General features: G+C 42.7%; 5 protein-coding genes and 1 long non-coding RNA gene across 6 annotated transcripts; 2 read left to right on the top strand and 4 right to left on the bottom strand.

The window, feature by feature from the left end:
- Positions 1-25,688: 25,688 nt before the first annotated feature.
- fat3b (FAT atypical cadherin 3b) lies at positions 25,689-181,330 on the bottom strand (the record flags this gene model as incomplete). The annotated part of the gene is made up of 52 exons (XM_080749287.1): positions 25,689-26,440; positions 46,599-46,658; positions 47,302-47,397; positions 51,090-51,315; positions 51,806-52,222; positions 53,121-53,277; positions 68,799-68,955; positions 69,563-70,079; positions 70,835-70,992; positions 71,596-71,727; positions 72,081-72,643; positions 73,125-73,402; positions 74,859-75,056; positions 75,206-75,349; positions 79,406-79,543; positions 82,646-82,860; positions 85,553-85,766; positions 87,605-87,783; positions 89,405-89,638; positions 90,073-90,226; positions 102,553-102,749; positions 104,093-104,486; positions 105,210-105,344; positions 106,729-107,181; positions 110,610-110,830; positions 112,124-112,307; positions 114,501-114,608; positions 115,494-115,647; positions 117,067-117,431; positions 119,623-119,856; positions 120,311-120,413; positions 121,336-121,529; positions 122,570-122,743; positions 123,293-123,643; positions 126,902-127,186; positions 129,999-130,113; positions 130,508-130,690; positions 131,053-131,174; positions 132,159-132,317; positions 134,174-134,388; positions 135,162-135,372; positions 138,355-138,630; positions 141,254-141,390; positions 142,493-142,564; positions 143,075-143,300; positions 145,385-145,702; positions 148,978-149,039; positions 165,647-165,845; positions 168,785-168,903; positions 177,205-177,406; positions 177,581-177,715; positions 178,391-181,330. The coding sequence occupies 52 exons, from the start codon at positions 181,328-181,330 to the stop codon at positions 25,689-25,691; spliced, it is 14,232 nt and encodes a 4,743-aa protein (XP_080605413.1).
- Positions 181,331-184,327: 2,997 nt separating this feature from the next.
- LOC308305019 (cysteine and histidine-rich domain-containing protein 1-like) lies at positions 184,328-204,055 on the top strand. The gene is made up of 11 exons (XM_080749658.1): positions 184,328-184,472; positions 186,518-186,567; positions 186,662-186,718; positions 189,372-189,532; positions 189,915-190,015; positions 195,230-195,288; positions 195,886-195,956; positions 196,432-196,537; positions 198,810-198,929; positions 200,072-200,134; positions 202,944-204,055. The coding sequence occupies exons 1-11, from the start codon at positions 184,409-184,411 to the stop codon at positions 203,118-203,120; spliced, it is 1,029 nt and encodes a 342-aa protein (XP_080605784.1). The 5' UTR covers positions 184,328-184,408; the 3' UTR covers positions 203,121-204,055.
- Positions 204,056-204,816: 761 nt separating this feature from the next.
- On the bottom strand, positions 204,817-210,914 carry LOC308304662 (tyrosinase-like; the record flags this gene model as incomplete). The annotated part of the gene is made up of 5 exons (XM_080749286.1): positions 204,817-205,085; positions 205,862-206,043; positions 206,172-206,319; positions 207,548-207,764; positions 210,096-210,914. The coding sequence occupies 5 exons, from the start codon at positions 210,912-210,914 to the stop codon at positions 204,817-204,819; spliced, it is 1,635 nt and encodes a 544-aa protein (XP_080605412.1).
- A 5,608-nt stretch (positions 210,915-216,522) lies between these two features.
- LOC308304661 (metabotropic glutamate receptor 5-like) lies at positions 216,523-266,091 on the top strand (the record flags this gene model as incomplete). The annotated part of the gene is made up of 17 exons (XM_080749285.1): positions 216,523-216,732; positions 219,341-219,474; positions 220,130-220,394; positions 221,097-221,211; positions 227,279-227,528; positions 250,021-250,256; positions 251,189-251,310; positions 251,698-251,822; positions 253,407-253,575; positions 253,968-254,094; positions 255,565-255,682; positions 256,267-256,453; positions 256,980-257,138; positions 258,990-259,115; positions 262,338-262,520; positions 262,896-263,074; positions 265,143-266,091. 17 exons carry the CDS (start codon positions 216,523-216,525, stop codon positions 266,089-266,091), a joined length of 3,654 nt encoding a protein of 1,217 aa, XP_080605411.1.
- On the bottom strand, positions 237,839-241,114 carry LOC308304058 (uncharacterized protein; the record flags this gene model as incomplete). Its single annotated transcript, XM_080748617.1, has 4 exons — positions 241,023-241,114; positions 240,778-240,861; positions 239,828-240,673; positions 237,839-239,677 (listed from the first exon to the last, which is right to left on the bottom strand). Exons 1-4 carry the CDS (start codon positions 241,089-241,091, stop codon positions 237,839-237,841), a joined length of 2,838 nt encoding a protein of 945 aa, XP_080604743.1. The 5' UTR covers positions 241,092-241,114.
- Positions 241,617-242,825, bottom strand: LOC308304363. Its single transcript, XR_013963055.1, has 3 exons — positions 242,720-242,825; positions 242,172-242,575; positions 241,617-242,049 (listed from the first exon to the last, which is right to left on the bottom strand). It is a non-coding gene; the product is annotated as an uncharacterized lncRNA (long non-coding RNA).
- Positions 266,092-266,730: the final 639 nt, after the last annotated feature.

Here is a 266,730-nt window from a genome sequence, read left to right as displayed (position 1 = left end):
ATTTGTACACACTCAGTGTTATGGGGGTCCTTCTTGCAAATCAAACTTTTGAGAACTAGTAGGCTACCAGTGGACTCAACGGACAAAACCAAGTCTTGCCACAGACACATTTTGTCCATGTTGATGACCCCTGGGGACCCCCAGTTTAACATGCATTATGGCTACGGACCCCCAATGGCATTTCTATCTCTGGGCCCCCAATTTATATTGTAAAATCAATGTTAATTTAATTTGGAACCAAATGAATCCGTTAGGGGTTGTATTTGTACATTTGGTTCCTAATTATCATTTAACTGGGAACCCCCTGGAACTCCCTCAAGGTCCCCTGGGGGTCCCCAGACCCCACTTTGAGAACCAATGGCCTACTAAACAGGCATTAATAGCCTAGCTAGCCTTCAAAAGTGGACATAATTAGTGCTGCTGAGTGCTGACACACCAATAGCCATTATTTCACACTTACGCAAAATGATTGTGCAGTGGAAAGGTCTCAACCAGCACTGTGTAGGCCTAGTATAGAATGACTCAACCATGTTGTTGATTGCTTGATTGTTCGTAGTAAGTGGAGTAGAAAAGCAGAGGGAATTAAAGGAGTAGTTCACCTTTCAAAATTACTTTTTTTCTATTGATTACTCATGCCATGGAGACTTGAGTTCAATACGTTTTTTGTATTTGCCGCATTCTTAAGACAAAAAATGCATTATAGTAAATGTACCCCCATTGATTCTGGATGGGGACCCAAATCAATTTGGGTCCCCATCCAGAATCAATGGGGGTACATTTATTGTAATCACATTATTGTCTTGGAATGCAACAAAAAACAAAAAATATTATTGAACTCAAGTCTCCATGGCATGAGTAATGATAATCAATAGGGGAAAAAAATCATTTTGGGGGTGAACTACTCCTTTAAGGCCCTGTTGTGGTAATTAGGCTAAATTGATTTCACCTGGTATGGCAGGTCCACCACTAGACAGCGAAAATGACCACCTGAAAGAAAATGTATTTCCCGTTATGGTAACCGACTTGATGATGAGGGTTAAAGACTGACTCGCTTATTGTACAGTGCGAGTGTGCGATACATTTAAGTGTTATTATGCAGTAGATTCGTTGAACTAACTAACATAACGTTTTCATAAGGATGTCATTTATTGTTTGATAAAATGGATTATTAGGTTCAAAGAAAGACAGTGTTCACTCACAGCAGTGCAGCCAAGCTCTTAGTAGGCCCACCGTAGAAATTCAGTAGATTTCATTATGTCCTCAATACGGAAGTGACATATTCAGGTCAGCACCATTGATTTACTCAGCTGTTTTACCACTGTTTTATGATAAGGCTGTAGTAAAGCCAGCAGCGTATTTCCAATTCTTTCCTCCTTTCGTTTAAAATGAGGCATTTTACTGGGGCAGGTCAGAAAACAGTGAGGGCTGAGCGGGCAGATTACATATAGAACATGTCCTCGGGCAAGAAACGAACACAGGATGTTACAGAGTATAGCCTGGTTGTTCCAGACCGCAACATTACCCGAAGCAGAATAATGTGTGCTATGAGTGCTGTGGGCAGATGGATGTGGGCAACTTCTGACTGCAAGGTCGTACAGCTAGCTGCACGCATGTTAGTGACACAGACAGGCATGACCAAATAGACATTGACACAAAGTACAGCTACAGTACTCGATACACCCACAGTAGTCTATACTGTCTGTATGCTCAATCATGCACATACTGTAAGTCCTGCACGCACACAGACACGCACACACGCACACACGCACACGCACACGCACACACACACACACACACACACACACACACACACACACACACACACAGATTATTATAGTGGTACCATATTTTTTACTAGTGCTGTTAGTACTACGTATAATGTTTAAGTTGTTCTCTATTTTTACCAGTTTTTTTGTTTCATCCTTACTGCAGGCAACTGAATTTCCCTTGGGAATGGGATCACTAAAGGTCTGTCTGTCTGTCTGTCTGTCTACACACAAAGTTTTGTAGGCCTAGTAGTATTATGTTCACCGTGTGCAATACATTCCATTGCCCATAACCTCATTCTTTGCGCGAGGAGCTCATTCGGCTGATGTTTTGGACAGGGGGCGTCAACCTCGTGGCTTGGGATTTAGTTGTATGACGGTACACTTCAAAGGATACGTCAAAAAGCTTTTGTGCTTGTTTTGTTCGTGTTTTGTTTCAATTGGGGTCCTTTTTTAACTCATTTAACATAGAATGACAGACAAATACATTTTGAGTGTAGCAACATTTTCATAAAATACCAAAGAAGTGTTTATTTTTTGTATTTAGGTTAAGTCACCCACTTCCACTGTGCTTTCTGCAGAGACGCGCATTTAACATTGAATGACAGACCTCACATTCTTTGCCACTGCATGCCTCTAAACCACCAAAACTAGATAGTCCTCACTTTTTCTCACTTTTCTAGTGAGTGAATAGTAGTGCAGTGTCCACTGATGTACACACAGTTTATTTTCTCCGCCAGGCCAGACGGCCAAAGGCCAGAGAGCTGAGATTATGTTTTCGCCCCTGTCCCTCCGCGTGTCTGTCTGTGAACAGCTAATCTCCGACACCATAGGACCGATCGACGTGAAACTTTGCACACACAGTCCCAGTAGGCCAAGTCACTTTGCCCCAGACTTTTCATATTGACCTCATGGTGGCACTATGACAGAGCCCTTCACGTTTTGACCTTGACTCTTGAACCGTAGATTGTACAATTAAACATTTGTTTCCTATAATCTTTGGATCAAGACGCAAGCCCCCATATAGGCCTTCCACCTGACATGATTTTCCTCCATTTTTCTTCAAAACACATTGTGTCCATAACTCAAACAAATCAGAACACATTATGTCTGTGGCGGCTTTTTCAGATTCCATTCAAATCAGTTGCAATTGCTGTTTGCATTTTGCACACTAAATAAACCAGCTATAGTGACCAGCAGATGGATTGCCTACAGTAGGTTAAACTGTAGGCAAAACTGAATAGAATCTCACACACTCCTGATGAGCATGGTCCATTGTCAGTGTGTGTGTGTGTGTGTGTGTGTGTGTGTGTGTGTGTGTGTGTGTGTGTGCGTGCGCGTGTGCGTGTGCGTGTGTGTGTGTGTGTGTGTGTGTGTGTGTGTGTGTGTGTGTGTGTGTGCGTGCGCGCGCGTGCGTGCGTGCGTGAGAGAGAGAGAGAGAATGGGAGAATGTAAAGCCTTTTGGATAAAGGCGGCACAGCTGGCGCCAGAAATGGAGACCATTCAGGAATACAGGCAACCTGGTGATGAAGCGCACCTGGCTTGCATTAACCAATTGACCAGTATAAATGCTCGCTCAGCGTATCGTAGAATGGGAAGAGTGATAAGATACAGTCTGCAATGGTCTCCTCCTGTCCCTCCTCTGTGTCCAGTGGTGACAAGTAGAAAGTACATTTAGTGGAAAAGGTGAAAATATATATTTACTCAAGCATTGTGAGCTTGTAGATCTGCACTTATGCACACACACGCACGCACACACGCACGCACGCACACACACACACACACAGGTATGCAATGTGCAGGCATACAATCAGCTCCTGATTACATCTGGCCTGGGGGCACAGAAAATTGAGCCCTGTTATTGCCTGGCTCTTCTTAGCAACATATAGGGCCATTGAAGTGGATAGCATTATGCATGGACCATTATGGTGTTTTATGCATAAATAATGCATTTGATCACATAGCTTGTGGCATCAACTACAGTCGGTCAATTATATACCATGGCATATAGCCATTTGAGTACACGTGTGTGTGTGTGTGTGTGTGTGTGTGTGTGTGTGTGTGTGTGTGTGTGTGTGTGTGTGTGTGTGTGTGTGTGTGTGTGTGTGTGTGTTGTGCACTGCTGTTTTCTGAGGCAGATGCACACTGTCAGGCACATAGGCTCAGGTCAGGCTTGAGAATTCACAGCGAAATCCTGAGTGTTAATACAACTCTGGTGAACAAAATGTACATTTGTACACTCTCAGAGTTCCATTAACACTCCGGATTTACCAGTGTGTAATCCTGGGCATGGAGAGAGAGTAATCAAGCCACAACACCACCTCCCAATGAGCAGGAACTGCAGAATTGTATAATCTGTCCTCTCATCCCCCCCCCCCCCCCCCCCCCCAACCCATTCCATCTCACACAACAATCCAATCTTTCTCCTAACTTCCATGAGCTATCCATCACTCTCCTTCTCATTTTATGTAACCCCCCCCCCCCCTCTCCCTGCTGTGTCTGGGAAGAGTCTGGGGGAAACTAGTAGCCTATATGGCAGGGGTTTGTAAGTGGCTTATAGATGCCTCCATGGTGTAAACACCAGCTGGTTCTCTCCAAAACCGGAAGAGCCAAAGGGTCTGTCGGCCCCTCCGCGGTTCTTCCTTCCGATACGTATGGTATATGAACTCTCTGAGAGTGTAGAAATGCACCAGGCCATGTTCACGCTCTAAGAGTTAAATTAACACATGGTTTAGCTGTGCTGGGATTGCTTTCCTCTGTCTCTCTCTCCCGTCTCTACCTCGGCCCCATGTCTCTGTCTGTCTGTCTGACTGTCTGTCTGTCTGTCTGTCTGTCTGTCTGTCTGTCTGTCTGTCTGTCTGCCTGCCTCTCTATCATTCTCGCTCTATTAGGGATGTGTTGTGAGCTATGCGGCTATTTTTGGGCAAAAATAATTGGTAGAGAGTGAAAAAAAGACTGTCAAGTACATTATTTCCATGTCCGTTTTACCAATATAGTGGGTTTAAATGGTACCGGATATGCAGCTCGTTAAGTAAAAGGTGAATTGATCCCAGTGCATGGCGGAGGATAATTTCACGATAAATGTAAATCTCCACTATACAATTATTTTGAGTGTTTTTTACCACGATTTCACCGATAGAGATAGATGGGGGAGACAGAACAGACAACGAGACAAAGAGACGGAAGGAAAGAGAGGATAAGTCCGGATGTGCATTTATTGGAACATGTTGTGTAATGCCTCAGAGAAACTGTCTAAACCATGAATGAAAAAGAATGTGGTAGAGAAAAAGCCTCTTCTTAATGAGTGTCCACAGCCTCTCTTCCATCTGTTCAGATTGTGTTAATTCTATGTGAAGATTATCGTCTTTTACCACTCTTCTGCTTAAGGAAGCATGCTGAACTCTGACAGGGAAGAGAATGCACAGAGTGAATGTCATGTATTTAATGTACTTGACCAGAGGTTCACCTTAACATGAATGTATTTAATGTACTTGACCAGAAGTTCACCTTAACATGAATGATCTCTCTTTAAAGGCGTGACCGGCCATGATGAAAAAGAAAAGAGTGAAACGTTTCAGACAAACAATGTCGGAACGATATATACAATAATATCAACTGGAACAAAGGAATTGTTTCTCAACATCACCACACTATTTCACATATTATGTGAAATAGTGTGGTGATGTTGAGAAACAATTCTAAGGTCTCGGCATATTATGCCGAGACCTTAGAATTACATCTTGGATATAATAGTTCCTTCTGATACATTTCAATCAGCATAGAGATTGGAATACGCATTTGAAACAAACCCGAAATAAATGATTCACAGGGTGTTTCAGGGGGTCCCCAACTAAATGACTGATAGTTAAGAAGCAAATAGACAGTTATATTATATTACGGGTCTGTAACACTGAGAATGTGAAAATGTGCACTTTTTGTCCTGCTTTTCACCCCCAAAATGATTTTTTTCCTATTGATTACTCATGCCATGGAGAGTAGAGTTCAATAATATTTTTTGTTTTTTGTCACATTCCTAAGACAAAAATTTGATTCATCCGGAACGAATGGGGGTACATTTATTGTTATCATATTTTTGTCTTAGGAATGCGACAAAAAAAAAATATATATTATTGAACTCTAGTCTCCATGGCGTGACTAATCAATAGGAAAAAAAAGTCATTTTGGGGGTGAACTACTCCTTTAAGCTTGTTTATACAACCAAGAATGATGGATTCCACTGAATAAATAGTTTTGCCCTGCTATTCTGTATAATATAATATTATATAACATAATTCTGCATTAACGTAACTACCATCTGTCAAAATAGGCCACAGTAGTGATACAAGGATGTCATTACACAGCTTGGGAGCCAGGAGGGAGAATCAGGCGCGGACTAACCATTGGACTAACCTGTGCTTAAGCGCCAGGGCCCACAGCCTGGAAGGCCCTGTGTAAATCTGAGGGTGGCGGGTGGCTTTGATTTGGAGAAGCACCAGGGCCCGAGGATTCTTAAATCGCCACTGGGGAGAATAGTCTGGATCCTTGGTGGAGTGTTGTTCAGACTGTAGGGAGGGAGAGACTGTGTGTTAACTGATCTGAAATGTGCAGGAAAGGGTGGTAAGGGTGAATCATTAAAGATTCAATTGTGAATAGACAACATTCAGATAATGTAGGCTATCCATTGGCCAATCACACAGTTAACACATGGGAAGCCAAGGTTTCTAACATTTCTAGCTGTCGCTGCTGCCGTCATTCACTTACACTTTAATTTTGAAGAGCCTCGGAAGCTTCGTGTGTGTGCACGTGAGTGTCCACTGACGATTGAGGAGGATAATCCATTTGTTTACAAACGCTCGCGAAACTAAAATCCAAACCGGGGCCGACCATCGCGGTAAAGTCTCGCCGTGAAAACAATCAGATCTCTGCTTCCCTGGCGTTCTTTGCACCTTATTCATAGATAAAGCCCTTTTTATGTTTCAGCATAGAATAGAAATCAATGCAGCCTAGATTCGCCATTTTGTCTCTCTGCGAGCTACGTTATGACGTATGGACCAGGGTCTTTCACTGACAACACAGGATGCATGCAGCGTAACCAAGTTAACCCTTTGTCTCGTTCCTGAACGAGACAACTCCTTTTGGCACAGCGACCTCCAGTGGCCGTATCTCGTTACTGAACGAGTTTGGCCCCTTGGGTGTTAATTCACTGCAGCTCAACAGTCAGTGTGAGGGGTGGTCAGGAGATGTCTGTGAACTCTGGTTTGAAGATCATTGTCTGTGATGGAATGCAACTACATGCTCTGGTAGGCTGTTCCACACCCAGACAGCAGTCTGGAGAAAGGTTCTGTCCAACGTGTGTGTTTTAGAGCCTGAGAGGCTGAGAGCATGTTCCGGTGTGCATGGCCGTGCTTATAGTTAGGTGATTCACCGTCTGACGTATGGTGGAGCGAGTACATCCTGGAAGTCCATGGGGCAGTGTGGGGTGTGCATATCTTGTACAGCAGTGGTTCTCAACCTTTTCAGGCTGTGACCCCCAAAGTAATCATATTTTAACTGGGAACCCCCCCCCCCCCCCCCCCACTGTGACGGAGTTGAGGCATTACATTTTGTATAACACTAGAAGGTCGGCCGGCTACGCCGGCCTCCCCTCTAGGTCGTCGCGTTGCGTCTATAGGAGTAAATATTCGAAAACAAATCCCTGAGGTACAGGGTGGCCACGATTTGATGGTATTTTTGTGAAAAAAAAAAATTTAGAGAAAAAAAATTTTTTGAGAAAAAAAAGTTTTTTGAGAAAAAAATTTCTTTTGAGAAAAAAAGTTTTTTGAGAAAAAAATGTTTGAGAAAAAAAATTTGGAAAAAAAAATGTTTGAGAAAAAAAATTTGGGAAAAAATAAATAATAATAATAATAAATAAAACGTATTGGTGATGCGATGACGTGGTGTATACGGATGTTACTGCGATTGAGGTGAAAGAGAAAAGTGGAAAGTTGTGAGCTAACTATTAGCTATTTTTGTGTGTGTGTGTGTGTGTGTGTGTGTGTGTGTGTGTGTGTGTGTGTGTGTGTGTGTGTGTGTGTTCTGGGTACGCCCCCCCCCCCCCCACTGTGACGGAGTTGAGGCATTACATTTTGTATAACATGGTTGTGAAAATAGCAGATCTACATGCGTTGTGAGCATGTAGATCGGCTATTTTCACAATTTGGCCAATGTCCTTAAATTGTCATTTTAGAATTGTGTAGATACGCTCAATACACTTAAACTTTATGTTGGCTTGTTTACTTTTGACTGAGAAAACAATGTTGCACAGCATAATATGTTAATCACCTGGGGACCCCCCAAAATAATTTGGGGACCCCCTGGGGGTCCCGACCCACAGGTTGAGAACCACTGTTGTACAAGACTGTATAGCTGCAGCAACTTGTCTTCTGTGGCTATGGCTAGGGATGGAGAGTTTTGTACTGGTGAACTGCAATTATCTTTGGGGGGTGTTCCTCTGAATATTGTCAAGTAGACCAACTTAAGATATGTATGGGTGTAGCACTCATCAGTTGAAGGCATTTGAGAGAGCATGCCGGCAGACCGTTGCAATAGTCAGACTCTTTTGTTAACAGCTCTTAACAAACCTACACCTTAAACCTTTTAACAGCCATGAATCTACAGCCGTTAACAAACCTACGCCTACTGCTTTGGAAATCTTCAAATCCAATATGAAGGGTCACAATAAAGACTTTGGATTGGTTCTGCAAAGCATGTTTTTCCTCTCTAAATGTTTCCACAGTTTAACAATGAAAGCTGGGAGATTGTCTTGAGAGACTATTTAGAGTCTGACTTGTGAGGAAGGGTGTGATCCTCTCAATGTTGAAAGGTGCACACCTACAGGACTGAATGATTGCTGCAATGTGTGCCTTGAAGGACAGCTGACTGACAGTTAACAGGGAGTTGTTGATGGAAATGGAAAGATCCCATGCAGGCTGAAGTGCCATTTCATTTCAATCAAAATGTTATAATGGACATGACTTGCAATGAGATAGATAAAAAAAAAAAAAAGATCCTGCATAGGAGGAAATACTTTCAGGGAGAAGAGAAGCTCAGTTTTGTCTACGTATTTGTTAAACTTGAGGTAACTGGTGGGGTGGGCGTGGGCTATCTCAGATTGACAGTCCATACCAGGCAAATACAAGCTTATCTCTAACCCTGCTACAGTATGTGCCATCTGTTTGGCAGCTGGCTAACACATAAGGCTAGTATTACGTTTGTTGGATTCCGTTGAATTAGGTTCAATAACGTAACAAAATGATTGAGGCCATGTACATGTGTTATGTAAAAATCAGTGTGTGTAGTGGGCACTGGTCATGAAGAATGTTGGAGAATAAATAGATAGCTGCTGCGCATATCTCTGCCAGGCTGGGTTGCCTAGCCAGGGCTGTGTGTGTGTGTGTGTGTGTGTGTGTGTGTGTGTGTGTGTGTGTGTGTGTGTGTGTGTGTGTGTGTGTGTGTGTGTGTGTGTGTGTGTATGTGTGTGTGTGTGTGTGTGTGTGTGTGTGTGTGTGTGTGTGTGTGTGTGTGTGTGTGTGTGTGTGCGCACGCGCGTGCGTGCGTGCGTGCGTGTGTGTGTGTGTGTGTGTGTGTGTGTCTTTGGCAGCCTTGGACACATACATAGGTTGGTTGTAAGATGCTTCCAACAACTTGGGATGCCAAAAAAAGCAGCTAAACAGCTTGCAAAATTCTGTGCAATCTCTTCTACTATCGGTAGTCGCCAAATATGGCGAAGGTGTTGTTACTTACCCTTGAATGGTTTGTGGGTATTGGATATTTGTGTGTGTGTGCGTGCGTGCGTGCGTGCGTGCGTGCGTGCGTGTGTGTGTGTGTGCATGTGTATAAAATTAATGCTCATGGCACCAATAGCGGAGTCCACTGATGCCTGACAACGAGTCCTGGGTTTTATTCCCAGGCCCGGCAGGCCTTTGAGGCAATGTCACTCCCCTATTCTCTCCCTTCCTGTCGTACTACACTGTGGACTATCAATAAAGTAAAATAAATACAATATCTATCTATAAATGCGACAAATCTCTGTCTGTCTGTATGTAATCAGCGTATCTCGAGAACCGTTCGTCCCACCGGCTTCAGATTCGGCACGCGCGTTCCCCGCCGCGGCGCGGGGTGCAGTGCCGGGCCTCGACCGACCCGACGCGCGTTTTTTCCGAACCGGCGCGAAACGTTCGGAATCTCCTTATGCGGAGCTGATTGTTGACATCAGGCTGTTCCGGAGGAAATCGGCGCAAGCGCTGACTCATTGTGACATCACTTCATAAAAAGCTCTGACATCACGTACGCCACATGAGTCAACAAAAAATGCCATGGTTAAGTATTGAATGTACATAGATATCCATATATGGGCATAAAATGGACGCTGACAAACTAAATAAAATAAATAAATGGGGTTTGTGTTAAAGGGTGGTAGGCCGGTCCCCGACTAGACGATTGGCCGCCCGAAGGGAAGAGATCTCCATATAATGGGCATAAAAGGGACACGTCACACAGACAGACAGACACAGAGATCTCCAAATATGGGCATAAAATGGACGCAGACATACAGATATCTCCATATATGGGCATGATATATCCATATATGGGCATAAATGGACCCAGGCAAACTGATGGTAAAAACGGGTCCTATGACAACAGTTATAATGGGGTTTGCATTAAAGGGTGGGACACAGACAGACAGATACAGAGATCTCCAAATATGGGCATGAAATGGACACAGACATACAGATATCTCCATATATGGGCATGATATATCCATATATGGGCATAAATTGACCCAGGCAAACAGATGGTCAAAACGGGTCCTATGACAACAGTTATAATGGGGTTTGCATTAAAGGGTGGGGCATTCATTCCCTATGTACATCGCTCCCGAGTAGGCCGGCACCCGACGCTTGGCCGCCCAAAGGGCAGAGATTCCATATACCGTATGGGCATAAAAGGGACACAGACAGACAGATACAGAGATCTCCATATATGGGCATAACATGGACGCAAACAGACAGATATCTCCATATATAGGCATAAATGGACACAGGCAAACAGATGGTCAAAACAGGTCGTATGACAACAGGTATAATGGGGTTTGCATTAAAGGGTGGGGCATTCACTCCCAATTTACATCGTTCCCGAGTTGGCCAGGGTGCCGACTAGACGCTCGCTTCTAGTAATAATAATAATAATTAAAAAGTGAAGTAGTTCTTGATATTGAGGAAGGTTCTGTGTGACTGAAACATTGATCTTTTAATAAAGTGCAGGGGCTATCCAGTGTGAGCGGGACATTTTGAAAGTATTTCTACAGGATCTGTATATTATTTTTGAACAGTCAGTCTAATAATGGCGTGGCCTCTGTGTCTAATCTTTAGATATCAATAGTAAGTTACTGTTGATATCTTTGTGAGTGAAGCCGCACAAATCACAATGCAGTGTTCAGCAGTGGTGTACTGTACTTAAGTAATTTTTAGGTATTTTTTACTTTTTCAGTATTTACAATATTCAATACTTTCACTTCTACCCCATTGCAGGTGATTCTGTTTCGTCATGTCATAGACATTAGAGGCATTAGCTGTGATTGCATTTGATGTATTACCTCATGTTTTCCTTGCGTACTGTACATCGCTCTGGATTATGCGTATGCTAAATGCCTAAATAGAAATTTGTCAGCTAAATGACTAAATTGATTGACCTACTTTTTAGGGAACATCCATTGATAAAACCCAGACAAACACTGTTCTACATGGCTTGGCCTGTTGCCCCTCTGTAAAAGGGCAGCTCAATTAAACATTCCTAGGAGGCCAGAGCAGGCATGAGGCAGTGTTGGGCTTGGTTACCCAAAGCAGGGATATCTCCCACTGTTATAGTTAGGGGCCCTTCATTTGAAGAGAGAGGACGGCTCTTTCACTTTTTCTTGCCCTGCAAATAACTCACTTTCAGATCTCAAAGACAAGAAGTTCTGTGTGTGTGTGTGTGTGTGTGTGTGTGTGTGTGTGTGTGTGTGTGTGTGTGTGTGTGTGTGCGTGCGTGCGTGCGTGCGTGCGTGCGTGCGTGCGTGCGTGCGTGCGTGCGTGCGTGCGTGCGTGCGTGCGTGCGTGCGTGTCTTGTTATCAGTGATTAATGATGATGTTGTTAAAGAGGCACTTGATGATTTTCAATCTGGATCCTATCTATTGTGAGGAGGATGTGAAAGTCTGAAGTGTTCTCAATGTGATGTGGATTTGGACCACAGATGGGCACTAGATGCGTTTTATGTAGACTACTTAAGTACAAATTGAGAAACTGATTAATATTATTCACACACATTTTCATTAGCAGCCAAGGGCAGTCAGGTCACAGCATCTGAACCTTTTCAACTTGAAAATTGGAAATGGGAATTGTCGTGTGTACCATGAGCATGCATGACCATAACATGCTTTTCTACTACAATTACTATAGCCTACTGCTCAGACTGTAAGAGGGCTCCCAGGAGCAATACATCAGAAGAGAGAATGTCAGTCAAAAACTATGTCCACATTTGGTTATTTAAAGGGTGCATGTATGCACTTACACCCTTGGTCTTATGCACTTGGCTATACGAGGATTTATGTTGGACCTTAACTAGCTAGAGGTGAAAAATCACACTTGTGTGAACTGAGCGGTGGAGGCTGCGTGTGTGTGTGTGTGTGTGTGTGTGTGTGTGTGTGTGTGTGTGTGTGCGTGCGTGCGTGCGTGCGTGCGTGCGTGCGTGCGTGCGTGCGTGCGTGCGTGCGTGCGTGCGTGCGTGTGTGTGTGTCTGAACAACAGCGCCCCTCCCTTAACATGTGTGGTCAGAAAATGTACTGCAGGCTACATACAGACACGGACGGACGGACGGACAGACGGACGGACGGACGGACGGACGGACGCATACATACATACATACATACCCACACACACGGCCACGTATAGGAGACGGTGTAACCACCGCTCAAAAACAGCTCTGTGGAGGATAACTTGACCAAAAAAAGAAAACCGTCTCTTCCTTGGCCCTACCCCTGTGTCTGATGTTTGAAGACAACACGGCATTGCCCAAACAGTATGGCCTGCATTCCGTGGCTACTTGTGATGTCTGACTGTTACTAGGAACCACAGCCTTGGGAAGCTCAGCTTTTTGCTTATGACAAACGTGACACTGACTCTGATGTATTTGTTTTTATTTGTATACTCTACATGTAGTGCTGAAACGGAGTGCGAGACAGTCTAGTGTGATTTATGTTGCTTTGTTCTCACTGGAGGGCAAACCAATGTTTTCCCAACATGTGACAAATTGTTAACAGTACAGAGGATCTCTCCTGCAGTGATGAGTGTCGCTGATGTCTGTTTGCGTTTCACACACAGTGATGCGTGCACTTGCACTGTAGAGGCATGCGTACAAATAAATAGAGGTTCTCCCGTCTCCATAAAGTTCTGTCTCGTCTCGTGTCAGTTTGAGGCTGCTGTTAGGAGAGAGAATAGAACTGGAACACAAAAGACAACATTTCATTATGACTATGGTAGAGGCTGGCAGTGACTATACCAAACACTTTCATTACAAAACAACAAATACAAAATGTAATGCATATTTACAATTGCTGTCAAGAAAATGCAATTTGCCAATTTGCTATGTTTTGTGTTTTTACTGAACTTTAGTTAACAAATTCAGGACAGCCTGGCAAGAGACAATCCTCTTGAAAGGTTGAAGCGGGGGAAGCACAGAAGAAGAGGATGTGGGAGATGAGGGACTGAGTAAACAACAACAACAACCTTCACCTCAGCCAAAATAACTGTGCTTGTGGTCAAAATAAATAACAGTGAAGGTGCCAACTGGTGATTTGAGTTCATTCCACATAGTCCAAATTTTGCACATTTGACTTAAAGGAGAATTTCAGTCCAAAACGGCTATCTTACCTCTAGAAGTATTTATTTGGTGCCCAAAAACATGGTCCAGGTGTCCCTTTTTGAAAAGATGCAATATACGGTATTCCTTTTTTGGTCGAGCTGTCCTACCCGAACAGGACTTCAGACAGGAGCGAGGGGATATATTGTTAATCCGCTTTTTTTAGTCGCTTGAAAGTCAGTTTTATCACTACACGTCAGCATAAAATACTCTTAGTAACCCATCTTGGTCATAACATCACCAGAGCACCTCCATTGGTGTTTATAAAAATCTCAACTTTGAACTCCTGTTGGAAATCCCGTGCTACTTCCGTTGTTGAATGCAAGTGAATGGAGAGTGAAAGTACTCTGCAGAGACAGCACAATACTTTGACCAGCCTTTCTGCCTCGTTTTTGGGCATCCCAAGTTGTTCGAAACCCTGATAGATAGAAGATGATGAGGTAGAAATTCCTTGCAGCATTTATTCAGGAGGCATCACAGAACAAGTCCAAAAGATAGCATACAATCAAGTCAGGATACAGGAGGAGAGGGTCCTCCAGCACTGACCTCACCGAAGTGACAGCCAGGCTAATACTGACAACATCAAGAATAAAGTAAGTTTAAATACAATGTCCAATAAACATGTCAGGGGCTGCAGACATACAGCTGTTCAAACAGGAAGATGAAGTGAAATAAATGACACCCCGTGATCAAGGAACATAGGTGAGATGGTTCATCAAAGCACAGTGACAGTAAGCAAAAGTACCATTGGTCTACAATCAACATCTCTCAGACAGACATTGACACCTCAAATGGGAAACAGTGACAGCTGCCAGCTGTGTAAATCTGCTCCCTCGGGAAACGAGATAATATATGGAGACAACATTTGAGTTTATAAGATTACCTTGATATTAAACAAAATACTACATGTTTAAACAAAGACATCCTATTTATCAGTCTGTCTGCTCTAGCTGATGATATTTTAACACACAAGATGGCTTCCTCTTAACCACATATGTCAAACTCAAGGCCCGGTGGCCAAATCAGGCCAGTGAATGAATTATCTTTGGCCCGCGGGATGATATTTATTGTAATTAAGTGTGCCTGCCATGCAATGGCAAAACACTTATTGTAATCCGCCATACTTAATTAGGGTAGTTAATGATCCCACAAATTTGGTGCGCTAATAACTGCCGCACAATTTACGCCACCGCCGCAATATATACATCAAAACGTGCGGCTCGGCCGGGAATGGTGTGCTATTACTTTTCTAAGAGAAAAGTTGTATCGTTTAATTGATATTAATTTATTAGTGAATTAATTTTACCCATTGACTTATAATGGGAATCGCAAAAACTCACATTCAATATTTTTGTGCTATTACTTTTCTAAGAGAAAAGTTGTATCGTTTAATTGATATTAATTTATTAGTGAATTAATTTTACCCATTGACTTATAATGGGAATCGCAAAAACTAACATTCAATATTTTTTTCCTCGCAAACCATAGGGGCTACAGTTTCAAAACTTGTTGAGGAGATTTATAATGATATCAAGGATTAAATAAAAAATATTTTCGTCAGTTGGCCTCATGGTGGCGCTATAACAGTCCACTTTACCTTTCGGCCTGTAACTCTTGAACCGTGGGTCGGAAAATTAAAATTCCTTTTTCCCTGGATTCCTTGGGTCATGACGCATCTCCTCATTTGCATCTCCTCATTTGCGTCAGGATAGATTTTCCGCCATTTTGAATTTTCTTCAAAACACACCTTTTGCTCCTTTTCCTACATATTTTCTCCAAATGTCACAAAAATCGATACACACGATCTATGGACTCATGCGATAAACATATTTAAACGATATTTTGATAGTCCATACCGTTCTTCCGTAACAGGGTTCCAAAGTTAGCGGGAGGAGCCCGTTTTGTAAGAAGTAGCCATAAATCACAAACGAAACATCCAGTCAACACCAAATTTTAACCACAAGTGGGGGGTGCTATACTGAACATATACCCAAAAGCACTATGGGTCCACTTCGACCCATAGGGGGCACCACAAACGCGCAAAACGTAACCGCTAATGCTAATGCTAACAAATGCTAATGCTAACAAATGCTAATGCTAACAAATATGCTAATGTTAACACATACAAGGTTGCACACACTTAGCGAGCTGCAGGCACACTTAAAATTTCTTAGACATTTTCTTTTCTAGTTACTATTAGAACTGGCCTTCTGGTATATATATTACACACACCACCATAATACTAAAAGTCCCACAATGCACTGCTCGTGCATTGGCACGTATCGAGGGCCCGCGTATGTGCAATCATTTCAATATGTTTTAAATAAACATTGAACCAGTCCGGCCCTCGACTTGTATCCTTTTTTAAATGTTGGCCCCCCGTGTATTTGAGTTTGACATCCCTGCTCTAAGCTGTAGTCAAAGGTACAGCCGACCTCAAGAACCCTATGGGTTTCATTAACAACATTGACATCAGGGGTGTTGAAATGTTATATAGAACACAGACTCATCATTACACACATTACACTCTCTCTCTCTCTCTCTCTCTCTCTCTCTCTCTCTCTCTCTCTCTCTCTCTCTCTCTCTCTCTCTCTCTCTCTCTCTCTACAGGAGAGTCACATGTTAGTGTGACATTTTTGGGGGAGTTTGCTGTGTTAAAAATACTTCCTCACTTTGATTAATGTATCCCACTGCGGTCATTACAGGTTATGTCACAACAGAAACAAGGAGACATTCTTCTAATGAAAACTGTAACACTTGTGCATATAAAGAAAGTGAAAAACTGTTTTATAATTCGATTACTGTAAGAGTGTTGTGATTTGGGACCTCAGTGCTCTCACTTTGGACTTTGTGGACTATGGGAATATGATGAGTAGTGTCTAGGCCCGGATTTACCATATTATATTCAATCTTGGCACATAATGTCCAGCTGCTACATACAAATGTCTCCCCACAGAAACCAGAGATGTCTTTACGACAATTGTTACAGACTAGATTTTCTAAAATGAATATGGATGCGAATAACAGCTATCCTCTGGGGTCGTCCTTATATGGCGATAACTAATTCACCACAATAGGGCTGAGCTAGTGACAGATGAGGGAGGTCCAGAGTACTATCAGCGACAAATATTATTATTATTATTGAAGATAGAGAGAAAGAACGCCTTCAGAGAAGATCCACATCTCACAGACTCACTCAATGCTGTCAGCTAGTTGCTAGAACTCCACAAGACATTGATTCAACTTCTTGTAACCTCACTGAGGAGGTATAACGCCCTGACCAGTGGACCTTGGATAACCTGTTACCAGCACTCCAAAATACTTGGAACTTAATTCACTTCACCCCAACTTCACCCCAACATCTATAATGGAAAGAAATGATAGAATTCACTCATCAAAACAAATTACGTCCTTTATCAATTGTGTGAAGAGGCATCTGCATGCACAATTAAACTTTCAGTCTCACATAGATATCTCCATAATGTCTCATTTGCTTCCACTCACTTCTTAATTTACGTACCTGACAAAGAAACTGTATTCTTTTGTTTCAAAACTAAGATAATTTTTGTTTTTATTTGGACTTGACTGTTCATTCACTGTCTCAATATGCCATTGGGTGAGACAGAACTTTATGGAGACGGCAGAACCTCTATTTATTTGTACTTATGCCTGTACAGTGCAAGTGCACGCATCACTGTGTGTGTGAAACGCAAACAGACATCAGCGACACTCATCACTGCAGGAGAGATGATATGATGGGACACCGGTACATACATTTTACATACATACATACATACCGGTACATACATACAGTACATACATAAATACATACATACCGGTACATACATACAGTACATACAGTACATACATACATACATACATACTGCTCTTTTCCTGCAAATGTCCTGCAAATGCATTTTTTCCACAGGTTTCTTTCCCTGTTAAGTGTGGCATTTTCTGTGTGGCCTTTCTAATTTTTATGGAGAATGGAACGTATTTTTACAAAAAGCTGCAAATGGCAAGAAACCACTCCATTCCCATTGAAAATCCTTCATAGGTCAATTTTCACTTCAAAGTCAGAGGTCATACAAATAGCAAAAATAGCTGATCTACAAGCTCAGTGTTCTGCCAATCCACTGAAAATCTACTGTCTTGCCAATGGCAGGACGTGTGAAGTTTTGAAAAGGTGCATCTGAACATTCATACATACATAATTTAGAACAAACATATCACTGACAAATCCTTCTTGCCAATAATCTAAGCGGTTCCTCACTTTTATTATCGCCTGTTTGCTTGCGTTAGTAGATATCCATAGAACAAACATATCACTTACAAATCCTTCTTTCCAATGATCTAATATTGGTTCCTCACTTTTATTATTGGCTGTTTGCTTGCATTAGTAGATATCCATATTAAGCCAAACCTTAGGGCCATTTCTGATTTATATACTGTGCAATGCATACTGGTGGGGACAGAATGTGTAGGAAATGTACAGTACAGTATATCCTATACCTTTCTCTGCAGCAGCAAGAAACAATCCCATCTGAAAATATTTCAATAGTTGAGTTATAATCCTACGTGTGGCCCACGTTGTACCATCTGTCACTCTCTTATATTGTTTTTCAGCTGTGACTGTGGTCACATTTTGTGTTGCCATTAAGAATTTGTTATTATGCTGCACTTATAATCTTCACTTTGCTGCCACTACGATGACAGCCATTTATGTGTTTATACGTAGCTAGTCTATGTATATTTTGTACATTACAGACTGTACAGGAGTAGTTTTACAAATGATGATCTCTTTAAGTGCCAACACACCTGCAAATCTATTTTGCCATTGTCTTTACTTTTATATAAACTATTATTCATGCTCTTACTATTTTACCTTTTTTATTGTTATCCACTCTACCTACAATTTTGCTACCAACTGTAATGTGCAACATGTGTATTTGTATTTGACAATAAACATTTGTGAACATGCACATCCCCGAGACTTGTGTACGGTGCTGGATCCAGGAAACAGTGAATGAATAAGGGATAATGTCCTTACACGTTATAATGCTCTCTCGTCTTTTCTTTTCAACCAACGGTTGGTTGGTTGAAAATAAAAAGAAAAGACGGGAGAGCATTATTAGCTGGGGCAAATCTGGTCAAAAATCATCAATTTCGTGCACTTGGTGCAAAGTTTTTGATTTTTGGTATGGTGTTAGATATGGGTATAAGGTTTTCAAAAACCATCGCAAACAAGTTGGGCTCGCCCCCTAGTGGTCTGCAATGAATCAAATATTCGATACATCAGTATATGGTTGAAACCCCAAATAATTGATAAAAGAGATTTTTCAATGGATTCTGTTACTATTGGGTATGATAAACAACATACTAAAAAAATTGGAAAAAATAACTACCGGAAAGGCACCATTTTCAAGATGGCGTCCACGATGGCTGCCGGGAGCTGAAAATGCCTATAAACTGGGTTTTAATGTGTAAAAATTCATAATAAATCAGCACTTGGTGAAGAGTTTTTGATTTTTGGTATGGTGTTAGGTATGGGTATAAGGTTTTCAAAAACCATCGCAAACAAGTTGGGCTCGCCCCCTAGTGGTCTGTTTGCAATGAATTCAATAGTAGATCTGTCAGTATATGGTTGAAACCCAAAATAATTGATAAAAGAGATTTTTCAATGGATTCTGTTACTATTGGGTATGATAAACAACATAGTATAAGTTTAGGAAAAAATAACTACCGGAAAGCCATCATTTTCAAGATGGCGTCCACGATGGCTGCCGGGAGCTAAAAATGCCTATTTAATGTGTAAAAAATCATATAAAATATGCACTTGGTAACTAGCTTTTAAATTTTGACATGGTGTTAGGTATGGGTATAAGGTTTTCAAAAACTATCGCAAACAAGTTGGGCTCACCCCCTAGTGGTCTACAATATACTGACCTATCTAATATTTGATTCATTGCAAACAGACCACTAGGGGGCGAGCCCAACTTGTTTGCGATGGTTTTTGAAAACCTTATACCCATACCTAACACCATGCCGAAATTCAAAAACTCTTCACCAAGTGCATATTTTATATGAATTTTTACACATTTAATAGGCATTTTTAGCTCCCGGCAGCCATCGTGGACGCCATCTTGAAAATGATGGCTTTCCGGTAGTTATTTTTTCCTAAACTTTTAGTATGTTGTTTATCATATCCAATAGTAACAGAATCCATTGAAAAATCTCTTTTATCAATTATTTGGGGTTTCAACCATATACTGACAGATCTACTATTGTATTCATTGCAAACAGATCACTAGGGGGCGAGCCCAACTTGTTTGCGATGGTTTTTGAAAACCTTATACCCATACCTAACACCATACCAAAAACCAAAAACTCTTCACCAAGTGCAGATTTATTATGAATTTTTACACATTAAAACACAGTTTATAGGCATTTTCAGCTCCCGGCAGCCATCATGGACGCCATCTTGAAAATGGTGCCTTTCCGGTAGATATTTTTCCCTGAATTTTTAGTATGTTGTTTATCATACCCAATAGTAACAGAATCCATTGAAAAATCTCTTCCATCAATTATTTGGGGTTTGAACCATATACTGATGTATCGAATATTTGATTCATTGCAAACAGACCACTAGGGGGCGAGCCCAATTTGTTTGCGATGGTTTTTGAAAACCTTATACCCATACCTAACACCATGCCGAAATTCAAAAACTCTTCACCAAGTGCATATTTTATATGAATTTTTACACATTTAATAGGCATTTTTAGCTCCCGGCAGCCATCGTGGACGCCATCTTGAAAATGATGGCTTTCCGGTAGTTATTTTTTCCTAAACTTTTAGTATGTTGTTTATCATATCCAATAGTAACAGAATCCATTGAAAAATCTCTTTTATCAATTATTTGGGGTTTCAACCATATACTGACAGATCTACTATTGTATTCATTGCAAACAGATCACTAGGGGGCGAGCCCAACTTGTTTGCGATTGTTTTTGAAAACCTTATACCCATACCTAACACCATACCAAAAACCAAAAACTCTTCACCAAGTGCAGATTTATTATGAATTTTTACACATTAAAACACAGTTTATAGGCATTTTCAGCTCCCGGCAGCCATCATGGACGCCATCTTGAAAATGGTGCCTTTCCGGTAGATATTTTTCCCTGAATTTTTAGTATGTTGTTTATCATACCCAATAGTAACAGAATCCATTGAAAAATCTCTTCCATCAATTATTTGGGGTTTGAACCATATACTGATGTATCGAATATTTGATTCATTGCAAACAGACCACTAGGGGGCGAGCCCAATTTGTTTGCGATGGTTTTTGAAAACCTTATACCCATACCTAACACCATACCAAAAATCAAAAACTTTGCACCAAGTGCACGAACTTCGCCAGATTTTCCCCAGCTATATATTGTGTGCGGACATTTATCCCTTATTCATGAACCTTTACATGTGTCATACTCATTATGCCTATCAATAGTAGTTCAGTGTATACTACACTTTGACTATTTGTAAACACATCCTTATTGTACTGTATGTGCATTGTGCAGCTCCTTTCCAGTAAGTAAGCAAGTCAGATCACCTCTTGTAAGAAAAGTGCCATAATTGATCATTATGAAAACATGCTTGCACGTTAAACATCGTCTGAAGATAGGCAGGGGGAGGGGATATTAAGCCAAACCTTAGGGCCATTTCTGATTTATATACTGTGCAATGCATACTGGTGGGGACAGAATGTGTAGGAAATGTACAGTACAGTATATCCTATACCTTTCTCTGCAGCAGCAAGAAACAATCCCATCTGAAAATATTTCAATAGTTGAGTTATAATCCTACGTGTGGCCCACGTTGTACCATCTGTCACTCTCTTATATTGTTTTTCAGCTGTGACTGTGGTCACATTTTGTGTTGCCATTAAGAATTTGTTATTATGCTGCACTTATAATCTTCACTTTGCTGCCACTACGATGACAGCCATTTATGTGTTTATACGTAGCTAGTCTATGTATATTTTGTACATTACAGACTGTACAGGAGTAGTTTTACAAATGATGATCTCTTTAAGTGCCAACACACCTGCAAATCTATTTTGCCATTGTCTTTACTTTTATATAAACTATTATTCATGCTCTTACTATTTTACCTTTTTTATTGTTATCCACTCTACCTACAATTTTGCTACCAACTGTAATGTGCAACATGTGTATTTGTATTTGACAATAAACATTTGTGAACATGCACATCCCCGAGACTTGTGTACGGTGCTGGATCCAGGAAACAGTGAATGAATAAGGGATAATGTCCGCACACGTTATAATGCTCTCTCGTCTTTTCTTTTCAACCAACGGTTGGTTGGTTGAAAATAAAAAGAAAAGACGGGAGAGCATTATTAGCTGGGGCAAATCTGGTCAAAAATCATCAATTTCGTGCACTTGGTGCAAAGTTTTTGATTTTTGGTATGGTGTTAGATATGGGTATAAGGTTTTCACAAACCATCGCAAACAAGTTGGGCTCGCCCCCTAGTGGTCTGCAATGAATCAAATATTCGATACATCAGTATATGGTTGAAACCCCAAATAATTGATAAAAGACATTTTTCAATGGATTCTGTTACTATTGGGTATGATAAACAACATACTAAAAAATTGGGAAAAATAACTACCGGAAAGGCACCATTTTCAAGATGGCGTCCACGATGGCTGCCGGGAGCTGAAAATGCCTATAAACTGGGTTTTAATGTGTAAAAATTCATAATAAATCAGCACTTGGTGAAGAGTTTTTGATTTTTGGTATGGTGTTAGGTATGGGTATAAGGTTTTCAAAAACCATCGCAAACAAGTTGGGCTCGCCCCCTAGTGGTCTGTTTGCAATGAATTCAATAGTAGATCTGTCAGTATATGGTTGAAACCCAAAATAATTGATAAAAGAGATTTTCCAATGGATTCTGTTACTATTGGGTATGATAAACAACATAGTATAAGTTTAGGAAAAAATAACTACCGGAAAGCCATCATTTTCAAGATGGCGTCCACGATGGCTGCCGGGAGCTAAAAATGCCTATTTAATGTGTAAAAAATCATATAAAATATGCACTTGGTAACTAGCTTTTAAATTTTGACATGGTGTTAGGTATGGGTATAAGGTTTTCAAAAACTATCGCAAACAAGTTGGGCTCACCCCCTAGTGGTCTACAATATACTGACCTATCTAATATTTGATTCATTGGAAACAGACCACTAGGGGGCGAGCCCAACTTGTTTGCGATGGTTTTTGAAAACCTTATACCCATACCTAACACCATGCCGAAATTCAAAAACTCTTCACCAAGTGCATATTTTATATGAATTTTTACACATTAAATAGGCATTTTTAGCTCCCGGCAGCCATCGTGGACGCCATCTTGAAAATGATGGCTTTCCGGTAGTTATTTTTTCCTAAACTTTTAGTATGTTGTTTATCATATCCAATAGTAACAGAATCCATTGAAAAATCTCTTTTATCAATTATTTGGGGTTTCAACCATATACTGACAGATCTACTATTGTATTCATTGCAAACAGATCACTAGGGGGCGAGCCCAACTTGTTTGCGATGGTTTTTGAAAACCTTATACCCATACCTAACACCATACCAAAAACCAAAAACTCTTCACCAAGTGCAGATTTATTATGAATTTTTACACATTAAAACACAGTTTATAGGCATTTTCAGCTCCCGGCAGCCATCATGGACGCCATCTTGAAAATGGTGCCTTTCCGGTAGATATTTTTCCCTGAATTTTTAGTATGTTGTTTATCATACCCAATAGTAACAGAATCCATTGAAAAATCTCTTCCATCAATTATTTGGAATCAGGCCGCGGGGGTAACAGTTTGATCAGAGATTTCCAGTCTTCCCTTTCCAGACTAGAGCAACATTAATAACTTCCTCCTGGGGTATCCCGAGGTGTTTCCAGGCCAGTGTGTGGAGATATAATCCCCCTATCTGGTCCTTGGTCTGCCACGGGGTGTCTTTCCAGTTGGACTTGCAGCATCCTCCCTAGGGAAACTCAGGAGGCATCCGTACAACAGAAGATTTCCGAACCACCGAAGCTGTCTCCAATCCGAGTCTCTCACGGATGACTGAACATCTTACCTCTCACCTCTCAGGCCGGCCAACGTTTGAGAAAACTAATTTTGTCTGAATGTATCCTAGCTCCTTTCGGAACCACTCGCTCCGCGGCTATGCCGCTCCGAGATGTGGTTCCTGCTCATAGCATGCCCAAATGAGGTTTTACCGGGGTAGTTCGCCAGGTTATCAACCGCTCTTACCGTCACCATGGATTGTATCCAAAAAGCAATGGTCCTATACCTGTCTCTTGCATCTCTACTTTTTTAGCGGCGGGGATAATCCAAGAGGCAAAATCCAGATTTTGCCCTAAAATCACGCAAATCTGTACACAGTAGGTCTACACTCATGTCATCAACATGTATCTGTCCCATTTAGCGCCACCATCAGACCCATTTTTACATGCGACCTGACAGTCGCTTATCCCCCGATTAGGGAGTCTTACTGGTTCTTTCAGTCGTGACCCACACTTCATGACCATATTGAATATGTAACTGAGGGGAGTTAGTCTTCATAGTATAGAGACCAGACTCATTTTTGCAATAAACTAATGTAATGTTTAACTATAATACAACACTCCATAGTACTTGATCAGCAACGACTGCTAATTTAGAGCACTGGCAAATGTTTAGTTTTGAATACATGAAATAGCCGGGCCCCCCAAAATGGGACAAGTCAGCACACCACAAATAAGTACACACCACAAATAATGAAATACAAATCACCTGATTTCTTTGTTTTTATTTACAGCCAAAGTTCTTATTTATAACTTAAATAAAAATAAATAAATAGGTGATTTGTTTTTTCTTTTTTGTTTCTCTTAATTTTGAGGGAAGATGTCTATAAGTGCATTTTCTTTTTTGGTGAAGCACGACAGTTTTTCTTTCATATTTAACACATACTGTCACAAAACCTGAATTAGTTTGAAACTAAAATCTAACACTGACTTTTCCAGCCGCTTTCAAAAACAAAAATAAGTGACACTTCATCAACATTTTATTATATTAAGAGAGTTGTATTAAAAATGAATGTGATTTAAACCCCATTGTGACTGTGGTTATAAACAGGCATCTGGACAACTGTCTAAGTAAACAGGTTACTTTAATAAATTTATAATGTTGTGATAAATATGTAAATAAAACGTATAAAAATAATCTTGCATTGTAATGTATAATGGCACTACTTGAAGTTTAAACATGGATATGGATAAACAACCGGTGGCATATTAGTCTGACTATTACTAAAAAAAAGAAATACAAAAAAAAAGAAACATGAGACCGCTAACTGAATGTGTGTGTGTGTGTGTGTGTGTGTGTGTGTGTGTGTGTGTGTGTGTGTGTGTGTGTGTGTGTGTGAGTGAGTGAGTGAGTGAGTGAGTGAGTGAGAGAGAGAGAGACAGAGAGAGAGAGAGAGAGAGAGAGAGAGAGAGAGAGAGAGAGAGAGAGAGAGAGACAAAGGTGATCAAATGGATAATTCATACAATACCATATCAGACAACAAAGAGCCTTCCTTATTTAAATGCTAATGGGTAATAGATGGTGCACACTGCACACAGAATGTCCTAACTAAAACGGCATTATAATAATAATCATCTAAAGCCACTACTCCATCAGCAAGTGACTTGAATTTGACTGTATGGGTTTCTGCTTCCATTGGGGTGTGTGCAATTCTAATAACGCTTATGAATGTTCTTCTTTGACAGACTTGTCTTGTGTTGGACCATAGTTCCCAGTGTTGTAGTACAAATGTCACAAATCAATCAATATTCCCACTATCAACGTCATGTATTCTGGAGCTCACTCCCTAAAGGGGGACATGGGATCTACTGGAGAAAGGGGGTGGGATATTGGTCATCAAAATCCATCCCAGCTGGCTGTGGGTTCTGATCCAGTGGATGCCCTGTTTACACGCATGGCCCTCCTGGCCCTAAGGGACACCAGGCTCAGTAGTCTCTCCAGCTCGTCCCCCCCCAGACCTCCATGTTCTGCCTCCTCTGGCCCTTTCCATTCCCCCGCATGCTGCTGTGCCTTCCAAGCTCGGAGTGGGGGCAACAGCTGGTCCGGGTGCAGGTTGAGGTCCGGGGGACTGGACGGGTGTCCCTCATGCGCCCGGCGCGTAGGGGGAAGAGTGTCATAAACGCTCCCTGGGTCTTGGTTTTTCTCTGCGTCGTGACTGGTCTCCACGTACTCCTCGTAGATGGGCGAGGAGCCGTTTGTCTGCTGAGGGTCTTTGCCTTGTCTTGTCTTGTCTTCGTTTGTCCCCGTTCCTCCCTCATCTCTGCCTAGGCTGCCCGAGTGCCCCCGCTCCCCGCCGCGCCTCCTCCTTTCGGCGCCGCTCGCGTCAGGTGCGGGTCTTTTCTCCCACTCGCCGGACGGGTTCTTCTCCCAATGGCAGGTCTTTTTCCCAGCCTCGTACCTCCGATCTCTGCAATCTGTATCCCTGCCGGCATTGGCTGTCACCCGGTAGTCCAGCTGGAGGGAATGCCTGCTGCCCCGTCTGATGGAGTGGTGGATGTCGCTGTGGTCATACGAGCCCACCTCCAGGGGGCGCAGGCGCGACGGGGAGAGCCAACACGTTGTCTGCCTGCTGGAATCCCAGCAGTACGCTGATGAGGAAAGAAAGCGTAAGGAGGTGTTATGAGGACAAAATCCCTTAAATGTGCGGCGTGCTTAGAGCGAGACATACTTAATTATCACTGGGATATGAATTCAGAAACAGGAAATTGAGATTTCTGTTTTGATAGCCAAGGAGGATCAATGTGGATCAAGGTGTCCACCACAACAACCAGTGCAACAAATCTCCAACCGGTAAAATATATTTCTCATTGACGTATGAGGTGTTGTGGGAAGCCAAAGCATGAATTCTATTGTATAACTTATGACTTACAGTAAGATACAAACATACAAAGTTACACAGCATTTGTATCTTTGTAGCGGGAGTTGAAACCAGCTCAATCTTTTTGTAGCTTTAGCTGCTGTACAGATGTGCCATTTGAGAACGTCACACGCCATGCCATCAGCAAGACAGTGGATTGTCAATAAATTGTCAGAACAGAGAAAGGGGGGGGGGGGCAGTGAGAAAGGAGGGCATTTGCAAAGGTGTTGTGTAAATGCTATTCAGATATTTCTTTCCCAATGAAAAGAAGTGTCAAAGTGTCACTTGTTATCAGTAAGAAAAGACAAGAATTAGCAAGGCTAAACAGTAAAAAGAACCTTGGGAAAACAAGTATTACGAGAAAAATAAAATGCAAGAACAGTACAGGAAAGCCAGAAATGGCACATCTGTAGCGTTTACAGCAGCTACACATGTCAGATATCTTTGTATCTTCATGTCGCCGGCTTCCATTGAAAAATAATGTTAGCCTGTGCCCTGTATCTTAATCTTAATAATATCAATCACACGTCATAAGTAACATTAAACACCAGGACCTTATCTCGTGCATGTACTGTAAGAGAATTGACAATATTTGAACTGCTCTGCAGTTGTAACCACAGAGGCAGCTCTGAGAACGCACAATGCGTCCCTGTTCTACGACTGAATTGAAGTCAGTACTGCGAAACACTGAAGGCACTGCCATACAGTACAGCAGCCACTAATTATGTTAAGAAATGCATTGAGGTGTCTTACTATAACAAGGTTAATTGAGTTCAAGTGCTCAGATGCTGTACTGTAAAGTGTGTGGGAGGCAGAATGCACTTCAACTTCACCTACAGAACAAGATTTATGAACAGCTGTGTTTTGTTGTTGTGTTGCAGAGACAAGCAATGTGATATTCTCACAATTGTACACGCACGCACACGCACGCACGCACGCACACGCACACACACACACACACACACACACACACACACACACACACACACACACACGCACAGTGAGTGACACATTGTATGAGGAGGATCACGGTATAGCCAAAAGAATTGTCCTTTGTAGCCTAAAGACATGGAGAAGAAATAACAACTAGAAGCAGTGCTCCTCCGAGCACAGGTCTCCACCAGGTCAGGTATTACTGTAATTATTGTGGCCTCCTGGTGGCTCTAAATGTGAAAAAGTTGCCATGTCTTCTTTGACCTTTAACGACAATGTGATGCTGCATGCATGATTTGGGGCATTTTGTTGCAAAAGTTTGTTTGGCAAATGTCGACCTGCTGGTGGCGCTATAACAGGCCAATGTGAAAGGAGTGGCATTTGACGCACGGACGGGCGGAGGGGAAACATACTCTCCACCATGCAATTCGGCTGGTGGAGACAATAAAAAAGAGATTAACTCACTCTAGCCTTGAGTGCAACCCATCACTTTTGTAATAATGATGAAGACCACAATGGAAATGAGTTCTGGTCTCTATGGTATCTCATCCTTGGTTAATAATAATGTATTGCTATTGCGTAAGAAATAAACGTAACAGAACGAGCACACACATGCAAGCACGCACGCACGCACGCACGCACGCACGCACGCACGCACGCACGCACGCACGCACACACACACACTCTCTTCATCTGTTTGTATCTCACTTCAGCCATTCCATCTTTTTGTTATATAAGGTGCTATAGTAGAAGCTTATACAACCACCAGGGATAGCACACTTCACTTTCCATTACTAGGGGTAACAGGTATTGGCTTTATTTAAAAAAAAATGCATCATCTTGTTATAAATCAAGTACTGAAGCTCAGACCATGCACAACACGTCTTTCTCCTGGCCTAGATACCCAGGGGTGTCGCACCAAATTCTGGGCCCTGGGTACAAGGATTCACTGTGGGCCCCCCGTGAATGTTCTTCATAGGGGGAGGGGGTTTAACCCATTTAGACTGGGAACGCATTATTAGGCATTATTTTGTGCTTTAACTATTGAAAAATAGCAGATATACAAGTTCACAGCGCGCTGCGAGCTTGTAGATCTGCTATTGAAAAATCGTGAACATTTGTGCAAGTCTTTGAATATTTTTGACCCAATTCTATAAATATCTTCTAAATCCTTCTAAGGTTTTTTGAAAAACGCATGATTCTATGTCAGTGGTGCTCAAACCTTTTCATGTGAAGGACCCCCAAAATGTTATGTATTTGGCCATGGAACCCCATCTCAAAATATTTAGTTTCAGGAACCCCCCAGAAGCAAAATTTGAGTTACAAATGTTTTCTTAAAAAATACATAATTATATTCAAAGATTTGACTTTTCAAAAATAGCAGATCTACAAGCTCGCAGTGAGCTTGTAGATCTGCTATTTTTCAATAGCTAAAGTAAGAAATAATTAAGGCCACTCCATCTTGGGCCCTATAGTAACTCAGTCCCACTTTTCCCCCCCTTGTGACGCCCCTGTAGATACCATTCTCAAGTTGTATCAGTTGTATCTGCTCAAGGATGTATTCACACGGAGGCCAATATCATGCACCCTTAAGTTCCTAAAAGTCGATATTAAATGATTTATATACAGACAATGTTATTTATTTTTCTTGGGGTATAATGGAATCCATACTTGAACGTCATTCTCAAAAGAATATTGTCTGAATGACAGACAGTATAGTGAAAAGGTTTTACTGTACCGTACCATACTGTATATTTTACTGGAATAAATAAATAATTAGCTCATAGATTGACAGCTTTATTTATTCAGTGATCCCTTTGTTCTTTGTTCTTTTTAACTTGTGTCTTTGAAATATCTTTCACTTTATTGATTAAATAATAGATTAAGATAGTTTGGACTTTGATACAGCTCTTTTGTTTTTGATAGAGCACAGTTTTCCCTGTGATGTCAGGGGAACCACTCTAACAGAATGGGTTTGCCGCTCTGGCTTCACTGTGATGTCACACTAACAGAATCCCTTTTATGCCCATAAATGGAGTTCCCTGATGTCATCAATATTAAGCCCATATCTAACAGGACTTTATATGGGAATGCCCATACATGGAGGCCACATTTGCCACATACCACACTAACAGAATCCATATATGGCCAAGACAGATTGCCAAGACAGCCCATATCTGTGTGGCTGGTTCTACAGACAGGGAAAACTAGGGTATGATGTCAGATGTCATAGACATCATAGGACTTTCACATAACGAATAACTTGAGTAAGCATGTTTGGGCTCTCACAGCATATCTCCATATACAGTACATGGAACTCCATATTATGGGTAACTGGTCCGATATACACCATTGGCCAGATGGCCAAGATATGGTGTGACCTCGCCGCTTGTCGCCCTGAGGCGTAGTGGGGATATTTTCTTGTTAAGGGTCATTTTAACATCTATCAGGCAGCACCTCATCAATGCTGCTGTGTGTTCTCTCCCATGTGTTAGATTCATTTAAAATTCCTTTAAAACACGTGTCAAGTACGTGAGACCTGCTGACTGATATTGTCTTTTTTATACGTGAGGGTCTGTGTTCTTCATTTATTTCTTTTTAATCTAAGTTTTTAGCATTTTAGTCTAGCGGAAAGATGCTGATTTCAATGCATGATAGTTCAGTTGGTGATAGAAGCATGAAATGTGGCACAAATGACCTTCATATGACCCTAATTGATAATCAACCTCTGGCCACGCAAAATTCCAAATTTTTCAAGATGGCCAGTCAGTTTGAAAAATGGCTGCAACTGGACCTACGTTTTGGACAATATCACTTTGCTTGGGCTGTAAATCTTTGATTTTCCTCTCATTTTGATATAAGAGAATATGTTCTGGAGGTATTACAACCAGGCAAGTTCAGAAATAATATTAGGTTCCAATATGGCGGCATATTTTCCAATATGGCTGCCTATAAATTGCATAAATGTACATCTGCTCATGGTTAATCCATGGTTGGTGATACAACCATTAAATCTGGCACAGATCACGTTTATACTAGCCTAATTGATAATCAACCTCTGGCCACGCAAAATGTTAACATTTGCCAAGATGGCCAGACAGTTTTCTGCAACTGGACGTAGGTTTTGGACAATATCACTTTGCTTGTGCTGTAAATATTTGATTTCCCTCTCATTTTGATATAAGAGAATATGTTCTGGAGGTATTACAACCAGGCAAGTTCAGAAATAATATTAGGTTCCAATATGGCGGCATATTTTCCAATATGGCTGCCGATAAATTGCATAAATGTACATCTGCTCATAGTTAATCCACAGTTGGTGATACAACCATGAAATTTGGCACAGCTCGACCTTTATACTACCCTAATTGATAATCAACCTCTGGCCACGCAAAATTCCATAATTTTCAAGATGGCCACCAGTTTTCAAAATCGCTGCCCAGCCTAATTGATTTTTATATTGTGTAGTGTCACTGCACTACCAGGGCACACTGGTTGATACTATAGCACACTAGTCGCATGGGGTCCGATGTTAGCTATTAGTGAATATACTTTCTAGGTTGCACTCACAAGGAAGCTGACACAAGGATGTTCCTTTATGCAGCCTATGCTGCGAATCATGGAGTGTCAGCTGCCATCATCTGAAGCTCAGATATTGACGTTCATTGTCATAGCAGTTTCAGCCATAGCTGAATGGTTAGTGAGCCCGCCTGGGGAACCAGAGCCCCTGGTTGTCCCAGGTTCGATTCCAGGCCAGGCCAGCAATGTCGATCTGTGTCCCTGAGCAAGACTCTTAATAACCCCTAATTGCTCACGCGCTCCTTGTGGGCAGCGAATCAGCTGGGTTGGGCAGAAAATACTGAATTTCCCTCGCGGGAGGGGTAGGGAACCATTATAATAATTATTTCACTTGTTCACTTGGCTTGAAAAATCTGTGGATTGACTTTGGAAGGGAGAAGAACCACAAATAGATCCCAATTCATGAAATTGCTATGGGATCAAAGTCATGAGGTTCTTTCATGCATTCAGCCAGGGACGGTTTATGGCTTGTGCACTGTGTGCGCGTGCACAGGGCCCACAGCCAATAGGGGCCCACCGATTTATAGGCTTTTTATTTATTTTATGATCATATAAACACGCAATGTGATTAAGAAGAAGAAAATCAGAAACTCGCCTATTTTGACCCTTTGAAGCACCCATAGCATGGCTTCTAAACCAATCACAGCGAATGGGGGGCGGGAGGTATAGGCCTACTGGTTTCTCAACCAATCACAGTGACTGCCTGAACCTCTCTCTTTGACAGCGCGCTGATGTCAAACATGGCAGATGATGGCACCAGATTTATCTAAATAACAGAATTAAACAGTTGTTTCATAGTGGAATATATACAGACATCGATAGGACATGTGGATATTTTACATTTACCATTGCGTGAACTAACGTTTTCGACGCTGTTCAAAGAAGCTCGATGACATGACACGTTGTGTTGTGTGCATCCAAGGAATAGCACTTTCATCTGGGACATCTGGGCACCTCAATATAAAATTGGATATTTTCTTGTCATTTTCTTAAGGTAAGACATGGCTTTATTTAACTAACTTACACTGTGGAGTTAGACAGCCTTTTCTCTCCTCCTCCATGTGTGTGTGTGTGTGTGCTGTGTGCTCGTGTGAGAGTTAGATCGCTTGCTTGTAAATATTGGTAGCTGCTGGTTGCAGATCTTTGGTCTGGTATGGTTGTGGACTTGTGGTCAGTGTGGTTGTGTTGTGCGCACATTGTGTGTTGGCTTGTTGGGGTGTGTCCGATTAGTGCTCGACTCGGCCTCGGGACTCCGCTAGCCGCTGCCGAGCGCCGCGGTGCGGTGTGGTCGCGGGACGGTACAGGACGCGAGCGGCCCGGTGCGGGACGCGCGCGGGTGGGCGGCGCAGAGGTGCGGGGGGGGGGGGGGCCTTTGCGATGTGGTTGCACAGGGGGGGGGGGGGCCTTTGCGATGTGGTTGCACAGGGCCCATCTTCCAATTGGTCCGTCCCTGCATTCAGCGAATGCGATACAGTTTTGTCCTTCCATGGACGGTCAGCATGGCAGACATGGAACGTGTTAAAGAAGATATCCCTGGTCTTCACCAAATTAGGTTCAACACCTGTTGCAGTAACTGATGAAGACATGCAAATCATTGAGGAGTTTGTAGTACTCAAGTACGATAGAAGTAGTTCCTACAAGGAAGTGAATGAGGCACGACTGGACTTGTTTGCAAGAAAGCAGCGATCATATGAATGTATTCTACCAACATGCTGCTCTGAAAGAACACTGCAAGAGATCTGCATTCCAAGCAGGACATATATGGGGCCCTCTGTGGTTGCAGTTGCTAGCACACAGGCCTTTCACTTTCCCAACCACCATTATAAATGAGAATGTGTTTATAATGATTTGCCTGATAAAAAAAAAGCAAAAAATAAAAAACAATAATAATAATAATAATGAATACAATAAAAAAAAAAACTAAATAAATGCTACATTTTATAAGATCTAAGTTTGTGTATGGTGACCATATTTAAAAACATGTCAACCTATTTGAACCTATAGGTCATTATAAAGCTACATTTAAAATGTGCCATAAAGGGATTCTGTGAATGGTAATTTATACAAATATGTGTCACAAGCTCATGTGGATTAACCATAAGCAGTAAATGTACATTCTGCAATTTATTGGCAACCATATTGGAAAATGTGCCGCCATATTGGAACCTAATGGTATTTTTTATAGAAGTATTTTTTTGGTAGAAATACCCCCAGAACATATTGTCTTATATTAAAATGAGGGGGAAATCAAAGATGTACAGCACCAACAAAGTGATCTAGTCCAAACCGTAGGCCCAGTTGCAATGCAGCCATTATAAAAACTGGTGGCCATCTCGAAAATGGAGGAATTACGTGTGGCCAGAGGTTGATTATCAATTAGGGTAGTCTAAAGGTGATCTGTGCCAAATTTCATGCATGACAATTTGCACCAACTGTGGATTAACTATGAGCAGATGTACATTTCTGTAATGTATCTGCTGCCATATTGGAAAATATGCCACCATATTGGAACCTAATTTTTTATCTTGTTTGATTGAAATACCTCTAGAACATTATAACTAGATCAAAATGAGCTGAGAATCAAAGATTTACATATATAGTCCAAAACTTAGGTCCAGTTGCAGCCATTCTGAAGACTGGCGGCCATCTTGAAAAATGTTGGAATTTTGCGTGGCCAGAGGTTGATTATCAATTAGGATCATATGAAGGTCATCTGTGCCAAATTTCATGCTTCTATCACCAACTGAACTATCATGTCAACTTTCCGCTAGACTATTTTCCAAAACAATTAGAAAAAATAAACAAAAGAAGTCATTGAAAAAACTCTCACACATTAAGGACAATATCAGTCACCAGAACCAAGGACGTGTGTTTTTAATTGAGTCTAGCTCGGTTTAAATGGAGTTTGAAGTTACAATGGGTTTGTATCAAATATCTAAATACTGAAACGAGCAACTTTAAAACAGTTTGTGGTGCCCACAAAAGCCAGACTAGACATTAAAATGACTCCAAACATGAGAAATGAAATATCCCTTTAATAACAAATAGCCTCCCCCCGGAGGAATGGAATTATCTCCAGAATATGTTTGTGCAAAGATGGGTGGAAAGTCCTAAAAATGTATTTGTAAATGTCATACACATTTAATCAATTTAATCTACACACCACAGGGGACTCTTAACCCCCGTGTTAAGCATTTAAACTCGTCTAGAGTTCAGACGTCTCAACAGCTATGAATTTCAGTTGTTCAGTACAGTACTAACCTCCATAAAACGGTGTTTATTAATTTGGTTGTCCTTTCTGCCTGTGCAATGTCATCAGAATGAACAATATGCCTTAGAATTCACCATTATGCACAAAATAAGAAGAGAATAGAACAAGCGTTGGCTTAAAGGTTTTAACATAACATAAACCGTTCCTCAAGAAGTTTGTTCCAATTATGTCTAAATGCTGCCTCACCATGTTTTGTTTTAACGAAATGTGCTTTTAGCCCCAGCCAGATTGAGGGATTGATATGAAATGATATTAAAATCAATCCAATGGCTCACTGGAAAGAAGCCAGTGCAGAGATCCATCTGAGAACTAATACAGTATGTTCTGCTTTTTGTATTTCTTGTTAGACCTCTTTCAGCTGCTTTCTGAATGAGCCATTATAGAAGTCTCACCTGCTGGAGCTAAAGGCAAACTCATTCAGTGCCAATGACGTCTTTGACGTCTTTTGAGTTTTTTGTATAAAAAAAAAATTTTTTTTTTTCTTTTTTTTTAAAAGATGTCAAAATGACCTGGGATCAGAGAGATGCTTTTCTCTGTTTGTGTGTTGGCTCCCTCGTTTAGCTGATTGAGAAAATGTGTGTTCATTCTAGTGGATGGACACTTTTTTTCATTCAAACAGCTCTATCTCTGGAACCATTTGTCTGATTGACAAAATTCTTTTTGCCACTGAATCACAACAACTGTGTTATAAAAAAAAACGTTTTTTTGATTACGCAATAAAGAAAAACATACAAAACCGTGGCACAGCTACCTTGGAGCCATTTTGGCATTTGGCACAGAATGAGCTATTAGCCTATAGAGACAAGGTGAGCCCTAACTTCCAGCCTTTCCTCCTCAGCTAATGATCTCAGTTTTGTCTTTGCTTAGTTGAACGAAATAATGGCACATCCAGTCACTGATTTGTTCAATGCACTGACACAGCACATGTATGGGGCCATAATCACCCGGGGACCAATGTTCCCCCTAACGTCCACTCAGGAATGTGCCGTGCAGAACAAATCAATGTAGCGCACATTAACACAGATAGATTTGTGTAATTTGTGTAAGTCGTTGTTGATTCTTTTGTGGTACTAAACTAGCTCTCCATAGCGTTAGTGGAGTTCTCCCTAACGCTATGTTCCTCTACCTCCGTATTCCTTGGCAAAACCGGAAAACCCCACCGTCTGGTCCGAAAATAACAAAAACTGTTTCGCCCCTCACCAAACCAAAGGTATCAGTGGACAGTTGAAAGCTTACTCTACTTAGTGGACGCAGTCTGGACCCCCATCACACGCTTAAAATACATTTCTAGGGCGAAATGAAAAACAATCCACCGGATGGGGACTCCATTTTTTCTAGTTTTTTACTATTTGTCGTCACCATCACAGCACCAACTCACTACTGCCACACAGGTCAGAGGACCGAAATGCACCGCATTAACAGAACGGTATGGCTCCGCCATACCTCCAAAACCTGATCAACCCCTACAACCCCACCCGTTCACTCAGATCAGCCAACACAGGGATGCTGACAGAACCCTTGCTAAAAACCCCAGGACAGAAATCCACTCGTCCCAGACAATTTCCCTCCTTGCCCCCAAACTGTGGAATAAACTCCCTGTCGCACTTACTGTAGAACTACAGACTTACTAGTATTCCTATGCATTTGTTGTATTGCTGTTGATGTACTGACATATTATCTTGCTTATTATATTGGTGTATTACCTGCTTATTGTAAGTCGCTTTGGATTAAAAGTGTCTGTTAAATGCTTAAATTGTAAATTGTATCACTCCCAGCAAGTCATCATTTTGAAAATGTGTTTCTACAGTAGGTGCAACACGCAACAGCGTGGCTGTACAAAAACAACAACAATGTACTTTTGTGAAAAGCTTCTAAAAAGGGTGCGTGCGTGCGTGCGTGCGTGCGTGCGTGCGTGCATGCGTCCGTCCGTCCGTCCGTCCGTCCGTGTGTGTGTGTGCTTGCGTGTGTGCGTGCGTGCGTGCGTGCGTGCGTGTGTCCGTCCGTCTGTTACCAGCTAATCTCCATCGCTGCCAAACTGTGCACACACAGAATGCAAATTCAGAACATCTGCCCCACATTTTCACCTGTGACCTGTGCTCGGAACATTGCCAAAATCACACCGATATATACATGGAATGATACTTTCACAACAGGAAAAATAAAATAAAAAAAGCAATGAAGATGAAAGAAACTACTTAATAAGTTAATAAGACCGTACAAGTAAACTCTCTCATCAGCATTGGAAAAGACAACACCTGAGCCCTCTTATCTAGTCAGCTACCTACTACAACCACCCAGCACCCACCCCGTACCTACAGATGGCCTAATCTGGCCTTACAATAAGAAGAATTACTATTAAAATACGTGTTATAAACCAAGTAGATCAGGCCATGCCTGCCATTTACTTGGCCAAGATACGACTCTCAAGTGTGACATGATTATTTACAATTTGCAATTTAGGCATTCAGCAGAAGAGCGAATTACAGTAAGCAAGGACAAACGCAAGTTAATACATCAAAAGCATAGAAATAGTCATCTAGGATCCTAAGTAAACCAAGAACCCATCATCAGTCTAACAGTAGAATATACAAAATCAATAATCTGTACATTGTTTCTATACACACTATGGGATGTGACCTGGCAGCTCTAAATTACATTTTAGCCTTTGCATAATAAGCCTGCAAGGTCGTCGAGGCTACGGCAAGTGCCATGGGCTAAAGGTGGTGTCTGAAGAGGTGAGCCTTCAGATTTCAGCGGAAGATTGGGAGTGAGTCTACAGTTCTAACTGTTATAAAGTATCTAATAATGCAGTATCTAATTTCATAACAGCTCACAGATGTATTCACACGGAGGCCAATATCATATGCCCTATCGAGTTACTATCAAGTCGATATTGAATGATTTTATATCCAGGGAATGTAATAATGATTCAAAATTGTTCTCCAGTCATGAATGATTTGTCCATTGTTAAAGTTGTCTGGTGTCTGGTTTTCCTAGGGTGTGTCACATGTGAGAGCACAGTGTCACATGTGAGAGAGCTTTGCACATGTCATTCCTGTTGGACTCCACGCTTCATTACTGACTTGCTTTGACAAGACTTTCAGGAAAATTACAAAAGAATCATCCAAAGGTATGATTAGGCCTTCATTCCAAACCCGCTGGGCTGTGCTAGGTTGTGCTAGTTCACAAATCAGAGACATTGGAAGTGTGTCATGAATTTCTCTGTTCTGCTCTGCAAGCAACCTGGTTTCCAGCACAGTCTGTAGAAGTCTGTGAATTTTGAAGTTTACAAAGCGAGAAGAGGCACAGCGTTATTATCCACACAGTACGACTCTGCTAATAAGGCCAGACATACAGTGTTGTACCCGAATGCGTTCAAAGAACGATCGTTCACGAACACGTTCATATTTTGGGCGAACGTGAACTGAACGTAATTGTTTTCGCTTGATGAACGATATTGTCGAACGCGGTCATTCTGACGCCCGTGAGCGGCGTTCGTCGGCCGTTCATGCGGCGGTCCACGCCTCCGCGGTCGTCTGTCCTCCTCTCCTCTCTCTTTTCATTCACATGCTCCAATAGTACGGACTGCACGCAGCTCCTCGTGAAAGTTGATATGCGGTGCTGTCTGCACTCTGCAGCTGCACTGTGAATCTCCTCCTCGTAACGTCTCGCAAGCCTGACTATACTTTGTCCTATGTGTGTTGCACGGCGAAAATAGCTGATCTGCAAGCTCACAACGCGTCGCATCCACGAGACAACGTGAGCTTGTAGATCAGCTATTTTAACCAACGCGGAAACATGCTGTGCGCGAGGTTTAGAAACGTCTGCCTTCAGCCTTTCACAATAAGGGTGCAGGAAGACTGGGAACTGGGCAGTGGGCACATAAATATTGTGGGCACCTCAATGTTAAGTTGGATGAAATTATTGCTGTGTGGTTCTATATGGGCTGTGTCAATAATTTTGACAAATAATAGCATGCAGCAACTTTTATATATATAGACCTATATATACCTGTATATGTATATATATATATATATATATATATATATATTTTTTTTTTTTTTTTTTTTTTTCTTCTTTTTTTTTTTTTACTCTTTTACTGCCACAGAATTTAACAAAAAGCTTCATCCACTGCCAGCTAAATTTGAGAATTGTCGCTCATCTTTGAAGGCCTACTGGAGAAAATTGGCTTTGACTATAAAGACAACAATTATATGGCAACGAAGAATAGAATGTCTACTTTGCAACAGAAAAAGATTTCGTGTTTTTATCATGTTCTATTCATTAGCTAGAAGCTGCTGAATATGGCCTAAAAAACAGCTCTTTGAGAACATAAAGCTGAGAAAAATGCATTTTTGTGAAGAAGACATTTTCAGGCAGAAATCTCTCTTTAGCCTTTTATTGTTGGCTTCAGTAACATCACACCTATGATCAGTGGTTGTTTACAAACAAATTCAAAAAAATAAAAACAAGAAAAAGTGTTTTTTACACACTTTTAGTGTGTAAGAGCAGTAAGAGCAGTGCAGAACATTGACACAGTGACATGAGATTCAGCCTGAATCCTGCTTCAGCTTTCAGGGTTCTCTTTATCTCACACTTTTTAGGTTGAAGTACAGTACAAATGATTGTCTAGTTTTACGGGGGGTGGGCTGTAAGGTCGCAAGTGAATGACCTAGCTTTTCATTCAGCCTGCACAGGGCCTGGGGCTCCATTCTGTTTCACTACAGCCAGGCTCCTCCGGAAGGGCTACACCGAGTCTGCTGAACTCTGCACCCCTATACCACGTACACAAGCCTATGGTCGATCTGTAAATTATACAAATACATAATTACTATAAAATACATGAAAAATAGTACACCTCCAAGCTCACAACGCGTCACAGCAGAATGGGTGGAGGTTGGGGGCCTAATATTTTCATCAAAAGGCTGTTTTAGAAATTCTCTAACATTCTATGCACTTCACTGCTTACCACACAAATATATATATAAACTATATATATAGTAATTATGTAAAAACAGCATTCATCGTCTGGAGAGGGCACTTTTTACAGATGGATAAAAGGGCAGGGGCTCCAGCCCCCTTTGATGTCTATGTGAGCATGTGTCTGGTGCTAAGTCTGCTTTACAGAAAAAAGGTTTTTGTTCTTTACCTATCCTTGTCCTTGGACGACTACGATGTGGCAATGAAGAAGTAGGCTCATCATCGTCGACTCATCATCTAAAATCATAACCAGGAAATTATCAAAAGGTTTATATGTAAACAAATCAATTTACAATTTTGACATTTAGCAAATGACTTACAATAAGTTCATATGTAATACATAAAATGCAGATATAGTAAATAGTTACCATGCATTTACTGTCACAGTGAAATGCCCTTTATACCCTGTATGTATAATATATAAAATGTCACAATGCAACATAGCTCTGTTTACACAAAGCTGTACTCCCTCCAACTGTATATATGTTCCCCATTTTCAACAGTTTTTATTTGTAACACTTGCTTTGGCAATGTAAACGTATGTTTTCTCATGCCAATAAAGCTCCTTTGAATTGAACTGAAAAGCTACATCATCAGCTACTGATGATGATGATGATGATGATGACGATAAAAAGAAACCTCTCCCTCTCTCACACACACACACGCATCGTACGCACGCACACACAAACTAAGCCAATAAATCCTAAATTCCCATCAAATAATCCTAGTAGCTGTGCAGTGCACGTACACTACACACGGTACGTGCACGCGCGTGATAGGAACTCCACGTGTGTCCTGTGTAGCAACAAAAACAAACGCAAGCACGTGGATCCTAACTGCTTGGATCAAGTTACTGATCCGGTCCGGATACGGAAACATTTCTTGCATGTATGTGTACGTGTAAATAGCCGGATGCAGTAGGCGGGCTCTAGACCGGATCCCAATGTCGGAGTGGCAACACGTCGCAATGGGAAACCGTTACCCTACCCCATCTCACTGATCACTGACCATCCCCCCATCCCAGGCTTCCAGTTCCACACGGATGCTCTGTTATCACACAGTATACAACTATATACAGTATACAACTATACAATACATACATGCACTGGATTGGAAGTCTTACTTTGGACAGTAGAATCGTGGCCTCTGTTCTCCGAGGGGTCTCTACGCGGAAGCCATTCTTCATTGGCCAAATCGCCCAGTTCGTCTGTCTCTTCGCGGCGGTGGCGGCGGTACATGGGTCTCTGCTGCTGCGGCGATGTGAGCCCCCGGGCGGGGGGATCCATCCTACACGGGGGTCGAGCTCCGTCGGGATCGGTTTCCACAATATCACGAGGCTCTTGATCCACTTTTGGACCCCGGTTCTTCGCGACTGGCACCATCTTCAATCTTTTTATCTTCAATACCAACGGCTACAGTGATCTTTTTCTCTTCTTCATCATCATCATCATCATCATCATCATCATCACGACCACCACCACCATTCGTGGGCGCTGCCTGGTCCTGAGTCACCAACGCGGGTAGGTTTGTAATCCTAATTCTAACAAAGTTTGTTTCTATCCGTGGATCTGCTCTGCTGCTGGCTGCTGCTGCTGCTCCTCGGCCAGGGGGGGTGGGTCGCACTTCGGCGGAATGATACCAGCAAGTTGAGGCTGAGTTGGCCTAATACATCTCAATATTCTAGTACTGCTAAATACTACTACCTACTACAATTACTATACTACTAATACTATAAAACAACTGATTTCCGCCAAAATGATCGCTTTTACCAACGTGTCTCTCTCTCTCTCTCTCTCTCTCTACTAACAAAAAAAACAATATAATCCCTCAAGGCTAGCAGGCGGAGCCAGGCAGGGGCGTCAATTGGGTATGGCAGGGGTATGCAGCTGCCATACCTTGGCTCCAGGGGGAAATAATAAAAATGTACTTTTCATCGTGCCTGTTGCTAAGGTATGGCAACATGCCTGGTGACACCAGTCATGTTGCCATACCTTAGCTTGTTCTGAACTGACGCCACTGGAGCCAGGACAGTCTGTTTACTTTTTTTTTTATGACGCTGTTTCCGGCTGTCCTCAAAACGACCCGACGACCAATTATACATTGAAAAGTTGCGCAAGGACGTCTTTTATCATAATCCATAAAAAACATCAAACGAACGAACGGCCGTATTGGCCGTCCCCACTCTCTAGAATTGGGGCGAACAGGAACGTCCAAAGCAGTATAAGAGTTAATAGCCAAAAGTATAAAAAAATTATGGTTAAAAAAGAACGAAAAAGAACTAAGTTAGTTCATTTTGGGGAACCATGAACTTTAGTTCAAAATATAGAATTATGAACTATGCAATGAACTAGTTCATTTTAGAAGTTCTGAACTTGAACTTGAACTAGTTCGTTTTTAAAGTGAACTTTCCCAACACTGCAGACATAATAGTTTCAACAAGGAAGCTGTAGTGCAAATCTCCCTAATAATAATCGCGATGTATGCAGTGACATTTCTACGGACCCCCGTGAAACTAGTGCGGCATATTACCAGCTGTACATGGTCTATACTGGCTGCTTCCCATTCTCTCTCATACATATTCATTGTCAACCTCTCTGCAGTTTTCTCTCCGATTTCTGTCATTCCAATTATTCCGTAATCCACAAAGTGTGGTTGCTAATACCATGCATCAATTATGTTTGTATGACCAGAAGGTTCACATGCATGGTGGCAGTCCTTAACACATTCCCCGCCATTTAACAATACCTTCGTACTCTATGGTGCCTCTGGTCTCCATAGACTTCCATGTAATTCATAGTGCACGGATCATGCACACCCATGCCTAGATAATGCACCAAGTGTGTCCACATTGCTCACAGCTTTCAAACAAAAAAATCCGAATGGAAATCCGTTCAGGCATTCATGAGATACAAGCCATTATGTTTTCCTAAAATGTAAACAAAGATGGCTGCCATGTTTGATAGATGGGGTTGCTATGGGGGTTAAACATGCAATTTCGCGATTTCTATCATGCCTACTACATTTTTTGGGGTCCAAAAATGTTTTTGAAAAAAAAAAAAATGTTTTTTTTTTTTTTTTTTTTTCAAAATGGCGGAAATTCTCGGGACTATCGGGCCTGGCAGGGAAAGACATTAAAATAATCTCGGGACTATCGGGCCTGGCATGCAATGAGTTAAATCCTTACAGCAAGCAAAGTGCTAGCATTTATGTTTGTGGACTATGTGTCACAATCTGTCCTATTTGAAATTGATCTAACACAATTAATGCTTGTTGCTATGGGTGTCGCACCAAATTCTGGGCCCTGGGTACTTTAACTGTTGAAAAATAGAAGATATACTATTTTTTGAAAAACCTATGTTTCTATGTCAGTGGTGCTCTCTAGGAACTCAGATTGGTGGTGCTCAAACATTTTCATGTGAAGGACCCCCAAAATGATATGTATTGGCCACACACAACGGGCCACACAGGCCACAGACCCCCATCTCAAAATATTTAGTTCCGAGGACCCCCCAGAAGGAAAATTTTAGTCACAAATGTTTGCTTAAATATTAAAGATTTGCACACATTTTCACTCTCGCAGCAGCTTGTATATCTGCTATTTTTCAATAGCTAAAGTATAAAATAATTAGGGCCCCTGTATGTGTCACAATCTGTACTATTTGAAATGGATACAACACAATTAATGCTTGTTGCTGTACATGCCTGCCTCTTGCTCTCAGATTGCAGGGAAGATTCCTCAGACCTGTATGTGTGTGACATGCACACAAATGCATATGGCATGGAGATTACTGTAGTTGCAGTTGCCATCAATCTCCATCTCTGTGACATGTACACATCCTCATGCATGCAAATACACACACAGTAGTAGTACAATGGACTATACACAAGCATGCCGGTGACACTATCGAAATACATGCAGAGTCTTGCAGACACACTGGTTCCTGGACCAGTGGTGGAATGTATCTACAGTATACATTTACTCAAGTACTGTAGCCTACTGATGTACAATTTTGAGGTACGTTTACTTTAGTGTTACCATTTCTTTCTTTATATTTCTATTCCACTTAATCTCAGAGACAAATTGACTTTTTACACCACTACAGCTTTAGTTACTTGTTACTTTGCAGTTTTAGATTCTTAATACAAAACATGCATTAACTACTTTAGTCCTATATTTTGTCACTGGCGGGCAGAAACCTTGTATCTCCAAGTTTAAAATTTGTAATTTTTTGCTGCTTCATCACACAAGGCCATCGCACAAAAGTAGTGAAAACAGCCGATCTACAAGCACACAACGCCTCGCACCGCGTTTAGTTTAAATCATTTTAAAAATGATAAATACAAAACAAACGGTTTTGGACATACAAGGTTTCCACCCGACAACGACGATTTATTAGTCTTGACCGATGACTCCCGCGATTTGCAAATGCTCCCGTCATACAGTCTGGGATAACATACAAAGAATGATTAGTACCCGGTCAAAGCGGAAATGAATCCTCCTCCTCACTTCCGTTTAGTTTCTGAGATCGCACACATTTAATCTAATGTAAATAAAAATGATCTAAGCATATTTAGCTTGCTGCTTAGCAGAATTGACATTTTACAATATATTTTCATGAACGGATATGCCAGCTTCCATTGCTCGCCGTTCAGGAGCTGTACTTCCAGACTCTAGCATTCGGAGATTGAGGAATAGTTGTCTGGCTACGCGAGACTATAAATTTATGTCACAGTGTTTTTGAGATTCAGTGAGATTGAGACCAGGAGTGCTCGTTTTTGGGCACAAGGTGGAGCAAGTGGTGCCTCCTTCGGGGAACTACCCATAATTAGTCCTACAGGGTTATAGATTTAGGAATAGTTTTACTGAGGTTAGGGTTAGGATTAGGGTTAGGATTAGGCATTAGGATTAGGTTATGCCATGGCATCGGCTTCTTCCAAGGACTACCCATAAGGTGTTGAGCACAAACACTTAACCCTTCCTCTTCTGAACTCTGTTTTAATGAGTTCTCAGGAGAACTGTGGACTGAAAACTTGGAATGAAGCCTCTATTTGCACTATTCTTTTGGTTTTATGAAGTGGTTCTATTATTTCCCACAGAGATAAAATACTTTAGATACAAGAGTTTGCACAGTAGCTACGTTGGACAAAAAAGAGAAAATCAATTAGAGACACACACACACACAGACAGACACACAGTAGACAGACTGTATATATTAGACAGAATATATTAGTGGATTACACACCATCTGTTGTTATGATGGGAAGCGTGTAATAATCTCATGCTGCCTCCCCAGTCACGGACACAGAGAATGTACCATAAGGAGTTATGTTTCACACAGGCATGGTCCTCTAGCGGGCATTCTAAACAAACATCACTGTCATATTTCCTGTTAAGTGGAGTCGTGTCACCAAACCATTGTGTCTGAGAAGGCTCTGACTATGATCATAGAACTAGAGTTACAGACTATAGTGCGTACCTATCGGCTTATCTTCTGACTGTGAAGCTCTCAGTTGTCATTGTGCTTTGTTTATTCAGGTGGATTGGTCAGCCCTGTTGACTCACGGATCTACTAACTGGAACGTTTTATCGTTTCATCTTCCACTCTGGTTCTGCTCCCCTGTCATATGTTGACAGGGGAAACCTTGTTGGAGATGTGCTTACTGTTTGCAACCATGGAGTGTCATCTGTGTTATTATCTGTTCGGAAGGACAGAGCTGAACACTTGCATGTTTCTCCATCTCATCGAAAGATTATGTTTATTTGAGATCTACTGTATCTCTCTGCTCCTAGATAAACAGTTACTCATATTATTACAGAAATTATGTAGCAGAATTTCCACCATATTTTAGAACAGTGGTTCTCAATCTTTTTTGGCTGCAGTAGCAGTACCCCTTACACTGATTTCGAAACCAAGTACCCCCTTCCTCTGACTGCAGAAACGCTGACATCAAAAGTCCAGTTACAATGCCAATATGTTCAAAATAAAACAGCATAATGGCAAATAAACATTGCTTTCTATTCAATAACAGTTACTACTAGTCAAGTAATTGATGTACCGGTAATTTGGTTTAGAAATGTACAGATGAGCAGGTTCAAACAAACTCTGTCAATGTTTTATCATTAACCATAACAGTAAAATACGGTACATATTCCCATTTTCTACTTTTTCTCACGTACCCCCTGCAGTACCCCCGCATACCCCTCGGGGTACACATACCCCCATTTGAGAAACACTGCTTTAGAATTAGTTTGTCTCTCTGTGTTGTGTGTGTGTGTGTGTGTGTGTGTGTGTGTGTGTGTGTGTGTGTGTGTGTGTGTGTGTGTGTGTGTGTGTGTGTGTGTGTGTGTGTGTGCGTGCGCGCGAGCGTGCGTGTGTGCTGTTGCATTTGTTGTCAATATATGCCAACATTGTTTTCTCTTTGTTGCTTTCTTCATGGCAACGGGTGTGCCTTGAAATTATTATTATTATTTTCTTTTGTGTTAATTAAAACTTAAGATTATGAATAGCAAAATAATGAATAAAAAGACAAAATGTTATGGAAGAAATTCTGGTTAATTAAAACTTAAGAACAAACGATGCCTCATCATCAATCAGTGCATTATGGTTATGAGATACAATCATGGAACAGTTTGATGAGGAGTGAGGACACAAAGTATCCAAAAGAGAATGGAAATGACTTGATCACTACATACTGGGTTACATAGCAACAGAGACCGCAAGTGTTGAGTTCACATGTTTAGGCACATGGTGATGTCTGGAACAATTATTTTGACACACTCACCAGGGCTGCACTGTCCTCTGTCCAAGCCTGACACTATGAAGTGACAGAGAGAAAGGCAAAGAGAGACAGTACAGATAGACAAAGGCAGGCAAAACAAAGGGAGAAAAGAGTGAAAGCTTTAAATGCAAGGAGTAGATCTGGTGTCATTTAAGGTGGATCGTGTGACACCAGTTCAATAAGTGCTGTAAACTGAAATTGCAGAAGGTTAACTCAACCGCAAGGAGGTTGGCTGTACGGAATGACAAATAGAACAAAAGAGAATTCTCTTTGTCACTGTTCTGTGCCAACGGGAATTCCTTTGAATTGTGTTTTTTCGTGGTTCTTTTTGCATTATGTAGCCTACCTTCACTTTCAATGCTGTCCACGGCATCATTGACGAGACGTATTACCGTCACTATGGAAGCTGGGTGGGGAGAGAGAATGTGCGTTCATGAAAAGGATATTGTTTCATGTGCCGGGGGCAGTAAAAATTCAACAGTACAAAAATAACCATTTGGACCCATGACTTTAAAGTAACACTCAAGAATAGTTACAAAGCTTGGGAGTTTAGCCTGCAGTCTGCATGTATTTCTCTAGTCTAACCGGCATGCTTGTGTATAGGCCTACGTACTGTGTGTGTGTGCCTGTGTGTATGAGGGTGCATGAGGGTGTGTGTGCATCTCCAAGGTGTTTGAATCTGTGCAGCTGTATCTGAGGTTTAACTTGGTGTTCTTTCCCCAGTGACAGTAATTGGACAGACAACAAAGCACAGACACAGATGATTTCACAAGTGTGGCAGTGTTGTATTTACAGTAGCAGCCAGCATGGAAGTAAGCAGTGTTTATGGAAGAAAAGAGTTAGCTGAACTTCAAGCAGTGAATACATAAAGTACACACAAAGCCAGAAGTAGGAGCGGTTAGCACCGCTCAAAAAGAGAAAAGCCTTTTGTATAAATATGGTCCTAATGGTCCTCCACATGAAAACATTTGAGAACCACTGCTTTTTAAAACACATGTGGTTGACTTTACATTGTTACCTTACCAATGAAATGAAATGCAACATCTTACCGTTGTCATCAAAGGACTCAGACGTGTAGGATGTCCGGGAGACGTCAGAAATGGTGCCTGAGAAACATGTCACCTCCATGAGGTCCGACCCTTCCGCTGAAAACACACATGCACATGCACACGAGCACACGCACACACACACACACACACACACAGACACACACACACACACACACACACACACACACACACACACACACACACACACACACACACACACACACACGCACGCACACACATTGACAAGATAGATAACACATTACAAAAAGAATGGGGCACAAGTTAAAACTGAGAAAAGACAAATATGATATGATCATGAATTAAAAAGGCGTCACTGGGAATAATAATAATCCTTTGTTATTGCACATAAACCCATAAATAACTCAAACTAAAGCTATTAGTTCAGTTCATAGCGGCTGGTCATGGAGTTTATAGAGCCTAATTGCTGTTGGTGGGAAGTTTTCTTAAACCTTTAATTCTTGCAACGTCTGCTTTTCTGGCCCGCAAGGATTGTGGAGAGGATGACAAAATGTGATTATGTAACCAATATGCATATCCAGTCAAATCCTCACTGTTCATAAATCCATTTGTAATTCAGAGAGTGTACAAATGTTACATTTATACACTCTCTGGGGGGCCTATCTTACACCCGGCACAAGACAGGGGGGCACAAAGGGGTAGCGCAATTATCATAGCTATATTTTCCGACAGACGCAGTAGTCTGAAAATTATGATGTTGTTTAAATGATCTTCTGCCCTATTTAGTAGGTCTTAAAATGAGGTGTGACCAGGTGCAATCAGGGGGCACCACTATATTTCACACAGTATTATTATTATTAGCACACACGCACGCACACGCACGCACGCACAAGGATATCACAGCGTACTGTAATATTTGCAACTTATTACCTGGTTGAATGCTTGAATCAGATTGGTTAATCACTGAATTCAGCTGTCTGTTATTTTTCAATAATGAACCCTGATCTCAATAATAGACCGCTTTGTTTTTTTGCTGTACACAACAGTACTTTTTTTCCCTTCACACTTCTCTGTAACTTTGTAACCTTAACTGCTGTCTCTGGGCGACTACTCTGATCCAATGCGGACAGTTTCTGGACCGGAGAATCTCTCCGGGAGTCTCCCGCCAATAGCATGTGTTCTCCTCCCCCCACCCCCCTCTGCTCCTCTGCTCTGCTCTGCGTCATGACGTCAACGAATTCGGTGCGACGCTCCTCTGCATTGTGATTGGTTAGGGAAATTCGACACTTCCTCCAACAGTGATTTTAACGCGATCGCCCAGGCTTATTTTTCTTCCGATCGCCAAAATAAGCCTGGGTTTCCGAGGCTACTGGGCGACTGATTTTCCCCCTTGGTATAATAAAGGTATCTATCTATCTATTTCAGATTTATTTGTCCCCTATATAAGCCTGTGCATGCACTCGTAGCCTTAGAACCTCAGATAGGGCCCTCCTTGTGCCGAAAAGGCCTCATTTGCTGTCCGGGCACCCAAGCTCTGGAACCATCTACCTGTGGAGCTAATGCTAGCAACATCAATGCCTTCGTTTAAATCCCTTCTGAAGACTATATATAGTCTATAGTATGTCAAGTTTTCTGTTGATTCCTTGCTATACTGTATATATTCTGTTTTGTTTGTTTGCTTTGATTGCTGCTTTTGAAAAGAGGTGAGAGAGAGAGAGAGAGAGAAACATTGAGCAGCTGTGTGCTGTTCACTGAAATGCAAAAGAGGTATCTACATTGTGTAGAAGATGGAAGATAAACACAGACACCGGCTGTGCAGTCCACTTGTAACACACGCACACGCACACGCGCGCACACACACACACACACACACACACACACACACACACACACACACACACACACACACACACACACACACACACACACACACACACACACATACACACACACACACACACACACACACACACACACACCATGACAATCTAAAGGCTACTCTTGTTGTCAGAGCCTGCTGTCAGTGTTCTTGTGAGATGTAATTAATATAAATGCGTTAGCAAACATGGGCCGTAGCATTGCTTTGGCAGACTAAGTGCACGGACGCCTTGTTGCCAAGATAAAGACGGAAGCTGTATTGGTAACTTCACAATCTAAAAAAAACAATACTCAAAATGTTTTAATTGCACAAACAAACATCTTATCCAAAATAACTTGTTATTTTGGATAAGATGTTTGTTTGTGCAATTAAAACGCTTGACATCTCATTAAAAATCCTTCTTGACAAAAAGCTATGGAAGTTAGTATGAGACACACTTATGTCCGGGTTTTGTTTATTTATAAAAATGATGTGGCTAATAATTGACAGACAGCATTAATAAATGAAACATTATTCAGTCTGTGCCCAGAGGGCACTCTGCCCTCCCGTATCCATATCCTCACCCTAATCTCAACACAACATCAAACCCATGCCTGAGCATAAACACAACTAATTATAACATTATAACTAAACAATCTGCAACATAAAGTAATGCCATTATGGTAGTCCATTTTCAGTATGTACCGGTATGTAATAACATAACCATTTGTATGTAGGAAAAAAGATCCTTTGTGGGACTTGAGAACAGCATCATTTGTACATTTGTACTCCAAACATTGACGTTTTCTAACCCAACCTTACTGAACCAGATGTAAAATACAACCATAGATGGTAGAGTGGAGAAGGCAGAGGATCTGAGGCCAGAATATCCACTATAAAACATTTCTGTACATGCTATTTAATCAATGTCTTTATGACACACAGGGTGTATTAAACAATGCAAAACATTTTAATAAAAATTCCAGTGGGATATGGTCGTTTACTAGGGCTAGATTAGCCACATTTTTGGCATCAAAACGTATCTCTAATTTAAGGGTTTTGAAAAACGCAGAAGCAACATTTAAGCTTCTAGGATTACATCACCAAATCGAAAACCGAATGTGAAAGATCATAATCTCATTGATCGTTCTTTTTTGTTGTTGAAATATCCAGTTACTAGAACAGTTTAAATCCAATCATACTTTTGAAACCCTGGTCCTTGCAGTGCATTGCGTTCTTGGGCTGGGTTTTGTCCTCAATGAAACAATGATGGATCTACTGTACCCTCTCTAGGGCTATCCTGTTACTATGTCTTCATTGTGCACTGCTAAACACACCACGGAGGAACAAACACTTCTTATGTAATCCAAACATGCTTGTTAGCTCACTTCATTCATCGCGTTGTGCGTGAGATCAAAACAGTCAAAAGAAATGCAAGCCCCTGGGGACACAATGGTTACATGTATTATTCATTCATCGATTTCTGTGTTTTGATGAGGCACATGATGTACTGCAGGGTCTTCAATGTTTTCAGGCCAAGGACCCCTAAGTTGAGAGAGAGATGAAGCGGGGACCCCCACAACCTTTTCAGAGATAGTTTCATTGTTTGACAGCACAATCATCAGTGTATTTTGGATTCATGTCAATTTGTGTTTTCAGATATTTAACCACTTGAACCGTCAATACTTAATAAACTTGACCTTTCACTCTGTACTTAGTCTGCTCTTTTCCCCCTCTACACTAAAGCTCTTTGCCGAAAATAGCTCTGCGAGGCGTTGTGAGCTTGTAGATCAGCTAATTTCGTCTTAAGTTCTCAGAATATGGACGGTAGGGTTCAAGTGATTAATATAAAAAGATCACACAAAGATTTGGAGGACCCCCTGTAGTAACTGTGAGGACCCCCTAGGGGTCCCGGACCCCCTGTTGAAGACCCCTGATGTACTGTACTCACCCTGTGCGCTGTTAGGTATGTGTGTTGTCTGCAGCTCATAGGCACTCTCTTCCCATTGGTCCTCCTCCCTGTCCCCCTCTCGGTCCCATGACACCTTGTGGGCGGGGCTATGTTCTGAGCGACAGGGCGATGCCGACGGGAGATTGGGTGCCACGCTGCACACGGCCACGCCCCTCCTGATGGCCCCGCCCCGGCTATGAGGGCCATCTGACAAGAAGCTGCTCAACTGATGGGAAGGAGTGTGCCACACACACACACACACACACACACACACACACACACACACACACACACACACACACACACACACACACACACAAGCCATCATCAAGGTGTCTTTTAATCCAATGCATTCTCGCATCGAGGTTGTACTTCGGTGACCAGTTGGACAGCATCTGACCAGGTGTCAGACAGGCTCCCCTGCTGTGTCACCTGCTTCGAATGTTATCATCCGATAGCATCGGAGATTATCACTTCTTATCAGACGATATTATGGAGCTAGTAGGGCCATGCTCTGCAGACTGTAGCGCTTATCAGCCGAGTGTATGGACATGCTCTGCAGACTGAAGCGCTGCGCTTCATAAGTAATGCATTGCACCTTCTAGTGGTCAAAGGAAAAAAAATCACACTTGTGTGAACTGAGCGGTGGAGGCTGTGTGTGTGTGTGTGTGTGTTTCCCCCCCCCCCCCACACACACACACACACCATCATCATACCTGGCTGCATTCACTGGACATAGTCCTGTCTCCATCCACGAGGGCCTGGTTGCAGTGTCCTCCTGGCAGTGGGGAGTGTGTATTGGGCCGCACCATGACCTGAGGAGGGCCTCCACTGCCCGCTCCTGCTACGTCCACACCGTAGCAACCAGCGGTCACCGGGGAACCCGGCACGCGCATGGCCTTGAACTCGATCCCCTCCGCCCCCATGCCGGTCTTACGCAGCATGTAGCTGGCCTCTGTGGAGATTGCCGACACCCCCATCATCGCCTGGGTGCCCGCGCCGGGGTCCGACCCTTTCCTGAAGGTGAGCTTCTTCCTGAAGGTGACGAAGAGGACGGCAAGGAGGAGGATGACGAAGACGAGGACCCCGATGCCGATGATCTCGCCCGGGCCGATGTAGGACAGGAGCTCTGCCTGGGAGCAGTGATGTCAGTGTTATATACTCACATTAGAGTTATTAACTGTTGAAGAGGGGAGGTGATAATCTGTCTAAGGCAGAAGTGATAATTACCTTCCTTTGGCCTACTGAAAGGTGGATTTTCAGGCCTGTTTTAAATGAAGCCAGTGATTTCTTTAAGGATGGATCCACAGGATCTGTTAACTTGTATTTAACTGATAGTAGTTATGCAGTAGGCGTTTACCCGTAGTCTAATTTTTTTCCTCTCTCTAGACAGGTTAGAACTATAGATGTGTGACTAAATCCAGCATACCAACAATGAAACAAAGCGCACTTCTTACTTTCAGTTTCCTTATTTCCACCCCCCTACTGTATGCACTCGCGTTTGTTAGTGCGTGCATGTGTAAAACTAAACTTGGCAGTGGCACACCTGAGACACCTCGTATAGTGACATGGCATGCCAGACTTTTAATTAAATTATCCATTGAAAGCAGCGCGTAGTCTGTTCATGAGGAAGAGGGCCTTACTTTCTTTCATAAGTTTGGTGTAGCTGTTCCTATCTTCAGAATACATGTATTGAGTTACTAACTCTGGTGTACAGAACAACCAGTAAGATTAATTAAGAGCAGGGGGAACAACAACATAATTACATTTACAGTGAAACAACCATTCTGACCTTTCCATGACAACGATACAAACCACAGTGACTTGATTGCCAGGCCAAACTAAGTTCTTGAAGCTATTGATCAGTTTTCAAGCGCAACACTTTCACTACCTTAAGCAAGAAAATATTAGTTTTGTTGTTCGTTTTGAGTCACTTTATTAATTTGCCCCTTTAAGGCTGAACCGAGTTAACAGTAAGTACTCATGTGTAAACTGAAATCCTGTGTAGGCTTGCGAGTATTGTTACTATACCTGTGTGTCGCCCCCTGGGTCGCCTGGGCTTTGATCTTCACAGAACTGATCGCCATACACATCAGAACAGTTACAGTAGAACGCCCCGAACGTGTTCACACACTCTCCTCCGTTCTCGCACCCTTCCAGCTCACACTCATTTACATCCTCATCACATCTGAAAAAAACGACAGTCAGAAGACATTAAGGATATTATGCAGCATACAGCAGGGCATTACGAGAAGCAGGCTGATACGTGTGAATCTGCAATAAATTAACCACTTATAACCTTGGAGAAGAATTATTCATTATACTCTATTGTTATTATGGTTGCTTGTAGCTAAACTTAATATTTTACCATCACTTATAATGCTTATATAACAAATTATGATATTTGATAGCTTGTAAGAGCCTAGATGTCTCCACTAGGCCTGATACAGTAGTTATTGTTTATGTTACAGCCTGTCTTGTTATGGTTCAGCTTCTCCTTGAAGCAGCTACAGTATAACTATGGTCTGAGCCATGTGTTATTGTAATAGGAGACACCTATTGCTTAATCAATTGCTGATTGATCCATCATTCCACAACAGCCTCTATACTTACGGACCAGAGTTGCAATGCATTTGGTGCGTTCTTTGTCAATTTACACCAAACATCGCCACAAGTCGTAAGCTTGTAGATGGGCTATTTTCGGCCAAATGTTACCCCCTAGAATAGGCATGCTGCAGTTCAAGTGGTCAATACCTGCCTTTAAGAAACAACTCCACGATGAATATAGTGAATACAATGTACTTTATAATATCTGTAGGTTTAACCCATTTAGGCCTAGGATTATTGAATGATTTAACTATGGAAAAATAGCAGATCTACAAGCTCACAGCGCGGCACCGAGTGCCGCGCTGCGAGCTTGTAGATCTGCTATTTTTGAAAAAGTCGTGAAAATGTGTGCAAATCTTTGAATATGTATTTTTAAAGTGAACGTTTGTAACTCAAATTTTGCTTCTGGGTGGTCCCCGGAACTAAATATTTTGAGATGGGGGTCCGTGGCCAAATACATATCATTTTGGGGGTCCTTCACATGAAAAGGTTTGAGAACCACTGACATAGTAGTCTCTCAAGAACAGACTAAATGAGCTCCAGTTAAGTGAAAAGGACCTTTTCTTTGATGATGGCCAGCCAGATTGCTGACATAGAAACACAGGTTTTTCAAAAAGTCTTAGAAGGATTCAAAAGACACTTATAGAATCGGGTCAAAATTCAAATCTTCACGATTTTCCAAAAATAGCAGATCTACAAGCTCGCAGCGCGGCACTCGGACAAGCAGCTCTACATTTGCCCACAGTCATGATTGGACAGCCAACTGAAGAATATTGTTCCTCCGAAACAATTGTGGGGGGAGTTGTGTGGAGCTTCAAATGCACAAAGGTATAGGCATCAAAATATACTTAAGAGTATCAAATTAAAAGCACTCAGATGGTCCTAATATTGACAAGCTTTTTCATAAACAGCAGCTATACAAGCTCACAACATGTCACAAATTGTAGATCAGCTTCTTACGATTATTAGTCAAAGCATTAACTGTTTCATCTATGTTTTGTATTAATAATAAAATCTGCAAAAAAAATAACTAAAGCTGTCAAATGCTGTAATTGTAGCGGAGTAGAAGTAATGAAAAATGAAAAGCCTGTCCACCGATTGGTTGTGATATCTCCCTGACAACCAACAACAACCAATAAAACGGCTGGGTGTCCCTTCAGGCTATAGGATGTAAATCCTATAGCCTGAAGGGACAGTCAGCCATTGGTTGTTTTTGGTTGTCAGGGAGATATCACAACCAATCGGGATCCTAAAACCCAAAAGTTAAATTTCTACAAAACTACAAAACATTTCTCAAAGAAAAGTACAAGCACACGAGTCCACAGTAAGCTGATTCTAGGTGTAAGTATGTAGGAGTTGAATCGTGCCAAAGTTTTGAGGAGAACTTGACTGACTGACTGATAGATAAATATTTGTTTCCATAAACTTATTTGAATATAGGAAGCGAATTATCAGAAATGCGCATTAAGACAAAGTTAATTTAGCCTGTTTCCATTAAACTGATGAAATGCGATTCTTGGGAAATCCTGCCTGGGTCCGTCTGACAGACCTGCTGTAAATACTTCCCGTGGGCTTGCACACAGTGCACAGAGCTGGGATGGGGCTGATTTTTTCAGACCGAATCCGAGACGTGAGCAGCACTGCTGTGACTCGCTGTACACTCATCCTGCAGCGTCGCAGATGCGAGCTGCTGTGAGCTTGTAGATCGGCCACTTTTGGCACGTAACACGATTTGATGACGAAGGGTTAGCCAGGATTTACTTGGATGATGTGACGGTGACGGACGAGGCTTGCACACAACAGAGCCGCAAAATAAACACCCAATGCAAGGTACACTAGTAGGGAACACAGCGCTAACAAGTTGGTAGCTCCCTTCAGCCAAATCGATATCATGCAAGTTCAATGCATTTTCATTCAAAACTAACCCTAACCTTAACCTCTATGGAAGTGTCGCCACTCCGACAATAAGAAGTCAATGTCGGAGTGGCGATATGCCGAAATGAAGTCACCGCACTACAGGGCTTCAGACTAACTGTTTTCAGCATTTTAAAAAGTAGCTTAACGATATCAGCAGCCAGAGAACACACTTAAGACAATAACGTTCTGAGTTAAGAAACAGTGGCAGTGTGGCCACTGACAATCAAAATAAATAACAATGTACTATTATAGTACTACTACATGGTCAAAACAAGCCATTTCCTTCCCCCCAAAATGCTGCTGCTGCAGCAGCGCTCATTGTGCGCTGCCAGGCAGGCAGGCAGCGAGCAATCGCACTAGCAGCAGCATTCTCAACAATAAAACACACAAAATCGGGGGGGTGGGGGCATCATTTGGATTAGATAACAACTAAATTGCTGGGGGTTTTCTTTCTTTTTTCTTTTTTTTCAGAATTTTTTTTCCCTGACTTTTTTTCTTTTTTTTTACCCACCCTGTAGGAACCTCTGATGCCAAGGGCCCCTGGGCACGTGCCCAAAGTGCCCATATTGTAGATCCGGCCCTGCCTCCTAAAAGTAGCCCCTATGCGGCCGCCTTTTGGACATTTCTCACAGGGTGTAATGTTAAAAAATCACACCCGTGTGAACTGAGCACCCGTGTGAACTGAGCGGTGGTTTTACCCACCAACCCTTTTCTTTTTTAGCTGACTTAACAGCAAATCGAAAGAAAACACAATTTCCATTTATTTATATATTTTCCCTTGCCGTTGCCAGCCGACAATGTCTGTGTAACAACCAGGAAATGCCTGGTGAATAACTGAAGTGAATGTAGGGAAGAAGGCATGAAACTTGGCGAATCCGTTTTTACTTTTAGGTGAAGTATAAAGATATCTGTTATCCTTATCCAGTGATACACGTCTCTGTAAATCACAGACTCACCTTGTCAAGAACAAGTCTTTCTTTATGCTGAAAGTTTTGAGAAATAACTGTTGTGTATACCTTTCTGTAGCAATATTGAGAAGTATGAGGCCACACAACTCTTGCACTTTTGCAACAATGCAAAAATGTATTAAAAAATACAGGAAACCAACTTAAATCAGTTGGTTCAAGTAGTTCAAGTGGTTCAAGTATGTGAAAGTCAATACTGACTAATTGCAACTGTGTTTATGCATGCCAGTGGCAGGAACAACACAAACCGTATAAATGATGAAGTGGGATGTTTTTTTTTCTGGCTTCTTTTCCCCAGACAAACACTCTAGTCCAGGGCTACTCAACTCAGGGGCCTCTCTGCAAAATGCAAAAAGTCCAAGGGCCACAAGCTAAAAATGACGGCCCAATTTTGGATGTTTAGCCAATGATTTTGTAACACACTACATGAGTAGTCTAAAAATTAAGGAAAGCTCAGAAACATGTAGCCACATTTCCATCTATAAGGCCAAACCTCATTGAACAAAATTATTGTCATGGAATGATTAAGATTACGTTTCTTCTTTTGGAACAAACAAATTAGCAAAAGTGTATTATAAAACAAGTCAAAAATGATTTCCTATAGTGGTTTTGGAGAGAAACTGAAAGATTACAACAGAAATTATTTGTCCACACTGAAAGTAGACTAAATATATTTATTGGTATGACCATGACGGGCCGCATAGACGTGCCACAGGGGCTGCATGCGGCCCCCGGGCCACAGGTTGAATAGCGTTGCTCTAGTCTAAATGCTTTTCAAGAGAAAGTACTTTATGCATTATTTGTTTTTATAAGTGTCTGTTCCCTGGGTTCAAAACCATGTTCTTGGTAAGCGGTAATTAAGATCTTGATTGAAGTTAATGACCTGGTAGACTGGAACACAAGCAAGGACATTTTTTGATCACCACACAACACAAACCATAAATGGTAATAGTTCATGGTCTTCTATTTAAATCAGCCACACACAATCACCAGCAGCGGCCATGGCCTTAACTAGGCGAAATTGGCATTCAAAGGGTAACATGTCATTAGGTCGAACACCCTTTGGTCCGACCACCCAAATCTAACCTTAACCCTAACCTCAGTAAAACAATGCCTAAACCTAAACCTAACCCTAACCCTAACCCTAACCTCAGTAACCATGACGACGCTGTTGAGTGATTATCTAACCTGCCGACGCTGTTCGACCCTGCGGGAGTTCGACCTATGGGGCAGTCCCCATTCAAAGCCCACCAGTGTGAAAATTAATTAATCTGAAAATTACTAATTATTAATTATTATTATTATTAATTTATTTATTTATTGAAATTAACACCCAGAAAATAGCCAAAACTGAGCACATTTCGATCTATTAGGGCAAACCTCATTTGAAAAAAAATAATTAAGAGTATATGAAAGCCTTTTAAAAAAAAGTTTAAGTTCAGCAGATGAGGAACAGAACAGGGTGCTTGTATATTAAGTGTATTTATTCTTGTTTATTTGTTCAATTGGGAGAGGCGCCTTGGTGCCCATGGGCGCCCAAAAACGTTTTTATTTTATTTAATGTACTTTCATTATTTGTGTGTATTTGTAGGCTACACTGGTGGGCGCCCTTCCTCCCTCATGGTGCCCTAGGCAGTCGCCTACTCTGCCTATATGAGATGTGCTGGAGAAGCTGGACCCCTATTATCAACGGCTTAGTGGTGGAGAGAGTTTCTACCACCTCAGGCAGCTGAGACTCGTAAACTAATTTGGCATGGTGCTAAAGTTCCTGAGTAACTTCTACAGAAGCACTATTGTGGGTATTCTGACTCAAAGTTTCACTGCATGGTATAGGAGCCAGGGGTGAAATTCTGGGCCCTGGGTACAAGGATTCACTGCGGGCCCCCCATGAATGTTCTTCATAGGGAGAGGGGGTTTAACCCATTTAGACTGGGAACACATTATTACGCGTTATGTTGTTCTTTAACTACTGAAAAATAGCAGATATACAAGCTCACAGCGCGGCACCGAGTGGCCACGCTGCGAGCTTGTAGATCTGCTATTTTAGCAAAATCGTGAAAAACACAGATCCTATGTTTCTATGTCAGTGGTGACTCAAACTTTTTCATGTGAAGGACCCCCAAAATGATATGTATTTGGCCACGGATATATATACATATTGTGGTGGTTCGTTCGGACACCGCCCGCCAGGTAGGCCCTGCATGTCAAAGAAGCGCACCCTGGATGGGAGAGCGAGCCCTAGCAGACCAACACACTGTGTGGGCCAAGTGATTGACGGGCGTTACCTGCCGGCCCACACGCTTCATCAGGCACAAGCGTATGCACCTGTGGGCCCCACCCAACACAGGGGTGCATAAGTACTGAGCTCGCTCTCCCCTTCAGTCTGTGCTGGGAGTCTCTGACAAGCTGATCATGGGCAGACAGGCGGTAAGAGCCACCATATTTCCCTCTCCACCGCATGTTACTGTGTAAAGTGCATTATAGTAATGTTCCTTCTACTCATTACTTCTAGGCATGGACTGGGAGCGGACTGACACTGAGGAGTGTGTACCTGGATCAATGAGGAGCGCAAACCTGACTCACTGTGGAGTGTGTACCTATCACTGGAGAGTGTGTACTCGGCGAGCTGAGGAGAAGGACCTGGAAAAGGAGACCACAGCCTTACCTTCCGGACCCCCAGCGAGCCACCCCTATTCCTATTTTGTTGAGTATATCTCACTTCCCTTAAAACCTTACTAGTATCCGGAAATTCTCTGGCCCCAGGCCCATTATACCCCGTGTTCATTTTATTTAGAAGATAGAGAATTAGACGGATTGGTGTAAGAGCGGGCACCTACTCACCTATTACCTGTCACCTGTGGAAAAGAACTATACTCACCTATTACCTGTCACCTGTGGAAAAGAACTATACTCACCTATTACCTATGGGAAAGAAATACTTTACCTGTCACCTGTAGAGAGGAACTATACTCACCTAGCGCCGGTGGGGAAGAGAGACTATACAATGGAATTATACTCGCCTGTTTCCTGTGGAGGGAAACCCCTTTAAAGTAACTCTTACCTACCCCCCCCTGGCCGCCCCACGAAGAGGAGAAACGACAGCCCCGTCCCGGGAAAACCTTGTGTTGATTTATTAAAAGACAATTTCAGTTATTCACATTTATGTTGTTCATTCATGCTACGTTGCATTACAATGCTGTTGTAAAATAAGAACTGTTCAATAAATGCCCGAGTTGGCAACCCTGTCCTTGCTCTCTTGTGCCTTGGTTTGGGTTCAGTCTCCACACATGGTGTGCAGAATACGGGTACTGAACCTCACCTAGACGCAATATGACAACCACACCGGCCCTAGACGCTCTGTTACAGAGCCAGGCCGAATTACAGCAAGCGGTGACTAAATTAATAGAGAAAATCCAAATTGACCAAAACGTTAATCCCACACGTTCGCCTGGAGAAGTGTTAACGAAACTGTCCCCCGATGATGATATTGAAGCCTTCCTGGAGGTGTTCGAGCGCACCGCTGCCCGGGAACGATGGCCCGTCCCCGACTGGGGCAGCATCATCGCTCCCTTCCTCTCAGGAGAAGCCCAACGTGTGTGCCGTGACCTACCCCTGGCAGAGGCCCGTGAATATAGGCGCCTGAAAGCGGCTATCTTGGCTAGTCAAGGTTATAGTATGCCGGCCCGAGCCCAGCGCTTCCATGGGTGGAACATGCAAGCGGCGCTGCCGCCTCGGCCCCAAATAGCCGCTCTCCTCCGCCTAACTCATGGGTGGCTGACTACGGCCGGTGACCCGCCACTGATTGAGAGAATTGTCATAGACAAATGTATACGTTCCCTGCCGCCTGATGCCCGCCGCTATGCCTCACAGGTGAGCCCAAATTCCGTGGAGGCCCTGGTTGCGCTCCTGGAAAATCACCAAGTGAGTACAGAGATGATGAGAAGCACAAAGTCAGAGATTCCCAGAGGGACGGGGGAGGCACGTTACAACCGGGACCGCTCGCGGCCTCCGGCTACTCCCCTGTCGCCTACTACTACGAGACGAGCCGCCACAGAGCGGACTGCCCGAAGCCAACCGCAGACATCACGCCGGTGCTACGTCTGCGGGAAAGCGGATCATATCGCATGGTCCTGCCCGGACCGAGACCGGGACGTATCCATGCCATCCGCCACCGCCGCCTCCGACGGCCGACGCCCCTGCCTTCACTCCGGGAGCCAGCGGCGGCGCCACTCCAACCTGCCGGTGAGAATTGACGGAGTGGACACCCAGGCTCTTCTCGACTCGGGGAGCGTCGTCACGCTGGTACACGCTGAGCATGCCGGGCGTCCCACCTCCAGCCGTATGCCGGTCAGCTGTGTACATGGGGATGTGCGCTCCTACCCAACGACGCTGATACGCGTCCAGGGCCGTGCTTACCATACAGGCAAAATAGGCAGCCGCCTGGGGCCCCCTCACAGCCTGGGGGCCTCATGAGATTATTATTATTATTTTATTTTTTAACCAACATGGCCATCAGGGGGCCCCAGTTGAGCTCTCAACTGTGAGACAGAGAACAGTTGAAGTGAGGGTGAGGGTTAACATTAGCTCATTAGAATCTGAAAAGAGCGTGGCTCTCAAAGGTGTGACCAGAGAACAATGGTCCTGATTACCCAAGCGGTTCTTTTGTGTCTGTTCTGTGATGTCACGTACATTACTTTAACTTTAAGAAGGATCGATGCAGGGAATGGATACATTATTTCTAAAGTGTGTGTATATATTTATATTTAAAAAAAGTTTTGAGGGCCCCCATATTTATATATACATATAATATATGTGTATCAATTCCATTTCATTTTGGGGGCCCCAGATAGTTTGAAGTGGGGCCCGGGATGAGATCAATATAAAAGAAGGGTAAAAAGGGCCTTAACATGAAATGTGATGTTTAACTTGAAATACTTTCACAGGGTTTACTGGGGCTTCTTAAAGATGGCACGCATAGTTTGTATACTGTTTATTTATATTTAACATTTTGAGGGGCCCAAATATATCCATTTGGGGCCTCTCAATCTCTCAAACAGAAACACCCAGGGGGCTCCATGAGTTATCGTCAAATATAAATAAACAGTAAAAAGGCCCTTAACATAGTCATGTAATGTATGTGTTTAACTTCGAATGGATATGTATAGCCTTAACCCACTGACTGTCCTGTGAGACAAACTTTGTCTTTGAAAACCACTGCAAAACATGCACTTAAAAGTTTTTCTTATTCTTATTATAATTACGTTTTTTTAAAACACTATAAGTAATAACACTGATTCAATTCATAGGTTTAATAGTGTATGAAACTTGAGCTGAAGTGTGTTATTTAACATGAAGCAACCATCCTTAGATGACATTTCTGCCACAGACATGCAGCTAATTACCACCTGAAAGAAGTTGGCCTGTCGCTGCAACAATGGGCTCTGATTATCTGAAAAGAGCTTTAATGTCACAAGTTACTTTAGTCTCCTTAAAAATATAAACAAGATTTATACTGTATATATTTATATTTAACGTTTTGAGGGCCCCCAAATTCATTTGGTGCCCCACCAGCTCTCAAACTCAAGCTCTCAATACCCTCATATATAAATAGTAAAAGGGCCCTTAACAAAAGGCTGTTAACATGGTCATGTAATGTAATGTTTAACTCAGTATTCTTATTCTTATTACTTTACCTGTCCTGTGTAAGTTGCTTCTGGTGAGAGAAGTTGAAGCTCATTCTTTATCTTCTATATGTCAAACATTGTGGCCATCCATAGCTGAGTGGTTAGTGAGCCTGCCAAGGGAACCAGATCCCTGGTTGTCACAGGTACGATTCCAGGCCAGGTTAGCAATGTGTTGCAGTGTCCCTGAGTAAAACACTCAACCCCTGTTTTCTCCCTCCTCCTCTTATTATTTTCTCTGGAATTCTTTTGAAAAAGTGCTAGAGTTTATAGGCTATTAAACTTGTGTTATTAAAAAATATATATATATATATTTTTTCAAATAATTAAAAGCTAAAATATAGGAAACAAAATCGCGACCCCTAGAAATTGGTCCGCGACCCGCATATGGCTCCCGACCCAGGGGCCTCAAACTGGGGTTTGCCTGGGGCCTCCAAATCGCTAAGCACGGCCCTGTACGCGTCCAATCCACCAAAGGAGATGTCGAAGTGGAAGCTGGAATTGTACCTAACCTACCGGTCCCACTGCTCATCGGCACGGACTGTGTGCTGTTTGAGAGACATTGGAACCCGGGGGGCAGAGGACCGCCGCGGCCGCGGCGAAGAAGAAAGATCCGGCCGGGCCCCCGTTGGAGGAACTCATTGCCCGCGTGCCCGGTCTTCCGCGCCGACTCAGAGGGACCAGAGAGCGAACCCTCTCCAGACGAGGAGCTGCAGGGAGATGCACCCGAGGCGGACGAAGCGCCGCGGGGCACCTCGTCAGAAGAGCCAGAGCCGGTGGCGTGGCCTGACTTCCCCGAAGAGGAGGATGAGTGCTCTCCGCTCAGAGGGGACTTCGCCACACAACAGTGGAACGATCCGAACCTGGAAAATGCTCGGAGGAACGTCAGCGCGATTGATGGGAAACTATGTGAAGGGGTGAGTGAATTAATTTCCCCCTATTTCTTTGTGCGGAGGGATTTACTGTATAGAGGGTGGCGGAACAACACTGGGGACGTGATAGAACAGCTGCTCGTGCCAAAAGAATATGTCACCAGAGTATTGTATTTGGCCCACACGCACCAGCTGGGGGCGCACCTGGGCGTGAAGAAAACCACCGATCGCATCAATGCACGGTTTTATTGGCCAGGCATAAAACGAGCAGTAGAGGACTTCTGCAAAGGCTGCGGTGTATGCCAGCTCACCGCACCCCGTCCTTTCCAACGTAACCCTCTCATACCTATGCCTATCATTTCCACCCCATTCAGCCGCATTGGTATGGATATAGTCGGCCCGCTCCCCAAATCGGCTCGGGGACACAAATATATATTGGTAATACTAGACTATGCAACTCGGTACCCCGAGGCAATACCCCTGAGAGCCGCTACAGCCAGAGCAGTGGCGCACGAGCTCTTCATGCTATTCAGCCGGGTCGGAATAGCCGATGCCATTTTATCGGATCAAGGCACATGTTTCATGTCTCGCGTCATCACCGAACTCTATAGATGGCTTAAAATAGATAAAATAAAGACCTCTATCTTTCACCCGCAATCGGACGGATTAGTGGAACGCTTTAATAAAAGTTTAAAGCAGATGTTAAAAAAGTTGATAGATATAGATGGCAAAGATTGGGATCGCTTGATTCCGCTGGTGTTGTTCGCCATACGGGAGGTGCCTCAAGCGTCTACGGGGTACTCCCCGTTTGAATTGCTATATGGACGGCAGCCACGGGGGCTGTTGGATATAGCAAAGGAAACATGGGAAAGCCAACCTTCCCCACATCGTTCTGTCATTGACCATGTTGAACAATTACAGGAGAGAGCCAAGAAGATCTGGCCGCTCGTTCGTGAACACATGGAACAAGCGCAGCGCGCCCAGTGCAGGGTGTACAACCGAGGCGCCACGCTGCGGAGCTTTGAGGTGGGCGAAAAAGTGCTGGTGCTCATTCCCACGAGCGAATGTAAATTTCTCGCAAAATGGCAAGGGCCATACGAAATTATGGAGAAACTGGGCCCGGTCAACTACCGCGTGCGCCAAATAGGGCGGCGGAAAACTATGCAAATTTACCATATTAATCTGCTGAAAAAGTGGCACGTTGTGCCTCCTGTCGCTCTCCCGGCCCTACTAACCACTCTCTCCTCTCAGAACCCGCCTCCAGTCCCTATTGGAGAGGAACTGTCCCCAGCTCAGGCGCAAGATATACGTGAGCTTCTGAGCAGGAATGCGGACCGGTTCTCAGAACTGCCGGGCCGTACCCACGCTATTGCGCACGACATCCAAACAACCCCGGGGAAAATAGTGAGACAACGTCCGTACCGTATCCCAGAGGCCCGGCGAGGAGCTGTAAAAGAGGAGGTAACAAATATGCTACAACTGGGAATTATAGAGGAGTCACACAGTGCCTGGTCGAGTCCCATTGTGCTGGTCCCCAAGCCGGACGGCACAATCCGGTTCTGCAATGATTTCCGTAAATTAAATGAGATTTCAAATTTTGATGCTTACCCCATGCCCCGGGTAGATGAATTAATCGAGCGGCTGGGCTCCGCTCGATTTGTAAGCACCCTCGATTTGACAAAAGGCTATTGGCAAGTGCCCCTTACAAAAGAAACCAAAGAGAAAACAGCCTTCTCTACCCCTGAAGGGCTGTTCCAATATACTGTCTTACCGTTCGGGGTACACGGTGCCCCCGCAACATTTCAGAGACTCATGGACCGAGTATTAAGGCCCCATCATCTCTATGCCGCCGCATATTTAGATGACATTGTGATCCACAGCAGCACCTGGGAGAATCACCTCCATCACATCGAAGCAGTCCTGGGAGCTCTCCGACGAGCGGGTCTGACCGCCAACGCCAAGAAGTGCCGAATAGGTCTGTATGAGGCCGAATATTTGGGTTTCACTATCGGGCGCGGGTGCGTAAAACCCCAATTACGCAAAGTGGAGCGTATACGCGAATGGCCCAAACCCGTCAGCAAGAAGCAGTTAAAGTCATTCTTGGGAATCATGTCCTACTATAACAAGTTCATAAATAACTATGCTACCCTTGCAGCTCCCTTGTACGAGATGACCCGACAAAGTCGGCCCAATATGCTGCGCTGGACAGAGGAGACCGAGGCCGTGTTCCGAGGCCTCAAACTGAAGCTCTGCGATGAGCCGGTCCTAAAAACCCCGGACTTCGGTAAGAATTTTCTACTCCACACCGACGCCTCGAACACAGGCCTCGGGGCCGTGCTCTCGCAAGTCATTGATGACGAAGAGCACCCAATAGTCTTCATTAGCAGAAAGCTCTTAAAGCATGAACTTAATTATGCAACGATAGAGAAAGAGGCTCTTGCTATTAAGTGGGCCATACACCACCTACGCTATTATTTGTGGGGAAGGCGTTTCACTCTCATAACGGACCACGCACCATTGAAATGGATGGCTAAAAGTAAGGACACTAATAAGAGAATAACACGTTGGTTTCTGGAGTTGCAGGATTACAACTTTGAGGTGGAGCATAAACCAGGGAAGGATATTCCCCATGCCGATGCCCTGTCCAGGCTCTATGAGGAAGAGCGGCAAGTTTGCGAACCAGTAGCAAACTTAAGGGGGGGGATGTGTGGTGGTTCGTTCGGACACCGCCCGCCAGGTAGGCCCTGCATGTCAAAGAAGCGCACCCTGGATGGGAGAGCGAGCCCTAGCAGACCAACACACTGTGTGGGCCAAGTGATTGACGGGCGTTACCTGCCGGCCCACACGCTTCATCAGGCACAAGCGTATGCACCTGTGGGCCCCACCCAACACAGGGGTGCATAAGTACTGAGCTCGCTCTCCCCTTCAGTCTGTGCTGGGAGTCTCTGACAAGCTGATCATGGGCAGACAGGCGGTAAGAGCCACCATATTTCCCTCTCCACCGCATGTTACTGTGTAAAGTGCATTATAGTAATGTTCCTTCTACTCATTACTTCTAGGCATGGACTGGGAGCGGACTGACACTGAGGAGTGTGTACCTGGATCAATGAGGAGCGCAAACCTGACTCACTGTGGAGTGTGTACCTATCACTGGAGAGTGTGTACTCGGCGAGCTGAGGAGAAGGACCTGGAAAAGGAGACCACAGCCTTACCTTCCGGACCCCCAGCGAGCCACCCCTATTCCTATTTTGTTGAGTATATCTCACTTCCCTTAAAACCTTACTAGTATCCGGAAATTCTCTGGCCCCAGGCCCATTATACCCCGTGTTCATTTTATTTAGAAGATAGAGAATTAGACGGATTGGTGTAAGAGCGGGCACCTACTCACCTATTACCTGTCACCTGTGGAAAAGAACTATACTCACCTATTACCTGTCACCTGTGGAAAAGAACTATACTCACCTATTACCTATGGGAAAGAAATACTTTACCTGTCACCTGTAGAGAGGAACTATACTCACCTAGCGCCGGTGGGGAAGAGAGACTATACAATGGAATTATACTCGCCTGTTTCCTGTGGAGGGAAACCCCTTTAAAGTAACTCTTACCTACCCCCCCCTGGCCGCCCCACGAAGAGGAGAAACGACAGCCCCGTCCCGGGAAAACCTTGTGTTGATTTATTAAAAGACAATTTCAGTTATTCACATTTATGTTGTTCATTCATGCTACGTTGCATTACAATGCTGTTGTAAAATAAGAACTGTTCAATAAATGCCCGAGTTGGCAACCCTGTCCTTGCTCTCTTGTGCCTTGGTTTGGGTTCAGTCTCCACAATATATTCAAAGATTTGCAAATTTTTTCACGACTTTTAAAAAGTAGCAGATCTACAATCTCGCAGCTTGTATATCTATGGACCATCTATATCTATTGGCTACTAGGCCAGTATTCAGATCAGTGGGCCAGTTAATGTCTCTTTGTGATGTCTCTTTGCTCTGTGGGCCGGTGCTACTGAAGATCTGTTGGTGCGAGTTTCGTTCAATCCAGATTCCAGAATCTCAATATATAATACAATATTTATTTATTTATTTTAGTCTTTATTTATAAAGGTAAAGTCTCAATGAGATCCAAATCTCTTTTACGAGGGAGCCCTATTCAATATCCTGTAGGATCAAAGTGTGTGGACCTGCGGTCCTGTCGGGATGTGAAATAATACCTTAGCCTCAAGGGCACGTCAGAAAGAGTGCATAGAACCTTTTTGTATCCAGTAAGACTTTTGAAAAAGAAATAATGGTTTTCTCTGACCCTAGGCTATACACACACGGGAGAGTGTTTTCTGCTGGTGATTCAGGCCATGGCTACACAGAGCTGGATATTTGTGAATCTAGACATTTTTTGGAGCTGTTGGGGCTTGCAGCCACACGAAGCTGGATATTTCGGCTGTGAAACTGGATATTTTTTAAACCGGATAAATAAGTGGAGAGATTGAAAAATATCAGATTCACTGGATCTGTGTAGACAGGGAACCCGGATATCTCTGAAGACTTTACTGTGTGTGTGCTTGTTAGACCTAGATATCTTTGTCGTGTGGACCTAGATATTTTTCTATGTGGATATCTGAAAAACCGAGATATATGAAATATCCAGCTCCGTGTGGACCTAGATATTTTTCTATGTGGATATCTGAAAAAACGGGATATATGAAAAATCCAGCTCCATGTAGCCATGGCCTCAGTCCGAGTGTATCAAAGGTTGCGTTCGGAAGTTTCCTTTCTTTTTGTGCGTTTTATGTGTAAATTAAGATTGAATAGTTTTACAGTTTAGTAGCAGTAGTAGTAGAATAAGTAATAGTAGAAGTAGTAATGGTACTGTAGCAGAAGCAGCAGCAGTAGTAGCAGTAGTAATATGGTGGTGGTACTACTAGTAGCACTTGCCACTTTTATATTATTAAGCACAGTTCTCACAGCTATACTAAAACTTGTGTGTCACTCATTTAGTCTTGTGAAGCAGCTCAGCCCTCTAGTGGTGGCTACGCTGAACAGCTGAGGGAAAACAAGGGTTATTTCAAAGGCAATTCAAGGCTGTAATTAAGGAGGCTTAGTACTGATTGATTGAATTAAAGTGGAAACATTTGTACAATAACAACAGAGCTGGCATACTGGCACCATGCTAATGTGGGGTAGCATGCGTGTGTGTGTGTGTGTGTGTGTGTGTGTGTGTGTGTGTGTGTGTGTGTGTGTGTGTGTGTGTGTGTGTGTGTGTGTGTGTGTGTTTGCATATGCGAGTAGGCGTGTATGAAGTCTTGCGGAGAGGGAGAGAGAGAGAGAGAGAGAGAGAGAGAGAGAGAGAGAGTGTGTGTGTGTGTGTGTGTGTGTGTGTGTGTGTGTGTGTGTGTGTGTGTGTGTGTGTGTGTGTGTGTGTGTGTGTGTGTGTGAGCGTGAGCGTGAGCGTGTGCGTGCGTGCGTTTGTGTGTGTGCGTGCGTATGTGCGTGCGTATGAGTGGATAGATAGAGAGAGGACGGACGGACGCAATGAGAGCAGAAGTCCGAAGTGGCACTGTGTGACAATACGCTGCCTAAATCATAAGTAAACATCCTCATCCTCATCATCATCATCTCTGTCTGCGTAGCACTGAGGCTTAACAACATGTTCTTGACTGGAGGTTCTTACATAAGTCCTACGAGGCCTCTGGGACAGCCGCAGACGAAGGCACCGTCCATAGGCATACAGTCCCCTCCGTTCTGGCATGGGTTGGGCTCGCAAGATGATGTCAACTCTGTCTCACAGCGCCCCCCAGTGTACGCCGTCCCGCAACTGCATGTGAATCCTGATGGGGACATGATGAAAAGGCATGGACGGAATTGATAAAAAATACAAATTCACTAATTACTTCCAGGAGAGCAAATTATTTGACTAAATAAACAAGGGTAGAGAGATGACAGGCAACATTGGTGCCCAGCCAAATCAAACCAGGGACATTGTGAGACTAACTATAAAATGTGTACAAAATAAATTATAATAAACTTGAACTTTAAATAGTAGATATAAATAACATGATAGTATTGGTAAATTGTGCTGAAGGTTTACAGACATTAGGTGAATTACATACTGTTATTTGTTGAGCTACACTTCATGTATACTGTATGTATAATGCTAATGAGTATGAGTAAAGGCCCATTCCCACTGGGCCAGATAATAGATAAAGAAAAAAGTTTTTCTCCAGATAAAAAAAAAATCTCTTTCTCCATTCAAGTGATGGTAAGATACAGATAAAAAAGAATATCTGCCACAGATTTGTATTTGTATCTTACCATCCACTTGAATGCAAAAAGAGATTTATTTTTATCTGGAGAAAGAGATTTTTTTTATCTGTTATCTGGCCCAGTGGGAATGGGCCTTAAACCTTTATATGTATCCTTCCTCCAGCCACAGACCTCCAGAGGGCAGGCTGTTGCAGACGGCTCCGTTGAGGCAGGGCTGGCTGGCACAGGGGTCTGGATAGAGCACACAGCCCAGCTTGACCTCGCTGAGCCCGGCTATCTCGGCGTAGCGGCTTCTCTTGTTCTGCAGCGGCAGCTCGTTCCCATTCAGCACCAATGAACCCAGGCAGCCCTGGAACCCGTCCTGAGCCCTCGGGGGGCCCCTGGCGCCTCCCGGGCCCTGCGTCCTCCTTGGCCCCGGGCTCGGTCGTTCGCCCTGCCTGACCGGGGGCCTGACTTGGGCCCCGAAGAAGAAAGTCAAATCGGGGGCCAGGGGCCACAGGTTCGCGGGGGCCCTGGCTGCTCTGCGACGCTCCACGTAGCTGTCATCCAGTGACAGGAGGGTGTAGTTTTGTGTCAACTCCAAAGCGACAGCGTGCCAGAGGCCGTCGTTTATTGGTCTGCCGGAGATGCCCATGATGCCGAGCGTGTTGTCGCAGTCCAGCTGGAACCAGAGACGTCCCCCCTCAATCTGAGGGAGAGGGATGAATGTTATACACTTTGAATGACATAGGAAGTAGGAACAAAGGACTCTCACTAGTATACGGTCTCATTCACTTGTAGTTAAAACACTGTAGAATGTACAATACAACTGTGGGCTGTATTGTATATATATATATAATAAAAACATATACTGTATACAGCAGGCATTGACATTAAGGCTTACCCACCTGCCGCCGGCAGGTAAATAAAACTTTCGGGCAGGCAAACTTTGCTTTCAGGTTGCCCGACCGGGCAAGTGCAAACGTCTATAAACACAGCACGAGATATCTGTCTAAACACCTGAATGTGGCCAGCACGGCCGCGCGCTCTGTATTCTGGTCTGTGGAATGTTAAATAAGAGCACTGATTACCTATAATGTGCTGATTTGACTGTTGCCACACTTAAAAAAGGTAATATAACAAGTGTGAAACCATAGACATATTCAATCATAGCTATGTAGGTACTGTATTTGGAATTTGGATTTGTAAGTATTAAGGATACAGTATGAAATTTGTTATCACACAGCCCCGGAAAGTAAAGAAATTGTTAAATTGAGCGGTAATTAAAATCTTACCTATCATTTTATAATGGACAATTTACTTTTCGGGAAGTGGGCATGACCTTTGGGCAAGTAGAACATGACCTGTACTTGCACGAAGGGGCAAGTGCCTCTGAGACCTTAGTGTCGACCACTGATAGAGTACGTACACTTATACAGTATGTGCGTGTGATTCTGTGTGTACCTTTAACATGGTACATGGGTTGGCCCGGGTGAACATAATGACTCCCCTCCCCTGCAGAGTTCTGATTCTGAGACCAAGCCTCATCTCTCCACTCCGACCGCTCTCTGTCACCCTGTACTTAATGTAACTGTTCCCAGAGAAGCTCAGAGAGGTCTGGCCTGCGGCACACATTCACACAACATAGAGACAAAACAGAGGAAGCAAGAACATTTTTCATTTTCAATTAAAACAGAGAAAACATAGAAAAAGAACAAAGTTGCTGGTGTCCAGTACAGACTAGTCCAGGGGTCTTCAACACTTTCAGGCCAAGGACCCCTTAGTTGAGAGAGAGATGAAGCAGGGACCCCCACAATCTTCTCATAGACTCCATATAGTTTCATTGTTTGACAGCACAATCATCAGTGTATTTTGGATTCATGTCAATTTGTGTTTTCAGATATTTAACCACTTGTACTGTCAATACTTAATAAACTTGACCTTTCACTCTGTACATAGTCTGCTCTTTTTCCCCTCTATACCAAACCCGAGAATAGCTGATCTACAAGCTCACATCTGCTATTTTTGGCTAAAGTTCTCAGGTAATGGACACTATATAGGGTTCAAGTGCATGCATATAAAAAAAGGAGAACAAATTTTGCACACAAAGATTTGGAGGACCCCCTATAGTAACTCTGAGGACACCCTAGGGGTCCCGGACCCCCCGTTGAGGACCTTTGGACTAGTCCAAATTCTGCATGCATCTGCGAGGTCCAATCATGTACCTGCACACTGGTCCAGCTTGTCACGCTGACACCGGCAGACAGAGGGCGCTGTTGGACCAGAGCGAACACATTGCATGTCCACTGGACATGTCTGACCCTCACATGGTTCCATAGGCGTGGTACATGTTCCTCCTGTTTGGGGGGATAAGTCTGTTCTTCAGAGTAATGTGGCAAATTACCAGAATGTTAAAACAGTCTGCTTAAAAAAATAAAATTTAATAAAAACTTAATGAAATCTTACAATTCGGTGTTAAAGTGTGAAATCAACAAAGGAATGAACAAATGCATCTATCAATTCATGGGTTTCATTTGTAGTCCTACACGGCCATGTTGAGGACCAACACAGGTGTTTCAATTTGTCTGATTGGCACAGAACTGATGTTCTACGCCAATCAGAACACCTGTGTTGGTCCTCGACATGGCCGGCGTAGGACTACAAACGAAACCCACGAATCGACCAATCGACACACGGCAACTGTGTTTACCGGGACAGGTACAGGCCTCGATGCGGCTGAACCGCGGCGCCACCAGGCTGACCCTCTCCGTGCTGTAGGTGACCAGAGAGTTACCCTCCATGACCAGCGTCTGCTCACACGCCCTGTCGCCACACTCCAGCTTCCCAGAACAAGTCAGCCCCACCGCCACCGCGCCGGCCAGAACCCCGCGGATCTGGCCCCGCGCCCCGGCCTCTTCCAGCCTCAGGGCCAGCTCCTGGGGGGAGTAGAACCCCCCCAACTCTCCGACCCCCAAAGTCTCCTGCCTCTCCACGGCTACGAGCAGCTCTACATCGGAGGTGCCCATCACGGGCTGCACGCCGAGCACGTGGAGCGGATCCCGGAGGCCTGTGGACCACCTCCAGCCGGCCAGGCTGCGTAGCACCAGCTTGATCTGGCTCAGGTAGCGGCTGAGGAGCTCCTCCGGGGACAGGGAGCTAAAGCGCAAGGTCAGGGCACTGCGCAGCAGCACGTCTGTCACCTGCTCCACTTGAATGGATACGTCTGCGATCACGGCGAAGCGTCCGTCGCTCACTGTGGTGTTCATCTGGTACCTGACAATGATAAACATTTAGACTAAACTCTGCAAGTGGCTGTTGTTTTGTCACTGTGTCGGTTTACAGTAAATGCAAGTGCACATCGTATAAAATAAAATACATCGAATACGATTTTTGAGGGTCTGGTTTTGTGTTTTTTTCTGGTTTGTTTTCGTGCCGGTGATGCGCTCTGAAAATAGGAGATCTAGAAGCTCACAACAACTCGCGCTGCATCGTGTTGCGAGCTTGTAAATCGGCTATTTTCAACATGCAACCAAGGGTAAAATCAGGCATTACTACACCATCAAGGACCGCGAAAATATATATATATATTTTTGTCTACAAAAGAAACTGTAGATTTATTAGGCTAAAACTTGACCAAAACTAAAACATTTCAGATGACTAAAATATTACTAAAACCAACTGAAAGTTTACTCAAAAGACTATGACTAAACTAAATCAAAATGTGCTGTCAGAATGAACAGTGTCCTGTACGTACCTGCCAGGCTCCAGGCCGGGCAGAGCCACGATGCTTCCATCCTGTCTGTTGATCTGAAACAAGCTCTTGGCTTGAGGCTTCTGGGTAAACGACAGCACGTCGTTGGCGTCTCTGTCCATGGCGTACAGCCGACCGATCGGACCGCCCGAGAAGACGTCACTCAGCATGACGATGAAGATCTCCAGGGGAGACACGGAGGGTTTGTACTGACTGTTCCCGATGACCCTCAGAAACACCCAGGAAGAGGAGGTGAGACGTGGTCTTCCAGAGTCACTGGCCTGAGGAGGAGAGTGTTCAAAACAACCTGAAACTGAGTCAAAGAAGAATACCCACAGAGCTATGGAATCATTACTGGACTAACAGTACAAGGCAATGCAACAATGTAGATCCTGCACACTTCTTTCTGACTTCCATTGTGCATGTGTGCATGTGTGCACACGTGCGCTCAACAACAGTGTGCTTGCACAGCAATGAATGCCATACAGAAAAAAGATATAAAGTAGGCTTTAGCTACAGTATATGAAGTCAAGCCACACATACAGATACAGAAGGATGAATGCTTCATATCCATTATGCCAGCAGAGGGCAGTGGTAGTCCACTCCTACTGTACCTTTAAAAGGATCCCTGGCTAATGACAAATATGCCTTAATACATTATAATTGTCCTCTATAACTACAATGTAAAATTAAAAACACCTTAAATATTGTATTTCTTCTAGAAATAGCTCATCTTTCACTCAATAGGGGGAATGCCTGTTGCAAGTTGATGATGTCATAAATGTCATGTGTCATTTTTATGGCATGCATGTGCAAAAACAAAAACACAAACGCATTTGAAATATTGATTTGATGCTCATATTAACCATAGGAAGTATTACGTTTGTTTTTATTTTCACATGCATGCCATAAATTCCATAGGGATAGATCACAAATTACATTTATGACATCATCAACTTGCGACGGGCATTTCCTCTATTGAGTGAAAGATTAGCTATTTCTAGAAGAAATAAAATAATTTAGGTGTTTTTAATTTTACATTATAGTTATAGAGGACAATTATAATGTATTAAGGCATATTTGTCGTATCAGCCAGGGATCCCTTTAAGCCTCAGTTCTGGTTTTGTCCCTCTATACAAAATCTCTTTGGTTGTACATTTATTTTAACATAGTTTTATTGAGGGTATATTGCAGGTTACAGTAGTCAAAGGACAATGATTCAGTTTACCCTTTTGAATAAGAAGAAAAAGGACAAACATACACTTAAGACAATAACAGACAAGGAAAAAAAACTGAAACCCTCCAACACCAAAAGAAAAAACAGACAAAAGAAAAGGAAAATACAACAAATCAGGCCCCAAACATTTTGTTGACAGCATAAAGGACAGAAAACATTAGATAATAACCTACGTGGTATTCAGGAGAATATAACCCAGACTGTTCTCAGGCACTTCCCCGAGCACGGGTTCTGTCACAGGAGACCGACCACCTTTCCAACAGAGGCTGCCATATTTGCAGTAGCCAACAGTGTGCACAAGGAGATCGCTCGACCTTCCGACGAATTAATAGAAGGATTAAATGTAACTGATCCAAACATAGCCAATAGAGGATCAGGGTTACATTTATTATCTGTAAATATTTTCGTTAAATGTTCGCCTCAAGAATAGGGAAGGGTTCAAGTGGTTAAAGCCAGGTGGTAGTGAGAAAAGGCATGAATAGAACAAAACAACACCTTACCTGTACTTCCAAGGTGAACTCCCTGGGGGATTCGGGACCAAACACCCTGTTAGACCTCAGATTCCCCATCTGGTCCAGGGTCACGTATCTCCCCTCATTACCAGACACGATGCGGAACTCAAACGGAGGGCCGTTTCTGGAGGAGTCCATGTCACTGACGGACAGCTTCAGGAGGTTGGAACCAGCAAGCTGGTTTAGCTGCGAGGGTGTGGAGGGAAAAGAGTTGGATTGACCATGTGTAGAAACACACATACATGTATGGGATGGCTGTGGCTCAGGAGGTAGAGCAATTTGGCCAATGATCTGTGCACCATTTACCATTTACACACACACACAATCACTTGTACCTGAATGATGACTGTGGAGTTTGGGGGTGTGAAGACAGGCGGGTTGTCGTTGACATCAGAGATGTTGATGTTAACGGTGACGGTGGAAGACATGGCAGGAGATCCACTGTCAAACGCCTGCACTGCCAGAGAGTACCTGGAAATCTACAGATCAACAAGCAAGCAGACGGTACAGAAAGATCCACTCAATACCGACAGAGTACCCGGAAAGCTTATTAGAGCAGGGCTCTTCAACAGGGGGTCCGGGACCCCTAGGGAGTCCTCCAAACCTTTGTGTGATAGAAACCTTTTTCTCCTTTTTATATATATTAACCATTTGAACCCTACAGTCCATATTCTGAGAACTTTAGCCAAAAATAGCAGATCTACAAGCTCGAGCCCACTGAGTTCTGAGTTGTGAGCCCACTGAGCTGGCAGTGCTGTATATTATTAATAAAACACAAAGGGGGTATATCAAAGACCAATAAGGCTAATAAAATAAGTTAACGTCTGTTGTAGATCATTTGAGGACACACAGCCACAACCAAGAGTGGAGAAGGACCATCAAGGTGTCAATAAAGTCCACAGGCCATTTCCCCGAGATCAATATCAAACAAACCAATACCTAGGAGAGCAAGTCTGAAAGTCTGAAAACAGAGCTGTTAAACCATGGTCCTTTGGGGACTCAGCAGTGTTGGTTTTGTATATATTGTAAAAGCTAAAGGAGAACTTCACTCTTTTTCAATCTGATCTTATATTAAAATTAAAAGACTATTGCGAGGGCTGGCGGGTAGTGTAGGGGGTAACAGGGTTAGAATTTACGGTGTTACCGCAACGGGTTATTTTTTGGTGTAACGAGTTAGTCTTGCAATTTAGTGGTTATTTACTAGTTACCTTTTCCAAAGATAATGGCATTACTTGCATCTAAGACCTATATTTCCCTGTTCTTTCTGTTGCCGCAAAGGAAGAAGAATCCATCTGACACATTTGCACTGTTTCCTAAATTAATGAGCTCCTCTGCGCCCTTTCAGCGGAATGCATGATGCACGGTCCCACTCCCGGGTGTTACATGAAGACAAGAAGAGTTTGCCTTTTAGTAAGGCTGTGGAAGTATTCACACTATTTCTGGATTTATTGGTGAAAGGAGGAGATCAACGATCTCAGCAGGGAACGCTGTAACGTAACGGATTACTTTATTTTTTCCTATAATTTTTATCCCACGATTTTGCAACCCATTTTTTCACCCAGTGCCAATTGCCTATGTAATCCTGGGCTCTGCACTCCCTCTGCTGCGCCTGGGGAGACAACGGACTGACATCATGCTTCCTTCATGCATGGGTAGTCCAACTTGTTTCTTTTCACCTGACAGGGGGGATTTCCCTGGGATGGACGTAGCGCGTGGAAGGAACACGTTATTCCAACCAGTTCCTTTCCCCTCCATCAGGCGCCCCGGCTGGCCAGGGGGAGGCATTATTGAGACCAGGATTACTGCATGTTTTTGTGAGGGTATCAACCCTAGGAGACACGGGGAGAACATGCAAACTCCACACAGAAAGGCCCTATCGCCGACCCCACCTAGGGTGTGGGCGCTGATGACGCGGAGGGAGAAACATGCCCCCAGCACCCACAGCGTCCCCCGGCGGGAATCGAACCCAGGACCTTCTAGCTGTGAGGCGAAGCGCTAACCACTGCGCCACCGTGCCCCCACGGATTACTTTATAATGGCAATAACGCTGTAACTTACATACTGTAACAAGTTACTTTTAAAAGTAACGATACCCAACGCTGCTGGCGGGCCAGCCAGCCCACTAGCGGACCACAGCCACATCACTCTGACCAGGGACGTGCTGGCCATTGGGAAAAGCGGGACAACTCCCGAACGGCCGGTTCATTCCCGGCCGGTCCAGGCCGGCCATTAGGAAAGAATACAAAATAAAATGTCAGCCTTCGTTCCATTTTGGGGGCTGGGTGGCCAACAAAGTAAATCATCACTGTCGGGCAGAAACCTCGTATCTCGAAGTTTCAAATGTATACATTTTTTCACAAAGCAAAGCCCTGCTTCATCATACAAGGCTGTTGCACAAAAGTAGTGAAAACAGCAGATCTACAAGCACACAACGCCTCGCGGTGCGAGGCGCTGTGTGCTTGTAGATCGGCTGTTTTCACTAGTTTAAATCATTTTTAAAATGATAAATACAAAACAAACGGAAATGACAAATCTTTGAGTAGCAGCAGCGTTATAGAGAGAGATCTCTCTCTGTAGCACGCAATGAGGGCCTCTCCAACTCTTTTTCCCGGGCTGAATCAGGGGCCCAGCACGTCCCTGACTCTGACTCAGACATAACCATATACAGATCTAATCTAAAAGAGTAGAATATTGTGTAAAAAAGCAGCAGATGCCATAGCACCCCAAATCATCACTGACTGTGGAATCTTCACACTGGACTTTAAACAATTCTGACTTCAGAAGGTTGACATTTCTGTATTATAAATCTTTGTTTTGAGTGGTCGCATGTAATATTGTATGATTTCCATGAGCTGTATGCCATGAAAAATGTATTAAAAAAAGGGGGGGGTTTAAAATATTTAACTGCATGCGCAATATATCTAGAATATATGAAAGTTTAATTATTTTATTAAATTACGGAAAATAATGAACTTTTCCACAATATTCTAAGATCTGTATATGCCACCATTTCTGTCTACTTGCTCTGACTGTGCCTCATAGGTGGGGTTTGGACAGTTCAGAAACCTGCCTACCAATTACATCATCGATAAGGATTCCAAGCTAACAGAAACTACAACCTTTCTCTTCCAGGAAAGTTAGCATGCTGAAATAGAAGCCACTGTTCTTGCATCGATTAAGATAAAACGTTTGAAATGTTGTTTTAACCCTCTAAGGCCCGCATTAAGAAATACTTGAAATAAAAAATTGAAAAAAATCAGATGGTGTTGTAGGAGTCCTATTAAGAGGAAAATGTAATGTTTTTTTCAAAAAAATGTTTTTGTAAGATTTTATAGCCATAAATCAAAAATCATAAATCATGCTCTAATTTACATATGGGGGATATTTTTCACAATAATAACATATGTAGATGTTCTAGACATTCTAATGATCACCAAAAAAATAGTACAGGCATTTTACTTATGTTTTTGTGAGGTATAGCTTCCATGAAAAAGTGAGATGTTGTTCGTCAAAACTCTGGAATTTCAGCGGGTGTGGCGGGTGTGAATGTCAGCCCCTGTGGGGGGTATTTATATGCAAATATTGTGGCCAATGGCATTGTAATACTAAACAATAGAATCCAATGGTGGTGTTTAGGTGGTAGGGGGAGCTAAAATAAAATGATTTAAACCTTTTTTTGGATAAAATACAAACGTTGTAATATTACAACCGTGGGCCTTAGAGGGTTAAATGACCAAACCTGCCTACCAATGATATCGGTAGGCATGGTAGGCAAGGTGAACTATGGTTCATTCTGTGCCAATGACGGCTTATGACGTTTTTTTTTCCAATAGCCCTGTGTACCAATGACGGCTTATGACGGTTTTTGTGTTTTTTACATAGAAAAAAAAAAAATCATTTTTTTTTTTTTTTTTTTAAAGATGTCAAAATGACCTGAGATCAGAGAGATGCTTTTCTCTGTTTGTGTGTTCGCTCCCTCGTTTAGCTGATTGAGAAAATGTGTGTTCATGTGTGTCCATTCTAGTGGATGGACACTTTTTTTCATTCAAGCAGCTCTATCTCTGGAACCATTTGTCCGATTGACAAAATTCTTTTTGCCACTGAATCACAACAACTGTGTCTGTTTCTGTGGGGAAAAAAATTATAAAAAAAAAAATCATTTTTTTTTCATTGCATAGTAAAGAAAAACATACAAAATCTCGGCACAGCTACCTTGGAGCCATTTTGGCATCTGGCACAGAATATAAGCTAAGGTTGAAAAAGGTTGAAATGCCCTTTTCAACAGAATTGACTTTACTGCCCCAGGTCCCTGTTGGACAACAAAGGATAGCAATGCAAATTTTCTATCAAGCTAGAAGCATTACTAGTGGTACTGTAAGTATCCGAGTCCCATGATTGAGGTGGCATACAAGCATAATGGCACACTTCACTGGTAACCTTGAGAGGACCCGCTGGCATCTGTCTGCTTCAGCCGTGCTCATGAACCAGAAAATTACTATCGATTGTTGATGAGACACGTGAAGAAGCATCCTTACCAGCTCCCGGTCGAGGCGTTTATTCACGCTGAGGAGGCCGGTGACCGGGTCGACCCAGAACTGGTTGGTTCGATCACCCTTCAGGATGGAGTAGGTGATTCGCCCGTTCACTTGGCTGTCCAGATCCTCTGCCAACAGCTAGTATGCAGGAAGAGTCAGAGTCAGAGTGGACATTAAATATGTTGAATTCTAGTGTAATCTAGATATTAAATTGCAAGCTTTTGCTGTTCGTTCTAATATAAAAAAAAAATATCTGCACCCAGACGAGTCCTGATTAAGCCGGTCGATTTGACATATGGCCCAAGTGCGTGCCACCAAAGGAGTAGCGCGGAAAAATAAAGTCTGGAACAAGTCTATAGTCTGGTTGCCCTGTCACGAGGAATCTGCTGGGAAACGTATTCCGTCTTACCATTTGTCCCTTTCATGCCCATATATGGATATCTCTGTAGCTGTCAGTCCTTATTTGAGTGGTGCTAACCATTCTGTCCTTGTCCCTTTTATGACCATATATGGAGATCCCTGAGGTCATCAATATTAAGTCCATATCTTGGAATGCCTATATATGGACATACTGTGTCAGTCTTATGTAGTCTATGACGTCAGACATCTATAATGTCAGTCATCTCCATATTTGGGAACAGTTTAATTTTAGCATTTTCCCATTCAAGTCAATGGAGAAAATTCATTCACAAATGAATTAATTGCGACCAAAGGTCGCATATACCCTGAAAAACCTTGTCGCTTGTCTGTCTGTACAGGAAGTGATGTCAGTGTGATGTCACATGTTTTTCAGTACAGGAAGTGATGTCACGTGACATCACTTTTATGCCCATCTATGAGTCATTCTGTACCACATCACTGTGACTCACTGTCACTCTGTGCCACATCACTGCTCTGAAGTTTATTGCATGGCAAAGCGAAAGTTGATCACAGTAATGTGGTACAGAATGACTCATATATGGGCATAAAAGGGATGTCACGTGACATTGTACAGAAAATGGAGGCCGAAAATGAGAATGTTAGGGTACCCCCTTATGCCCATATATGGAGATCCACAGGCATCAAACCAAGGCCCTACGTTTTATGCCCATATATGGAGATTCCTATATTGTCAATATTAAGGACATTATTAAGGATATTATGTTATCAATATTAAGGACATATATGGGAATGCCCATATTTGGTAATGTCCATATTTGGGCATGTTTTGACATAACATAACTATCATGAAGGGGTCTCCATATATGAGTAACTGGTCCCATATATATCACTGGCCAGATGGCCAATAATTGGCGCGACCTCGCCCTTTAGGTGTGAGGTGTCTTACTAGTATAAATTAAACTATATATATAACGTATCTCTTAGCAAAGGGTTAGGGTTAGGGAATGCAAGCAGACGAGTCCCGATGAAGCCGCCTATTTGACATATGGCCCAAGTGTGTGCCACCAAAACTGTGGGAGGAGTAGCGGTGCAAAATAAAGTTTATCCTGAAAGATGGAAGGAATAAAGTCTGTAGAAGAATAAACAGTCTGGTTGCCCAGTTAGGGCAATCACACTAACTAAATGGATGAAGCTACATTTCTTGTGATGTGATGATTCTTTTTATGCAAATGGTTATTGTAGCTGTAGCATTTTGAAAACACAATTTTCACACATTTTCTGGCCTGACTTTAAGACATAGATTTCCCTACTTTATAGTTAGATAGCAAAATGTGCTGATTTACAAGCCCCCAACGCGTCACATAGCGATGCTTTGATCGGCTATTTTTGCTCAAGTGGTCACTTAAGTCTCTGCCATCCGTTTATTTGCATGAAAGAGCTTTGATTTGTGGGGTTGAGCTGGGCTTAGCCAATCCACATCAGGCCGATCAAAGCCATGGTGTTACTTTTGCGCTTGTCTAACTTTGGACGGGGTGTAGTTCTTGTTTATATATTCGTACTGTAGAAACATGTGCAGGCAACGTTCATTCTGGACCAGAGGGTGACTGGCCACTTTGTTGAGAAACCGCTCCAGGCCTTGTCTCCGCTCCTCGATGAAAGAGGCGTCAAATATTCCATCATCTCCTCGGAATGGGAGCCGACGGACCAGCGCTTTGCCAGGGAGAGGGGGGACCACAACCCTGCTCTCTCTCTGCAGCTCTGCTCTGAGCCACTCAAAGTCACTGTATCGCCTCTTTACACGGGACTCCTTCAGCTTGAAGATGGGCAGGTTGGTCCTCACTCTGATTTCATACGTAGTGAATTTCCTCCCGCCGAACTCTACCGTCTCCGGGTTGATCACGTCGACCTCTAGAAAGTTACTTGGCGGTCTATACGCGTCATACGGCTCTGAGACAATCCTCGTCGTTGCTATGCAGCTATCCATCATATTGTCTGTCAAACTCCCTGCTGTGTTAGTACTGTAGCTGCTAGCTGCTCTACTCCACCGACACACTCTCCTAGTACTATATAAAGTAGAAACAGTGGTGGGTGATGTCAGAGGGTCTGTGATACACCCATATATGGACTGGAGACCCCGAATTCAGTGCAAATCGGCATATGATATGTCCATATATGGAGAGGAAAAGCCCAACGTCAAAGTAAATCGGCAAATACGCCCATATATGGACTGGATATGCCTGACAGCAGCCCACAGTATATGCGATCAGTAAACAACTGGTTTCTGTTGTGTGAGACTAAGGACTGTCATTGAGGTTCCTAACACAGCTGTGAGTAGATGGAAATTCTGCTGTCTTACTGAGGACCAATTACATGAAGAAGGTTGAATTTGATATACTTCAAATAAAATGTACTTCTGCTTAATACATCCCTCATGTCTTCCTTACTTAATTGTGCAGCATTTACAATACTGATAAAAAAACATGTATATAACTTGCTGTACAGCAGTGGTTCTAAAACTTCAAATTATTTTGTGGGGTCCCCAGATGATTAGCTTAATGTCATTTTTTTCCTCACTCAACGGTAAACAAACCAACACAGAGTATACAGGGCATCTGCACATTTATACATGACAATTTAAGGACTTTCAAGACCGTTTTAATACCAAACTGGCCAAACTGTCAAATATTAAGTAAGCAAGAGGCGAATATTTATCTGTGGAACCGAGTCACATTAAATGTAATACCTACAATTAAGGGTGGGGGTCCACAGTTCAAATATGTTTATTTTGGGGGTCACGGCCTAAAGAGGTTTGAGAACCCCTGCTGTACATTACAGTATATAAAGTATAAAAAGGCACACCCTGGTTATCGTCTGTCCGATGTCGGCGTCCTCGCTGACCAGGACGTTGTAGATGCCCTGGCTGAAGACGGGAGCGTTGTCGTTGACGTCCATGAGCTCTATGGTTACCATGGTAGCGGCGCTGAGGGGCGGGGTGCCGCTGTCCCGTGCTTCCACGGTCAGGTAGAAGTCCTTGTACACCTCAAAGTCCAGGTCCTCAACCACGGAGATAGAGCCTAATATTCAGAGGTGTCAATTGGGTATGGCAAGCTATGGCAGCTGACATACCTTGGCTACAGGGGGAAATAATACAATTTACTTTTCATCGTGCCTGTTGCTAAGGCATGGCAACATGACAGGTGTCACACCTGTCATGTTGCCATACCTTAGCTTTCTGCTGAACTGACGCCACTGCTAAGATTCAGCAGTGGAATAAGTACTAAATCTCTTTACTTAAGTAAAAGTATCAATACTGCAATGTAGAAATGCTCTCTGTTAGTAGATGTCAAATTTTTCAAAATGTATCTAAGTAAAAGTACAAAAGTATTGTCATAAAAATATACTTAAAGCTATACTGTGTAAGATGCTCAACTAGTGGTCAGTAGCCCTATAGCAAACCGCGGTCGCGTCCGCGTCTTTCGGCCGTTTTTCGGCCCCCGCGGGCCCCGAGTCTGCCTCCACCTCGCCGAGATCTATCTTTAGAGGGGTCCCTGGTTCCTGTGCGTTCAGGCATTCCGGAGAAACGGACACCTTCACCCTGCCTGGTAGGCGAGGTTACCTTTTGAGTATAGAGACACACAGGCGACTACAAATATGGCTGCCATAGCGACCCCACTTCAAGATGCGCTGTGATTGGCCGGCAGTGTATAACCCTCGCTGTGATTGGCCGGTAGTGTGATGACGTAATTTTTCCGCGAAAACCGGGGCCCAGTCAGGATCATAGAAAACATATAAAGAGAAGGCTTTAGAAGCTGAAAATAACGGAGTGGGCATTCTAAAACTTTAGCGATTTAACAGTTAGGACAATTTTAACCCTTTTAGTGCCTATCCCGAACTAGTTCGGGATATTCGGGATCAAAAACAATTTTTTATTTGCTATTTTACTTACCCCGAGCTGCTTGGAGCAACGTGGGTGGTCCCGGCTCGCCCAGCGCTCACCAACGAGAGACGCTAGATGCTCCGACGATTTATTCCATTGAAAATGGTTTAAAATAAAGTTTAGACCCCCCCCAATGTTCACCAAATGTTCATTGTAGGCGGCGCGACGTATTCCAGGGTGCCTATCCCGAACATGTCCGGGATATTTAATAAAATGAATTATTTTATCGGAGGCCTCAACGAAGCCCCGGTCTAGACGTCCATCCTTGGCCGGGACTTAGACTCGGCCATCCACGGGCCGTATTCACGCTAACGGCCGAATCGCGCCGCCCACTCCAATAATAAATCACATCTTTAGACAGGATTTTCTCCGGATTGTGTCCCCAGACCCAAAGAGAAAGTTTTTTGCGGCTGAAATAGCTTTAGATCGGGCTTCTAAATGGGTTAGCATTTTGGCTACGTGTCAGCTAGCTTCCTCCTCTGGACACCCATAGGATTGACCGGAGTGAAAACACAAGCCAGTTGGGAGAGGGTCGACGAAAGCTATAAAGAAGGTCAATGGAGAAATTTCTGGCACTCTAGCACCCCTTGTGGCCGGATGGCACTGTATGAGTTAAGATTTGTTTTATAAAAGTTACATGGTATAACTTTAAAGTTGTACCATGTAACTTTTTTTATAAAACAAATCTTAAAATTGTCCTAACTGTTAAATCGCTAAAGTTTTAGAACACCCACTCCGTTATTTTCAGCTTCTGAAGCCTTCTCTTTATATGTTTTCTATGATCCTGGCCGTGGACCGGATTTCGCGCCAAAATGACGTAATCTGCATCATCTGTATACGTTGTGTATACGTTGCCCAATCACATCGCCGATCATGCACACATGGTACACTACCGGCCAATCACAGCGCATCTTGAAGTGGGGTCGCCATATTTGTAGTCGCCCGTGTGTCTCTTTACTCAAAAGGTAATCTCGCCTACCAGGCAGGGTGAAGTAGTCCGTTTCTCCGGAATGCCTGAACGCACAGGAACCAGGGACCCCTCTAAAGATAGCTCTCGGCGTTGTGGAGGCAGACGCGGGGGTGTGAAGGTACGAAAAACGGGCGAAAGACGCGAACGCGACCGCGGTTTGCTATAGGGCTACTGACCACTAGTTGAGCATCTTACACAGTATAGCTTTAAAGTACCAAAAGTAAACATACTCATTGTGCAGAATGTCGCATTTAACAAGTTCAAAATGTGAACTTTCTGAAAATAGCCGATCTACAAGCTTACAATGCACATTGTGAGCTTGTAGATCGGCTATATTCAAATGGACGAAATCTATAGGGCTGAAGTGGTTAGAGTGTCACAACATGTCGCAACACAACGTGTTGTGAGCTTGTAGATCATGAGAAAAAGAAAAAAAAGTACAGAGCCTACCCTGAAGAATAGACTGTTTAAGTGGTTAATTAGCCAGTAGCTATGCTCCTCCCCTAAAAGCTTTTGTCCAATGCTAGCTTAGCAACCGGCAGCTTGCAAAGGCTGTTGCCAAGGCAAACCTTGGCAAGCAGGAAGTTATTCTAAGCTAGCATTGGACAAAAGCTTTTTGGGAGGGGCATAGCTACTGGCTAATTGCCCAAGAACATAAAACGTACGCTTCTATATATCTTTGGACTGGTTTCCATTGACTGGAGTAATTACCTGGCCTCTAACGGTAATCTACATACAGTAGCTCTCTGTCCTTTCCAGGATTATGCTTGTATTATGTGGTCCTCCTCGTATATAGATAGAAGTACAAGAGCAACCAACATTCACGTACATTTGCGTGTTACGAATCCCCACAACGTACCCACACTTCTGTTTATGTTGAACTTCCCCAGTTCGTTGCCAGAGCGGATGCTGTAGGTGATCTGAGCGTTGGGCCCGATGTCGACGCTGGTGGCCGACACGCGGATCACCTCGGTCCCCACAGCGACATCCTCGGGAACGTTAACCGAATAGTCCTTCCTCTTGAAGACGGGGGCATTGTCGTTCACATCCAGGACAACCAGGGTTACTTCAACCTTAAGGACGGGTACACATTATTGTGTGTCATTATTTTATGCTTTAACCATTGAAAAATAGCAGATATACAAGTTCACAGCGCGGCACCGAGTGCCACGCTGCGAGCTTGTAGATCTGCTATTTTTGAAAAAGTCGTGAAAATTTGAATTTTGACCCAATTCTATAAGTGTCTTTTGAATCCTTCTAAGACTTTGAAAAACCTATGTTTCCATGTCAGCAATCTGGCTAGCCATCGTCAAAGAAAAGGTCCTTTTCACTTAAATGGAGCTCAGTTAGTCTGTTCTTGAGAGACTACTATGTCAGTGGTTCTAAAACTTTTCATGTGAAGGACCCCCAAAATGATGTTTATTTGGCCACTGACCCCCCATCTCAAAATATTTAGTTCCAGGGACCACCCAGAAGCAAAATTTGAGTTACAAACGTTTGCTTTGAAAATACATATATTCAAAGATTTGCACACATTTTCACGAATCTTTTAAAAATAGCAGATCTACAAGCTCGCAGCGCGGCACTCGGTGCCGCGCTGTGAGCTTGTATATCTGCTATTTTTCACTGGTTAAAGCATTCAATAATTCTAGGCCTAAATGGGTTAAGGACATACAACATACAGATATATTGTGACAAATATATACAGTACATTTACCCAGCAAGGGTGAGGGGAGTGATATAAGGACTTAGAGGGGGGCATAAGCTTGCCTTGCGCTGAATGCCAGGTCGACTACTTGTTTATTTTTTGATCAATGATCTTTTCTCTTTGTCTTTGTGAATAAATAAGGCTATGTGGTAAACTAATTATCGCCTGGCATTTGTCATGCCCTAGTATTATCCCTGCCAGCCAACTCGTGCTGATAAGTATGCCCTGGGTTGGATGAAATCAGCCATACTGATACATATAATATATTAGATACATACAGTATACTGTATATTAGAGGTTCGGGCCACTCACAGCTCTAACATCTACATCGCACCGCCAATCCGACTGATATGCCCTTATATGGAGATCTCTGCATCTGTCGTTCCTTGTCCCTTTTATGCCTGTATATGGAGATTTCTATATCTGTCCATTTTATTGCCCATGGAGATACCTAATGTCATCAGTATGCCTATGGGCATGCTGATATGCCCATATGTAGATCTCTGTATCTGTCCGTCCTTGCCCCTTTTATGCCCATATCGAGATGTCTTTATTTGTCACTCCATGTCCCTTTTATACCCATATATGGAGATCCCTGATGTCATCAGTATATGCCCATATAGGCATGCCCCCTTTTGTCCCCATATATGGAGCCGAGTGATTTGTTTTCCTCTGACGTCATGACGAAACATTGAGGTTAGACACCCCACACCAAATTATGGGCCATGGGAACAAGGAATCACTGCGTTGTTTTGTGCTTTAACCATTGAAAAATATCAGATATACAATCTCACAGCGAGCTTGTAGATCTGCTATTTTTGAAAAATCGTGAAAGTCTTTGATGTTTTTTTTTTTTTTTTTTAAACCTATGTTTCTAATCTACAGTATGTCAGTGGTGCTCAAACCTTTTCATGTGAAGGACCCCCAAAATGTATTTGGTCACGGACCCCCCCCCCCCCCCCATCTCTAAATATTTAGTTCCAAGGACCCCCCAGAAGCAAAATTTGAGTTACAAATGTTCACTTAAAAAAAAAGACAATTTATATTCAAAGATTTGCACACATTTTCACGACTTTTCAAAAACAGCAGTAGCTGTGAGCTTGTATAACTGTTATTTTTCAATAGCTAAAGTATAAAATAATTCCAGGCCCTAGTAACTCAGTCCCACTCCCCCCCCCCCCTTGTGACCCATGCACCGCCCACCTGTGAGGAGAGAGCCCCTGGCTGTCCAGCCTTATCGGTGGCCTGGACACGAATCCGGTAGGAGTCTTGAACCTCTCTGTCCAGAGGCTTCTCCAAGGCCAACACCCCAGACATCGGGTCGATAGAGAAGAAGCCATCAGCGGAGTCCACCAAAGAGTAGACCACGGTACGATTCAAACCTGGAGGAGACAGGGCAGGGGTTCACACCAGACAAAGACGTTGACTTGACACACTGTGTGTGTGTGTGTGCGTGCGTGCGTGCGTGCGTGTGTGTGTCTCATACGACAATATTTTACAATACTGTAGGACAAACAATACATTATTTAAGTGCCTGGGCAGTCAGTAGGGCGCTCGCCTTAGAACCGCAAAGTTCTGGGTTCTGTACTGGGAGAGTATTTTTTGAAGGTCTTTAAGTCTGAGGGCGGCTTGCACCAAGAGGGATTAAATAAATCTTAGTTTAGGGTTAATCAAGGGTTTGTTGATCCAGGTTTTATTTTAAATCGAGGTGCGTTGCACCACTTAAATTTAAGCATTGCTTAACAGATCTGTGATTAAACCCTTAACCTGTGATTAAAACTATAACCTGCGATTAATTCATGTATTAAATGTCCTCCATCTTGGATTTGCGATGTAAACACACTGGAATAAACTATTCTCTTGAGCCTAATATCATTAACGTTACTTTTATATTTACTTCGGGGAGAATGTGGGCAGGCCTATCACCTTCTATGTTAAGAAGAGCGCCTGTAGCAAAAAAATATTTAATTTTATAACGCTCCGTCATACTACGGTGACGCTCGCTACAGCGCGGTGTGGCGCGGCGATGCGCGGCTATCTAGCCGAACTAGGAAGCAAAGAAATACACCACAGTTTGATAGTTTTGTCAATTATGAAGCGATTTCGAAAATTAAAACGTCTGCATATTGGTTGGGAAGTCCACTTCCATGACAACTGACTGTATTATGTCCCTGTAAATATTTAAGTGTTCGCTATTTTAAAATAGCCAATGTACAAGGATGTATTGAAGAGAACAATAGCCTATGATGAGATTTTTGTTTAACTGTGAAACGCTGTCCGCAGCTTTAGCTTGCAGTTGCAAGCCTGTAGGGGGGGACCCCCATTCATGTCAATGGCATGTTTGCATTTAAACCACCTCTACAGCAAGTTTAAAATGAATCCCTTATTGATGTTTAAATCGAAGTTTAAAGTAGTGGTGCAACAGGATTAACATTAATCCAGGTTTAGAATGAAAAGTAAAACCAAGATTTAAAGGATGGTTTAAAACTAAACCTGATTAATGAAAACTAGGTTTAAGGTTTGGTGCAAGCTGATTAAAAGATAAACCTTGATTTAAACCAGTTTAAGGCTTAAACCGTGTTGGTGCAAGCCGCCCTTAGTGTATCAAAAATGCACCTTGGTTAAGCACCGCTGTTTCCGACCAGTTTAACATTCACCAGGTTAGCATTCACCAGCGTTAGTTTTACTGAGGTTAGGGTTAGGCTTAAGGTTAGGTTTAGGTGTATCTCCGTCCACCAGACTTTCGTCACCTCCGTGCAGCCAATCACAAGCTTCGGTCTGCCTTAACCGAGGTGCATTTTTGATACACTCGGACTGAACAACCTGAAAAAAACACTCTTTCGTTCTGTACCAGGCACCGCACATGAGTAGCACGGTAAGGCATGCTGCAAGTACTGCCCTCGTTGCTCTGCTGATGCAGACAATAAGCCACTTTGACCTACTTACTTATTTACTTAAATTCTCTATCTATCTAGATCTAGAACAAGATAAGGGTCGTCTCACCTTCATCTGGGTCAGCGGCCTGCAGGCGGATGAGCAGGGCTTTGGGGGCGGCGTTCTCATAGACATTAGCCAGGTACTGGGTGGAGGGAAAGGACGGAGCGTTGTCATTTACATCCAACAGCCTGAGAGAGATGTCAGAGCGACAGAAGAGCCCACCTCCATCAGTTGCCTGGACGATGAGTTTGTAGCTGGCCGTCGTCTCCCGATCCATAACAGTTGCTGTACGTAACTCACCTGACACGAAGCACACATACAGACAGACTTTGTGTCTCATGCTCAATTGGTTTTAACTGTATGTCACTACTTTTCAACTAAACTAACCAGACAGACAGACAGACAGACAGACAGACAGACAGACAGATAGACAGACAGACAGACAGACAGACAGGCAGAGTTTGTATAAGAAAACAAAAATGTACACATTAACGTAAGAGTGAGTGTTAAGTGTATTCTGTTGAAAATAAATGTTTATTCAGGAATAAAAACATTTTTTAACCAACGGTACTGACAGCCAGTTTAGAGAAAGAAAGACAGAAAGAGAAATAACTTATAGAGAACATAACACAAAACCAGAGGGTCAAATTAATGTTTGTACCTTGCTTAGAAGTACGAGGCTAATATACTTGAAGTGAGAACAAAGTGTTGAGTGACACTTCTCTTAACAGTACCAGTGTTGGCATCCATGTAGAAGTCTTCCACTCCGATGCCAAACAGTGAATATTGGATCTCGGCACTGGAGCCTGAGTCAGCATCTGTCGCTCCCACTGTCAGAACGCCCTTGTTAGTGGGAATGTCCTCAGGGAATGACGCACTGTACACCGCCTGCGTGCGCGCACACACACGCACGCACACACACACACACACACACACACACACACACACACACACACAAACAGATCAGTGCATTCTGAAGCCACGCTGCCTGACAAAAATCTGTCCCACAAATCAAAAAGCACATTAAACTGCTGTCGAGCACTGCATCCATTATCCCTGCTAACAGCGCGGACACACACACACACACACACACACAGACACACACACACACACACACACACACACACACACACACACACACACACACACACACACACACACACACAAACACAAACACACGCACGCACGCACGCACGCACACACACACACACACACACAAAGCGCGCCCCCTGTTCTGTCCCTGCATCTATTTCAACCTGACCCTGCCTTCAGTAATGAAAGCCTGTGATCCGTCTGGCACACAAACACATGCAGACAGAATGTATGCCCAACGGCCGATCTGACCTTCACGCTTCTAATCTATGACCAGCACCTTATAATGACACACTAATAGAAAAATGAAAGATGTAGTGCAGCGGTTCTCAATGTGGGGGTCCGGGAACCCCCAGGGGTCCTTCCCAGGGGGTCCTGTCCATTATAGTTAGGAACCAAATGGACCCTTACAGATCTGTAACTCTCATAGTTATGGGGTAATCTGGGGGGTCCTTGAAATTAAGGGGTTTTCCTGTAAATAACTTTTTCATCCACGGCACCCCTGAATTACACTGTTCATTTTTAGAATCTTACATCCTATTGGAGAAATATCCGTTTCCATCCGACTGAAAATAATGTTATACTTGACTAGAATGTTATACTTGACTACAACCTCCATCGTGAGCTTGTAGATCGGCTATTTTTGATGAAGAGAGTTGTCGTAGATGGAAAAAGAATTCATCAAGTACAGTGCAAATCAGGTCTGTTTTACTAAGCATAGTGAAGGGATTATTATAGTGATATTGACGAATTCCAAATACTATCAAATTATCTTGCGACACCCCTGGAATAGCATCACGGCACCCCAGGGTGCCCCGTCACCCACTTTGAAAACCCCCGGTGGAGACAGACACATTCAAATCCCAGCGTTAATTTAACGCACAAACATAACTGACTCAAGGCTTAGTTATAAGCAATCGTGGATGACAGAGAAATGGTAACAGAAGCAATCTGAGAAAAGGATGGTGAGAGCTAGACACTGTTATGAACCAACAACACTCATGAATAATATACATTTCAAATAAAAACAATATATATAGAAGTCTTCCTTTTCTGGCCTCTGGGTGAAGCAAACACCCCCGTCTCCACTGTTTATCAATGGATGGCCTCGCTCTTTCCTCTCAGTTAGATATACCATCTCAGAACAGAAGGAATTGTAGAGCAGACTGGGGACAAAGGGAGCGCGCTGGTTTCAAAGAGTTTCACTCTCAGAGTTAAAATGACCACTCAGGACCACTGTGTGGAGGAAGAGAGTCAAACTCTCTCAATGAATTACCGTATAGAGTGAAATTGAGGAATTTCACCACTATTACACCACCAATCAAAAGCCCCCGTAACCCAATTATCTAATGCACGATAATACTCACTGGTGGACATCTTATTCAACCCCAGTACTTGAGTCAAAGTATAGATACGGGTAGTCCAGGTCAAATATTACTCAACAACTAAGTGAACATTGCTGTGTCTAGTTTGTACTTAAAGTGATCCCTGATTTGTAAGCCATGTAGGCCTTAATATGTTATAATAACCCTCTTTAACCGAAATATACCTTTTAAAACACTTGGAATATATTCCTTTGAGAGAAAAAAAGTTATATGTTCAACCCCTGGGGGGAGCCATTGCACTGTTCGTCGCATGCAGTGATGACGTAGGCAATGCATTTTGGCTGGTCGGGCCCATAGGTTTAATATGGAACGTCAAAACAACGTTCTCTTTACAATATTTAAAACATTGTCTTGAAGCTCAGATTAACTGTAGTTAGTAGTGTGGTGCTTTTCTGTTCTGTTCATATCAAGTAGGATGTTTTGCCGTGACTGTAAGTGTTTAATTCAACATCTAAAACCTGTTTACACCGGCATTTTAAATGGGCCCGACCAGCCAAAATGCATTGCCTACGTCATCACTGCATGCGACGAACAGTGCAATGGCTCCCCCCAGGGGTTGAACAATATATTCCAAGTGTTTTAAAAGGTATATTTCGGTTAAAGAGGGTTATTATAACATATTAAGGCCTACATGGCTTACAAATCAGGGATCACTTTAAGTTGAAATACTCGTGTGTATTCAAAAGTACATCTTTAAAAATATACGTACAAAAATGTTTTAATAATAATGGGGAAAATAGTAGATCTTCTATTTTTACTATTTGAAATAGGACTCAATTGGTTAATATATGAGCCCTATTATGGACACATTTCTTGGATTCTGGACAACTGCATTTCTGGATATCCGAACTACTCGACGGCGGGCACTGCACTCCCTCCGGTCCCTGTTGGTCGGTCCCATATATGCACATGACCATATATGGGCATAGCTTAGGCTACTTCATCTGACTAATACTAAAAAAGTATTCAATCAATTGTGATGGGGTGAAAGAGGGTATTATTATTTTTCCATTTTTATTTCTACTTCCTTAAATACGTTTTGCTGTATTCTATTATTTTGTTCTTTTGATTTTGAATGCGCATCGTATTTTCTGTATTGTAATTATGTTGGATGTTTATATTCCTCTTTCCCCTAGTCATGTTTGTTTATGAATGCTACCTGAATATGTTGCAGAGACTCTAAGTGAATGGTAATGACTGAATGCATTCCCAGGACATTGTGTATTGAGATCCTGATAGGATAACAAGGAGAAGAGACTGGGCCAATGGGGGTGGGGTGATGTCACCGCTGGCCAACCGAGAAGTGGCTGGGCGGAGCCACTGGGTATATGAATGAACAAGCGGGCTCAGTTGAAGAGGAGACGCAGAGCAGAGAGGACGTAGGGACAGAGCGGAGAAACCCAGAGCTAAGAGCGGGGACTCAGTGGAACGAGTACGGGGACAATGAAGTAAACTGATAACGAACCTTGAAAACCTTGTCATTAGTACCTAGTCGCGGAGAGACGGGCTGCCACCCTTCCAGACGAGAGACGAGAGGTGGAGAGCTTGGCCGGACGGTGGAGAGAGGAGATCGCAGTGTGACGAATCCTATCAACGCAGGAGGCAAGCATCGCGCTTGCCTTTGTGTGTGAGTAACGCTTTATGTCACGCTGCCTACGACTGCCTGCTGTTCCCTGTGTGGCCTACTACTGTGGTTGGGACTAGTTATCTGGCGGTCTTCTCCTGTATTTCCAGGGTGCAAAGAAGTAGACGTGTGACGATTGGCCGCTGTCCCGTTCCGTTCTCACTGGAGAGACTGAGTTCCCTGGGGGTGACTGTTGGGACTGTGTAGTGACCGGGTACCGAGGAGGAGTACTCGAGTAGTGGTATCGTAGCACTTTGTGCCGCTCTCTCTTCGTTGGGTATCCACGTTGTTGAGATAGGAGACACGCTTTAAGTGACTGAGTGAACTGGGAAACGATTGGGGATTGTTTTGTGCATTGAGTATCTGATAAACGTGACTAAGTAATTGTACTCCAAAGCTCTGTGATTGGCCCACTTCATGGCCTCCCGCACCGCTGAGTGACCGAGTGAACTGGGAAACGATTGGGTATTGTTTTGTGCATTGAGTATCTGATAAAAGTGACTGAGCACTTGTACTCTAAAGCTCTGTGATTGGCCCACTTCATGGCCTCCCGCACTGCTGAGTACGACGCTGAAAAGTAATCAAGTAATTGTATTGAAACGTGCTGTGTTCGGCCCGTTCCATGGCCTCCCACACTGCTAAGTGATTGAGTATAAAGAACTAGTAACTAAGTAATTATATTATAACGCTCTGGCCCTAGCTGCTCTCGCCACTTTGGTGGCTGTACTGTGTTAAACTATTCCCGGCGTTTAACCGCCATTATACTGCTTTTACGATCCCCCCTGACTGGGGACAGTAGTTTTTAGTATAGTTTTAATATTAAATAAAGTTGTGTCTTAATTGCATTTTATAATTGTTGGGGCCCCCCTTTTAGTTTTAGGATTTCATTTCTTTTTATTTTTGTATTTGTACCTGGCGCAGATGCCCTTGTATTAGGGACCAATAAATACCTGTACCTTTGTACACCTCTGAAACACTGTTTGGTCTCCATTCTCTCTCTGGGGTTTGCACTCCCCAAGGTTGCTCTCTCATCATATAACAAAAGAACCTGGGTGCTTATGGTAGGAACCTTTTATGGTTTCGTTGGTTTAAACCCAACTGGCGTTGTTCGGCAACACTGTAATGATTAACTGATATGAAGTACAACTCAGAAAGTAATGATATATAGATATTTTATTGAATGAAAATATTGTTATACTTGAACGTGATATTGAACTTGACCCAGTTAAAACACTGGTGGTTAAATGTAAGAGTTGGCCGGCTTACATAATTGGCGTTGTCGGCAGGATACGAGAGAGAGCAACACGAGAGAGACCAAACAATTGTACACCATTTTGTTGCACTTGTCGAGGCTAGTAATGATGATGATGCGTGTGTACCCGGGAGCCCCGTGGCTGCCCAAGTTTGGAGGGACGGAAGGGGAGGAAAAGTATAAAGAGTGGAGAGATCAAATTGAAGGCTTATTAGGCACACAGGACGTGACAGAAGCAAAAAAGGTTGCCATTGTGTTTAAAACTTTAACGGATGAGGCTAAGCGGCAAATTGTTGTATTAGAGGAAGGAGAACGAGACACGGTGGAAAAAATCCTGAACTATCTTGATAACTTGTATAGAGAAACAGTTCCGGTGTGTAAAGTGCGGTCACAATTCTATAGTTGCACTCAACGGCCAGGTGAGAGCGTGAGCGCTTATATTCTGAGACTTAGGGAACTATTCTGTGGGCTGCGGCAACATGATCCAACCACGGCCCCCTCCGATATCGTTCTACGAGATCAAATGCTTATGGGGCTGTCAGAGGGTCCGCTGAGCCAAGCTCTACGAGTATACGCCCGGAGACATCCAGACGAAGATTTTGTTGCGCTAAGAGAAGAGGCCCTACTATTAGATGTTGAATATGGAGGTATGAAGACACCTGAAGTTATGTGCCATGCTGTTAACCCCACATCTGTTCCAAACCCTTCACAGAACAGTGACTGGAGAGAGGAGTTGAAACGAGACATTATGGATGATGTCAAGGCCAAAATGCAGGGGCTCACAGAGGAACTGATGAATGAAATTCGGCCGCTCATCCAGTCCACTGCGGCGGCGCCGCCGCTAGAGCCACGTTATGCACCGCCTAGCCACCAGTACGAGCCCGCCAACGTTGCATGTGCCCCGCCACCGGTGCAGCGTTACGTGCCACCTCACCGCCGGTACGTGCCAACCCGGGGGAATGAGTGGGATGATGGAGGTAGACCGATATGCCGAAAGTGTAGACAGTCTGGTCACATAGCAAGGTGTTGCAGAGCTAACCAGCCACCGTTAAACTCCCCACAGATGGGAACAAGGGGCAATGGAGCGCTTATTGGGCAATGTCGGAGTATCGGGGTAATAATGAAGGGAGATCCGTTAGTTGAGTTAGTAGATGCCGGGTCGCAAGTTACGTTGATGCAACAGAGACACGACCAGGATGTGCAGAATGTTCTGGACCGGAAGAATGGAGAAATTGAGGAGCTGAAGGCGTCCTACCGAGCCAAGCAGCAAGATTATGAGGAGCGTATTTGCAAGCTGGAGGAGAAAGTTCAGAGTGTGTTGCGGGAGTCCCGGGTCCTCCGCGAGAGCAAAGACAAACAGATCGGCGAGCTGAGGAAGGTAATGTATCAGAGCACCCACTCTTTGAAGGAAGAGCAGGAGAAGTCTGAAATACAGAAGAGACACACCGAGAGCATCCAGGCTCTGATGGAGGATACGAACCACCGATTGGTCCAGAGGGAGGCCGAGTACAACAGTCAGATGCACGCTGCTGACCAGAAGGTGTGTGATCTGGATCTTTTTAGTATAGTTTTAATATTAAATAAAGTTGTGTCTTAATTGCATTTTATAATTGTTGGGGCCCCCCTTTTAGTTTTAGGATTTCATTTCTTTTTATTTTTGTATTTGTACCTGGCGCAGATGCCCTTGTATTAGGGACCAATAAATACCTGTACCTTTGTACACCTCTGAAACACTGTTTGGTCTCCATTCTCTCTCTGGGGTTTGCACTCCCCAAGGTTGCTCTCTCATCATATAACAAAAGAACCTGGGTGCTTATGGTAGGAACCTTTTATGGTTTCGTTGGTTTAAACCCAACTGGCGTTGTTCGGCAACACTGTAATGATTAACTGATATGAAGTACAACTCAGAAAGTAATGATATATAGATATTTTATTGAATGAAAATATTGTTATACTTGAACGTGATATTGAACTTGACCCAGTTAAAACACTGGTGGTTAAATGTAAGAGTTGGCCGGCTTACATAATTGGCGTTGTCGGCAGGATACGAGAGAGAGCAACACGAGAGAGACCAAACAATTGTACACCATTTTGTTGCACTTGTCGAGGCTAGTAATGATGATGATGCGTGTGTACCCGGGAGCCCCGTGGCTGCCCAAGTTTGGAGGGACGGAAGGGGAGGAAAAGTATAAAGAGTGGAGAGATCAAATTGAAGGCTTATTAGGCACACAGGACGTGACAGAAGCAAAAAAGGTTGCCATTGTGTTTAAAACTTTAACGGATGAGGCTAAGCGGCAAATTGTTGTATTAGAGGAAGGAGAACGAGACACGGTGGAAAAAATCCTGAACTATCTTGATAACTTGTATAGAGAAACAGTTCCGGTGTGTAAAGTGCGGTCACAATTCTATAGTTGCACTCAACGGCCAGGTGAGAGCGTGAGCGCTTATATTCTGAGACTTAGGGAACTATTCTGTGGGCTGCGGCAACATGATCCAACCACGGCCCCCTCCGATATCGTTCTACGAGATCAAATGCTTATGGGGCTGTCAGAGGGTCCGCTGAGCCAAGCTCTACGAGTATACGCCCGGAGACATCCAGACGAAGATTTTGTTGCGCTAAGAGAAGAGGCCCTACTATTAGATGTTGAATATGGAGGTATGAAGACACCTGAAGTTATGTGCCATGCTGTTAACCCCACATCTGTTCCAAACCCTTCACAGAACAGTGACTGGAGAGAGGAGTTGAAACGAGACATTATGGATGATGTCAAGGCCAAAATGCAGGGGCTCACAGAGGAACTGATGAATGAAATTCGGCCGCTCATCCAGTCCACTGCGGCGGCGCCGCCGCTAGAGCCACGTTATGCACCGCCTAGCCACCAGTACGAGCCCGCCAACGTTGCATGTGCCCCGCCACCGGTGCAGCGTTACGTGCCACCTCACCGCCGGTACGTGCCAACCCGGGGGAATGAGTGGGATGATGGAGGTAGACCGATATGCCGAAAGTGTAGACAGTCTGGTCACATAGCAAGGTGTTGCAGAGCTAACCAGCCACCGTTAAACTCCCCACAGATGGGAACAAGGGGCAATGGAGCGCTTATTGGGCAATGTCGGAGTATCGGGGTAATAATGAAGGGAGATCCGTTAGTTGAGTTAGTAGATGCCGGGTCGCAAGTTACGTTGATGCAACAGAGACACGACCAGGATGTGCAGAATGTTCTGGACCGGAAGAATGGAGAAATTGAGGAGCTGAAGGCGTCCTACCGAGCCAAGCAGCAAGATTATGAGGAGCGTATTTGCAAGCTGGAGGAGAAAGTTCAGAGTGTGTTGCGGGAGTCCCGGGTCCTCCGCGAGAGCAAAGACAAACAGATCGGCGAGCTGAGGAAGGTAATGTATCAGAGCACCCACTCTTTGAAGGAAGAGCAGGAGAAGTCTGAAATACAGAAGAGACACACCGAGAGCATCCAGGCTCTGATGGAGGATACGAACCACCGATTGGTCCAGAGGGAGGCCGAGTACAACAGTCAGATGCACGCTGCTGACCAGAAGGTGTGTGATCTGGAGCTGCAGGTGAAGCAGCAGGCGGTGGAGCTGGAGGAAAGGGGTGCTCTGTGTGAGGGGCTGAGCCAGGAGAAAGTCCAGCTAGAGATCACCATGGCGGGCCTCAGGGCAGAGTTACAAGAGGCCAACAGACGGAGCGTGTCCCTGATGAGCGAGGACCAGCAGCTGTCTGAGGAACAGGAGATGGCCCTTCAGAAGCTGCAGGACATGGAGCGATGCGGACTGAAACCACTTGGGGACCGGGACAGTGAGTTGTGTCAGGAGGGAGAGGAGCTGCAGGTCCTGTGGGGGAATAAGGTCCAGACCGTCCCAGTGAGGCAGAGGAAGAGAGGATGCGTTCAACCGAGACGACGGCCTAACTGGAAGAAGCTCTCGGGGAGGTATCCGGGCCACAACGTTCTGCTAGAGTTAATTTGGGGCAGCCTTTTGTCAGGTATAGTCCAGTGTAAGCTCGTTGCAGGGACTGCCAACGATAAAGAGGGGGAGGATGTGATGGGGTGAAAGAGGGTATTATTATTTTTCCATTTTTATTTCTACTTCCTTAAATACGTTTTGCTGTATTCTATTATTTTGTTCTTTTGATTTTGAATGCGCATCGTATTTTCTGTATTGTAATTATGTTGGATGTTTATATTCCTCTTTCCCCTAGTCATGTTTGTTTATGAATGCTACCTGAATATGTTGCAGAGACTCTAAGTGAATGGTAATGACTGAATGCATTCCCAGGACATTGTGTATTGAGATCCTGATAGGATAACAAGGAGAAGAGACTGGGCCAATGGGGGTGGGGTGATGTCACCGCTGGCCAACCGAGAAGTGGCTGGGCGGAGCCACTGGGTATATGAATGAACAAGCGGGCTCAGTTGAAGAGGAGACGCAGAGCAGAGAGGACGTAGGGACAGAGCGGAGAAACCCAGAGCTAAGAGCGGGGACTCAGTGGAACGAGTACGGGGACAATGAAGTAAACTGATAACGAACCTTGAAAACCTTGTCATTAGTACCTAGTCGCGGAGAGACGGGCTGCCACCCTTCCAGACGAGAGACGAGAGGTGGAGAGCTTGGCCGGACGGTGGAGAGAGGAGATCGCAGTGTGACGAATCCTATCAACGCAGGAGGCAAGCATCGCGCTTGCCTTTGTGTGTGAGTAACGCTTTATGTCACGCTGCCTACGACTGCCTGCTGTTCCCTGTGTGGCCTACTACTGTGGTTGGGACTAGTTATCTGGCGGTCTTCTCCTGTATTTCCAGGGTGCAAAGAAGTAGACGTGTGACGATTGGCCGCTGTCCCGTTCCGTTCTCACTGGAGAGACTGAGTTCCCTGGGGGTGACTGTTGGGACTGTGTAGTGACCGGGTACCGAGGAGGAGTACTCGAGTAGTGGTATCGTAGCACTTTGTGCCGCTCTCTCTTCGTTGGGTATCCACGTTGTTGAGATAGGAGACACGCTTTAAGTGACTGAGTGAACTGGGAAACGATTGGGGATTGTTTTGTGCATTGAGTATCTGATAAACGTGACTAAGTAATTGTACTCCAAAGCTCTGTGATTGGCCCACTTCATGGCCTCCCGCACCGCTGAGTGACCGAGTGAACTGGGAAACGATTGGGTATTGTTTTGTGCATTGAGTATCTGATAAAAGTGACTGAGCACTTGTACTCTAAAGCTCTGTGATTGGCCCACTTCATGGCCTCCCGCACTGCTGAGTACGACGCTGAAAAGTAATCAAGTAATTGTATTGAAACGTGCTGTGTTCGGCCCGTTCCATGGCCTCCCACACTGCTAAGTGATTGAGTATAAAGAACTAGTAACTAAGTAATTATATTATAACGCTCTGGCCCTAGCTGCTCTCGCCACTTTGGTGGCTGTACTGTGTTAAACTATTCCCGGCGTTTAACCGCCATTATACTGCTTTTACGATCCCCCCTGACTGGGGACAGTAGTTTTTAGTATAGTTTTAATATTAAATAAAGTTGTGTCTTAATTGCATTTTATAATTGTTGGGGCCCCCCTTTTAGTTTTAGGATTTCATTTCTTTTTATTTTTGTATTTGTACCTGGCGCAGATGCCCTTGTATTAGGGACCAATAAATACCTGTACCTTTGTACACCTCTGAAACACTGTTTGGTCTCCATTCTCTCTCTGGGGTTTGCACTCCCCAAGGTTGCTCTCTCATCGTATAACAAAAGAACCTGGGTGCTTATGGTAGGAACCTTTTATGGTTTCGTTGGTTTAAACCCAACTGGCGTTGTTCGGCAACACTGTAATGATTAACTGATATGAAGTACAACTCAGAAAGTAATGATATATAGATCTTTTATTGAATGAAAATATTGTTATACTTGAACGTGATATTGAACTTGACCCAGTTAAAACACTGGTGGTTAAATGTAAGAGTTGGCCGGCTTACACAATCAAAGCAGTCGGATCTGTGATATTTTAATATAGGATGCTAAATGTAACACGTTTCAATGTGTTTGTTTTACACAACCATTCACCCTGACCTCCAGCTAAAACCCTGAGCTGAGAGAAGCTAACCACTAATCTATTCCTGGGCAATAAAGTACGGCACTTGTGAAGGACGGCCTGGATTTGGAGCTCCTTGTATGTACAGGACATATAGTCAATCAGAGAATCAACAGCTCATTGTCACAAGTGCTCTGCATGAGGTACAATCGATCTTCTGCCGAAGTAAAATTAAGATGCAAGAGGTTACATATAGGAGCTTAGTAAAAAATCACCAAAGGCAAAGAGGACTTAAAGGATCTGATGATGTTCACAATCATAGTTATTGCCCCCTAGAACACTAAAGTTCTTTTACTGTACTCGAGGCTATTCATGTTTCTATTTTTTTTTTGTATATTTATCATAGTTAACCTGTTATATTGTATCGACTTACACAATCTTTGATTATGTTGATTGTATACTTTCTATCACTAGGGCTGGACCGGTTGTTTTATAATTCTGTCCACAGATTGACAGATATTATTATTGATGGTAATCGATTCGATGCAAAAAGCATTGACACATGCAAAAAGTCTATCCTAATCAGCGTTTATTAATGTTTTATTTTTATTTTTTTCTGTTCATGTGTAAGCGATTTCATACGTTTTCATACCGTATGTTGATCCTGCATTAAAATCTATATCTATATATCTGCCCCCTGGGACCCTGGGTGAGAATTGTTGTGGGCCCCCTACTCACAATGATTTATTGGCGGAGTGGTTGTGTGGCCCAGTTACAATAATAATTTATTGGTGAAGTGGTTATATGGCCCAGTTACAATAATAATGAATTGGTGTAGTGGTTGGTCTAGTTCATTTATTTGGGGTCTTCCCACTATTTTCTCTGGAAATTCTGCTTGCATTTATTTAGACCTACTATTATTCATAAAATGCCCCAAAAAGGCTTCCTATACTAGCTTTGTAGAACAAATGTGTTACTGGCTGTTTAGGAGTTGGTCTAGTTCTATTATTTGGGGTCTTACCACTATTTTCTCTGGAAATTCTGCTTGCTTTTATTTAGACCTACTATTATTCATAAAATGCCCCAAAAAGCCTCCCTATACTAGCGTTGTAGAATAAACGTGTTACTGGCTGTTTAGGAATAAGATTTAATTTAGACTTTTTTAAGTGAAGGTTAATAAAAACAACAATATTAATGCATGTTGCAAAACTGAACACCAAGTGCAAACGCCTGAGCACTGGTCTATGCCGACATAGAGTGAATTACAATAATCAAGCCTAGTTGAGATGAAGACGTGGATCACCCTCTCACGGTCACTGGGAGAAAGATAGGGCTTGACCTTAGCCACAACGAGGCAAGCTGGATGAAGCTAGATTTAACCACAGAGCTGATCTGCTTATCACATTTGAAGTTGGCATGGAGGGTTTTTGACTTAAGAGTGCATGTTGGAGCCTAGAGTAGTGGGGCTCTAGGGTGCCAGGGGGAGAGACAGAAGAGTCAGGGGCAAAAATTATCACTTCCGTCCACTTTCTTGCATTTAATTCTAGGACGTGTATGTCCATCTAGTCCTTTATGTCTTCTAGGCAGTCCAGCAAAGGTTGAAGTGAGTTGCTGGAATTTGTGTTTCAAGGGCAGGTAGCAACAGTGAAAAGATACATTATGCATCTCAATGATAGACCCTAGGGGGGCAGCAGATATAACGAAAAAGAGCATAGGGCCCAGAATCGAACCTTGGGGAACCCTGCATGTAAGAGGGGTCCTTGGTGGACGTGAAGTCACCTAACCGTATAAACTCACATACACACAAACAAACTCCTCCACCAGCAATGGCCCCCCCTGACCTGATTGCAGATGGGACTGTTGTCGTTGGCGTCCATGACGGTGACCTGGACAACAGCGCGCGTGACGTAGAGGCCGTCACTGGCTGTGATGTTGAGCAGGTACAAGTCCTGCTGCTCCCGGTCCAGCAGAGAACTCACGTACACCTTGCACTCACCCTGCACCAGGGCCAGGCTGAAGACACCCCGCGGGTTACCCCCTGCATGGGGAGGAAGAACCATGGAAGATTATTAGGCCTGAACACATTATGACGCAATATTTTATGCTTTAAATATAAAAACATTGCAGATATACAAGCTCACAGCGCGGCACCGAGTGCCGCGCTGCGAGCTTGTAGATCTGCTATTTTTGAAAAATCTTGAAAATTAGAATTTTGACCCGATTCTATAAGAGTCTTTTGAATCCTTCTAAGATTTTTGGAAAAAACCTATGTTTCTATGTCAGCAATCTGGCTAGCCATCGTCAAAGAAAAGGTCCTTTTCACTTAACTGGAGCTCAGTTAGTCTGTTCTTGAGAGACTACTATATCAGTGGTGCTCAAATCTTTTCATGTGAAGGACCCCCAAAGTTGGGAGAAAAGACCCCCAAAAATAGCAGATCTACAAGCTCGCAGCGCTGCACTCGGTGACACACTGTGGGCTTGTATATCTGCTATTTTTCACTGGTTAAAGCATTCAATAATTCTAGGCCTAAATGGGCTAATATATCGGAGGATATGTAGTTTGACAGTACATCTAAAATGTACTGTATTTGTGAGAATATAATGTATGTATTGTAAGACTTTTCAACATATTCTCTTGTTTGTGCTCCATCGATGCAAGACCTTTTCAACATATTTTCTTGTTTGTGCTCCATCGATGCAAGACCTTCGCACACCCAAATCTAAAAGAAGGTGTGTAAGTGAAACGGTGAAGATTAACAATAAAAGATAACACACATACTGCCACTGGCACAGTACACGTAGTATAATTTATTAAAGCAACGTTTCGGTCACACACGCCTGCGGAAGATCGACTCGTGTGTGACCGAAACGTTGCTTTCTAATAAATTATACCATGTGTACCTTGCAAGTGGCAGTGTGCATGTTATCTTTTATTGTCTCTGCTCCAAAAATGTTTAACTAAGTCTATCCCAATCCAGAATACAATGAAACTCTTGGACGTAATGTGGGGGCCTGAGATTCTGCACAGCACTACAGTTCTTTGTTTAAGAAATTATTTCTGAAAGAAATTGCTCTCTCCTGTAGTAGAGTCAGCGCAGCCGTGCAATCTGGACACTTTTGCATGCAAATGTGCAGGCCTAATAGATAGACCTGACAAATGAGAGGTTTTGACAAGTATTTCTAATCAGTCATCTCTCTGGGACAAAGTAATAAAAGCCAGCACAAATCATAGATTGTCCTGGTCAAATCTTTAGTTTCTCAGTCAAAATTGTGAGACCTACAAGCTCACAGTGTGTGTCGCATCGCAACGCGTTGTGCACTGTATAAGTAGGATACTCAGAATACTACTTTGTTATTGTCCAGTGTTCCACCACTGCTCACCAGTGATGTGATAGCTGACCAGTCGGTTTTGAACAGCGCTGTCTCCGTCCTTAGTGGTGAGCACCGCCACCACCTCCCCGAGGGGGTCACTCTCCTGGACAGCGCCTCGGTAGAGCTCCCTGTCGAAGCGCGGCGGGTTGTCGTTGACGTCCGACACGGCCACGGTCACCACGGTGGTGGCAGAGAGTGACTCCGTCTCACCCAGGTCTGAGGCCACCACCTCCAATCTGTAGTTGGAGCAGGCCTCGTAGTCCAGCTCGCACAGGGTGGTCATCCAGCCCGTCTTTCTGTCTATAGAAAAGATGGAGCCCACAGGGGTCGGGATTTCAGTGGGGCCATCGATGTTGTCTTTCCTGCAGTCTGCAGTGAGCGGCAATCCAAGGCTGTAGGTGACCTACACGCACGCACGCACGCACGCACGCACGCACGCACGCACGCACGCACGCACGCACGCACGCACGCACGCACGCACGCACGCACGCACGCACACACACACACACACACACACACACACACACACACACACACACACACACACACACACACACATAGAGATTACCTACTGTATCCCCACAGTAATATCCTCATTAAGTCTTAATGTAACTCCAAGAGTGGATAAATTGAACCAAATGGACCCCTAAGAAGTTATAGGTCCATTTCCATTTGTGTTAATCTGACACTGGAGATTTGACAGTGTACTGTACATTTTAGAACGATTAGACTCCGGATGAAACATCTTCAGCAAATGAGACATAAATGTGGTGAAATGTGAAAGTCAAAGATTATGCAGCACAGAACACATTGTCAGTGATTTACAGGCAGCATATGGGCAGAAGCTAATGTGTATAGACGTAGATGGAGATGGAGAGAGAGAGTAAAAGGCGGGATAAGATATTACAGTCAATGACAGAGAGGCATAATAAAAAGAGAGACAACATAATCCAAACAGTATATGGCCTTAAGCCTATATTACAGTATGCTCAGTCGCACAGAAAAAATAGCCAACCTACAAGCTCACAACGTGGGACAGATGCAATGCGATGTGAGCTTGTAAGCTGCCTATTCTTTACACACATACCAAAGTAAGCAATAGGTATGCCAATTAGCTGTAGCCCACCTGTCCATTGGCGCCCCAGTCTGGATCAAGTGCACGCACCTGGACGACCCTAGTACCTACTGGCAAACCTTCCATCACTGTGGCCACGTAGGCACTCGACTCAAACACCGGCTTGTTGTCATTCACGTCTAGGATCTGTGCAATGACAAAGCATCATCAATTCAGCTCACTCCAAACCAACTCAAATGACACTTTGCTGAAATATTCATAGAATTATTGAAATATTCATAGGCGTACAATATCCTGACTGTTTGAATTTTAACCACGAAGATTCATCATTGTCCAGTACGTGTGTTGAAAATCCACTAAGCAGTAGACCGCACCTATCTGGAACAAACTGCCAGAAAATTGCAGGCCTTATATTTGAGTTTTATTCTTTACTTATTTTTCTCACATTGTATTCAAACGTCCTTTTATAATGGGTTTCTTTTGCATTGTCTTAATGCTCTGTCTAAATGTTATGTCTTGTGTCTTAATGCTTGTTTTGTGTAAAGTACTTTGAATTGTCTCGTCGTTAAACTGTGCTATACAAACTTGAGTTGCCCTGCCTCCCCTCTCGGAGCCTCAAATTGCCTATTTAATGTGTCTAAATGTCATTTTCTGCCCTTTCCATTGCTCATTCAAAGCTCCATAACAATGGCGTATAAAAGGTGTCTTCATAGATTTCTGTGTGTTTGCCTGTGTCGAGCGTGTATTGGCCTCCAGTTTGAAAATGGTAAACGTTAATGTTTATTGGCGGCACAATTGATGGGTTCATAATTTTGACATAGTGCAGCGGAACCGGTACAGCTGCCACTGTCAGCTGCTGCTGACAGACTAAAAAGATGGACCTAATGAAAAGAGACCACCAAGAGAACACTGGCTGTTATGGTATTTTATATCACCATTTTATTATCGATCTGTGTGCTCTATCCAGGCTGGTTGGTTCACCAAATAAAGGGCTTAGAGGGGAAGTAATATTTGTTGTTGGTTAGATATGGCATTGTCATTAATCTTACTTGGGAATCTTGCCACCGATGGGGGATTTCATTAGTGCCTGCATTGAGCTCAGATAAAACCCTGGGCTGGATAGTTACTGGCAGTGTGTCAGTTTTACACCTTGTTGAAATCCAATATGAGACAACAAACCACTGTATCCTAAAAACTAATTATTTTAAACGTTTAACTTTTAATTACTTTTAATTACAAGGGCCTTCTTCACCCACTACACCTAAGTCACTCTTACCGTTAGTGCCTATTGAGATTGGAAGATTTCACCCAGTTTTTTTTTTTCATCTCACTCATGTCACTTTGTCTGCTGACCTCACTCAGCAACGAAATAAAAAGAAAACAAATAAAAAGAAAGCTTTTTTGAGAGTAAAAAAACTAAAAAAAGAAGAAGACACGTGTGACATGTGTGATCTTGGCAGGTTGCCCCAGAAAATGTGCCAATCTCAACAGGCACCAACGGTATGTACTTGTACACAAGATTTAACAATAAGGAAACCTTGAGCTTGACCCCGACCTTGGGTGCACCCACCTTAACCTCCAGGTCCACGGTAGTTCCAGACTCTATCAGGTCTCTCCTGGTGGTCGCAGACACCTTGAACCTGTAGATGCTGACCCGCTCGTAGTCCAGGGGCTTGAGGAGGAGGACCAGCCCCGTCTCTCTCTCCACCTGGAAGGTTCCTCCCTGGTTACTGTCCGGGGTCTCCCCTGCCACCACGGTGAAGAAGCCCATCTGCTCGGGGCCCAGGTAGACGGAGCCCAGGGCCGTGCCCACGGGCGTGTCCTCCGGGATGGTGAAGGAGTACTGCGGCTGGCTGAAGGACGGGACGAAGGCCTCCACGGGGAGGACGTGGATGAAGGCCGACACCAGGGAGTGTTTGGGCGGAGAGCCGCAGTCGGTGGCTTTGACGAAGAAGGACAGGACGGTCCCCTGCAGGTGGTCCACGGTGCTTTTGGTCATCATCCAGCCGCTGTCTGGCTCCACCTGGACATCGGAAAGATGTTCCATCATCACAACCGTTATCCCTTACCACAGTGGTTCTCAACCTGTGGGTCGGGACCCCCAGGGGGGTCCCCAAATTATTTTGGGGGGGTCCCCAGATGACTAAATTAATGTGCAATGTTGTTTTCTCACTCAACAGTAAACAACCAAAATTAAATGTAAGTGTATAGAGGGTATATGCACATTTCTAAAGTGACAATTTAAGGACTTTTTAATACCTCTAGAGGCAGAAATTGTGAAAATAGCCGATCTACATGCATGTAGATCTGCTATTTTCACAATAGAACCACTATACAAAATGTAATTCCTCAACTCTTAGTGCTCGTCAGGGTGAGGGGGTCCCCAGTTAAAATACGATTATTTGGGGGGTCGCGGCCAGAAAAGGTTGAGAACCACTGCCTTACCATACAGACGATGTGCCATTTGAGAACTTCACACGTCATGCCACGAGGCAAGATAGTGGATTGTCAGTAAATTGTTAGAACATTGACAGTGAGAAAGGAGGCCATTTGCACAGTTGTTGTTATGTAAAAGCTATTCAGATTAATTTTTCCAATGAAAAGAAGTGTCAAAGTGTCACTTGTTTTCAGTAAGAAAAGAGAAGAATTGGCAAGGCTAAACAGTGAAAAGAACCTTGGGAAACAAGTATTTCTAGAAGGAATGCAGGATACTGTGCATACACCCAGTACATAAACACACACGTGCTTTATGTAGACCGTAGGAATTGTGGGCTCACGTGTTTCTTTAAAGAATCGATTTTTTCATGTTTTTGTGAAAGAACTAAAGAAGTGTGACTTCTTTCACAATGCAAAAGAAAAAAAAACTCTTGTGTTTGTCACACAGAGTATAAAAGCAACAGATAAAGATGATGAACAATATTTGTAAACATACAGTATATGGCTAGGTAGATAGAACCCAAGGATCAGAGTTCAACATAGCTTTAAATAACTATTCATTAGTTTATTAAATACTTAAGACAATAACTAAAACACATTTTGTAGTAGTGCCCAACAACACTGCCTGTGTCTTTTATCCTAGAAGGAACTGAAACATTTTAGTAGCTACATTAACACTTTGCAAGCCACGGGGAGCCCCTTAATATTAAAACCGGAATATACCGGACATCTGAGCAAGGAGTCTCAGCCGCGCCGTCTTTTACCGTACTGGGTCATTAAAAACGAAATAAATGATTTTTATCCGAAAATCGGTGATCGTCTAACCTTCCCTAGTCACCACTCGTCCATCGATAGCGCATGGCTCGTCTGACATGAAGCAGAAGTGACGTCAGGTCCATTCCTTGCAGAGGCTTCCCAGCAGCCGTCCATTTTCTGTTTATACGTTAGTGCTAGTATAGCAGGAGTGCTGGGGGCTATATGCGAGCGAAAATGCTCATATCTCCTCTTGAGTCATACGTGGATTATTTGAGCCGACATTTACGTGAACGGATCGCGCACACGAAACGCACGGGGATAAGATGCGTCGGCCGAAACCCCCACTCCCCAACTGTGGTGAGTATACAACGGGGATCGCGGTATGGTAATGGGGGATGAAGACCACGTGATATAGCGCTGAATGTCTTGTAAAATGAATGCGATTCAGATCATAATATAATAATAGAAATTTCATGGCTAATCTACAACAAGCCATTCTATTTCGTCTGGCAAAGTGTTAACTAGAAAACAGCAATTTAGCATAAATTAATCAGTTCCAGTGCCAGTTCCTACTTTGTTTCCCCCAAAAAGTTATGTTCATGCATAATTGGTAGCGATCACAGAACAACTTTCTGTAAGAGAAATCCAGCACCACACAGTTTTCAAATGTTTTCGTAGGGTTAGCTGATTTATGCAGTCACACCAGGCCTAACTCAAACTAATTAGCTCTGAGCTAGGTGTGACTACACAGCTGCATCGATGCACACGTACAAGACAAATCAGCTCACCCACACACACACACACACACGCGCAAGCACGCACGCACGTACGCACGCACGCACGCACGCACGCACGCACACACACACACGCACACACAAGAGAAAGTCTCCATGATGACACTTTTTTTATGTTATCGTCAACATTTTATGCGTCTATATCCACATTATGGTTACAATTAAGACAAGATCTTGTTAATCCAAAGATCCTGCTGCCCATCTGTCCCTTGCTACTGAGCCCACAGTTTTCAAATCATAGAAAAGTTGTGAACCGCTAACTTCAGAGATCTCTGGACACAACATGAAACCACAGCACAGCACAGCTGACCGCAGGCTGAATCCTATCAGAGTATTCTCTCTGGTTCCTCCCCTACACCGTGTCCCTGTCTACTCTAAAACTACAAAGACGAGTGGAGTAGTGACACAGTCCACTCTTACATCTACACTCTAAAGCAGGGGTAACCAACCAATAGATTATGATCTACTGGTAGATCACAGTAGATCACAGGCTGCCTGTGATGGCGCCTCTCCCAATACACAAAATCTGCCCGTGACAGGCAGATTTTGTGTATTGGGGAGAGGAGGCGACAGACGTGCCTTCATTTCAATGAAAGCTGGACTCCCACATGAGAGTTTAAGACCTTTAGCGTCTTAAACACTAATGTGTGGTATGAGTGGATTATTAGGAGGTACTGATGAGAGACTCACTTAATATTTAGTCATATTTTAGAACACAATACTGCTTCATCAAAGTTGCTATGGTGACTTTATACATTGTCAGATACTTGAATAAGTCCTTGTATCACTTTACCCAAAAACAGAGTTAGGTAGGTGTCGTTTCACAATGCTGAGGAAGACTGAAGGGTCGAAACGCGTACGTTGTTTCTGTCCAGAGAAGTGAATAAATTATGTGAAAAGGATTTCCTTGTGTGCTGGCGACTTCTTCTTTGCCTCATGTTACTATTGAGCCCTGCACCAAAAATACTTTATTTACTTTGGAGTGTTGAGGGCTTTCTGCTCTTTTGCCGTCTCTTTCTCTACTGGTTTATATACAGTAACAGTTTGAGGATCCAATGGAGTTAGAAGGTTTAGTCAGAAGCAATTTTTAATACTTCTCATTGGTTTAATATTTGTAAAACCCACACATAGAAAAATGGAGTTAGCCCAAGCAGCGACGATGTAAATATACTCATAAGAAACCATCTGGTTGACAATGTCAGTAAAGTTATTTGAAGCAGATGGCACACTGGATTGCAATCCATCTTTATCTTTATCATTGCAATTACCTCACTCTGTTGGGAGAGACATAAAATGTACAGATTATAGCTTTAACCCACAGCACATTTCAGCCCATGCAACTCTCTGCATCACCGCCCCACTTAAAGAGAAACATCCTTTTTGAAACCCTTGGAAATGCGTCATCCGTGTCCTATGATGGAATAATACGTTTCAAGGATAAAGTCACAAATCAAGACTCGCTGACCTCTAGGACGTCGACCAGGGACAGGCGTGCCTCGCTGTAGAGGGAGTAGATGATCCGTCCGTTGGGCCCTGCGTCGGGGTCTGTCGCCTGGATCTGGGTGACCAGCGAGCCGGTAGCAACGTTGGCTTTGATGCTCATCCGGTATTCCTCTGCCCTGAAGCGAGGGGCATTGTCATTTTCATCGCCTAAGATGACGCGGACTGTGCAGAAGGCTGCACGGCCTGGAATCACAACGAAACAAGAGACAGACATTCACAAACTGGGGTTCAAGAGGAATTTGGAAGAATTTAGAGGCCTCATGTGGTCAAGACTAAGGCTGGGCGATATTAGGAAAACCTTCGATATTCGATATCGATATTACTCACGATATTAGTCAAAACAATTGCATTATATAGTTTTTCTGCTTTAGGTCCACTGCCTGCCTAACCCAGATAAGGAATAGCATATCCATGCATGCACACTGCACAGTACACATAGAAAGAAATGAAATGCCTTATTTCCATTTTCCAACAATGGTTTTAGACCCGGTTACAGAAGGACTGCTTTATTGCATGTGCTACGTGCATGCATAGTGTGTTAATTTGACACACACCAATACCTCATTTCCAGCCGTCTTCGTCGTATATATACCTCGCATGTTGATACTTCGATGAAGGTACATTTTCTATATATTGCCCAGCCTTAGTCAAGACCAACATAGAGATGGTCAAAGATTCGGCTGCAACATAATGCTCATGAAGTGCAGTGCAGATGGATATACAATATCCATTTTCTCATTATATTATAGAGACTATCAGTCAAAGTAAGAACTAGCTGGGGTGTGCTGTGCGCTGGTAGCTGGCCAGATGAATCGACCATATGGCAAGGTTTCCCATACATTGATTTATTTGAAACTTCCTGCAATAATTTCAACATTGAGCACCATATATTGATTCCTTTCTTTCTTTCTTTTACTATTTAAAATGGGTAACAATATTATTTCTTTGTAGAGCTGCACATAGCTCATTGATTTGCTCAGCCCCTCCCTTCTCTCTCTCTCTCTCTCTCACACACACACACTCACACTCACACTCACACACACACACACACACACACACACACACACACACACACACACACACACACACACACACTGATAAACGGACCTGTCTGTGAATCGCCCCTCCTCTCTGTGCATACTGAATCAAAACATGATCATGCACTGGAGGAAGGATTCTTGCTGGCTTCTCCCTTACAGTAGGCAGCCGAGAATGCCGGCCTTACACCAAACAACTGTTCTGTGATTTCTCATGATGATGACACACGCGTGCGCGCCCACACACACACACCCCCACAACCCCCCCCCCCCCCCCCCCACACACACACACACACACACACACACACACACACACACACACACACACACACACACAACAAAGACAATCGGCCTAGCAGAGATCAAATATTGCTTTATCAAAGACAGAATTCATCCTTATACATGTTTCAGAAAACCTGGTACAATTCACTGTGAGTACCTCCACCATCCAGAGCCATAACAGTCAGCACCATGTCCTTATAGAGTGGGTTCTCTCTGTCCAGTGCCTCAGCAGTAGATATTAGACCATCTGCATCGATGGTGAACTGGCTCTTTCCCAGGTCGTTGATGAAGGAGTAGGAGACCTGGCCGAACAACCCCGAGTCCTCATCTGTCGCACGCACCTGGAGGTTCAACACAGTCACAGATCATCGTTAACCACTTAATGGTTGACCGGAGTCCCTCAGGGCTCTACACTGGTGACCTTTCTGTTTTAGCATCAAATATCTTAGCTGAAAATAGCTGATCGACGAGCTTGAACTTGTCGATCTGCTATTTTTTTAGAGTTTTCCCAGAGTACGAATGCTGGTGTTGAAGTGGTTCAAGCGACCCTCAGCCATTTTTGGAGTACACATCTTAAAGACCTAGTGAAATGGCTTTTTGGGGCATTTTATTTTTAAGTTTCAGTCTGAAACGCAAGCCTGTCTGTTTCTGAACCAATCAGAAGGGACCAGCCCTTCCGGCGATGGGACGGCTCACGCCCAATGTTTGTGTTTGTAGCTTCTATTAGCCTGCAAACGGCAGGCAGAGGGACACGGCCAGTGGGCCAGTTGTACAGAGTGTTTGTTATTCCAACCTATAATGTTTACAGATACATATTTTATTGTGCTCATTAAGTTTACAATGAGTAATACATAGTTTGGACGTCATCTTGAATGAGATTCAAAACAGAGTAGCTCTGTAATTAGGTGAATGTAATCAAGCATGTTTCTGTTCGCCGTAAATAATTAAGAATGGGCTATTTAGAGACTTGATATAAAAATACACAAAAATTGTTTATTTTCTATTTTCTGGCGTCTAGAGTAAGGAATGCCCATATGATTACCACGGATAAGCTCTAAAAGTGTGAAAAAACGTATTTTTCATTTCACTAGGTCTTTAACCAGATGAATTGTGAGCTGTCCATGGTGCTGAGCAGTGCTGGACCAGTGAGCTCTGTCCATGGTTCTGAAATATATGAAAGCTGCATGTGCTGTCCTTGGTGCTGAGTGGTGCTGGACAGGTGAGTTCTGTTCATAGTTCTAAACCAAGCAGCTCCTTTATCCATGCAACCTCCTGGTATGACATTAAAAACATGTCTTTTTTCCAATCCTCATTTCAACTTTTAATGTTACAGTAGTAAATACAGGGAAGACTGTAGACTGGTAGGAAATGGGCACTAATATATAATCATAACAGCTTTCCACATACCAACAACCTGTCAACTCTTGAACTATCAATGGCAATTTGCTGTTTGTGAATGAAGCCTTAAAAAATCACATTGCCGTGTTAGTGGTGAAGTCGAGCTACACAGGCGTGCTGCTTGTGTGAATGCCTTAGTGTGGTGACGGTCTGAGCCTCATTTGACCAAACTGAAATAGCGAGTACTAACACTAAATAATAATAGCTATAATGTCCAGTAGTTATTAGGAAGTCAGAAGAAAAAAACAGAACAAGAGGATATTATCTGGTACACTTCTCTCATCCCAACCCGTTCCATCATTAGAATAGCTGAACAAAAAAACAGATGTTACAAGGCTATTGGCTAGTATAGAAGAATTACAACATTCTTGATTAATGTACAATGGAGGAAAATATTATTAATGCTTTCATAGAAGTATAATTATAATTCAAAAGTGTTCAAAAAGTGTGGCATCATCACAGTGAACTACTTGAGCTGGGAATCAATTTAAAACGGTGTACAATTCATCTTGCAGCAAACAACTCTGTTACACCTCATTAAGTAAGCATTCAATTCTTTTGTAATAAAAGATCATAATGGAAACGGAAGAGTGGTGCCTCAATGATGCTTAACACATCTACTGCCTTTTAATCTGCAGGGATGCTTGGTGCCTTGGTGCCGCGCCGCTTTCTCCGTAGGCCGCCGCTATTATTTTGAAGGGCCGGAAGGGGGTTGTTTTAGTTTTTTTGGATTATCACTTGACGGCAACGATTACGTCATCTAGTCACATGACAGTGTGGGTCCAGAAGAGAAACATGGCTGCGCCCAGCCGAGTCTATTGTGTACAGTATGCAGACCACCCTTTGTATAAAAATGTCTCTTTTGGAGTAAATGAAGTATCTTTATGGGCCTCTCAATGGATTTACTATGGAGGACGTTCACTTCGCGTGCACGCCCGATGTGCGTTGTAAACAAATCGCGGACATTACCGTTGCGGGCGGGACCGGAGCGACGTACTGTAAGTAATTATACCTTTACTGTAAATACAGTAAGATTCACAGTCCTCACCGTCAACAGCACCATGATTTTAACCCTTTCAATGACGGTGAGGATTGTCAACGGCAGCAGAACTGTTAATGACGAAGTGACTTTTTACCTGAATGACCTGTGAACCAGGAGGGCTGTTCTCTCTGACCTCGGCCAGGTAGAACCTCTGAGTGAACACGGGGCTGTACAGGTTAGCTCCCAGAACACGCACAGTCACCTGGGGGTCAACAGCATCGTTATCATCACTATTCAGTGTTCCTTTGCACATTTTGTAACTTTGCTGCTACTGCATTCATTGATCAGCAATTATCTGTTATTTATCCCTTAACTTGCATAAATCACTTTTGGATTTAGCTAGCTAGCTCCAGCTCTAACCCCTAATCCTAACAACCAATCCTATCCCCTAATCTTATTCACTAACAATTGACACTCTCAACAATCAATACTTTTTTATTAAAAACAAATTAACCACCAGACCCCCTGTTGAAGACCCCTGCTATATAGCATTCGGAGATTGTAGAATAGTTGTTTGGCTATGCGAGACTAATAGAGGGTATGCACGCCCACTGGGACCCGCCCCCCTAATCTAGACTGAGTGGCAAAACATTGCGCAGCATGGAGCATTGGAGTTTGGAAGCGCTAGTTGCAAATCACTCAACGGCCCTGCATACCACCTGCTTCTAAATTGCACATAATGCAGGAGGCAGCAGGATGTTGTGGTGTTGAAAACGAGTGCTTCCAAACTCCGACACTTTGAAAAATAATCACCTGCACAGAATGTCTTGACAGAAAGTAGCTCATAACCTGTCTATTGTGGATTTTTATATAGCAAAAACTTTGCAGATAGAAAGAGGATAATTCAAGCTTTCAGTACAGCCGCAATGTTGGTGAGTTTAACTTTGTTTAATGCAATCAAATAGGACTTTTCTGTTTGGATGTATGGGCTGTCAATGGCAGAAATTCGTTTTTTGCCACTCAGTAGGCCTTCCCACATAACTTCCAGCAACAGTGATGTCACGCGCATACCCTCTATACAACGTGGGTCATGACTCAGGAGAGAAGCTGTGTACATGACATGTTGTAGTGTGAGCAGAAGTGTCACCTGAGCAGTGTTGGTGAAGACTCCATCAGAAACAGACACATTGAGACGGTAGGAGATCTTCATGCCCTGTCTCCTCTTATTGGACAGAGTGAGCACACCTGTATCTGGGTCCATCACAAACGTCATCCTCTCATTCCCAGAAAGAATACTGTACCTAAGGAACATTTTTAGAACAATTAAGACAATAAAAAAGGGGGATAACCGGGTAGTCTTTGTGCACTTTAAGTTGGTGTATGTATCTTACAGACTTACACTAGGTAAAGATCTGGCTATTCCTGTCGTCCTCGACTGTTCAATATAAATACTGTGATAGCTGATTTGTTAGGGCGCGTCTTAAACACATTTACTGTATATAGTAGGAATGGGACGATACGCAATATTATCGTTTATTGTGATAATAAACACTCACGATAATCATATCAATTTATCGTGATATCGTCCTCTGTCATGCACTGGGATGCATTCATCATCTTTTATTTGCAGAGCTGCATTTCTGGTAGCACTTAAACCCTACGGTAAAAGGTACTTATAATATACGTACCTGATACAGTATTTTTTTCACTCTCTAACATTTTTGGCAAATGTTCTGCCCCAGGATAATGTTTTTTGATTATCGTGATAATATCGTAAATCGCGATTTCTTTTGTCACAATAATCATGATATGAAGTTTTCATATCGTCCAATCCCTAGTATATAGGCTCTAATGCCTGACAGTGAATCCCCGGCCGGACAGACAGACCTTTGCTGCTTGTCCCACTCACCACTGACTCTCTCTCCTTGTTTCCTTTCTCTCTACACTGTAACATTCAATTAAGGCAAGATAAAATCACTTGAAAAATTATAATACCGTATGAGCTATCTGAAAGGTGAGTATTTTCAGGGAATTAAGGAGTGTGCTAACTGAACTGCAATCTGGGAACCCATTCTGTGAAAAATAAATTCTACCTCAGGGGAGCAAGTGCATTTCAATATCAGAGTAATAGGAAGTCAGGCTCGGTCTCACCCTCCTATGATAATTTTGCTTGCTCCCTGCTGAAGGCTCTACACAAGTGGACTGCTGAAGGGTCTACACTACAAAATTACAAGGGTCTACACAAGTAGAATATTAGAATATCTGGATGGTGTGACCGTGCCCTAAGAACTAAATAAAAACTAACCTATGATGACTACAACTATGAAATATATTGACAATTTCGTCAACAAATAAAGACTAAAATGTTAGGGAGGGACTTGTGGAGAAGAGCTCCAATAGAACTGAGAAGCAAGTCATTTTATGTTTGTTTGCACTCGGGTGTTGCACTCTGAAAATAGCAGATCTACAAACTCACAACGCTTGTGAGCTTGTAGATCGGCAATTTTCAGCATGCAACCAAGAGTAAAATCAGGTATTACGACGTCATCAAGGCCCGTCAAGATCCATTTTTGTCTTATGGCATTTAGTCGACTAAAACTAGACTAAAACTAAAACATTTCAGAAGACTAAAATGAGACTAAAACAAAATTACGTTTTTTACTCAAAAGATGACTAAAACTAAATAAAAAATGTGCTGTCAAAATCAACACTGGCCTCACCTCAGCTTGTTTGCGTCACAGATGTCTGCGTCCGACGCCTGGACACAGGTGACGAAGTGGCCCCTGGGTGCCAGCTCACTCACGTAGGTCTCGTACAGCGGCTGGCCAAAGCTGGGAGGGTTGTCATTGGTGTCGGTGACGGTCACCGTGACCGTGACGTCACTGCTGAGGGCGGGGTCTCCGCTGTCGGTCGCCCGGACAATGAAGTTGTAGCGCTGGGTGAACTCGTAGTCCAGCATGCTGGCCGTGAGCACCAGGCCACTGCTGCTGTCTATGTGGAAGTAGTCTGTGCTGTTGTAGACGTCAGACAGGATCTGGTAACTCACCACTGCATTCTTCTCAGAGTCCTGGTCTAGGGCCAACACCTGCAGGACAGGGTTATTATAGTTAAATTAAACAAAACAAAACAAGGAAAACTAGAATTGAAAAGAAACATTTTAGTTTAACTGAAATAAAACATAAAAAGAAGCTTTATACAAAACATGACTTTGTGTGTGTTTACCAAACTACCTAAAACAAACATAGAGAAAATGTGTTTCATTCCTTGTCAGCATCCAACATCGCTTACAAGTCTTTTTTTTATTGTACCGCTGAGGCAGTACCTATAAACATTTAACAATAAGCTGCTGTGAGCTTGTATATCTGCTATTTTCATTTTTGAATATTGAATATTTGAACATAAAAAGGTCCAAACTATAATAATCTTGCTGTGGGAAGGAATTTTTGATAAATGTATATATAAATACATGTTATTTGACTTGTAAGTTGGTTTAGTCGAATTGCTTGCATGTGTTCACATACCGGTATGCTTGGCAAATAAACCTGGTTCCGTTCGAGCACAGTGTTATAATCATCACAGTAGACAATGCTTCAAATAAGGATGTTGGACATGCATCTATGACGCAGCAGCACAGAAGATCTAACTGCCAAAGTGAGCACCCAGGATTACCGTAACCAATTCAGTGTCTGCCAAAATATGAAGTCACAATCTGCCCTTCTGTTCCTTCCTGCGTTATAGCATTAATAATGGCCAGAAATATGTTTTTTTCCCTAGAAGATCATGCTGCTATAGTGAAGTTGACCTTTGATCTTGTAATCTTTCATCATTCTTCTATCCTATTAGACATTTGTGTGAAATCTTTGTCATGATTAGGATATGAATTGAGATTATCACTCAGATCAAAAATGCATGACATGAAAATATTTGGTTTTAATAATGTGATGTAAGTAAGTGAAACGGCTTATCTTTAAAAAAGAGAAGAAAAAAAAAGTTGATAGCATTCTGCGTTAGCTCCAAAAAGAGTTTCTTAGATCAAAGGCACGATCAAAGGTAACTCAGATGCTATCCTTAACTTCTTAGGACACAAAATTGCACACTATGTGAAATGAGCCACACGTTCACCTAACAACTAACCTTTGAGACCTTTGTTTTGTAAAATGAATTATTAATAATTACACTCTAGTGCGGGGCTCTATCCTTTGGCGCATATTAAAGAGTAATCCATCACCGGAATGGCTTTGAAGTATGCACAGAGGACTGAACTAAAGTCACAGTCAATAAGAATTGATTTGCTGTTGTCATGTGTGTGTGTGTGTGTGTACAAGGATACACCCATACATACAAACACAGGCACACATGCACGCATGCACACACGCACACACACACACACACACACACACACACACACACACACACACACACACACACACAAGTGCGGCCCGGGGGCCAATTGTGGTCCGCGGGTACATTTTATACGGCCCACAGCTTCATTCTTAAATTGTATTTTAAACGCCCCACCAGCACCGTCAAACAAGAATATTTTCCCAGAGTATAATTTGTCATGATTCCTGGTTTCCTCTTGTCTCATTCTGAAAGGGTCAACGAAGGGCTATTTTATTGTATCTTTAACCCAAAAGTCTGGTTACATTTGGTAATGTGAAAAATTTAAGGGAGCCTCCGCCCCCCGCACACTCGAAACTGTGCAAAATCAAGTTCTTTATTTACACTTTAGGAAAAGTACAAGCTTTCGGCCATAGACCTTCTTCAGGCATGAAGGTGAAGGTCACATTTGGTAATGTGAAATGAGGCTGAGTTAATTGTGTTTGTTCAGATCAGACACCTGACAAAAGACTATCGATATTAAATATTGATGATGATAGTTAAATAAAATCATTTAAATGCGATGCATACAGTATGTATGTGACTTTGTTATGGTCCAAAAGTACATTATGTCAGGAGATTTAGTCGGCCATTTTCTAATGTGGCCCCCTTTGAAAAATGTTTGGACACCTCTGACTTAGGCCCAATGTTGCGCACTGAAAATAGCAGATCTACACGCTCACAACGCTGCAACGCTGTCCTCAGTCCTCACAATGTCGATGTTTCAAATTCTTATACATCTGTGGGGACGTTTGGCTAGACACAAACACACACACACACACACACACACACACACACACACACACACACACACACACACACACACACACACACACACACACACACACACACACACACACACACACACTAGACACACACACACACACAGTACACACCTGCAGCACCGCCGTCCCGACCATAGAGTTCTCGGGCAGCGTGGCGGCGTACGAGGCGTTCTGGAACAGCGGCGGGTTGTCGTTGACGTCCAGCACGGCCACGTCCACGTCCACCTCTGACCGGGCGCCCGTCAGCATGTCCGTGGCCTTCACCGTCAGCCGGTAGTACGGGACCACCTCGAAGTCCAGCGGGTAGATCACGCCGAGGACCCCCGTGTCGAAGCCGATGTCGAACTGGAGGCCGGCAGGGACGTGCAGAGAATGTTAGAGAAGGCAGGGGCTGACATGTCTAAAAGGGCCTTTTGGTGGAAATATTGAAAATAGCAGACCTCCAAGCTCACACCGCGTCTGCGACGCGTTGTGAGCTTGGAGATCGGCTATTTTCACTACTTGATGACTAAACTAAGCATAAAGGTCCATGCTGCTGGTGTGCAGCATGGATTTCTACACAGAGAGGGCAATTCTTTCAACGTGATGCTGCATTCAAGTTCAGGAGAATTTGGACATAATTTGGACAGGGCAATTATTTTGAATGCTGCCTTCAGGTATGGCAAGGAAAAGGGCATTTGCATTTCTTTCACAACTAATAAAAACTGCATTCATGGTCTGGGGAGGGCAGTTTTTACAGACAGATAAAAGGGCAGGGGCTCAAGCCCCCTTTGATGTCTACCAGTATGTGTGCACGTGCCTGGAGGCCAGGGTCTCCGTCCAGGATGGTGTAGGTGACGCTCTGTTCCCCGGGGCTGGTGGCGTTGATGGAGAGGACGGGGGTGGAGACGGCCACGTCCTCCCTGGTGGCAGCGTCGATTTTGACAGGAAATTTAGTTTTAGTTTTAGTCATAGACATCTGAATGAAATGTAATTTAGTTTCAGTCACATTTTAATCTGAAAAGTTTTAGTTTTAGTCTAGTTCTAGTCAACGAAATCTACAGTTGATTTAGTCGACTAAAATGTATTTTGGCGGGCCTCGATGGCTGATTTTACACTTGGTTGCATGCTGAAAATAGACGATCTACAATTCACAACGTGTCGCATCACGACGCGTTGTGAGCTTGTAGATCTGCTATTTTCTGAGCGCAACACCTGAGCACAACCAAACATAAAATAACTTGTCTTTTAGTTATACTGGATCTCTTCTCCCTTAACATGTCTAGTTTTTATTTGTTGATTGTCAATATACTGTATATTGCACGGGTCTTCAACAGGGGGTCCGGGACCCCTAGGGGGTCCTCAGAGTTACTACAGGGGGTCCTCCAAATCTTTGTATGACTTTTTTTTTCTCCTTTTTTATATTAATCACTTGAACCCTAGCGTCCATATTCTAAGAACTTTAACCAAAAATAACCGATCTACAAGCTTGTAGATCGGCTATTTTTGGCAAAGAGGTTGGTGTAGAGGGGAAAAAGAGGAGACTAAGTACAGAGTGAAAGATCAAGTTTATTAAGTATTGACAGTTCAAGTGGTTAAATATCTGAAAACACAAATTGACATGAATCCAAAATACACTGATGATTGTGCTGTCAAACAATGAAACTATATGGAATCTATGAACAGGTTGTGGGGGTCCCTGCTTCATCTCGCTCTCTCTCAACTAAAGGGTCCTTGGCCTGAAAACGTTGAAGACCCCTGGTATATAGTCTTTTTTTAGTCAGTGAAAAAATGTAGTCGACGAAAAATTTTCATCATAGTGTTAGTCGACCAGATCAACATTACCTGACAGTGATGCCGTAGAAGGGCTTGTCGAACACCGGCATGGCTTTGTTGGCCACGGTGACGGGCAGCTCCACCTCGCTGGACAGCGGGCGGTAGCCGCCGTCGGTCGCCACGACGACCACGGTGTACGCGGCGTTGGAGAGGTCCGCATCGAAGGGCCTCCTCAGGGTCAGCTCCCCTGTCACTGGGCTCACCTGCCGAGCGGATTTGGGGAGGAAATGTTTTTTTTTAGGGTGGGCTCTAAACGAGGTACGAGGGTATACAGTCCCTAAACGAAACATTTATATAGCAGAACAGTGAGTTCTACAGACAACTTTGAATTTACGTTGGTGTCGGTGACATGTATTCCTTGCTATAAATCTGGTTAGAAGACAGAAGGAGAGACGTTGTAGACGCTATTTTGTTTTAAAGTTTAACATCCCTTAGAAGAAAAGTGTATGTTTGTTTACTATGAAAACCGGTACATCTTGTCCGCGTATCTCTGTCTGTAGGTCACGCCTGACACTGTAGTTCCCCTGACACATCACTGTGACATCACAGGTGATATCACAGGTCACATCACCTACCGGTATGTAAAAGTCCATATACAGTATGGGTATTCCCCAGGAAACCCTTTTATGCCCATATATGATGATCCTTGATGTCATCGATATACATCACTGGCCAGATGGCCAAGACATGGTCCATATCTTTGTATCTGGTTCAAATAGGGATCTCCATGTATGGGCATAAAAGGGATTGTAGGTTTTTGATGTCATGGGAACCACTCTAACATAATCGCTTTTATATGCCCATAGGAGATCCCTGATATCATCAATATTAAGCACATATCTAACAGGACTTCATATGGGAATGCCCATATATGGAGGAAGACAGCCCATATCTGTGTGGCTGGTTCAGACATGGATCTTCATGTATGGGCATAAAAGGGATGTACCATACAGTACATGGATCTCCATATATGGGTACCAGGGGTCTCCATGTATGGGTAACTGGTCCGATATCATATACATCACTGGCCAGGTGGCCAAGAATTGGCGCAACCTCGTATGTCACCCTGAGGCGTCTTACTAGTTAATAATTCATAAAGTGTGATTAGTTTTCATACATTTTTACATATTTTGTATATATTTTGTACATACTGTGTATATATATATTATATATGTTTTACAGTATATTGAATAAAGGTGAACAAGTCTAATAGCGTGATAGCATAATGATGACTATGTCTTACTTCAAAGTTCCTGTGAGCCTCTCTCAGGCTGTAGGTGACTTCTCCATTCACACCAGAGTCCTGGTCGGTGGCTGACACCCTGAAGATGGCTGACCCCGGGTCGGCCTCCACCTGTACGGTGGCGTAATAGGGAAGATTCACAAACTCTGGAGCATTGTCATTAATGTCTTCCACCTGGAGACAAAGGAGATCGTAAAGGAATTATTATTTAGTAAGGCGACTATTTCATTATTTCATTATTTGGTTATTGTAAAGTAGTTATTTAGTTGGTTTTTAGTTATGTTGCTTTTGAAATGAGTTATTTGGCTATTTATCTGCGGGTGGTGGTTATTTTGAGGCAGCAATACAAGAGAGGTTTGAGGAGAGTACGAGTGCATCGTGGAGACTTTTCAGGAGAGATTTTACCAGAGTCAATCCCCGATGTTCAGAGATAAAATGGGGATTTAGAGAGAAGCAATATGGCAAGGCTTACAATTACTTAGAGCTCAGTCCATACATGATTCCAATCATGCACACACCCACAGATGTGCACAAGTGTGTGCATGTGTGCATAACAATCTAACCCTACCAGCGTTATAGACCAATTCCTACAAGTATAGCATATGCACACAGTGATTATAGCTGACAGACAAAATCACATTTTATGCAAGGAAAATTCACAGTGAAACTCACAGGGAATACATAAAAAGATAACGCAAGCTTCCCCGAGGGCCCCACACCCACCTGTACGAGCACCGTGACCCTCGCCACCCTGAGCACATCGTACTCTCGCCTGACTTCAACCACCAGCTCGTAGCTCCCTTGCCGTTCGCGATCAAAAGGCACGCCGGTGGTCAGCAGCACTCCGCAGGAGGGCCGGATGGCGAAGCGCCCGTCGGCGTTCAGCAGGGAGTACTTGAGAGGCTCGTTGAGCCTGTGGCCCACGGCGCTGACGACCGTTACCATGGTGATGTCGGAGATGTTCTCGAGGATGGAGGCTGAGTACAGCGGGAGCGTGAAGAGCAGCCCGCTGTCCATGGCCTCCCGGACCAACACGGTCACCAGGACCGTGCTGGAGTAGCGCCCGTCAGACACCTTAGAAGGGAAATGAAAGGGAGAAAAGGGCAGTATTTCTCAAACTTGTTCGTGTCAGTGACCCCCAATCTCAAATGTATTTGGCCATGGACCCCCATTCAAAAGATATATTTTGTGCCATACAAGATTTGTGTTGTTAAAATGTTTAAAATATATATATATATTTTCTTCTTCTGATGTTTTGAATATAGCAGATATATGAACTCACAACGCAATGCAATCATGAAGCTTGTAGGTCTTCTATTTTCAAATAGCCATTGTATATGGTATATACACGTAGGTTACACTAATACAGTGGTTCTCAACCTTTTCAGGCCACGACCCCCAAAATAAACATATTTTAACTGGGGACCCCCCACCCTGACGAGCACTAAGAGTCGGCTATTTTCACAATTTCTGCCTCTAATATTTTACAACTTGGCCAATGTTTAATTTGTCAATATAGAGGTACAGTATTAAAAAGTCCTTAAATTGTCACTTTAGAAATGTGCATATACTTACTGGTACCCTCTATACACTTAAACTGTATGTTGGTTAGTTTACTGTTGAGTGAGAAAACAATGTTGCACATTAAATTAATCATCTGGGGGGACCCCCCCAAATAATTTGGGGACCCTCTTGGGGGTCCCGACCAGAGCACACGAGCGCAGTGGGGCGGGACGGAAAGCCGCTCCGCGCTCCAGGGGTCTATGGTACCGTTCATTCTTCGCTCATGTCTAATACACTAATATTGCTGGGGACACTATGGAACCTCCTCAAGGACCCCGGACCCCAATTTGAGAACCACTGAGATAAGGAATAACTTTATTTATTATTCTCCAAGAGGGGCGCTCAGGGGAAATTTGTCTTGTTCCAGCAGTGAGCAGCTGGTCATGCAAATGAAGTGGTTCACCTCATATTATTGTTTGTGTACACCACACTACCATGACATTTTGTGCTGTTGTCCTTTTATTGACATCTTATTTTGTGGAACTGTAGCTGCTGATGTGCTGAAACAATCGTACTTCATCTCAGGGTAACAATGACAAATCATCTAATCTCTTAACAATCTCTAAAGCTGCACTTTGTAACTTTCCTCGTCTACCCCAGATTTTTAACCCTGGTCTCCTGCTCAAGTGCTGAGATGTTTTACCTTTGAGCTAATATAGAGCCTGCCTGCTTGTCCAGGTGATAAATCCTATCTTGACCTTCAGGTCCAAATTTGTGGTCCAAACCAGAAACAGGATTGTGTGCAATGTCTCAGCTAAACACTAACATCTAAATGTCTCAATAGAAGAGCCGGGAGACAAAATACTACCACCCCAATTGTAGAAGTTATATTGTATTATTAACATACTCTACACAGATTACACAAAAATACATTTTATTCAAAAAAACAAAAAGTTACATAGTGCCGTTTTAAACCCTCTATATTTAGTAAAACAGACCTGAGTTAGCTCTAGACTTGGTCTGCTCTTGTTTCCTTCTACACCACATCTCTTTGTCGGAAATAGACGATCTACAAGCTCACAACACGCCGCAACACTCAAGTTGAAGTTCAATACCATACCATACGCACTAACTCCTATATGGTATACCCCAGGGGTCTTCAACGTTTTCAGGCCAAGGACCCCTTAGTTGAGAGAGAGATGAAGCAGGGACCCCCACTACCTTTCCATAGATTTAGTTTCATTGTTTGACAGCACAATCATCAGTGTATTTTGGATTCATGTCAGTTTGTGTTTTCAGATATTTAACCACTTGAGCCGTCAATATTAATAAACTTGGCCTTCCACTCTGTACTTATTGTGCTCTTTTTTCCCCTCTACACCAAAGCTCTTTGCCGAAAATAGCCGATCTATAAGCTCACAACGCCGCTCACAAGCTCACAACGAGGCGTTGTGAGCTTGTAGATCTGCTATTTTTGGCTAAAGTTCTCAGAATATGGACGCTAGTGTTCAAGTGGTTATTGCCATGGTATAGAGTGGTTTCACCTCACATGATAATACAGTTGCTGTACTTCACGGGAGTGTGTGTGTGTGTGTGTGTGTGTGTGTGTGTGTGTGTTGGGGGGGGGGGGGGGGGTGTTGGTCTCCATGGACAAGTCTAAACGAACACGACGAAGTCTTGGCAACGATCGTAACCCTCCCCACCCACCCATCAACCCACCCCACGCACACACGGGTACATGCTGAACAAGCAGATACTGCCTGTGTAACGGTGACAAGATGTAAGCCAACATGACATGCACAGCAGAGAGCGAGCCGGCTTTTACATAACAAAACAAAAAGCGTTGCAGGTGTGGGGGGGTGGAGGGTGGTCGGAGCACCATGGTACAAGAACAGCTGCAGCAGTGAGTGTGAGAAATGTGCACAGCGGCGATGAGGCTGCGGTGGGTCGGCTTAATTAGACCATATAATTGTCACAGATTAATTGTGGTCTGTGTGAATCATGGATCACACTATGGCCTCTGCACATGAATGAGTGTCCGATAGGAACTAGTCCAGGCGCGATTAACCCACATTAAAGACATGACCCTTTTTGTTTTCATGCCAGCTATGCGTAATTTATCCCGAGATAGGCAATTACTCTTCCTGATTATGACGTGTCCAAATGGCTGTTAATAGCGCGACGTATAATATGTGTAGCTGCTCAATGTAAAGTGACCGGGGCTGGCATAGAGAACTATGATCTGGAGAGCTTACTCAGCAGTTTTAAATGACCGATGATAAAAGCATCGGTGTCCCTATAGAACAATACCGCTGCCTGTAAAAGATGTGACAGTGGCTTCAGCCATGTCCTTAGGCAGTGCTAAGCAGCTATGGTTCAACGATAGCAGCCAGGAATATTCTTTTTTACGTTGATCATGACTAACTACATTTCTCTTGTTACTAACTCTACAGTACGTTTGAACCCATTAAAACCGGGAAAGCATCTGTGCAAGCTTGAACATCTGCTATTTCCGAACATCATTATAGACAAATCTTGAAAGTGTTGGAATAAAATAAAATAGAATAATTTTGATTTTTTTAACAAATCTTCTTTTCTGACATAGAACATTTTCAAATGGGGGCCAAATAGAGGCTGTCAATTTGGGGGTCCTTGACATGAAAAAAGCACTAAAGTTTTTTTATTGCCATTTTTAGAACCGGCCTCAGGTCTTAATAGGTTTAAATAACATGGCAGTTAGTGAGTCATGATCTAGAGGCACTAATAACTTTAGATGTCATTTTGAAGGACATCAGCAATAGCAAAGACACGACGGGCCACTCCATTCACCTTGACGTTGAAACGGTAGCGGTCCTTGCTGAGGTTGGGGTTGGTGACGGTCACAGCACCAGTAGAGCGCTCCACGGAGAAGTGCTCCAGGTTGCTGTCGGTCAGCGAGTAGACCAGCTGGGAGCTGACAGACGCGTCAGAGTTCAGGCCGAGGTCAGGGGTCAGATCATCGGGGTCAGAGGCCTCGACTCTGATGACCTCGACGCCGGCGTAGGTCGGAAGGAGGAGAATGGTCTCGTAGGACTCCAGGGAGAACTTGGGAGGGGAGTCGTTGATGTTGATCACCTGAGAAAGTTCGGACACACAGGTTTAAAAAATAATATTATCCACAAGTTTCCTGTGTCCCATGAGCCCTTGCCTGAATGTTGGGCATCACTTCCCATTCCTCTTAGGCCACGTTTAATCGATGTGGCATAATTATGTGGCAACGAATGGCTTTTTCTTTTCTCTAGAAAACAGTGTCCTGTGAACAGCGCCTTAGCTGTTTCATTCTGATTGGTTGCTGTTGTTGTTGCGAGCCTGTGACACCTGAATTTCTGCATGGTGATTACTTGATCTTCGTTAACACTTATACTGCCAATGACGAGTTATGTCGTAATCTATTGCTGGTTCACTGCCATTGACAACTCGTCATTCTCTTTTTGGCCACTAGATAGTGCTGTACCATATGTTATCAAAGACCAGTAGCCAGAGATGGCGACTCGAGTTGAAGACTTGGACTCGAGGCGCACTCGAGTTGCAATTTCTCAGTCTCAGCGGCGACCGCGGTTTTCCCAACGAATCTAAGCGCAACGGTGGGGGCCAGTAGTGGGCAGGGAGCACTTTGCTGTGTTCACTTGGACCGTGCAGAGCTCCCCCACCGTTGCACTCAGGGTCATTGGGAAAACCGCTATCGCGTCTCCTAAAAGCGAGACAGACAGAGCTGCTGCATGCATCCTTTCATCGTAAGATTTAAATATTAAAACGGCGAACTTGGCATTTGTTTAATCATTTGATAAGATGATAGGATTATCTGTGAGAACCTGCTTTTCTAACGTCGGCTTTCTCTATTGCGCGCAGTGCGTCCTCATCATTGATCACCAGCTGCAGCAGAGCTATACTAAATACCTTATTAACCCCACGTAACCTTGTTCAAAGCATTGGCCACCATGCCCACGCAATGTTAGGATTATTAAATGCTTCGTTATAGCCTAATGGGGCCGGGGGCCTCAGTACTCAATTCATAAAAATTGTCAAGCAAGACAGCAAGTTTGGCTGGTTTTGGGATTAATCAAGACGTTGGATGTCTGGATGATGATCGGGATGGGTACCCTGCTACTTGGACATAACTGCGCTGCCTCGAAGCCTCCAAGGAACTTCCAACAGAGGATAGGAGAGCTGCCTACTTCAGAGATGTTTCCCGACCCCCTAGAAATGGATCCATTAATCGTGGACGTTACTAAAGAGCCTCCGTAGCGTGACTGTGAGTACATACATTCATGTGTCTTTCCTAATTTAGCCTGCCATGGCTGCTGCTGTAGCTGTATCTCTGAGTACCGGGTGATCATGATGCGCCATATAACTTTTTCAGCTGGAGGCTAGATCATTATAAAAAATAAAAAATAAAAATATATATATATTTATATGTACATAAAGACTTGTGACTCGACTCGGACTCGTGATGAAAGAGACTCGACTCGACTCGGACTCGCCCCCCCCAAAGACTCGACACTCGACTCGGACTCGTCCCCCAAAGACTCTTAACTCGACTCGACTCGTGATCACGAGACTCGTGGGCATGTCTGCCAGTAGCACATGGCTAGTCTGGATGCCATATAGCCATGTTCGGAAATACGTACTCAACGCACTGGTGTGCCATGTTGTCATTCGTTTATTCGGTGCCGTGCGGTGCCGTGCGGAAATCCAGTGCGCTGCGCACAGAGTGTGCTGAGTGCACACACTGAACGACCCTACTCAGAAGTTGGGGTTTGGCAGTGTGGTGTGTCAGTGCTGTGTTTTGATTTGCCGTGTCTCCAGCGCTTCTCAGCTGTGAACAATGGAGTAGGAATGATAACACAATGCACTATTTGCGGCTTGATAGGTCCTTTTGGGGTTTATTGTTTCACACGCATGCCGGCGTCGAGGTCATCAGAGTTGATGGCAGTATTATGAAGAGAAGAAAAGGCACACTGTCTTAATGCTCCTAAAATAATGTATTAAGTTAACAGAGCGGTTACAAAAAAATACAACTTTTCATCCTCTCCGGCCTTCGTCAGGTATATTATGGAAATCAAAATGACTTAAAGGAGCTCTTTGTCCATTTTCAACCCTATCTTTATATAATTAGTCCTCACTAATGCTCATTATAAGGTGAGAGACAGAACAAGTGGACAGAAATAATACCATCGTATAATGAGATAGCCTGACACTCAGCCTGAATTTTCATTTTGTTTCACTCCATTCTTTAGTCTGAAAGCCCTCTCAGTGCAACCTTTTCCTGAGAAGGAAATTGCCAAAAAAGTGGCAGTCTTTGGCAATTGTTTCACAATGGTAGACCCCTGACTCACCAGAATATATATATTTTAATGGATGTGGCTGGCGATTCAGGGCCTGGAGACAGGCAAATAATGAGCATTAGCAAGGACCAATTACATGAGGATAGGTTGAAAATGGGTTCTTTTTGGTGCTGGAGACCCCAGTTCTGACACCGCACATTGTAGCCTTAAATTCATGGAATGTTATGTGTTTATGTTGCATTCCTTCACAGTGAATAAAGAACCCAAAAAAACGAAAGAACCACTTTATGAATTGAAAATAGGGGGCCAGGATTAACAACGGCAAAACGTTTATGGATTCTTCATTCTCCGTGAAGCTATGAAGATGGTTTTGGGGAGTCAGGGGGAGTTAAGAATTCAGAAACTGAACAAAAAACACTGGTGCCTAAAATTCATACTGACACTGGTAATAGGCAGAGATGAATCAATGCCACTGTGGACCTGGCTAATGCTTTTTTAGGTGAATAAATGCCAAACTGAGGGGGCAAGGCGGGGCCGCCTTGCCGCCTCAGTTTGGCATTTATTCACCTCATGGCCTCCACAAAGATCCCCGCCCTGCTTACCTTTAAAATGACCTCTGCAGGGCTGTCAGCATTCCTGGGAGGCAGTCCACTGTCTCTCACATGGACACGGAAGAGGAACTCGGAGAAGGTCTCATAATCCAGAGTGGCAATTGTTCTAAAATTCAAGAATCATTCAGATGAATGACATCGCTTCACGGTACTAAAGGTATAAAGCGATGGTTCTCAACCTGTGGTTTTTATTTTGGGGGGCCACGGCCTGAAAAGGTTGAGAACCACTGCTTTAAAGGACCATACAGACAGCGGTAATTGTAATTTCATCTATGTTTACTCCATAGTTGTTAGAATGGTAGCAAACGTACTTATTCCTCATTATGTGCAACTAGGTTACTTATTAATAAGTAGGCTACTTATTAATATGTACTACTTCATTAACACTACTCTATGACACCTCAGAAAGTACTACTCCAATTATTCCACCATACTTCTTCATACCCCGCCCTGCCAAAATAGTATTTTTTATTTATATTTTTAATACAGCAAACACCTACCTGATTGATCCAGTCCCTGAGTCCACGCTGAAGAACGTGCGGGCGGTCTCATCTATTATCTTGAATACTAGTAGGGCATTATGGTTGCGGTCGCGATCAGAGGCCTGGATGACAAGAGGATTGCCGTCCTCTCCCAGGACCACACTGTTAATTGGAGCTGCCTCGCTGATTACTCCAACATACCTGCAGGCACAAACGGTGGCACAGGGGAAGTGTCGGAAGACAGCAGTAATTTTGTTTCAGCCGTTTTACGCTTTCCACTTATCCAGGAATTAACCTTAAGGGAAATATTAGGCGCCGTCCCCACTCAGACATGAGACCTGTTGAGGTGCTCTTGAGGAAAGCCACTCAAGTCTCAATTAATCATAATCTTAACTCTTGACTTTCCTTTTTAGCATCAAGAAAGAAGTACACATATGAAACTGCAGGTTGGATGGATGAATGGATTGATGGATGTATTTGGCAGTAGATAGTACAGGATTTATTATATACCATATTATGGAAGGACAGAAAGATACAGCAGATGCCAATTTCATCCCATTTACCTCATCTGTTGGAAGACAGGTGTGTTGTCGTTGATGTCCCCCACTTGGACAATGACAGTAGTGTTGGCTTTCACCCCAGCCATGCTCAACGCACAAACTACCAGGAGGTAGGATGTCACAGACTGATGATGAAAAACAGAAAAGCACCAGTTTGGGTGAACCCAATGAGAACAAGGTGGAGCAAGTGTTTTTAGGACTATACACATTCATGAAAATATTTCTTTGCATTAAGTGCCTTTCAGACGGACGGCGAGTGACGCAAGAGTTCTTGCTTGGATCAGCGGGAATCGCGACCGCGGTCTCTCATGTGGAGACGCAAACGTAGTGTAGAACAGGGGTCTTCAACAGGGGGTCCGGGACCCCTAGGGGGTCCTCAGAGTTACTACAGGGGGTCCTCCAAATCTTTGTGAGATAGAAACCTTTTTTTCTCCTTTTTTATTTTAACCACTTGAACCCTAGTGTCCATATTTGGAGAACTTTAGCCAAAAATAGCAGATCTACAAGCTCACAACGCCTCGCAGCGCGAGGTGTTGTGAGCTTGTAGATCGTCTATTTTTGGCAAAGAGCTTTGGTGTAGAGGGAAAAAAGAGCAGATTAAGTACAGAGTGAAAGGTCAAGTTTTTTTAAGTATTGACGGTTCAAGTGGTTAAATATCTGAGAACACAAATTGACATGATTCCAAAATACAATGATGATTGTGCTGTCAAACGATTAAACTATATGGCATCTATGGATGGCATCATCTCTCTCTTAACTAAGGGGTCCTTGGTCTGAAAACATTGAAGACCCCTGGTGTAGAAAAAGATTACCACAATCCAGCTCTTGCCGCCCGCGTGCGCATGCAGGAACGAGCACGCGCGCGAGAATTTCACGGACCGTGCACGCTGGCCTCTCCCCTCCTCCTCCGCTTCTGAGCGCATCCCAAATAAACGCCCGCCTCTCTTTGAAAATGAATGACTAAGGCGCGTCAACCGCCGTCCGTCTCAAAGGCGCTTTACTTTTGCATTGCAAAATGTTTCATCTATAGGCAGGATTTCTCATTTGGGGACAAGGATTAAACTCTTTGTATTGTGCACACATTGTATATACACACACAAAAGACATACCTCATAGTCGAGCAGTTTGCGGGTGGTGATGACACCAGTGTGTTGGTTGATTGAGAAGCAGCGGTCTTCGTTGCCACTAGTGATGTCATAAACCAGTGCTGAGCGACTGAGGGCGCTAACAGTGGTCACATACGTTCCAATGGCGCTGTCCTCTGTGATCTGGAAAAGTGGGGGCATCACAGATAATAGATAATGGTGCTGCAGTAAAGCATGGAGTGGAGGAGACGTATAGCAATTATACTATAATTGCATTACATCTCTTCTATTGTCCTTTGATTGATTTCCTTTTTCAATTAATTTCAAAGGACAATGCCGCCATCTAATCTCTGAATAGCTTTGACCATATGGTACAAAAGCAAGTTCAAGTGTCTACATCTACAAGCTCATCTCCATACTGTGCTGAAATGAATACAACCCACTGGCTTCCTCAAAAATCAAACACCCGATGCTTTGGAAAATGCCAGTGAATGTCAAGTACTGTGAGTTGGACTAAACATGCCAGACCGCTGGGAATAGTAATATCGTTATCGTTAGTACAATGTTTCTATCACTCCATTCACTACCGTCTATCTCTCCCTGCCTTTCTCCATCCAGCCATAATCAGTGATCCGTCCATCATCAATTCACCCTTGACATCAGCTTGGAAACAGGGGCGTCACAAGGGGGGGGGGGGGGGGGGGGGGACTGAGTTACTAGGGCCCAAGGTGGAGGGGCCTTAATTATTTTATACATTAGCTATTGAGAAATAGCAGACATACAAGCTCACAATGTGGCACCGAGTGCCGTGCTGCCAGCTTGTAGATCTGCTATTTTTGAAAAGTTGTGAAAATGTGTGCAAATCTTTGAATATATGTTGTTCTTTTTACTAAAATTTTGGTTCTGGGGGTCCCTGGAACTAAATATTTTGAGATGGGGGTCCGTGGCCAAATACATATCATTTTTGGGGTCCTTCACGTGAAAATGTTTGAGCACCACTGACATAGAAACATGGGTTTTTCAAGAAAACCTTATAAGGATTTAGAAGTCATTTATAGAATCGGGTCAAAAATATTCAAAGACTTGCACACATTTTCACAACTTTTCAAAATAGCAGATCTACAAGCTCGCAGCGGGCACCCCTATGAAGAACATTCAAGGGGGGCCCACAGTGAAACCTTGTACCCAGGGCCCAGAATTTGGTGCGACACCCCTGCTTGGAAACACTGACTTTCTGGGAGAATCTGGGCATGGAGATCCCTCTATCAATCCCTCATCTTTCTCATCATAATCTGTCCACTTCTATCCATTTCAATTTCACTCTCTCTGCACTTTCACTCCCATCCATCCATCCGCCTGTCCTTCCCTCCGGTCAACCGCCCATCAGGGACATGCTGGGCCCCTGATTCAGCCCGGGAAAAAGAGTTGGAGAGGCCCTCATTGCTGGGCCGCTATAGAGAGAGATCTCTCTCTATAGCACTGCTGCTGCTACTCAAAGAATTGTGACAAAGTGACAAGCCAGTGGGCCAATTACATGAGTTATATTTCGTCGTTGTCGGGTGGAAACCTTGTATGTACAAAACCGTTTGTTTTGTATTTATCATTTTAAAAATGATTTAAACTAGTGAAAACAGCCGATCTACAAGCACACAACGCCTCGCACCGCGAGGCGTTGTGTGCTTGTAGATCTGCTGTTTTCACTACTTTTGTGCGACGGCCTTGCATGATGAAGCAGGGCTTTGCTTTGCGAAAAAATTTACAAATTCGAAACTTGGGGATACAAGGTTTCTGCCCGACAGTGACGATTTACTTTGTAAGCCCCCAAAAATGGAACGAAGGCCGACATTTTATTTTTCATTTTTTCCTAATGGGCGGCCTGGAGCGGCCGGGAATGAACCGGCCGTTCGGGAGTTGTCCCGCTTTTCCCAATGGCCAGCACGTCCCTGCCGCCCATCCGTCCGTCCGTCTCTCCCTCCCGCCCTCTGTCTGTCGTCCGATCTATCCATCACCCCAAACCACCTATCCAACGATGCCTTTACCTCAGCTTGGAACTCCCTCTGGGAGAACTTGGGCTTGGAGATGTCAGAGAGTGTCAGGGAGATGCGGACTGAGGCCGTGGCCATCAGCCGAGGGAACCCGCTGTCGGTGACCCGCACCGTGAGGACATAAAAACCCACCGAGGTCACATCCAAATCTCTCGCAGTGAAGATAAGGCCCGTGGCATTATCTATGCCAAACACACCGCCCGCGTTACCTGCAAGGACACACAGAGGTTCAGACGTGAAACAATGTAATTTAATCGATTTGGTGGACACATTTATTTTAACACTTGCTAAGTGCCCATGGTAGATTTCCCAGCAGGATTACATCTATTTATAGCGCTGGTGGCAGAAGTGGGACACTAATCCCTAATTCTGGCGGGTTTTACAACTTTACCCACTGAACTGCACAGGATCACGTCAATGATCAATAAATGACAGCGGTAACTTGTGGTTATGAGTGTTAATTTTGTAAGACTAAAACGCGCTGCGCTGAGATGTATTATGAGCTTGTAGATCTGCTATTTTTAGCATGTAACCAAGTGCAAAATCACCAACCATCAAGGCCCGGCAAATACATTTTTGTCAACTAAATTAACAGAACATTTAGTCGACTAAAATCGTATGATATTCAGTCGACAAAAAACTAGACTGAAACTAAAACATAATATATCAGATAACTAAATACTGATTGATACCAATACCTTTGTACTTTACTCAAATACATTTTGAATTCTGGAATATTGTAACGTAAGTAAAACATTTGTACTTTTTTCCACTAGTGCTCAGTAGAGGCCACTAGCTTTAAAGTCCATGGTCACATCCAGTGGTTTGTTGATATCATCTTGTAGTAGCATACGTTAGAATACATTATTCATCTTCAAGCAGCTAAGCACAACGTAAGCTAAAGAAGGTGTGGGACAGAAACATTGTGTGCCTTTTAAAAAAAGCAAGAGATAGAGCGTCCAGGTTGCAGACAGGACCTCACCTGCTTCTATATCGTAGGAGAGCAGTCCATTGATGCCGTTGTCTTTATCTAGAGCTGTCACCTGCAGCACAGAGGTTCCTGCTGGGGACGACTCGTAGGCCACAGCGTCGTACACCGTGTTGGTGAAGTACGGGATGTTATCGTTAGAGTCCTCCACCCCCACCAGGATACGAGCCAGGTCCCGGTTAAATGGAAACTCCTGATCTTTGACCTGTTTGAGTGATAAGAGTGCGGGATGGGGAGGGGAGATGAATATGGACGTGGTATAGGAAAGGTTGAGAAATGGGAAGAATTAGGAAAATTAAGTCAAGGAGAGCCAAGCGCATGGGTGCCAAGATGAGTAAAAACCTGGACGGACGCACAGGCACTCCCACATGCTCAAAACGTCCACATGTACATAGTCTAGTGGGCAAAGACCCACAAACAAAAAGTACATTTACAGATGTATGCATGTGTGTGTTATTATTATTATTATTATTACTACTTAGTGAGAACCGAACGTGAACGTGTGTGTGTGTGTGTGTGTGTGTGTGTGTGTGTGTGTGTGTGTGTGTGTGTGTGTGTGTGTGTGTGTGTGTGTGTGTGTGTGTGTGTGTGTGTGTGTGTGTGTGTGTGTGTGTTTGTGCGTGTGTCTGCCCACAGTCAGTGACTAAGCTCCTCTGTCACAAAATAAGCTCACCTGCAGAAGAACAATGTCTGGTATGGTTGTTGATTATCCTCTAGGTTTACAGGTATAATACTGTATCACAATGTATTGTAATGTATCATTTAATCGCTTAATAACAATGCATTCTCACTCCCAAGACATCAAAGGGGTGACTTCTTGGGACGGACATCCCAAGAAGTCAAACATTTGACTGGAAGCACCCTTTTAGGTGTTTTATTTTGAAATTTGATTTGAGGATAAACCCCTTGAGATGCAGCATCTTGTCTTCCAGGGGGTCCTCTGGCACAACGCACAAACAATAACATGAAACAATCACACAACAATCAACAATAACATGGACATGGCTCTCACACCATCCCAGACCATACATCTGTTACACATGTCATCTAAAACATTATAATAACTAGAAGCAGTGCTCTTCTGAGCACACGGTCTCCGCCAGGTCATGTATAGGTTATTGTGGCCTCCTGGTGGCGCTATAATAGGCTAATGTGAAAAGGGTGCCATGTCTTCCTCTGCCTTTCACAGCAATTGGATTCTGCATTTGACACATTTTTTTCCAAAAATGTGTTTTGCAAAAGTCGACCTGCTGGTGGCGCTTTAACACTCACCCTGCCAAAAAAGACGTTTCTATAATAAAAACGTCTTTTTAACTATGGACCTCCCTGCCAGACGTCTTCTGGACGTCTTTTTTAAATAAATAATAAAAAAAAAAAATTTGGACCTCCAACAATGTACTAGGCATGATCGCGATCGCGAAATTGCATGTTTAACCCCCATACCAACCCCATCTTTCAAACATGGCAGCCATGTTTGTTTACATTTGAAGAAAACATAAGGGCTGTTTTCTCCTGAATGCCTGAACGGATTTCCAAGCGGATTTTTTTGTTTGAAAGCTGTGAAAAGCATGCACATGCATAGTGCATGATCTGTGCACGAATGTGTGCACCAGCGTGCACACTATTTTTTTAACCCTTTGTTGGCGAACCGGCAATATAAGAGGTCCCACTTTAAATATGGCACAGCACGAGTTAACATGTTAAAAGGGTGCCATTTGTTCCTTAACCTAATGGGAATGTGCGACAGAGAGGTTTCCAAGAGGCAACCCCTCCTGGTAGAACCTCCTGTAATATTACCTCGGTAACATGATACGATTTTACCTACTTCAACATCACCATGAAAGTCCAATTGCTAGTGGAAAATGGTAAATGCTGCATTTATATAGCGCCTTTTTCCAAAGTGCTTTACAATGATTGTGCTTTACATTCATGAATTTTTTCATCTCCATTTCGTATAGTACTCCTGTGTTCTGCAATACAGGTCTTCAAAGCCTGTGACGTATTTCCAACATAAGTATATACCGGTAAATAGTAGTTGAGCATGTTATTTTGCCTCTTATTTTAATCTGTTTTCCTGTTGACAGGTGATCACCCGACACAGGAGTACTATACGAAATGGAGATGAAAAAAGCCCAGTTGCATTGCATTTCAAACAGGCAAACCACAATGTCTCATCTTTAAGATATTAATAGAAAAAGAGCATCTTCCAAGACATGGGGGAGATATAGATGAAGTATGAAGTATATAGAAGTACACTACCTTAAAACTATGGCACCTGTAGGACTCAATGAAGAGTTGACATTAGGCCATTTTTATAATCAAGCCAGTATAGGGGCTTATTGTGGTCTAGAATGTATCTTCTATTGTTTATAATCTTTTGATGTGTTCAGCAAGTAGGTTCTGAACAGAGTCATTAAGAGTCTTCAATGAATAGATTTAGGCTGACTGAGGTTGGATACTACATTATTGTCCCTCTAGACAAGGGAACAGCTGGTGGTCTCCAGACTTAGTGGGTCTGGCATATCGATGCTTCCTGTTTTTAATCTCTTTTTCCACACTTTTTTATATAAAAAGTAAAAAGTACAAAAATATGGATTCACTGTTTGCTATAATCATCTATGTTGTAGAGAATCCTGTATGTTCATAAAGAATCATGTATATATTTCTGGTAATGCCCTATGTGTTTATAAAATAGAACAGAAAAGCCACGGAGAAAGGGCCATGGAGCTCTCCAAGACAGAATGATGCCAACCTCCAGTTCGGTCCTTGCCCTTCAAGCTGAGATCAGCCAGAATCAGTAACAGGTAAGCTCAGCATGATATCTAGTTCATTAGAACATTTCCTGAGTCAGGGCTAGTTTATCCTCATTTCACCCCCACTTTTCCTAGCTTTACTTGTTTCTCATTTCACCCCATGTCCACTATCGCTTTAATATTCCCTATGTTACATTCTCCTCATTGCAATGAGCCATGAATAGGCTCTACTGGGTTTTATAGGTTTGGTAAGACAGGTATTTCATCAATGTTTTATTTTATGAACTGCCTTTTCTATTTATAAACTGTATGTGCATGCAGTATGTATGTACATGTATGTATGAATTAATTTAGATACTGTATGTGCGCGTGAGAAGCACGCACGCATGCGTGCGCACACACGCACTTCTCGCCCCCCCCTGTCCATCTCTCACCATAACCGTGAGGATGTGCTGCGTCCTGGCTTCATAGTCCAGTCTGTCTGTGGTGTAAACCGCTCCAGTGCCCGGGTTGACTCTGAACAGCCTCATGCTGGCCGGATCTACGCTGCCATAGATGGAGAAGCTCAGGCGCGCGCGGTCGTCCATGTCCGAGGCTCTCAGGCGGAGGAGCTCGGTGTCCACTGGCGCGTCCTCTGAGACGCTGACATCATAGGCGGGCTGGGAGAAGACGGGGGGGTTGTCATTGCTGTCCAGCACCCTGATTAACACCTGAGAGTGCAGAGAAACAGACGGAGAGAGGACGGAATCCACAGGGAAAATACCATTATTATATTTCTACAACATAACAGTTCAACGTTTGTTTACTTTTTAAATATTGGAAACCTTGTATATCCAAAACAGGTCCATTTTGTAATTATTTGTTTAAAAACCTTTTAAAGTAGAGAAAATAGCTGATCTACTGGCCCACAACGGCTCACATCACTAGGTGTAGATCACTACTTTTTGTTTGACACTCTTGTATGATAAGGCATAAATGTATAATTTTCGAAAAAACCTAAAAGGCAGAAATATGGAGATACAGCAAAAGGTTTCTGCCCCGACGGCAACAATATATAATTTAGAGTAGCCAGTTATTTTCTCCTTTTTTTACTCCAAATGTAGTGGTTATGTCAATTCCCAAATTCCCCGCACGTCTCTGCATGCATAGTCTCTGCTGCCTGCCCTACCGGCTCACCTGCCAGAGAGGAGCCCCCACCCGGGAGGACGTAGCACCTGCACCCTTCTCCATACCGATCAACACAGACAGCGCTGATAAGGCGCCGCCCCAGCCTCCCAAAATCGCTGGTGCAGCAGCAAAGATTGCCCCCCCCCTCTCCCCCCCCCCCCCCCCCCCGGATTCCCTTCCTCCCACGGCCAATTATGCTCATAGGGATGCTCATAGCTAGACTAGACTATACAAGGCACTTAAAAATGCACAGCACAGCTTGGCTTATGATTTGAGTTGTAGCGTGAGTCAGCAAAAAACTGCTGAGTTTTCCTTGATTAGCAGGCGTCTCTCTCTGACCGTCATTTATCCAAAAAGACGTTAATCACGTTAGTTAGTTAGTTAGTTATGAGCGAAAGGTGGAATATTGCAAACGTTTTAAGGTTCAGTGTGTCTATGTAGTATTGAAATTGTAGGAGCTCTGGTAATTCATGAATTGTGGAGAAATGAGAACACCATAAAAGTGGGGTGGACACTGGAGAGTTTAGCCAGAGTTTTGTATGCGTCAGCACAAAGGACCTAACTGATGATCATAACTCCAAAACTAGAACAAAATACTGTTTCTGAAGAAAGTGTGAGCTCACTGAAAACATTGAACAAATTATGTTATTATAGGGATGGCATTTGAGAGGAATGTACCTTCAAAAGTACAAAAGTGGAAGTAAAATAATATTTACACAGAAGTACAAAGTGTGATATGTGAAACTTAATGCAGGCAGTGGTTCTCAAAGTGGGATCCGGGGACCCCCAGGGGTCATTCAGGGAGGTCCAGGAGGTCCCTAGCTAAATGATAGATAGTTAGGAACCAAATGTAACTCAGAGAGTGTACAAATGGAACCATTTTGGTTCCATTTCCTAATAGTTCCTTAGCCTAATGCATGTCTTAACGGGGGGTCCTTGAAATTAAAATGGTTCAGAATCACCGCTAGAGCCGTACATATCTTCTCTTATGGAGGTCCCTGACTTATCTTTTCAAATGGGGGTCCAGCAGGCTAATATGTGTCAATTTGGGGGTCCTTGACATGAAGTTTGAGAACCACTGCTTTAAGGCGGAGCTACAGTTAGTGTGCATTAACAAAAGCAGAGCAGGGTGGGGAAAAAATTGAGTGGGTTGTAATTTAAAAAGAATTGTTGTGCACATCCACATATATGTCACTGGTGCAGGACTAAACATGAACAGATGAAAATAATAGTCAGAAAAATGTTCAATATTTTCCGGAGCTAACTGTTCTGCAGAAAAAAAAATATAATTTATATATTAGAATGTGTTTTACAGGTCAACTTAAAAAAAAAGAAGGACGACTGGCTGTGGGAAAAGAAAGTTGAAAACGATAGTGATTTTGATGAGATCCTGAACATCTGCTGTAAATAGTAAGGACGTGGATGAAGATTTTGCAACTCATGGACAGAAAACCCCAGCTACATCTGGGGCTTTCATGTACATAACATTTCTTTATTTATTCCTTTTAAAACAAAACCCAAACAAGACAGCAGGAGCATGTTCCATGTCTCACAGCAACAAGAAAGCCATGGAAGCACAAGAGAATGTGAGAATAACATAGAGGAGCGGAACGTCAAATACACGTAAATAGATAGACAGACAGATAGACAGATAGACTGACAGACCGAAAGAACAAGACGAGAGCGAGAAGCAGACAAACCGATAAACAGAGACAGATATTGAGATGTTATAGGAGATGCTGCAACAGCATTAAAGCGAGAGAGAGAGAAAGAGAGAGAGAGAGATAGAGACTGAGGGACAGAGAGATATAGAGACACATAGTAGCAGACAAACAGACAGACAGACAGACAGACAGACAGACAGACAGACAGACAGACAGACATATTGAGAGACGGTATAGGAGATGGTGCAACAGCCTTAAAACAATCAACCCAACCAAAGTGTGGTATTTCCCAACAGATCCATGCAACAATTGCAACATAGTGCTCCTCAACTTAAGGACTACTCAGACATACAAAACAAATTCCCCCTTAATCAGTGAATGAAAAGCTTCAGTAATTGACGAGTGCCTGTGCAATCAAACGCAGCAAATCAAAAGTGTGCGTACTGTAGGCTACAGGATCTGTGCCTTTGCCACGAGGGTAACAGAAGGATAGAGTGCGTACCTGTGCTGTGGCGAAGCTGGTCCCGTCTGTCACCTGTATGGTCATGTTATAAACAGCCTGTACCTCTGCATCCAATGGTCTCGCCACCACTATAGTCCCCATCCCCATCTGAAGATCAAATTGCATGTCGAAGCTCCCTGGTGTCACATATAGACAGAAACACACACACACACACACACACACACACACACACACACACACACACACACACACACACACACACACACACACACACACACACACACACACACACACACACACGTGTGCATGTGCACAGCCACATACGCAAACACAAACATGGAGATCGACACACACACACGTCACGAACACATGCGTACCCCCATACACACGCACGCACGCACGCACGCACGCACGCACGCACGCACGCATGCACACACACACACACACACACACACACAGACACACACACACACACACACACACACACACAGATCCCGGGAGTTTCAATCACTTAGTATTCACTCAGTGCTATACTCTCAGGCGCTTTAAGTTATTACTGTGTAATTGTTTTGGCCAGGTGCCGGTGTCTGGAGGGCCCGTGAAATGAAATGAACTGAGAGATGCTACGCAATCTAGCGCCGAAAAGCCACTCACCAGCCTTGAGAGCTGTTAACAGCCACATAAACATCTGTCTTATCACTGCAAAACACAACCCATCTCTGGGATCAAAAAAACGGGGGTGCGGGGCCATTTTCCGCGGGGCAGCAAAGTTTAAAGTCAAGGGGCCTTAATGTTTGATTAGTGCCAGGAAGAGCATTGATAGAAGTGTTTGGGCATTCAGCGCCATCCTCCGTCTCATTCCAGCGTCTCTCAGAGGAGATATCCAGGGCGCCGGAGTTTTCCTCAGCGTATGAATACTGATTGGGCATTTTTTTTCACAGGACCACTCAACCGTAGTGAGTGAGTAAAGCACAGGGATTTAGACTTTTTTCCCCCTCTCTCTGTCAGGGGAGAAGGTCAGTTAATTTAGGACTGAAGAGAAAATCATCGGACTGCATTAAGCAAAACAAAAACAGAAATGACTCTAGCGTGTCTGTTGTTGCCCGTTAAATAAAGAGCAGTATTTTGACGCCCCGCCTGTCACTTGTGGCTGCTTGTGTCTAACGGAGTGGAAACAAACAACGGGGATATCTATTTCTGTCTGTCGAGCGGATTTGACAAATGGGGGAACTGGCAATTTAAAGGCAACTTTTAAAAAGAAAGTTAGCTTCACCACACCTGTGTCGAGGGAACAGTTCCTGCCACACGCATTTTGAGGAATGTAGAATGTGTCTCTGGCAAGTCTTCCCCCTTCATAGAGAGAGAGAGAGAGAGGGAGAAAAGGAGAGAGAGGGGAAAGAATGGGAGAGAGAGAGTGAGAAAGATAGGGAGTGGGGGAGGGGGGACATAGGGAGGTACAGAGAAGGAGGGGAAGAGAAAGAAGGGGGAGAGACAGTGACAGACACAGAAACAGACACAGACAGAGAGAATGAGAGAGAGACGGGGGGCAGAAAGAAATGGGAAGGGAGAGAGAGAGAGAGGGAGAGAGAAAGAAGAATGGAAAGAGAAAATACACAAGAAAGGGAAAGAAGATAGCGAGAGGATATAGGGGAGAGGTTAATATTTGGGTGGGGTAATATAAAATTAACAAGTCAGACATCTTTTCACGATCAGATATCTGTTTCGCCTGGATCGTTTCTTTTCTTACTACTTAGCAAAATCCTGAGTGTTAATTAAATTCCAGGATTATAAAAATTAACGCCTCTAAGTTAAACTGTAAAGTTTTAGATGTAGTTTAACCGCAATGTCATGCGAGCTCACCGATTATGTCAAACCACACAGTGGTTGGACTGGACACGCGGCTGGACTGCCGTATGGAGACCACGCCCACTGGCTGAGCTACGTTGGCTGTCTCTGACACGGAGAAGTTGTAGTACCTCTGGGCAAACTGTAGGGGCAGTGACGAGGGCATGGGCTTGCGGATCCACTCAACGTGAAGCCTGACCGTGGACCACAGGGGAGGGTCTCCGCCATCCTCTGCCTTAATCTGGAGGAGGAAAACAGACGACAAAATGTTACCACACCGCTAGCTCCTTCCTGTTTGACTCCCACAAATTGTTGTTTTCCAGGCAGTGTTGATTTCGTCGACTAAAACTATGACGAAAAATGTGTGTCGACAGCGTTTTTTTCACTGACGAAAACTACATAAAAACTAAACAAAAAATAAGCTGTGGTGACTAAAACTAAGACTAAATATATTGACAATTTCGTCAACAAAATAAAAACTAGACTAAAACGTTAGGGAGGGAGAAGAGAGTAATTTTATGTTTGCTTGCTCTCAGGTGTTGCGTGCTGAAAATAGCCGATCTACAAGCACACAACCAAGTGTAAAATCAGTCATTGTGATGCCATCAAGGCTCGCCAAAATACATTTTAGTCGACTAAATCAACTGTAAATTTAGTCGCCTAAAGTCTTATGATATTTAGTCGACTAAAATTAGACTAAAACTAATACTTTTCAGGTGACTAAATTATGACTAAAACTAAATGACATTTTATTCAAAAGACTATGACTAAAACTAAATCAAAATTTGCTGTCAAAAACAACACTGTTTCCAGGATTTCTGATGTTATTCAGGTTCATTCATTCATGTTTTAAATGTTACATTGCATTTGTATCGTATTTGACTTGTAACTGAAATGCTACCTTCTTGACAGAAGAATTGAATTGAACACAAAAAATACTTTTGCTTATGCGACAGAAGACAGCTTTGACTATAACACAAATGTTTGAGCATCTTCAATGAAGGTTCAAAGATAGTTTGAAAGAAGTTCAAGTTTCATATATGGGCATAAAAGGGACAAGGACAGACAGATGGGTACAACAGGTTAAATGGCTATTGCATAACCGGGTGGGGTATGCATTCCCAACAAGCATCGTTCCTGAATAGCCCGGTCTATCTATCAAATCACGAAACCTACGCGAGCGCGCGCGTGCGTGTGTGTGTGCGCGTGTGTGTGTTTGGCTGTCGGGCAGATTACCTCAAACTGGTTCAAGGGGTACTGCATAGCCTGGATGGGGCATCCATTCCCAACTGGCATCTTTCCCGATTTACATTATAAACTGACTTGCATGGTCCCTGAGTAAGGGTCTAGTATTTTTTATTTCCCTGTCTGTTTGTGTAGTACTCGAGGTTAAACAAATTATCATTGCAGTGCACACCAGCATTGGATACAGCAAGAGTATCATACTGCATGTGAAGCAACTGAACTGATGCCAGCAGTACTTGAATGCAGTGAATGAAGCCATCTCACCGTCTCATTACAGACAGAGATTACAAGGTTAACAGAGTCCAAATAAAGTTACACAGTCATCTGTCTTTCTGGAAATGTTTTCCACTGCTGAGTGGTTTGCTAGATCCCATTGCTCTTTATCAGCAATAGGTTGAGAGCAAAGCCTTTTCATTTATTTTAAAAGACAAGGCATTACAAACAAAAACTAGGCTAAACATACCGGGATTACTGTATACCGGTATGTATGATAAAAAGTGATCGTTTCCCCCTGAACTTGTATTGGCGCTAATTTTATACAGTAGATGTTGTGGCGGCCAGCAACATTGGATATTTGATACATATAGCTACGTATAAATCCAACTGGATAAAGTTAATGTGACAGGAGTCAGGACTCACTGCTCTGGAACAGTGGTACAGCTGTCACTACAGCAGTGCACCTAAGCACATAAAGAAAAGCAGTGCACATCCCATATCGAATGAAACACTTTTTATTCAGTCTGAGAACAGTAATTGTAAAAAAGGACAAACGTGCAACACTTCTAGAGTCTCATATGAGTTTGTACATATCAAATATTTTCATATTATCTATATCATGGGTTCAATTATGGGTTATTTTCGGTTAATAAAACATGAACTAATAGAGATTAGTTTTTCATTTAAAAGGCTAACTGTTTATTATTAGACATTAAGTGCATTTTAAACATTGAATTAATTAACTAAAATATTGATTGATTGATTGATTGATTGATTGATAGATTGATAGATTGATTGATAGATTGATAGATTGATTCATTGATTCATTGATTGATATGTATTGCAGTAGGAAGTGAAACTCACAGTGAGGACATCAACAATCCCTGCAGTCACCATCTTCCTAGACGACACCATGGCCGTCCTGGGGTCGATGGTGAACCTCTCCTCCTCGTTGCCGTCGACGATGCTGTAGGTGATGTTTCCATTGGCCCCCAGGTCACGGTCATACGCGAACACGCGGTAGACGGGGTCGCCACGCTTGGCGTTGCGGTCTCGCTCGGGTAGGCTGACACGGTAGGTGGTCTCGGGGAAGATGGGGGGGTTGTCGTTCTCGTCATCTATGTGAACTATGATCCAGACAGTGGACTGCCGCGTGGTTATGGGTCCATCGATCACCGTCACCTGCGAATACAAACGCATGTGTGCACGTAAATGCACACGTACACACACACACACACACACACACGCACACGCATGCCCACACATACACACACAGTATGTAAGCATGTGTAGCGAAGAGGCAGAAAAACAACTTCCCAAACTTTTTTGGCTCAGGGCACCCCTATAAATACTTTTTTTTATCCGAGGCACCCCTACATTATTATATTCCTAATTTTCACTCCCAGCACCTTATATTTATAGCATATTTTAGCGATTATGTTGCGAGGAAAACAAGATCATTGACATTTTGCTTAGAACTGAGTGAAAATAACTTTGTACATCAAGAAATATATTTTTAAATGTCCAAATAAATGTCAAATATTATCAAATTATCTCGCGGCACCCCTGGACTGCCGTCGCGGCACCCCAGGGTGCCCCGTCACCCACTTTGAAAACCCCTGGTGTAAAGTAACTAAGTACATGAACTGTACTGTAGGTATTTTTACTTTCTTCTAGTATTTACAAATTTCAATACTTTTACTTCTACATCACAACATCTCAGAGGGTATGCACGTGACATCATCATCATACCCGGAAGTTATGCAGGAAGTCGGAACGCCTACTAAGTGGTAAAAAACTACTTTCTGGCCTTGACAGCCCATACATTCAAACAGAAAGGTTCTATCAGATTGCATTAAACGACATTAAACAATGTTAAACTCACTTTGCCGCTCACTTTGCCACTCGATTTGCTACTCGATTTGCCATTCACTTTACGCATGCGCATATCCTCTATGAAAAAACACACTAATCACTTCAGCCCTAGCCCCTATCTATATACAGTACTGTATATTTCGGCCATTTGAAATTAGCTGATTTACAATGCAGATCACAATGCGTCGCAGGCCACATGGCCCTCTTCTAGCGCCACCATGAGGCTGATTCTTGCAAAACACATTTTTGGACACTGCTCCTACAGATTTTGCCCTAAAATCACGCAAAGCGGTACACAGTATGTCTAGAGTCCTGTCATCAACATGGATCTGTCCCATTTAGCGCCACCATCAAGCTGATTTTTTACGACACATTTTTGGACACTGCTTCTACAGATTTTGCCCTAAAATCACACAAAGCAGTGTATACATGTGACCTGATGGTCGCTTATCTCCCGATTAGGGAGTCTTACTGGTAACAGAGTATTTCTATATTGCAGTACTGATACTTTTACTTGAGTAAAACATTTGAGTACTTTTTCCACGACAGAAAACAGGCAGGTTTACTTATAAACAGAAAGCACAAGCAGTGGTAGTTTAACAACCAACATGGCATCATTAATAATAATGAACCCTTTGGCTTGCATGCCCAAAGCAATATAGTCAAAGGTAAATTGAGGACAAGTCTAACAACTTAATGTTACTGTCAGCAGCTGCTATAGATACTGGAACAGATCTGTTAAAATTGCAATTTGGTAAACATCTGCAGCCAAGCCTGGAAGATAATTTTCTCTCTCTCTCTGTGGTCTCGCTCGTATTACTTGACTACCAAATCGGCCTGTCACTATTATTACATAATCGCCTAATACCAATTATTTGAGATAATCAGGATTATTTTTACATTATTGTCAGAATGAATCGTTGCCGTTAATCTGCATGAATTCATCTGTTGAAAAATGTTCAAAGATTATCAAAAACAATGGAAAGCAGATCTACAAGCTCACAACAACCATGATCTGTAATTACAATGTTCCAAAACACATTTAAATCCTTTTGACATTTATCAGGAGGTAAAATGTCATGATCGTGACAGCCCGCATTCAAACATCACAGCAACACAGTGTTAAGAGCCTATACTTGTGCTCAAAACAGAAGGAACTGCATCTCAGGTGCATTTAAACCCCTGACCTCAATTCACCAAAGAGAGAGAAACACACAAACCCACACATGTGTGGCTGCTGAGCTCACCCAGGATTCTCTTTGTACTATTGATCCGATGGAGGCAGAGTGGCACTGGCTTGATCGTGGATCAATCACATCAGAGCAGGGTGAATAGACAGCACCACAGCTGGCGGCTTTACTGCTCACCAGACTATGCAGAGACAGGCTTCACAGACTGGCGGACAGGGGCACTGGGCACCGCACTGCGTGTGCTCATGTGCACGTGTGTGTGTGTGTGTGTGCGCGTGTGTGTGTGCGCGCGTGTGTGTGTGTGTGTGTGTGTGTGTGTGTGTGTGTGTGTGTGTGTGTGTGTGTGTGTGTGTGTGTGTGTGTGTGTGTGTGTGTGTGTGTGTGTGTGTGTGCGTGTGTGCGTGTGTCCGTGCATGTATTGACACCACTGTTCAGATCTCATCCATCTTAGACTAACTGTTAATTCACTTAACTTGTTGGCTCCTGGGTGAGAAGTGAGGACACTGCGACAACATTTGGGGATTTGAATATTTACAAATGCCTGTTTTGGAACGGCTTAGTGTTAAGACATTTTCATTGGTCCCTTCTGTATATCTGGCTTTACTCAAGCTCCTTCCGCTACTTCTACTAAAGTACCTCTATGGGTACATTTTGAGTTAAACTAAAACTGTGATTTCTTTTTTGTATGCAATATTTGTATAATGCACTATGATAAGCCTCGCACCTTTTTGTTGTCTTGACTTTATGCACTCTGAACAAGGAGCAGTAGTTTCAAGTGCAAGACGAGTCAATTGGTAATACAAATGCAAGCACACAGCTGGAATATTGAGAAGATAACTCGAACCCAGTGAGCTATATTATTCTCTATCACAGAAGGTCATAGGGCTCCTAACTGCAACAGAATTCAATATCTAGCGAAAGGGAGTACTGGGGGAAGTTAAAAGTTTCCCCCCCTCGCCTCAAAAAAGTCACGAATCTCTTATTATTATCCGGGTTCATCTGCATGCAGAGCAGAAGGTGCAAACAAAATGGTAATCACAGAGCTATCTGTGTGCCCAGTGCCTGTGTCTGTGCTTATCAAACACGGCGCACACCAACTCTTCTCATCCCTGCCTCCCGTCCTGAGTGGGGGAGATAACTGATGATAAATTATTACATTTAAGAAAATCCCCCTAAACCTTTCCGGGCTCCCTTCAAAACCCTGCAAGCCCAAAACTATGGCCATTCATCATGATTTGTAGCGCCTTGAGGGCATGACAGGGATGTCCTCTGCATTCTTTGTGTTCACTCTGGGCTGTGACAGGTGGCGAGACCAGATAAATAATAATAACAACAGCGTGAAATGTGTAAACAGACGCAAAATACTATTTTTTTCCTCCCTTCTTTTTTTACCTCTAAAAAGTGCTCCGCCTGCTGTTCTCTGTCCAGTTTTCTCGCTGTCGTTGTGATCAGCCCTGTGAAGAAAGCAGCATACAATATTAAAGACAAAATATAGCTGCAAGCAGCGATAAAGTGGCCAAGGCATAAAAAGCAGGAAAGCAAAAAGGCATCAAGGGAAAGCAACGAAGACATCAAAGAAAAACTAGAAGCAGTGTTCTTCCGAACAGGACTCCGGCAGGTCAGGTAGGTTTTTTTGGCCTAGTGGTGACTCTATAATAGGCCAAAGTGAAAAGGGTGCCACGCGTTCTTGGGCCTTTCACGGCAATCGTACGCTGCATGCGGGATTTGAAGCATTTTGTTCCAAAAATGGGTTTTGCAAAAATTGACCCGCTGGTGGCGCTATAACAGGCCAATGTGAGAAGGGTGGCATCTGTTCCTTGGCCTAGTGGGAATGTGTGTGCAAAATTTCACACACATAGCAGGCTACATTCATGATTTGAGACATTTTGTTCAAAAAGGAGCAATCCTGCAAACCTTGGAATTCAATGTTAGCCAATTAGATAGAATATGATATCTGACAAATCTGTCATGATTACATCACTGTAGAGACTACTGTGTACTGATTTGTGTGATTTTCGGATAAAATCTGAAGGAGTAATATCGAAGAATGTGTTTTACATACTGTAAGTCGGCCTTCTGGTGGCGCTATAAATGGCAGATGTGAAAAATGCAGGGCACAGGTTTTTCCTTGGCCTCTGGGAAGTGTGCATACAAAGTTTTACACTAATCGGTGGTTATAGGTAAAAGCACAAATTGGCCTCTACACAACATGTATGCAAAAGACTGTAGGCCTATATGCAACAGACATAAAAAAAACTGTGATACTATGCACAGTTTGATGATGTACATAGTAAGCCTTGCTGAGCTATGAAGACCATATGAATCAGCCAGGCTATGAATCTCATAGGGCGGGAGCCTATCTCCTGTTTCTGTAGCGTAAGGCAGCTTGATGTACAAGTACATCATGACGCTAGTATGTCGCAGGGAGTTACCCCCAATCCAACCCTTGATGCTGAGTTTCAAGCAGGGAGGCAATGGGTCCCATTTTTTAGAATCTTTGGTATGACGCGACCCGGGTTTGAACCCGGATCTCCTAGTCTCAGGGCAGACACTCAAACCACTAGGCCACTGGAGCTGGTACATGATATCATTGCAATCCTTGAAAATCACAACATAGGTGTAGACATGACAGTTTGTATTATAATGCTTGTTTCAGGATTTATGATGCAAAATACATTATTTAGTAATGGCGGATATTAAAATACGCATCAAGGGGGGTTGGGGGACATTTTTAGGAAGGCTCCATATCAGACATTGTTCAAGGAACCAAACTGTAAAGTCTACTAAATGTCATGGTATTATGCTTATATAAACCCCAAGCGGGATTCGATCCAACGACCTTCTGCATGAAAGGCATATGCCCTGACCACTACACTAGGCAGCCACAGGATCTGTTAACCATGTTTGTTTAAAAAAAAAGTTCTATGTAGTTTGAGTGCCTTGATTTTATTGATTTATTTTTTATATTTTGGAGGCTTGGGGTGAAATCAATCTGAGTAAATGTAATCTGAGTATTTCTGACATTTTCGAGTGATCATATTTTCTTTTACTCAAAACAGAAAAAAACAGCCGGTAGAGAAGGGCTCATTTTACTCAAAACAGAAAAAAACAGCCGGTAGAGAAGGGCTCATTTTAAACATGAACGTGATCTGGAGCTAGATCAGACGTGTCAACATTAAAGAGTTTGACATATGCACATGCCATGGGCATCCAGGATGTTAACATCAACTCAACCCGACGTGGGGTTTGAACTGCCAACCATCTGTATACCAGGCACAGGCACTGACCACTACACTACGGCAGTCACACATTATGGACCCGTCATTTAAAAAAAAAAGAAAAGAAAAAAGAAAAAGTTTCATGTAAATCTACATTAGTTGTGGGGCTCATTTTAAACATGAACGTGATCTGGAGTTAGATCAGACGTGTCAACATTAAAGAGTTTGACATATGCACATACCATGGCATCCAGGATATTAACATCAACTCAACCCGATGTGGGGTTTGAACTGATAACCATCCGTATACCAGGCACAGGCACTGACCACTACACTACAGCAGCCACACATGATGGACTTGTCATTTTTAAAAAAAAGAAAAGAAAAAAGAAAAAGTTTCATGTAATGTACTTGACGCCTTCTTTCAAAATTATATAGTGCCCCCCTTTGGCCAATTGGGGTAAGATTGGTTTCAGCGATGTTTGGACTAACCCTCTACAGTAGTTCATCATGAAAATTTTACTTTGCATGTATGTTTTAGAGGCAGAAGAATAATTTGCATACAACTTGCAATATTTATTGAATTATTAAAAATGCATGTTTCAATTTTTTAAAAATCCGATCTGACAGATCTTTAGATATTGGTCCAAAGTTCATGTAAAAAAAGTTCCGTGCACGTGACGCGAAAGTTCCGGAATAAAAGCGGGTTTAAGTGTTTTACAAACTGCTCAAAATTGCGGAAAATCTAAGGACGGAGCTTACTTAACAAAGACACGGATGGCTTCCGCTTGAGTCAAGGCACGCGTGTAACCAAGTTGCATGTCTTTAAACGAAACGAGGCATGACTTATGCCCCTTTAAAGTTTGAGTTTTCAAACGCTTCGTATAGCGCCCCCCTTTGGCCAATTGGAGTAAGATTGCTTTCAGTGATATTTAGACTAACCCTCTACATATTTGCCAAATGCCATGAACGTGTCACTTTGCATGTATGATTTAGAGGCAGAAGAATAATTTGCATATAACTGCAACATTGAGTGAATTATTAAAACATAATGTTTCGCTTTAAAAGAAATCCGGCCGCTGTGCGATGACCGTGTTGGTCCAAAGTTCATGTAAAAAAAGTTTCGCGCACGTTACGCGAAAATCCCAGGAGGAGATAGATTTTGACTGTTTTTCATATAATTCAAAATTGTGGGAGAGGTAAAGGTCAGAGGTCAAAAGTCAGAGCGTAAAAGTTGTTCGGCATGAAGAGACGCATACGTGTATACAGGTTTCATTGCTGTACCTGAAACAGGGCATGAGCTACACCAGTTCAAAGTTTGCACTTTTGAAGGCTTCCTACAGCGCCACCCTTTGGCCGATTGTTGCGAGCTTCGCGTTTTAGCCGTTTGGCATAGTCCTCTGCCATACTGCCATGAACGTGTCACTTTGCATGTATGATTTAGAGGCAGAAGAATAATTTGCATGAAACTGCATTATACGGTTAATTATTAAAAAATAATGTTTCGCTTTAAAGAAAATCCGGCCGCTGTGCGATGACCGTGTTGGTCCAAAGTTCATGTAAAAAAAGTTTCGCGCACGTTACGCGAAAATCCCAGGAGGAGATAGATTTTGACTGTTTTTCATATAATTCAAAATTGTGGGAGAAGTAAAGGTCAGAGGTCAAAAGTCAGAGCGTAAAAGTTGTTCGGCATGAGGAGACGCATAAGTGTATACAGGTTTCATTGCTGTACCTGAAACAGGGCATGAGCTACACCAGTTCAAAGTTTGCACTTTCGAAGGCTTCCTACAGCGCCACCCTTTGGCCGATTGTTGCGAGCTTCGCGTTTTAGCTGTTTGGCATAGTCCTCTGCCATACTGCCGAGTTTCGTAAAAAGCGACTGCACGGTCTAGCCGCTAGAGAAAAAGTGGCGGAATAATAATAATAATAGTGCAGAAGTCCAATATCAATAAGTGGCCTTCCGCACTTCGTGCCTTGGCCACTAATAATAAAGGCTGGTCACTACCATTCTCATGCCCTGCTAGCAGCAGGACTCTTAAGGATGGTGTTGTTAGTCAGTCTGTCCATCAGCCTGCCCTCCCTCCCACCGGTGAGCAATTAGCCTATTATGGTGCTGATGCACTGGAGCTGACGCAGAAGCATTATGTAACAAAAGCCTGAAAAAGCACAAGGCCGGCACATTACTCTTAATGGTTAATTTGAGCCAAGGGACTCAATCATAGGCAATTTGACTCGTTTCGTGATCTTGCATGTGGGGTGACTAAATATACAAACACATTTTTACACACTGAGGTTTGTACAGATTAGTGCTTAATGATACGCAGGACCATTTGTGCTGACTTTTGCTCACTTTTGCGCACCTATTAATCAATCTCACGACACTTTGAAGACTGCCTGCCTTGTTCTATGGCCCTCTTGATTGAGGGAATTCTGCAAAATTGCTAAATTTCATTTGAACCAAACTATCGTACAAACGTTCGTACAAAAAGCATCACTACAAAAGAAGTGGGGAGCAGCAATGTCCACACATTCAATGTCATTCACAATACAAATACATTGGACATAAAAAAGACGGATCATGTTTGCATGCTTGGGATTGTAACAGCTGAAATCAATAATATATCAGTATTCCTGCGGGCCGCATCAAGTGAAGGTAGGGGCCACATGTAGCCCCCGGGCTGCTAGTTTCCCATGTATGGCATAGGACATGACATATGTACAAAGTTTTGCTCATTTTCATGCATGGGTAGGCACATTTTATGATTAGATAGAAGAAGAAGAAAGCATAAGAATAAGAAAGGCCAATACAAGAGGGCCCTAATTCAAGCTCTTTTAAATTGATGTAGTCTATTCCCACACGGCACACATGCCCTTCCAGGGAATGAACTCTATGCTTGAAATCATATCCACTTACATTTAGCAGTCGTTAAAATGGGCCCTGAGGAGTAGTGGAGAAGTGGAGTGACGTTATCGAAAATCTAAAATCCAGTCTGGTGTCTGGGAGAAATTTGGGGTAATTATAGATAATGAAAACATCCATGTTAAAGGCTCCACTGCATGCAAAAGCTGTCTTAACATTTTAGTTCATGAATACCCTGACAATCAGCCCCAATTTTCATTTAGTTTCACTCCATTATTCTAATATACTTTTATTAGTCTGAAGGCCCTCTCAGTGCAGCCGTTTTCTGAGAGTGGGCGTGGTTAAAGTAGGACTTTTTGGCGATTGGGTCATACTGGATTATCCCCATCCCCATTGGGCCGGTTTGATATTCAACCGAGAAAACAGCCGTCGACAGTGTCACCAGACCCCAAGCATGGCTAGCCATTCAGGGGCTGGAGCCAGGCTACTTCATGATAGCTGCAAGAGTGGGACTAAAGTGTAATAACACTCCTTCCAACGTCCAAACCTTTCTTTGGTAAGGGTGGTAAGAACTACAAATTGACGTCATTCTGAACTTTGGATGGCCGGTCTCAGAACCTTTCCTCGGAGCCTGTGCACCTCTAGATGTATTCACTCTCCAATCTATAGTTCAGAAAGCCTGTCCAAACCCTGATATTGGAAGGAGTATTTATGTATTGCGTGCTTTATATATGGTAATGAAGCATATCGATAGACACTGTAATATCACAAATCCTAATGGTGCTTACAAACATTGTCTCACAAGGACCACAGAGCTAATACTGTATGTGCAGAAGAGAGGATAAGGTTGCACCGCAAGCAAGAGACACATATCCTGTGCTGGATTTGTTATAAGGAATGTAGGATGTATGACTCGGTGGATGACATTCTTGTTTTACACAGCAACCTAAAGCACCATTCGTGATCATTAATGCCCCCATTGTCGGAAAAGGGTAGGCAATTGCCCTAACTCTATCCACACCCTTAAAGAGATTGACTGCCTCACTGTAACCCGTAGAAAATTACCTGTGTCCCATTCACTCTCTAATCCAATTGTGCCTGCCTGTGTATATTTATAATTTGTTTAGTGTGTGTGTGTGTGTGTGTGTGTGTGTGTGTGTGTGTGTGTGTGTGTATGTGTATGTGTATGTGTGTGTGTGTGTGTGTGTGTGTGTGTGTGTGTGTGTGTGTGTGTGTGTGTGTGTGTGTGTGTGCGTGCATAGGTTTGTGTTTGCACATACTGTAGTTATTTTGTGGATAAGGCTATGAAAGGCCAAACAGGACACTGAAATATTGCATGCAAAGGAGTAGCCTAATTTGATCTGATAAGAATTTAGTTGTTATGACACAGGGCTCTATTTTGATTGTCTTAAGTACCAGCTCTTATGCCTTAACTTAAAGGCCTGTCCATACTGTCTCCAACCACCAAACTTTTCATCAGTAATTTGGGATAATGCTTTTGACATCATTTTGTAGTTCAACCAGACCTTTCAGACGAAGATTTTGTTGGTCGGAGACAGTATGGACAGGCCTTTAAGTTAAGGCATAAGAGCTGGTACTTAAGACAATCAAAATAGAGCCCTGACAGTGAGGAGTTCACTAGTAGGGCGTAACACATGCGGAGGAACATTCAACCTGTAGGAGTCACTAGTGCAGCAACAGAGATCGCCAAGCCGGAGACACCTTGGAGGATTCTAACCCTGATCTCCATGGAGGTGGACAGGAACTGTATCCCCTTGCCACCCAGATGCCCATGTTAATGTTTGACTTAAGGTTTAACCAGACTCAGAGTGACTTGTATTGTGGTAAAGCACAAGCAGGTTTTTTTCAGGTGTTCAGGGTAGATTGGAAAGTTTGCATCAATCTAACTTGTACTGTTATCAATCTGCTGTAGTTCAACTCAAAGTGTTTTGAACGTTTGTTTGATTGCTTTTGGGTTACCTGTGAGCCAATATATATATTTTTTTGTATAACTGATATAGTAGACAGATTTTATTTCATGCAGTTCAGCAATTTATTTGAAGTGGTTGGGTCGCATGCAGTTTTAACTTTAAGGGATATTTCACTTTAAAAAAAAACAGGCTTTTGATTTTGATTTGCTTGATTCATTATTTAGATATTTGATATTCATTTTATCAGACACGCCCCCTTCCTATAAAAATCCTTATATAACTTAAATAACTTTTTTTTTAAACTTTGTTAATTTGATTTTCAATTGAAGCATTTAAGGCAATAAAAGTGGTACAATAATATGAGTAGTAGCTTCTTTTGTAGATACATCAAATATACAGTAGTGATACAAGGATTGTATTTTCACCCAAAACAATAAGGAAGAGGATAAAGAAAATAGATTGTTACAGACAAGTGAACACAAACAGACAATACAACCAAAAAAGCGACAATAACATATACATCAGTCAAACAACATATGACCATATCTATGATATACACATATAATCTGCATAGCAGGACAGCACACCCGTCCCAGCAAACCCATCATATCCAAGCACCAACGGATCTCATGCATCCTCATATATCCTTAATCAGAGATGGATTCAGATTCAACCATGATAGATTCATCAAAAACACCCCTCTTTTTTTCTGGTGTCACCTGACGCCCTCCTAATACGTGAGCTGGCCGTGTTTTTAAATGAAAAAAGTTAGCAGAAAGAAACGCAGCCAGCTCACGTATTAGGAGGGCGTCAGGAGTCACGAGAAAAAAAGGACAGGTGTTTTAAGCACTGCATTTGAGAATGATGTACAGTATTGTAGGCTATTCCTGTCTGGCCATGTGCCCCTCCCAGTACACAGAGGATTCTGTGTATTAGCCTAATAGCCTTATTAAACAAATAATACATACTGTTGTTGTGTCTCTTTGTACTATAGATCCCCTGGAGACAGAGTCACTGGCCTGACCACGGTTCAATCGGATCAGATCTGGGTGAACACCACCACAGCTGCAACTCGACTGCACACCAGACTATTAAGCAGACACAGGTTTCACAGACTGGCCAACAGAAGCAGTGGGCTGTGTCAATCTGCACTGTGTGTGTGTGTGTGTGTGTGTGTGTGTGTGTGTGTGTGTGTGTGTGTGTGTGTGTGTGTGTGTGTGTGTGTGTGTGTGTGTGTGCGCGTGTGCGTGTGCGTGTGCGCGTGCGCGTGCGTGCGTGCGTGCGTACGTGCGTGCGTGTGTTTGAGAGAGAGAGAGAAAGAGAGTAAGTGAGTGAGTTGTTTGTCCATGACTGTGTCCTTCTGCATGCGGCACGCATACGTACACACACTAATACAGACTATACAGTATTAGTTGTTAGTTGAGAATTATTGCCTGCAGTCCTGGCAGACACTCTGTGACATTTGGCACACATGGACCTGTATAGCTGTGGGTCACTGTTAACCCGGTAGTCTAGGACACACTGTCAGGCAGGCTGTCAATACCAGCTTTGATCTAAACCAGACCATGATGCTTGACTAGTGTGAGAAATGCCAAAAGCCTGCATTGGAGATCACAGACTCACAGATCTCTCTCTCTCTCTCTCTCTCTCTCTCTCTCTCTCTCTCTCTCTCTCTCTCTCTCTCTCGCTCTCTCTCTCTCTCTGATCTGCTCCCTGTTCACTAAACCCTGTTCACTCAATCCCTCCCCTAACCCTAAACATAACCAATAACCTCAATCCTTTCCTAATTAACCTTCAACATTATTTTCTTAACCATTGAGATTAGAAACATTTAGCCACACGGTTGGTATGTCTGGTTCTATTGACCAGAGCCTACAACAGAACATAAAACACTTCAATAAGGTTTGAGATACATGCAGGCACCAAAAACACTAGAGCTTTGACCATACTCACAACACTGCTGTCAGTTTTTGGCAGGGGCAATTATCAACGGCATTTTCCATCATCTTCAGCTTGCATGGTGGCTTTCGTTTTGCATTTTTTCGTGATGCTATTATCTTTCGTGATGCTATTATAACATGATGTTTCTGTGAAATGCCACTGGCTAACCGCTACGGTGAATAAATGGGTACATGGCATTGTCAAAGTTAACACAGGGAGGCTAACCCATTGAGAAGAGACAGACAGATCTACAGTATGGCCCAGACAGTTTCATGGCCCAGAAGGTTTCATGACCCAGACCGGAATTAAAGGGATATTTCACTTTCAAAAAAACTTTTGGTAATGTTATCGTTTAACCAGGCTTTTATAAACACCCTGAACAGTTTTTAATTTGCTTCATTCGGTATTTAGATATTTGATGTAAATGTTATCAGGAGGCTTGATCCAGAGCCGCTCCACATACTCACCCATTGTAACTTCAGACTCCATTTTAACCATGATAGAGTTTTTCTGGTGACTCATACTACCCTGCTAATACGTGAGCAGGCCATGTTTTTTCGATAACTTTTTTTATTTATTTTTAATAATTCTTTGGGAAAATGGAAAAAATGTAATACAAACATTAATTATTAAAAATAAATGAAAAAAAATTATCGAAAGAACACGGCCTGCTCACATATTTGGAGGGTATTATGAGTCACCAGAAAAAATAATGGGTGTTTTTGATGAATCTAGCATGGTTAAAATGGAGTTTGAAGTTACAATGGGTGTGTACTGTGTATGTGGAGAGGACCTGGGCCTGGAGGGCCTGATAACATTTACATCAAATATCTAAATATTGAATGAAGCAAATTAAAATCTGTTCAGGGTGTTCATAAAAGCCTGATAAGATGATAAAATGACCAAAAGTTTTTTTGAAAGTGGAATATCCCTTTAACCATTATTTAAACATTACCCTAGACATAACCCTGTCTATAAAGGTTGACTGAGTTATGTAAATGGTACATTGAGACGGTTTCATGAATTAAAATATAAATCCAATAATCTAATCATGTAAAACAAGGTAGATGCACCAACAGTGAGGCTTTGAGGCCCGCGAGGTACACCCAGTGTGCCCGTACTGTGCAGCCGCTGGCCTCGCACATCGACAAATGTGATGTCTGAGTTGCCTGGGTTTTCAAAATGCATACTCACCAGACCCTGATAATTTCACAACGTCAGCAGGATTGTGGAACTGTCTGGGCCATAGATTTGCCTGTATTCTAGGCCTGCAAACACCCCTTCTCAATTAGCCCTGTATTATTGACACTGATTTAACCAAAACTGTGTCAATGATCAGTGACTACAACTCTAGGATATTAGACCTTTTTGCAAAGCTACTGTACAAAGAAGGAAAGGGCACATATAGAAGGCAAACTGAAGCCAAAGGATTGATGTAATGTACTTTAGTCAAAGGGAGCCAAGTGTACAAGTGTATGAACCAGTAAGACTCCCTAATCAGGAGATAAGCGACCGTTGGTCGCTTATCTCCACAAATAGGCCAAAAGTTTGTTTTACCAATTATCAAGACATACGGCAGTTGACAGTTTGCCATGGTTACTCATTGAAGTTGAATCTCCATATATGGAGATAACCTACGCATCACACTAAGTCTGACCTCACCAGCCCATATTTGGGCATGAGCAACTTATGTCTCCATATATGGAGATATGATGACATCACACAGTCCTCAGCCGATGATGTTGTCATACAATACACAAACGAGCCCTACAGTATAAAGGGGCAATTCTTGCCAGGAAAGAAGCATTTCTTCGACTCAGACCTTATCGCCAGGGTTGGCTTATAGCAGCTGTCGGTAGGACCATATATGGATTCTGTTAGTGTGGATCTCCTAACAGGGCATCATCTGGGATACAATCCCTTTTATGCCCATATATGGAGATCCCTAACAGAATCCCTTTCATGCCCATATATGGAGATCCCTAACAGAATCCCTTTTATGCCCATATATGGAGATCCCTAACAGCATCCCTTTTATGCCCATATATGGAGATCACTAACAGCTAACAGAATCCCTTTTATGCCCATATATGGAGATCCCTAACAGAATCCCTTTTATGCCCATATATGGAGATCCCTAACAGAATCCCTTTTATGCCCATATATGGAGATCCCTAACAGAATCCCTTTTATGCCCATATATGGAGATCCCTAACAGAATCCCTTTTATGCCCATATATGGAGATCCCTAACAGAATCCCTTTTATGCCCATATATGGAGATCCCTAACAGAATCCCTTGTATGCCCATATATGGAGATCCCTAACAGAATCCCTTTTATGCCCATATATGGAGATCACTAACAGCTAACAGAATCCCTTTTATGCCCATATATGGAGATCCCTAACAGAATCCCTTTTATGCCCATATATGGAGATCCCTAACAGAATCCCTTTTATGCCCAAATATGGAGATCCCTAACAGAATCCCTTGTATGCCCATATATGGAGATCCCTAACAGAATCCCTTTTATGCCCATAATGGAGATCCCTAACAGAATCCCTTTTATGCCCATATATTATGGAGAAATCCCTGCTCTGAGTATCTGACATCAGTGTGATGTCACCTGTTTATGCCCATATATGGAGATCCCTGCTCTGCATATCTGGTTGCTATGGTAAACAGTTGTTGCTAGGGTAAAAAAACATGGTTGCTATGGTAAACAGTTGGTTGCTAGGGTAAACAGTTGGTTGCTAGGGTAAAACCATGGTTGCTAAGGTGGTTGCTAACGTACACTAACAGACCAGCAACAACAGACTGTTGCCACAGCAACGTACACAAAGGTTTGTGTACACATGTGGTGTGATGTCATACTGATGCGGAGATATGAGCAGGGCAAAGGTGTGACGTGTGACGTGTGACCGACGGACGGACGGACGGACGGACGGACGGACGGACGGCCGGTGGAGGTTTTCATAGTAAACTGCTCCCTGACGGTCGCAATAAACACTACATTTGAATGATTGTGAGTGACCTATCATACGCTGTTTCCTGATCTCTTGTTTTTCGATGTGCTGCAGTTTATAATCTTATTGAGGTATCTAAAGTACTCTAAGTTTATGACTGGGCAGTATGGGTTGTCAGTGCGAGTCAGTTAGCAACAGCCAGTCAACACCTGACTTGGAATTACATCATTTCGAGTTAATTGTGCATGTAATATATAATAAATAAGCCTTACAGAGCCATGAGGCCCATAGGGCAGGAGCCTGTCTCTTTAGCATGACGGAGCTTGATGTACAAGTACACCCCGTGGACGCTAGTATGTCACTAGGACCGCAATCCAACCCTTGATGCTGAGTGCTAAGCAGGGAGGCACTGAGTCTTCGGTATGACCTGGTTGGGGATCGAACCTCGACCTCCCAGTCTCAGGGCGGACACTCTAACCACAAGGCCACTGAGCTGGTAAAAATTGTGGATGTGGTTACTGTGAAAGGGTCTTACATGGTATCCTACCATGTAAGATTTTTACGCTATTAGATAGTTAATACTGATTATTTTACTGTGTAATATACAGTATACTGTATAAAAAAGCACAAACATGTACAGACATATAATCTGTGTAACATTGATCTCTGCTCATTCGATATTTCAAGCGGTGCAAATCTGTATGTAGTACAATTAAACTGAACAAGCGTCTGTGGCACGAGCGATTGTTTCAGTGCAGCGAAGCGTCGCGTCTCGGTGAGACGGGATTATTGCAGCTGCTTAAAATGTCTGTGCAGCCACCAGCAAATAGCTAGACTGCAGTTAAATACACACGCACAGACATACACATGCACACACGCATGCGAGCGTGCACACAGACAGAGTGTGTGACCTTGAGCCAGCTACGCAGGCTAACTTCAATTAAACAAATTAGGAGCAAATGTGGAGCAGCGGTCACAGGCTTTAGGAGAGAACTAGGGGGCTTGTTCAGCACAAACTCCCCTACTAACCACTCTGACAACAACAGTCAATAATCCACACCACATCTACTGGACAATACTTCCCTTTACTGACCCACTTAACCACTACTGAAGCACTTAACCACTAAATGGCCCATCTAAAGCTCATGATAATGTTTCACAGCATGAGGCGGTGTGAGCTTGTGTGTGTGCTACCTATATCTCTGTATAAAAATCTAAATTGTTGATTTTCTTTCACCTAGAATAACGTGCCCAAAATTGGGTGCGTGCGTGTGCGTACAGTATGTGTGTGTATCTCTCTGTGTGTGTGAGTCACTGTGACATCACAGGTGATATCACAGGTGACATAAAAGTCCATATATGGGTATTCCCAAGACTACTACTACTACTGTACTACTACTAGGACTACTAGCACTTAACTACCAGTTAAGTTGGGCTTAATATTGATGACATCAGGGGTCTCCATTTATGGGCATAAAAGGGACAAGGAGGAATTAATTTGCAACATCATTGTGATGTCATAATAACAACAACAACAACAACAACAACAACAAAAACAACAACAACACAACCTCTAAAAAATGTTTTAAACAATTTTAAAGTTTAACTTTAACTTTAGCATGCAAGACAACTTACCCTTCAAATTCATTCTAACCCTTCTACAGTATAGTTCTGCAATCTGTACCCTACACGATGTGTGAATCAATAATTGACCTTTGCTCTGACAAGCACTGTTCAGCACCATGGACATCATAAGGGTCAGAGAGCAGAAGAGAGCAATATTGTTATTTTATTCACAGTGTGGAGTTTACAGAACCCCTTTTTTTCTCTCTCTTTCAATTCATCAGCGAGGCAAGGCCTGTTCCATACCTGTTTCAGTAGAAACAAATCAAACATTGCGAGGTCCGTCTGCCTTGACAAGTGACTTAATCGATTTGACTAATTCCATATCCAAAGGCCTTACAATGCATCACTATCACACAAAGTGGCAAGATCCCCAATTAAAGTCAAACTGCAACACATACGGAGAGAATCAAACATTAATAAGCGATACCGCAGTAATACAATCAGAGCCTACTAATAGACTACATTAACCACTTAAACCCCAGGATCCTTATTGCGAGGAAAGCCTTTCCTGAGAATAGAATGTTGCCACATGCGATGCATAGAATGTGAGCTGAGCTTATCAATCACCGATTCAGCAAAAGCTTTCCGCACAATAACAGAAAACAGAAAAGACACAAGTCTAGTATAGAGCTCCGAGGGACTTAAGTGGTAATAACAACCATAGCACACATGCAGCTTACATCTCAACTTTATGTATGAAACCTACTGTCTTACTCAAAGATCATCTTGAATCATTCATCCAACCACAGGCAATCAACCCATCGATAACAACACGGTTTGAAACTGACAAATTCATTCAGTTCCCCTTGCCATTAGCAAGAGATTATTTAATATATCATCATTCATGGTGGTAATTATAACTCATAGAGGGAAAACCTGCCAAGCAAAGTGAAAGTAAGATAATGCACACACTTCCACGGAGAGGCAGCCGCAGAGGGTTGGGTGTGCAGCTACAGCTAGAACAGAGGAAATGTCCAGCAGAAAGAGTAACCATCCACCAGTCAGACATGCCTCAGGTGTTTTGATTTATTTATTTATTTGTAAACTTTACCATTACTTAGGAGCAAACCATACAACTTTTCCTTGTTGTCCTTACTTTCCCTTCCTTCTTTTTGGAGCTGTGTGGAACACAAGCTACCCTATACGTGGCCGTGTGTGTAGGTATGTTTGTGTGTGTGTGTGTGTGGGTGGGTGGGTCTGTATGTAGCCTCAAGAATGTGGTGTAGTACCTTTTATGGCCACACATGTTACAGTAAGGGAGGGGCGCTGTTTTCAACTGCAATACACACACACACACACACACACACACACACACACAGCTCCACTTCGAACAGAGGTTCGATTTTTTTTTTACACACAACTTTTATTTTTGCAAGATTCATATCGATCAACCTCGCAAAATAATATTCTGCTCGTGACAAGACTGCAAACGTTTAGCAATGTACGAAAGTGTGAGGTCATCGGGTCAACGACCCGTCCTGAAGCTCACAACACCTAATTGTTTTCGAAAATGGAATACATGAAAACCCTGAAAGAGCATGAGGACGTGGTTAGCAGAACAGTACACAGTAAAATGATTAAAGAGTGTTCAAATGTAACCAAATGCCCCCGTAAGGGCTCTCAGAGTTAAATGAACACTCAGGATTTGACGGTGCAGTAAGGCTGGAGGACATAAATATCCATGAAGACCAGCAACCGCTGCAGACAATGGAAACTAATTATTCACTTGTGGACTGAAAGGCCATTTTTCACAGTGTGAAGATGGTCATCAATCTTTGTGGACGGGAGCTCTCTGGAATCGACTTAATAAGGAACAGATAACAATACTGTAGGTTTTTGGCTCACTTATATATACATCCTTTTCATTGTTTGACAGAGACAGACGGCCGGGCAGGGCTCAGGTGGCTCGAAAATGCTCCCATTTGACACACACACACACGCACGCACGCACGCACGCACGCACGCACGCACGCACACACACACTGACACACACACACACACACACACACACACACATACACACATCACTCTTGCAAACTCTCTCTCTCTAACACGCACGCATGAACAGGCCTGACTGCAGTGCACACATAAATCTGTCATATGTGGGGGCATATCACCTTTATCTACTCATTATTGTAGAGCTGTCATTGCTGTCCGCACACTGCTGCAATCAATTATATACACTCTGTCACACACACACACACACACACACACACACACACACACACACACACACACACACACACACACACACACACTCTCTCTCTCACACACAGAATATCTCTTTTTAACTCACACACACGACATGTGCACCAATACGTTTACAGTCTGCTGTCTAAACAGTGCACACAGGTTAAAAAAGCTGAGGTTCTGTGTGTGTGTGTGTGTGTGTGTGTGTGTGTGTGTGTGTGTGTGTGTGTGTGTGTGTGTGTGTGTGTGTGTGTGTGTGTGTGACTTTTCATCTGTATTTTGAATGTGTCCGTGCAGGTCTGATTAAATCAATATGCTCCTATTCACGCTGGTTCAGCCCAGCCTGTGATTTACTCACTGTCAATAGAACAGTACAGCAACAAGTATGGTTCAAAATGTGCAGAAACGGCCAAAGCATTTATGTTTGGACACCAATTAAATTCATGGTTGACGTGATTAATTGAAGAAATCTTCTCGTACAGAACACATTTTGTGATGCCCTCTCAGCGCACTCACAGATACTCTAGTGTTGGTGAGTTATAGCTTTCAGTCTCTACAGATTGTAATCAGAAAGTACTTCTGGGAATCGAATGATGCCTGGTTCAATTGCAGTGCAGGGCACGTGTAGAAGTGTCCTTGAGCAACTGTCAGAGTGTGTGTGTGTGTGTGTGTGTGTGTGTGTGTGTGTGTGTGTGTGTGTGTGTGTGTGTGTGTGTGTGTGTGTGTGTGTGTGTGTGTGTGTGTGTGTGTGTGTGTGTGTGTGTGTGTGTGTGTGTGAATGGGTGAATGTAATGCTCACAGCAAAGTGCTTTGGAGAAAGGCCCTATAGAAATGAACCATTTACAGATTCTAATAGACTGGCTATATGCTCAGTGGCTCAACGTTGTCCTAACATGTCCCTCTTGTCCTAAAATGTCCCTCTTGTGCAGTGTGGCTGTTAAAAGCCCATAGAATGCACCGTTTGTCCACCAAAAACTCTCACAATGCATGGAAAGCATTTGCTGTATGGAGCACATAATGAAACCATTCATCAGAGTCAAATAAACAATCAGAGAAAATGGTTTAGTTGATCTCATTGCTTATTAGGCAGTGTGTCCCACACTGCTGAAGCCTACTCCATAGTACAACGACGTCGCTTGCGAAAATCGAACAGATGTACAAGCTGTTCGTTTTGGCAAGCTACACCCTGGTGCAAGAGAGTTTAAATTAAGCTTAATGTTGCTGACGGAGAGGATTTACTATTTCATAAGTAATGAGTTCAAGAATCACTTCAGGTCGCCTGTCTGCTGTCTGTCTGTCTGTCTGTCTGTCTGTCTCTGTCCGTCTCACCTGTTCTGGGGTTGATGGAGAAGAAGTTCTGTGGGTTTCCAGCAGTGATGCGGTAGCTGAGGCGGCTTGGCGTGGCGGTGAGGTCAGGATCCTGTGCTTGGATACGGATGACGGACACGTCTTTCGGGGAGTTCTCCATGACGACCGGGTGGTAGATAGGGTCAGAGGTCAGGGGAGCATTGTCGTTGACGTCCTCCACCTATAGAGGACGAAGAGAAAGAGAGAGAGAAATGTTATGTCTCCCCGGTACCCAAACAAGTGAAATTGGCTTCATCTGCAAGCTCACAACACTTTACGATGCGATGCATTGTGAGCTTGTAGATCTGCTATTTTCACAATTTCTCAGTCTTTTTTTTTTTCTCTTTTTACTTTAGATACTGCGTGCATTGGTTGACAAGTGGTACTGCCTGAAGGAGTAAACAGGTGTATTCTATTGACTCAGTGGTTAACATTTCAGTCTAGACCCAGGTTCAAAGTCCTGGACATGAAAGTGCAAGCAGCTTTAATGTCAACAAATGAAAGGTCTAAACCTTTTCTTTTTAGATACTTTTAGATACCAGTTTAGATACTTTAAGTTGGTAAGATGGTTTAGAATTAACAGAAGAAAATGGGGAAAAATGCAATTTTTATAAAACTTCCCAGCCTGGACCAGAAGTGCATTTGTAGTATTTGAGCTGACAAATAAAGTGATTCGACACCCACATACAGTACGCCCCCATACTGAGTGGGTACATTGCTGAACAGAACTTTATGCGGGGAAAACTGCCTGAGGAAATAAAATGAGTCAGCTTTGCATGTTGTGTTGACACTTTAAAAACTTTCGAGAACCAAAAACCGCTAGAGCTTTACTTTATAACTCTTCATTAAATTGTGTTTTCTGTTGTTGTTTTGTTTGTTTTTGTTTTTGAATATACTGGACATCATTGCTAATTTATTTGATTGGAGTTGAACATTGTTTGCGAGGTGTCTGCCGGGGGGGCTTTATTATAACATGCCATGGCTGATTGCTTGTGTTTTATTGGTTTCATTTTACAGAAATCTGAGTCATTAAGAAAAGTGCTATTCAAACCCAGCTGTTATTATTGTTGCGAAGTGCAACCAGATGGCAGGGAGGAATGAAGTGTTTCCCCATCCATTAGAATAAAAGTACTGTATATTTCCTTTCAGCTAAAGGAAAAACTAGAGAATTCCTCTGTGAATAAAAATAACATAGTGCAGGGGTCTTCAACGTTTTCAGGCCAAGGACCCCTTACCTGGGAGAGAGATGAAGCAGGGACCCCCACAACTTTTTCCATAGATTCCATAGTTTCATTCCATAGTCCATAGATTCCATAGTTTCATTTGACAGCACAATCATCAGTGTATTTTGGATTCATGTCAATTTGTCTTATCAGATATGTAACCACTTGAACTGTCAATACTTACAGTAATAAACTTGACCTTTCACTCTGTACTTAGTGTGCTCTTTTTCCCCTCTACACCAAACCTCTTTGCCGAAAATAGCCGATCTACAATCTCACAATGCCTCGCGCTGCAAGGCGTTGTGAGCTTGTAGATCTGCTATTTTTGGGTAAAGTTCTCAGAATATGGACGTTAGGGTTCAAGTGGTTTATATAAAAAAGGAGAAAAAAGGTTTCTATCACACAAAGATTTGGAGGACACCTGTAGTAACTCTGAGGACCCCCTAGGGGTCCCGGACCCCCAGTTGAAGACCCCTGCATTAGAATAAAAGTACTGTGCATTTCCAGGAAACAGAGAATTCTTCTGTGAATAAAAATAACCTAGTGAGAGCATGGTCTACTTCTCTACTTGTTTTGAAATAACCATACATTTTGGGCCAGTTTAGATGAAACATTTGTCAGTTTCATGCACATCCCCCCACATTGGTCTGTTCATCCATTTTCAACCTTTTCTTCATATAATTCATCCTCACTAATGTTCATTATGAGATGGTACCATTTACGTCTACTCTGCATCTCAGAGGTCGGGTATGGACAGTTCAGAAACCTGCATACCAGTGGCATCATCAATAGGCAGGTTTGGTAATTTATTTTTTATATATACACATATATATATTTTATTTTCTACATTTTTATTTTAGAACAAGCAGGTCATCTTGGGCAAAATGAATGAAATACATTTCAGATGTTTTGAACACTATAGTCGGTCCAAAAGAGAGGAATCCCATAATCAGTCATTTACTGCACAAAGTTCTCCGTCCGTTTCTCCACGGTGGCAAAGTCCATGGCAGTTTGCCAACAGATATCCCACAGATTCACTCATAATAGGTTTGGTCATTTCAAACAGGATTTAAAAGTTTTTATTTTATTTTATGCAAGGACAGTCATGGATTCAATTTCAATGTATTATCTTTCCATTATGATAAAGGATGCCATTTCTATGGGGATATCCCCTTCGATGAAGTAATTGATAGGCAGGTTTCTGAATTGTCCATAGATGACCTCAGAGACAGCAAGTAGACATAATTGGTGCCTCATCTTATAATGAGCATTTGTGAGGACAAATTATATCAAGGTTGTAAATGGGTGAAATCCAACGTTAAGTGGTTAATGTATCACTGCAACGAGTACATAACCGTGACTAAGCTTTGCTGTGTCAATTACTCATAGGCAGAGTATGTGCATGGTTAAATTAGCCCATTTAACCATTCTTCACACTTTCGTTTTAAGATAAACTAAACGTTTTGAATCGCGCTTCAAAACACATTAAAGTATAAGCATGGCATTACCACATGACCACTTTTTGTCCTTGCTTTTTTTCCACTTCCTTAGGAGTCTACCACAAGGATTCAACTGTGACTAAGCTTTGTTGTCAATTACTGGGAGGCAGTACGGAGTATATGTGCATGCTTAGATGAGCACAAGGTACATGGGACCTGAGGTGTCCTCGCTTCAAAATTACACGGAAATGGCAGGGCTGCGTTAGTTCAAGGAGAGTTGGCTTTTTTTCTCTCTCTCTTTTTGTCTTTTCAATTGGTTGTGGTGTTTTTACTGTGTTGTTTTATGGTTCTTTTCTTATTATTTTGTATTATACAGCAGCACGTTGGTTGTTTTTAAATGTGCCTCTAATAAATACATTTCAATAGTATTGGATTGGAGTATGATGCACATACTGTACCTGAATGAAGACTTCAATGGAAGCTGAGAGTGGGATAACTCCTCTGTCTGTGGCATAAACTGTTAGCCAATATGAGTCTTTGGTCTCACAGTCCAGGATGCCTGCAGTGTAAATCACTCCTGTGGGTGGCATGTCAGAAAGAGTTACTTTTCAGGCAATGTAAAAAAGAATCTGTGATCCAATGGATCCAATGTAGTTATTATTTAGTCTCACATTCTTATTGATACTTTTGATTGGTTACATTCTTTATAAAACCCACCAATTTGGGGAAATAGCCGATCCACAAGCCCACAACATGTCTCACTTTGACAAGTTGTGAGCTTTGTAGATCAGCTATTTTTGCTAGTGACACTGTTGTACAACGGAGTAGGCCCTACTCCGTTGTAGGCCTACAACAGTGTCACTAGCAAAAATAGCTGATCTACAGGGGTGTTCATTTACAAACAAACACTCAAAAGAAAGTTGAAATATGGAGATACAAGGTTTCTGCCTGACAGTGATGATATTGTAGTAGTGTGAATCGTCACTGTCGGGCAGAAACCTTGTATCTCCAAGTTTCACATTTGTATGTTTTTTTCAGTTAAAGTAAAGCCCTGCTTCATCATACAAGGCTGTTGCGCAAGACTAGGGATAATAGCAGATCTACAAGCACACAATGCCTCGCGGTTGCGAGGCGTTGTGTGCTTGTTGATCGTCTATTTTCACTATTTTAAATCATTTTTAAAATGATAAATACAAAACGAACGGTTTTGGACAAGGTTTCCACCCGACAGCGACGATATATTATGGCGTATGTATATTGTGTGCATGTTAACAGGGGAAAGTGCCCTAACAGAAAGCATCAGCTTTATGGGCTGGGACACATTGAAGTACTCCAAAGGGAAAAGAAGAAATGCAGTATAAACTTTTTGTTCTGACTCCAGTGACATTCACAGGCATTAGCGGCTGCCTACACTCCAATCACCGTCAGCCTCTCTAAAGATAATCACAGCTGACCAAACCCCACCTGCTGCTAGTCGCTGAGTGCAAACCAGAGACACTCTGACTGAAGTGCACTGCACAGGACCCAGACAGGCACTACATGCAGCAAGCACTCACACACATACACAAGAATTCTAGACAGAAAGACGAACACACATTCACATATATTATTATTACGTATTCTATGTGAACATACACATTATTACACACTCACAATACACACCTATGGAACACATAGAGTCAGAATATTGTAACTACCTTAAGGAAGGTGACCGCTAAAGGTGACATCTTGTGGTACACTTTGGATTTTAAAATATTCTCATTTTGTTGACACACACACACACACACACACACACACACACACACACACACACACACACACACACACACACACACACACACACACACACACACACACACACACACACTTCTTTGAAATATCTTTTGTTTTAGGGCTTACACTAAAGGCTACACACTAACAGAATGGAGGCATGTGAATATGTCTCATTTCAAGTGTTTTTCTTTTGACACAGGCACATCATAGCAATAAAATAATGTATTTTTTACATGCGCAAAGCGTCCAAAACAACCTGGTACGAGATGTGAGATGAAACACAGATGTAGAACTGCAGCAAACAAACTAGACATGTTGCATAGATGCAAACCTCTGCTGCACGGTGCAATCTTCCTCTGCGTATTCAGACTTATTTAGGTATATTTACATTTTGCTTTTTTTTTTTGCACATGCTTATCCAAGGTGATTTATAATGAGTGAGCTGATAACGGGATTCACTCTAACCTCTGAGGAAGCCTTCAATCCCCACCACTCCTTGGTTGTGCAGGGGGGTCTGATTATTTGTAAAACCTAAGCCATCTTTGAAGGTTAAATTTCATAGATTATGATTGCTGATAATTCTAATACTAGATGTCTGTTTCTCTTTGATATGCTGTCCAGTGGTGTAAAGTAACTAAGTACATTTACTTAAGTACTTAACTTAAGTACAATTTTGAGGTATTTGTACTATACTTTAATACTTTTACTTCTACTCCACTACATCTTGGATCCTAATGTTGTACTTTTACTTCGCTAAATTTATTTGAAAACTTTAGTTAGTTACTTTGCAGATATACAATATAATATTAAAAACACACACACACACACACACACACAAACCTCTTTAGTCCTATTTTATAACTTGGCTGTTTGAAAATAGCCGATCTACAAGCTCACAATGCGTCACAACGTGTTGTGAGCTTGTAGATCTGCTATTTTCAAACATTTTCTACTTTTGCTTTTGGTACAGTACTTTAAGTACATTTTGATGCCAACACTTTCATACTTTTACTCGAGTACATTTTGAATTCTGGACTTTTACTTGTAAACAGAGTATTTCTATATTGCAGGATTGATAAAATATGTGAGTACTTTTTCCACCACTGATGTTGTCACCGTACTTTGTGCTTTGCCATTCATAGAGAACAACATCATACCATGGTTAATCTTATTGAGTAAAAGCACAGATAAATAAAAGTCAGTGTTGATTCCTATTAACACTTAGGGGATTGCTTGGCCAGTGAGAGAATGACCCTGATTCCCTGTTTACTGCGCTGCACAAGGTACAGAGGGCCATGATGGCCCCTCCACTTTACTGGGGGTCACTCCACCAGGAGCACCACGCCATCAGGATGTCACGCACACAATCAGTAGGAGTGTTGGCACGTGTGTGAGTGTATGTGCTTTGGCATCCACTAGCATCTGTTGCTAGTCTTGTCATGTCTCCCACAGCAATTGCATGGCAAAGGTGGTACCTTATCACCAATAAGAGAGTGTGTGTGTGTGTGTGTGTGTGTGTGTGTGTGTGTGTGTGTGTGTGCGTGCGTGCGTGCGTGCGTGCGTGCGTGCGTGCGTGCGTGCGTGCGTGCGTGCGTGCGTGCGTGCGTGCGTGTGTGTGTGTGCATGTGTGTGTGTGTGTGTGTGTGAAAGCAGTGACTCAGAGCCTCCAGAGTGCATAGTAAAGTGTTAGCTTGTAACGCTGTCGTCCTTGGCAATGTCCTTTTCAAAGCTCATTTCATCTCTATCAGAATAAAATGAGCGTTGCCCATTTCAAAAGCTCTACCGGACCGACAGCTATTCTGTGAATTCAATATAAAATCCACTTGACAGCTTCCATTCCCACCAACACACTTCATAGAGCGAACATAGAGTAAACTACTAGGAAATTACTGTATGTGGGTCTCTGAATCCAAACAGAAGCAGAGTGGCTCCAATTGTGGATCTCAGATTTGGCTCCAAAGTGGACGTCAGACTTCATGGGACCATCAAATGTGGGCAAGGTTTCAATGCAATCACTTCCCCATTGACTTCCATTGTAAAAATGAAGGTTAACGTTTTCAAAGAATAATAATTTGGAAAAAAGGCAACAAGTGGAGATACTTCTGTGGCCTACTAGCAGCAAGCATGCGATGTTCGGCACTGATCGGTCCGGTGATTTGTCAGATTAGCTCTGGACAGAGACACACACACACAAACACACGGAGAGACCCTGTCATAGACGGCTAGCCTCTTGTAGAGCCACGGCCGCTGAAGGATCATGACATGTTTTTATTTTGGTCTTAAAGTCTCTGGCGCGCTGCATCCATCTACCATGTCTAGTACCTAATGAAGTTGATTTCTAAGGATGCAGTTTCAGCAGCTGAACCAGATCATTAACGCCATTAATCAAGCAATCAATTTCAAGGTAATTGGAGGGAAAACATACACTTCTCGGTATTTGGGGATAGGAATGTAGAATGTCTGTTTGTTATGCCGAAAGAAAAGAATATATTAGTTTTTAAGAGGGTGTCTGTGTACTTAAGGAATGCTTTATCCTGACTGTGACAAATCCCGCCGTCAGCTTGCGCAGTCCCTGTACAGTAAAATATGGAGTGTTCATCTGACTCAAACGGACCCTCACCGGGTCCATTTTTACACTCTGAGTCATACGAACACTCTGGATTTGATTGTGTAATAAAGGAACACTGCTTTCTGACAGCAGCCCAATGAGAAATTGCTAGGATTGCTTTAACCTCCATAAGCAATGACAAGAATACCAATTTCTGTTCAAGTGGCAGAGAGCTAAGAACTTAAAGCCAAGAAGATCCGGTTTTCTTGTATGATAGATATTGCCTGTGTTTTCCTTCCACCCACGGATGAATCATTGAAAAAAATCATTTTAACATGTACAGCATGATACTACAAGCAGTGGTGGACAAAGTACTCAAACCCATTCAGTACTTAATAAATATAGAAAGTATAGATACTCCTGGTTCAAAAGTTGAAGTTGAGTTTGACTTAAAGTACTGGAGTACTTGCTTTTAAAACCACATACATTCAAAAGTACATTTTTAAAAAATATATTAGGCCTATGTATTTAAAAGTACAAATTACAACGTACATTTTTAATAGCAATGCATTGCTGTATTAAAATGCAAATGCTCTGAAAATATTGTATTAACAAGAGTGCAAACAGCGACACGTTGTGAGCTTGTAGATCTGCTATTTTCACAATTTGAAATAGGGCTTAATTGATGTATTCATAATGTACTTTTTTCCTTTCCTAGAAATGCAGAAAGTGGAGTTAAAAGTACAATATTTGTTTTTGAAATGTGGTGGAGTGAAAGTAATAAAAAAATACATATACTCAAGTAAATGTACTTCATTACTGTCCACCACTGAATAGGAGTTTCATTTCATGCTTACATTCTTACAGTAAAGTTCTTAAAGTAAGCAAAATAAACAAAATAAAAGACGAAGAAAGTAAGGTTTGTTATGGTTATCTCATAGGACAAGCCTTGGGTCAGAAAAATAACAAGGAACAAGGAAGTAAAATATCAAAATCAGTATTTTCTATCTACTTCTCATAAGCTAGGGGTTTTCAAACTTTATGTGCCCCAAGGCAAACACCAGGGAGGGCAAGTCAGAATCTCAAGAAACACCTGTATTCATTCTGTGCAAAAAAGCTTAATACATTTTATATATACTCTGACACCTTTTTCCCCATTCTGATACGGTCTTCAATATTTGTACATGCCTAAATGCAATGATTTCATGTGACTGGCTGATTACAAATAGTGTTTCTACATTTCTGACTATAAGTATTCAATCAATCCAAAAAGAAAATACTAGGGGCTGCCAAATCTTTGTGTGATGGGATATTATTTTTTACATTATTCTGAGGAGAACTTTGGCCAAAAATAGCAGATCTACAACCTCATTGTGCCTTGCACTGCGAGACGTTCTGAGCTTGTACTGTACAGTAGATTGTCTATTTTCGGCAAAGAGGTTGGTGTACAGGGAGAGCAGACCAAGTGCAGAGTGAAACTAATTATTGTATTGGTTACGTATTGAAGTGGTTAAATGTCTGACAATATACAGTAGGCCTACAACTAACGTGAATCCAACATAAGCTGATGAGAGTGCTGTCAAATAAGTCTATGAAGCTACTGTATCTATGAAACCAATGAAAAGTTTAATCTGCAACAACATTGCTGCCTGCTTCCTCTCTCTTAGCTAGGGGGTTGTTGGACTGAAAAACTTGAGTGCACACAAAGTAATACTGTAGTAAATAATAAAATATATTCCTAACTTTCGGTATAGTTGTATATATTGCATTAATAATGTGTCTGTGGTTATTACAAAATCCCAAGGCATGCCTAGACTTGTCTCACAGCACACCATTTAGGAACCACTGCCACAGGCTCCCAATTTCACTGTCTTTTCTCTGCATTTTCACTTCATTTCCTGTCTGTCCTCTCTACCTTCTCGGTTCTGCTCTGGCAAGTGGTCTGATTTCCCCTGGAAAATCCACATTTAACGGCTGTCTCTCTGGCTCTCATCCTGTCTATGTGGGTTTAACTCTGAGGTGAGTAGTCGTAACAGAACAGTTAGAGAGGAACCACTGAGAGCTGTCTGGGAATCACATCTCACCGTCGCTCACGGTCTTTCTCACTTGCACAATGTCTCAGCTCAATGCAGTTCGACCATAATATTGGCATCACTGTAAAAAAGTGTAATATTTTTTTAAGGCATTTCTGTTTCACTTTATATAGGGCAGTGAAGAGAGACAGAATATAGTGTTAGCGAGGAGGAAATGTCATGCAACACTGGTCTGTGTCCAACTGTCCATGGCAGGACATTGCAGTTACTGTACGTGTTCAGTCAGTGCATTAGCCATTCAAGCCCCCCACTGTCATATGACAAATTGCGGAAGAATCGGGTTGCATAACTCTCCTCATTGTTGGGCTTGTAGATTTTGTTGTTTAAAATAGTTTTTTTTTGATAATTTAGGGACTCCCGTTTGAAAGAGTGAAAGAGGCTAACTGAATGAGGTTAATGCCCGGTTGAAGTTTACAAAAAATATAACATTTCACAACATTTTACTGAATCACAATACATGCAGGTACTGTACCTCAAAACAATACAGAACATACATTATTGGGCTATCTGTGAATTATGGTAATACTGTTTTAAATCTCCATTAATATTGCCTGTCTTTGTCACTAGTACCGACCCCCCTCTATCTCTCTCAACCACTATCAATACTAATTAACCTAGTTGAAAGTCAGTCAGTCCAGGCCACCATAATGAATCGGTACAATATAGTAAAATCATTTGGGGCAACCCGATAGCCGGGTGGCACGTACCATTTACATAATATGCTCTAATGACTGACAGTGACAGTGAGTCCCTTAGCTTACAGGGCCAGCAGGACTATTTGCTGTTTGTCCCTCCCCTTCCCTCTGAAATAAATCAGAAATATATAAAAGAATTCTTTAACACTGATTTTTTACTGTGTATGGACAGTGTGACAAGCCTAGTATTTTAACCTTGCTATCAAACTATGTTTTAGGGCAGGGGTTCTCAACCTGTGGGTCAGGACCCCCTGGGGGTCCCCAAATGATTTTGCGGGGTCCCCAGATGATTACCTTAATGTGCAACATTGTTTTCTCACTCAACAGTAAATAAATCAACATAAGGTTAAAGTGTATAGATAGAGGGTATCTGCACATTTCTAAAGTTCCAATTTATGAACTTTTTAATAGCTCTAAAATGTCCACTGGCCAAATTGTCAAATATTTGTGGCAGATATTGTGAAAATAGCAGATCTACAGGCTCACAATTCTTTTTACACATTTCCTTTATTTTTAAGGAAGAATAACCTAAAACCAACCTTTTGTCCTATATTTTCTGACCAGGACTTTCAATCATTTTATCCCTAACTGAGTTTGTGAGTCAATGCCCATTCATTCCCTCTTCAAAACAACATCCTGACAGTTTCTGGAGGCAAGAGCTCCACAGCACCTTTATTTAACTTTTTGTCCTGGGTCAGCAGCTTTTCAATAGATTCTTCAATACTTTGCAGCTGAATGGCAGGTGGGAGGCAGTGGTGTAAAAAAGTACTTAAGTAAAAGTATGAATACTGCAATGTAGAAACACTCTTACAAGTGAAAGTCCGGAATTCAAAATGTACCAAAGAAAAAGTACAAAAGTATTGGTATCAAATTGTACACATCCGGAGAACAGCAGACATACAAGCTCACGTCGCGTCGCAGATGCAACTGTTGTAAGCTTGTAGATCAATCTCGGCTGCCACACACCGGAACTGACGCTCTAAAAGCGGGGGGCTTGCCACCATTTTCCACGCCGCTCCCCGTAGCGGGGCGTGTCAGTGGTACTTTAAGTAAATGTACTTAGTTACACCACTGAATGCAAGCGGGACCGGATCGGTTGCACAGACAGCCCGGGACCAGACTCTAACCTTGTACTGTAGCTGACATGATGCCCTCATTACATTAATGATGTCCCAGAAAACAGAACCCACGTGAGACCTCCACCAACACACACAGTCATTCTGACTCCTCTACCTCAACACGCTGTCTCGTCCCTCAGAAACATGGACGTAGACACGGACAACAGACACACACAGACAGACACGGACAAAAGATAGATACAGTCATGAACACAGACATGCATGTTCACACTTACACGCAAGCAGGCAGGCAGGCAAGCAAGCAAACAAATTCCAACAGAGTGCCACTGCTTCGCCTGTTGTTTTTGTCAAAAGATTCTGTTGTATTTTTGTTGTTGTTTTTATGTTTCTTTTTCTTTTTGATGGGTGAAAGTGTAAACCGAGTTTGACAGGGAAAGAATTGGTGCCCACGGACAAAATGAGATTGCAAGAAACACAAAACAAGTAGCCTCCTAACAAACTGAGTCATGCATGGGGGAGGGGGGGGGGCAGATGCTGTATGTAGCAGCATTGGCTAGATTATTAGTTCAGATTGCTTGTTGTCTGGGGTGGTTAACAATAAATTGAGGCGTGGTTTTTCACAGCATGATACGAGGGAAGTATTGGATTTTCACTTCACGTAAACAGCCCCGAATTGATCTTGTGTCGCACCTGTTTCTTCGTCGATGGTGAAAGTGCCCAGCCCGCTGCCTCCTTTGACAGAGTACCTCAATGAGCCATCCCTTCCTTTGTCGTCGTCATTAGCGCTAACCACCAGTACGCTGGTGCCCACCCGAGAGTTCTCCTTCACAGAGCTTCTGACGGCAAAGTCAGAAAAGTAAGGTGCATACAGGTTTTCATTAACATCCACCACCTGTGGAGACATTGAGAATCATGTACTTTTGAGGCAAGGGTCCATATGGTGTGGCACCATATGGACAGATAATTTGTATTTACAGTGTGTATGTAGGCAATGTCCGTGTGTGCGTGCATGCCTGTGTGTGTGCGACTGTGCGTGCCTGTGTGTGTGCATGCTTGCGTTACACACCTCCACCTCGACAGATGTTTGAGAGCTGAGACTGGGAACTCCTCTGTCTTCAGCCAGTAAAGTTAAGTTGTAGAACTGCTGTTTCTCATAGTCCAGCTCTCTCCCAATTCTCAACACCCCACTCACTGAGTCCACCTGTACAATGCAATGCAATACAATGGTCATCGTGTACTGAAGATGCTGCCAATTTTACACAGAGTGAAATTTAACTGAACATTTTCTCCACACGATAAATTATGTGTACAGTATTGCAGTGGTTCCCAAATGGTGTGCCGTGAGAAAACTCCAGGTGTGCCTTGGGATTTTGTGACAACAGCACAATATTATTGCAATATATACAAAAACTATACAAAAGGTTATGAATCATCTTTTAATTTATTATATCTGTGTACTGTGTACTGTACTGTACTCATTTCCCAATAGAGAGGCAAAAACCATATCCTACCATAAAAATACAAATGTAATTAATTTTATTATTATTTATTAAATTTCACAATTTCACTGACATTGCAGGGAAACAACACATGCAACAATGAAACAGACAGTAGACAGTTGAATGTTCATTCATCTACAGCAGGGGTAGGCAACCTTAGGCACGGGTGCCAACTTTGGCACAGGGGAGGTGGTTTTATTGAGTCTGGATGTAATGATTGATGTGACGGACAATCAACACAAGTTGGAAATATTACATTTTGATGTGGTGTCATAATTAAACTTAATGTTGATATGGCACACTGACTATCAAGAAAATGAATACATGGCACTGCATGTCAAAAAGGTTGCTGACCCCTGATCTACAGTATCACCCACCTCAAAAGTGCCATTGAAGTCATTCTCCAAGAAGTATCGGACCTGCCCACCAGGACCCAGGTCTGAGTCCTGGGCGTCCACCCGGGTGATCACAGCCCCTGGCGGGAGATCCTCCAGCACTCTGACGTTGTAGCTGCTGGGGATGAAAGTTGGGGTGCAGTCATTGATGTCACTCACGGTGATCGTCAGGGTAGTCACCGAAGACCTTTGCGTGCCTCTTACTGCCTTGTCCCTAGCCTCAACCTTTAAGCTGAATGTTGGGACGGCCTCCCTGTCCAGCAGGCCGGCCACAAACACGCTCCCGGTCTCTCTGTCTATGCCGAATTGAGGAACGCTAGACAGCAGCGTGTAGGAGAGCTCTCCATTCTGACCTGCGTCTTGATCAATCGCGGCCACAGCCATCACCTCCGTGCCGACGGCGGCATTCTCTGAGACCACGGCAGAGAAGCCCTCCTGAAAGAATAGGGGATCGTTGTCATTGGCGTCCTCGATCATCACAGTTAACAGCCTGGAGTTGGACATCTGTGGGATGCCCTGGTCAAAGATTGTGATATTGAGGAGGTAACTGTCTGTTCTCTCGCGGTCCAGCGGCTGCAGCAAGCTTATCAAGCCTGTCTCCATGTCGATATTGAAGCAGTTTTCTTCGTTACCGTCAGATATGGAGTAGAGGACACGTCCACTGAAGCCTGAGTCACTGTCTTGCGCCCTCACCCGAAACACACTTGCACCTGAAGCGAGGTCTTCCACCACGAGAATACTACTTGGCAAGGCTTCAAACTGCGGGGGCTGTTTGTTTGCAGAGAAGAGGTCAGTGTAGCCCTCATTCACTGTAACCTTGGCCATAGCAGAGGCCTTTGCAAGCATTCTTTCCGCTAAAAGTTCAGCCGCCATTGTCTCCTTACAGCTGAATCCTCTGGGTGGCATTCTACCCCTCGCAACAGAAACATTGACAAATGTGGGTTCAGACATGATCTCTCCGTCTGATGCCACTACTTTCAGGTTGAACATACCACTTTTTAGATTAACCGTGGCTAGAGAACGCTTCAGTGCCAATGCCCCAGTGTCAGAGTTTAAGTTGAAGTAGTCCAGTTCGTTCCCTGATAGTATCATATAATTGACCATTCCCAGTTCATCTATGTCTACTGCTGACAGGGTGAGAATAATTTGGCCAATGGGGAAATCTCTGGCTATCATTCCTCGGCAAGACACCTTCTCAAAAAGCGGCTGGTTGTCGTTGAGATTCAGCAGGCGAATTGTGACATTAACTTCACTCTCCCTTCTGTATGGCGAGCCCCAATCAGAGGCCCGCACAGCGAATGTGTAGATATCCACAGAGGACTCATAGTCTAGCTCTTCAGTTATCCTCACCTCTCCTGTGTCCTGGTCAATGTTGAATGGCAGAGACTGCAGACCAGTGATTGTGTGGGTTATACGCCCATTGTCTCCTTTGTCATTATCCACAGCAGACACCACAAGAATGATGGTGCCCAATGGCAAACTTTCATTGACAACTATGTCATAGAAAGACTCTGTGAATGCTGGAGGGTTATTGTTGGCATCCTCTATGGTGAATCTGACCTTCGTTTGTAGCTGACTGACAACATCAACCACCTCCATTTCCACAACCTCCTGTGATATTGTCGTTAGCCATCTTGTGGTCATAATAACACCGGTCAAAGGGTTAATATCAAAGTACATTGGATCTGAGGGAACGCTGATGCTATAATTGACTCTGAGAGGCTCAGGGGAAATTTTCACCACTTCTGCAATGGTGCCTGGTGGTGCTATCTCACTCAGCTTGACTTCATAAAGACCCTTTTCAAATCGCACCAGCACAGGCTCACGGTTTTTCACCAGCAACTGAACAACCTCTACGTTGGAAAGTTTTGGAGGCTTCCCCCTATCTTTAGCCTGAAGCGTTAAGTTACAACCATAGGGGAACTTATCCCAGTCCACATATGCAGGCGTTTTAACGCTGTACTCATTACTTCCAGGCAATCTGTCAACCACAAACTGTTCCAATGGGTCACCCTCAATGATAGCCACCCACTCTATATCTCCAGATACACCCTCATCCCTGTCCTCTACAGTCAACACTGCATAGGTGGTATCCTTGTCCGACCATGACGGCTTGGTGGGGTTTGCACGGAGAACAGGAGAGAACTTGTTGACCTGCTCGAAAATGAGAACCAGCTTAGCGGTGCTGCTGACGCCATTGTTCCCATAGAGTTTCATGCCTCTGTCGACCACCTGCACTTCATGTTCAAACCTGTCTTGTTTGCCCATTCTGGGCTGACCAGCCAGGGTGATCACACCGCTGGTAGGATGGACAGCGAAAAGCTCCACCCTGTTTTTGAAGAAGTAGTAGAACTCTCCGTTGGAGCCTACGTCTGCATCCGTGGCTGTTACACATCCAACGCTGGCCCCCAGAGGCGCGCTCTCTGGGATAATGAAGGAATAGGAGGTGGGGGAGAACAGAGGTCGGAGATCATTGGTATCCAGGACCTTGATGAAGATAGAGGCCGACGCCTCTAGGCCTCCTTGGGCCGATGCCTTCACAGTCAGCGTGTAGTTATCCTGGACCTCTCGGTTCAAGGTGGCCCCGCTGGCCCCACTGGTGCGTATTCGGAGGAAACAAAAGTCTCCCATTACGAACTCCTCAGCCTGGAACATTCCCTCGTTGTCTCCAGACTCAATGGAATATCTAATGTCTAAAGAGCGAGGTGGCCCAATAGTTATGCCCATCTTTACCTCGCTCCTGGCGTAGGTCCTACCTGCAGAGTTCTCAAAGATGGAAGCGTTATACTCAGGCTGAGTGAAGAGGAGGAGGCCGGGTATGGCTCTGGGCTCTAGCAAGAACTGGGCTTGGATTGGGAGGAAGGACCGTACGAAGCAGAGGAGAGGAAGCAGCAGCATGATGTCCCGTGAATTATCCCTCATCACCATTCCATGACAGAGTCACCCTATAGGTTAGAAAGAATGAAGAGCAGTGTATTCACATGGCTGGAGCTCATGTAGAATCAATTCAATTCATGAAAACATTTTCAGACACTGTATTATGCACCGTAAGCACTGTATGAGTCATAAGTATGTATATGAGTCATTATAAGCACATCGAAGTGCAGAACACTTTTCACTCTTTCAATGAGAAGTCACCAAATAACATGATGAACTGAGCAGCTGTGTCAGGTTATTCATAATTAGAAAACTACTACTAAAATGTTTTGGCAGTCTATAGAAGCCCATTTCCACATAATGAAAAAGAAAGAGATGCTGTATGAGAAACGTAAACACTCAACTGTATCTCAAAATGTGGACCTTTCTCAAAATAATGACTTAGTAGCCTTTCTCAAAATGATGACTTTTCTCAACATAATGACTTATCCCTTTGTAGGTAGTCTAGTCATTATTTTTTTTTACATGGTTTCTCATTTTTTTAAGATGTCATTATTATCTACTAAGTCTGATTTGATTTGATTAGATTTGATTTTGGTAAAAGAAATACGAGCAAACACAATATAACTTAAACCCAGGACATAAAAGCGTAATAAAACATTTGTTTCCAATGTGGTCGTGCAACACAAAATAAAAATTGATACTAGTCCAATAAAACACGCAGCACGTCACATGAACTACAAACATCATTACAAGTCGTCATTTTGAGATATATGATTGTAACTCTCTCCTTATTTCGTTAGTCCGCCTACAAATCTAATCTAAGTGTTATTAGTTCCTCATTATAATGACGTCCTAGCCAAGTGAAAAAAGTCTTAATTACTTTTTTCCCCCTCATCACATTGGTGTAAATGGGATTCCATAGCAGCAATGCCCTAGCTACTGTGTGAGAAAACTATGAAAAGATAGTTAAAACATTAAAATAAAAATAAAAAATAAAAATAAAGAATAACCACTTGCAGTGACTCAGAAAGAGAAAACTATGTTGTATTGTAGGATATTAAGATTAGGTGAGGATTGGTGGAGGCTTAGGATACAAATTGTCCAAAACTAAATGTTCCTGTGCAACAATGCCAAAGATGATTATAGCCTAAAGCTACTTACAACTTATGATTTTTTTTTTTATTATAGCCCAATCTCTGTCAAAACAAACATGTTGATTTAACCTGAAGATTGTAAATAATCTCAAATCTAACCTAATACTTAGGCAATAACACCAACATACTGTTCTACAGTAAATAGGCTACAAACTTAGGAAAATGGAAAAAATAGAAATAGACTAAGTCATCCATGAAAAGGATGTAGAAAATCATAGCCTGCAGCCTGGGTTTCTGCAACAAACCATGAGTTAATAATATATATTATTAGAATGAAATGAAATAAAATAAATGTGTCAAAAAGAGACCACCTGAGCACATGCACTGTCTGTAATCGATGCTTGCAGCTCGGAGCCTATTCTATCCTGTGAATTTCTGCATTTCCATGCAGATCCAAAGGGGCTCAGTCGTGCGTGCAGACACCTGCATTCTCACTCATGAAGAATGAAGAATCACATGTGTGATTGTGTGTGTGTCACTGTGTGTGTGTGTGTGTCACTGTGTGTGTGTGTGTGTGTGTGTGTGTGTGTCACTGTGTGTGTGTGTGTGTGTGTGTGTATATGTGTGTGTGTGTGTGTGTGTGTGTGTGTGTGTGTGTGTGTGTGTGTGTGTGTGTGTGTGTGTGTGTGTGTGCGCGCGTGCGTGCGTGTGTGTGTGCGTGTGCGTGTGTGTCAGTGGCTTACCTTGAGAAGAAACCTCCATAATCACTGCAAGTGCAATGTGCGGGTTCCCCATCATTTTAATAGACAGCCGCCTGGTCAGACAGATCGAGGCACCAGCTCCTCACACTCGCTCGAAACTCGGCGGGTAAGTGGAAATTCATACGCACGTAACCGCGCACGCAAAGCAAATCATATATATTGCAAGCTTAACTACTATATAACCTAATATTGCACGGAAAGGTAGACTTCGTACAAAATCCCTATCTTCTCACCCATTCCATTTGGGAGAAATTTTAGGACTTTGTCAGTAAAAAAACACAACACAATTTAATTTAAGCTGGCGAAAAAGGACTGGCATTCGTATTGACTGACTGCAAGCTGGCATAAAATAACTTACAAATGTTTTATCGCAAGTTTTCTAGCCGTCTGTCAGCTGTGCGCTGCTGCATGTGGAGTGATAGACCGAGTGATGTACACGGGGTGGGCTGCCTCTCCTGGCTGGATAGGACGGCAGGCTGTGGATGCTCCGGTCTTCACCGAGTGTACCCGAACACACCCGGAAGTAACCGAACGAAGCATGGGCATAGTCGAGATCCCATACTCCAGAAGAGCTGTCGCGCTATGATCGGCTAATACGTGGTTGCCAGAAAACTGAACAACATCGTTTTAAAGGAGTAGTTCGCCACCAAAATGACTTTTTCTATCGATTACTCACCCCATGGAGACTTGAGTTCTTTATTGTTTTTCCCTGCATTCCTAAAACAATAATTTTATTAAAATAAAATAACATATTATAAACAGATAAAACATAGGCCTATCTGTCTCCATTCAAGTGAATGGTAAGATACAGATGTGCAGTGTAACCCCATGTGGATGATACAGATAACAAATAAATCTGTCACATATTTTGTATCTGTATCTTACCATCCACTTCAATGGAGACAGATATTTTGTATCTAGCCCAGTAGGAATGGGCCTATAGAGTTAAAAAAAAATATATAATAATAATAGTGAGTGAGGCTTTGATTGGAGACTTTATTTGAAAGGCAACAAAATAACTTAACTTTAACTTTACCATGGTGAGTTGAGTTCACTAGCGGTTGCTTGACAACCAACAAGCCAATCATAGCGCGACCCACCGTCCTGTGCGGCTATGGGATCTACAATCTACCTATGCAGCAAGCAACCAGAAGTGTGTGGACAGTATCGGCCCGCAACTCTCTCAGCTTTCATCTCTGCATTGTTTATTTCGCTGGTGTTGTTTAGTCTGCTATTTAAAACCGTTAACCACCTTCCACGACACCATGTCACTTTTGTGTTATAATAAAGGCTGTGGGCAGCGGTTTGAAGCAGACAATAACCCTGATGGTGAGTGGTGCTAGCAGCTAATGTTTCCTATTCTAACCTACTAGCATTCAAGCATTGTGTATGTGTGTTCCGAAGGGGTGACTTCTGACCATCTCGAAATTTCTATAGTGTGTACTGTACTGACGTAACAGGGGACACAGACTCAGGGACACAGACTCGGGGTTAGAAACCGCATTTCAAGTCATAATGTACTTGTTTAATGCCAATTAAGATGAACTTTTAACTGTGGTGTGTGTTATGTTGGCACTGGGAGTCAGGATTTAGGGTATTTGAGGGACAGGATGTGTTTAGAACCAGACAGTTACTTACAGGTTACCTTACCTCGCCTCACCACCAGGCTTTCCACAGGTCAGCACTCTGCTCATCACTGTACGATTGTATCTTTAATAATAATCCAACAATCTTTGAGACAAACGTTAATATAATTTAAACAAGCCCAAAAAGCTTTCTGGTGGTTCTAATAAGGTATTCAATCAATCTGTCTATCAATAAACTTGGAAATGATGGAAAAGGATGGTGATAATGATGAATTATGAATAAGTTAACGAATAACGACAACAACAAAAAGTGCAGTGGTGTTTTTTTTACTCACCTCCAGTCCTGATAGAACACCAGACAGATAATAAATGATCTTAAATTGTACCAGACTGTGTTATTTGCTGTAGTTTTGGTATACTAGAGCTTTGCTTATGTTGGTAAACTTTGTATACAATTAACAGACCTAATTAGTTGCAGTGCTCTTTAAGAATGTGATTATTTGAACCACATGTTAGCTTATATGTTAAAGATCATTATACATTAATGGGTATTGTAAGATTTGGATCTCAGTCCAAATATATAGTCTTGTGTAGTGGCTAGGAGCTCATTGAATGTTATTGATTCACTACACAACCTTTGTTGACAAGATGAAGTTATTGTGAGCATGTTGATAAATTCCGAGCTGAGGGTTAAATATAACATCCAGATCCTTAATACTTGAGGAAACTATGTACACAAACAATGTCTGTGTGATACAATATGTATTAGTTTTTCATTTGACACTAAAGCTAGCAAAAACATGCATAATTCAAGAAGCAAACTCATGAATATAGGGATTTGATTGTCCCCTCATGATACATTTGAAGTTAATCAATACAGTGAGCCAATCCCCCGATTTTCCTCTCTGTTTATCTTGAAGCGGGTTCTATTTGCATTTAATAATACTGATTATTTTGCCATTGAGCATTCTCCTCAGGACAAGCGTAAGCCTCCCTTCCATGCTGTTTTCCATCAAACATTATGAGATAACATCAAACTTCTATTGATGCCCAAGGGGAAATTTGGTCATTTCAAATAGATATTAAGTATTTTAAAGCTGTATACAAAAAAATCTAAGCAAAATACCTCAGCCTTTCAGTACTATAATTTATGTGAATTAAGTGTAGGAACTAGGAAAGCTACATAAAGAATATTTATGTGCAAAAAACATGCAAATTTCATCCAGACTATGCAGCTGGAGTCTGACAGTTTTTGCAGAGCATGAGTAAATCAAGGATGTACTTAGGTGTAGGATATGTATGTAAGTAAGTAAGTAAGTACATTTCATTTTTATAGCACTTCTCACAGAGAAAACTCACAAAGTGCTTAACATACAGTGAGATTAAAAATAAAACAAAGTATTATATTAAAGCAGTTAGAACAGAAAATGCCTGTACAATTTGATCTCAAACAGGACAGAAAATAACACAAACATGTAAATAAAATCATGCAACATCTGCAATATGTGAGAATGTGATGTAAAATGAATGACTCAAGAGTATTCATATGAACTACATAAACATAAAGACATGGTAGAACATCACATACAAAACCATGCATAAAACATGTATAAAAGTTAAGGGCCAAGGGGTGTGGATGATGGTATAGTATAGTTGGATTCCAACCCCTTTTTACCTAATGAGCCAAGTACTGTTTGGGGATGGGATAATGTTAACAACAAAGCAGCTTTCTCTGTCTAGTTAAACAAACCAATTCTTTAGTAACAATAACTTCTTATCTTTTCAAAGACTCCTGCACCTTCCATCCAGGAGTCCCAGTGTTCCATGATGCCTTGAAGGTAAAAATAAGTATTTGAATACTAGCATGTTTATCACATCAACTGACTGCCTGTGACTGAGTTTAATGTCTTGGTGCACTGTCTCTCTCCCTAGGGTTGGTCCTGCTGCAAGAGAAGAACCACTGACTTTTCAGACTTTCTCAGCATCACTGTAAGTGTTGAGATCCCCTTTGTATCGTCTCTCAATATTTCTGGGCTGGTCTTTTTCCCCCCATCTTACCATGTATTAGTATTTGTTATTTAGTTTTATTTAAAGCCATACTGTGTAAGATGCCCAACTAGTGGTCATTAGCCCTATAGCAAACCGCGGTCGCGTCCGCGTCTTTCGGACGTTTTTCGTACCTTCAGACCCCCGCGTCTGCCTCCACCTCGCTGAGATCTATCTTTTAAGGGGTCCCTTGTTCCTGTGCGTTCAGTAATTCCAGAGATACGGACTCCTTCACCCTGCCTGGTAGGCGAAATTACCTAGAGAAGGGATGGTACAAACGGGCGACAACAAATATGGCTGCCATAGCGACCCCACTTCAAGATGCGCTGTGATTGGCCGGCAGTTGTATAACCCTCGCTGTGATTGGCCGGTAGTGTGATGACGCAATTTTCGCGCGAGATCCGGTCCACGGCAAGGATCTCAGTTTACATACAGAGAAGGCTTTACAGGCTGAAATTCACGGCGCGGATCTTCTAAAACTTTTGTGATTTAATAGTTAGGAGAATTTTAAGATTTGTTTTATAAAAAAAGTTACATAGTACAACTTTAATAGCTCTGTTTCCATTGCCAATGTAATGTTTTGCTCCATTAGCAGTGGGGCTCTAAGGAGGGTTATGTCGGTCTGTCTCTCCTTCCACCCAACACAGTAACAAAGTCATGATGTCACTTGCTCATCCCCCGGTTCACAGAAGTAATTTCTCTATGGAGAATGACATTGAGACATCTTAAAATCGTCTCATATAAGCATGGTGGTCCAAAAATAAACAAACGGTCTCTGCGATATTGTCGGGAAGGTGGCTCTGTATGGTTTATGATAGTCAGTCACTAATATTTGATATAGTCTATTTCTGGAGAAAACGTAACTAATTCGGCGACAGCAACATTTGCGTTTTCTCACCATCAGTTGATTCCTTCATATCCATATGAGTCAAACCGCTGAGATCATTTGTTTATGCTTGGAACACAGTTCTTATATGACGTGTCACGTGATATGAAAAAGGTCTAAGGGCATTCAGAATGGGAGATGGGGACGAACGGGAACCAGGTAGGATGTGTAAATGACGTCAAACTTTGTTATATTAAAAACTAATTAATTGATTGCCATCGAATTTGCTGTGCACGATCTGAGTCATACTTTGGTGACACCCCATGCAGGGCTCCAGACTAACTTTTTCACAGGTAGCACTGGTGCCACCTACATTTTCATTAGGTAGCACCACCAGAAATTAGGTAGCACCATCTTTTTCTTTGTATAGCGTATTAGCGTGGTATTAATACATAGCTTTATTATGCTGATGACAGTTGTTGTCGATATAATGTTGTTGAATACCCTGATAACAATATGTCTCAGTAAAAAAAGCTGTAGCCTAGTTTTTATGTATTTTTGCTTCAAGTTAATATTTGCAAACTAAAGACATTAATTCAAGAAAGATTTACGAATATCTAGGCTAACAAAGGCAATATAGAACTATGACTTTAAACGTGCACAACGTAGACTAAATGCAATAGGCTTGCTTTCATGCAGGATGGAAAAATAAAATTGTCCTTATGGTTTTGGAGTGAGATACTGTGGGAAGTAAGCTGCTTGATCAACAGAAAACGTTCACTTGGACACACACACACACACACGCGCGCACACACACACACACACACACACACACACACACACACACACACACACACACACACACACTCACTAACACAGAACACACGCTACAACAAAGACAGAAAAGTTAACAGGTGCCGTTAATTTGAGCTAATTGTCTGTCTATGAAGTGAAAAGCGCATTTTGGGCACTGAGGAACTTAACGACCCACAGCTGTTTTCGCACGTAACAGTAGGTTATTGTAACCAACGGTGGAAACATCCACGAGCGATTGCTAATCTAATAGCAAACAAACAACCCACGACCCATTATCCAGTTAGAGATGACAACAGAAAAAGCATGGTTATACAAAGAAAGGTTAGTATTATGTGATATCTATCCATTCCAAGGTGAGCGAGAGAGAGAGAGAATCTGTCTGTGTGTGTGACTCGACCACCGGACTGACCGACGCTAGTGTGCATTGTGTGAGTGTGTGTGTGTGTGTGTGTGTGTGTGTGTGTGTGTGTGTGTGTATGTATGTGAGTGAAAGAGAGAGAGAGAGAAGGGGAGGGGTGGAGCAGGCAGGCAGTCAGGGAGAGAGAGACGGAGCGAGAGAGAGAGAAGAGGCGTCAGGCGATCCTCGATTGAGGATTGTCTTTTTTTCTTTCTTTTTTTTTAGTCGCACGTGCGCGACCTGGTTAAAATTTAACTCGCACTTTATGAAATTAAGTCGCATATGCGACTTAATAGCTCGCACCCTGGAGCCCTGACCCCATGGCTTTCCACTTTGTTCTGGTTGTGTGTAAAGAGCAACATAGCCTCTAAGGATTTGCTAAACAGCTTGTGATGTCTCTTAGAGATTTGCTAACAAGCTTGTGTTGTCTTAGACCAGAGAGTTGTTATAGATTAGATACTGATTAGCATCAATGTTGTACTGTAGGTATAACGGCATTAACTCTACTCTTCAGCCCCAGCATACTGTATAACATGCTCTTCTCCCTCCAATGTAAGGGTTGTACAAAAGGTGCCCACAACAAAGAGAAGCCCCCGGAGCCGGTGAAGCCCGACGTAAAATCATCAGGGGAAAAGAAAGAAGTAGATGAACTAAAACCTAGATTTGATGAGTATATCATCTCTGCACCAAAGCCTCTGGAGGCTATAACAAGACCAAGGTACAGATCTCAGAGACTTCATCCTTAAGACACTTAGTACGTTGTTGTTGTTGTTGTTATTATTTCGGTTTTTTTTTTGTGTGTGTTTTTTATCAGTTGCAAAAAGGCAGTCTGCAAACCAAGAATTGGTACAAAAGAAGAAAGCACATCATACGATATCAAAACAAAAGCTGTACACAACACCATGACCATACAATATCAAAACAAAAGCGTCACGCAACACTGCCATGCAAGCGTCATTAATTGAATTCTTGGGCTTTTGGTACCGAAAGCTCTGGAATTTAATTTCATGGTGTTTGCATAGCGATTTTGAATGAAGCTTTCTTGGGATGGGGAATGTATTTTTCGCCGTTGCACTAAAGACCAATTTCTGTCCTTATAGTGGTGATGAGCCGATGGTGAGAATTCAGCACAAGGTCTCCTCTTCTCTGAAGCAGGCTCTGGAGAAACTGAAGCTCACTGATAATACTGTAGAGAATAAAGGTGAGGACATAGGATTTGTCATTAATGTCAACATCTTGAGCATTTAGATGAAAGTCTCTTATCCAGGGAAACTTTAAAAAAGCTAAATTAAGAATGAGCTTCCTTTGGCAGTTGTCAGATGACCCCTGGCTGGGAATATGTTTTGGCTCTCTGCCAAACCATGGCAGGCATGGCATTTGAGTGAAAGATGGCAACGCAAGAGTGTGCTCCAAAACTGCCTACACATGACAAAATACTCAGTGTTAATTCAACTAAAGAGAGTGGGAAATTGACTTTCACAAAAGAACTCAGTTGGCCACCTGGCAGCTATTGCACGCGTATACACCCTGGCTCTGGGTCCCCTCTTTTGGGATCCTTCCTGTGGTTAATTACTTTTCTTTTCCTCAACTGATATCTTCTTGTCTCCTTTTGTTAAACATGCTGGCCTCTAAAGCCCTATCGAGACTGTAATAAGATAAGATAAACCTGTATTGATCTGAGAACAAAAACTAAAAAAAGATGAAATAGCTTACGTTCTGTTATAACTTATAAGACATCTGCACTGGGTCTTTGGATGAATGGTTATAAGTATAATAACTGTAAATGTACAATCACCAATGAACATTTTAGTGAAAGTACAATTACTGTATTAAAGGATACAGTATAGATATACACAGACTATCAACCGTGAATATGAGAATGGAGCTACATTGTCAACAGGCTTCAACATTGATTATATGGTAATACATGTGCAATGACTATATGACTGAATATATTTGTACAGTCTTAACAGTCTATGTACTATGTACATAGTAGTCCAAGTGCAAAGGTGCCAGAGTCAAAGCCAGTAATAATAATATAAATAAAACGGACATTTCCAGAGTCAAAGCCAGTAATCTAAAAGAACAGACAGTTCCAGAGTCAAAGCAGCAGTCGGTAATACCAAAGAACAGAACAGCCAGTGCTGATCTTAAGCTCTTAGATGGGTATAAGGGCTGTACAATACATTCTAATTGAGTTTAATACAATGTATTTTTTTTAAATGTGTTATGACATGGCACATAAGGGGCAAGCCATCTGTAGGTACGTCCATACATCTGCGCCTAATCTCGCAAACCACAAAACTGATCAGGGTCAGATTTCTTGTGCATGCTGCCATTATGGCAAGAAAGTCAATCCCCAGATATATTTCACATTTTGTGAATATTTATTTTTCGTGTGAATATCTTTCACATTTTGTTAATTCATCTCAAATGCACCATCCCTCTGAACCATCGAACTTTGGAAGTCCACATCTGGCCAAGGCTAAGAGAGATTGACAGCGAAGCCACGCTGTTATTAGACCCATTTGTTGTTTTATTTATTTTTTATTTTACTTTATTTATAGTTTTGCTGGTGAAAGTTCATCTGCACTGCCTGTGACACAAGCGACGTGATGTCCCACAAAATACTGTCCGCGTATGAAGCGTCGGCCATTGCATCGCAACGTAGCTTGAACCAGTGGTGGACAGTAGTGATGCGCGGGTCAGCTTTTTTTCATAACCCGCACGACCCACAGCCCGCACGAAACGTAACCCGCCCGCGCCCGCTCCGCAGAACAATATATAAATCAATGAATCCGCCCGCCCCGCAACCCACATTTAAAAAAAAGATGGTATATCATCTCCACAATAGCTCATCTTTATATACGTCTCTCTAAGTACCCAAAGTCGCTTTACAGAAAGGTCTACAGTAGCACAATATTGTCATGGGCTAAATAAACAAACGTGTTGTTCAAATTGGTGTTAAGCTGTAGGCCTACTATTTTTATGAGAAAAAGGCGAGACCAGGTTGGTTTAGCCTAAAAGACATTCATTCAAAGACGTTCATTCTCTCTGGGGCATCGTCGGGGTAAGAATGGCGTTTCAGGTTTTATGTCAATCATATTTATACAGCGCCTCGCACTTTAAACAGACAGCAAAAGACGGACAATATTAAATCCTGTTATTGATTAATCACCAGATTGGAGAGATGGGAGCGACTGGAGTCTCGAGGTGAGCGTGGTTGGTTCATTCAGTCAAAAAATCCGTCTCACTTGCGAAAGTTGTGTTTCAAATCGTATCCGTTGACTGGCTGGTTATATAACTTAACCGACACAAAGTATTTATAAACGGACTTGTGTGGATGACAGAGACATATAAGTGAAATCCTGATCAGCGACACGCGCTGAATTGTTTGTGCATCTTCTCTGCTGTGCTCACGTTGTGTCAAATGTTGTCAAAATGTGGTTCGCGGCCCACACAGGAGCGGAATTGGGACGGTCCTTGCACCAAGGAGCGGAGGAGAAACCTCGCTCCTCTCTGGCGCATTTTAAAACTCGCTCGCTCGTCGTGCTCGTATTCAAACGTAGTATTCTTATTCTTATAGGCCTACTCTCATTAAGAATAAAAGGCAAATAAGAACAGGTGATTATTCTTATTTATTTTTTGCACATGAGAGTGGTGATAACCCACCCGCCCGCCGCCCGCCAATGGAGTCTGAAAACCTTGACCCACCCACCCGCATGCGGGCGGGCGGGTTGGCGGGCGGGTGGGGGCACCGGGTCGATCCGCGCATCACTAGTGGACAGTGTCAGTAAGGGAGTACATTTACTTGAGTAGGCTACTGTATTTAAGTACAGATTATGAGGATCTGTAGGCCTACTTTACAGTATTGTTTTGATACTTATTACTCGGCATGTCAGGACGGTCTCATTTTAATTCGATCACGTCGCGGGCAGTGCGGATGAGCTGTTATGGTGTGATATATGAAATCCAAGCTTAGCTAAACTAAAAATAATAATCATGGTTGATTTAACATCCGTTTTCCTTCCTTCCTATCTTCAAGTGCTTTTGCAGCCCTAGAATGGCTGATATTCCATACATTGCATGTATTCTATATACAGCCATGGTACACTCAGTGCATTTTTGTGGAGGGATTAATATCTGCGGGATTCTAAATTGTAGCGCTCTTTGTGTATTCACCCAACCCAATAATTAATCGCTACGGCTTGGGGGCTCTTATATACAGTATCAGATCCATTTGAAAGTTCTGGCAGAAAACAGTTTTGTAAAATATATCCACTTTGACACAAGATTCACACGGAACCTCATTCTCTGTACGTGACGGTATGGCATTCACAGCCACACTGAACACATGGGGCACACAGGTTGACAGGTGTGTTGCGGTTGGTGCAGCGTAATCGTAATCACACCTCTCAGTTTGTGTGTCCCATATGTACGTAAGTACATATGTACATAATGTATTGTTAATTTATAAAATGCCTTTCAAAACAATGGTGTTGCAAGGTTCTGTACAAAGAATACAAATTATAAAAACATAATGAAGACAAAGTAACAAAAGAAAGTTAACCACAAAACCCTCTATTCTTAGAGAAACAGACTTGAGTTACAACTCTGACTGGATCTGTTTTTGGTCAGAAGACTTGTGCTCACTGAAAGAAATCTAGTGCTGCTGTGATAGCCTTAAATTAAGAGTCTCCTACCGAGACTTCCGCATTGTGACGTTGGGACGACGGTAGGAGAGTCTTACAGGCTTTGTCATACACTCCTGCTGGTCGGCAAAACGGTCTCTAGTGGCTCGACACATGCACAAATGCAAAATATAAGACACCGTCGTCATTCTCCCAACTGTTAGCGACTACGGCGGTAATCTTGCACAATGTATTAGTCCGTTGTTTAAAAAAAAAAAAACTTTTTACCAAGTGTGTGTCGGAGTGTCACTGCTTTTCCACAACGCTGGTTAAACATGGCCGCACTTATCACGTGACGTTCATCCCTTCTCCCATTTGCTCATACTGTACAAGGCAAGGACATGACGTATGTGTAGAAGGAGTGCGCAATAATGCTTCCCAGGCCAGCCATGAGAGTCGCTGTTGCAACCAACATTGTAGCAAACGGGGAAAAGCAGTGACATCCAGCATGACTGTATGACAAAGCCTGTAAGACTCTCCTACCGTCATCCCAACGTCACAATGCAGAAGTCTCGGTAGGTCAGTCTTAATGTAAGGCTACTGCTGTGAATGCCATCCCGTCACTTGCAGAGAATGTTGTCCGTGTGAACCCCATGGGAAGTTCAAGACATCTTACTCTATACGCATTTTCAGCTAGAACCTCCAAATGGATATATAACACAAGTTGACCCCAAACCGCAGCATATATTACTTATTGTGTGAGTACACACAGAGCTCTACAAATTAGAATGCAGCGCTGTACATAGAATGTAATATATGGAATATCAGCCATTCTAGGGCAAGGCTCTTGGGGAGAAATAAAACCCTGTCACTTAAGCTTTACGCAATTACTCTGCTTGAGTACTTTAGTTACAGATAAAGTTAAATTGAATATACAGACATAAAAGAAGCAAGCACTGGAAGTTAGTTTGCAAGAGCTACCCCTCTGTGTTGTCATAGAGCTGCAGATAATTGACCTAAATTTGGTCAAATGTTATTTAACACATTTTGCCAGGCAACGTGGGGCAGTGGGTGACTTTGGATGAGTCAATATGCTGCATTTGTGGGGAAGAAAATATCTGCTGTTCAAGTTATGCGTCTAATCTAAGATTGCATTGTAAGATCACATTAAAGCAGGGGTGGGCAATTATTTTTTTCCATGGGGCCACATGAACAACAGAAAATATTGTGGAGGGCCGGGCTAAAAGACAGTGCTCCCCGCAAGATGTGCTCCCCGCAAACTAAACACACAGCTTTACCTCCGACTTCAGTAAATAAATACTGAGCAGTCAAATTTTTGTTGAAAACCCAGCATTCGGCATCGACTTATTTTTTTAGACACATTAGCCATTTTTGATGGGTAAGGTAAGGCAGGTCATCTTCACTTGTGACCAGTCTGACCACCTGCTTGTTATTGAGACAACATCCAAATATCACGCACACGTGCTGATGTACGCATTGCGTCCATATGTACGTGAATACAAAACTTGACTGAGAAGAAAGCATCTTATGCGATGTAAAATGTTCAAATATACCATTTGTTGAAGTCTTTGAATGCAAGATAACATGTATGGTCCTTCAATTGCCTTTTGTGCCATAATTGCACCTTACGAAAATGCATTGCATATGTGGTACACCATACTTTGGAATGATTCTAAAATTCAGATTCTAAAATGTTGCAGCTCATAATTCACGTTATTTCTTCAGTGTCCAATTATTCAGACGTTTTGCTTTTCTTCTTTCAGAGGAGGATAGTGACGAGATCAAGATTGGAACATCCTGTAAAAATTCAGGTTGCAATAAAGTAGGTGAACATGTCTACTGACAACTGAATAATTTCCCATGGCTCCAAGTAGGCGATTATCTGTCTTGCATACTCAAAGATGTTGGGTTTTTACTGTTCATAATGATGCAGTACATGGTGCATATACCCTCCACTCACTAATAAAATGTGTTCTTTAGTGAATGCTGTAGGTCTAGAAGTCAGTATACAAAACTAAATGGCCAGCACACGCAACAAGAACATTAGTTGTTGCTTTTGCTGACCCTTCATTGATTGCTTTTGTATTTGAAAATACTAGGCCTGCCCCGATCCAACTGTTTCCACTACTTGTTTTGTAGTCTGGAATGTTAGAAAAGGCTTGATCAGGTGATTTACTCAATCGGAGAACAACTTCCCCAGAGTTGTAGTCCACAACAGTAGGTTATGAGAAAAACATACCCATGTATTATTAACCAATAGGTTATTGGATCGGATGGCTTGGATTGGATATTTTCCCTGCAGTCTGATCTACTTTCTTTTTGCTGCTATCAGGCAGATATCCAATCTACAGTAGATATGGACCAGGACAGGCCTAGAAAATGCTGTGCTGTTTCCCTAATAGTTTACCATCTTCTCCAGAGTTTTCAAGGGCCGGTGAGCAACGATGAGGTGTGCTCCTACCATGTTGGATTTCCTATCTTCCATGAAGGGTTAGTACTAGTAGCATTAGGCTGGCAGGTCCTAGTATGTGAGAAAATTATCTCAACTCCTATATTCACAAGAATATTTAACCAAAATAGCCAGCTATTTGTCATTTTTCCTCTTTCAAGTAGTCACAGAATGTTTTTAAGATTTTCGATCGATCACAGACACGGTCTCTGTGCGACGTTTGGTCGATGCGTTCTTGAGTTAGGGCGATTGAAAATACCCTGTTTTGACACCCTTTTGGGGAAACAACAATGTATAGCAGAAATATAAAGTTACGAAATCAGTTTCAACTTGTTTGTATTCATATACCAATTGTAATATGTTGAAAAAACATTGGGGGAAATAGTATTTATTAACCACTAAAAGGAACAAATATCTTGGAATCGCTCAAACTCAGTCCCAACACGCCAAAGAGTGACACTGTGGACTGCCAAGAGATTGACAGCTTTAAAACTAATATCTCCCCTGCATCCTCAGGATGAAGTACTGGAGTTGCTGTAAGAGGAAAACATCCGACTTTAATACCTTCCTCGCTCAAGAAGGCTGCACCAAGGGAACACATATATGGAGGAAAAAAGATACGGTGGGTATGCTGGTTGTCAGTGAGTGACTTTGTGTTTTTGTGTACGCAGGGGCAGAGTAGATGGAGAAAATCAGACTGGGGAATATAGCTCCAAGTCAAGGCACATTTTAAGTGGGGTCCCTGGAAAACAATGTTTACTTTTTTTTGTTATTATATTGTATGTTTATTAAAAAATTATGTGCCAACAGCAAATCAACCTTTAGTCCTATGTTAAACAAAGTGGCAATGTATACTATTTATCCATAGTCTTCATCCAGACAATAGCTAGGGTTTGGAAGTTATGGTGCATTTACATGCAGAGTGAGGCCCCTATTCATTTTCTAGGCAAGGAGAGTGACAAAAAGTATATTTTGACTCAACTTTATGCAAATGATTAGCAGAGTGTGTCAGTCAGCCATATATCAACCACTTTCACCAGTGAGTGACACACGACACCACTTGAGATTGACAGGAACTGACTCCAACATAACTATGGAAACTACCGAATATTGATAACAGAGTTTTAAATTAGAAGTTGAAGATCTCAAATTAATTGAGATTGAGTAACTGCTCAATGGCCTACTTCTCACCTAAAATGTTATCGCAAGCAGTTTTTGTTGGAACAGAAAACCGTGAAATACAAGCCTCTCCTACGCAGAGAGTTGTTGAGAGTGACACTCCCACCAGCGGTAAACATTTGGCAGAGATAGGGATTTGTTCCACTTACACGTATCTGCACTATGAGTGATGAGGGCTTTCAACTGACTGAAAACATTCAAACTTTGGGCTAAAAGTAGCCTACTTTTAGCATACGCGTCGCGGACAAATGTGCCCATGGCAAAGACTTGTCCTTGTCAATTTCTCGATTTTCTGTTTTACACTCCATTATAATGGTCTATCATAAATAATACCCAATTACTGAATGTCAAGTCTCCAGGTTTTCTTCAGAATATGTAATGACCTTGTTTCAACCATGAGCATCACAACAAAAATACAAACATAAAAACAAACAATAGTTACTAATGCAAGCGTTACAATATTTATGCTCTCTATATGTATATTGAAGCATCATTGCAAAAGATATAACTCGACGTTCCAAGGAATCCACTATGCTGCACATTACCGCACATAACTGCTGCCACAGGATTGATGGCACAATGCAAATGCAATGCACATTTATACAAGTTATGGGTCGCACTCAGAGTGGCAAGAGTGAGTTGGCTTTTTTATTATTTATTATATCTCTAAAATGAACAAAGGTTTTGGCTATCCAGCCTTCGCCAGCAATGCAGATTTACATTTTTTTTTTTTTCATTTGACATTTGAATAATTATGGTCACCCCGCTCAACATGCTTGAGTGGGGTATTATTACTGATCCTAACTTCAAATTAGTACATGACCTAATCATGTTTTATGGATGGAGGCTATGACAACGTGCAATAACATTGTCAAGCCAGGCTTACAGAGTCGAGTTTAACAACATTCACTTCACATTTCTTCGTTTCGTGCACACACACACACACGCGCGCCCGCACACACGTTATATTTCGTCTACCGCATGTGGTGGACTGTCTGGTTGATATTTGATTGCTGTCAGTTTCATGTCAATCAGTGGAGTACTTTCACTACTCAATGAGACCTTTTCAACCCCTGATTATTTATACCGTTATATAAGGGACTTTTCTTCGTCGTCTCACTCATTCTCTTTTCTGGATTGCCACTGTCTGTCTATCTTTCACTATTATCGATCTAGCTGCATGAACCTTGATATGGACTATTGCTGCCTTCACTTCAGTCTTTTGAAAGCAGTTTCGGTAGATGCTTGGAACTAATCTTGTGTCGTGAGCCGTGACGGGCAGAGTTCATACTATTGGGGAGACTGTAGCCAGATCTGACCGACTGTGGCTGCTTTGAACATTGGCCTGACTGGGAGCCAATCAGCAGTCCAAGCCACTGGGGAAATTCCTTGTTCTCCCCATGGCAATGATGCATGTGTTTCTGAAAGTAGAGCATGTCAGTCTGACTCCACCTAGTGGTCAGTTTTCTTTAACTTATACTGTCCATGTTTTGACTATAATGGATGAAATTGATGGAGTCAAATGTAGAAGTAGGCCTATCTTTTAAACATCCTTGTGTAAAGCACAAAGCAGCTCTCATAGCGTAAGCCTCTTATAACATGAAACTGTTAATAATGTTAATAAATAATATATTACTTATCATAATGTTAATCTAAGGCTGTAATCGTACTACATGTAAAGATGTTCTCATACTTGGCTCTTTGTTTGGATGCAGGGTAAGAAGGTGGTCCCGTGTCGGTTTGACTGGCACCAAACTGGGAGCCAGGTCATTATTTCCATCTACTCCAAGAACTCCAACCCAGAGCTGAGCTACGTGGAGGCAAACAGCATTACGGTGAGGAACACCTGTTCTGTTCTCAAGCTTCCACAGAGAGGCAAAGGGGATGGTGTAATTAAAATAAATTAGAAGCAGAAATTTGACAAACTGCAACAAGTCGGGTTTTAGCAATGCATTCAAGGAGTGCTAGAGATAACAGCTGTAACCCAGCTGTTGCTTTCAAAGCCCTCGTCCGTGTGTGTGTGTGTGTGTGTGTGTGTGTGTGTGTGTGTGTGTGTGTGTGTGTGTGTGTGTGTGTGTGTGTGTGTGTGTGTGTGTGTGTGTGTGTGTGTGTGTGTGTGTGTGTGTGTGTGTGTGTGTCCCACACTCACTTGTATGGTGGATGCTTGGTCTATTCCTCAGTCACATGCATGCGATTCAATTTAATTCAAACGCCAAATCAAAGGTTGTCTTAAGACCCCACATAGAGCAGATACCCTACGTTACAGTATACCACCTCTCCCCACGCAGAGCAAGCATTTTTGGACATGCATCCTTGGAAGGGACTGATCATTGTCCCTAATATCTTTAGAACGGGGGTGGGCAACTTTGATGATGGTGAGGGCCACTATATTTCCACCTTCACTCCAGAGGGCCACATTTGTCATTCTAGTATTGCATACAATAGAAGCAAAAATAGCCGATCTACAAGCGCTGCGATGCGTTTTGAGCTTGTAGATCGGCTATTTTTGCATCTTTTGAATTGGAATCCTGAATTATTTTTTGTTGTTCCTTAATTAATAATGTAACATTTTAGTTATATACTCATGTTAACTTTATGAACCTAAATACAAATACATTGGACATAAAAAATACATTTTAATACTACTATACTAGTCATTAAGCTACTAATATAGACTGACGTAATTAAAGCAGGTCATGTTTGGAATTGTAACAGCTGAAATCAATAATATATCAGTATTCCGGTATTAACCTGAGGGCTGCATTAAGTGAAGGTGGGGGCAGCCAGTTGCCCATGTATGTCTTAGAAGATGATAACATCATGTGAATACTGTGTTACTTGTCACCAAGCTTTCCAGGGGGTGGGTTCTTTTTGGGCAGATGACTACTCTGTGCTCCATTCCCTGGATCTGTATGGCTGTCTGTTTAATCCGCTCACCTTCATCTCCTTGTTTAATTGATGCCTCTTCCTCACACAGCTCAACATTCACATCATGTTTGAAGGGGAGAAGCAGTTTGAGCAGAACATCAATTTGTGGGGAGTAAGTACTTTTGTCTGAGTCGCCCCATGTTGTGTAATGTCATCTTATTCTCCTATTTAATCATAAAATGATTATCCATTATACAGACCTGCCAACCCGTACGCATTTTGCGTACTAAGCACGCATTTTAAGGCTCTGTACGCAGGTACGCTATTTCCCCTCATTGCTACGCAACTTTGGGGGAAGTGAAACATTTTTGGTCCCTGCCGTGTAGTTCCTCCCAGGCACCACTTGAATGGTGTGTGAATGGGGCGCATGGCGCTGGGGAGCACTAGAACAGAAGGTATGCTCTTTTTTGTCGTCAGAAGAAGAATTTAACCGGATGGAAACAGAAGTTTGTTTTGGTTTCATGTCAGCAGTCAGCTGTCGCCGCTCGGTTTGTACATATATCAGCGATATTAATCAGATTAATTTAGATAAACGGAGAATGGCCGTGTTGTGCGAGTCGTCGGAGTCGATGCAGTTGCACAGGGACAATTCGCCCCCCACAATGCTGCCTGTAGTATAACAGGTAATATATAAACGTACAATAATATTACACTATTAAACTGCGGTCGCCACCGCTACAGCTTGTTGTGTATGAAGCCCGTGTTATACTGTACTTCGTCATACGACGGTGTTGCACGCGAGCAAAGTCGGAAAACCTGTGACGCAGGTCGTAGTACAGTAAACTGAAACATACATTGACCATGATTGGGCTTTAGAGTAAATATCCATCTCTAAAGCTATCTCTAAATGAGTATGAATGAATGAATTAGGAGGACTATATGTATTGTCAAAAACATTAAAGGTGAACAAGTTATTTATCACCTGTGAATATATGAAGACATTAATGGTTTGTTAACAATGAGTAGCCTGTATCCTCTATGAATGAATATACAGACTAGACGGTATGTGATCTATACACAATGTAGGCCTATATATCAATTAATGAATGCACTAGAAACCTACATGAGTTGAATACTTTCAACTTCATGCAAATCATGCACAGAAAGGTGGTTTTATTTAGGCTGCTCAATTAACAATGTTTAACAAAGACACAGGTAAATATTTAAAGGTAAATAGCCTACCTGACAATGTAAAGCTATTTTGCTATTTGAATAACATGATTATGTTGATGTATGTTCATTCATTAAGTCACTGGTGAGACTGTTTTGCTAGTCTATTGTTACTAACTCTGAGCAAGTGCAGTTAGTATATTTTATTAAAGATTTGTCAACAATATTGCCAAAGCAACATTACTGTATTGCCTGGTAATACTAGCCTACTTTTTCTCCAGACCAAATGGCATTTTTATTTAAAAGGTTGTTCTAACATCTTGCCTCCTCCTATTAGTGTAAGTCAAGACATGCAATGTGCTACATTTCTGGTGTGAAATTTTGTTAACATAACTGTAAAGGTCCCACCCAAAAAGGTGCATGAAACCCCCCAAAATATACGCTGTTTTGTGCGGGAAAACAACAAAAATTGCACCGCGGGCGCTGCGGGCGCCGTGCGGGCACTTTGCGCATGAGTACAGGTCTGCATTATATAATTTTAGAGAGAGGTCAGTCAGTCAGTCAGTCAGTCAGTCAGTCAGTCAGTCAGTAGGTCAGTCACAAATGCATTTCCACCTTTATCTCTTCAGCAACTGATCCCAATTTTCACATTTTTCATTGGCCATTAGCATTATACAGAGGCTGACGGAGCCCGATTTCCATTTTCACCAAATTCAAGCTATTTATTCGCGTTTTTATACCACTTCTGTTCAACTCAACTTCAGCCTGTTGTCAGGGCAACGGTCCGTTCCTCCAGGCCATGGGATCTGTAACCCCACACCCACCAATCTCACAGTTAGGAATGTTGCAGTCTCTCTCTCTCTCTCTCTCTCTCTCTCTCTCTCTCATGTGGTTTGCCTGCATGCACGGGTCACTCATGCACCGGGTGCATTTGATGTGTGTCTTATCTTCCGACGGGTATGGCAAAATTATGTAGAGCAAGCGCATACATCCTCATACTTCTATTCACCTAATTTAGCTGTTAAATTATTTGTATCCATCAAAAAATATACACTCCTCCATGGGCTGCTCCTTACATTATGATGCCCCCACATATTCTCACGCACGCACCAGTTACAGTTACTTTCTCCATAACCCACACTCTGCACATATATTGGAGCACATATCTTCAAACGGGTAAGGTCTAGTCTAAATAAAGCAACAAAACAAAACTGCTTTGGAAAAATAATCCAATAATGAAATGTTAGAGTCGCTGGAAGTCCTTTGGTATGTTTTTAAATTCATCTTTAATGTTGGAGAAGTGGTTTTAAAAAAGGGGGGGGGGGGGAGCGATACTGCTTGAATTGAATTAGTGTTGGTAACAAGTTTAATTGTGTCACACACTTACAAAGTCAGTCATATTATATAGCATGATAAGTAGGCCCGATTGCTTTTGAATTGAAATGGGTATTTTACTGGAACTGTGAAATGATGCAAAAACTCTGGCTAATGCCCCTTGAAGCTCCTTGAAATTAATGTGCTTGAACATGACTTTTTTCCACAAATTTAAGAAAAGAGGTAAGGGCACAACAGTTATTCAAACTAATTTTTAATTGAAAACTAATTTAATTGATTATACAAAATAGTCTATTTAAACATATCTATCTATCTACAATCTCACAACGGGTCGTGATGTGACACGTTGTGAACCTGTATGTAGATCGGCAATTTTAACACATTTTATGTAGGTCAGATAAACATAAACAGGTTAGCCTTTTTCATCTTTTCATATTCTTTCTTTGCCCTCCCCAATCCCACATCACGTCGTCTAGGTTATTGACGTGGGTAAAAGCGTGGTGAACATGATGGCTGCCAAGATTGAGATTGCCTTGAAGAAGTCTGAGCCCATGTCCTGGGCTCGCCTGGACTTCCCTCCCCCCGTCAGCCCGCCCAAGGAGGACAACGAGAAGGACAAAGAGGAAGGGGATAGCGAGGAGGACGATGACTAATGGTGATGACGAAGACTTTAATTAAGGAATGTACTACGTTTTATTTGAAAATCAAGGCTGTACACATTCACCCCTCATCTCCTGAGGGTCACACTTCTCTTCGCTGTCATTGCTTTCTCTCTCAGACAAGACACGGTATCATCATCGTTCATGGTTCTGGAGTGATGTATCAATGTGACCTGGACACTTTACCCCATACACTGTTCCTCTTAAAGTCTTTCCCTTATGATTCTTTTTGTCCCTCCTGTTAAGAGATGACTTTGGATTGCTTTTTGATTTTGTTCGTCCTATAGCACAACAATTAGTGGTGCTACAACTTGCGTTAATTCATGTGTTTTATGTGGAAAATACAGACTCTTTTTGGCTCTTTGTGATACTGAATTAAGATTAGCAAATGAAAAATGAGCTGTATTATAAGACATTCCATCAGTCAGAAAGCGGTGTTGTAACCACACCATACTATACTGCAAGTCAACTGCTAATTATGAAAAGTACCAAAAATGTCAGTATAGTAAAATCATCTGTGGTTTCAGATTATCAATCCTCTATTGTCTATTTCCTGCTTTTTATATTTCCATTTGTTTGTCATGTTTAGCACTTTTAAAAGTTGTTTGACTTTGATCACTTCTTGCATTCCAATCTTTTGGTTTTATTTTCAAAATGTAAATCTCTGGATTATTTGTTGCACCATTTGGTTATTGAATCAAATGGTGTGTAATTGTGTTTGGTTTGGTCTTTTTGCGTCAGTTTAGATTCCAGACTTAAGTTAAAGGTAGTTGTTACACATGAGCAATGTGTTGACATACACCGAATAGCTAGTGTTCCAACATACCAGCTAGATCAAGACTTGGTCTGATCTCTGTAAACTATACTGTATAGTGCTACTTTAAAATGAATGGTAGATTTTCTGAACAAAGATATATAAAATAGCAGGATTTAATATTCAGCATGGCTTAAAAGGTAAAATAGTGATAATAATGACCTTGAAATGAGGTTAAAGTTATTCAGGAACCCATTTGCCAAAAGAAATAAACTTTTGCATTGAAATATTAAAACTGTAGTATTTATTTATAACCCTGAATTTATCAGTTTGATCCTATGGGTCGTCATTTCCATAATTTTCATTTTTAATCATTTTCAGCAAACATTGTAAAAACAATATATCAATGTAGAACTGTGAAAAAATAACACTTAAGCAGATTAAAGCTGGAATCTGGAATGTATACATAATCCTATCCTGAATCTTTTACAAATTGTACCCCTAGTTCAATCTGTAACTTATTTCAACGAATACATTTTTATTTTGACCAATTAATGCAATATAACTAGCACTTCTGCTGCTGTTATAGGTGGTCTCCCTACAATTCCATTGAGAAATGTAGACCCTGGTGTCAGGTAGGACTGGTTGACTAGTCTGATATTTAAGTGCTTTATCTCTCCAGGCGAGCAGTAACTGGTTGGTTTCACCCACGGGAAACGCTGGTTCGAATCCCATGTAGTACAAAACACTTAACACCTTTGGCTATCATTATTTAAACAATAATAGATCTATTGCTTCATTACGCTTAACATTTCACAGTGTTTTGATGTAAGTCTTTATATGTGTAGTAATTAGCCTATGCAGTCAGATCTTTACTTTGGAGGTAATAACCATTTCAACTACAACTAGGTCTACCACACTGTACATTGGTAGACATCACATAGCAGTCTGGTAATTTGAGTAGTTTGGTTCTTCATCACTTCCTAAGAGCAGCGGTTTTCTCTCTGGCAAAGTGAAGAAGGTTTTCCAGCTCTTCATGTTAGGCCAAGATGTAGATGTGGACCCCTGGTACTGTCTGGCTATCCGAACCGTCATAGCTATAGCTGTTGCAATGATGCCTCCCGAGACCCCAGCAAGCAGCAGCCACGGCCAAACATCCTCAAGCTGCTCCAAGTAGGGGCCCATGGATTCTAGGAGCCTTTGATCTAGAGAGAAAAATAGGAGAGAGGAAATAGAAGCCACAGATTATTACCTCATGGGGATCATACAAATTTAATCTTTTCACATTTTAGGAGTGAGAAGGGGAGGTATCAAAAATAGGCTTGATTTTGCTGCAACATGCATTGACATATATGCAAAGGACCATACTTTTGATGTTTGTCCCTAGTTTTTATATTTTCGAATAAAAATGTCGAATCTTTCAGGAAGCCATCGACTTCCATTCATTTCAGTACAGCCTGAAATCAACATTGAAACCAACATTGAAACTTGCTTGCGATATGTAGCCTGGTGGAGATAATTATTTCTAAATGGCAATCAAAGGTAGCTAGAGGCTTAGATTAATGATGGATTTCCAAGTAGATAAAACAGCATTTTGCTTAAATTAGTACTTCTTCAAAATCAGAAAATGAGTGAAAGGCAATTAAAGATCACAGGCAAGGGGAGCTAAGAGAAACATCTCACGTTTTCCCTTCACTCACGATCCTGTCTTTCATGGCCTCTTTCTTTCTATCTCTCTTTCTCTCTCTCTCTGACTTTACTCTCTCTCTCTCTCTCTCTCTCTCTCTCTCTCTCTCTCTCTCTCTCTCTGACTTTACTGTACACAGTAACATCTTTAAACACATAAACCCCAGTGGGGTTTATGTGGTTAAATGACAAGTTTGAAATTATTTGAACATTATCACTTATAATGACACACATTTCCAAAAGACCAACACTATTTTACTGTGTACTTATAAAAGAGAAATGTTGTATGACTCACTAGCATCTAGTAGATGGGAGTATTCATATCCCAGTTCCTTGCTGGAGATGAAGAACTCTCTGTTCCTGAAGAGAGGCAGGAAGGGAACCATGTGATACTCGCTGTTGTGCCCTATGGGGGCATTGGATTCTGGGTACTGGGAAGGAGATGGACGGTGCCTCCTCAACCACTGCTCATAGATGCTTTAATAGGAGAGAAAAGGGGGTTTCTTTTTTTCAGTAATATACAGTATGTATGTATTGTGCGTAGTGTGTACACTTATAAGTAGCAAGTGTTCATAATATAGGTGTACTTGTATGTGTATTATTACCTGTCTACAAAGGCATGGTGAAGGAGGAATATGGGGTCATTTGCAGAGCCCTGTACGGAGGACATGGAGCCATTCATAAACACATGGAGAGCAGCATGCATTCCCATACGAGGAAAACTCCCCAATCCAGTCTGGGGGTCCCCTTTACCTGCAATAAAGACATTAATTTAATGAGCAATGGTGTTAACAAGGGGGCACGGTGGTGCACACGGTAGCGTTGTCTGTTGCCTCACAGCTAGAAGGTCCAGGACTCCTGGGTTTGATTCCCGCTGGGGAAGCTGTGGGCATGTTCTCTCCTCCGCATCATCAGTGAACCATACCCTAAGTGGGGTTGGCAAATGGGCCTTTCTGTGTGGAGTTAGCATGTTCTCCCCGTGTCTCCTAGGGTAGGTAGTAGGTACCCTCACAAAAAACATGCAGTAATCCTGGTCTCTATACTGCCTCCCCCTGGCCAGCCGGGGCGCTTGATGGAGGGGAAAGGAACTGGTTCGAATAATGTGTTCCTTCCGCGCGTTACGTCCAGCTGGGGAATCTCTCCCCTGTCAGGTGAAAAGAAGTGGCTTGGACTATTCATGCATAGAAGGAAGCAGGAGGTCAGTTCGTTGCTCTCCCCAGGTTGGCAGAGGGAGTGTAGCGCCTAGGATTACATTAGATAATTGGTACTGGGTAAAAAATGGGTTACAAAATCGTGGGCTAAACAACCTCTGCCTTATCTTCGGATCAAGAAATGGCAGATGAAGGAAAGAGCACAATCTGGCTCTAGATGGAACAGTCAGCACTCTGGACTATGTCAACAATATCACACACACACACACACACACACACACACACACACACACACACCCTGCATTCATCTTTTCTTTTTCTTCTTTTCTCTCCAATTCAGCCGTTATGCAAATTAATTCTTACACAGACGCATGCACACACACACACACACACCCTTCATTCATTTTTTTTATTTTTTCCCTGACAGCGCAATTTCATTATTATTATTATTATTATTATTTTCCACCATTTTAGGCAACGGTTTCTGTTGTGTGGGAGTGGGACATAAGACCAGAGCTCGATCAGAGAGAGAGCTGGTTATAGATTTCACCCATGCTATAACCCAGCCAATGCTGGATACCGAAACCTGAGCTGATCAGCCCAATAATCCCAGCAACACCAGGTAAGCTGGCTCTACCTTAGGCCTTTTCACATCATGAGAGTACAAAACCATGGCCTTTGTTTATTTCATTCTCAGAATTCAGACTTTATTCTAAGAGTACTTTGATCTCAGAATTCTGGGGTCAAATAAATATTTCAAATGTGCCCATCATCTTCCATGCTGTGTAGTGTAATGTACATTTTATCCTCTCCTCCGTTTGTTAACAGACCTTCCAGAGTGTTCCGGAAGCTCATGTTGGCAGTGCGATCCATGGGTCCTGTGTCATAGTCAGGTAAACTGAGAGTAAACTCCACTTCTGCTGAGGTTGGTAAGCGCTCCACTACGTTGCGGTTGTGGTTCCCAGGGTTCCGGCGCAGTGGGCCTTCTCCCGTAGCATCACACAGAACTCCTCTGTCATTGTAATCTGCTGCTCGGGAACACAGTACCTGTTCATAAACACATTCATACACACATGTACAAATTCACTTCATAATAATATAAACTAAAGTCACCACAAAAAAAAACTTCCACACTGCCCCCCCTCCCCAAAATAACTACAACAACAACAGTAATTATCAAATATGTGAGAAACTAACTAAGCTACTCAATTGGGCTTGCAAAGCTGGTGTCATACTGGGATGCCCCTCCCCCGGCATCCATTTTGAGAGGGTCGGGGGATATATACTAGCTATAGTAGCAGGGCTTGACATTAAAGGGATATTTCACTTTCAAAAAAACTTTTGGTAATTTTATCGTCTAATCAGGCTTTTATGAACACCCTGAACAGTTTTTAATTTGCTTGATTCAATATTTAGATATTTGATGTAAATGTTACCAGGCCCTCCAGGCCCAGGGCCTCTACCCACACACACCCATTGTAACTTTAAACTTCTTTTTAACCATGATAGATTCATTAAAAACACCCATTATTTTTTCTGGTGATTCCTACTACCCTCCTAATATGTGAGCAGGCCGTGTTTTTTCGATAACTTTGTTCATCTATTTTTGATAATTATTTATAAGTATTTAATTTTTTCCATTTCCCCCAAATAATTATTAAAAATAAATGAAAAAAAGTATCGAAAAAACACGGCCTGCTCACGTATTAGGAGTGTAGTATATGAGTCACCAGAGTTTTTTAAATTAATCTATCATGGTTAAAATGGAGTTAGAAGTTACAATGGGTGTGTATGTGGAGAAAAGCCCATAAGGTGTTTCCCTGTTGAAAGTGGAATATCCCTTTAACTTTTTGAGGCGCAGTGTCATCTGGACAGTCTTTTTATAATTTTTTTCCTCTTTTTTTGGACAAATAAATAAGACCCCCTTGGCCCCCTCCACTCCACAGTCCATAGTCTGCATACAGCACAAAGCTGCTATAGGAGCATCACAGAAAAAGTTAAACCAAAAGCCACAGCTATAGTAGCAGGGCTTGACATTAACTTTTTGAGGCGGAGTATCCTCTGGACAAGTACATTTCCCTTTCACTTGTCCAGGCACAAAAGTCACTTTGTTAATTTCCCATTTCACAGTTTTTATTTTATTTTATTACTATACAGCACAAAGCTGCTATGAGCGCCACAGAAAAAGTGAAACCAAAAGCCACACATACATTTAAAAATGTTCCTTAGAGCTAGTATGCTGCATGCATGCATTGAGGCTCAACTTTATTTTTTATTCGATTTTTTTGTGCTGCAGAAAGGCTCATAGACATTAGGCTTGTCTTGTTGTCTGGGACAACTATAAATCCTTATGAACAAGTTAATCAAAATGTACTTGACCCTGGGTTAAAAATGGGTTACAAAATCATGGGATAAAGATTTAAGGAAAATTATTAAAAAATACTTGCAGACTATGGACTGTGGAGTGGAGGGGGCCAAGGAGGTCTTATTTATTTGTCAAAAAAAAAAAAATAAATAAAAAAGACTGAAATGGCAAATTGACCAGTTACTTTTGTGCCTGGACAAGTGAATGGGAAATGTACTTGTACAGATGAAACTGTGCCTCAAAAAGTTAATGTCAAGCCCTGCTACTATAGCTAGTATATATCCCCCTACCCTCTCAAAATGGCTGCCGGGGGAGGGGCATCCCAGTATGACACCAGCTTTGCAAGCCCAATTGCAACAATAAATTGTTTGCTTCAATTGAGGAGCTCATAGCCCATTGTTTTATACAATAACAATTTCAATTAATTTCAAAGGAGCGTTATTGGCATGAGAAAAACATACGTCGACATTGCCAAAGCAAGTGTCAAAATATAAGAACTATTTTATAATACATTTACATAACAGGCTATAACAAAATTAGGCTCATATAATAACATTGAGATATTGCTTTGAATGTAAAGCTAATTATCCAAAAATAAAAGTAGGCACCTATAGAGATGGAAGCATCTTGTCTACAAATTTAGTCTACACAATAAAGCCACATTTCTGGCCAAAAAGGCATGGCTGAAGCAATGCTTATTATGCCTACCCTTTTACAAAAACAGATTTGAGATGGAAATTTCAAAAATGAAGAGAAAAAAACTAAAACAAGAACAAGAAAAACAAACAAAGAAAAATACCTTGCATGTTGATACCTCGATATCGATATATTTTCGATATATTGCCCAACCTTAGTGTGTGTGTGTATGTGTGCGCCGTGCGCGTGTGTGCGTGTGTGTGTGCGCGTGTGTGTGTGCGCGCGTGTGCGCGAGTGTGTGTGCGTGTGTGTGTGTGTGTGTGTGTGTGTGTGTGTGCGTGCATGTGTGTGTGCGCGCACGGGCGCTCATATTTTACCCTCCATGACGAGAAAATAGACGCTGGGCTGAGGAAGCTGGGGTCACGCGGGCTCCGGCCACCCATCAACTCGTCTGTGCACACGTCACAGGTGCTCGCATCTCTCCAGTCCCAGTATGGGATGGTAAAGCTCATGTCTCCGCTGATCTTCCGGATGTCGTGTTCCCACTGGAGCAGATACACGCGGTGCCACGGGAGGAAGGCCGGCGCCCAGTGGGCAAAGTCCACATCAGTCCACACATTTCCCGGCCCCAATTGTGCATTCCTGGACACATAATAATGCATCCACACAAACACGTCATACACGGACAATTCGGCGAACATGGGGTTAGAACCGTTCGCCATCTCTCGATAGGTCCCCGTGGCTACGACGTAGTCGGGGCTGATGGTCTGCTTGGCCAAGTTCAGGTAGGATATCAATCTGAGCCTCTCGGCTCTCGAGAGATGAAATATATTCCTCCGGACAGACTCTCTTCTCTCATTGCAGTTGATGCCAAAATAGCCAAACTTACAGTCTGCGCAGTTAAAGCCCATGAAGTTTCCAGCACACCGGCAGGTCCGGTTGTAGAAGACCAAAGGCCACTTCTCCCGGTCATCCAGTCCGATGAAGGGATACTGCTGCCCGTCGGGGCGGTCAGGCACTTCGACATCCTGACAAAAACCCCGTCCAGAGCTGGCTCCACAGGCCGTGCCGTCCCCCTCCCAAGGCGGACAGCATTCCTTTGATATCAAAGCTTCACGAGTGGCGCAAAGACGGGGAAATTGTTGATAGGAGGGAGCAAAACACACAAGGAAGATGGTGATAATCGGCAGCAACATTGCTTCACATCACAACAAACTTATTTAATCCAGAAATCCATCTAGAGAAGAGATGCAGCTGAACAAGAATGTGAAAAAAATGACTATAGGCCTAAACACATGAGATGTTGAGCTACATTCTTCTTAGCCCCCCTCCCTCCTCTCTGTGTACGACCAGTCACATGCCATTCAACCCCAGGGTGAGGATTAGCCTATTGCATGGAGGAGTGGTTTTAGAAATCTACAGTAATGACACTATAAGCTACAGCACACTGTTCCAACATTGAAACAGATACACTTGTTATATCTGCCAGGCCGAATGCCGGGGATTGAGATTATGTTTTACCCCTGTCTTATGTGTCTGTGCATCTGTGTGTGTTCAGAAATTCCAGGACTGATCAGTGGCAATTTTCTTGCCTGTATAGGCCAAGGCAGTCACTCCACAGATATGTGTTACTTAAACAATGCCTGCAATGACACATTCTGCCTCTAACACAGCCCTGGCGGAGATATGTGCCCTGCGGTGCAGCCCTTTCTCGTTCAAAATTAGATTCAGATTTACGTATATTTTCTTTATTTTCAAGCAGTAGTTGCTTCATGTTAATTCATGCATTTTCCCCACTTTGTAACTTGTTTAATACGTTATTAAATGGATTCAACAAGTAACTGCATTCTCTGAATTTCAGTTATTGTGTGACTGTGACGTAAAGGGTCGTCCTATTCTTTCTGATAAGTATTTAACAGGCGCATAACACATGATTTCCCCCCTGGCTCATTTAGACAACTGATCCTCAGTTCATAAAGCAAACTGTTATCTTTTGCATTTTGAGAGGACATTCATATGCAGTATAAGAACGTAGAAACTACAGGTCAAAGTAAGGTCATTATAACCAGAAGACATAACAAAAGTAGTCTATGTACTGTAAGACAGTATGTTGGGCTTTATTTTCTTTCTAGGAACTACAGTCAGACTGCAGCTTAGCCTGGGGCAGAGTAGATCATGGGAGAGCCTAACCTTCCATTATCAACGATGATGAAGGAATGCCATGCTGAAAAATATTTCTAATATATTTAATATATTTCAATATATTTATTATAATAGGTATTTTATTTCTTATGTATACAAAATCAAAACATATTTTATAAGATACTTGGGGAATGAATGTTCCATTTTCAAAAACTTTTTGTGTAATAATATTGTAATGACTATTGTAATGATATTGTAATGACTGGTGAGTTTCTACTTCAAAGAAAATACCGTATGACAATGACTTTCAATAGATATACACTTTACACTACAGTACTGTATGTCTCCAACCAACTCACTCCACACATGGACCCCTGAAGGGAGGGGGCCAGGGGGTGTACTGTATTTGCCCCATACAGTAGCAAACAGTAACTTATTTAAACAATAAAGCAATTCATAAAGCGTGTTTGCCCCGAGACATACTGGGACGTCCCTCACCTGACCAGTGAGCTACGCTGCCCCTGCCTCACGAGTCTTGCTGTCCTCCGCTGACCCAATGCTCCTAAAACAAAGACCCGGAGGTGCTCCTCCTCAGCTCTAACTGTATTTTCAGGAAAGAGCTACGGACTCCACTTAACCTTGTGTTTCGGCCACCAGTACCCACCACCTAACCGGAATTAAGGGGCAAGTCTGGTCTGGATTACTTCTGGCAGCTGTCAAAGAGACACATTAATTGATTTTGAAAGAGCTTGCCAAGGCTGAAGCTTGCCAGAAATGGGCCTATAGTATGATTCCCCTAGTGTGGGAAAGGACTTTGCGCCAGAGGACCAAGTGTGTGGGTTTCAACCCCTCCCAGATTGGGAGGTGTTTGGGAAACTGCTGCCACCTTACCGGCCTCTCGTTGGCACAGAAGAGAAGCAGGTGGAGGAGGGGAGACCCTCCACACCGGACATCTCTCACCATGAGATTCACTTTGTCATCACTTGCACTCCGGTCCACTATGACCACACAGAACCTGTCCTGGGGTGGGGTAGGTGAAGGCCGAGGCTCCAGGGTCCACAGGGTGCATTTGAACAGCTCTATCAGCCTGTCACTCTGGGGATGTGGGGTGGTGGTGGTCGACTTCTTCAGTCTGAGCTGCTTACTGTACAGACCTCCATGTTGTGTCTCACAGTTGTGTCTCGCCTCATTGCGCACCATTGTCTGTCGAGCAGGCTGTAGAGAGAACATCGAGATCGGTCCACTGAGAATAGCATGACATGCTCTCTTTATCCAACGAAAACACTGCAAACCCTTAGATGCACCAATGTGACATTTCAGGCCGATACCGATAATCAATGTCAACATTGCTGTCATGGTCGATAACTGATATTTACCGATGTCGAATATATGTATAAAAACAAGTTCAAATGTTGTCCTTTCTGAATTTGAAAAAGCAATGCCTCTTTATTGCAAAACTATTTGCACCGTTATTGAAATGTTGGCCCATATCCCAGCATGAAGAGCTTGAATGTAATACAGTATGCTTGTTCCAACTTGTTGACCTTTTTGAAAGCTTCCCCAGAAAACACAAAAAGCCTTTTCAGCTTCACATTCAAATATAATTATTATAAAATAAAACAATGGCTAAAACCGATATTGCATCTTAAGGCCAACATCAAGCTGATACCGATATGACGACAGATTAATTGTCAATCCATAAACCATTCTGCTTACCAGGCTCGACCCAGCTCAGCAGCACACCACTTTCCTGCCCTTTGTGCATGCTGTGTGGGTCAATATGGGCTCAGGGGCTATGGGGCAGTGCTCTCACTTGTGTTGTTGCCCTGGATAATTTGATAGTAGTGGTACCTGCTATCCCTAACCCTAATCCTAACCTCACACTAACATGATGGTCGGAATTATGAGACCCCCTTACCCTGTAATGTGGCTTGTTGGGTTTGACCATAGGGTTTGACCCATTCTGCTTTGACTCACTCTTGATTTGTAGGCACTGTAGGTAGGAATTGTTTGGTTTAATGCAGATTGGTCATCAAGTTCTCAATGTGATTAATAGTAGGCCTAGTACCTTGCTAAATTAGCAAAGCTAAACAAAGTATTAGTCTACTGTAAGTACATTCAACACACACTAGAGGGTGCTATGTGACTGATCATTCTGTCTGGAACTGGATATAAATGCCACAAAATATCACAGCAAGTGCACACACACACACACACACACACACACACACACACACACACACACACACACACACACACACACACACACACACACACACACACAAACAAGCACGCACGCACGCACGCACGCACACACACATGCACGCACACCCACACATTCTCACACACACACACACACACACACACACAGACCAGTTCTGATTTCTGAAAGTGAAGGTCAAGGAAATATTCTCTGACTGCTCAAAATCGCAGTCAATTCAAAATAGATTCAATACCAGCCCCCAATATGGGGCAAATAAATGGTTACTTTAATCAAAAGAAGCCTACCATGACTGAAAGCGTATAGACTTGCTAAATATATCCCATCCTGTTGCCATGGTGAAATAATATCCAATCTCCCATTGCAAGTGTGTTAAGGATCCATTAACAACCTTGCACAAAGAAGAATATAGGCCTATATGATTATTTTTTTGTTCATACGTTTAATTTGTCTTTGCACCCCACTCAATGTCATATAGCATTTAATAGTTATCATAACTGCCCATATGTTGATCACTCAAAATACCTTTGATATCTAGCACATTTCTTCTAAATAATTATGTTCAGTTTTGAATAGGCAATTGACAATATTATATCTTGAACAACCATGTAGGCAAATGATAATTATTTCTTTCAACTCGCCTGTTTCTTGTTTTATCGAAGCTCAACTCACTTTTGCCCTCGTTTTGGAGGAGGGAGGGGCGGGGCGTTCAGAGCAGACTTCAGTGCCAAACACAGACTTGCATTTTCTGTACAGTATTTTCTGTTGCTGTAGCGCAGACGTGATGGAGATGGAACCTTAAAACCTGCACGCCTTTGATATTGCTGCTACACTTTCTGCCATCTAAATGGTTTAAAAACGACCTGAATTTGCAACGCAAAGCGACCTGAATTTGCAACGCAACTTAAAGAGAGGTTGGTTCAAGCTACTGTGTTTTTAATCAGTTTCCGAATACAATAATCGATAGGCTGGCAATGCTGCATGTGTACAGAGCTGCAGTTTATAGAAACTGGGTGTTGCGTTTTCTATTTTTATTGGACTGGACAAGAGTTCACTTTGTCTTTGACAGGTCTATCGGCGTGGTGTTCTGTTTGCAAACAGTTCAGCACCGTGGACAACGACAAGCAGCCGGCTTTTTTGTACTCTACTATGCGTGGGGTCGTCAGATAAACAGAGAACTACTATGGCGTTGCTTCTACTTCTTTATAATAATTTAGTAGTAGCAGCAGTTAGTTTTAGTATAGTATAGCAGTAGGCTAGTCTATTTCTGTGTACTGTAGACACCAGTAAGACTCCCTATCCCTAATCGGGAGATAAGCGACCGTCAGGTCGCAGTGTGATTTTAGGGCAAAATAGGAGCAGTGTCCAAAAATGTGTTTGAAAAAAACAGCCAGATGGTGGCGCTATGTGGGACAGATCCATGTTGATGAGATGAGTGTAGACATACTGTGTACCGATTTGTGTGATTTTAGGGCAAAATCTGTAGGAGTAGTGTCCAAAAATGTGTTTTAAAAAACCGGCCATGAAGATGGCGCTAAATGGGACAGATCCTTGTTGATGACATGAGTGTAGACATGCTGTAGGCCTATACTGATTTGCATGATTTTAGAGCAACATTTGTAGGAGCAGTGTCCAAAAATGTGTTTTGCAAGAATCGGCCTCATGGTGGCGCTAGAAGAGGGCCATGTGAGAATTGATGGGTGAGGGGAGGTTGTGATGGGAGGTTGTGGTTTGGCAGGCAAGGAGTGTGTGTGCAAAATTTGGCATGGATCGGGGCAACGGTTGCGGAGATATGAGCAGGGCAAAAGTGTGACGTGTGACAGACAGACTGACTGACTGACTGACTGGCAGACAGCTGGTCGAGGTTTTCATAGTAAATGCGACCTGACGGTCGCAACAATATCTGACTGTTTGAATATATGGTATAATGTCACTTCACTTCTGTAAATGATATAATGATCTGATCTGATTGAAAATATTCTACTTGTAGAAAATAAATAAAATCTATATTTCCTTGTCTGCTGTACCTTTGTAGCCTACAAACACATACATAAATGCTTGTCATGATACACCTGCCCTATTTTGTGTAATTTTTACCGGCATGGCTGAAATGCTAAATCTTACTGCAAATATCTTATTTTACAATGGAATATTCTTCTCATGCTCTCCCATATTCTACCTACTTATACAGTAGGCCATCAAATGATTCTTCATGTCAAATGGCAATTCCACAACATGTTTTCTAGTCCAAATAGTATACTAGCTAAGCTTCAAAAAAGTCGACAGCAGTCTTCTAAAACATTTTTGAACGTACAACTTTGTGCTCCCCAGGATAAACCTTTGCTCTGACAGTGACACCACCACCATGCCAAACAGAGAGCAGACATCTAAGCTGCAGCCCTGAGACGAGAGAGAGAGAGAGAGAGCGCATGGGAGCAGCCATGAGGTGGAATGGGAGGATGATGAGAGGAGGAGGAGGAGGAGGAGGAGGACTGTGTGTGAGACTGTTGGCAGTGTGTCTGCTGCTGTTAGGAGCTGACCTCACCGGGCTCAACGCAGCCCAGACTAATGACAGAAGGGTATTGCATGTCCCAGGTGACATCATCATTGGGGCATTGTTCTCTGTCCACCACCAGCCTCCGGCTGACAAGGTACTCTGTGAGTGTGTGCGTGTGCGCGCGTGTGTGAGAGAGAGAGAGCGCGAGAACGGGAGAGACAGAAGGCAGAGAAGACGCGCAAGGGAGTCTGTGTGTGAGTGAGAGAAAGTGCCATCAGGGCCCTATCTTCCGCTGGGTGTAGCACAACTGTCATTGCTATTATCCCAACCCGCGCAAATTTGTAATTTTTACAGCCACTGCCCACGTGGTCTAAATCAGTGGTTCTCAAACTTTGAAATTTGAACGTCTCCCCTTAACTTTGACAGTGTACAAATGGAACCAAATGGACCCTTTAGGACTTGTAAAGGTCAATTAAGACCCCCATGAAGGAACCTAGAGAGTCCCTGAAATCCACTTTGAGAACCACTGGTCTAAAATTCTAAATGATCTGGCACCTATTTAGCACCCATCGACATGATGGTCTTAAAAGGAGGCGTGGTCTTCTAGAGCAAACAGAATTTGCGCTTTGCGCCTAGACCAGCTTTTTGTTGGTGCAGTGATGGTGTAGACATTTCCTTACTATTTAGACATAGCTCATTATTGGGATTAAAGGTAAACAACATGCCGGCAGTTTGGAACATTAGAAGGGGGGTCAAAATGGCAGTAAATGTTAAGATGCACCTGTAGATGATTTAAAAATATGTGCACTCTGATTACAATAACAAATCCATCATATTTCAACACTCATATCATCATGGTAACTGACATAATTATCTGAGTGACTTGGCATTAAGGTTCCGAAAAATAAATAATGATCTGGGCCAGATTATCAATATGTTGCATTGGGTAAGTGCCTGTTTTCTTAGCACAAAGACGAGTGGTGAGGAGAGAGGGGGCGAGAGAAAAAGGAAGATAAAAATAGATGCATTTCTTTCAATTAGCAGCAGCCTACACTTTATTACAGAACATCTTCAATCTCCTCCTGTAAGAATGTTGTGAAACCATTGCCTCCTGGCTTTCTTTATGTCTCTGCTCAAATGGTTTGCAGATACAGTAGATAGATAGATAGATAGATAGATAGATAGATAGATAGATAGATAGATAGATAGATAGATAGATAGATAGATACCGGTAGATAGATAGATAGATAGAACACCCAATAGAATATACAAACCATAAAACACCAAAACTATAATGTAGACAATTACGAACAGTAGGACAAGCGACTTAAAGGAATGGGAGAAGCCACTCTGATTGGTAATGTAATGCCCAAAACACACTAAATCGCCGTGGACAATGTGTGCCCTGCTGCATTTTAGACCGTACGCGATCATCTAAATAGGGCCCACAGTATGTATGTGTGTTTGTTTTTTGGAGCTGTGTGAAGCACAGGCTCCCTATACGTGGCCGTGTGGGTCTGTCTGTGTGTGTGTGTGTGTGTATGTAGCCTGAACTTCCTAAACTTCGGCACGCCACTAGTCCCACAGTTTTGCCACCACACACTCGCGCCATATGTCAAATCGACCGGCTTACTCGGGAATCGTGGGCTATTACTTTTCTAAGAGAAAGGTTCTATAGTTTAATTGAAATTAATTTATTAGTGAATTAATTTTCCCCATTGACTTATAATGGGAATTGCAAAAACTCACATTCAATTATTTGTCTCTCGCAAACCATAGGGGCTAGAGTTTCAAGACTTGGAGAGGAGGTTCATAATGATTTCAAGGATTAAATAAAAAATAATTGTGTCATTTGGCCGCATGGTGGCGCCATAACACCCCACTTTACGTTTTGGCCTGTAACTCTTGAACCGTAGGTCGGAAAATTAAAAATATTTTTTCCCTGGATTCCTTGGGTCATGACGCATCTCCCCATATAGGCCACGCCCATTTGCGCCATGATAGATTTTCCGCCATCTTGAATTTTCTCCAAAACACACTTTTTGCTCCTTTTCCTACATATTTTCTTCAAATGTCACAAAAATCGGTACACATGATCCACACACACACACACACACACACACACACACACACACACACACACACACACACACACACACACAGCTCCACTTCACACGGGTGTGATTTTTTATCACATGAGGGAGACCATGACCAGGCACATCGTCGTGTGTGTGTGTGTGTGTGTGTGTGTGTGTGTGTGTGTGTGTGTGTGTGTGTGTGTGTGTGTGTGTGTGTGTGTGTGTGTGTGTGTGTGTGTGTGTGTGTGTGTGTGTCCACTACATTTATTTGAACACTTGCAGATATAATATTATAAAACATACATAAACCACTTTAGCCCTATTTTAGGAGGTTTTGTACCTGGATTTTATACGTATAGGCTATTTGAAAATAGCCGTTGTGAGCTTGTAGATCTGCTATTTTCAAATATTTTGTACTTTTACTCTTGGTACTTTTAGTACATTTTGATGCCAATACTTTCATACTTTTACTCAAGTACATTTTGAATTCTGGACTTTTACTTGTAATGGAGTATTTCTACATTGCAGTATTGATACTTTTACTCAAGTAAAACATTTGGGTACTTTATCCATCACTGTGTGTGTGCGCGCGTGCATGCGTGCGTGTGTAAGCAAGAGTTAGATAATATCCATGTTTGTGTGTGCTTGATGCTACAATCTTCTTGCGTGCTTTCATTTGCTCAGGTCCATGAGCGTAAGTGTGGCTCAGTGCGTGAGCAGTATGGCATCCAGAGGGTGGAGGCCATGCTGCACACTCTGGACCGAATAAACACTGACCCCAGCATCCTGCCCAACATCACCCTCGGCTGTGAGATCAGGTCAGCAACCACTCCAAATGATGCACAATGGGTTTACTGTACATATCGTCGCTGTCCGGCAGAAACCTCGTATCTCCAAGTTTCAAATTTGTATGTTTTTTCGCAAAGTAAAGCCCTGCTTCATCAGACAAGGCCGTCGCACAAAGGTAGTGAAAACAGCAGATCTACAAGCACACAAGCACACAACAAGCACACAACGCCTCGCGGTGCGAGGCGTTGTGTGCTTGTAGATCGGCTGTTTTCACTAGTTTAAATCATTTTTAAAATGATAAGTGCAAAACGAAGAGTTTTGGACAATGTTTCCACCCGACATCGACGATATGTGTACAGTATACTCTGCTGTTCATACAGTATATATGAAACAATATGAGACATGGATTATGGTCACTCATTCACTCACATTTGTAGTTTTATACACTGATTGAAAGTGAGGATTCTCTCATTTACTAATACTGTAGTTTCACATTACGGTGACTGTCACTGAACCTCACAGTTTTTAGTCAAGTGATCTCCGCTAGCTTGTATTAACAAGGTAACAAAATGTTTTATTTTATTTTATCGGAATTTAGCGATAAGAGAAACAGACATAAATCCCAACGTGACTGACTTTGATGAAGCGCGCGTCATAATAATGTATTATCTCTCTGTGACCAAGGGATTCCTGTTGGCACTCCTCGGTGGCACTGGAGCAGAGTATTGAGTTCATCCGTGACACACTGGTGTCCAACGAGGAAGAGGAGAGCCAGGGCAGGTGCACGGCAGAGGAAGGGAACACGGACATGCTTCAGGGAAAGAAGCCCATCGTGGGACTGATCGGCCCGGGCTCCAGCTCTGTGGCCATCCAGGTCCAAAACCTCCTCCAGCTCTTCAACATCCCACAGATCGCCTACTCTGCCACCAGCATGGACCTCAGTGACAAGGTATGGTACCTGACCTGTTCACTAATATTAATCCATTAAGACCTGGAACGCATCCGTGTCATATATATACACAGAGTGCCGCGATATGAGCTTGTAGATCTGCTATTTGTAGCTCAAAGATTTGCTTCTGGGGGGTCCCTGATACATAATATTTTGAGATGGGGTGTCCGCAGCCAAATCCAGCCCTTGCAGCGTTGCAGGTTCGAGTCCCGATCCTGACGACCTTTGCTGCGCGTCACACACCCATCTCTCTCACCGTTTCCTGTCAGCCTACTGTACACCTATCAATAAAGGCAGAAAAAGCCCCAAAAATAGCAGATCTTCAAGCTCGCAGCACGACATATATCTGCTATTTTGTAATAGCTACAGCATAAAATAATGGTTAAAGTGGTTCAAGTTTCCAGATAGTTTAAGCCCCTACAGTACACTGAATAAATATAGATAGCTAGATAGATGGATGGATGGATGATGGATGGATAGATGTGTCTTTCTGTCTGTGTGTATGTATCTGTGTTTGTAGTTACCCTCACTATCACCCGTTTGCACAATTCAGTTCAACTTGTAAGGCCACATATCGTGCATTTGGAAAAGTGCTCAGTGCAAAGTGCCTGCCAGTGGCTGTGGAACCGGTCATTACACAGCCAGATACATTATGCAGACAGATTAATATCTTCCTACACAAAGCTATTCTTTTCCCTACAGAGCCTGTTCAAGTACTTTATGAGGGTGGTGCCATCAGACGCACAGCAGGCCAGAGCTATGGTGGACATCGTTAAGAGATACAACTGGAGCTACGTTTCTGCGATACACACAGAGGGTAAGACCACACATACTGTACTTGCTTTACAAACTTTCACGGACATTGCATTGACTTAAATTCATTCCATATCCCCTAAATAATAATAATAATAATTTGAATTTATATAGCGCCTTTCAAAAACCCAAGGCGTTTAACAAAAAAAAAGCCTGAATAAATACATGTCTCTTCAGTGCGGACTTGAAGGAGTCCAATGTTGGCAACTGGCGAATCGCCATGGGGAGAGAGTTCCAGAGAGAGAGTTAATCAATCTAACTAGTTCAGTCCTACAGTAAATGTACATGTCCTACAGTACTATTAAGTCTCCCAAGCTTTCTTTTTCTATCTCTCTAAGCAAAAACATGCCCCAATTTAACACAAGTAATAGAATTCAAATTTTCTGCATTGAGTGTAGGGAATTTTCTTTTTGTGCCTGTTTGTGCATTTCCTAAGTGATCCAGTGGTGTTGCATCTATGAGGCGTGGCAAAATTAGCATCAATAGTAATATTGTCGCAAGGACGATCCCCAGTTTAGGAGCTTCCATGGATTTCAATGTGTATCCATTTCATTTATTCTGCTTCAAAGGATGGCCTTTTAACAATCCATTTGTTTTGATGGGGGAAATAGTGCATGCACCGCCATACTGTTAGGAGTATTAATACTATTGTGGAGTGTGATTCTGACCTGATATTGACATAGAGCTGACTCATCATTATGAGTGGGATGCCCATCTGCTTTCCAGGCTGGAAGGCCATGCATCCACCCACTGCTACTGTACTACCCTGGGGGAGAACATGAGCTAACATAAACCCCTGTCCTCACACGTCTGTCTCTCTCTCTCTCTCTCTATCTCTCTTTGGATGTGTCAGAAATCACTCGCACTATGCACTATGTAGTCAGTCCACTATAGTGAGGTTGCCTGAATATACCTGTGTAGTGAGAATTATTATATCCTATATCAGAACTCTCAGGGTTCCTCGAAGGGGTTCCAATTCCAAATGGACACTTACAGGTCAGTAACTCTTGAGAGTGTACAAATGCAACCAAATGGACCCGTAATTCCCATTTGGTTCCATTTGTAAACAAAAAAAACAGAATTGTTCCAGTCCGATCGATCACGTGATAAGAAATCAGGGGCGAGCCCCCCTTTTCTGTTCCTGGAAATCAGGGGCGATCATGTGATGTAATTAATGGCAACCCATGTAGCTGCCAGTACCCACTGAAAGTATTCATTTCATTTTCCTATATATTTCTCTACCTATAACTCTCTTTTCCACTGTAAACCCTCAGGTGAAACTCTCATCATAGGTCTTGAGCTCTCTGACCTTCAGAGCGTTTAGCTCACTACAGTGTTGTTTGGTGGGCGTCTGTGAGTGAACTACAGGTTACTGGTTGCCTGCAGGAATGTGAGATATGCAACACTCTCCCCTCCCTCAGAGACCATTCCTTGCAAGTTACTATTAGACAGTGGTGGAAAGTACATGTACTCAAGTTCTGTACTTGAGTACAATTGAATTACTTTACTGGAGTCCACCTTTTCATAATTTTTTACTTTAGACTTTTACTCCACTACATCTCAGTGACACATATTGTAATTTTTACTGAACAAGTTACTAGATTTAGACTATTATTACACAACATACATTAACCAATTAAGCCCTATTTTATACTTTTATACTTCTATATACTGTACATCTATTTAAAGAAAAAACCTACCTACAATCTCACAACATGTCGCATTGCCATTCATACTGAACTTGTAGATAAAAAATAAAATGTTTTACAAATTTTGAAAAATTGTAGGGCTTGTCCTTTGTATTTCTAAGTGTATTTTGAAGTCAATACCTATTGTACTTTTACTCAAGTAAATGTTTCAATATAGGTCTTTCACTTGTAACAGGTGGCATTGCAACTTTTGCATTGCATAAGTCAAAGCAAATCTGAGAACTTCTTGCACCACTACTTGTGTGACCGACCGCCTGCAGGAATGTGAGCCAAGCGACTCTCTGTCCCTCAGCAACCATTCCATGGTAACTATTAGAACACACAGTGTAAAACCCCAGCGCTCAGCGAGCCAACAGGGTAGAGAGCAGCTCCCAGATGGGGATGTGTGTAACTGTATGAATGGGAAGCAGGGCACTGCTGTGTGAGTTCACTCTCCCAACCTTCCCTTTATAAAGAAAAACAGGGAATTTAAGGAAACCGTTTCTACTACCGCGACGTGAGGCGGGACTACGGCTGCTATGACGCAATCGCCGTTGCGGTACAAATTGTTAAGCAAAGAGCCGTCGGCGACGGGGTCCCACCCCTTTCACTGAACGCTTTGGTTCCCATGGCGAAGTGTCTATGGAGCAGACGTTTTAGGCGCAACGTGGAAAGGGACCTTCTGGCTTAGTACAGACGGCTGCTACGGCGGCGGCTGGTTGATCTATCGAGCGCTGATCATTTCCGGTTGCCGTTGTCATCTGCCGTCGCCGTACAAAGCTTAAATATCCCAAAGATGTGTTTGGACCGTATGCCAAAGAAATATGCTATCATATGACACGAATACCTACATCTGCCTCTTTTATAGTATATAAAAAAAGTGTTTGGACCACATGCCATCGTCATGCCATCGTATGACAGAAAACATGCATTAACTACTTTAATCCTTGTGTCCCAGCGTCAAGTCGCATACACAAACTTTAGAAGGCAATCGTAGCCTATCAGGAGGGAATATGTTGATGAAATTAGAGATACTGTGTACCGCTTTGTGTGATTTTAGGGCAGAATCTGTAGGAGCAGTGTACAAAAAGGTGTTTAGCAGAAATTGGCCTCATGGTGGCGCTAGAAGAGGGTCATGTGAGAAATCAGGGCTGGAGGTTGTGGTTTGGCAGCCATGGAGTGTGTGTGCAAAGTTTGGCATGGATGCATGGGCAACGGTGCCGGAGATATGGTTTCTGCAAAAAGCAACCTCATGGTGGCGCTAGAAGAGGGGCATGTGAGCAATCAGGGCTAGAGGTTGTGGTTTGGCAGCCAAGGAGTGTGTGTGCAAAGTTTGGCATAGATAGGGGCAACAGTGCCGGAGATAAAAGTAGGGACAAAAGTGTGACGTGACGTAATGTACAGACTGACGGACGGACAGACAGCCGGTGGAGCTTTTCATAGTATCTATAATAGATCTACAAGCTTTTTGTCATTAACACTTTCTAAGCCGAAATAGAATGGGGGTTGGTAGATTAGCCGTGAAATTTCTATTATTGTATTGTGATCGAGACATAATATTATGTTTATAAACATGAGCCCGCAGCCCCTCCATCTTGAACAGCGCCGTTGTTTTTTCTTTTTTTTTTTTCCCCAGGTCAGTAACTCACCGTGATTTTCTCGATCTCCGTTGGGATAGAATGGGTGTTTTGGCCGATCATCGATCTCCCCGTGCGTTTCGCGTGCGCGATCCGTTCACGTAAATGTCCCCGCAATTAATCCATGTGTGACTCAAGAGCAGAACTGAAAATCTTCGCTAGCATAGCCCCTAGCATGGCTGCTGTACAAGCACCAGGGTACAGACAGTAACCGAATGGGATAATGTGCCTTGGAAAAGGAAAGGCCAATGACATCACTTCTGCTTCATCTCAGCCCAGCCATGAGCTATCGATGCACGAGTGGTGACTAGGGAAGGTTAGACGATCGCCGATTTTCGGATGAAAATCATTTATTTCGGTAAATACGGGAAAGTACGGGAAAAGACGATTGGCTGCCCCTCCCCCCCTAGGAAGTTCGATATAGTACGGTTTTAACATTAAGGGGCTCCCCGTGGCTTGGAAAGGGTTAAGTGGGTAATAATCCTTATAACTGGGTTCCACACACTGTTAATGTAAATGTGTTAACCCATTTAGGCCTAACCTATAGTTAGGCCTAAATCAGAAATTAGCCTACAAAAACAAATATGTTGCTACATACTGTACATGTACTGTAAGCCCCTCCCATACACCAAAATGTGTTCCCGGCCTGAATGTAACAATTGTCTTTACCGACCCATTTGGTTACAGTTGTACTGTGTTGGGCAGCAGCATCTCAGAAGGTAGAGAGACTGCTTGGGAATCGGAAGGTTTCCGGTTCCATCCCCATCTCCCCCTGGCTTTGTGTCAAAGTGTCCTTGAGCAAGACACTTCATCATCTTGGCTGTTAAATCAGTGAATTTTTCTGCCCGCCGGTCATCACACAATGACGAGGCTTTGCTGTGAAGTATGCCATTCTGCTTTGCTTGGGGGAAGACTTTGGGTGTCTCGCTTTAATGCAAAAATCATCCCACATCCCACTCCTATGATGACAATGCCATTTTCAAGCGGGCTTTCAAGCATTACATGCACAAGCCTGAAGTAAAATGACCAGCCTAGACATGCATGCAATAGCGCAGCACAGACACAGACACCGTTCCCTCTCCCATTTGGAAAACATTAAATGTTTATAAAAAATTATACAATTTCTATATTTTTTTATATTTTGAAATGGCTATTTTGGAAAACCGTAGCATTCATAATGTTTTCTGAAAATCGATGAATGTAATGCACATCGTTAAAGTGCTTTGGATAAAGGCACCGTATAAATGCACCATTTACCATTTACAAATGCATACATTAATTCTGTAATCCGGGAATTGTTTCATGAAGAAATCATATATTTTTACCAATCTTTATGGTTGAGTATATTCATTCAGGTGGCCTCCCTGCTCTTCCATTGAAGTATTTTGACCCTGTGGTGGAGTAAGACACATGACCTACTGGTTGACAAATAGCCTGAAGCTCAAAACACAATATCTCCCTTTTGCAAGCGGGGGTTCCGTCTTAGTTCAGTGGTAGGAATTTTGTCTCCCGTGTTTGAATCTTGCGATGGACATAAATCTTACGAATTGCAGCCATGGATATCTGGATATAACATGGATATCTTTTTCTATCCACGGACTAGAAGGATGGCTTTTTATCTTCATAAGTCTGAGCCTCACACCCCCGTCACTCTCCCACGGCGAGAACAGATTTGCATAGCAACAGAAATTAGGTGACCTGATTTTGTTGAGAACGGGGGAGTCTACCCCTGACAGTTCATGTACAGTAATGGGGACACACAGCAGATTCTGTGCACACTTCACCGACATGTTTTTGCTGTGTACAGACAAATATACAGTATATACAAAAGTCAACCTGCTGGTAGCGCTTTAATAAGCCAATGTGAAAATGGTAGCATTTGTTCCTCGACATAGAGGGAATTTGCGTGCAAACTTTCACGGAAATCGAATGCAACGTTCATGATTTGAGGCATTTTGTCCAAAACGGACCAATCCTGCAAACAGCCTGGATATCGGACAGATCGTTTTGATCACATGAGGCTGATTTGCAAAATGTGAAGTAGTATTTCTTCCTCTGCCTAGTGGGAATGTGCGTGCACAATTTCACCAAAATTGCATGCTGTGTTCATGAATTTGTTCAAAACGGACCAATCCTGCAAACTTTGGAAGCTCTCTGTGACCTTCAGAGCATCTTAGCCAATCAGATATGGAGAATCAGACAGATCCATGTTGATCACATGACTATAGAGATACTGTCTACAAATTTGCGTGATTACTATTGTAAAAAAGAAATGTTTTGGAAAATCTGTCTCATGGTGGCGCTATAACAGGCCCATGTGAAAAAAGTGAGTCAGAGTTTCTGAATTGGCACCCAGGGTGTGTGTGTGCACAGTTTGGCAGCAACCGGGCCAACGGTGCCGGAAATTAGCTGGTAACAGACAGACGGACACACACGTGCACGGGCGGACACACGGATGGACGGACAGGGTGCAAAATATATAGTCCTGGCCATGCCTTTCGGCCTGGTGGAGACAAAGATATAAAACAAATGTAGAAAAACGAATGTATGCAGGTACTTCCTTCGCCTATGTGTAGTTTGCAGAAAATTTGATTTATCAAGCAGTTTGTGAGATTAGCCCTGGACAAAACGTTTTTTTTTTTTTTTTTTTTTTTTTTTTTTTATGAAACACAAAACATACAGACAGACCCATTTGTAGACTGCTACAGAGCTACGCTGTAAAAAAACGCATGTTCTTTCCCAACAGGGAATTACGGTGAGAGTGGCATGGAGGCATTCAAAGACATGGCTGCAAAGGAAGGGATCTGCATCGCCCACTCCGACAAGATCTACAGCAACGCCGGGGAGAAGAGGTTCGACAAGCTGCTGGAGAAACTGCGGGGTCACCTGCCCAAGGCCAGGGTGGTGGCCTGCTTCTGCGAGGGCATGACCGCCCGCGGCATACTGATGGCCATGAGACGCAGGAACCTGGTGGGAGAATTTCTCCTGGTTGGAAGGTTAGAGGTGGCACACACATACAGTACATACACCTGTAATGTACTGTACTATACCATACTCAGTGTTGTAATAGTCTTGGGTCGCGCGCCCCTGCCGCCCCATATCTTTTCTAAGCAGGGGTCTCGCCTCTCACGCAAACGGACATGCATTGATCCCAAACCCACCAAGATCACCAACGCTTTAGTGTTACAAAAGGATGTTTTAACAAAGATACAAACCTATATGCGTATCAATAGACCTGTATAGTAGGTGTTGAGCGACGTTCGAGGGACGTCTCTAGATAAGCGACCCCCCAAACATTGAATCACTATTGCACCACTGACCGTACTATTTATGTGTGCGTCTGTCTATCTGTGCTCACAAACATACAGTACAAAAGCAATGCAGTTTTTTTCTGCGTTTGATGTTCATGCTTGTATTTGTCATGGCCCTCTTTGTCTTGTAGGCCTACTGTCCATGTGGTGTCTGTTATCAAATGAATATATTAAGTAAGTTTGGATTCAAAAGTGTTAAAAATGTTTGCTGATTTGTGTAAACACATATTTAATTTTAGATGTCAATTGCTACTGGCTCCATCTTTCATCAACATCATCATCAACATCATGATCAGCATCATCATCCTGTTCATCACAGCCATGACTACTCGTCGATCCTTCCCCCAGTTGCATAACCAGGTAATTAATAATAATAATAATAGACGTCTATTATTATATACAATCTTGCGCAAATTGTCTTACGCTCTGCTAACAAATCATTGGGTTTCATCCTTTGGGGGGTTCATCCTTTGGGGTGTACAGCAAATTCCATGACAAACCATTCAGTAAGGTTTCTTGTTTTGGACAAAGTGATGGACAAACCAATTAACCAAATGACATCGCCATCCTTAACCAGGGCAAAAGATCTGTACAGGCAGACTGTAAAGTATAATATTCAATCATTTATTGCCCAAACCAACTTACAGTGCATTTGGAATTTGTTTAGGTGTGCTCAGACTTAACAGCAATAACAAGAAGAATGTTGAAGTAACATTTGCAATAGGGTGACCAATTGTTCCTATATTTCCAAACTTTGAATCCTCATAATAATACAGTATCTGGCTTAAAGTCCTGTTCGCAATTTGGTGTTAGGGGAGTTTCTCACCTGAACTGAGTCAGTGGGTCCCTAGACATGAAAAATCACCGAGGTGCTCGTCCGCCATAGTGCCAGGAATGGCGCAATGGCCAAATCAAATATGGCTGCCATCGGCTATGATGAAAATCCAACTTTTCTGTTTCTGGGAGTATATGCACATGTAATACCTCTATTTGGACTAATTGTGGTGTGGGGAATTCATTTCTGATATTGTTTTGACCATTTTGGGCGATTTGGACCTCAAAAGGTCATGGTCAAGGTCATTTTGCTATTCCGAAGGCCGTGGGCCATAACTTGGCCATTGTTAGGAGTAAAAACGGGTGCAGTAGGTCTAAATCAACTAATGCTGACATGTATAATTCATTTCTGACATTGTTTTGACCATTAAGGATCATCTTGTCTTTGAAATATCAATGTCAATGCCATTTTCTAAAAACGATTTTGTTCATTACTTGCACTTTTATAGTATTTTTTGTAAGTTTGTTACTATTTTATAGTAAGTTTGTTTTGTTTATAACAAAAGACATACTAGTGGGAATACAACAAGTAAACATCCACATTTAACTTTAAAGGGGGGTTTTAAATGGGTGTTTAAATGAGCAAATAAGACTATTTACGAATAAAAGTGACAAATAAAATCACACAACAAAAGCACACACAAAATTAAATAACAATTTCCCTCAAAGTGCACCATATTGGGATTGTGTGCATCCAAGTTAGTATGATGTGTTTTTACAGGATGTATTCAGCAAGGCAGCCATATCCTCGAGAGTTAAAGTGTCCCTTGCATCCGTCCATGTTCCATTGGTTCTAGTCTTTCCTCAGGTTCCTTGGCTGTTGCAAGCAGGTGGCAAGACATGCACTAGAAAGGTGTCTTGATGGTCTCAGGCAGCAGTTGTACTTCTCTGCTACCAATGCTGTCTTGTTCTGTCAAGGTCTTTGCCTCTCCAAAGTTTGTTAGATATTGTATTCGGTCAGAAGCCATAGCTGCATGCTTAGTCCCCACCTGGCCCATGCAGTCATCTCCAGTTTCCAAGGCATATGTCCCCTGATCACTGTCTTGGATAGTGGTGCTCCAAGATGAGAGACTGCTTGATGCTGTAGAAGCATGTGCCGCTGCACACCTAGTGCCATACTGCTACCAGATCTACTTAATCCCCAGTGCTTGGAAGTATCACTACGACAACTCTCTGGGGTCCACTCATAATCCTGGCGACCCATTATTCCCTCCATTAGGTTAGGGTTATGGGTAGGTTTAGTTATAATAGGGCCAGTTGACTCCACATGTACCAGCAGCTTGGTGACAGCCTCCTCAATCTAGTTCAATCTTTGGGATCTCTTCACCTCCAGCCCCTTTTGCAGGGAGCCACTCATCATCATCAGAGATAACAGAGTCGATAGACGCACCCATCCCTCATCAACTTTACAAATTCTGGGTGTCTGAGGAGAACAAACAGCTCTCCAGCTGTGTGTTCGGAATATGGTGTCCATTCAAGCTTGTGGTGATGTAGGTAGAACGGCTGCCTTGGAATCTGAAGGTTCCAGGGTCGATTTATGTCTCCTCCTGCTTATTTGTCGAAGTGTCCTTAAGCAAGACACTGAACCCCTAACTGCTCCCGATGAGCACCGCCACCTTGCATGGTTTCTTGGTGTGAATGTATGTGTGAATGTGTGTGTTAATGGGTGAATGTGAAATACATTGTACAGCGCTTTGGAGAAGAGCGCTATTTACTGTAAATGCAGTCCATTTACCATTATCAGCTCTGTTGTCTCTGTTGATGATGTCGCTAGTGGAGAAGAGATCCCAGACATCTTGAATAGGATTGAGGAGGCTGACACCTGGTGCATGTACAGCCTCCAATATAACTAAGCCTATCCCTAACCTCCACTAACCTAATGGTCAGAATAATGGGATGTCGGAACTATGAGCGGACCCCAGAGAGTTGTTGTCTCCTTCACATTACTGCTATACTACACCCCATATTTCCAAGCACTGGGGATGAAGGAGATCTGGCAGCAGTATGGCACTGGTGAGACTCACTTGCACTGCATCAAGCAGTCTCATCTTGGAGCACCACTAGCCAAGACGGTGATCAAGGCACATATGCCTTGGAGACAGGAGATGACTGCATGCATGGGCCAGGTGAGGATTAAACATGTAGTTATGGCTTCTGACCGAGTACAATGTCTAACAAACTTTGGAGAGGCAAAGACCTTGACAGAACAAGACACAGTATTGGTAGCAGAGAAGTACAACTGCTGAGACCAACAAGGCACCTTTCTAGCGCATTTCTTGCCACCTGCTTGAACAGCCAAGGAACCTGAGGAAAGACTAGAACCAATGGAACATGGAACAGGGCATGACATAAAGGCTTGTCCTGTTGTCCGGGACAAGTGCCCATATTATGGAGTGGAGGGAGCAAGGGGGGTCATTAGCCGTCCTTTTGTTATTATTTCAATGTATGACATTTTTATCCGGACAAGTGACTTTTGTCTCCGGACAAGTGAATGGGAAATATACTTGTCCAAAGGACAACTGCCTCAAAAAGTCAATGTCAAGCTCTGATGGATGGAAGGAGCACTTTGACTTTAGTACACTCCTGCCATGTCTGAAGCAAGACACTTGACACTGATGGAGTTCTGTGCATCATATTTTGCCATGGAACAATGCCAAATCTATCCTGTAAAAACACCTCATACTAACTTGCATGCACACAATCCCAATATGGTGCACTTTGAAGGAAATTGTTATTTAATTTTGTGTGTGATTTTGTTGTGTAATTTTATTTGTCACTTTTATTCGTAAATAGTCTTATTTGCTCATTTAAACACCCATTTTAAACCCCAATTTAAAGTTAAATGTGGATGCTTACTTGTTGTATTTCTCACTAGTATGTCTTTTGTTATAAACAAAACAAACTTACTATAAAATAGTAACAAACTTACACAAAATACTATAAAAGTGCAAGTAATGAACAAAATCGTTTTTGAAAAATGGCATTGACATTGATATTTCAAAGACAAGATGATCCTTAATGGTCAAAACAATGTCAGAAATGAATTATACATGTCAGCATTAGTTGATTTAGACCTACTGCACCTGTTTTTACTCCTAACAATGGCCAAGTTATGGCCCACGGTCTTCGGAATAGCAAAATGACCTTGACCATGACTTTTTGAGGTCCAAATCACCCAAAATGGTCAAAACAATATCAGAAATGAATTCCCCACACCACAATTGGTCCAAATAGAGGTATTACATGTGCATATACACCCAGAAACAGAAAAGTTGGATTTTCCTCATAGCCGATGGCAGCCATATTTGATTTGGCCATTTGCGCCATTCGTGGCACTATGGCGGACGAGCACCTCTGTGACTTTTAATGTCTAGGGACCCACTGACTCAGTTCAGGTGAGAAACTCCCCTAACACCAAATTGCGAACAGGACTTTAAGCCAGATACTGTATTATAATGGGTGTAAATGAAGAATGATCACATCCTGACTAGATCACTTTCATGGGTCTGAGTAGGAAGAGCGTTTTTTTTTTCAGCTTTACTGGAGCGTACATGCACAACACTATTAATACATTGTTCTTATGAAGTATGTCACAATCTGAAAGTTAGGGTTAAACAGTCTGCTTCCCTAAACAGATTAAATGCTGATTGTTCTTCACACATCATTACATAGCATGCTTCAACCCTTCACTAAAAATACCACAATGTGGTGAAGATGACGCATTTATTAAGAGATGGTGTTTTAAACTGAGAAAACAAAGGAATATGTCATGACTTTTTTTCTCGAGGCAATGACCCAACACCCTTTGAAATGACTCACACTATTCATAGACCCCTTTTATCCATATTAACACTGGCATCCCTTCAAAATCTTAGAAATAAATATCTTTATAATATCTAATAAAAACACTAAAATTAAGTATCTATAGGGCTTAAGTGGTTCATTTAGAGATGAATAATGGAAGGACTGAGGACAAAACTACAGAAAGGCAAACTGCAGAAAGAGAGAGAGAGAGAGAGAGAGAGAGAGAGAGAGAGAGAGAAAGAGAGATAGATGGAAAAAAAAGCTTCAATAAAGAGGGAAGGGGGATGATGAGTTAGCTGAGAATGGCATGCTTTATTTTAAGGTTCTGGCCTCTAGTTCAGCCTCATCCCCTGGTGTGTTAGAAAAGCTTCTCTTCTCATTAGGAAGAATACTATATGTAGGCTGTCTCTCAAACCTGACAGCAGCAAACATGAAATAACCTTGAACTACATACCGTACTGCTCTGAACTACTCCATGCTCTGTAAGATTGTGGGTTTGCTTCATTCAGTTTGTGGGGGCGATGCTCATTATGATGTGTTGGAGCTCATTTATCTCCCCGTGTGTTGTCTTGTTTACGGTTCTTTTTGCTTTGATTTTTGGGACAGCCGAGATGTTCTACTCGCCTTATTGCGACTCTGAAGTTAAATAGGCCTAATCTCATTTATGTGGATGTCAGTATGAATATCATGCAAACACACACGCGCACGCACGCACGCACGCACGCACACACACACACACACACACACACACACACACACACACACACACACACACACACACACACACACACACACACACACACACACACACACACACACACAATGGTTTAACATGTATAAACCTCAGTGGTCCAATTAAGACTGCGGTGGCCTCATTTATAAAAACGAAAATGTTTTTCTCATGATCCAAGCCAAGTCATTGAAGAGTAGTCTGGGACCGCTTCCAATTTCGGGCTTTTGATCCGGTCGGGAGCGGAAGACGTGTTACGTCATTTTGGAGTCAACACTTTGGCCGGAACTACCGACCGGAATCAGTTTTAATAGCTGAGACGAGAGTCGCTTTGTTTTGGTTCCGCCTGTTTGTTTCCCCAAACCCTATGTAAACGCTGTAGTAGTGTCGGTTCTTGCCAGTCGCTGCGAGTTGGACTAAAATATGGATATACCAAAGGAACTATTCCAAGAAGTACTTGACGAAACTTGTCGAATACATCAAATTACTAAAATGAAGCCACTACAGCGGCTTTGCATTAGAAGTTTAATTGACGGAAGAGACGTTTTCGCTTGCTTACCAACTGCCTTCGGTAAAAGTCTAATATTTCAATCGTGGCCAACGGTATGCAATCTTCTAGGAATCCATTTTTCCACCCAATGGCCGAAAGATGGAATTGTGATAGTTGTCTGTCCTCTTCTCTCGATCATGGAGGATCAAGTCCAGCTACTAAACTCCAAAGGCATCTCTGCGGCTTGTGCAGGCAAACAGACGGACATTGACGAGAGAATTTTAAAGGGAGAATTCTCCATTGTTTTTGGCTCAGCTGAACTTTTCGTTGGAAACGAATACTGGAGAGATGCTCTACAAACACCTTTATTTCAACACCGTTTAGTTGGCATAGCAGTGGATGAGGTTCACACTGTGATTCAGTGGTGAGTAATTCGCAAGACATTACAAACAGAATAATAGTGTATATTATATATATTTTTTTAATGATAAAATGGGGAGATGATGAATATTCAAATGTCTTGCTTATGCAAGACTGTCGTGCTTTATGATAACTGGCCTCGTATACTACTACTACTACTACTACTACTAATAATAATAATATTAATAATAATAAACACATCAACCCAGTGGGCTAAAGAACAACACACTTACTATGAGAGGATTGATTGATAGGAGAGACAGATAAGGGGTTTTGTTAACAGAAATAAGATTATTCACTGACTGTATTGTCATATAGTAGTCCACGATTAAATATCGCTTTTCATATGTTGTAAGCAATATTTATCAATTATTATTTCATATGCTTTATGAAATAATGTCCTCTTATTATTACAAATGCTGTTATCAAATACAATTCACATTTTCTAAAACTCATTTTCACAACTTCTGTTGTGTGCTACTGCTATGGGTTGAGCTGAAAGTACCCTGCTGGTCTGTGATTAATATTTATGCATTGTTATGTTTGACAATTATGTGTCTTTCTTCAACAGGGGCCAGGGAAAAGGCGGTGGAGCACCTTTTAGGAAATGGTGTGGCCTTGTAGGTGAACTTCGTTCCCTGCTCCCCAAACGTGTTCCAGTGTTTGCAGCCACAGCTACAGCATCACAGAAGACCAGACTGGAGCTAATCAAAATCATGGGAATGCAGGGCTGTATTGAGATTAAGGTGTCTCCAGATCGGCCAAATATCAGGCTTGCTGTAAAGAAGGTGCAATCCGATGCAACAAAGACATTTGCATGGTTGTGTGAGGAACTGAAAACAAATGGACCAAGAGCAGACAAAATCCTCATATACTGCAACACCATTTCAGATTGTGCAAAACTATATAAAGATGTTTTTAAAACATCTCTGGGAAAGTCTTTTTGCTATCCACTAGGTGCAAACGATGTATCTGGCAATAGGTTAGTGGATATGTACCATTCTGCAACTGCAGATGATGTAAAACAAGATATCACCAACTCCCTGAAAGACCCAGCCTCCACTCTCAGAGTGGTAATTGCCTCATCTGCACTAGGAATGGGAATTGACTTAAAAGGTTTTAATATGGTAATCCACTATGGACCACCAAGGGAAATTGAAGACTACATGCAGGCCATTGGGAGAGCAGGGAGAGATGGTGCAGACTCCCACTCTCTAATCTTGTATCATGGCAATCAATTACAGTGGGTGTCTGACCAGATGCAAAATTATGTGTCCGCCACAACTTGCCGCCGTGTCAAATTGCTTCATCTGTTTGATGAGGAAAAGGTAAAGCCAATTTTGCCAGGGCATGGATGTTGTGATGTTTGTGCCAAGTCATGTAAACTGGGTTCTGATTGTGTTGAAACATGCAATGGCAGACCTAGTATGATGGAAATACATGCAGATGAGAACCCAGAAGGCAGGAAAAGAAGTGTCAGCAATGCACAAAAAAAACAACTGAAAATGCATTTACAGAACATTGTAGAAGGCATGGCAGGACCGGCACTTCCCTGCACAGTGTCTTTGTACAGCTGCTCATCAAATCCTGACTCCAGTCACCAGGAGTTGATGTCAGAGGTGGTTACTAACAGCTGTACTTTGTTCTCAGTGGAGGACATTTTTAAAAACACTCAAGTGAGCACCTTGGCACAGGCACAACATATTTTACAAGTTCTCTGTGATGTCTTTCATGACATAGAGCTGGAATGAATATCACAAAATTATACTGTCAAATGTGTATGCCAATCTACCCTGTAAATCTAGTTAAATAAAATGCTTGGTTCACAAACCTCAAAAGTCTTTGTCCAGTTATACCATTCACATTTGGGGGCTTACCTTTACACACTCACATAAATCTCTATGCATACAGTTTCAATTTAAATTGATGGAACCTTATGTATTGGATAATAACACATTGGTCTAAATATGCATTGAAAACACAGCAACTCAGTGTGAGCTTGTATTTATTTATTAATTCACATTGACAGTGTCAAGTGATGTGTTGTAGCAGCAAGCAGGAAACGGCATTGGACATGGAAATAATCGATTCACATGGGAAATTAAATGAAATACACAAGGAAGTTACATTTTCAACTGGTCTGGGTTGAATATGCAGTACTATGTATTTTATCTGCAATTAATTTGGTAATGAATCATGAACAGACTACAACCATAGTAAATGAGACTGTACAGTGCATGGTCAACAGAGATTGAGTGAATTATAGTATAGAATGGGGTGCCCAAAAGGTAGATTGTGATCTACCAGTAGATCACAAAGGCTGTGCAGGTAGATCACATGACATGCCCTAAAAATATATAATTAAAATGTAAAGAAGAATATCACATCTGTCACTTGAATTAAGGTGACTGATAGAATGGGGTACCCTTCTCAAGTATGCAAACCACCCAATAAAATGCTTTATCAAGAGTCAGTAGCATTACAATAACCACAAAACATACAACTTCCATACAGAATGGGATGAAGACCTTTTCCCACACTATTTCCCATTTCAAGTGTGTTACACCAGTGCCACTATTCTAAAGCCACCTCAGGTACATCTTTATTGGGGTGGGTAGATCATGTCGAGCTGGTCATTTTAAAAGTAGCCCTCAAGTCAAAAAAGTGTGGGCACCCCTGGTATAGATTATCATTTGCCTCTAAACCACTATAGATCAAAAGTTGAACAAAAGGATTTTCAAATAAATACTGCTTATAGACACAAAATGGTGTGGCCTTCAGAAATTATTCTAAGTAGTACTTCTTTGAAAACCCCTTTTTGTTAAGTTCCTACCTGTATCACCAGAGGAGCCACTGATCCCTGCAACGTTCTCGTTTTAACAGAATAAGTGTTATAAACATTATATATTCATGCATTCTAAGTTTGTTTTTATCAGTGACATATACACACAAACGCACACACGTATTGAAGTGCATTTAGTTGAGTACTGTACTTTACTAGAATATTTCAGGGGTCATCAATGTGTCCGTACTCCATACACAGACAAATGTTTCCGTCCGTGGCTAATTATAGATTTGGTTCTCAAATAACATTAATTTGTCAGTCTCCATGTTTTCTTCAGAATTTGTAGCACACTGATTTACTATAACACAATTTATGGCACACTAGGACTCCACTATAACAGGGTTTGGGTTCTCCTCACAGATGAGTAAGCCTGGCTATGCGAGGCTACTAGGACAGTGGTATTTTCAAGGACTCACATTACTCTTGAGACTGTACTAATGGAACCAAATGGACCCATAATGTTCCATTTGGTTCCATTTGTATACTCTCAGAGTAACATACCTGTATTGGTCATTTAGCGCTGGCTCTTTAGTTTGTCTATTGATTTTGTAGGTCTGTGGCATATAGAAAATGTCCACCAAAAGTCAGCATGGCGGTGACCCCTGGAATATTACTATTTTTGGATACTTACGGATTTCAGTCCACTACGTTTTCATACATTTCTGTGATGAGAAAAATGAAATTCTGATTAACACACACACACACACACACACACACACACACACACACACACACACACACACACACACAGACACACACACACACACACACACACACACACACACACACAGGGAAACAGGTAGCCGTTATTACATTGCAGTTGTTCATTTGTTGTCATTTGTTATTTGATTGGGGGGGGGGGGGACTGCCACTTAATAGACAGCAGAGAGGAACTGATCAATAAAGGCCACTAAAGTTCCTTTGTGGGCCATCAGTCTTTTTTCATTGACCCATCTTTTGACATCAGCTTGTTTCAGATCACGGACTGGGTTTGCCTTCTGATTTTTATAGCCACTGTAGGACCTTCCTGCCGTAAAACCAAACACCTTGTGATTATGAAGAATTTCAGCCATGACTGTGATGTCTGCCTCTTTGTTTGCAGATGCGTGTTTACCAGACTCGGGTCTGATCTCACAGCCTTGGTCAAAACCTTCCACAAAATCTTTCATCTCACCAAGGGTTCTGCTCATGGTCTGTGCAATGGGAAACTGTACATTTGCCCCAATCCGTGAGATGCACTTCTTGGTGTAGAGCACATGATGTTCACAGTTAAGGTCCATAGACATGTTATTGCCGGCCTGTCCACTGGGGTTTACTGTGCGGTTCCACTTGAGACGGTGGGCTTCACTAGGGCTGAGGAGGGCTTGGAGGTCGAATTGAAGTTTCAGAGCTTCAAGGCTGTAACGGCGCCGGTCTGCCTGTTTGAAATACAGCATCTTGAACTTCCACAGGCGACATATCCGCTCTCCATCACCCTCCTTTATTGCGTCCTGAAAGTCGCGTTCCAGTAACGCCATCTTCAGGAAAGCAGAGTGGTAGTTGAAAACCCCATCTGTCATTGAAACTGACCTCTGTGGTTCTGTTGCGGATGGTCTGCCATGGTCTGTGCAGGTGAAATCATGGACCTTAACCTCGTGTTGTGTCAGGTGTTCCAAAGTTTTGAATGGCGGATGGCTGCAGTCATCAAATCGGCACTTGAAACTTTCCTCAAGCTCAGTGCTAGCTTCGCTTGCAGAGTACACAGTGATACTTTCCTTCATGATGTAACTGGATACAATTTTTGACATTTCATTATTAAACCACTCCTTTTCATCTGCAACCGTCAGAAAATCACTTGGTGGGTTGTTTTTTGTAGGAGAGTCATCTTTTGACTCCATGCCAAAGTGATCAAGGGTAGCTGTCAATAACAAGGCATCCGTCACATCATGAATGAAAGTATCATTTGGTCTGTAGTGGTCTCCAAGTGCCGACTTGTTGACGTTTTTCCTGTTTATTTTGTTCTTCAGATGGTACAGTGTGCCGATGTCAGTGGCGGAAGATGTGTCATAAAAGTTTTTGAAGATCACATCATTGAAATTCATACTGCAGTGGAAGTCAGCCACTGCAGGTATGATTCCATCCTGTCTTGCTTTCTTGGAGTTGCTGTTGTTGATGGAATTGATGGCTTTGTCGGAATTTTGCTTTGTAAGCTGATCTCCAGAAACTGTGACTCTGATGGGTTTCATAACGTTTTGTCCGTACATTTCACCTGGAATATAGGGCACGTATCTGTCATTTATGTGCTGAATAGTGCTGATCATGTCTTCTGATTTTTTTTCGTCGACATCAAGCAACCCCAATGGTATAATTTTTGTTTTCTGGGACATGGTTTGTGAATACTGATGGGGCAAATGCCAGTTGACGTTGTCCTTAAACTTAGCAAAAGTGGGAAAAAGGCTGACCACCACTCGACCAACTAATTCTTGGAATTCCGTTAGGAGATAGTTGTTGTCCAGATCACTGGGAATCAGTTCCTCGAATGGGACATCGAGCACTGATCGGTGCGTCTCATCCGAAAGATGGGCTGCACTGACTCTCTCCCGGTTTGCTAACATTAGTAGCCAGTGGTAGTCCAGTCGTTGATGAGCCATTGTCAGTGTGTGGGGTCTGACAGACCGATCCAGGTTGTCCATAGTGAGTTGGAACGGCAATTGTGTTGGTGGTGGAGAGGCCTGTAGATGAAAGAACATAATGAATGGTTTAGTTTAGATTGAGACTTGAACAGTGTTATTTTATGCTGCTTCTTCAACATGGTTCACATTTAAAGAAATCTACAAAATGTGGCAATCAATGATGATATAAATGTAAAATCAAGGCAATACCTGTATATCAGAAGTTGAGGTAGTGGGCTCTGGTAATGGGGTTGGACCCTCGGGCTCTGCTGTTGAGGTGGTGGGTTCCTCCACATTTCCATCTTCTGCTGGACGATCTGAATGTTCTGATTGTTCGTCAATATCCATCCACTCATCATCATCATCTGGCCTCTCATCAATGCCGCCATGTTCCACATCTGTTCCCTCACACGTTTGTTTCCACTGCAGGAGTTCTTTGTCATAGCTTGCAGCCATGTCTTTGAGTTTATTCAGGGTCTGTTTGTATGAGACACACATCCCTTGTGCCCGAAACCGCTGAAAACTACGTTTTGTGGCTCCTGCATGTCGTAATAGAAGTGAATTTCGGAACATGGGTGCACACATGCGCCGTGAGCGAGCATGTAGCATCATTGCTCCAGCCATTGTTGCAATGCGTTTCTTCGTTTTGCCCTCAGTGGTGTCACTAGGTGTGGGCTCATTCATTGTTATTGAAGTAACACATTCAATGACCTTGAGCAATGTAGGTGCACTGCTTTTCCACTCCTCAACCAAGTCCTCCCAATGGAAGTTGTTCAGTGACTGGAGAGAGGTCTTCCTTAAGATGGAGCCAAATGCAACACGTGTGATTGCCTCACACTCTTGTTTTAAGTGCTTCATCACCTCTTTAATGAGCAAGTCACGGAGTGAGGGTACTGCCATGATGTCATTTGGCAGGCTTTTGTAATTACCCCGTGCCACATGGTGTGATATCTTCTGAAGTGGGCCCATCTTAGGAACAATCTTCCTATATCTGCGAATCCTGCTATATCGTCGCATGACAGCTGGTGAGGGAGGTGGCACCGGAGAAATGTCCATCTGTGTATTAAAAAGTTAAGGCAATGAACACTTACGTATGTATCACATACTTAACATAGTACAGTGACAATACACCAATTGTTACATTTTGGAAAAATACAAACCTGGACAGTTTCTGGGGATGTGAGTGGAGTGGTAGCTTTTGTTGGTGGTGTTGTTGCAGTAGGCGTCTTTTCTGAAAGGATAACCTAATGGAACAAAAACATATAGTCGTAGGCCAATCAAAAACTTCATGTGTTATTCCCAGTTTATAGCAATCCCCCTCACTCCTGATGAACTATTACATTTAAATGTAATTGTAAAATAGGTTTATGTTTCACTTATTGTATTGCACTTAAGCAGTTATTACCTTTTTCAGTCCAGTCACAATTTCTGAAGTGGAAGTTGCAGAATAAATGTCCTCAGGGACTATCGGCATCTGTGTATTACATAGACGAGTAGAATAACAATGAGAAACTTAACACATCAACAACAGTGGCTCTATATCACATTATTTAGGGGGGGAAAAATAACATCAACCTGGACAGATTCAGGGACAGTTAGTGGAGTGGTAGTTTCGGTGATGTCAGCAGATGATGACGATGATGCAGTAAGTGTCTTCGCTAAACGGCCCTTAGGATCACGCTAAAGGCACAAAAACATTTTGGACAAAAACATTACATCTACCCAGTTTAGTCTCCGACAGACAACCCCCCTGGCTTACAATGGATGCAGTGGATAACAAAATAAAACATTTTCATGTAGTATTTAAAATTGTATCACGCAAATTGCATTCTACTGTTCTTACCTTTTTCCATCTCACTACAGCAGGCGAGGGAGGTGCAAGAGAAGAAGTGTCTTCAGAGACAATCTGTGTCTGTTCATTAAACAGAGAAGTTTAATCTAGAAACTTAAGACATACAATACAGTACAGTACAGTTTGTTGCATTACATCTATGCTAGATTTAGGGTAATTACAAACCTGATCAGACTCAGTGAATGTCAGTGGAGAGGAGGTATCTTCTGTTTCTGGTAGCCTCACATAAGGCGGTGGGGCAGTAGATGCCGTTGCTATAAGGCCCCCAGCAGCACCCTAATACAACAAATACATATTACACAAACAGTAACAACTCTCATCAGCTCTAAATATTTCAGATTAAAATAAACACTTTGCTCATGCCCATTGTTTATTCAAAGTGCCCCAATGGTGGCACAAATGTAATAAAGTGTTGCTTACCCTGCCCATAACACGAAAGGTTCTCAAACGCAGACAACATCAACGTGGCGGGAATTCATGTGCCACTTTTATCAACACAAACTTTTACCTTTGTAGGCATACCCAACTCTGGAACCTTTGAGCCTTTCTGCCCACTAGAAACTGGTCTGTCATCAGCTATCTGAAATTACATACAGTTTCACATCACTTCTTATTCACAAAACTTCTTGTAGAATTAATAGTTTATTATTTTTGTTATTAAACACCATACAGTGGCCAGCTATACACAGGAAATAGACAAACCTTAACAGACTCTGGTACTGTCGTATCCTGCTTCTTTACAGCAAACAGGGGTGCTGATGCTGTATGTGCCTTTGTTAAAAATTTCTTAGTAGCACCCTAATAAGAAAAAGAAAGAAAACCCATATTACACAAACAATAAGAACTGGAAGCATCTATACATATTTAAGAGTACTGGTTACTCAATGTGCCTTTATGGTGGCACAAATGCAATAAAGGGTTGCTTACCATGCCCATAACATCAAAGGTGCCCAAACACAAACAACATCATGTGATTTGGGAAAACGTGGCGGAGAATTCATGTGCCACTGCATTCTATCAAGACAAACCTTTACTTTTGTAGGAGACCATAACACTGGAATCTTTGAACTTCTCTGCACTTCAGAAACTGGTCTGATTTCAGCTTTCTGAAATAATTTCAAAATATGAATAAATGGACAATTTCAATAGACAAAACGCCTTTTTTCTTTTTTAAACATAAGTTGTCATTATTCATTGCTTGCTATAAAGGAGACTAGTTAGTGGACATCTTTAAGAACAAAAAAGCAAACCTGGACAGAGACTGGAACAGTCATGGGATTGGTAACTTCATGTTGCATCACATCAGGCGAGGAGGATGCAGTAGGAGACTTTGCTAAATCGCCCCTAGCAACATCCTAATAAAACAGAAACATATTACACATACAATATAAAAAACATCTACACCTACAAATAGAGTAAAAAGGTTATTCAATATGGCTCAATGGTGCCATAAATGTAACAAAGGGTTGCTTACCATGGCCATAATATGAAAGTTGCTCAAACACAGAGAACATCATGTGAGTTGTTAAAACGTGGCGGAGAATTCATGTGCCACTGCAATTTGTCAAGACAAACCTTTACCTTTGTAGAAGAACCCAATACTGGAATATTTGAGCCTTTGTGGCCACTAGAACCTGGCCTGTCATCAGCTTTCTGAAAGTACATATGAAATATAACAACAAAAACATATAACAGTTTCACAAAAATTCCTAACAAATTAATAGTTTTTTCTTTTCGTTATTAAACACCTTACAGAGGCCATCTATACACAGGACATAGACAAACCTGAACAGACTCTGGTACTGTCGTATCCTGCTTCTTTACAGCAAACAGGGGTGCTGATGCTGTAGGTGGCTTTGTTAAAAGTTTCGTAGTAGCACCCTAATAAGAAAAAGAAAGAAACCCCATATTACACAAACAATAAGAACTGGAAGCATCTATACATATTTAAGAGTACTGGTTACTCAATGTGCCTTTATGGTGGCACAAATATAATAAAGTATTGCTTACCATGCCCATAACATCAAAGGTGCCCAAACACAAACAACGTCATGTGATTTGGGAAAACGTGGCGGAGAATTCATGTGCCACTGCATTCTATTAAAACAAACCTTTACTTTTGTAGGAGACCACAACACTGGAACCTTTGCACTTCTCTGCACTCCAGAAACTTCTTTCTGAAATATGAAAGACATAAAAACATGAACATAACAGAAACAACTTTAACATGAGAGATGTTTGTTTTAGCTTGCTATGAAACGCAATGCAGATGCCAACTCTATACAATTAAAATACAAACCTGGACGAACACTGAAGATGTCGATGGAGTGATAGCTTTTGCAGTGTCCTCTTGTATTAAAGCAGATGAGGGGTCAACAGGTGTTGCTAAAGTGTCCGTATGCTGATGGAATAAAAAATAATGTATTAGATCAAATATAAAACAATCTCCACCCAGTTGATAATGACAGTCACCCTTGCTCATGAGGGACTAATATTACTATTCACGATAGTTATTGAAATTAAATATATGAATTTACTTTCACTCTGCGTACACGCCTTATAGCAGGTGAGGCAGGAGGAGCAGCAGAAGCACGGTCTTCAGAGACATTCTCCGTCTGGGCATTGAATACACAAGTAGAAAATGTGAACAGCCACCCTGACACATGATGGACTAATGCTATTCTAGATATTAAATCTATTGAATTTAATTAGAATTTCATGTGTCACTTACTTTACGTTCTACCGTTCTCCTCCTGTACCTCCTAACAGCAGGAGATAACATAGAAGGAATGTCTGTCTCCATCTGTAAATTAAATTGACCATTAGAATAACATGTAGAAACCTAACACATGCATTACACCAGATTTAACTTTTAGGAAAATTACTAACCTGGACAGATTCCTGTGGAATGCTTTCTTGTGTCATGTCTTGCATTAAAGCAGACGAGGGGTCTGATGCAGCAGCACCCTAATAGAACACACATACATGTTAAAAAGCGACCATTATATTTATATCATTGGTGGGCCCAAATGTAAAGATATCATTACATATAATTGCATATGCCTAATGCCAAACATGGCCAGAACATTAGTTTCCCAAACTACTTCTTGCTAAAAACAGTGAACTTCATGTGATTTGGGCACATGTGAGCATGTCTAAATTATTATTGGGTTATAGTGCCTTTTTTTTTACTTTGACCTAATGTTCATGTGCATTTATTTATTTTTTGTTTTCTTTTCATCGATCTCCTTTCCCCCTTGCCCCTCCCCCTCTTCTACCTTTGTTTTTTTCTATGGTAATAACATAACACGACGTAAGTTATGCACAGAAATGAATTTCAGCCACTTTCTTTTTTATTTCTTATGTGACAATAAAGCTGATTGTGATGTATCGTTTGTGAGCAGAAAAATTTAAACAATTTGTATAAAATAAAAAGTCACGATTTTATCAAATCGAGCCTTTTAACCTAACGTTATAGGCCAGCGTATTTTAGAATGTTGCTAGAAAGTATACTATCATCCATGCTTAATCTAACATAACATTATACACACCAGTTTAAATGATGTTACATTACCGTTATCTCGGTTACCTCAGCTTCCAGGGGAGAATCTGCGTCTCCACTTGTATCTGCAAAAAGTGCACGTCGTGACGGCGGTGGACGGTGCAATTCTTCTCCGCATCTTTTCTGCCTTGTTGGGTCTTCTTTGACCGTTTTTTTCGGCGTTGTTTTTTTGGGCGATGACATGTTTTCTGTAAATCTTTTTCAGAGACGGACAGCGCGATATAATTTCTCAGCAGCTATTACAACAACTACTAACATCTACTTGCGCATGCGCAAGTCGTTCTCTCATAGTCTGCATTAAGAATAGCATTTCCCCGTGTATAATAAAGGTAGACACACGCTAAATAGTATCTGGTAAGTACACTCACATTTATATATTTTTTGCATTTAAAAATAATAATCAAAACTTCGCTGCATCCAGGGTTGTTGGTTAGGCCCTAAAATAATGATGCCACGGAACGCGGGGAATTGTTTTGGGGTGAAACTGATTCCGGTTGGTAGTTCCGGCCAAAGTGTAGTCGTCGTATGACGTAAGATATCATCCGGTCCAGACCGGATCAGACGACCTGTTTAGTAAACGAATACCAGGCTTTCTCTTCGGAAAGCCTGGTGAGGCGAGGTTAATTGAAGAGAGTGTGTATGTTTCGACCTTAATCATTTGTGTGCTTGTAGGCCATGTGTCATAATGCATTCAGGGGTGCAATTGGAACCAGAGACACCATGCTTCTTTATCAATCTCATGTATTCTAATCCAGTTTCACAGACAACCGTGAAAGTGTCATATACTGTAGCCTTTTGCTTGTAGAACAGATATACTGATCTATCACAATGAATTCTTGATGTCCCGAGGCCTTGTGGGTAGACATCAAACCAGATGAGATTCACTGTGACTTAAGGAACAGATATATCATACAAATCAGTTGTGAAAAATAGGCAGAACTGCTCTATAATCATAGTTGTTTTTCACATACCGGTACATGTGTTTGCCGATTGATCCTTAAAAACATACTCTGACTACTTATTCAGCTAGCGTGTTAAGTGGTCAGATGGGTGGCCTGCAAACGCATTTGAGATTTTCCAGTGGTTCATAAAAGGTTGGGAACCACAGCTTTAGACTGGGAGGTGTTTTGTTTGTGTGCATGATAACGCTGATGAGGCTCATGGCCCAGAACTCTTCTGTGTTTGTGGAAAGTTGCAACAGAAGAACCTCTACTCAACTTGTGTTTTTGTTAATTATCATTGAAAGTGAGACATAATTGCTTAATTTATTTATACTTCCTTGTACGATGGTGCCACTCCCCAAAAATAGCAGATTTACAATATCACAATGTGTCTCATCGCAATTTGAGCCTCTACAGCCGCTCTTGCTTGAGCTTGGTTATTTTCAGCGAGTGACATGTACTATTGTATGTGTCATATGAGGAACAGGAAAGATAAATCAGGCTTAACCATTGAACCCTAACGTTTCTATTCAGTGAAATTAGCTGATATACAAGCTGGCAGAGCTAACATGAAGCTTGTGAACTATATATATTGGCTGTTGTGACACTGTCTTATAATATCATACGATGGGGTATAAGTACAAGTAAGACGCCTCAGGCGACATGCTGTCTTGGCTGTCTGTCCAGTGATGTATATCGGAAAAGTTACCCATATATGGAGATCCGTGTACTGTATATGGAGATATGCTGTGAGACCCCAAACATGCTTACTCAGTTATTCGTTATGTGAAAATCCTATGACGTCTATCACATCTGACATCATACATACAATCCCTTTCATGCCTATACATGGAGATCCCTGTCTGAACCAGCCACACAGATATGGGCTGTCTTCCTCCATATATGGGCATTCCCATATGAAGTCCTGTTAGATAGGTGCTTAATATTGATGACATCAGGGATCTCCATATATGGGCATAAAAGGGAATATGTTAGAGTTGTTCCCATGACATCACAACATACAATACATTTTATGCCCATATATGGAGATCCCTGCTCTGAGTATCTGACTGTGATGTCACCGTGATGTGTCAGGGGAACCGCAGTATCAGGCATTATCCCTGCTCTGAGCCTGTGATGTCACAGTGATGTGTCAGGGGGACCACAGTGTCAGGCGTGACATACAGACAGTCAAACAAAGATGTGCCGGTTTCCATAGTTAACTGCGACCTATGGTCACAATAAGTATACTTATACATACTTACCATAAAAAAGTATGGACATATAAGGTTTCCACCTGACATCGACTATAATGATGTGTTGTGAGTGTTTTAGGAAAAGGTCCAACTCTATAGGTTCTGGAGCTCTTGTGGACCTACAGTATATATATATCCACTCAGCAATGAGCTGGCTGGGAAGTTGCCATGTGTGTGTGCGTGCATGCGTGCGTGCGTGTGTGTTCGTAGGTGGTGCAGATTGCCCTCCCAGGTCAGCGTGTGGGATTCACAGCTCCCGCTTAAGAGAGTTTCAAACTATCCTCGCTCTCAGTCCTCCATGCTTCTCATATCCATCCCTGCTGTTTATACCGCTCTCTCTCTATTTCTGTGCTCGCTTCTCCAAGGTTCCCTTATGAACACACCTCCCACTCCCCCCCCAGCCAGAGACTTGGGGAATCATGCTAATCACACCCACACAACTGTTGTGTAACTTCAGCTCTGTAAGGTTGGCTAAGTTTCCCAAAGTATCTCCACACGCTTCTCTTTTTGCCAACTGCGGAGAACCGTGGACATGCACATTATGTATTTCTTTGTTTGTGAAGATGTGCGTGTGCGTGCGTGCGTGGTGTGTGTGTGTGTGTGCAATGCACGTTTTGTGTTATTTGCTTATTACATAATGGTACGTGATCTGAATGCATCACGCTTCTGCATTTTGTGAGCTTGTAGATCACTATTATAACACAATCTATTTTGGGCACTAGGGTTAGAGGTTAAGGATTTGTTTGCAGGAGTGCAGTGTTGGGAGTGGCAGAGTTACAAGTAATATAACTAACTGTGTTTGATACTATTTTCTAAATCTATTCGCTTTTCACTTTTTCACATCAGGGTAGCATTGACCTAGCTCCAGCTTCAGCAGAAAGAAGGTATTGTTTTTAATGAAAGTTACGTTGATGTTGTGTGGTAATACTGGTAAAGCAGTTCAAACTAGAAAAAGTGCTCCTCGTAGCAAAGGTCTCCACCAGGTCAGGTAGGTTATTGTGGGCCAGCAATGTTTCGGGAGACTTCACGACAGCCGAGCTAAGGGCAGCAATGAAAAAACTGAAGCCGGGCAAGTCACCTGGTCGAGACAATATCCATCCAGAGTTTGTCATACACCAAAGTGAAAGAACATCCCACTGGCTCTGCTCGTTCTTCTCATCATGCTTCCGGAGGTCCAAGATCCCAAAGACCTGGTGCCGTGCCTCCGTCATAGCCTTGCCAAAGCCAAACAACCCCCCCGAAGACCCGAAGTCCTACAGGCCCATCTCTCTGCTCTGTGTCCCATATAAGATTCTGGAGAGGCTTATACACAGCCGTATCAAGCTAGTGGTGGACCCACAACTCCCCCCGGAACAAGCCGGCTTCCGCAGAGGCAGGTCAACAGTGGACCAGGTTACGCTACTCACTCAGGACATCGAGGACAGCTTTCAGGACAACGAGAAAGCCGGAGTAGTATTCCTGGACCTGACAGCCGCCTACGACACCGTGTGGCAACGTGGACTACATCTCAAACTGCTGAGGACAATCCCGGATCGGCATATGATATCCAACCGGAGCTTCATCCTACAGACCAGCGATGGCCAGACCAGCAGGCTCAGAAGGCTGAAGAACGGTGTCCCGCAAGGCTCCGTCCTTTCGCCAATGTTGTTTAACATCTACATCCATGACCTGCCAGAAACAACATCGACCAAGTACGGCTATGCAGACGACTTGGCCATCATGCTTCGAAGGCCAACATGGAAGGCGATGGAAGATGGCCTCAAAAGAGATATGGGCATCCTGGCAAACTATCTCCAGAAGTGCCAGGCTATGTGTGCACAGTTTCACTGCGATCGAGCCAACGGTGCAGGAGATTAGCAGTTCACAGACGGAACCATGGACAGATACACAGACTGACGGACAGGGTGCAAAACTTAGTCTGGCGGAGACAAAATACATTTACTATCACCATGGGATATATCTATAGATAAACCTGGGAATTTAGACACCCCACCCCACAGGGATATATCTATTCACATTTACTCATAAATCTAAAGATTTCTTGCTTTTCTACAATTATTGTAACTATATATATTTTTTTCTTTTCGGAATGAGAGGCACAGCTCTTGTACCATCTGCTGTGAGATCTCTCGTGGTAGAGAGGGATTTTTGAGTCAGAGAAATAGCACTATAACCAAACATTATTTCAGTCGTGGGCGGAAGAGGCACTTAAAAGCATAAAAACAGACAATGGCTTGTGTTGTACTGCAGTGCTTGGCTCCATTATAATGTGTTTCCTGATTTTTGACATGGCTTACAATTGACATTGACATGTTGTGGAATTCACTTTGAGGAATATCACTGTGTCATTTTGTGTGGATGGATGGGTATTTCTGTCTTTACAGTGGTTAAATAGGGATAGTCAAGTAAACGGAATGTAATTTTAAAAGCCAATGTTTCTTTGCTTGTGAGTGTATGCGGTTTTGTGGGACTGCAAATATGAGGGAGGGCGAGTGCCAAAGTGCGGGCGGCCCTCGGCCGCATTTGGCCGCATTTGGCATTTTTTGTGAGATTCACGCCCACGGTATGTCTGTGAATGTAGCCATTTGTTTGTCACTGAAGAAAGACTACAATATAAAAATATTAAAAGAAAAAGATTTTTGGAGTGTAAACATGGGTTGAAAAGTCTTTGGAACATCCTTGTAAATCTGCTATTGTTGCCAATGTAGAAGTCAAATGTATGTGCTTCATAGGTGGACTCCCAAAATTCATTTCTAGAGTGCCTTTCCTCTGCTTCCATCCGCTCTCTCCAGTGACGGCTGGGCTGACAGGTATGATGTGACTGATGGCTACCAGAAGGAGGCTGCAGGTGGCATCACCATCAAGCTGAAGTCGGCGCACGTGGCGTGGTTCGATGACTATTACCTCAACCTGAAGCCAGACGCCAACCCGAGGAACCCGTGGTTCCCAGAGTTCTGGCAACATCGCTTCCAGTGCAGGTTGAGGGACCATCCCCTGGAGAGCAGCAAGTACAACCGCACCTGCACCTGTTAGTAATGAGATAAGACACTGTAATAATCCTGTGTGTTTGTTTTTCTCTCTGATAACTAGGATTTTTAAGTAAAAGACGCAAAGCCAAATATGAGGAGAGAAAACGGAGTACAATAATACATTGATTTATTCATGAGAATGCATTCTGCCAGATACAGAGAAAAGCAACAGTTTTCATACAAGAATTAGACACTCCCCTCAAAGGAGAGAGAGAGAGAGAGAGAGAGAGAGAGAGAGATCGTTATAGAGAAAAGAGCCCTGTGTACCCTACTTTCTGTACCAGGCACCTGGGTAGCACAAGGTTGCAATAATATGATCTCATCTCAAGTTGATGAACTCAGTGTAGGTTTAAGGTCATACTGACACAGTTTTAGGTTTACGCTATTGGAAACTCAAATAATATAATGAGCTGTCTTTAATGACGAGACAAATGTAAACACTTTAAACATACAAATGATTAAAATACAAGCACGTTATAGAATTCCCTTTAACACTCTCTATTATTGAACACTATATTGAACAGTGACTAATTCATTTTATATTATTACTGATTGATTGATTGATTGATTGATTGATTGATTGATTGATGGCTCCTTTGTTGCTTAATTGATTGAGCATGTTTTGAATTGAAACGTTTCACTTTTTGTGGGGTTTCTTTTATCTGTGGAGATCTAGTCGGTAAAAGTAATTTCACTTCATTATAATACAAGTCATGTATAATCTTTAAAGTCGTTAGTCGTGCCACAAACAATTGAAGCGCATTAGGCGACCAATCACTTTACAAGCGTGTGTCACTTATTTTTGGCAGTGACAAATCTCACCTTTGAACAAAACGCCTTGTTGCTATAATCGTCTGTTCTCGGAGGAGCTCTTGAACGGAGGTAACCGTGAGTAGGCGTTTCTTTAACTGAGTGCTTCTATTGTCCACAGGGAGAGAGTCTCTGCGCCATCAGTATGCCCAAGATACCAAGATGGGATTTGTCATCAACGCCATCTATTCCATGGCCTATGGATTGCATGCCATGCAGCAAGCTCTTTGTCCAGGGCATCAGGTATGCCAAAGTGCGGTTCATGTGGTAGTTTTGATGTAATGTTAAAACTGTCTCTTTTTACTGGAGCCATTTTAACATGTTAAGTTAAAAAACCCTTAAACCCAATATTCGTTCTCTCTACACCAGCTTTCTTTGATGAAAATAGAGATCTACAACCTCTACAATGCCTCACAGTGCAAGGCATTGTGAGCTTGTAGATCTGCTATTTTTTCAGCTAATGTTCCCCTTTAGGGTTGAAGTGGTTCTTGTAAAAAGGTTCCTATCACACAAAGTTTTGGCAGCCCCCCTGTAGTAACTCTAGGGGGTCCCCTAGGGGTCCCGGACGCCCTGTTGAAGAGCCCTGCTCTATGTGGTTACCGGCAGAGCTCTTTGTTTTCCTGGTCTCAGGGTTTATGTGAGGCCATGCGTCCCATCGATGGAGGCAAGCTGCTGGAGTTCCTGATGAAAACCAACTTCACAGGGGTGTCTGGAGAGACCATCCACTTTGACCAGAACGGAGACTCGCCGGGCAGGTACAGTATACTGTAGACCAGGGGTTTTCAAACGTTTTTGACTCAGGGCAGCCCTGTAAATAACTTTTTCATCCACGGCACCCCTGAGTTACACTGTTCATTTTTAGAATCTTACATCATATTGGAGAAATATACGTTTCCATCAGAACTGACTGTTGTGACGCGTTGTGAGCTTGTAGATCGGCTATTTTTGGTGTAGAGAGTTGTCGTAGATAGAAAAAGAACTCATCAAGTACAGTGCAAATCAGGTCTGTTTTACTAAGCATAGTGAAGTGATATTGATGTAGTGATATTGATACATTTTGAATATTATCAAATTATCTCGCGGCACCCGTGGACTTTGCCTGACTGCTAGCGTCCGACATCTCAACACCACACTACGTGGGGGGAGAGAGTCTGACATTCCGGGCAGACAATCCATTTCGGCGGGGGGGGGGCTAAAGCCTATTGACGTCACACACACACACACACACACACACATACACACACACACACGCGCGACGGCGACGTGGCGTGACATTGCAAAAATACGTTATTTCTCATAACATATTATATGTCTGCATGTTTACGTTAGTGCAAAATGGTATTAAAACGTGAAGAAACGGCACTATTTCATAGTTTATTAAAATAATACGAGTCAAGTCTGACTCCGCCATGACAGTTTTCACGGACCAATCAGAGTCCACTAGACTCTCACGTGGGCAGAGGACACCAATCAGAGTCCACGAGTGAGTCTTACGTGAGCTCAAGAGCTCTGTTTGGAGGGGGCTGGGACCGGAGCAGCCACACACGTGCCCCAAGCATACAACCCTGATTGGCCCATTCAATGCGCCCGCTCTTCGGGCGCCTTCGAAATAGATTAAAATGTGTGCAGCTTCAGTCCACACTACAAACCACCCACCAGCAGGGGGGGGTGATGTGCGGACTGAAGTGTCAGGCTACCGTGGACTGGCATCACGGCACCCCAGGCACCCACTTTGAAAACCCCCTGCTGTAGCCTGTACACCACAGGGAGGGAGGGAAGCAGTGTTGATTTTGACAGTCATTGTCTTTTGAGTAAAATGTAATTTAGTTTTAGCCATATTTCTGTCTGTTATGTTTTAGTTTTAGTCTAGTTTTGGTATACTAAATATCATAAGAGACTAACATGTATGTTGGCAAGCCTCGTAATGCCTGAGCGCCACCAATGACTAGTTCTACTGGATCTCTTCACTCCTAATTTTAGTCTAGTATTTGTGGACGAAAATGTCAATATATTCAGTCTTAGTTTTAGTCATCATAGCTTAGTTTTTATTTCGTTTTCGTCAGTGAAAAACGTTAGTCGACAACCTTTTTTAGTCAACACTGGAGGGAAGGAAGAAAGAAGAGGATGCTAGAAAGCAAGGAACGGGAGGAGGACTTGAGGAATGAAAGGAAAACATAAAGAAGGAAGGAGAGCCATACAGTATATGTAAGAAGGAAAGGAAGAGAAGTAAAGTGTAAAGAAGTAAGGAAAGCATGGAAAGAATCAAAACATTGAAGAAAAGGGACAAAGAAGAAAGAAGTGAATGTATAGTGCTTTGTGTCTGTGCATGTGTATTCCAGATATGAAATAATGAACTTCAAGCATATGGGAGAAGATCAGTACAGTTATATCCACGTGGGGAGCTGGGACCAGGGAGGTCTGAGGATGGACGATGAGGAAATCTGGACCAATGGCACTGACATCATCCAGTCAGTCTGCTCACCACCCTGTAAAAAGGCAGAGATTAAGGTACCGTATGAGTAGGGAACTCTCTCTCTCTCTCTCTCTCTAGCAACACGAAGGGTCTTTGCATACTCCACTTAGGAGCCGAGTTTAAATCGGTTCGTCTCTGTTGAGTTCGGAGTGTCATAACATCTCGGCAGCACCGAATAGCCGACCTTACGATGGGTAACCGCCCCCCTGAACCTCTGAATGACGTCATATTGCAGTCTGGACAGAGCCAAACCGATTAAGTGGAGTATGCAAGCCCTAAGCCAGACACAGAGAGGAACCACTTGCGACCTGGTCTGAAAAATCGTATCTTATTATATGCGTCTGGAAGAATGTCTTTGGGACTTTAGGACAATGCGGTTCATTCATATTTCATATAATGCTGCTTATTTGGACCTGTATATTTCCAGGTGATCCGTAAAGGGGAGGTGAGTTGCTGCTGGACATGCACTCCCTGTAAGGAGAATGAATACGTGTTTGATGAGTACACCTGTCAAGCTTGTGAACTGGGCTACTGGCCTACCTACGACCTGACCGGTAAACATACTGTCTGTCTGTCTGTCTGTCTGTCTGTCTGTCTGTCTGTCTGTCTGTCTGTCTGTCTGTCTGTATGTCTGTATGTCTGACTGTCTGTCTTCATACTGTATATAGGCAAATCATATGCACAAACAAGAAACATGTGCTCCTTGGAGCACAGGTCTCCGCCAGGCCAAGTAGCAGAAGTCAATCTTAGCCAATACGGATGAAACATGAACACATAAGGCTGAGGGAACTTGAGTACGATCCCCACAGACGGACACACACGCGGATGCACACGTGGATGCACAGATCAAATCATAGTCTCTGCCACACCTTCGGCCTGACAGAGACGATGTACGGTTGCACACAACAGATGAGCCCAAAAGACAAAAGTTAGAGAGCTTATTTAAAATTGTGAACTATGAACGTGAACTAGTTCATTTATATCTGACTGTGAACTGAACTTTGAGCTAACTCTTGTGAAGTGTAAAATTGTACTAAACTAGCTCCTCCTGAGCCATTGCTGCCCCACAGGGAGGTAGAAGAGGTATCAGATCTTAGCAGATATTTTCTGAAATGACAACCCCTTCCGAACCCCCCTTTGCACTGTGGTGTACATGCCAACAAGGACTCTGCCTCTTTCTTCTATCTATACATTTACTGTATCTATGTAACACATATACACAGCTCTTTGGCTTTGTCAGTGCTGGAAGTGTTGCAAGTTTCAGACAGATCAGCTAATTCTGTTCTTCACACTGCATGTTCTAATCTAGTAGGATGTGAATGTATAATGTACTGTACACAATGTACTGGGTCTGGGAAGGGTTATCACCCACGCACCCTCACGCCTACGTTTCGTGCACACGCACGCATGCGTACTCCTGATGTAATCGATATTTTAGAATGCCAGTCTGTTCTAAATCATTTCTTTATGTATCTACTTGTAGTCAACCGGAGTGTTAGCTTCACACCAATGTACTGTAACTCATTCTAACTCGACTACAGCGGTCAAATGCAACTGCTGACTTCTCCCATGGACTGCGACTTCTACTCTAGCACAGCATAATAATAATCTGTACTTCTGTAACTATTTGTATGTTGCCCTTATTGCGACTATAAAAACCAAGCAGCACCGCGTGAACACAGAGCGGCATCCCCAGCCTTCCACACCCATTCCTGCACGCACCCATGTGCCAGAGGAGAACGCCCATGTGCCACCCTTCTCGCCCTTAGGGCGTCTTACTGGTCTTTAGCTTATATCCTTATAAGACCATCTAGACTAGTGTCTCTGTTAGAGTGGACTATACATAGTAAGAACTGTCTGAGATTGAGGCTCAGGAGTCTTCTGCCCCGTGGGGCTGCCAGCCTGACTGGATATTCATATTTTTCATTATACTGACACAGTTGGAGATAAAATGTCAATTTCACATAAATGATCAGTGTATGTTTACATGTATTCAATCTAATGATCTCTCTCAACCCCCCCAGGTTGTGAGCCTATCGAGGTGCAGTATGTGCGTTGGGGGGATCCTGAACCCATAGCTGCTGTGGTGTTCGCCTGCCTGGGCCTCATGGCCACCCTGTTTGTCACGTCTATCTTCATCAAGTAACGCTTTTTAATTTCACTAGACATGATTGTTGTACTTGTTTCTGTTCAATTTAGGGATTTTGTGCTAAGTAAATTATGCTGTGCACTTGAAGGGAATTGATTACACCAAGTGAAACCCTTCATGTCCATGCCACTAACATGTAATCGCAAAGACCCAAGGGTCAGCTCCAATCCATCACAAACAGGATAGGTGACAATCAATGTGCAGTCCTGGCAGATGTCAACCCCCACCAAGAATGAATTCTTACTTCCCGGACACAGCTCTCTCTCCCTCAGTAGAGGGCAATCCAGTATTAGCAAAATGTCTAAACAAAGTGCCAAATTGATTGACACAGTAAATTCGAACTGAGTAAGGCTCTGTACTTGGACCACTTTTCCCCCTCTACACCAAATCTCTTTGCCAAAAATAGACGATCTACAAGCTCACAACGTGTCGCAACTTGCAATGCGACGTGCTGTGAGCTTGTAGATCGTCTGTTTTTGGATAATGCTGCCCCCAGAATATTAATATTAAAGTGGTTAAGCAGACAAACCGGCCATAGTTCCTTTGTGAATCAAACCATTCTGTATTCATCTTGCAGGTTCTGGGACACCCCAGTGGTGAAATCCTCCAGTCGTGAGCTGTGCTACATCATCCTGGCTGGGATCTTCCTGAGCTACCTGTGCACGTTCAGCCTGATCGCCAAACCCAACATAGTGTTCTGCTACCTCCAGAGGCTGGGAATAGGCCTGTCTCCTGCCATGAGCTACTCTGCCCTGGTCACCAAGGTATAGCCATATCCTCCGTAGTGTTCATTTAACTATAGTTAAATTAATGCAACATGATTTGTTGTAATATTCCATAGCCCCATGTGTTGTGTGTGTATAAGGTGAAAAGCCGAGATTAGGTGAAATATAATATACAGTTTATCAATTTCCTTTTGCACTGCGTCCTGGTTGGAACTTGGTACACAGCCTAGTAAAATGTGATAGCTGTTGAAGCCAAGGGCCTACAGTACGTCTATCTTCTCAGCTGAACATCAAAATGTGCTTGTTTACTATGGTAAACAACACATGGTGTGTTGTTAAGTTGTTAGTGGTTGGTTGAATGGTTTGATTCAGTAGCACTGAATGTGGCCAAATAGTCGGGGGTCCTTGGCATGAAAAGGTTCACTGCTCTAAAATATGTGTGTGAGTGTGACACTGTTAGCATTTTGTCAATGAAGAATCTCCCTCAGAATAGAACTCTTCAGACTTGCCCTGAATCTCCCTAACAAGTAAACATTTCTCTGGATCTGGGGGCGTTCTTGTGCAGACCAATCGTATCGCACGGATCCTGGCAGGCAGTAAGAAGAAGATCTGCACCAGGAAGCCTCGCTTCATGTCTGCCTGCGCTCAGCTCATCATCGTCTTCCTCCTCATTCTGCTGCAGCTGGGGATTATAGTGGCCCTCTTCATCATAGAGCCACCACAGGTGAGTGTGTGAGTGCGTGTGTACGTACGTGCGTAATCTGCGTATGTATGCGCTAGGGTGAGTGGGTTGGGGAGGGGTTGTGGGGGAGGAGAAATGCCATCAATGTGAAAGTCTGTACTATGTATTGAATGTACTGTATACATTTAAGGTAGCACATACTTTGTGTGCGTACATGGCGGCAGTGGCTCAGGGGTAGAGAAACCGTCATTAGAACACGGAGGGTTCCCGAAGGGTTCCCAGTTCGATCCCGGGCTCCCCCAGAGTTAGTGTTGAAGAGTCCTTGAGCAAGACTCTGAACCCCTAGTTGCTCCTGGTGCAGGTTGGTGCCTTGCATGGTTTCCTCCGCCATCAGTGTATGAATGTGTGTGTGAATGGGTGAATGTAATGCACGATCTCTGTAAAGCCCTTTGGATAAAGGTGCTATATAAATGCACCATTTACCATTTGCATGTATGCGTTTTTCTTAGCCTACTACTGTGGGTTTTTCGAGCGGTGGTAAACCGCTCCTAAGAGTGGCTGTGCGTGTGTCTGTAGCCACTTCTCCTCAGCGTTTTGCCATAGCAATGTGTTTTCCTCAGCGTTTTGCCATAGCAATAAATCACACCCAGTGTGAATGAGCAGTGCGGGCTGCGGGCAGACATGAAACATTATAATAATTTATATATTGACATCAACAATGTTGACCCCTGGACATCCATTCCATTCCATGTGTGTGTGCAATGCATACATGCATAATCTGTCTGTCAGCATAATGTACATATTGTGCAAGCCTTACATTCTCAAGGCAGCGTGTGAGTGAAGGAGCAGCCGGAATAGCCATGGCCCATTAGCCTTTCATCTCTAATTAAGAAGCATCTTTCAGGCCTAGAGTGGTAGCCCTGGGAGTCAGTTTAGCCCGTTAGCAAATGCTTGCATAATGGCTTTATCCACACACTTTTAACTCTGTCAACTCAACCTGATGAACATGCCCCAGGTTGTGCTTATAGATGACCAAATATTAAGAACTGAGATAGGTCTCAAATAATAATGACAAACTGGGAGTCAGGTTAGCCCATTAGCAAATGCTTGCATAATGGCTCTATCCACACACTTTTAATTCTGTCAACTCAACCTGATGACATAACATTCCCCAGGTTGTGCTTATATGACCAAATATTGAGAACTGACATAGGTCTCAAATAATAATGACAAACTTACTAACTAACTGTACCGATTGTGGAGTACAGTCTAAAAGTACAGAAGTAGGAACATTAAAAGAATGAAGTCCTCCTTATTATGTACAGGGTTCCCACGGTCATGAAATTCCTGGAAATATTTTGAAATTAGAAAAATATTTTTCCAGTACTGGAAAAGTTTTGGAATGTATCAAGGGTCCTGGAAGGTCCTGGAAAAATAGCTATGCATTGTCTTTTGTTATTGATTTTGTTAATACCTCTGAAATGACAAATTAAACATGGGCCAAATTGTCAAATATTAGAGGCATAAATTTGTTGTGAGCATGTAGATCTGCTATTTTCACAATAGAACAGTGTTATACAAAATTCCTCAACTCTTTGTGCTCGTCAGGGTGCCGGCCCTGCCTGGATCCCCAGTTAAAATATGATTATTTTGGGGGTCATGGCCTGAAAAGGTTGAGAAACACTGGCATACACTACCTGTCTTTGGGCATTGCGCATAGGAGTAAGCAACCTGTTATTGAGCTGAATTATTGCTATATAGTCCTGGAAATTGGGTTAAATATTCTGGAAATGTTTTGGAAATGAATTGGTACAAATGTGTGGGAACGTGTGTAATAATGTAGTAGTATTCATAATTAATACAACAAACTCCCCATCTCTCCTCATGCTGCAGGTGATCTATGACTACCCCAGCATCAGCGAGGTACACCTGATCTGTAACCTGACCACACTGGGCGTGGTAGCACCGCTGGGGTACCTGGGCCTGCTCATCCTCAGCTGCACCTTCTATGCCTTCAAGGTACCCAATCCCAAGTCATTCTGAATGGCCCCCAGGGGGGTCCATACATGACTTTGTGGGGGTCCTCAGATGACAGAAAAGTAATCAAAATATCACACCCAATGTGAAGTGAGCGGTGGTCGTGCTTGCATAACGTCTTCAATTGGTAATTGGTGATGTAATACAGACTACACACACACACATTGCTATGGCAAAACGCTGAGGAAAAAGACTAGGATATAAGTCTAGGATGTAATTGGTGATGTAATATGGCTACACACACACACACACACACATATTGCTATGGCAAAACGCTGAGGAAAACACATTGGTATGGCAAAACGCTGAGGAAAAGTGGCTACAGATAGGTCTAGGACAGGGGTCTTCAACAGGGGGTCCGCGACCCCTAGGGGGTCCGCGGAGGTACTGCAGGGGGTCCGTGAAATTATTGCTTAAAAAAAAAAAAAAGATTTCAATTATTTTTTTTTATTTAAATTTTTTACATTTATGTTAAAAAATAAATCATGATTCTATCCATTTTGAATAGCTTTAATACATGATTACTATGCAATTGACAGATTGCTGATATTATTGACATTGGTTCTCAGTTAATAAGTAGTATGTTTAGAAATGGTATAGTGGTACGGCCCACCTTGCTCGCTGTGTACATGTTTAAAATAAAAAATATGTCGTAGCCCCAACCCCCCCACCCTACGAGGTGGTAGGGGGTCCCTGCTCCATCTCCCCATCAGTTTGGGGGTCCCCCGGCCTGAAAACGTTGAAGACCCCTGGTCTAGGATGTAATTGATGATGTAATATGGCTACACACACACACACACACACACACACACACACACATTTATTTGATAACCATACATTTGCAATCTCCAATTTCATACATAAAGCCTGGAATAGAAGAAGACATGCAACTTACACATATTAGACAGTGGCACTGTGATGGATCATACCAACCTATTACTCAAGTCTGTTTCTTGTCTTGTTTCTGGTTCATTCTGTCTTTGTGCCTCTCTCTCTCTCTCTCTTGCCCTCCACTCTCGTTCAGAACAACAATTGATGTACTCTTGATCTTAATTATGCAGTATTACTTTATTTTGTTTATTTGTTTTTGTGTCAGCTTGTTGGCACTGGGAAAAGGAAAAAGAAAAAAAAATGTATGTGAAAAAGAAAATGTTATGTAATTGTGTCTGAATAATCCCGTAAGGGATGGGCTGCGAAAGGCAGCCAGACACGAAAATAAAATTATTCATTCATTCATTCATTCACACACACACACACACACACACACACACACACACACACACACACACACACACACACACACACACACACACACACACACACACACATATTGCTATGGCAAAACGCTGAGGAAAAGGCATTGCTATGGCAAAACGCTGAGGAAAAGTGGCTACAGATAGTGGCTACAGATAATTGGTGATGTAATATGATGTAATATGGCTACACACACACACACACACACACACACACACACACACACACACACACACACACACATATTGCTATGGCAAAACGCTGAGGAAAACACATTGCTATGGCAAAACGCTGAGGAAAAGTGGCTACAAATAGTGGCTACAGATAATTGGTGATGTAATATGATGTAATATGGCTACACACACACACACACACACACACACACACACACACATATTGCTATGGCAAAACTCTGAGGAAAACACATTGCTATGGCAAAACGCTGAGGAAAAGTGGCTACAGATAGTGGCTACAGATAATTGGTGATGTAATATGATGTAATATGGCTACACACACACACATATTGCTATGGCAAAACGCTGAGGAAAACACATTGCTATAGCAAAACGCTGAGGAGAAGTGGCTACAGACACATGCACAGCCACTCTTAGGAGCGGTTTACCACCGCTCAAAGACTACTATAAAAACTGGTCAAGCATTGGCAATATAAGAAAGAGGCAAACATTGAAAATAGCCGATCTACAAGCTCATAATATGTTCACAAGATTTATCTGTGTAACCGAAAATGCTCATTCTAAATGCTTATCAGGGTGGGGGTCCCCAGTTCACGTATAATTATTTTGGGGGGTCACGGCCTGAAAAGGTGGAGAATCACTGTTTTAACAACACAGATGTCCTTTGCCAAGTAGAAAATACAAAAATACTGTACATTTTGTTGAGTGAAAAGTGTTGAATGACAAAGTATAAATTTGCCTTCATAACTCGGGTCAAACTGCTCCTTACTGGAATGCATTGAAGTTCTCTGTTGTATAATAGCAATAACCCAGTGCTACACTAGGCTTTATTCAGCTACATAATGTTTTTGGTAAAAGATTCTGAGCTTCAACAGAAGACCGCTTACACCATGGACTAGATCAATCCAACACTCAACACAGAATGTGTCGGCATGTTTGCTGATCTGATCTGGGAAATTCAAGAGGGAAACAAGAAAATGTATTTGAAATCCAAACTCCACAATGGAGTGAAATATACCTCAGAGAGCTTGTGACAATGGTAACAGAGGCTGAGAAACGCTTCACAGGTTTACTGGATTGATTGATTGATTGATTGAAGAATTTATTAGAAGTTTGCAATAGAAAAAAGTACAGTTTCATGACAGTACAAATCACTGGTACAAGGTCAACTAAAAGGAGATCCTAGAAAGGCGAGGCTTATTTCCACAGGAACCACACTTTAAGTATCTCATATAACATTGAAAGACAGACGGATAGAACATAGTACTTTATCTAGGATAATATCAGTTTCAAAAGCATAACATCAAATACAAAGGCACTCAAAAAAGCAATAATGCACTCAAGGCCATGCTGTATTGCATTATACCACAGCTACGGTCAATTAAGGCACGCTGCCTGTGCCCACAACATCCATAGCTGTGATATAATCACAATATAGTACCATGGACTCACAATATAGTAAACATGGATTGGATATTGTACCATGTCCCATGGAATTTAGTACATGTTTGGTTAGTGAATGTACTGTATGTTCTTCAGTGTACTGTAGCACCTTGTCAGTGGTCTGTCAGTCTCGCCTGTGTCTTTTTTTTTAGTTACACCATTAGATGTAAAAAATTAACCTCATACTGCATGAAAACTGTGAAATACATGGTTAAGCGGAAATAGAGTTGTGCAGAAGGGTTATCGGTGAATTCAGAGAAGAGGGTTTTAACTATCTTAACCAAGACTCCCAATCCTTTTTCTGTTCTCACAGACACGTAATGTCCCTGCCAACTTTAACGAGACCAAGTACATCGCCTTCACCATGTACACCACCTGTATCATCTGGCTAGCTTTTGTCCCTATCTACTTTGGCTCCAACTACAAGATTATCACCATGTGCTTCAGTGTCAGCCTCAGTGCTACTGTGGCACTTTGCTGCATGTTTACTCCAAAGGTATGTTAGAAACTACAATGATATACTGTACATGCATACTGTACATACAGTTTTCAGGCTCAACAGGGTTATGAGTCACAATGCAATACATTACACTTGTTATATAGTACTAGGATAGAATTGCGGGCACGGTGGTGCAGTCGATAGCGCTGTCGTCTCACAGCCAATACTGTAGTTGTCCTAACCGACACCAGGAGAAAAGCATGTAGACAAGCTATCACCACTGCAGTCGTTAGTAATGTTGTATTAAAATCGAATCTTTAATGCAAAGCAAATTGAGATTGAGAATGAAACTGAAATGTATTGAGATGATACTTTCCTACACGTCTCTCTCTCTCTGCTCAATCTGCGCTTGTAATTGTTTGTCTTGGCCAGGTGTACATCATGCTGGTCAAGCCAGAGAAAAATGTGCGCAGTGCGTTCACTACATCTACTGTGGTGAGAATGCATGTGGGTGATGCAAAGAAGGCGGCCAATGCTTCTTCTGCCAACCGCTCTGGCAGCAGTCTGGGCAACATGTTCAAACGCCGTGGCTCTGGGCAATACAACATAAGGTACGGCTGCAGTACACCTACCTCTCTCACACACACAACCGCATTTACTGTACACAGGCAGGCACGCACACACACACACGCACGCACGCACGCACACACACACACACACACACGCACACGCACACACGCACACCACACACAGAGACAAACACCTTTAAGTGAAGTTCCAGAGGTCAAAATGCACAATAAAATAACAACAAAGCAAAAATTCCCACAGTACATTACAAAGTGAAATTTTTCCAAACCACAAAGGTATTCTATGGTATGGCGCACGTATACCGCCAACTAGCAGACGGGCAGCTGTTGTGTCTGCTCGCTGTTGTCTCTCTCTCTGCTGTAGTCATGACTACAGTTACTCGTTGCTGTATTCTGGCTCAAATAAATGTCCCTTGTTTGTTCAACGTTCCAACGTGAATGGGGATGAGGTGGGGTTTCAGACTGTATCAGTACTAGCACCTTTTATACATAACATTTGCTGTACGTTTTTTGTACTTATTTCAACTTAACATTATTTGCCTTTCTTTCTTTTTATATTATTTGTCTTTTAGTACTTTTGATTTTATTGGACCATGCTATATGTATGTATTTTGACTTTTGGAATAAGCATTTCATTGTCAACAATAATTACATCCCTGCTGTATTGTTACTGTGCATTTTAACAATAAATTTGATTTACAGGTAGGTTCAGTCGGCTTAAAAAGAATTCCCATGAATTCGGCATAGAAAATCCCAATGTTGTCAATGATATTACTACTTAAAGTTATACCATGTAACTTTTTTTATAAAACAAATCTTAAAATTGTCCTAACTGTTAAATCGCTAAAGTTTTAGAACCCCCACTCCGTTATTTTCAGCTTCTAAAGCCTTCTCTTTATATGTTTTCTATGATCCCTACCAGGGACCGGTTTTCGCGGAAAAATTGCGTCATCACACTACCGGCCAATCACAGCGAGGGTTATACACTGCCGGCCAATCACAGCGCATCTTGGAGTGGGGTCGCTAGGGCGGCCATATTTGTAGTCTCCCGTGTGTCTCTATACTCGGGTGCACGCCGGTGAAGCATGGGTGAAGGAGTGTATCTCCGGAATGGCTGAACGCACAGCAACCAGGGACCCCTCAAAAGATAGATCTCGGCGAGGTGGAGGCAGAACCGAAAAACGGCCGAAAGACGCGGACGCGACCGAGGTTTGCTATAGAGCTACTGACCACAAGTTGAGCAACTTACACAGTATAGCTTTAATATTATTAAATAAATTATGTGTGTTTTTCTCTTGCCAGCTTCTTCCCAGCACCATGTTATTGCTATGGGTTATTTTAGGCCTAGACACATTGCACTGAGAACTGAGAAGCTCTGGGATACTGTCATCATCACCTCATCATATATATTGATCTGTATCGTTCTCTTAATGTCTTTGATAGCTGAATCAGAGCGTTAAGGCTGCCTGGCGAGCCATAAAAAGCTGTTTGTGAGGGCGAAAACTGGGTTGACTGTTCATAAAGGAGACTCAGCGCCTCAAAGGATTTCTCTTTCCAGGGAAGAAAGAAAAGAAAGGCAGGGAGATGTGAAATTGTAAGGAAGCTAAAAGAAGCATAGAATGGGGAAGGAATAGGATGGCTAATGAATGTAATTGGAGCCTGAAGCCCAATGCAGAAGGATGTTTATAAATAAAGGTAGACGTGACTTAAACCATGGCCACAGAAAATACCGTTTGTTTCTCAGTTATGATTATGAACTAAAAAAATAATAATCATCTCACAATCTCTTCTTTTGCTTTGGTGTAAGTGGCCATGCCATGGTATAATGCACTCATGAGTTACCTTGTTAAAGAAAAACATTTGAGACACCTTGTTGAGAATTATTCATTTATACTATGCTATAAGTATAATACATTTATATTTACATTTCCCTATTATATACTGTATGTACTGTATGTCTACTAGACAGAATATGTTGTTACATTCTCATTTACAGCAGATGGATGGTATGCAGAATGGCACAGTGACACACTGATTCAGAAAGCTGACACAGAACACATTATTTAACACTTGTCTCTCACATGTTTCGTAGCTCCAATGGGAAATCGGTGACATGGGCGCAGAACGAGCACGGCCCCAAGCACAACCTGCTGTGGAAGAGAATCTCCATTCATGTCAAGAAGAAGGAGGAGGGCGAGGCCAACCAGACCGCCATCATCAAGCCCTTCTCTGAAGGAGCCGACTCGCCTCTTGACACGGGCATCACCGCGGGCTACGATGAGCCACAGGAAGCTCAGTCATACCTCCCTGCCGGAACCTACCAACCCTGCTCCCCGGCCCAACCATCCCTGCCCACTGTTAGCCAACATGGAGGGAAGGCAGGGGGCTTTCAGGAACATTCGCTGGAGAGCACTGGATGTTTTGCTGTTAGTAGAAAGGACGTTGACAATAGCCAAACGGTCGATGCCGGAATGAGCGTGAGGGATACCGGCACAGCGGCTGTGGCTGACATCGGTGTCGGGATGATTGGCAGCCAGTCTCAAGACGCCACCATCATGGACCAAATTAGCAGTGTGGTTAACCGTTTCACTGCCAACATCAGTGAGCTCAACACCATAATGCTGCCAGGCTTGACGTCAGGGGAAGCGACTGTTAGCTCTCCCTCCAGACCCACACCTACGGCCGCAGGTGCAGGTGGCCTGCAGGTGGCCTGCCCACCTCCCTACGTAACACCTCCCTACATACCGCCTAGAGGCAGGCAGGTCCCATACAGTGTCACCAGTTTCACCGAGGCCGCAGCTGTCGCCGCCTCCTGCGAGAATCGACCAGTCGGAGTGATTTATGGACACTTGGGTGCGGCCTGCAGTGCCAGCAGGAAATCTGCGAATATGGAGGAGCTGGTTGCTCTGACGCCCCCCTCCCCGTTTAGAGATTCTTCCTCGGGGTCCAACAGCAACTCGCCCACCTCCCTGTCCCCAAACTCAGAGGCTGAGTACAACCAGCTGCTGAGACACTACAGCCAGAGCTCCTCCTCGCTATGAACTTCCTATTTCTCTCCTACCGTGTTGAGTCTGGGACATCAAAATGCACTGGTTGGGATCACACTCACTGGTTGTGCAAAATCACCTGTTCAATCTCAATTTTATATTAGATTGACTGAGGCTGGATGCTGAATTGAACACACATCAAGGTGACAGAGGCAGCAACAACCAACCAGAGGATCTGTACACTTGTAGCTTCTGTAGACTTCAGAGACTGAATGCTGAAAACAGGCTGGGAATACTACAGATAATCACAAACAATGTGGGCATTGAAAAACTTTTTTTAAATGGATCGCTGATTTTTCTTTTTTTTAACATATATAATACGCTGAGAAAACTTGGAACAAAAGCCACTGTTTCACAGCGTGGGTGACAATCACTGATGAATTCCTCTGTTCAGTATTCTCTTTTGTTCTGTCCTTATGTCAAATCAGGTGGTGTTGTTGAGGCAATTTGTCTTTCTATAGTTGTGGATCAGGGTCCACACAACCTCTCAAAAATTGAGGACTTCAGAATGTAAGTACAAGTTGAAGAGATTGTTGAAAATGTTCAAACTTTATTATCTCGACAACAGAAAGCATGCCCCCACTCTACTTTACTATTGCCGTTGATACGTTGATATATGTGCTTTCTTGTATT

Source organism: Nannobrachium achirus (genome assembly GCF_963921795.1).
Source record: "Nannobrachium achirus genome assembly, chromosome: 19".
Taxonomy (NCBI): domain Eukaryota; kingdom Metazoa; phylum Chordata; class Actinopteri; order Myctophiformes; family Myctophidae; genus Nannobrachium; species Nannobrachium achirus.
This window is presented reverse-complemented; position numbering and strand designations above follow the sequence as displayed.

Bases quoted from the DNA above. Each gene is read 5' to 3' on its own strand.
- LOC308305019 (XM_080749658.1), top strand. From the start codon at position 184,409: ATGTCACTTTTGTGTTATAATAAAGGCTGTGGGCAGCGGTTTGAAGCA. The intron at 186,568-186,661 runs GTAAAAATAAGT...CTCTCTCCCTAG, and splicing joins TGTTCCATGATGCCTTGAAG to GGTTGGTCCTGCTGCAAGAG. The intron at 186,719-189,371 runs GTAAGTGTTGAG...CTCCAATGTAAG, and splicing joins CAGACTTTCTCAGCATCACT to GGTTGTACAAAAGGTGCCCA.